Here is a 238,132-nt window from a genome sequence, read left to right on the forward strand (position 1 = left end):
TTACTGTAATCCAAAAGTCAGTTTCTACACACAAAAATTTGTATGAAACTTTTTAGAAGTATAGAGGAACTGTTATGAAAGCAATTATAAGATTGTTCTAGTATTTTCCGAGGTATTATATGCATTAAGTTGCTGTGTTGTAAACATTGATAGTAATTAATGTGATTTGAGGTTGCTGTTTTGCGTAATTGATCAGAATTCTTAATTGGAGTATTGTTTGATTAGAGATCTGTGATTTAGTTCACCGTAGCACAATGGCTAGCACGACGCTAATACAACTTGGGGAGTCGGAGTTCTGTTGTGGCATCTGTAAGGAGTCTCCCTGTGACAGTGTGGGTTTACTCCTACAGTCCAAAAGATGTGTTGGTTAATTGGTTATTGTAAATTGTCCTGTAATTAGGCGAAGGTTAAATACATAGGTGGGTTGCTGGACGATGCGGTTAGTTGGGCCAGAAGATCCAGTTTCATGCTGCATTGCTAAATAAAATAATCTCTGTGCACGTTTACCATGTTGGCTCTTCCTTTCTAAGCTGATTTCTTCTGCTATGTCAATCTTGCTTGAGTGACTATTAACTTGTCAACATATTGGTCAACTCTGGAACGCTTTAGTTTCCCTAAGCATTTTCAGGTTCCTTGGCATTTCAACATCATTTCGGTTACTTCCATCAATTTGGCAGGAAACGTCTGTGTTCAGGGAGTACAGGTTTCTGGAGTACTGCGAATGGGATTTGGTCTTCTACCTTTGTTAGCCTAAATCCTCTTGTCTCCATTTCAGATGTAAAATAACCTTTTTGGAGACAAAGAATTTCCTGCAGTTTTCTTTCCTAATCTGTCCAACTCCACCCCAGCTTCCTTTGTGATAGTCCTGTTAGGATCATGTGGAAGCACATCTGAAGGTGACATGGTTTTCAATATTTCCTCCATAGGTTTCGGTTTGATTGCTTTGAAACTAGTAAACGATTCTTTAGTCATTCCTTATCCGTTGTACCCAGTAATTATGGCGATAGGTTTGATACACGCTCCCAGATACATTTCTAGATCCTCTAGTACAGGGGTTCCCAACGTTTTTTATGCCACGGACCCCTACATTAACTGAGGTGTCCATGAACCCCAGGCTGGGAATCCCTGCTCTAGTAGGACATAGGGCTGATAGGACTTTGCTTATCTGGTGATTTGATATAATGGTTGTATATGTACATCTGGCGCTTGATCATGGGGATCTGATTTTCCCTATGTTAACTGAAGTCCTCTACAGGACAACTCACCTTAATTCTACCTAATCTGAAGTTTCACGTCCATGCCAGTGTCAGAGAATCTGTGGTAATGTTCGAGAGACTGGGTCATCTTTCTTGAGAATCTTGGACACAATCATCTTAATTCTATCACTCTCTGTTATAATTGTATTTGTATAAAAGTCTTCAATGAAGTTAAGCCTCTGATATCTGACTCCTGTAGTGAATAGCTTATGACCACCTGAATTTAATGCTTTGGTCAAATGCAGAAAGACCATTGCTTGCTTCATGAACTCAGTGTTTGGCCCTCTTCATGATTTTATTGTACCCCATTGTGGCTGCAATGAAGCCTTTCTGTTTGGTGGGGGGGGGGGGCAGAGTGGAGATTGAGGTTTATGATTTTTACCTGCCCCCTCTGCTATGGAATCAATAAAACAGATATAATGGGATTTGGGGGGGTGGGGGAACAATGAGAGTTACTGTACATTTTTTTTCAATATCCTTCAAAGATTCCTTTCCCTGACTCCACAGTTGGGATATTCACTCGGGTGAATTACAGGATGAAGTGTCTCAGTAACAGAGCCTTATCCTTGCAAGGCAACAGCTTCAAGTCATTGGCGTTTGTATCATCTCGCTCTGTACCAAAGTTCAAAGTTAATGTTTTATCAAAGTATGTTTATGTCACCATATATAACCCTGTGATTCATTTTCTTGTGGGCATTCACAATAATTACTAAGAAACACAATAGAATCAATGAAAAGTCACACAAAGATGGTTGGACAACTAATGTGCAACAGACAACAAACTGTATAAATATGTAAATAAGCTATAAATATCCAGAACATGAGTTGTAGAGTCCTTGATAGGTTGTGGAATCAGTTCATTGTTGGGGTAAGTGAGCTTATCCTCTCTGGTTCAAGAGCCATTTATCAAAGTTTCAAGTAAATTTATTATCAAAGTACATATATGTCACCATATACAACCCTGAGATACATTTTTTTGTGAGCATACCATTTACCTCTTTCAAATGTTTGGGAAGTTGTTCATCCTCGAGTTTTTGTTAGTTGTGGTCTGTTCCATGTGGCCTTTATATCATGCCATTCTGCTTGCTTTACTACTGGTTTTGCTCGACTCTTTTGGTATTCATCCCTTGGATAAAAGACACTCGGTCATATCTGATGCCCTCATTGTTTAACATGCGTTACAGAATTGTTTTGTATGTGGCTTCTTTTGGGTGTTATATTTTCCTTCATGTACCCTCCCTTTCAGTGATCCTTGATTTGCTAACATCTTCATCCATCACTTTTCGTGTGATGCTCTTGAGCAAACTACTCTGAAATCCAGATCATTGGTTGCACAGAAGAGTTTTTTTGCTTGCTTCAGATTGTTCTTGATATTCCTGTGCTGGCGACTTCCTTGTGTCAAGAATGTTATTTGTGATCTGGGTTGAATTGATGGTTCCTTGGAGGCTTGTTATCATCACTCTATTGTATGCTGAGGAGATGACAGTTTAGAAGTTAAATAATTACTTTTTAGCCTGTTTACAGCTTCATTCATGAACTGTGAATATTCAGTGTTATAATGATGTCATAGACCTACCATTTTTCGATTTTTTTTTAAAAAGCAGTGGTGTATACTAATAACAACTATATTACTTAACCTTAAGTGATCAATTATCTCATGTATCATTTAAGTTTCATCAGAGAGCTTAAAATTTTTGGTTATGTTGATTCTCTTAAATTAAGATTTGAATTAAGCTACTTTTACATCCCTGATTGACATCAAGGACTCAGAATCAAAAATCGTATAAGCTGTTCTAGTATTTTTACTTGTAACCATCTTGTAGGAGGTTATTGTGATTTGTATATATGTTCAGGATGTGAAATAGTTAGGGAATTATCTCTTAACTCTGCCTGATATTGAACTCTTTGTGTTTGAGTATGTTGTTTCTCTGAAAATGCACTAACAAGAGTGTAAAGATTGAATGGCAGTAGCTTAAATGTACTGTTTCTCCATAATTATTTGAAAGTGGCGATATTGTAGTACTGAACACGAACTGCAATGAATAATGAAACTTGTGTTTGTTTTCTTGTCGGGAATATAATTGAAAAGACATCACAAGTTGAAGACTAGCACTAAAATGCTTTAACAGAAAAGATACTTTAAGTAACTTACAATAAAAAGCACAATTCTGACTACATTCTAAATGTGTACATAATTTTAATTACAGGGAAAATCGAGATTAGTGTGTGATAAGAAAGCTTGCCCTGTTTGGTTAACACGATCACTGGCTGTAATCTAGGAACAGCAAAATGGAAATTATGCCCCAGTGGTGTACATTTTCTAAAATGTTTCATTCATGCTATGTCACAAATTCCTGATCTGTCAGCTAAAGTGGATGTTATCTATTACAAATATAAACAAGAGCCTTTCATTTGCTGGTGATTGCCTTTTACAAATAAGATCATTACACATGCTAGTCACAATTGGTAGCATTGATGATGGAAAAATTGCCACCATTCTTATAAAACAGAAAGACACTGCTAGAATCCAGGGCATGTGGTGAAATATCAAATTCTATCAGATCTGTCCCATTTCTTCAGATGCAATCAATGAGCTACACCTTTTTTTAAAAGCTTTACAGTAACTCTAAAAATAATTGCAAAGTAGGTTCCCTTTTTTTCAACAAGGTTTAATAGTGTTTAAGTCACAATTATTGCAGTGCAAATACCCTGACCCTGAAATTATTTTACAAAAGTTGTTATTCCCTGCATTATACATTTTTAACAATATAGATTATTTGGTTCTGTAATAAAATGGTTCAAATTCCCTCTTGATTCCATGGAAATATCCCATGCTTATCTTTGATTAATTATAAATCTGTGGTTATTACTTTCTGGTTTATTCTCTTTAAGAGTTCTCAGCCTGCCCGGTATCACTGATCCTGAATACTACAGGTTCCTTGTTTTAGAACAACAGACTAAAAGTCACTTTGGAGTTGGGGAAATCATCACCAGAGGCTTGGGGAAGTCTCCACAGGTTATTTTCTTCGAAGACAGATACTGTCCATCCCTAAGCATCACAAAATCCAGGCTCTTGTATAACCACAGATGATCACCAGTTTGTGTTTATGAATTTTTCACTCATATGTATACAAATAAAATCCAGTTTACAAGAAACTTTGGAGTTTTTATTTGTTCAGATTTGTAACTATAAATGCACATGTTCAGAAAAGACTTCAATTTGTCTATTGATAATCCAAATCACTATGGGACAATCAGATCTGAGTTTCTCATGTTACAAGGAACACACAAAACAGAAGTTGCATTCCCAAAGTAAGGAGAGTTTAAATTAACTTTCTTAGTGAAAGTTTATCATTTATGGCCTTACCTGCAATGTTTCACATACAATCTTCAGTTCATGTTAAATGCAGTCATATTAAGCTGTTAAAGTCTAATCATAGCCATTTGTTTAAATAATCTAATGGAAGTGCTGGATTACCATATCAAAAGTCCAAAGTAAGTTGTGTGTCACCATACACAACTGTGAGATCATATGAAATGATTTCTGCTGTGGACCTGTTGTGCCAGAACACAAATTGAAGTGGATCTAAGTCAGTCCCAAGGCTGGAGTTGATAAGTTTCATCACCAACATCTCAAAGCATTTCATCACAGTGGATGTGAGTGCTACTGGCCAATAATCATTGAGCCAGATTACAACATTCTTCGACCACAAGACATAGAAACAGAATTAGGCCATTTGGCCCATCAGGTCTGCTATGCATTCCAACATGGTTGATGCATTCTCTCTCTCAACCCCATTCTCCTTGGGCACTGGTATAATCGAAACCTGTTTGAATTGATATTCAGACTGTTTCATTCCTAAACCAATTTCATTGTTAATAACATTTTCAAAATATATGTTTGGAATTATTATAAAGTTTATTGATGAAAACTTCCATCACTTTGTCTCCCCTGTTCCAGTAATTTATTTGTTACCTGATCTGATGTAAGCACCAGCAGTCCAGACTGCAGAATAATGAGTGTTCGCAGACTTTAAAACTTAGAAGTCAACACAGCTAAGGATCAAAGTCTGAAAGTTCAAAATAAATGTATTTTCAAAGTACATATATGTCACTATACTACTCTGAGATTTTCTTACAGGTATTCATAGTAAATAGAATGAAACACAATAGAATCAATTAAAACTATACATGACAGAGGACAAACAGCCAATGTACAAAAGGAAAGAAATAAAATAATAAAGAAATATTGAGAACATGAGTTGTAGAGTCCTTGAAAGTGACTCCATAGGTTGTAGAATCAATTCAGTGTTGGGGAGCTGCCACTAAGAGTTAACATTGTTTCTTATTACTATTTCCATGGCTCTGAGAAAAATCTGAAAGTATTGAGCATTTTGGTTACAAGAAAAGAGGGAATGACAAGTAAAATGAGTCACAGCAGAAAACCTGTATCTGGCATTTTATGACTAGAACATGTGAAATTAATGAAATCTATTTTTTATTGATGTATCATGAGCAAAACTCTTACATGAGACATAGAAGAAGAAAAAGCTTTAGACATCAAGGTGCTGGGATTTGCATCATTATTCTTCACTGTAATCTTATTCCTGGTAAATTATGTATTTTCATTATCCAATTACTAATAAATGCAGTGTTTGATCCTTGGAGTATTGTGTTGTATGCAATTTGGTATAAACAATTCAATAGAAAGCAATAATTCTGCAAAATTTGCAAATATTTAGATATCTTAAAATGACATTGGAATAGAGGGAAACACGAGGAAATCTGCAAATGCTGGAAATTCAAGCAACACACATACACAGAAAATGCTGGTGAATGCAGCAGGCCAGACAGCACCTATAGGAAGAGGTACGGTCGACGTTTCGGGCCAAAACGTCGACTGTTCCTCTTCCTATAGGTGCTGCCTGGCCTGCTGCGTTCACCAGCATATTCTGTGTGTGTTGCTGGAATAGAGGGAAATTTGTACATCTTTCTGCACAATATTGTGTTGTTTGACAGTAAACCACAAATAATTTTGTGGCTCCCTGTGACCTGGTGACATCAGGACAAGAGTGAATGACAAAATAGTGGACAAATTGACATCCTTTCAATTCAGAATGAGGAAATTAATCCGGTCTCCAAAGCACTGGGGTATCCTTAGTGTTTCCAAACAAAGAAAGTTGCAGGATTGGTTATATGTCATATTCAGCGATGTGCTTGTCATCTTCCCACCCGTGCAGGGATACATGGGAAAATTGCTTTGGGGAAGCCAGCTTCCTAAAAGGTGAGCATTCACTTAAAAGAACTTTGTAAAAGAACTAGTGAAGTGGGTTAACACGTATAAAATGCTGGAGGAGCTCAGCAGGCCAGGCAACATCTATGGAAATGAATTAACAGTTTTCATTTCAGTCTGAGGCCTTCATCAGTTAAGTGAGTACAAAGGTAAGAGTCATGCACATTTTTGAAAGGAGTTTTGAACAATCTATCTTGTGTACTGTATTCCATCATGTATTTCCCCCTCTTTAAGAAATTAGAGACAGAGCAAGGCTATTGAATCCATTGAGCTTATGCCAGCTTTCAATTCACTTCGCCCACATAAAGCATCTGGCCTGGCTTGTATCCTTATATCCTGCGCAGATTAGCTGCCCGGGTATTTGCAGATATTTTTAACTTTTCCCGACATCCAGCTGACATGATTTAAGAAGACTGCGATCATCCTGTTACCCAAGTTAATGTGCCTTAATAGCTACCAGCCAGTGGCTCTAACTTCCACCATCTTGAAGTGTTTTGACAGGCTGCTCATGGCATGCATTAACTCCAGGCTCCCTGACAGCCTTAACCCACTGCGTTTTGCCTACTTCTGAAGCAAGTCTACAGTTCAAGTTCAAGTTTATTGTCATTCAACCGTACACGTGTATACCACCAAATAAGACAATGTTCCTCTGGACCAAGCTACAGAATACAGTACATACAGTAGTGCTAGAAAGTTTGTGAACTCTATAGAATTTTATCTATTTCTGCATAAATATGACCTAAATATGATCAGATCTTCACGTAGGTCCCAAAACTGGATAAAGAGAACCCAATTAAATAACACAAAAAAACATTTTAGAGTCCTTGAAAGTGAATCCATAGGTTGTGGAATCAGCACAGTGTTGGAGTGTGTGATCTCCTTTGGTTCAAAAGCCTGATGGTTGTGGGGTAATAACTGTTCCTGAACCTTGTGATGTGAGTCTTGAGGCTCTGCTACCTAACTGATGGCAGCAGGGAGAAGCGAGCATGTCCTGGATGGTGGTGGGCCTTGATGATGAATACTGCTTTCCTGCAACAGCGCTCGGAGAGTGGCCTCCTCTGAGGTTCCAAAAATAAATTTCTGATTTATTAGCCGTTTCCTTAAAGCTGTGCCACGACTAAACAGCCAAGTTCTTCCCTTCTGTGTAATGGGCTTGCCACCTATTTTACAAGTGGCACAAGTATCCTCCATGTTTGGTTATTTTATTTAGAGATACTGCATGGAACAGGCCTATCGGACCCAATAAGCCAGCGCAGCCCAATCACACCCATGTGACCAATTAACCTACTAACCCGTACATTTTTGGAATGTGAGCAGAAACTGCAGCGCCCAGAGAAAACCTGTACAGTCATCTGGAAAACGTATAAACTCCTTACCGACAGTGGTAGAATTAAACCCGGGTCACTTGCTCTGTAATAATGTTACACCAACCACTATGCTACCGTGTTGCCACAGAATGGCTACCCAATAAAAGTTGGAACTAGTCTGTTAGCAGATCTTTGTTTCCAAATGGCCTTTCATAGAATTTCAAAGGCCCTTTAACCCCAGCCTTTGTCCTCACAGAAACATGGAAATTAGGAGAAGAATGAGAAAGGTTCTAGTACTTCAGGATGAGGAAGGATCTAGGAGAAGGATATTTGGTCCTTTGAGATTTCTGATGATTCAGTACAATATGGCTAATCCTCCATCTCAACATTCCTCCTACTCCCTCTACCTTCTTGCTCTGACTCCTCATTTATTTTGCTCCAGTCCTGATGAAGGGTCTCAGCCCAAAACATTGACTACTCTTTTCCATAGATGCTGCCTGGCCTGCTGAGTTTCTCCAGCATTTGGTGTGTGTTGCTAGGATTTCCAGCATCTGCAGATTTTCTCGTTTCCCTTGATGCCTTTTGTGTCTAGAAATCTGTCCACCTCCTTGTTAAATATATTCAGTGAATTAGCTTCCAACACTATTAATAGTCCTAAAGAAGAGTCTCAGCCTGAATGGTTGATTCTTTATTCACTTCTATGGATGCTACCTGACCTGCTGAGTTCCTCCAGTATTTTGTGTGTGTTGCTTTGGACTTCCAGTAGCTGCAGACTCTTTTGTGTTTGTCATTAATAGATAGAAACGAAGCTAAGTTGCCAGGTTTCCCAGGGTAGGGAAGTCTAAAACTACATTTAAGGTGAGAGGGAGAAAAAACTTAAGAGACCTCAGGGGCAGAGGGGAGATAAACTGCCGGAGGAAGCTGTAGATGAGAACTTTTGGACAGGTACGTAGATAGAAAACTTTACATGGATAAAGCATTTCACAGGTGTGCTACACATAAAGTGAACAAATTTCTCCTCACCTCACTTCCTACCCTATATCCTGAGAGAGGCTCCTTGTTCAATACTGCACCTTTTCCCAACTAAAGGAAAAATTATGCATCTAGTTTGGTCTAGCACGATCAGATTTTTGGTGTTTTTTAATGTGTACTTTCTCCACTCATTATTTTTAATTCCAGGGAATATGAATCTAGCCAACCTAATCTCTCCTTCCACAATACACTTACCAACACAAGAAGCAGTCCAGTGCACCTTCGTCGCATATCTCTGTATGTTTCATTTGCTAAGGAGACCAAAACAGCCCACAGGAGTCTGAGTAAGGTCACACCTGGACCTTGCATAATTGTAGTAGGACATTTTTGCACTAATTGCCTTGTCACGATCTCCCTTACCTGTGACATTTACCAGGAGCATTGTATACGAAGGGTGTGAAGCCTTGCTGGGGATCCCTACCACCCATCCCATAATCTTTTTGACCCACTACCATCAGAAAGGAGGTACAGGAGCATTAGGACCAAGACTGCCAGACTGGGTAACAGCTTCTTCCCTCAGACTGTGAGACTAATTAATGCCTTGCCAACAGCAAGGTCTTTTCACTAGGATAGCGAGCCTTTTGCTGTTTACAAACTGCATGCACACAACATGCAGTTTGAATTATATTTTATTCACTTATTTGTGGTAATATTTTGTTTTACGTGCTGTGTGTGATATATGTTTTGTGGACGCACTGTGGTCCAGAAGAACGTTGTTTCATTTGGTTATACCATTTTTATGGACAGTCAGATGATAATAAACTTGAATTTGAATGAAGGCCAACACACTATTTGTCTTCTTTATTACTTGTTGCACTCATTTGCATGTTTGCTTTCAGTGGCTGATCTACTAGGACACTGGAGTCCCTTTGTACATGAACATTTCCCAGTCTGCCTCTATTTAAATAATACAGTGTCTTTCTGTTTTCCTACCAAACTGCATCTGACATATATTTATCTAATAACTCAATTTGTCCAAATCACCTTGCATCCCGAAAAACTCATTTCCACCCAGCTCTGTGTCATTTGCAAATTTAGAAAATAATACCCGAAGAACATAGAATGTTACATCACAGCACAGTACAGTTCCTTCAACCCACAGTGTTATGCCAACCTTTTAACCTACTATAAGATCAATCTAACCCTTCCTTCCTACATTGCCCTCCACTTTTCTATTATCCATGTGCCTATATTAGAATTTCTTAAATGCCCCTAATATATCTACCTCTACCACCACCCCTAGCAGGGTGTTCCATGCACTCACCACCTTCTGTTTAAAGAAAAATTACCTGTGACATCCCCTTTCCTCCAATCAACCTAAAATTATGCCCCCTAGTGTTAGCCATTTCCACCCTGGGAAAAAGTCTCTGGCTGTCCACTTGATCTATGCCTCTTGTCTTGTACACTTCTATCAAGTTACCTCGCATTCTCCTTCACTCCAAAGAGGAAAAGGGCCTTATCTAAATTGTTCCTGCAACCAAATCCTTTTAATATACAGTATTCACAAACAAGAGAAAATCTGCAGATGCTGGAAAACAAAGTAATACACACAAAATGCTGGAGGAACTCAGCAGGCCAGGGAACATCTATGGAAAACGGTGAACAGTTGACATTTCTGGCCAAGACCCTTCATATTGATTGTCTTTTGTCAATCTATGTAGATTGTTATCTCCAATCTCCTGTTTGATGTTGATCCCTGCATTATTACAAATCTTGGATCCTTGAGTCCACCTCACACAGTTCCATCCTCCTGCAGGTGACCACAATTCTAATGTAGTTATTCTAAGGGGCTTATCTGTCTTCTGGAGCAAAATCTCTCGGTAACCTTTCCTTTCATCAGATGATCTTGTAACATTTACGGATCAGACTCCATCTCCTCAGTTCACTCAATGTCAGCAAGACCAAGGAACTGATTGTAGACTTCAGGAGAGGGAAACCAGAGGTCCAGTGAGGATCAGAGGTGGAGAGGGTCAGCAACTTTAAATTCCTAAGCATTACTATCTTAGAGGACCTGTCCTGGACCCATCACATAACCGTAACTGCAAAGAAAGCACGACAATGTCACTACGTCCATAGGAGTCTGTGGAGATTCAGCATGACATCAAAAACATTGACAAACTTCTATAGATGTGTCGTGGAGAGGGTATTGATTGGCCGCATCACGGCCTGGTTTGGGAACACCAATGTCTTTGAATGGAAGATCTCACAAAAGGTAGTGGATTCAGCCCAGCACATCACGGATAAAGCCCGCCCAACCATACAGCACATTTACATGAAACACTGTCGTAGGAAAGCAGCATCCATTATCAAGATCCACACCACTCAGGCAATGCTGCCATCAAGTAGAAGGTACAGGTGCCTCAGAGCTCACGCCACCAGTATCAAGAACAGTTACTACTCCTCAATAATCAGGCTCTTGAACGAAAGAGGATAACTACACTCATCTATTGAGATGACAACCAATGATCTCACTTTAAGGACTCTCTATCTTGTTATTTCATATTCTTGTTATTTATTGCTATTTATTTATCTTTGCATTTCCACAGTTTGTTGCCTTCTGTGCTCTGGTTGATCTTTCATTGATCCTGTTATAGTTATTATTTTATAGTTTTGCTGAGAATGGCACAGGAAATGAATCTCAGGGTTGTATGTAGTGACTCTGATAATAAAGTTTACTTTGAACTTTGAACACCAAACTTCCTCAGACCACAGACTTTACCATAATTGTTGTTGCTTTGGACACAAAATCCACAAATTGCAACAGTTCCACATCTTGAGTGTTAATCAAACTACTAATTTCAGTTTACAAAAGGAAGCTTGGTTGTAAATTTTAGTAATTTCATGTTAACTTAAAACTTAACCCATAATCACTACCAAGTAGTTCATGTCTTATCTGTACATATGAAACATTACCTGCCCCATTCTGTTATAAAGTAATTGATCAAAATGCCAATGTGGAACACCTTTTATTAGTCACCATGATCGCTACCTCACCAGCCTCTACTCGCAAACAATTTAGGCATTTTAAACCTAACTTTTTAAATTAGCAGAATTAGAATCAGATTCAGGTTTAGTGTCACTGACATTTATTTATTTATTTATCAGGATACAGTGTGGAATAGGCCCTTCAATCCTGTGATTTAATCCTAGCCTAACCACAGGCCAATTTACAATGACCAATAGCCTACCAAAAGATACATCTTTGGATGGAGGAAACCAGAGCACCCAGAGGAAACCCACACCATCACAGAAAGAAAGTACAAACTCTTTACAGGCAGCAGTGGGAATTGAACCTAGGTCACCTGTACTGTAAAACATGTGCTAACCACTACACCACCGTGCTGCCCGTTGTCATGAAATGTGTTGTTTTGTGGTAGCAGTGGAGTACAATACATAAAAATTACTATAAATTACAATAAGAAATAAACAGTATACAGGTATACAGTATTCAAAAGTTTAAATCCTTTCCATAGGTTTCAGTGAGATCCCCCCACCATTCTTCTGAATTCCAATGAGTAAAGGCCCAGAGCCATCAAATAAAATCCATCACAAGCCCCTGTCCCTATTATATTCATAAGTAATGTTTATTGTTTTATCAGTTATACACATTTCCAGTTCCATCCGAGGGCAGTTGTTAAACAACAGAAGGATACAGCAGGTGAAGAAGGCAGTTCACCTTCCCAGGAGCAATCAGGGATGTGTGCCTCCTGACTTTTAGACCATAAGAACATGAGGAAGAACTTCTTCACTCAGAGGGTGGTGGGTGCGTGCAGCGTACTGCCAACGGAAGTTAGTCCTGACGAAGGGTCTCGGCCCAAAACTGTACCCCTTCCTGGAGATGCTGCCTGGCCTCCTGTGTTCACCAGCAACTTTTATGTGTGTCACTTGAAATTCTAGCATCTGCAGACTTCCTCGTGTTTGCCAGCGGAAGTGGTGGGTTCGGATTTGATTTCAACATTTAAGAGAAATTTGGTGGGGGGGGGAATATGAAGGGCTATGGTCTGGGTGCAGGTTGGTAGGACTAGACAGATTAATAGTTTGGCACAGACTAGATGGGCTGAAGGGCCTGTTTCTGTGCAGTAGAGTTCTATGAATCTAAGACCATAAAACATGGGAGTGGAATTAGAACATTTGGCCCACCGATTCTGTTCCTCCATTCCAATATGGCTGATTTATCATCCCTCTCAATCCCATTCTCTTGCCTTCTGCCTGTAACTTGTCAACCTCCACTTTAAAAATACCCAATGACTTGGCCTCCATAGCCGTCTGTGGCAATGAATTCCACAGATTCTCCACCCTCTGGCTAAAGAACTTTCTCCTCATCGCTGTTCTGAAGGGACCGACAGAACTGAAAAATAAACTCGCGGTCTTCTTCTCCATATATTAGATTTATTTCCAAAACTTTCTTTATGTGTTAGATTAGTGAACCGCGTCAAACGTTTGTTGCTATTAATTTTGCATAGTAGGAATATCATCTCAGGGACGTCAAACCTAGTTGATCTAAAGCAATCCGATCACAATAAAAGGGTCTATTCGAGTTTGTCCACCCCTTCTCCAGAATTGACTCAACCAACCTATTCAATAATTCTGTCCACGTAACTTTAGCGATGCTAGTTCCAGCAGACAGTCCGATTTATCTTCAAGTAAGCAGAATTTAACAATGTTTCCCAACCTTGAGACGGGAGTTAATGGCACAACTTGATATGTGATGTCTTGCTTAGATAAATTTAAAGAGAGAAGTCTGCTTTAAATGACCGATTAGTACTTATTTTAGCGAAGCGAAGGAAAGATTCAGATCGGTGCAAAAAACATTTGAGTGTTCTTTCTGCGACATAGTCGCGACAGCAGAATAGTGTTTGCTTACCCGCAGACGTTACTCATTAGGGAGCCTGACAGAAGCTGAGATGAGGCTTGTCACCTTGGTGCTGCTTGCCGCCTGTTTTCCTCAAGTAACTTTATTTAAAGGTAAGGCGAACTTCCCCTTTAATATTTTACCTTCATGGAGGATGCGCGATTTGAACGTTTTCTCAATCAATGTGGTTCATATCTGAAATCTGGCATTGCGTCAAAAATAAACCATAGTTGAGTGTAATGGGGACTGGATACTGGGAAGGCGGAAACTTGAAAGGTAACTAATTGCAAGAAAGTTTTGTGTCTGAGATGCAGGCTATAAAAATCATTTAAAGATCATTGTTAAACCAATAAATATATCCATGCAAATGGAACAAAGTGTCACGAAGTGTCATTAAGATTCCAAACAGCAGCATTGGATTCGCGCCACAGACCCACTCTCACTGCTCCAGGTTCAGGAACAGTTATTACCCCTCGGCCAACAGGCTCTTGCACCAAAGGGGCTTAACTTGACTCACCCCATCACTGAACTGTTTCCACAACCTATGGGCTCACTTCCAAAGGCTCTTCATCTCATATTCTCGATATTTATTGCTTATTTTTTTCTTTGGTATTTGCGCAGTTTGCTTGCTTTTGCACATTAGGTGCGGTCTTTCATTGTGGTTCTTGGATTTACTGTGTATGCCTGCAAGAAAACGAATCTCGGGGTTGTATATGGTGACATATATGCACTTTCATAATAAATTTACCTTGAAGTTTTGAACTGATATTTCGTGCATCTTCTTTTTGTTTCCCAAACTAAATCGCGCTTTTGCCTGTTGAATTTCGTCAGCCACGCTCTTTCTGTCATTCATTAGCGACCGAAATTCTGCTATTAACTTCCCCACAGTTTACTAAGTTTTGTTTCATTTTCGTACTTTGAAAGTATAATCTCAGTACAATAAACCAAGTCAAAGTAGGCGTGGTCCAAGTACTAAAATTTTGTTCATTTCTCTCCAATAAAGTTAACTGTTTTCTGCATTCTGAAACAGTTTTCACTTCGACGTTCTTCAGCCCGAGATTCGTGGATCTGTGGAATTTGTTGCCACAGGCGGCTGTGGAGGCCATGTCATTGGGTATATTTAAGGCAGAGGTTGATAGATTCTTGATAAGTCAGGGCATGAAGATATGCGAGGAGAAGACAGCAGATTGGGGCTGAGAGGGAAATGGATTCGCCATAGCAGAGCAGACTCGTTGGGCCAAATGGCCTAATTCTGCTGATATATTTTATGGTCTTATGTCTTATGGCTCCCACTGTAATCCTACGGTATTCAACTTGATAAAATCTGCATTATGTGATGCTTAATCAAATGTTAATTACAAACCAAAAATCATAAAACTGCAATTAGTGGAGAATGAATTTTTTTAAAAACACAAAATCTTGTAAACATTCAGCCGATAAGGAAGTATTCGTGAAAAGTTTATAGCACACAGAATATAACATGGGAAAATGAGGTCATCCACTGAAATAGAAATAAGTTTTTAGATGGTGGGAGCTTGAAAGGCTGTTGGTTCTGTATTTAAAGGAACGTTGTTGTGAACTAACCTACAAACTGGTAGGTCATTGGAATGTGGAAAGTCACTGGAGCACCCAGAGGAATTTCACATGTTCACAGGGAGGACATACAAACTCCTTCCAGACAGCACCAGAATTAAACTGATTGCCACGCCTCAGCAATAACTCTTACACTCAGAACTACTCAGCAGGGCTGGGTAAGGTCACTCAGTGCTGAATGTTCAAGACAGAAATGATAGATTTTAAAAATTGTTATAATTCATTCTTTCTCTCACTCTCCTTTTTCTCCTCTGTCCCTCTGAATATACCCCTTGCCCATCCTCTTCGTTTCCCCCCCCCTTGTCTTTCTTCCCGGACCTCCTGTCCCACGATCCTCTCGTATCCCTTTTGCCTATCACCTGTCCAGCTCTTGGCTCCATCCCTCCCCCTCCTGTCTTCTCCTATCATTTTGGATCTCCCCCTCCCCCTCCAACTTTCAAATCCCTTACTCACTCTTCCTTCAGTTAGTCCTGACGAAGTGTCTCGGCCTGAAACGTCGACTGTACCTCTTCCTAGAGATGCCGCCTGGCCTGCTGCGTTCACCAGCAACTTTGATGTGTGTTGCTTGAATTTCCAGCATCTGCAGAATTCCTGTTGTTTATAATTAAGATGCCTTCCCTGTCATTTCTGGGGATGTCAACTAGGCAGGGCAGCTTGAAGAAATCTCAGAACAACTACCACCAGTTTATCACCTGTGGACCAGAGGAGCCCACACACTTGATCTCTGTTGTACCACCATCAAGAACACTTACCGTGCCATCCCAACGCCCACACTTTGGAAAGTCCGATCACCTGGTTGTACTTCTACTCTCAGTGCATAGGCAGAGATTAAAGACAGCATCAGCAGTGGTGAGGTCCAAGAAGATACTGTCAAGGGAGGCAGAAGAACACTTACAGGTCTGCTTCGAGTTGGTGGACGAGACAATATTCAGAGATTTATCTTTGAGTCTGAAAGAATATCTCACCGTTGTCACTGACTTCATCAAGACCTGTGTGGGACTTCAAGAACATACTCAACATTCCCAAAACAAAAACCATGGATGAGCCAGGAGTTTTGTTGTTTGCTGAGGGCTGGGTCTGTGGCATTCAAGACTGGTGATCCAGATCTATGCAAGAAGCACAGGTATAACCTATTTCGAGAGCGAAAAACAATTCTGATTGAAGTTAGAGATGGAATCAGATGGACATCAGCTCTGGCAGGGTTTGCAAGGCAAAACGTAGCATCATGAGGGGCTGTGATGGGCTTAACGACTTTTATGTATGCTTTGAAAAGGAGAATAACACTACAGGTGTGAATCCCTGCAGCATCTGTGACCTCTGTCTCAGAGGCTGACATCGGAACATCCTTCAAGATGTCAGGCCCTGATAGGGTAGCTGGTAGGGCATTGAAAACCTGTGCCAGCCAATTGACGGGAGTGTTCAAGGACATCTTCAATCTCCCACGGCTACAGTCAAAGGTTCCCACCAGCTTCAAAGGAAGAGCAGGGGGAGTTGCCTCAATGACTATTGCCCAGTTGCACTCACATCCACTGTGTTTTGAGATGTTGGTCACGCCCAGAATCAACTCCTGCCAAAGCAAGAAGCTGGACCAACTGCAATTTGCCTAGAGCCCCAATAGGTCTATAGCAGTCAATACCACTAGCTCTCCACTTGGCCTTGGATCACCGAGACAGCAGCATTCCCTAAGTCAGGATGCTATTTATTGATTGCAGCTCAGCGTTCAACACAATTATATCCTCAGTTCTAATCAGCAAGTTCCAAAACCTAGGCCTCTATATCTTCCTCTGCAACTGGATACTCAACTTCCTCATTGGGCGCCCACAGTCAGTGCCGATCCGACATCTCTTCCTCACTGGCACACCTCAAGGATGTGTGCTTAACCCACTGCTCAACTCTCTCTACAGCCATGACTGTGTGGCTAGGCCCAGTTCAAACGCCATCTATAACTTTGCTGATGACACAACTTATTGTTGACAGAATTTCAGATGGTGACGAGGTGATGTCACAGCAACAACCAATGTCCGTAAAGTCAAGGGATTGGTTATGGACTTCTGGAAGGTGAAGTTGAGGGGACATACACCAGTCCCATCAAGAGATCAGAAATGGAGAGGATGAGCAGTTTCAAGCTCCTGGGTGTCAACATCTCTGAAGATCGAGCCTGGGCCCAACATTGATGCAATCACAAAGAAGGCACAACAGCAGCTTTATTTCATTGGAAGTTTGGGGAGATTTGGAATGTCATCAGAGACTTGCAAATTTCTGCAGATGTACTGTGGAGAGCATTCTAGCTCGTTGCCTCACCATGGTATGGAGGGGCCACTGCGCAGGATTGGAAAAAGCTGCAGAAATTTGTAAACTCAGCCAACTCCATCATGGCACCAGCCTCCTCAGCACTGAGGACACCTTCAAAAGGCGATGCCTCCAAACGGTGGCATCTGTCATTAAGGACTCCCATCACCCAGGACATGCTTCTTCTAGTTGCTACCATTAAGGAGGAGGGATGGAGTATGAAGACACACCACCAAGGTTTCAGGAGCAGCTTCTTCCCCCTGCCATCAGAGTTCTGAATGGACAATGAACCCATGTACACTATCTCTCTATTGTTATTCTTTCTTTGCTCTCTTTTGGAACTACATATTTAATTTATTTATATATCTTATATATATATTTCTTATTGTAATTTATAGATTTTTATTATTATATATTGCACTGTGCTACTGCTGCAAAAGAACAAATTTCACGATATACAGAACTATGCAAGAGTTAAGAGTTAAAAGTACACGTGGACTAAGATGTTAACTGTCCTGTGCTATCACCAGTGGGATCATCAATTGATCTGCCACCTGTCTTCAGGAGTTTCGGCCCGCTTATGATCAAGACTCCCTCGAGGTGGTGGGCCAGCAGTGCTAAAGCACCACCTCCCACTGGTGAGCTTAAAAACTTGGCTTCTGCCTCTATCAGAGTTGTTGGTCACTTCCATCCAACAGATAGTCTGCTCTTCAGGTGTCTATGCAACTATTGAAGGGTTTGCAAGATATGTATACACTGTCTGACTATCTGCCCCTCTGGACATACTTGGTCCACACCCATGCTGATCCTTCCTCTGCTGCCTCAGCTACAGCCCTGCTGGTTGACTTGATCTCTCTTCGAGTGAAGCCAAGGTCACGCAGCCACTTCTGGAAAGTGAACGCAATAAACCCACGGCAGCCTACTTCGAATGGATAGCATGAGACCTTCCACCCTCTGTCTCTGCACTCTGATCTTAATTCTGCATACTTGGTTAACTTGGGCTCATGGGCTTCATCAATGTTGTCTTCCCAGGGGACTGTGAGTTCACCAATAACCACTTCTTTGCTGGTGTCAGACCATACGATTATATCTGGACGCAATGTGGTGAAAGCTATTTGCTCCGGGAAACTGCCTTTCCTGTCCAGGTTGGCCTTGACACACCAATCATTGGCTGAAGAAAGTATGCTTGGTCGTGAGCCTGTGCTGTACACTCTTGACTTGGAGCCTTCTTTCACAAATGATATGCGATGTTCTGTGCAGCATGGGGCATGAGATAAGTTGTGCTGCAGTACTCTCTGCTCAACCACTTCTGTCACAACTTTGAGAACGTTGTTATGTCTCCAAGTGTACATGCCGCTGGAAAGATTGACTCTGCATGCACTCAAAATATGTTGAAGTGTTCTCTTCTCACCACAAGCAGCACACCTGTCTGTCTTATCTTCATACCAGGTGCTGAGGTTGGCAGGTGTTAGGAGCAGATCATACGCTGCTCTGCATAGAAAAGAAATGCGGAGCAGTTCCATCTGCCACAGAACATTCCAGGATAGATGTCGTTGTTCAACACTTTCCCACCAGGTCCAAGCCCCTTGTTTGGCCAGGCCAGCTGTTTTAGCTAACCTCTTCTCCTTTTCCACCTCTCGTACTTATTGTGTTACAAGCTCATGGTGCTCCTTACCTGTAGAAGATGACCACCACTTATGGGTTGTCCATCCAAGTCCCTGGCAGCCTAGATGGATAGCCCCAACCGTCTCCTTGTTTTTCAATCTACACTCTGCCTCATCAACTGCTACATGGGCTGACCACTTCCTGCCTGATCTCATATCCGGCTGGGTGTTCTTGATGACAGGGTCTTTTGAGTCTCGAAGCATCAAGAATGATCTTACCTTGGCAACCTTGACCTCTTCAATAAGGGATTGCACTGGGATGGTAAGCTTTGTCTGGCTACTGTGGATTGCAGCATTGGTGAGGCTGCTCGGTACTCCAAACCACTTCTTCACATACTTGTTGATCTTCCGTTCCATTGCCTCAACATGCGACATTGCCACTTCATAGACAGTTAGTGGCCACATTATCTGTGGCATCAGTCCGCACTGCAAGCACCACAACTTCAACTTGCCAGGCAAGCCACACTTGTCAACAGACATCAGACCTCTGCTGATCTGTTCTCCTGTCTCCTGAACCCTCTTGGTGTCTCTCAGCTCCTCTGTGTACCATCGCCCGAGGCTCTTAACTGGTTGGGCCTGAATGGATGGAATCTCCTCTCCACAAAGGATGAAATGAAAGTCAACCAGCTTTCCTCTCCTAAGAACAAGGCTCCTTGACTTCTTGGTCTTGAACTTCATTCTTCCTCAATCCATTAGCTCCTTGAGTCTAGATAGTACATCTTCCACTGCCTCCGTGCTGGGACCCAAAAAGATGAGATCATCCATGAACGCTCATATTGGCAGTAACTCCCCTCCACCATCAAGTGCGACACCTGGTCCCACTGATTCTGTAGCCCTCACAATGACCTCCATGGCTAACACAAAAAGGATGGGTGAAATTTCACATCCCATTGGGATTCCAACATCCAAGCTCTGCCACCTAGTTGTAAACTGCTGAGTGGAAAACCTCATCCAGAAATCGTTGTAGTACTGCATAACGAAGTTCCTCACCTCACCTTAGCAGGAATCTATAGGAATTCCATCGCAAACTCAACCAGGACATGGGGAACAGAACCATATGCATTTGCCAGATCAAGCCAAACTACAGCCAGATTTCTTCTCAACCTTTTTGACTCCTGGATGGTATGCCATATCATACTAGAATGTTCAAGACATCCTGGGAAGCCTGGTATTCCTGCCTTCTGCACAGATGTATTTACTAATCCATTCTCTACCACAAATGAAGATATTCTTTCTGCCAAAATGCCAAACATAATCTTCCCCTCTACGTTCAGGAGTGAAATTGGTCGGAACTGATTCAATGTAGAAGAATTCTCTTCCTTCGGGATGTATACTCCTTCAGCCTCACTCCATGACAAAGGAACAACACCTTGTCTCCACCCCACCTTTAACAGTCTCCACAAGTATTTCCTCAGCTCTCCACCCTTCTTAAACACCTTATACGGCACTCCATTAGGTCCTGGCACTGAGCCTGACCTTGCCTTTCTGATGAACCGTTCGACTTCTGCCAGTTTGGGTTCTGACAGATCGAACTTCACTCCTGGCTTGGTAGGCTTCACAAGCCCTGAAATGTCAAGCAAAGGAGCCTCCCGCTGTTCGTTAGAGTAAGTGCTTGCCAGGTGATCCTCAAGTTCTTGTTGAGAGATGTTAAGCTGCCGGCTCTTACTTTGTTCAAACAGTTTCTTTGTGAACTTGTGAGGGTTCTCAAAGAACGACTTTCTTGCCTTCTCTCTCTTATTTCTCTTTTTACGTTGTGACTCTGCACGACGGAGTGATGCTAACTTTATTCGAAAATGCTCTCGGAGATCAGCAAGCCTTGGCTTGTCACCCTCACTTGCTACCTTCCACCTCTGTCTCAACGATCTAAGCTCTCTCCTCAACCTACTGATCTCCTTCTGGCGCCTGCTTGGTTGCTGTGTAGGCTTTGCTTTCTTCAACTCAACCAAACCAAATCTGTACTTTCTAACATCGTAAATCATATCATCCATCACTTCCAACTTTCTCTTTGATGTTCCCCTGAGAGTGTTCTCCAACATCATACTGATATCCTCATCAAATACACGCCAAGCCTTCTCATCTGCCATTGCTGACCACTTGACCTTCCTCTTCTTCTCTACCTCCTCACCATCGCCATCATGCGAAGGATCTACCTGGGTACTGTGGTCTGAAACCTGACCTGGGTTATCTCTCGTCTGACCTGGATGACTCTCTCCAGAGCGAATCGCTGTGGCTTGTGAATCAGTGGTTGAAAAGACCATATCATCTGTGCTTGGTGAAGTAATCTCATCTTCATCCACTGGCATGGAATAGCACCTCAGCTTTGCTTGGTGGATTCGTACACCTTTAATGCTGGAAAACACTCTCCCACACCAACACACCGGACACTCAGAGCCTCTTATCCTAGCTCTTGGTCGTAGTCGTTCCCTGTAATTAACTGTATCCGTCCATCATTCTCTCTCCCTCTTGGAGGCACATATAAAACATTCTGTAAAGCAAAGATGTTTTCAAAAATAATGAAATGAAATGTTTTTAAATATCAAAAAAATACAATAAAGAGCAGTAAACAGTAAAAAACAAAATCAAATCAATATTTGGTGTGACCATCCTTTGCCTTTAAAACTGCATCAGTTCTCTTAGGTACACTGTCGTGCAGTTTTATAAGAAAATTGGCTGTTAGGTTGTTCCAAGCCTCTTGGAGAACTTGCCACAGTTCTTCTGCAGACTTTGGCTGTCTTGCTTGCTTCTGTCCTTCCAGGTAATCACAGAAGCCTCAATGATGTTGAGATCATGTCTCTGTAGAGGCCATCCGATCTGAAACCATAAAAAATCTAGGGTGCCCAAGACTTTTGCACAGTATTGTATGTCAGTGATAGTAAACCTGACTGATTCTGATAGGGAGTTAGTATAATAAAGTGGTATTGAGGTTCAAGATCAGTGGTGACTTTGTGGAATAGCAGAGAAAGTATGCGTACTGGATAAACTCCTGTTTTTTTCCTTATATTTTTACGTTCGTGTCCCACACTCTACCTCTTTGTTATCTCCTTTGACTCTATCTGGCAAGTGCCCATTAGTTTGATGGCCTTCCCTCTGCAGGAAATGTACAGTATGGTGATGGCTGACTATGAGGTGGAGATGAGAATCCTATCTTCCTTGCTGCTGTCTGAAAATCTTGGTAGTGCTGGCAACCTGCCTTTATGAGCAGAGTGCAAGGGTCGCCACATCACGGAAAGCAGCCTCCCCTCCATGAACTCTGTCTACATTTATCACTGCCTCAGTAATGCAGCCAGCAGAATCAAAGACCCTAACCCAGACACTCTCTTCTCCTCTCTTCTGTTGGGCAAAATAAAAACAAAAGCCTAAAAGCATATACCACAAGACTCAAGGGCAGCTTCTACCCCAATTATAAGACTATAAAAATTTCCCTAGTAGGATAAATTGGACTCTTGACCTCAGTCTGTCTCGTTGTGATCTTTCACCTTATTGTTTGCCCGCACTACACCTTCTCTGTAGCGTTTACACTTTATTCTGCATTGTTGCCATTTTATCTTGTTCTACCTCAATACAATGTGCAATAACTTCATCCGTATGAAAGATTCTCGTTGTAGTTCAGTACATTTGAAAATAATAAGCCTATGCTAATTCCAATTATTTGTCCTCCAAAAGATAGAACAAATGAGGTGAAAAGATGTGGAGTGGTAAGCCAAATGTGAGCTATTAAAATCAAAATGATACCTTGTTCATATGTTTTTACTGTATAAATATATATAATTATAAATTCAGTCAAATAGACATGGTTATTTAATAATGACAGAAGAAAGCTTTACAAAAATAATCTGTAAATTTGCTATGATTATAACATACAAAATTTGAAGAAGCCATATTTGGTTTGTCATGCTTTTCGAAATGGAGGTACATTGTTGTATCACCAAAAGGGAATTAATAATTAAGTATGAACACAGATGTATATGCAACACACACAAAACGCTGGAGGAACTCAGCTATGGAAATGAATAAACATTTGACTTCTCGGGCCAAGACCCTTTGTCATGACTGAAAAGAAAGGAGGAAGATGCCAGAATAAAAAGGTGGGGTGAGGGGAGGGAGGTTAGCTGAAGGAGATAGATTAAGCCAGATGTAAATTGTTATCATTCAAGCTGCAAATTGCACAAAAACACTTCAAGTAAGGAACAAATGGAAAATTAACAATATTTAATGACTTGTCCAAGTTGCACCAATATATTTGTATGTGGATCATGCCACAATAATATCTTATGCCTTTTTATATTCTTTTTCTTAGAGATTCCAGGCTTCAACATCAAGAATGTCCGTCTGGGCAAATGTATCCAGGCAAACAGTGAGAACAGTCGAGTTGCTCTCACTGAGTGTGATCAAGATTCCACACAGCAGCTCTGGAGATGGGATTCCCAGCTAAACTACATTGTCAGCATTAAAACCAACCAATGCCTGACAGTTCCTAAACCTACTGAATTTGGAGCTGTGAAACTGGAGCCCTGTGGTGATCAACAAACTCAGACATGGAAGTGCAGCAAACGTGGCCATTTAACTCTGGAGGGCTACAGCTTACATCTTAATATAAAGCACAAGACAAACAAGGTGCACGTTTCCCATGAGAAAGGCAAATTAAACAAGTGGCATACATTGAAAGATGAAATCATTTGTACAGAGACCAATCAAGTTTTGCAGCATGAAGGTACACCAAATATTCTTGTCTTACAATCAATTATAGTGACAGGTATGGAGGAGCGTTGACAAGATAGAGGGGCTTGATCATAAGAGGATTACAGAAAACCATATCTCATCCATCCTCCTGTAGATCTCTGCCATGTGTTCAAATTCAAGTTCAGATTTTTATCAAACTATGAGATCTCACAGCGTTCAAATTAAAAATTAGAAAATTTTTAAATTTAAAAAAAAATCTTTATTTCTTATTTCTTTCTTAAAATCTTGATTTCTTTAAAAATGTTATAATTTCTTATTTTGCTACATTTTGGAAATATTTTAACGGGATTAAAATATGATTTAAGTTAGTGGATAAGAAAGCTACTGGTAATTTTTGTATATTCCTGGTATAGGATTTACAAATGTAGATGAGTTTCTGAAATTTGTCTTAGTATAGATTATTTATTCCAGGTAAATAAAATTGCCTGGCATTACGGAAAATTTACAATGCATAAAGCCATTCGGCCCATTGTATTCCTGCCAGTCAAATAAAAGTTTCCCACTTCCTAGTCTCATTTTTAGCCATAATTTATTTTAATATTAATTCCCAATAAAATTGAGGGGAGGAGAAGGAACATAAATATATCACAAACTTTCTACAGTATTCAGATTGTATGTTTAATATCAATACAGGGTATGTGGCTTCCAGATGGTCTCATTTGGGCTTGTACCACAACCCATCTGGCAAGTCTATTTCTTGGATATTCCCTACACCGGGATTTTATGCTCTCCAGGCACTTAGTGGGATCTGGTGCTGTGTTAGAGACGTGCTATTCCAACTCTGGTTTGGGGGTATGGAAATGAGTTATCAGCTGTATTATAGCTGCAATGATTTAATCCGTTCGAACAGTATTGCAAGCAAAGTTTTTCAGTGTATCTCAGTATAATAATATGCCAACACTAATTCCAGTTATTTGTCTCACAAAAGATAGAACAAATGAAGTGAAAGGTTGAGGAGTGGTAAGCCGAATGTGAGCTATTAAAATCAAAATGATACCTTGTGTATTATACATCTGTTTTCATATATGCACATACTCATAGAGTCGTAGGGTCATGGCCTTGCATTAGGACTCAGAGGGCAGACAGAAGATAGCTAGCATAAAGAGGTGAGAAGGAAGGGTGGGGCAGGTGCTGGTTGGTGTTAGCTGAAACCTGGTCAAACGAGATAGGAGTTCACAGATGGAAGCTGGTGGGTGATATGTGAAAACAGATAAAGTAAACAATGTACAGATGGAGACAGAGTTTGCAGGTTGATAACTGGAACCGGATAAGGAAGAAGAATGGACAGATGGAAGAAGATGAAAGAGAGGATAGGAAGAGTAGACCAGGGAGAAGAAACCTAGATGGATAGGTATGTGAGTGACAGGAAGGTGGAAATGAGGAAAAGTGAACAAAAGGAGAGAGAGCCTAAGTGGACTATGAGGAGAGGGAAAGCAACATGAGAGTGTGGGCGATGTGAAAGTTCAGTTAATTTGTAAATAATTTCTGGAAGGCACTTGGAGTTGAACTGAACATGGGTTTGGGAAGAAAAGGTAATTGTGCTCTTTAGAAATAAAAGTAGACGGGGGAGATAACAGTCAGAAGGGTTCTCAATGATCAAAAGTTTAAAAATTCAAAGTTCAAGGTAAATATATTATCAAAGTACTTATGTATGTCACCATACAGAAACACTGAGATTCATTTCCTTACAGGAATACTCATAAATCCAATAACCATAATAGATTCAATGAAAGACCACACCATCAGGGTGGACAACCAGTGTGCAAACTGTGCAAATGCAAAATAAAGCAAAAAAGAATAAATAAATAGATAGATAGATAAATGAATGAACACATAAGTAAATAAGCAAGCAAAAAATATGGAGAACACGAGATGAGGAGTCCTTGAAAGCGAGTCCAGAATTTGTGGGGACAGTTCAGTGATGGGGCAAGTGAAGTTATCTCTTTTGGTTCAAGAGCCTGATGGTTGAGGGGTAGTAACTGTTCCTGAACCTGGTGGTGTGAGTCCTGAGGCAGCAGTGAGAAGAGAGTACGACCTGGGTGATGGGGGTCCCTGATGTCGAATACTGCTTCCTCTAGGTGCTCCGGTTTCCACTCAGGATCCAAAGACGGAGTGGTTAGCAGGAAAATTGGTGGTTGTAAATTGTCCTATGCACGACATCCTGGTACGAGAGGGAAAGCAACCAGAAGTCGTGATACATGTTGGGACCAACGACTTAGGCAGGAAGAGGGATGAGGTCCTGAAGTGTGAGTTTCGGGAACTAGGCAGAAGGCTGAAGAACAGGACCTCAAAGGTGACGTTCTCAGGATTGCTGCCAGTGCTACGTGACAGTGATGGTAAGAATTGGAGGAGATGGCAGTTGAATGCGTGGCTGAGGAGTTGGTGCAGGGAGCAGGGTTTTAGATTTTTAGATCATTGGGATCTCTTCTGGGGAAGGTGGGACCTGTACAGATTGGATGGGTTGCACCTGAACTCGAGGGGGGACAATATCCTTGCAGGTAGGTTTGCTAGCGTGGTTCGGGAGGGTTTAAACTAATTTGCGAGGGGGATGGGACCCAGAGCGATAGAACAGTGAAAGAAGTGCATGGAGTAAAGCCAGATCTAACATACAGAGAGGCTTTGAGGAAAGAGAAGCAGAATAAACGATGTAAAGACAGTAAGATAGAAGAGCTGAAATGTGTGTACCTCAATGCAAGAAGCATCAGGAACAAAGGTGATGAACTGAGAGCTTGGATACATACATGGAATTATGATGTAGTAGCCATTACAGAGACTTGGCTGACACCAGGGCAGGAATGGATTCTCAATATTCCTGGATTTCAGTGCTTTAAAAGGGATAGAGAGGGCAGAAAAAGGGGAGGAGGGGTGGCATTACTGGTCAGGGATACTATTACAGCTATAGAAAGGATGGGTAATGTAGCAGAATCCTCTTTTGAGTCAATATGGGTGAAAGTCAGGAACAGGAAGGGAGCAGTTACTCTACTGGGGGTATTCTATAGGCCCCCTGGTAGCAGCAGAGATACAGAGGAGCAGATTGGGAGGCAGATTTTGGAAAGGTGCAAAAATAACAGGGTTGTTATCATGGGTGTCTTTAACTTCCCTAATATTGATTGGCACCTGATTAGTTCCAAGGGTTTAGATGGGGCAGAGTTTGTTAAGTGTGTCCAGGACGGATTCCTGTCACAGGCAGACCAGGGGGAATGCCATACTAGATCTAGTACTAGGTAATGAACCAGGTCAGGTCACAGATCTCTCAGTGGGTGAGCATCTGGGGGACAGTGACCACCGCTCCCTGGCCTTTAGCATCATCATGGAAAAGGATAGAATCAGAGAGGACAGGAACATTTTTAATTGGGAAAAGGCAAATTATGAGGCTATAAAGCTAGAACTTGCGGGTGTGAATTGGGATGATGTCTTTGCAGGGAAATGTACTATGGACATGTGGTTGATGTTTAGAGATCTCTTGCGGGATGTAAGGGGTAAATTTGTCCCGGTGAGGAAAATAAAGAATGGTAGGGTGAAGTAACCATGGGTGACAAGTGAGGTGGAAAATCTAGTCAGGTGGAAGAAGGCAGCATACATGAGGTTTAGGAAGCAAGGATCAGATGGGTCTATTGAAGAATATAAGGAAGCAAGAAAGGAGCTTAAGAAGGGGCTGAGGAGAGCAAGAAGGGGGCATGAGAAGGCCTTGGCGAGTAGGGTAAAAGAAAACCCCAAGGCATTCTTCAATTATGTGAAGAAAAAAAGGATGACAGGAGTGAAGGTAGGACCGATTAGAGATAAAGGTGGGAAGATGTGCCTGGAGGCTGTGGAAGTGAGCGAGGTCCTCAATGAATACTTCTCTCATTGGTGAATACCGAAGAGAGAACTTCATGATGGTGAGGACAATATGACTGAGGTTGATGTTTTGGAGCATGTTGATATTAAGGGAGAGCAGGTGTTGGAGTTGTGAAAATACATTAAGACAGATAAGTCCCCGGGACCTGACAGAATATTCCCCGGGCTGCTCCACGAGGCAAGAGAAGAGATTGCTGAGCCTCTGGCTAGGATCTTTATGTCCTCGTTGTCCACGGGAATGGTACCAGAGGATTGGAGGGAGGCGAATGTTGTCCCCTTGTTCAAAAAAGGTAGTAGGGATAGTCTGGGTAATTATAGACCAGTGAGCCTTACGTCTGTGGTGGGAAAGCTGTTGGAAAAGATTCTTAGAGATAGGATCTATAGACATTTAGAGAATCATGGTCTGATCAGGGACAGTCAGCATGGCTTTGTGAAGGGCAGATCATGTCTAACAAGCCTGATAGAGTTCTTTGAGGAGGTGAGCAGGCATATAGATGAGGGTAGTGCAGTGGATGTGATCTATATGGATTTTAGTAAGGCACTTGACAAGGATCCACACGGTAGGCTTATTCAGAAAGTTAGAAGGCATGGGATCCAGGGAAGTTTGGCCAGGTGTATTCAGAATTGGCTTGCCTGCAGAAGGAAGAGGGTGGTGGTGGAGGGAGTACATTCAGATTGGAGGATTGTGACTAGTGGTGTCCCACAAGGATCTGTTCTGGGACCTCTACTTTTCATGATTTTTATTAACGACCTGGATGTAGGGGTAGAAGGGTGGGTTGGCAAGTTTGCAGACAACACAAAGGTTGGTGGTGTTGTAGATAGTGTAGATGATTGTCAAAGATTGCAGAGAGACATCGATAGGATGCAGAAGTGGGCTGAGAAGTGGCAGATGGAGTTCAATCTGGAGAAGTGTGAGGTGGTACGCTTTGGAAGGACAAACTCCAAGGCAGAGTACAAAGTAAATGGCAGGATACTTGGTAGTGTGGAGGAGCAGAGGGATCTAGGGGTACATGTCCACAGATCCCTGAAAGTTGCATCACAGGTGGATAGGGTAGTTAAGAAAGCTTATGGGGTGTTAGCTTTCATAAGTCGAGGGATAGAGTTTAAGAGTCGCGATGTAATGATGCAGCTCTATAAAACTCTGGTTAGGCCACACTTGGAGTACTGTGTCCAGTTCTGGTCACCTCACTATAGGAAGGATGTGGAAGTATTGGAAAGGGTACAGAGGAGATTTACCAGGATGCTGCCTGGTTTAGAATGTACGCATTATGATCAGAGATTAAGGGAGCTAGGGCTTTACTCTTTGGAGGGAAGGAGGATGAGAGGAGACATGATAGAGGTGTACAAGATAATAAGAGGAATAAATAGAGTGGATAGCCAGTGCCTCTTCCCCAGGGCACCATTGCTCAATACAAGAGGGCATGGCTTTAAGGTAAGGGGTGGGAAGTTCAAGGGGGATATTAGAGGAAGGTTTTTTACTCAGAGAGTGGTTGGTGCGTGGAATGCACTGCCTGAGTCAGTGGTGGTGGCAGATACACTAGTGAAGTGTAAGAGACTACTAGACAGGTATATGGAGGAATTTAAGGTGGGGGCTTATATGGGAGGCAGGGTTTGAGGGTCAGCACAACATTGTGGGCCGATAGGCCTGTACTGTGCTGTACTATTCTATGTTCTATGTTCTATTAGGCTGGTGTTAAATGGGTGGGTTGCTGGGCGGTGTGGCTCAGTATCTCTAAATAAATGTATATAAAGATAATGACTAACAAGTCCGAAGATGCAGAGACAGGAGGAGAACAACTAAAGGAAGCTCTATGATGGCTTTTTTTCTCCTGTACTCTTCCTTATCATTGGTCACACTCTGCTTATTACCAACAAAGTTCTCTTTAATTCTGCGATAGTTGACCAGTGATATTCAAATGACTAGCATTTTTATATTGTTCTCTCCCTCCCTTGAAGTCCTAAGGTATTTATCAGAAGGGCAAAAGTATCAAGATGTTGGAAATTCGAAATAAAAAAAATGTTCAAAGTGCACAGGAAGTCAAACAATGTTCAGTGTAAAAAAATGATCAGAGTACATACATGTCACCACATACAACCCTGAGATTCTTTTTCTGCTGGCATACTAGCAAATCTATAGAACAGTAACTGTAAACAGTAAACAAACTACCAAATGTAGATATAAAGAAATAGTAATAAATAACGAGCATGAAATAACATAGAAACATAGAAAACCTACAGCACAATACAGGCCCTTCAGCCCACAATGCTGTGCTGAAGAAATTGCCTAGGGTTACCCATAGCCCTCTATTTTTCAAAGCTCCATGTACCTATCCAGGAGTCTCTTAAAAGACCATATTGTATCCGCCTCCACCACAGTTGCCAGCAGCCCATTCCACTCACTCACCACTCACTATGTAAAAAAATTTACCCCTGACATCCCCTCTGTACCCACTTCCAAGCACCTTAAAACTGTTCCCTCTCATGTTAGCCATTTCAGCCCTAGGAAAAAGCCTCTGACTATCCCCATGATCAATGCCTCTCATCATCTTATCAGGTCACCTCTCATCCTCTGTCACTCCAAGGAGAAAAGGCCGAGTTCACTCAACCTGTTTTCATAAGGCATGCTCCCCAATCCAGGCAACATCCTAGTAGATCCACTCTGCACCCTTTCTATAGTTTCCACATCCTTCCCGTAGTGAGGTGACTAAAACTGAGCACAGTACTCCAAGTGGGGTCTGACCAGGATCCTATACAACTGTACTGTAACATTACCTCTCGACTCTTGAACTGAATCCCACAGTTGATGAAGGTCAATGCATCATATGCCTTCTTAACCACATAGTCAACCTGTACAGCAGCTTTGAGTGTCCTATGGATCCCTCTGATCCTCCACATTGCCAAGGGTCTTACCATTAATACTATATTCTGCCATCATATTTGACCGACCAAAATGAACCACCTCACACTTATCTGGGTTGAACTCCATCTGCCACATCTCAGCCCAGTTTTGCATCCTATCAATGTCCCGCTGTAACCTCTGACAGTCCTCCACACTATCCACAACACCTCCAACCTTTGTGTCATCAGCAAATTTACTAACCCATCCCTCCACTTCTTCATCCAGGTCATTTATAAAAATCACAAAGGGTAGGGGTCCTAGAACAGATCCCCGAGGCACACCAGTAAGTGGTGGCTGTGGTTAAAAATTGGGTCTTTTGGTTGTTCATTTTCTCCTTTTGCAACTTCAGTTTGTTCTCTGCAGCATAGTGCAGGTCACTCTCATGTAGCACAGCTCCCACTTGAACAGATTTCCACCATTGAGTGCAATGTCTTCCCAGATTTTAGATGTAATGTTTAACTAATAATACTGTTTCAAGGACAGTGACATCCAGGATATGCGTAAGTAAGGTAATATTTAGCTTTCATGATATTTTATGTAGATTGAATATAATTGCAATTTCAATATAATTTACAGTAATTCTAACTGTAGTTTTCACTAATTATGGTTTGTTATATTCTTTTGCCAATAACATTGTGAGATAAACAATTCAAGAAGTGAGAAGATTCTGTAATTTAGAGTCAATGAATCCATTATCAAGTTGGGTGCAGAAAGAGAGACAAAAGGCTAAAATCTTTAAATTTTACACTTTCAAATTTTCAATAACTAATAACTGGAGGAATGAAATTCCACTATTGTTGATTTTCAGTACCTTGGAGTTTAATCAGGAGGGAATAACATTTATCGCATTGAGCTGGGTAACACTTGACTTTCTAACTACATTCATACACAGTTGGCACCTCTTGGTTTTAATCTGTACATCCCTGAAGGAGAAAGTAATCTAGTCTGTAGCTACGTCACAAATACTGCGACATTGTGCCCTTCAGTGGCTTCCAATTCTCAAGTGCCTGGCAGGATGATGTTTTGGCACTGGGGTGCTCTTACGCAGAGCGTTTCTGTTTTAACTGTACATCTACTCTCCTGAAGTTGCTGGATCATTTCTGCATAGATTGCAATGAACATTATTAGTCTTAGCATCAGAATCCAAATCAGGTTTATTCTCACGTGAGGGCAAAATTGGATTGTTGATTCCAAGAGAAGTAGATGATTTTCATGTTATTGTTGATGTGTATTATATTTTCTAGTTCTGTAAATTGGAGAGAAAATTCAAAAACCTGAGGCACAAAATGACTTGGGAGTCCTTATACAGGATTCCCTCAAGGTTAATTTGCAGGTTGAGTCTGTGGTGAGGAAGGCAAATGCAATGTTAGTGTTCATTTCAAGAGGACTAGAAGATAAAAGCAAGGATGTGTGTTGAGGCTTTATTAAGCACTGGTGAGGCCTCACTTGGAGTATTGTGAGCAGTTTTGGGATCTTTATCTTTGAAAAGATGTGCTAACAATGGAGAGGGTTCAAAGGAGATTCACAAAAATGATTCTGGGATCGAAAGGCTTGTCATATGAAGAGCATTTGATGGGGCTGGGCCTCTACTTACTGGAATTCAGAAGAATGATGGGTGACCTCATTGAAGCTTATTGAATGTTGAAAAGCCTCAATAGAGTGGATGTGGAGAGGATGTTTCTTATGGTAGGAGAGTAAGACCAGAGGAGACAGCCTCAGAATAGAGGGGTGCCCTTTTAGAATGGAGATGAGGAGGAATTTCTTCAGCCAGAGAATGGTGAATCTTTGGAATTCGTTGCCACAGGCGGCTGTGGAGGCCAAGTCTTTAGGTATATTTAAGTCAGAGGGAGAAGGCAGGAACCAGGTTGAGAAGAAAAATGGATCAGCCATGATGAAATGGCAGAGCAGACTTGATGGGCCAAATGGCCTAACTCTGCTCCTGTGTTTTATGGTTTTATGCTCTTATGCTAAATTGAGATTTCTTCATGGTCTCAGCTTATTATTTCTATAGCCAACCTCATTAAGATGAATAAGAAACACTCTGTAGGTGTTTCTCATTTGACCCTATTAAAGCCACTACTGCTTTATTAGACCCACTCGCTTTGTTCTACTTGTTGCTATGGAGAAAGCACATTCTTATGAAACATTTCTCAGATGTCCTCCCTCTGGTGAATAATGGCAATGTTCTATTTAACACTACGTTGGTTTTCAAATGAAAGAATTTGTATCTCATTCTGAATAACTTCCCTTTTAAAATCTTTGCAAACAGTGAACTACAATGAAATTTTTGACATTATAGCCAATAAGAAATCTCTGTGAAAATTATTGAGGTTTCATGCTTTATTTGTAGTGTGAGATGCATAACTGTTTAAGATACGACTTGGAGTTAAATGTAACTTGCTAGTTCATTAAATTGTGGAGTGGTGTAGCGCAGAAACAGGGTCTTTTTGCCCACTGAATCCATGCCAACTAACAAACACTACCTACACTAATTCAATATTAATCCCAATTTCCTTGCATCCTATCAAGCCTCCTCTGTTTCTAACATTCACCTAAACATTAGGGCCAATTTACAGAAGAAATTAATTTTCCAATTGCATGTTCAAAGTTCAAAGTAAAATTTATTATCAGAGTACATACATGTCGCTACATACAGCCCTGAGATTCATTTTCCCCAGGCTTACTTAGCAAATCTATAGAACAGTAACTGTAAACTGCAAACAAACTGCAAATGCAGATATAAATAAATAGCAATAAATAACAAGCATGAAATAGTAATATAACAGAGTCCCTAAATGAGTGTAGCTATCCCCTTTTGTTCCGCGGCCTGATGATTGAGGGGTAGTAACTGTTCTTGAACCTGGTGGTGAGAGTCCTGAGGCTCTTGTACCTTCTACCTGATGACAGCAGTGAGAAAAGAGCATGGCCTGAGGGGTGAGGATCTCAGATGATGGATGCTGCTTTTCTATAGCAACATTTCATGTAGATGTGCTCAAAGGTTGGGAGAGTTTTACCCATGATGTACTGGGCTGAATCCATTACCTTTTGTAGGATTTTCCACTCAAAGGCATTGGTGTTGCCATACCAGGCCGTACTACAGCCAGTCAGCACACTTTCCAACACACATCTATAGATGTTTGCCAAGGTTTTCGATGATATGCCAAACCTCCGCGAACACCTGAGGAAGTAGAGGCGCTGTTGTGCTTTCTTCACAATTACATTTACATGATGGGTCCAGGACAGGTCCTCTGAGATAGTGACACCCAGGAATTTAAAGTTACTGACCCTCTCCACCTCTGATCCTCTGATGATTACTGGCTCATGGACATCTGGTTTCCTGCTCCTGAAGTCTACAGTCATTTCCTTGGTCTTACTGACATTGAGTGAGAGGTTGTTGTTATTATACCACTCAGCCAAATTTTCCTGTATGTTGATTCATCACCATCTTTGATACAGCCCACAATAGTGGTGTCATCAGCGCACTTGTATACGGTGTTGGATCTGTACAGTCAGAGGTGTAAAGCAAGTAAAGCAGGGGGCTAAGTACACATTCCTGAGGTGCTCCTGTGCTGATGGAGATTGTGGAGGAGATTTTTTGCCAAGCTGAACCTGACTGGTGTTTGCAAGTGAGGAGATCCAGGATCCAATTGCACAAGGGGTTATTGAAGCCCAGGTCTTCTAGTTTACTGATTAGTTTTGAGGGGATGATGGTGTTAAATGCTGAGCTGTAAATCGATAAAGAACATCCTGATGTATGCATCCTTGCTGTCCAAATCTTCCAGGGTTGTGTGAACAGCCAACTAGATAACATCTGCTGTAGACCTGTTGCTTCAGTAGGCAAATTGGAGTGGATCCAAGTTGCCACTCAGACAGGAGCTGATGTGTTTCAACACCAGCCTCTCAAAACACTTCATCACTGTGGATGTAAGTGCCACTGGGTGATACTCATTTAGACAGGTTACAGTCCTCTTCTTGGGCATCAGTATGACTGAAGCCTGCTTGAAGCAGGGTTGGTAGAACACACTGCCAGAGCGAGAGGTTGAAGATGCCCATGAGTACGCCAGCCAGTTGTTCAGCACAAGTCTAAAGTACTGGGACAGGTAATCCATCTGGGCTGCATACTTTCCTTGGGTTCACTCTCATGAAGCAGCCTACACGTCATCTTAAGCTACTTAGACCAAAGGATCATTGGGAGACATGGGGGTGCATGATGGTCCTCCCTGTTCTGGTGGTCAAAGTGAGCACAGAAGGCGTTGTGCTCATCTGGAAATGAAGTTTTGCTGTCCCCTTTGTCGCAAGATTTAACTTTGTAGGAGTTTATGACATTCAACCCCTCCCACAGCTGTCGAGCATCCCTTGTTGATTCAATTCTAGTCTGGAACCTCCACTTCACCTGAGAGATAGCTTTCCGGAGATCATACCTGCACCTCTTGTAACATTCTTGATCTCTAGACTTGAATGCCTCTGATCTGGCCCTCAGCAGGTTCCGGATTTCATTGCTCATCCAGGGTTTCTGATTTGGGAAAACCCTGAACGATTTTGTGGAGGAACGTACATCCACAGCTGTTTTAATAAAGTCTGTAATGACCCTGGTGTAGTCATTCAGATCCTCAGATGTGTTCTTGAACATGGCCCAGTCCACTGACTCAAGGCAATCCTGTAACCGTTACTCAGCCTCGCGCGACCACCTCTAGGTTGTCTTGTTCTCTGGAGCCTTGCGCTTTCAGCTCTGTCTGTATTCAGGTAGTAGGAATACAGCCAAATGGGCTCAAAGGAACGATAGGCACTCCTTATCGTAGTTTAGCCGTGGTCTAGTGCATTGAAGCCTCTGGTGCAACAGGCTATGTGCTGGTGACAATTGGGCAGAGTTACCTTCAAACAGGCCTTTTCTGGAATGTGGGAGGAATTCAAAGCACCTGAGGAAACAGATGTAATCAGAATCAGGTTTATTAGCATTGAGATACGTCATGAAATTTGTTGCTTTGGGGCTCTGGTACAGTGCAATACATAGGAATAAAACAAAATTACTGTACATTATAATGAGAAATAAATACAAAAAATGAATCTTCTTCTTTATGTGCCTTGTGCGTTACACACTTGGGCGATCATGGCTCATGGCTCTCCACATCGAACGATCCCTTGCAGCGTCAATGATATCTCGCGCACCTAGATCTGTTAGTTCTTTCACAGTGTCTGTATATTTTCTTCTTTACCTTCCTCTTCCGCGTTTCCCGGACATACGGCCTTGTAATGTAAGGCATTCTATTTCTCCCTTTCTGATGACATGGCTCAGGAATTTAAGTTTCCTCTCATTTAATGATGAATAAATGAATAAGTAGCTCAAACAGAGAGGAAAATAGTGAGACAGTGTTTACGGGTTCCTGGACTGTTCAGAAATCTGATCATGAACATGAAGAAGCTATTCTTAAAATATTGAGTGTATGCCTTCTGACTCCTGTACCTCCTCCCTGATAGTAATAGTAAGAAGAGGGCAGTCGCAGATGGTGAGGGATCGCCTTTTGAAGATGCCCTCGATGGTGGAGAGGGTGGTGCCCATGATGGAGCTGGCTCTTACCAACCAACCTCTGCAACTTTGACCCATCCTTTGCATTGGCGCCTCCATTCCTGATGGTGATGCAACCAGTCAGAATGTTCTGCACAGTACATCTGTAGAAATCTGCCATAGTCTTTGGTGACATACTAAATCTCCTCAACTCCTACTAGCTTGCCTTCTTCATAGTTGTATCAATGGCTGCATGGCTGCATCATCATTTGGTATGGGGGGAGGAAGGGTTGGCTTACTGCACAGGATTGAAGTAAGCTGCAGAGAATTGCAAACTTAGTCAGTTCCATCATGGGCATTAGACTCCATAGGATCCAAGACATCTTTGTGGAGCGGCGCCCCAAAAAGGCAGTATCCATCAATAAGGACCTCCAGCATCCTGTACATGCTCTCTTCTGATTGTTACCATCAGGTAGGAGGTACAGAAGCATGAAAGTACACACTCAATGATTCAGGAACAGCTTCTTCCCCTCTGCCATCCAATTGTTGAATGGACATTGAACCCAATGTACCTCACTACTTTGTTAATTTCTTTTTTTGCACTACTTACTTAATTTAACTATTTAATATATATACTGTAATTCACATTTTTCTGGTATTATGTATTACATTGTACTGCTACAGCAAAGACAACTCTCATGACATGCTATTGATGTTAAATTTAAGATTTAAAATTAATCTTTCCTTAAAATCAAAGTTTCTTTTCAAATTGTATTCCTGGGATAGTTCCACAAAGATTAAAGACTCACAGGAATTTTTTGTTTTCAGATTAGCAATGCAAAATTCATCCCAGGTCAAGAACAAAAATGATCTGGAATTACAGAAAATGATTAAAAGATATATCCATTACTGAATGGACAATGAGCCCATGAACACTTCCTCACTATTTTTGGGCTCTCTTTTTCCACTACTTACTTACTTTATTTATATATATTTCTTATTGTAATTTATAGTTTTATTATTATTATGTATTGCTGCCTCTAAACAACAAATTTCACAACATATGCCAGTGATATTAAACCTTATTCCTACTATATGCTGAAATTGTTTCTGTATTAGATTATGAGGACACTCAGTCCTCATTTATTGTCATTTAGAAATGCATGTATTAAAAAATGATACAATGTTCCTCCAGAACGATATCACAAGAAACACAGGACAAACCAAGACTAAAACTGACAAAACCACATAATTATAACATATAGTTACAACAGTGCAACAGTAATTTGATAAAGAGCAGACCATGGGCACGGTTAAAAAAAGTCTCAAAGTCCCAATAGCCTTATCATCTCACGCAGGCGGCAGAAGGGAGAAGCTCTCTCTGCCATGAACCTCCAAGCGCTGCAAACTTGTCGATGCAGCACCATTGGAAGCACCTGACCGCAGCGGACTCTGAGTCGGTCCGAAAACTTCAAGCTTCTGACCAGCCCCTCTGACACAGCCTCTCTGAGCACCATCCTCTGCCGAGCGCTTCGACCCCTCCCCTCCAAAGCCGAGGACTCGGGGCCTTCCCCTCCGGAGTTTCTGGACCACACAGTAGCAACAGCAGCGAAGCAAGCATTTCAGAAGTTTCACCAGATGTTCCTCTGTGCTCTCACGTCCATCTCCATCAAATCAGGATTGTGCATGGCACACTACTTGACAAATAACAGTAACAGACATCACTACCAGAGTGGCCGCTGCGAGCTGCGTCACGCTGCCATCTTCTCCTCCCTCCACATCAGGACACCTTTCAAGGGTATTTAAAATCATGTAAATTTATTCATAAAAATGTAAGCAAAAATATAGAAAAAATCTTCACTTTCATAGTGGTGTTTAGTCTATACATTCTTCGTGTTATTGCGTCTCTACACTTGCAGTGTGAGCATGCTGTGTATCAGAGTATTGTTGCAACCCATGTAGTTCCCTTTTGGTGATACAAAACTTCGTAGGCTTCACAAAAAGCTTCATAGGTGATACAAAACTTCAACCTACATTGACTTGGTTTCTTGGCGTTTTGTGACAGAAGGACTTTCAACTGCAATCCCTGACCACAAAACCGTGGAGCTGGATGCACCAAGCTTCAATGCATCTCTAGCACGTCCTCCTGCTGACTGCAACATGCCAGTCTGCAGCATTTCCTGACTGATACCTCTTTGCATAGTGTTGGATTAGGGACTAATTTACTATTTAATTGTTACTTACCTTGTAGTTTAACTTACTTTATGCTTGCGTAAATGATTGTATAATCACCTGTTTGTCTATAAGATTTCAGTAGCCTGCGGTACAGTTGGTTCTGTGTAAAATCACAGTCAGGTTTAATATCTCTGGTATATGTCAAGAAATTGTGGTTTTGCAGCATTAGTACATTGCAATACATAATAATAAAGAATGATAAATTACCACAAGCTATACATATACTTCAGGCGTTGAGTTACAGGGAAAGATTGAACAGGTTAGGACTTTATTCCCTGGGGCGTAGAAGAATGAGGGGAGATTTGATAGAGGTTTACAAAATTATGAGGGATATAGACCGAGTAAATGTGAACAGGCTCTTTCCACTTAGATTAGGAGAGGTAAATACAAGAGGACATGGCTTTAGGGTGAAAGGGGAAAGGTTTAGGGGGAACTTCTTCACTCAGAGAGTGGTGGGAGTGTGGAACGAGCTGCCATCTGACGTGGTAAATGCGGGATCACGCTTAAGTTTTAAGAATAAACTGGATAGGTACATGGATGGGAGAGGTCTGGAGGGTTATGGACTGAATGCAGGTCAATGGGACTAGCGGAATAATGTTTCAGCACAGACTAGAAGGGCCGAATGGCCTGTTTTCTGAGCTGTAGTGTTCTATGGCTCTATGGTTCTAAATATAAATAAATTAAATAAGTAGTGAGAAAGAGTGGAAAAAGGTGAGGTAGAGTGCATATCCACTCAGAAATCTGATGGCAGAGGGGGAGGATGCTGTCCTTAAAATGTAAATCGAGGGACCGCTCTCGCAAGCACCTCCGCACCTTCCACCACAAGCGGGACTTCCCCTTGGCCAAACATATTACTGTAATTCCAAATCCCGTTCCTGTTCTGATGTGTCGTTGCACGGTCTCCTCTTCTGCCAAGATAAGGCCACCCTCAGGGTAGAGGACCAAGACCTTATATTCTGTCTGGGTACCCTCCAACCTGACAGCATGAATATCGATTTCTCCTTCTAGTAAACAAACTTGCCCCCTTCCTCTATTCCCCACCCTGACCTTTTACTTCTCTAACCTGCCAATGACTTCCTCCTAGATCTCCTCTTCATTCGCTTTCTCCTATGATCCACTCTCTTCTCCTATCACAATCTTTATTCTCCAGCCCTTGACCTTTCCCACCCTCCTGGCTTTACCTATCACCTTCCAGCTAGCCTCTTTCCCCTCCTCCCATCTTTTTCTTCTGACATCTTCCCCCTTCCGTCTCGGTCCCAAACAAGGTTCTCGGCCCGAAACATCGACTGTCTATTCATTTCCATAGATGCTGCCTGACCTGCTGAGTTCCTCCAGCATTTTGTATGTGTCACTCTGCATTTTCAGCATCTATAGACTTTCTCATATTCCTAAAATGTTGAGTGTGTGCCTTCAGGCTTCTAACCTCTTCCTTGATGGTAGCAATGAGAAGAGGGCATGCCTCGGGTGACAGGGCAGGTGCCCTTAATGACGGATACTGCCTTTTTAAGGTATCGCCTTTCAAAAGTTTCCTCGATGCTGAGGAAGCTCTTTTCTACGATGGAGCTGGTTGAGTTTGTAACTTGCTGCCGCTTTTACCGATCCTGTGTGTTTGACATCTGAAACTCACAAATAAATTAGCTTTTTGTGACTTTGAGATGCCATGGCAGCATTAGTCAAGACTGCCCTTTTTCACAGAGCTGACTTTTTCATCGGAGACTGTCCTTTTTCTTCAGAGAAGACTCCATTACCTAACTACCTTCAGCTAATTTGCAGTGTCAAGGGAGGACACAACGTCTGTGGTCCTTTGTTACTTGCCTTGTTTCTCTTTATTTCCTTCTTACTTGCTGACAAGCTGACTCCGTCTGACCTGTACTATGATGAATATCTAATACACCCATAAGATTTATGCCTGATTCTTGACTTCCAAAGAAAACTTTCTAGACAATATCATCTCCAGATCCAACAAAATGATCCAGCATTTTAATGTTTACCTGCACAGTGCTTTTTCTGTAGTGTTTATACTTTATTCTGCATTGTTACTGTTCTACCTCAATGCACTGTGAATGAATTGATCTGTATGAACAGTACGCCAGACAAACTTTTCACTCTATCCTGGTACACGTGACAATGATAAACCAATACCAATGGCGGTTCGGCTACCTAAAGTGTATCTTTCACGGAGCTGGTGATCTGCCTGTAGGACTTGATGTTGGTCTCAACCTATGGGAACCCACGCAAAATGCTGGGGAAATTCAGCAAGTCAGGCAGCATCTATGGTGAGTAATAAACTCGACATTTCTGGGCTGAGACCCTTCATCAGGCCTGGAAAAGAAGGGGGAAGAAGGCAGAATAAGAAGGTGGGGGTGGTCGAAGGAGTACAAGCTGCAGATGATAGGTGGGGGGAGAAAGTAAAAGTAAGATGGCAGTGCACTCTGACGAAGAAGCCTCTCGAGGGGCAACCAAAAGGCGATATTATCTTTTGTAAATGTATTTTTTATGATCACAAGTCCCTGCTGGACTTTAAGAACATAAAGTACTCAGGTCTACCCCATCAGCAAGTTGCTCGTTGGTGGAGAAACGGAAGGGGCTGGACTTGGTGTGGCTGTACTGCTGCCTGCTTCAAAGAGGCATCAGAGGAGTCAGTGCACAAAGGCTGGGTGCCGCCTGACAGAGAGAGATAGTCTTAGTTGCTTCTCTTGTGAGAATGTCTGTAGGACATTGATAACGTGGAATGCTGCAAGTGCGATTAGTGTACAGTGGGGGTGCTGCAGGACTTCAGTCATAGCAAGGAGGCATTGTGGCGCAGCGACCAGGCGCGAGTCAGTGCTGTCCTCTAGTGTTAGCTTGGCGGAAGACAAGCTGTATTGTGTTCGACTGTGACTGCTGCAACATTCATAGGCTCAGGGACTTGGACTGTGTGACTGTACTTTACTGATATTTTATATGTGCTTGCTACCTTATATGTGCAGTATTTGCTTTGTGCTGAGTATATGAATGTTAGTACTGTGTTTTGCAGCTTGGCCACAGAATAATGCTGTTTCATCTGGCTGTATCCATGGGTATTCATGTATGGCTGTATGATAATTAAACGAACTTGAACTAGGAAGGTGGGTGGGTGTGGAAGAATGAAGTACAAAGCTGTGATGGGATAGGTGGAAGAGGTAAAGGGCTGGAGAAGAAGGAGGATAGGAGAGGACAGTGGACGAAGGGAGAAAGGGAAGGGAGTGGAGCACTAGAGGGAGATGCTGGAAGTTGAAAAGAGAAGAGGTCAGAGGTGAACCAGGATGGGGAATGGAAAAAGAAAGAAGGAAGGAGAGGGAGGGTAGAAATTACCAGGTGAGAAAAATCTATGTTCATACTGTCAGGTTGTAGGCTAAACAGACGGAACATGTAGTGTTGCTCCTCTAACTTGAGTGTGGCCTCACTGTGGCAGTAGAGGAGACCATGGACCAACATATCTTAACCTTATATATTTATGACTTGATCTTTAATTTCTGCCCCTAAATCCCCTGACGTTAATCAATCCACTTTATATTTGTTGTTGCTTTTTATGTACACGAAATGTAACCTTTTCAAGGATAGTGACATCAGTTTTTGACTGAGAATCGCCTCTGGTCACACTAGTGCACTTAGGGTTCAAATGCTTTAAAACTAATTGTGTGACTTTTCTACCTAAAGTGAGTTACATTTGGCTAAAGTTTTAGATTAGATTTAAATTAGCTTTATTTATCACATGTACATTGAAACATACAGTGAAATGCATTGTTCGCGTCAACAACCAACACAGTCCAAGGATGTGCTGAGGGCAGCCCACAAGTATCTCCATGCTTCTGGCACCAACATAGCAAGCCCAGAACTTAGTCATCTTAACCCATGTGTATTTGGACTGTGGGAGAAAAGCGGAGCACCCAGAGGAATCTTACGCAGTCATGGGGAGAACGTACAAACTCCTCACAGACAGTGATAAGAATTGAACATCAGTTACTAGCTCTGCAATCTTTACATCTGAATGTGGGGGACCATGGTATTTCCATGAGCATGATTGTTCTAGGCAAATTTTTCTACAGAAGTGGTTTTCCATTGCCTTCTTCTGGACAGTGTCTTTACAAGGCAGGCGACCCCCGCCATAATCGACACTCGTCACTCTGCCTGGCGTCAGTGGTCACATAACCAGGACTTGTGATATGCACCAGCTGCTCATACGACCATCCACCACCTGCTCCCATGGCTTCACTTGACCCTGATCAGTGTGACACCTCACCCAAGGGTGACTTGCAGGTGAGTGGAGGGAAGGAGTGCCTTACACCTCCTTTGTTAGAGACGTATCTCCACCTTGTCACCCATAAGTTTATACTAGCCCATTTTATATTTTTAGAAAACACTGAACTGGCACTGCACAGCAGACAAGGGTCAGTGATATAAGATTTTAATTTATTTATTTATTGAGATACAGCGCAGAATACGCCCTTCCAGCCCTCTGAGTTGTACCGCCCAGCAACCCCCGATTTAACCCTAGCCTAATCATGGGACAATTTACAGTGACCTATTAACCTACAAACCGGTAGTTTTTGGACTGTGGGAGGAAACTGGAGTGCCCAGAGGAAACCCATGTGGTCACGGGGAGAAGGTACAAACTCCTAACAAACAGCGGCGGGAATTGAACCTGGGTCACTGGTACTGTAAAGCGTTGCGCTAACCACTATGCTGTCATTCTTGCATGCACCTCTTGAAAGCACTTAGGCCTGGAAAATTCAATTGATATCATTGGACACATGAGACATGAGGTATTTCTTTATTTACTTATGGAATGTGGATGTCAGTGACAAGGCCAGAATTTATGTCTATCCCTAATTGTCAATGGTGGAGAGTTGCTGGCTTAATTAATTACAGTCCTTTCTACTGAAGGCACTACTACAGTCTGTTGGGTAGGGAGTTCCAGGATTTATTTCCAATGATAGTGTAATGGAGGATTAACAGTATATTTCCATCATGATGATGTAGGGACAGCTCTACCAGAAACAGGGATGGTCTCATTAATAGATTTACAGCAGCATAACAAGCCATGATCGATACTCCATTTCAATCTTCATCTTCCCTCGGTGAAGTCCACGCTGCATGTGCTGAATGAGCTAAGTTCAGAATCAGAATCAGAAACAGGTTTAATATCACATGTCATGAATTATGTTGTTTTGTGGCAGCAGTACAGTGCAATACATAATAAAACTGCGAATTACAGTAAGAAATATAAACTGTGGTTAATTGGGACACATCTGGACCAGTACAAATATGATTATGAGAACACACAGTCCCCTTTTATTGTCATTTAGTAATGCATGCATTAAGAAATGATAAAAATGTTTTTCCAGAATGATATCATGAAAACACATGACAAACCGACTTAACAACGAACAAAAACCACATAGTTATAACATATAGTTACAACAGTGCAAAGCAATACCATGATTTGATAAGAGCAGACCATGGCATAGTAAAAGTCTCAGAGTCTCGAAAGTCCCATCATCTCACACAGATGGTAAATCCCCAGCGCCGCCAACTTGCCGATGCAGCATCCTGGAAGCATCCAACCACAGTCCGACTCCGAGTCCGTCTGAAAAACTCTGGCCTCCAACCACCTATTTGACACCGAGCACCGAGCACCATCTCTGCCGAGCGTTTCGATCCCGGCCCTGGCAACAGGCGATATGCAAAGCCAAGGATTTGGGGCCTTCGTCTCCAGAGATTCTCAATCATACAGTAGCAGCGGCAGTGAAGCGGGCATTTCAGAAGTTACTCCAGATGTTCCTGTGTGCTTTCACGGCTGTCCCCATCAAATCCGGATTGATGCACGGCCCCCCTAGTTATACATACTATATTCATTCGGAACGGCCACGCGCGCTGCGTCGCGCAACCATCTTCTCCTCCCTCCTTTGGGGCCAATTAAACGACTGCCGCAATTAGCTGAAGTTTTATGGAAATCGTTTAAAAGGTATAAAAAAGTCAAACTACCATTGAGTCAAAATTTATGTATTTAAATGAAATACAGAACAAATTAGAACACTACCAATACAACTACAGTACTATAAAACTGTGTATTAGTTCCTAATAGTATTGTTGGAGAAATTAATCCAGGGTACATTGCCATGTTCTTTTTTTTTTTAATTTTATTTTTATTTGGATAAGGAATTCACAATTATCATGTACTTTTTTCACACATATAACCTTTTCCATTTTTTTATATGTATAAAACTACAATTATTTATACATTCTTAAGTACACATTGAGATGATATAAAAGGAAAATAAACATTTAAATAGATAATTATGTACTGTGGTAAATCTAACCTATTAGGCTAAGTAATGAAATTAGTTGTTAAGAAAAATGGTAATAATAGTTTCGATACAACCCTTCTGGACCATTTCCACTGGTCCAAAATGTTGCATACAAGCCTATATACCAACCATTGTAGGTGTTTATATCCCAATTTGTTCGTGCACCATGTTCTTTTGATTGAACAAAATCAGGGCAGACACCTAGTGCAGGTAATGGACTGCCTCCGTGCAATGCTTTTGATGATTTCAACCTCCAAATCTTCATTTTCATTGTAACATTCAAGATGGTTGTTGATACAGGAAGGAAGGAGGTACAGAAACATAAAGGCACACACCCAGCAATTCAGGAACAACTTCCTCTCCTTTGCCATCTGATTTCTAAATGGACATTGAACCCATGAACCCTACCTCACTTTTTTGCATTATTTCTGTTTTTGTACTACTATTTTTAATTCAACTATTTGATATACATACAGTATATTTACAGTCCTTACTGTAATTCTCTTTTTTCCTATATTTATCCTGTATTGTACTGTTGCTGCTAAGTAAACAAATTTCACATCATTTTCCTGTGATATTAAACCTAATTCTGATTCTGATTCTTCAAATTCTTCATAGTTTCTAACTTGTTGAAGTAGTGAAATTGTTTCATTTTCACTCTCAGCGGTTTCAGGCATCTCCAAGCCTGAATGCTTGAAACTCTAGTGAGCAAAACAGTTCGGAATTGTCTCACTGCTTATCTTTCACCATCAGTGACAAAAATCACAGCTTTTTGAATACAAATACATGCAAATGATGCTATTTAAAAACTGTTTGCTCTCAGCATGGTGTTGTGTCTAATGGCCACATAAAGTGCACGCATATGATGCTAATTAGAAATTGTTCAGCAACAGCCTCCTGTCCCAATTAAGCAGCATAGTGTTCCAAATAAACGAATGGAATCCGAGCTATTTTCTCGATTTTTAAAAATATGTTCTTTAAAAGTTGTCCCAAATAAGCGGCTGTCCCGATTAACCAATGGCCCAATTAACTGGAATCCACGGTACACAATGGATTCTGTACACGGTGAATTCTGATTAATTGTGATACACCTGGACCAGTACACTTTGGCCCCAGTGAGCCAATGTTTCATGGAAATAGTTGAAAAGGTATAAAAATAGACAAACTACGATTTAACTGAGTAACAAATTTTATATTTAAATGAAATACAAAACAAATTGGAAGACTACCAATACTACTACACTGTTATAAAACTGTGTATTAGTTCCTAATACTTATCAATGGTGAATTCCTCCAGAGTACTCTGCTGTGCTTTTTCAATTGACCGTAAATGAACAAAATCAGGGCAGACACCTAGCGTAGATAATGGACCTCCTTCATTGCCTTCATGCATAAAGTAGTGTCAAAAATTATTGCTTCTTAATTTGGCATCTGCCAGTCCAAATGAATGACATAACACAAGCACATGCAACTGTTTGGTCTCAGCATGGTGTGGTGCCTAACAGCCACACAAGTGTATGCGACTGATGCTAGATGTTTCTGTTCTTTAAGAGTTGTCCCAAATAAGCAGTTGCCCCAATTAAATGATGGCCCAATTAGTGCAAAAAGAGAGGGGACAAAAATAATGAGGCTGTGTACATGGGTTGACTGCTCCAATCTGTGGCCATTAGACGCTTTGTGAGTATTAAAGATAAAGCTTTTGAACTATTTTGCCTGGAAGGACTGTGAATGTTTGCTCTACCCACTCGCATTATTGTACCCTTTGGCCAATTGTTGTACTTTCCCTTCAATGTGTCAGCCTGCTGGGATTCAGGGAAGAAACATTGGATTTCATTCCCGAAGATCATAAAAAAACCGCAGGTGCTGGAAATCTGGAAAAAAAAAACCAGATGCTGGGAAAATTCAGCGGGTCAGGCAGCGTCGGACAAAAGAGAAGCAATCAACAACTTGGGTCTGCAATGCTTTGTGAGAACAGTTTCTACAGTTTTTCTAGCATTTTCTGTTTTCATCTTGGAATTCAGTTCCTCCACCAGTGCTAATGCCTGCTCGTTTCAATCAATGGTTTTAAAACGCAGGTCTCCATGCTCACCCTGCTGTTTGCAGGAACATTGAGTCAAACATTCATTGGCCCTGGAACATTAACAAAACCAATCACAGGCAGATTTTGGTCTGCCCAAAATCTGTTGGGCTCCAGTACTACAAGATGTCCACAACTAAATGTTGCAGGCTGCTACATTTCATAGGGCAGAATTATGTTCTACAGGACACAGTGAATTTCAGTATGACAAACACATGGCTTGTTGGGGACAAGGCATCCCTTTAGAACAGAGATGAGGAGGAGTTTCTTAAGTCAGAGGGTGGCGAATCTGTGGAATTCGTTGCCACATACAAGTGTGGAGTCCATGTCATTGGGCATATTTAAAGCAGAGGTTGATAGTTTTTTAATTAGAGTGTTAAAGATTATGGAGGGAAGCCAGAAGAGCAGAGTTGAGGGGCATAATAAATCAGCCATGATGGAATGGCAGAGCAAACTCAATAGGCCAAATGGCATAATTCTTCTCCTCCTTTTTGTGGTGTAATCTAGAACGTTCTGTCACTGCAATCAGAGGGAACATGGGTAAAAATCTTTGGACTGAATTGCTCATGGAACACAAGTGGAAAATAAATTGCTGTTAATCTGATAGAAATGTAAGCACTGGATTAATATACCTTGTGATGTGAATGAAGTGATGTGATATGGATGGTTATACGGTATGTTTCAGATTTAATGAATGAAGTTTGGGGAAAAGTCTGTCAACTGCTTACCATTTCATTAGAATGAGGACCCAATTACTCAGTCTGTTTTACTTGCAGTGGTGTCTGCAATCCACCAGCACCATGAATGCAAATTAAAAATCTCTTTCTATAGCGCTAATGAGAAAAGTTAAAGATGATCTTAAAGCATTGGGCTGGGTCCCACTAGCAGTTCTGAACAGAACCAGCAGCATGTGCTGTATATGTTTAAACAGCTATATTTCCAGAGAGTACCACTGTATGTACTAGAACTTAAGAAATAGAGGCAGGAATAGGCCATCTGGCCCGTTGAACCTGTTCCACCATTCAATAAGGTCATGGTTGCTAAAATTCGTTATGTGTGCTTTCCTGGTTCAGCTCAGAGTCACATATGTATTTGCAAACAAAGGACACAAAACACATGTTCAAGGCCACATGAGAACACCTTATTAGAATTAGTTCAAATGCAATACAGAAAGAAAGCAAATGCTTACAGGAGTAGCAGTACAAAAATCCAAATAATACTTATCATCTCCAAATGAGCTGATCTGCGGAACGTCGGCAGACTTTCACACAGCCTCCCCCAACACCCCTCCCCATACTCCTACTTGTTCAACATATTGCTCCTTTTTTCAGCTGTAGCTTAGCTAAAGAGACCCCCCCCCCTCCGCACCAAGAAGGTGCCCCTTTCATACCCTTCAAAAACCCTTACCCTGGTACTTCTCCATGCTTTTGGCACCATGACCTTGCCTTCCCATGAAAAAAACATGTTTTTCACTATTTTCCACTGTTATGGCTATAGACATGTACTCCAGCCATAACTTTCTTAAATCATTGCTGTGGACTTGTTTTCTGGTACTTTCCAAAACAACCCCTCCCAAGCTAACAGTACTTTGTCTTAGTGTCTTCAATTTTCTTTTAGTCTATACCAAGGAGGAATCACATTTAACCTCTTCCTTACTGTTGCTCTGACTGTAGTTTCAGCTCCTTTTCCCCAAAATCCTTAATTTCCCTGCTTGGGAATAATGAAGGAATTTTTTAACCTTTTGTGATCAATGTAAATATGCCCCTGGTGTGAGCGCAGTCAGTGAAATTGGACAGGAAGGATCACATTACAGTAACATAACCAGCCTGATTGTCCATAAGTAACCTTACTCTCCGGCTAACATTGGTCCCTGTAGGAGCCGTGTATCTATTTCCTGTCTGTATTGTATTTTGTGTTGCGTGTTTATTGTGGGTTGTGATAATTTGTCACGTGGAGTGGGATATAGTAGAAGCAAATGAGTATAGTTACATATTCACGCTTTGTCCTAGTTAGTTAGTTTAGTTTAGATGAGTTGGGGGATGATTTTTTTTTTGTTGACTGCTAATTCAAACTCTAATTTAGATTTATTTCACTATATCGCTCATTTAGTTTTGTTAGTGTTTTATCGCTAAGATCCTTTGTCTTTGCATAAAAAAGGATCGAACGTACTTTTTCAACTTGGAACTCATTATCTGGCAGTGTGTCATACAATGTCAACTCCCGTACTCAGTACCTATGCCACCCATGAAATCCAACTCCTAAGGGAGTGGTTTTGGTTTGTTTTCAAGTAACCACTACAGTTCCTGTGATTCAAACAAGCAGGTCTTTATGTCAGGCAGCAAAGATCAAACCTTCTGTCTTTCCTCAGTCTAATTGGAATCTGGTGTTTACTATATTTTCAGATAATCATGTTCAAGTTTCGGAAGCCCAGACAGAAAAAGTTGAAAAATCAACGAACATCCCAACAACTAATTATACCTCAGAATCCTTCAACGCGATGTTTGAGAACTTCACGTACTCTAACGAAAATGATAAAACAGTGACATTTAGTTACACTAATGGTAAGACACATTGTTTTGCTTTAAAAAAAAGTGCTTTCAGGAAATGTCTTACTAGTTGTGAAAATCTGTGACCTAAATGGAGTAATTCTATGTTTGTTGTCTATGAGAGCAGAGGTTGACCAATGGACGTTGCATCCCAGCTGTAAAGCACAAGCCAGGGCTGTACAATGTGGAGAACAAGCAGTTGTCCGTGCAGCAGGCTCTCCCTTTCCACACAGCTGATGAATCCAAAGGAATGGCAGAGACTGATACGGTTTGGTACCAGCTGCATCGCAGGGGTTGCCAGTCAACGCCGAGCTCAGTGTAGGACTGCCATAGGGACTCCGGCTTAGGAACTTTCCTCAGGGTTAACTCCCAAAGCCTTCCCCATGAGTGGGTATAGTGGAGGTTTGGTATCAGAGTTCTCCTTCTCCAAGATGAGATGCCAGCCGTGGCTGACAAACCCGATCTGTCCAAAGCAACTGGTCTTAAGACACCAGTAACTCGCCTTTGCCCCTTCTCCTGTCAGTAGAAATGGTTCGGCCTGGTGTAGTAGCTAAGCCACACATGAAGTCCAACTCTTAAGAGAGCAGAAGGTTTGCTTAACTATTAGCTGTGACCTGAGTGCACACAGAAAACAAATTTCACTCATGACTATTATTTGGGTTGAACTATCTTTTTACCTCAAATGCATGAGGTAAATATGATTGGGCTTGAAAATGATAATTTCCTCACTCCATATCTTTTTAGTGTTGGGTCATCTGTACCTGGTGCACAAACTAGGTTAGTGATGAACATGTCACCAAGCAAGGCCTCTGGGCTTGAGTGAGAAAGTCTGGAAACTGGATTTTTGCCTGTCAGACTGACCATGATTAAAATTTGTCAGGACGATCCACTTGTAGGCGTGGAGACTGACGACCGCCGCCAGCATGTTCAGATCCATTTTTCCTGCCCATCATTTATCAAGTGCTCTGAGTCCATAGCAGTAGCATGTCCAGGCCTATTTCAATGATGAGGTAACTACCACTCACTTGAAGATAGATGTCAGCAGCACAGGTTACCACTGTCTGTTCCACTCTACCTTTTATGGGAAGCCATGGGAGTGCATTTATAACTTTTGGAAAAATTCTGTCCCTATAATTGTAGGAACAGGATTTATTTCAATACTTCTAGTGTTATTAATGCCTCATATCAGAAGCCTAACATCCAATGTTTTTTTGTTTCCTGGAAATTTTTTAAAAATCTACAGGTGATCAAAATCTGAAAATATTGAAAATAGCCAGCAGGTTGGGAAGCATCTATGGAAGAGAGACAGAGTTAATGTTTCAGATAAAACACCCTTCATCAGAACTAGACGAATGAGTTAGTTCAAGTTATGGAGGGGTGGGTGGGTGGGATATAAGTAGGACTAAGAGAATTTCTACTCCCATCCTTTCCAGTTCCAGTGAAGGAACTCAGCTCAAAATGTCGACTGTTTAGTTTCCTCCACAGATGCTGCCTGACTTGCTGAGTTCCTCCAGCATTTTGTGTGCATTGTTCTGGATTTCCAGCATCTACAGAATCTCTTGTGTTTAGGATGAACAGAATAGCTGTGATAGGTTGAGAAATGTAGTGGAGATAAATTATGACCAATTGAGGGAGTTAAAGAGCAATATGATAAACAAAAGAGTGTGAAATTTGGGTGTGTCAGTCATGTCCTTGATCTGTCTCTGATATTGTCACGATTTGCCTCTCACCATATGCTTGACTGTCTTTCCGAGCATGATAAAGGATCGATCATTAATCTTTAAATTAGCAAGTTAATATTACATTTTATTTTTGCTTATCATGTTATTTTAATTTTAAATAATATGCAGGACAAATAAGGAGAGGAGCAGGCTAATTAGCATGTTCCACAACAACATGGCCAATTATAACCTCAATTGCATTGCTACTTTATATGTAGCAATTCTTCATCCCCCACGCTTATCAAGAATTCTTCTTTATCTGCCTTATTTATACTTAAGGACCCTGCTTGATAGAGATTGTCTCATTCTACACGTGTTACTTTCTATAGATGACATAAGTGTTGTTAACCTAATATAACTCTGTCCTTTAAGGAGCTACTTGGAAAATTGTCATGGTGGTCCTGGGTGGGATAACATTGGTTCTCGGAATAATTGTGCTGATTCTCAATATCATTCATGACAAGTAAGTACGAAAATATTGATGTTATCAATGAGTATTCACTGCATTGTGCAAACAGTTGATTTAAATTCACAATAAATCAGATGTATCACGAGTGTGACAACCTGAACCTCTGAAAGAGAGTTGGTTGTAGTGTCTCTCCAACTGCTTTTGTTTCATGAACAACATGAACTCCAAGTTTTGAGATAGTCTCCCTAAATAGTTCCTTCTCAAAACAATTATGTTGTTTGCACAGCTTTAAAAAATACACTTTAAAATAATTACATCATGCATTTCTGGGCAGAAATGGTCAAAAGTGATCAGACACTTAATTGTAGATTAAAGACTTAATCAGTAAAGGAACCTTTCTCAGATTATGAAATTATGGAACAGTTTGCACTAACGTCCAAAGAGCTAGATCACAGAGGAGCAAGAGTTTGCTACCGAAGTTCCACATGTCCAGTTGGTAGAAACCAACCATTAATTGATAATTGGTTTATTATTGCCGCATTTACTGAGATACGGTGAAAAGTTTTAGTGTGCCATCCACACTGGTTATACCATACAGATGTACGTTGGTACAAAAAAACCTGCACAGGTAGACAAAATAGTCCATGACAGGGTAGATTGAGTCTGTGCTGGTTTGGTGGCTGGCCCCTCCCATTAGTACTGCCCTCCAGTGTTTGCTCAGTGTAGTACAAGCCGGATTGCCTTTGTTTGCGGCTACACTAACGCGTGATGAGAAATTGCTGCGCACTTGTTCTTGCAGAAATGTGGCTCCAGGACAACATCCCATGCACCATCAGTCTACTGGCCATGATACTTGGGACCTGGGCTCTATCTTTGTTTTGTGTCTGTACGTTATACTGCTATTGTAATTATATGTGCCTTTCTGGTGGCAGGTTGGAGATGCGTCTCTACCAAAGGATATGTGAGGTGCTCCTTCCTACCGCTAGCCTGCAGGACACCTTTGGGTAAGGTGTAGCACCTGATCAGGGTCACATTAAGCCATGGGTGAAGGTGATAGATGGTCGTATGAGCAGCTGGTGCATATCACAAGTCCTGATTATGCAACCACTGACGCCAGGCAGACAATTGCTGAAGAGTATTGATAGTGACAGGGGTCACCCATCTTGTAAAGACACTGCCCAGAAGAAGGCAATGGCAAATCACTTCTCTAGAAAAACTGCCAAGAACAATCATGGTCATTAGACCATGATCACCTCCGTCATATGACACGGCACATGATGAGGATGATGATATGTGTCTTGTGTTGCACGTGACTGTTAGTACTGTGCTTTGCACCTTGACCCTGATGGAATGCTCTTTCATTTGGCTATATTCATGTATATGAATAAATGAAAATTGAACTTGAGGGATCAAAAGTTCAACATGAACGTATTAGAAGTCTGTTCAAGAATCTTGTAATTGCTGTCCTTGAACTTTGTGGTATGTGTTCTTAACCTTTGTATCTTCCATCCAATGGGAGATGGAGAAAACTAAGGTGCCAATGGTCCTTGATTATGTCGGTTGCTTTCCCAAGGCAGCGGGAAGTGTAGACTGAGCCAATGGAAGGGATGGACTGAGTTATGCTCAGAATTCTTGGAGCAGTTGGCATATGAAGTTGTGATATGTCTGGATAGAATGCTTTCTTTGATGCATCTGTAACAATTGGGGAGAGTCATCTGGGACGTGCTGAATTTCCTTTGTCTTCTGAGGAAGTAAAGGTTTTTATGTGCTGTCTTGGCCAGCACAACTACATGGCTGGACCAGGACAAATTGTTGGGGACACTTACACCAAGAACTTGAAGCTCTCAACCATCTCCATCTTAGCACTCTCAATATTGGCAGGGTGTGTACTCTGCCATGCTTCAGGAGGTCATTGACCGGCTCTTTTGTTCTTACAACATTGAGGGAGATGTTGTTGTCTTGACACTTTGCCACTAAGCTCTTTATCTCTTTCATAAGTCCGACTACAATGATTGTCATCTGCAAACTTGGAAATAGTGTCAGAGCAGAATCTGGCCACACAGTCATGAGTCATAAATAGAAAATTCTCTCTGTACATCTGAAATAGAGAGAAAAGTAGCCTTTGGTGGGCAAGGTTGAAAAGTTAGCATTTATATTTTCAAATCTTCTATATTTCTGAGGTATAATCTGGTAGCAAGATTCTGTCCTTCTGTGCTGAACCTCAGAAAATTAATTATTTTATTTACACAGAAGGTTAAGGATGTATTAATTTTATTTATTAGGAAATTATCATGAGAGTAAAAGGGTGGAAGATAGAAAAGTTCAAAGTAAAATTTATTATCGAAGTACATACATGTCACCTCATACAACCCCGAGATTCTTTCTTCTGCAAGAATACTTAGCGAATCTATAGAACAGTAACTGCAAAAAAGATCAATGGACAACAAACTGCAAATGCAGATATAAGTAAATAGTAATAAATAATGAGCATGAAATAAAAAGATAAAAAGTCCTTAAATGAGTGTAGTTGTCCCCTTTTGTTCAACAGCCTGATGGTTGACGGGTAGTAATTGTTCTTGAACCTGGTGGAGCGAGTCCTGAGGCTCTTGTGCCTTCTACCTGATGACAGCAGCGAGAAAAGAGCATGGCCTGGGTGGTGAGGATCTTTGATGATGGATGCTGCTTTTCTATGGCAACATTTCATGTAGGTGTTCTCAATGATTAGGAGGGTTTTACCCGTGACGTACTGGGCTGAATCCACTACCTTTTGCGGGATTTTCCACTCAAAGGCATTGGTGTTCCCATACCAGGCCGTGGTACAGCCAGTCAGCACACGTTCTACCACACATCTACAGACGTTTGCCAAGGTTTTCGATGATATACCAAACCTCCGCGAACACCTGAGGAAGTAGAGGCACTGTTGTGCTTTCTTCACAATTTTATTTACATGATGGGTCCAGGACAGGTCCTCTGAGATAGTGACACCCAGGAATTTAAAGTTACTGACCCTCTCCACCTCTGATCCTCTGATGATTACTGGCTCATGGACATCTGGTTTCCTGCTCCTGAAGTCTACAATCATTTCCTTGGTCTTACTGACATTGAGTGAGAGGTTGTTGTTATTATACCACTCAGCTAATTTCCCTCCTGTATGCTGATTCATTACCCCTTTTGATACAGCCCACAATAGTGGTGTCATCAGCAAACTTGAATATGGTATTGGAGCTGTACAGTCATAGGTGTAAAGCAAGTAAACATCCCTGAGGTGCTCCTGTGCTGATGGACATCGTGGAGGAGATGTTTTTGCCAATCTGAACCTGACTGGGGTTTGCAAATGAGAAAATCCCAGATCCAATTGCCCAAGGGGATATTGAAGCCAGGTCTTGGAGTTTACTGACTAGTTTTGAGTTGATGATGGTATTATATGCTGAGCTGTAACTCGATAAAGAGCATCCTGATGTATGCATCTTTGCTGTCCGAATCTTCCAGGGTTGTGTGAAGAGCCAGCTGGATAGCATCTGCTCTAGACCTGTTGCTTCAGTAGGCAGATTGGAGCGGATCCAAGTTGCCACTCAGACAGGAGCTGATGTGTTTCAACACCAGCCTCTCAAAGCACTTCACTGTGGATGTAATGCCACCAGGTGATACTCATTTGGACAGGTTATTACGCTATTCTTGGGCTCCAGTTTGATTGAAGCCTGCTTTAAGCAGGTGGGTAACACACGCTGCCAGAGCGAGAGATTGACGATATCCATGAATATACCAGCCAGTTGGTCAGCATCGGTATTCAGTCCTCTGCTAAGTGCCCTGACTGGACTGGATGCTCTCCTTGGATTCACTCTCTTCAAGGCAGCCTGTACATCTCCTTCAGATACCAAGACCAAAGGATCATTGGATAGAAAGCAAATATGAGAAAATAGGATGCCAGGCAGGGTAGTGGAATGTTCCTCTTGTGGGATGTTTGACGGCGGGGAAATCTCCAGTGTCCCTGATGACTACACCTGCAAGAAGTGCATCCAGCCGCAGCTTCTAACAAAATGCGTTAAGGAGTGGAGGTGGAACTGGATGAACTACGGATCATTCGGGAGTCTGAGTGTGTGATAGATAGGATATATAGAAAGGTAGTAACACCCAAAGTGTACGGGAAGCTGGGTGACAGTCAGGAAGGGGAAGGCACTATGGGTAGTGTCCTAACAAGATGGAGTATGTTGCCATGAGAAAATAAGATTCTCCCGGTAGAAGAACCAGTGTTGTCCCTCAGAAGACTTCACTGAAAACTAATCTGGCACTTTATTGCTATCTCCTGGCTTTGCTGTGTGCATATTGATTTGAGCATTTCTTACAGCATTGATTACTTTTCAAAAGAAATTCAGTAGCAGGGAAGTATTTCCTTTTTTTAATGTTCTGACAGTACTTTAAAATAAGAGGAATTGCTTAATAATAATTATTAAGGCCAGTGAAATTATCTGAGACATTTTCGATTCAGTTGCAGGGCATAAACCTCCTAATTGACAGTATGGGGGCCTGAACAGATTAGATTTGGCAGTTATTTCCCATGGTAGGGGTTTCTAGGACAAGAGGGCACGATTTCAGGATTGAAGGACGTCCTTTTAGAACTGAGAAGCGGAGAAATTACTTTACTCAGAGAATAGTAAATCTGTGGAATTTGTGGCCACGAGCGACTGTGGAGGCCAAGTCATTGGGTGTATTTAAGGCAGAGATAGATAGGTTCTTGATTAGCCAGGGTATCAAAGGGTATGGGGTGAAAGCAGGGGAGTGAGAATGTCTGGAAGAATTGGATCAGCCCCTGATTGAATGGTGGAGCACACTCAATGGGCCGAATGGCCTACTTCTGCTCCTATATCTTTTGGTCTTATGGTCTAATCTTCTGACTGCACTCTAAGCTTTACCCTCCTAAAGATTGCAGTGCAATACCTTTCAACTGTACAAAGCACTTGAACTTCTGAGCATTTTTTGCATGCATACGAAAACATCATGTAAATTTATGATTTTTGGTCCAAGTGTGGAACTTTCCAACGGGGGTGGCAGACTATACACCCTATAATAGACAATAGACAATAGACAATAGGTGCAGGAGTAGACCATTCTGCCCTTCGAGCCAGCACCGCCATTCACTGTGATCATGGCTGATCATCCACAATCAGTACCCCGTTCCTGCCTTATCTCCATATCCCTTGACTTCGCTATCTTTAAGAGTTCTATCTAACTCTTTCTTGAAAGAATCCAGAGAATTGGCCTCCACTGCCTTCTGAGGCAGAGCATTCCACAGATCCACAACCCTCAGTGTGAAAAAGTTTTTCCTCAACTCCGTTCTAAATGGTCTACCCCTTATTCTTAAACTGTGGCCTCTGGTTCTGGACTCCCCCAACATCAGGAACGTGTTTCCTGCCTCTAGCATGTCCAATCCCTTAATAATCTTATATGTTTCGATCAGATCCCCTCTCATCCTTCTAAATTCCAGTATATATAAGCCCAGACAATAATCTAATACTTTGATTCATATCCTAATTCCCAATAATCAGCACTAGGAATGTGGATTTATAAAGCCTACTGTCCTCCAACACTAAGGATTGCACAGAAGTCCTAACTTAAAAGTTTTCCTTCGTAATGGCACACAGAGTACATTTTGGCTTTTGATACATTTTGGACAAAGAAACAAATTATTTCTATTCCAATCACTCCGAACAAGGATTGAAAATCTGCCATGGGTAGAGAATAAAATTCAGTTCTCTGCAAACAAAATAGATGAAGGGGGCAAAGAAATGGCTCATTCAGCAGACTGCCAAGCTGTGTGGGGAGGTCATGTGACCCTGGCAGCATTTCACATGTCACATTGTTTACTCAATATATTTTGTCCTTGCCTGTTTTCTAACTGAACAAAAATAAGTTCTCACCTCTTGTGAAAGTAAAAGACACAGTCAAAGATCAGTTACTTCCCGTAGTTATTGAGAAAACTGTCATTATTATTTAAATGAGAAATTAATGAATGGAATTTAAAGCTGTCTCCATTTATTCCTCTATTACTAGAAAGACATTTCTTATTAATGTTAACGGCTTTCTGAGAGGCGGGACTGCACAGGCGTGTGACGTCGGGCAGTGCAGCGCGGCAGATTTAAAAGGGCAGACATCCTGCTTCGGGTTTGATTCGAAGAAGGAGTCTGAGAGTCTAAGTGGGAGTGCCAAGAAAGAGATTTTTGAAATTTTCGTTATTTTTTTTCTCCAACGGCTTTCTGAGAGGCGGGACTGCGCAGGCGTGTGACGTTGGGCAGTGCAGCGCGGCAGATTTAAAAGGAACAAAGCCTCATAGAGCGGGCAGCGTAGTTTGCGGGCTGCGGAGTGAGCCGGGAGCAGAATGAAGACTTAAGGGCTTCGGCTCACCGGGCTTAGGCGGAAGCGGGCGAGGCGAGGAAGGTTTGACATTCATTTTCTGTTGCTATTTGAGGAGAGGGGCATTATGACTGTGAGGGCAGTTTGCTGTTCTCGGTGTCGGATGTGGGAGGCCCTGGAGTCTCCAAGCCTCCCGGACGTCTACATCTGCGCCAAGTGCATCGAGATGCAGCTCCTAAGGGACCACGTTACGGAACTGGAGCTGCAGCTCGATGACCTTCGTCTGGTCAGGGAGAGCGAGGAGGTGATAGAGAGGAGTGGAAGGCAGGTGGTCACGCCGGGGCCACGGGAGGCAGACAAGTGGGTCACGGTTAGGAGGGGGAAGGGGAAAAGTCAGGTGATGGGGAGTACCCCGGTGGCTGTGCCCCTTAACAACAGGTACTCCTGTTTGAGTACTGTTGGGGGGGACAGCTTACCCGGGGGAAGCGACAGTGGCCGTGCCTCCGGCACAGAGTCTGGCCCTGTAGCTCAGAAGGGTAGGGCAAGGAAGAGGAGGGCAGTTGTGATAGGGGACTCGATAGTAAGGGGGTCAGATAGGCGATTCTGTGGACGCAGTCCAGAGACCCGGATGGTAGTTTGCCTCCCTGGTGCCAGGGTCCGGGATATTTCTGATCGTGTCCAAGATATCCTGAAGTGGGAGGGTGAGGAGCCAGAGGTCGTGGTACATATAGGTACCAATGACATAGGTAGGAAAAGGGATGAGGTCCTGAAAGGAGAATATAGGGAGCTAGGAAGGGAGTTGAGAAAAAGGACTGCAAAGGTAGTAATCTCGGGATTACTGCCTGTGCCACGCGACAGTGAGAGTAGGAATGCGATGAGGTGGAGGATAAATGCGTGGCTGAGGGATTGGAGCAGGGGGCAGGGATTCAAGTTTTTGGATCATTGGGACCTCTTTTGGCGCAGGCGTGACCTGTACAAAAAGGATGGGTTACACTTGAATCCTAGGGGGACCAATATCCTGGCAGGGAGATTAGCGGGGGCTACTGAGGTGACTTTAAACTAGAATGGTTGGGGGGTGGGAATCAAATTAAAGAGGCTAGGCGTGAGGAGGTTAGTTCACAACAGAGGGATGGGAACCAGTGCAGAGAGACAGAGGGGTGTAAAGTGAGCGTAGAAGCAAAAAGTACAAAGGGGAAAAGTAAAAGTGGCAGGCCGACAAATCCAGGGCAAGCATTAAAATGGGCCACTTTTCAACATAATTGTACAAGGGCTAAGAGAGTTGTAAAAGAGCGCCTGAAGGCTTTATGTGTCAATGCAAGGAGCATTCGTAATAAGGTGGATGAATTGAAAGTGCAGATTGTTATTAATGATTATGATATAGTTGGGATCACAGAGACATGGCTCCAGGGTGACCAGGGATGGGAGCTCAACGTTCAGGGATATTCAATATTCAGGAGGGATAGACATGAAGGAAGGGGAGGTGGGGTGGCGTTGCTGGTTAAAAAAGAGATTAACGCAATAGAAAGGAAGGACATAAGCCGGGAAGATGTGGAATCGATATGGGTAGAGCTGCGTAACACTAAGGGGCAGAAGACGCTGGTGGGAGTTGTGTACAGGCCACCTAACAGTAGTAGTGAGGTCGGAGATGGTATTAAACAGGAAATTAGAAATGTGTGCAATAAAGGAACAGCAGTTATAATGGGTGACTTCAATCTACATGTAGACTGGGTGAACCAAATTGGTAAAGGTGCTGAGGAAGAGGATTTCTTGGAATGTATGCGGGATGGTTTTTTGAACCAACATGTCGAGGAACCAACTAGAGAGCAGGCTATTCTGGACTGGGTTTTGAGCAATGAGGAAGGGTTAATTAGCGATCTTGTCGTGAGAGGCCCCTTGGGTAAGAGTGACCATAATATGGTGGAATTCTTCATTAACATGGAGAGTGACATAGTTAATTCAGAAACAAAGGTTCTGAACTTAAAGAGGGGTAACTTTGAAGGTATGAGACGTGAAATAGCTAAGATAGACTGGCAAATGACACTTAAAGGATTGACGGTGGATATGCAATGGCAAGCATTTAAAGGTTGCATGGATGAACTACAACAATTGTTCATCCCAGTTTGGCAAAAGAATAAATCAAGGAAGGTAGTGCACCCGTGGCTGACAAGAGAAATTAGGGATAGTATCAATACCAAAGAAGTAGCATACAAATTTGCCAGAGAAAGTGGCTCACCTGAGGACTGGGAGAAATTCAGAGTTCAGCAGAGGAGGACAAAAGGCTTAATTAGGAAGGGGAAAAAAGATTTTGAGAGAAAACTGGCAGAGAACATAAAAACGGACTGTAAAAGCTTTTATAGATATGTAAAAAGGAAAAGACTGGTAAAGACAAATGTAGGTCCCCTGCAGACAGAAACAGGTGAATTGATTATGGGGAGCAAGGACATGGCAGACCAATTGAATAATTACTTTGGTTCTGTCTTCACTAAGGAGGACATAAATAATCTTCCAGAAATAGTAAGGGACAGAGGGTCCAGTGAGATGGAGGAACTGAGTGAAATACATGTTAGTAGGGAAGTGGTGTTAGGTAAATTGAAGGGATTGAAGGCAGATAAATCCCCAGGGCCAGATGGTCTGCATCCTAGAGTGCTTAAGGAAGTAGCCCAAGAAATAGTGGATGCATTAGTGATAATTTTTCAAAATTCGTTAGATTCTGGACTAGTTCCTGAGGATTGGAGGGTGGCTAATGTAACCCCACTTTTTAAAAAAGGAGGGAGAGAGAAACTGGGGAATTATAGGCCAGTTAGCCTAACGTCGGTGGTGGGGAAACTGCTGGAGTCAGTTATCAAGGATGTGATAACAGCACATTTGGAAAGCGGTGAAATGATCGGACAAAGTCAGCATGGATTTGTGAAAGGAAAATCATGTCTGACGAATCTCATAGAATTTTTTGAGGATGTAACTAGTAGAGTGGATAGGGGAGAACCAGTGGATGTGGTATATTTGGATTTTCAAAAGGCTTTTGACAAGGTCCCACACGGGAGATTAGTGTGCAAACTTAAAGCACACAGTATTGGGGGTAAGGTATTGGTGTGGGTGGAGAATTGGTTAGCAGACAGGAAGCAAAGAGTGGGAATAAACGGGACCTTTTCAGAATGGCAGGCGGTGACTAGTGGGGTACCGCAAGGCTCAGTGCTGGGACCCCAGTTGTTTACAATATATATTAATGACTTGGATGAGGGAATTAAATGCAGCATCTCCAAGTTTGCGGATGACACGAAGCTGGGTGGCAGTGTTAGCAGTGAGGAGGATGCTAAGAGGATGCAGGGTGACTTGGATAGGTTGGGTGAGTGGGCAAACTCATGGCAGATGCAATTTAATGTGGATAAATGTGAAGTTATCCACTTTGGTGGCAAAAATAGGAAAACAGATTATTATCTGAATGGTGGCCGATTAGGAAAAGGGGAGGTGCAACGAGACCTGGGTGTCATTATACACCATTCATTGAAAGTGGGCATGCAGGTACAGCAGGCGGTGAAAAAGGCGAACGGTATGCTGGCATTTATAGCGAGAGGATTCGAGTACAGGAGCAGGGAGGTACTACTGCAGTTGTACAAGGCCTTGGTGAGACCACACCTGGAGTATTGTGTGCAGTTTTGGTCCCCTAATCTGAGGAAAGACATCTTTGCCATAGAGGGAGTACAAAGAAGGTTCACCAGATTGATTCCTGGGATGGCAGGTCTTTCATATGAAGAAAGACTGGATGAACTGGGCTTGTACTCATTGGAATTTAGAAGATTGAGGGGGGATCTGATTGAAACGTATAAGATCCTAAAGGGATTGGACAGGCTAGATGCGGGAAGATTGTTCCCGATGTTGGGGAGGTCCAGAACGAGGGGTCACAGTTTGAGGATAGAGGGGAAGCCTTTTAGGACCGAGATTAGGAAAAACTTCTTCACACAGAGAGTGGCGAATCTGTGGAATTCTCTGCCACAGCAAACTGTTGAGGCCAGTTCATTGGCTATATTTAAGAGGGAGTTAGATATGGTCCTTGTGGCTACAGGGGTCAGGGGGTATGAAGGGAAGGCTGGGTTCTGAGTTGGATGATCAGCCATGATCATAATAAATGGCGGTGCAGGCTCGAAGGGCCGAATGGCCTACTCCTGCACCTATTTTCTATGTTTCTATGTTTCTATGTTAACATATAACATCTGATTATTAATGAAGTGAAGTTACTATATACTTTTGGTGAATAGAATTATATTCTATTTACTTTTTAACTTTTTGTTTCTTTAGTAAAGATCACTATACTTAAGTGGATGTGATCAGTATTGAGCAGAACAAATCAGAAGATTTTGGGTTAAATTCTAATGCTGGCTCTATGATGAAAATTTGCTGGAACAGCATTTAAGTAACTGCAGAATGTCGTCTGACCCCCATGTCAGTTGCACACTGAACATGAACGAGGAAGTTGGTGCCTGAAGACACAAACTCAATGTTTCAGGAACCTCTTCTTCCCCTCCGCCATCAGAATTATGAATGGACACTGAACCCATGAACACTACCTCGCAATTTTGTTTTGCTTTCTTTTTGCACTGCTTGTTTAATATATATACAGTATTGTACAATAGTTTCAGGCACATATATAGAGCCACAGAAAAATACAGGACAGAAACAGGCCATTCAGCCAATCTAGGCCATGCTGAAACCATTTAAACCGCCTACTCCCATCAACCTGCACCAGGACCAGAGCCCTCCATACCCCTACCATCCATGTACCTATCTAAGCTTTGCTTAAATGTTGAAATCAAGCTCGCATGCACCACTTGTGCTCGCAGCTCGTTCCTCACTCTCACCACTCTCTGACTGAAGAGGTTTCCCCTCATGTTCCCCTTAAACTATTCACCTTTCATCCTTAACTCATGACCTCTGATTGTAGTCCCACCCAACCTCAGTGGAAAAAACCTGCTTGCATTTACCCTAGCTATACCCTTCATAATTTTGTACGCTGCTATCAAATCTCCTCTCAATCTTTTACGTTCTAAGGAATAAAGTCCTAACCTATTCAATCTTTCCTTATACCTCAGGTCCTCCAGTCCCAGCAACATCCTTGTAAATTTTCTCTGTACCCTTTCAACCTTATTTACTCCTTTCCAGTAGGTGGATGCCCAAAACTGCCTGCAAAACTCCAAATTAGCCCTCACCAACATCTTGTGCAACTTCAACATAACATCCCAACTCCTGAGCTCAGTACATTGATTTATGAAGCCTAATGTGCAAAAGCGTTCTTTATGACCCTACCGACCTGTGATGTCACTTCCAGAGAATTATGAACCTGTATTCCCAGATCCCTTTGTTCTACCACACTCCTCAGTGCCCTGGCACTCACAGTGTAAGACCAACCCTGGCTGGTCCTTCCAAAGTGCCACATCTTGCACTTGTCTGCCATTTTTCAGCTGGTCCAGATCCCGCTGCAAGCCATGATAGCCTTTCTCACTGTCCACTACACTCACAATCTTAGTGTCATCCACAAATTTGCTGATCCAGTTAACCACATTATTATCCAGATTGTTGATATAGATGACAAACAACAATAGACCCAGCACCGATCCCTGTGGCACACCACTAGTCACAGGCCTCCAGTCAGAGGTGCAAACCTCTACTACCACTCCCTGGCTTCTCCCACAAAGCCAATGTCTAATCCAATTCATTACCTCAACTTGAATGGCAAGTGACTGAAACTTCTTGACCAACTTCCCATTCAGGACCTTGTCATATCTAGCTAGGGTAGCTAAGACTTTTGCACAGTGCTGTATTTGTCAACATGGAGCAGAGAGTGCACTTGTAAATCTGATGGGAGCAAATGACGTTAGGAATCACAAGGACGGAGAACAGTGGGAGGGGTGTGGGACGGGTGGCCGAGAAGCAGTGCTGGGGCGGGGGGTGGTGTGGGTGCAGACACACCCAGCCTTGAGACACCAGGCAAGATCGTTTGATTCCAAACAATTGGTTTATTGATCATTACAGAATGTCTCCCTGGTGCTTCCTGTTCCCTTCCCTCTCCCTTCCCCTTTTCCGAACCATGACTCCCCCTTCCCACTCTCAGTCCACAATAGAGACCCATATCAGAATCAGGATTATCATCACTCACGTATGTCATCGATCTTTTTTTTGGCAGCAGTGCAGTGCAGTGCATGGAATTACTACAATATTGTGCAAAAATCTTAGCTATTTTTGCACAGCCCTGTTCTTATTGTAATTTATGGTTTTAAAAAATTATGTATTGCTCTCTACCACTGCCGCAGAACAACAACTTTCATGACATGCCAGTGATATTAAACTTGATTTCAATGCTGAAGCCACCATAATTCCCCAACGATTAGCATTCATAACCAAACATGTTTTGCCCTTTCAATCCTGGCATGTGTTATTGGCCTTGGATAGTTCAGTTTGAACTCAATGTACCTTTCCAAAATGACTCTCTAACCCTGGGGAAAAAACTGTGGCCATCTACCTTATGCATACCTCTCAGGATTTTATAAACTTCGTGAGGTCACCCTCAAAGCAGAAATCCAGCATGGCCAGTCTCTTCCTAAACCCAGGCAGCATCCTCGTAAATCTCTTCTACCTCCTCTCCAACTTGGTGATGTCTTTCTTACAAATACAGCATTTTCTGGATAGGGACTAAGAAGGAGGATACCAAAGCTTGGAAGTTAAGATTCTGAGGAAGCTGGCATATAATTGAATCTCCTTTAATTTGAAAACCTGGGATGATCAAACTCGAATATTCATAAAGTTAATCGGATTTGAGTTTGAAGATAGAGAGAACTCCTTCCTCTGACTGTGAAATCAATAGAGCTAGGCCACACAAGAGGGAAATCAGGAAGTATACTTTCATACCAGTAGGAGTAAAGTTCTGGAACTCTCCCTCCAAAGAAGAGGGATGCCCGAACAACTTTCTAAACTGGAATCAAAAGAATATTGTTGGATAATGGTATTTAAAGGTAAGTAACGGAGTTGACATATAGATCAACTGAATTGCAGAGCAGATGTGAGCAACAATTCTTGTTCCTTTGGCACCACCTACAGAAGAATACGGTGCTTTCCTTCCAGGTTTCATTTTTAATGAAGGAAACCCCCAAAAACAATAACATTTATTTGCAGGTTAATAGCTTGCACCACTGTCACCAGCCTATCCGCCATCAAGGTCATACGTATATACAAAAATGTGCTGGGAAAGGGCCAGCAACATCATGAAGGATCCCATCCGCCTGCTCATGGACTGTTTGTCTCACTCCCATCAGGGAGGAGGCTAAGTAGCGTTCACAGCAGGACCACCAGACTCAAAAACAGTTACTTTCTCTGAGCATTAAGGCTGATCAACACCTCCACCCACTAAGCCACCCCTCCACACCCCCAACCACCGCTACTCCATCATTTCCTGTCAGAGTCACCTTATGTGCAGACACTCTGGTGCCTAATGTCACTTTATGGCGTACAAATCGTCTATGTATATGAGCTATCTTATGTATTTCTATTTAGTGTGTATTTTAACCTTATTGTGTTCTTTGTGCTGCATCAGGTCTGGATTAACAATTACTTTGTTTTCCTTTACACTGCTGTACTGGAAATGACATTAAACAACCTTAAACTTACTTTAAAACTTATTGTATGATTTGATAATTTAAATATTAAGATGGTAACCTATTTTTAATTTCATAATTTCGATCAGGTTCATTGGAGATTTTAAGACCTGTGGTCGAACCTAACTCTTAATTACACAATCTGTGTATTTAATTAATATTTTAAACACATATTTCTTCTTTGAACAGTAAAACGTTAAAGGCTCAAATCGTTGCTGACCCAGATGAGAAAACGTCGTTGACAGCAGGACACAAATTCCAACATGGTGCTTCTCGTTCCCCATCTTTAAGACACGGAGAAATACTGATTGAATGGAAAGATGGCAAGATAACATCCCTTTTTGATGACAAATGAGATCATTGTTAGCTTAATTAGAATTAGGGAGAGTTGTTGTATACATTTGGATGAAATTGTCAACCATTGGTGGATTAATGCCTTAAACTACAGAATCCATACTGTGTGAAAATGTATCCTGCCCATATTGTCTGATTGACATTGAAGAATGAGTCTACTATTTCACTTCTATAGTGGGGGATAGGTTGTGGGAAAAAAATTGAAATGGGTTATTTAAGTTTACGCGACTATTGAGAATGATTTTTAACTCTTTAAAAATAATCCTTACCGTATCACATAGGACATAAGGTACATTGCAGCAGAATTAGGCCATTTGGCCCATGGAGTCTGCTTCTATGTAGAAGGAATAGAGCAGAAAGTGTGAGTCATTTTGACTGTGCCATTACTACTACTGTGCCCAGCCTAAAGTGTGGGAGAACTGTTAACTCCCATATTAGTGAAACTATCAATGGTAAATGGCAAATTAAAAATATGCAAAGTCCAACAAAACCTCACAGACTGAGTACCTGAGACGAAAAGATTCGTTTGATGGAGTAATTTGAGCGTTAACAGTTGTTCCATTTGTTTCAATTTTAAGGAGATTATGCTTATCCGTAGTTCCTACGACTGATTAATTTTTAGCAATCCATCAGTTGAGATTTTGTTTCATTATAATGCCTCCCTTAATCTGCTAGTACTTATTGCCAAGGTTCACATGTGAACAGGGAGCATCTGAGCCAGGAACCAAAAGGAGCAATCCACCAGTGGTCTTGGAACTACAGAAAGTAGTCAATGTCTCTCAGTGGCTGGGGTAGGAACGGAGGAGTTAACAAATATAGAGAAGCACAGGTTTTAAGTAACATTCTGTGAATCAATGATTTTTCAAAATCATTTTTTTGAAAAAAAATTGAAAATCGTTGATCCAGGCTGAGAATAAAGACATTTTATTATCAATACCTATTCTCATGTTGGTCCATGGCCTCCTCTCATGCCACAATGAGGCCACCCTCAGAGTGGAGGAGCAACACCTTGTATTCCATCTGGGTAACCTCCAACCTGATGGCATAAATATTGATGTCTCCTTCCTGTAAGAAAAATGTTCCCTCCACTTCCCCACTTCTGTTCCCAAATCTGACCCCTTACCTCTTCTCACCCGCTATCACCTCCCCCTGGGTCCCCTCCTCCTTCCCTTTCTCCTATGGTCCACTCTCCTCTCCTATCAGATTCCTTCCTCTCCAGCCCTTTTATTTTCCTACCCACCTGGCCACACCTATCACCTTTTAGCTGTCCTCCTTCCCCTCCTCCCACCTTTTTATTCTGGTGTTTTCCCCTTTCCTTTACAGTCCTGATGGAGGGTCTCGGCCCAAAACATCAACTGCTTTTTCATTTCCATAGATGCAGCCTGACTTGCTGTGTTCCTCCAGCATTTTGTGTGTGTTGTTGATGATAATCATACTGCTGGTTCTTGACGATTAAGGCCAGAAGTAACTGGAGACAATCACAGCATAACCAACCAGGTTTGTAGGTCCTGACCCCGGACTGTTTCCAATAGACCTTCCTGATTTAAATCCAAGATTAATTAGCTTACATTATTGCCTTTGGCATCATGTGCTTCCAGGTGTCAGAAACTTGTGCAAGAACATTGGTTCTTGTTTTATTCTGGAATTTTTATTTGTAGTTAGAATAACCTCAGCACTAATCATAGTTCTGCAGAAAATTCTGCTGTAACTTTTTTTAATATCAATGCTTGGTTTTAGCTTTCCTTATGACATGGACAGCGCATTATTCCACGTTAAATTATATCTGTCAGATGCAAACTTGTCATCTTTCTTTCTCATTGAGGGTACTAATAGGACATGAATCTGTTTTCAAAGTTCAAAGTAAAATTTATTATCAGAGTACTGTACATACACGTCACCCACATACAATCCTGAGGTTCTTTTTTCTGCAGGCACACTGAGCAAACCTATAGAATAGTAACTGTAAACAGGATCAATGAACAACAAACTGTGCAAGTGCAGATATAAGTAAGTAGCAATAAATAATAAGTATGAAATAACCAGATAAAGAGTCCTTAAAGCCTGACCATCGGTTGTGGGAACACCAGAAATAGAATGAGTGTAGTTATCCCTTTTTGTTCAAGAGCCTGATGGTTGAGGGGTGGTAATTGTTCCTGAGCCTGGTGGTGTAAGTCCTGAGGCTCCTGTACTTCCTAACTGATGACAGCAGCAGGAAAAGAGCATGGCCTGGGTGATGATGGATGCTGCTTTTATACAGCAACGTTTCATGTAGATGTGCTCAATGGTTTGGAGGGCTTTTGATTGCTGAATTGTGAATAGTACCCACACGATCCTTTTTGCATTAATAATCGTTGTCTGATACTGAGAGCAGAAAGTATCGTACCCTCTCTCACAGGACTGTATCTTATTGAAGAATCAATTACATGACAAGTTACATGTATGGCACGGCCACACTCAGGTTGGAGCAGCAACACCTCATACTCCATCTGGGTAGCCTTCAACTTGATGGCAATAGCATCGATTTTACTGACATCCAACAACTTCCCCTCCCACCACCACCATCTTTTTCCATTTCCCACTGTGGTTGCCCTCTTGCCCCATCTTTTCTCCTCATCTGCCCATCGCCTCCCACTGGTTCCCCCCCCCCCCCACCAACCCTTTTCTTTTCTTCCATGGCCCACTGTCCTATTAGGTTCTTTCTCCTTCAGCCCTTTTCCTCTTCCACCAATCACCTTCCAGCTTCTTACTTCATTCCCCCTCCCCCACCCAGCTACCTTCTCCCTCACCTGGTATCGCCTATAATCCACCAGCTTGTACCCCTTCCTCTCCTTCCACCTTCTTATTCTGGCTTCTGTTCCCCTCCTTTCCAGTCCTGATGAAGGGTCTTGGCTCAAAACGTCATCTGTGTACTCCCCTCCAGAAATACCCTCTGAGCTCCCCCAGCACTTTGTGTGTGTTGCTCAAGATTTCCAGCATCTGCAAAACCTCTGGTGTTTAATCTTTAACACTGGTATGAAAGAAAGAGAATTACAGTTCTGCTCTGTGTTCAGTTATTTTTCTCCAACAAGAGTCACATGGTAACCTCCAGGGATGGGATGCACCTACAGTTTTGGACTATACGGAACCGGACCCCCTGGGAGCACCTCACAGCCACTGCACAGAACACAGCTGAACCAAGAATTCCTCCAGCACATGGCTCTATAACACAGGTTGAGTTTATGTAAGAAACTAGAAAAAGTTTCACATATTCAATATGAAAGAAAAAGACAATTGAAATGCTTATCTAATAAAAAAAATACTTAGAAATAAAAAAATGTTATCTTCTAAATAAGGAGAAGAGCTGTGTTGCTGGATTCTGATATACTTTGGGTGACTTGTACAAATGTGTTATAAGAAATGCTGCAAACCAATAAACCTGAATTAGAAAATAACAATCTTTTGAACATATAACTGAGGTGAAAAACTAAACATGTTTTACACTTTTATAAGATATGTCCAGATTTCTGAATATGTCATTAATTCTGAAAACAATAGTTCCTGTAAGAACTGGCAATAAAAATTATAGTTTATAGAATGTAGTAATTTGTCTTTATGTACCTTACAACACAATTTCTGGAACAATAATATTTATTTATTTAGAGATACAGGGCAGAACAGGCTCTTCAGGCCCAATGAGCCACACTGCCCAGCAACCCACCTATTTAACACTAGCCTAATCACGGGACAATTTACAGTGACCAATTAACCTGCCAACCGGTACATCTTTGGACCGTGGGAGGAAACCTGAGCACCCTGAGGAAACACACTCAAAGGACGTCCAAACTTCTTACAGATGGTATTGAAATTGAACTCGGAACTCTGATACCCTAAGCTGGAATTAGTGTCGTGCTAGCCACTAGTTAAAGTGGTGCCCCTTAAAGGCTCTCAAGATATAATCAGAATCAGGATCAGGTTTAATATCACTGGCATAAGTCATGAAACTTGTTAATTTTGCAGCAGCAGTACAATGAAGTACATGATAAATATAGAAAAAACTGAATTACATAAGAATATGTATGTATTGTGACGAAAGAGGGTTACAAAAGTACACATAGACTAGGATGTTAACTGTCCTGTGCTAGCACCAGTGGGATCAACAGTTGATCTGCCACCTGTCTTCAGGAGAGAGAGATAAGTAAGACAATGGAGCAGCATTTGGAAATGTTAATGAAGAGACGAGAGAGTTTAACGGAAGGAGACACCGGTCTGAGTATTGTCAAGACCGGCTCCTTTTGAACCCTGAACTGTTTGAAATGTGATGGACAGGCGATACCCCAGCAGGGGGATAAAAAGGGACAGGTTCGCTAGGGCAACAGACACCACACACGACACCACGAGGTAACGAGACCCTGGAAGCGGTGCGCCCCCACAAGTCGGTGGGAGTTTTGGAGGTCTGGTCGCGGGTCCGGCCATAGATGCACAGGGTGGAAAGATATGGTCGGCGGGAACCTGGTGTGTGTCCGCCCTTGCCTGGGTGCCGGGTTCACCGCTGAAGAACGAACGTGTCTGGAACAGAGGGGTCACAGTCGGTGACCTCAGAAGACATTACAAAGGGCTTGCCCGAAAGCTAACTGCAAGGAATATCGAAGGGCTGTTTGGAATCCGATTTGCATATTCATTCATTCTCTCGCACTCTCCAACGGCACGACGGCGATTACTGCAAACTGAACTAAACTGAACTCTGTCACTTGTGATTGATCATCTTACCCCTAGACTGCGATAGAGCTTGATTGACCCTATTATCCTAGTTCTGTGTACATGTGTGTTTATTCAGTGCTAACCTGTTGCATTTATATCCTTACGTTTAGAGTACTGTGTTTCTTATTTCTTTAATAAAACTTTCTTAGTTCCAGTAATCCAGACTCCAACTGAGCGTTCCATTTCTGCTGGTTTGGCAACCCAGTTACGGGGTACGTAACAGTATATTAAAATAAGTAGAGCAATAACAGAAATAAATTTTAAAAAGTAGTGAGGTAGTGTTCATGTCCATTTAGGAATCGGATGGCAGAGGGCAAGAAGCTGTTCCTGAATTGCTGAGTATATGCCTTCAGGCTTCTGTACCTCCTACCTAACAGTAACAATGAGAAGAGGGCACTGCAGTCCTTAATGATGGATGCTGCCTTCAAGAGACACCGCTCCTTGGAGATGGCTTGGATGCTACGCAAGATGGAGCTGACTAATTTCACAACTTTCTGCAACTTACTTTGATCCTGTGCAGTAGCCACCCCCCCCCCCCATACCAGACAGTGATGCAGCCAGTCAGATTGTCGTTCATACTTTATACTTTATTGTGTCAGACAATTGATACTAGAACATACAATCATCATAGCGATATTCGATTCTGTGCTTCCTGCTCCCTGGTACATCTATAGAGGTTTTTGAGTGTTTTAAGTGACAAACCTAAATATGAAAGTTAAGAGGGCTTTGCCAGTCGGTGCTTGAACAGCCCAGCCAATTTATATAGTAAGTGAACATTTCTTTAAGATGGAATTGATGCTCTGATGAATGCACTAAGTGACACAAAGCTGACAGCAAAACTCAACAACAAGGGAAAATCTCCAGACCTGTACAGTGGAAGTACTAAGTGTGTGAAATGAGCAGAGGGACATCCTTACAGATGGATCTAGTTTTGTAAAAAAAAAAGTAACAGAAAATGAGATCCATGATTCTTGATCTCCGGAAAAGGATATTATTGATGTTTTCATTATTCACCACCTTTTTAGTGCTCAGCCAGCTGGACTGCTAGCTTCAATCATCTGGTAGGACAAACTCCATGGCATAACAATTTGGTTTTAGATCGTTTGCTTTTACCCAATGGCTTTGTATGTTTTCCAGCGAAGATTCTTCCTCTCCCAAGGATGATGTCTTTAGAACTTACGTTGCTGTTTCTGTAGCTCTGGGTTTTTATGGGATGGAGTTGCAAGCTGAATGCCCATCCCTTCTCCTTTTGCAGCTGTCTGTGGCAGAGCTACACGGTACATCGCAAACATTATTTTAAATTTAAAATGACACAGTTGGTACATAAGTTACACACCAAAATAAGATTAATGGCAGTGTAAGTTGAGGGAGAGGAAAAGAAAATAGTCTAAGGCGGTATGCAATTGGTCTGTGGGGTATTTGACAGAAAGGGGTTTTAGGTTGTCAGGCTGCAGACCATTAGTGGCCAACACAGCAGAGAGGAGAAGAAGACTGCAAATATAAACTCATTCAAAGGCTGAAGTTAAGTGGAAAGGAATCAGAATCCAGTTTAATATCACTAGCATATATTGTGAAATTTGATAACTTTGCAGCAGTAGTACAACGCAATAAATGATAATAGGGAAAAAAAACCACTGCAGAAATATAAAAGTAGTGAGGTAGTGTTTATGGGTTCAATGTCCATTCAGAAAGCGGATGGCAGAGGGGAAGAAGCTGTTCCTGAAACATTGAGTGTGTGGCTTTAGGCTCCTGAACCTCCTTCATGATTGTAGCAATGAGAAGAGGGCATGACCTGGGTGATGGGGGTCCTTAATGATGGATGCCACCTTTTTGAGGCGTCGCTACTTGAAGATATCCTGGGCACTGCGGAGGCTAGTGCCCATGATGGAGCTGACTAGTTTTACAACTCTCTGCAGCTTACATAATGAAAACAGGAAAGCAAATTAATTAGCTAGGACTGGGATAAGTTCGTACACAAGTTATGAAAGTTGAAGTTCGTACATAAGTTACAGAAATTGGAATTCTGTGGGATTCACATGGATCTGTAAAGGGAGGCACAATGGCACAGCTGGTAGACATGTTGTTTCACAGCTCAGCAACCCCGGTTCACTCCTCAGTTTGCACATTCTCCCTGTCACCACGTGGGTGTTCCCTGGGTGAACCAGTTTCCCTCACGTCCCAAAGGGGTGCAGGTTTTCAATTATTTGGCCATTGTAAATTTCCCTTAGTATGCTAGTGGAGGGGAAAGTCTGGGAGGAGTTGACTGGAACTTGGGGAGAATTGTGACTCAGAAAATTAGTTGGGGCAATGAGGTTGCTATGTGAGCCAGCATAGGTTTGGTGGGTCAAAATGGCCTCCTTCCACATCGTAAAGAAATACAAAATGGTGTATGTTACCAGACCTCCAGACACATCAGTGCGGCAAGATGTACTGAGAAATCTATCTGCAAAGAGACCTTCTGAAGTCCGGGATGTGGGATGAAGGTAGGCGCACTGTTTAAATAGGCAGCAACACACACAAAATGCTGGAGGAACTCAATAGGTCAGGCAGTATCTATGGAGGGGATTAAACAGTTGATGATTAGGGCCGAGACTCTTCATCACATGGCATGGGGGCACTCTCGAATGCAGCAGCCACTCTGGGTCCAATCAAAGGTGTATTTGTTTGTCTTGTAAGTCTTTTTTACAATCACAAGTCACTGCTGCACACTAAGAGCATCAAATACTGCAGGAATATCCCATCAGCGAGTTGCTTGACGAAGAAGCTGGACTTATTATGTATCCTTGCTGTGTTGTCGCCTGAATTTGACGTGCACCTTTGGACAATGGGCAGTGTGAGTGATTGCTTTGGTCGCCTTTATTGTGATCCCAAGACCCTGTTGGACATCGGTAACGTAGAATACAGCAAATCTGTATTCTAGTTTCATTTACACATTCATTGGTGAAACTGACAGCGGGGAGCTGTGTTGCCTCGGTCGTGGCGAGGTTTAGGCCGAGGCTGCGGGGTCGCCTTTTGCAGGTGAGCAAGAAAGGAGATGCCAGCGTGGCGTGGGAGTGCCCTTGCAGGGCACAACTGGAATCCATACTTGTGTAGTGGTCTAGCCGTTCTCATCAGTGCTGGCCTCTTGTGTTTGCTTGTTGCTGCCCTCTGCTGTTCACTTGGTACAAAAACAAGCTAGAGTGGGACAACTTCCCATCATGTCTACAGTCATGTCACTCAGGGACTTGGGTTATAATATTTTTTCTTTGTAACTGTACATTTTTCTAAAACCGTAACCATACATGCTATGTGCAGTGTGCTGTGTGCTATTTGTAATCTGCCTTGCACCTTGGCCCTGGAAGAACACAGTTTTGTTTGGCTATATTCATGTATGGTTGAATGAAAATTAAATTTGAACAAGACTGGAGAGGAAGGGGGCAGAAGCCAGAATTAGATGGTGGGGGCATGGGAAGGAGTATAAATCAGCAGGTGATAGACGAGACCAGGTAAGGAGGAAGGTGGGTTGCTGAGGGAGAGGGGAATGGGCTTCTGCCCCAAATTCCTTCAGAATTTGTGTTTGTTGCTCAAGTTTTCCAGCCTCTACAGAACGTCTTGTGTTTAAATAGGTAAGTTGCTTTGTCCAGTGGATGTCAGGAAAAATTTATGTAACTTGCTCACAGGCCATTTATACTGGACCAGAAGCAATCCAGAAGTGGGCATAAGAAAATGCATAAGAAAAACCCTTACTGAAAGATGATTTTCAGCATTATTGTAAAAGTAGTTTGGTAAGTGTGACTAAGCATCCACAACAGCAGAGAAGTAACACGGAGACTTGGAGGGTACGGCCGTCCATCCACTTGGATTGGATTCAATGACAAATGAGAGAAAATCTGCAGATGCTGGAAATCCAAGCAACACACACAATATGCTGGAGGAACTCAGCAGGCCAGACAGCATCCATGGAAAATGTACAGTCGATATCTTGGCCCGAAATATCAACTGTTTTTTTTTCCATAGATGCTTCCCGGTCTGCTGAGTTTCTCTAGTATTTTGTGTGTGTTGCTCAGATTGGATTGTTCCCTAGCCTAATACAGAAAGGAAAGTAAATATTCTTTATTACTGGTGAATAGTCTCAACAGAAGTATCAAAGCTTTTCTGTGTAAATTGGTCGCCACTTCATGGATAGCTGATTAGGATATTCCTCTAGGGGTGAGTAAATTGCTTGGGTGGTGTGCTCCAAAGGGAAGAATATCTGCACTTAAACTTCAAAGAGCTGAATTAATGATGTGCTAAATGGGATGAGGTACTTAACATGTGGGCACGTGGCCAAGTGGTTAAGGCATTGGACTAGCTACCTGAAGGTTGTGAGTTCGAGCCCCAGCCGAGGGAACGTGTTGTGTCCTTGAGCAAGGCACTTAATCACACATTGCTCTGCGACCACACTTGTGCCAAGCTGTATGGGTCCTAATGCCCTTCCCCTGGACAACATTGGTGTCGTGGAGAGAGGAGACGCAGCATGGGCAACTGCTGGTCTTCCATACAACCTTGCCCAGGCCTGCGCCCCGGAGAGTGAAGACTTTCCAGGTGCAGATCCATGGTCTCGCAAGACTAACGGATGCCTTAAACTTAACTCATTATCAAAGACGAGTCTTATGATATTTCATAAGTATCATGATGAGCATTTAAATTGCCAAGGCACAGAAAACTACAGACCAAGCGGTGGTAAATGGGAATCAGTGCTGAGGAAGGCAAATGCAATGTTAGTGTTCATTTCGAGAGGACTAGAATATAAAAGCAAGGATGTAATGTTAAGGCTCTATAAGGCATGGGTGAGGCCTCATTTGGATCATTGCTTTGGGCCCCTTATCTAAGAAAGGATGTGCTTACATTGGAGAGAGTTTAAAGGAAGTTCGCGAAAATGATTCCAGAATTGAAAGGCTTATTATATGAGGATGTTTGATGGCTCTGGGCTTGCACTCACTGGAATTCAGAAGAATGGGGAGGGGGTCTCGTTGAAACGTATTGACCATTGAATGTCCTCAATAAACTGCATGTGGTGAGGATGTTTCCTATAGCGGGGGAGTCTAAGACCAGAGGACACAGGCTCAAAATAGAGGAGTGTCCTTTTAGAATGGAGATAAGGAGGAATTTCTTTTGCCAGCGAGTGGTGAATCTATGGAATACATTGCTATAGGCAGCAGTAGAGGCCAAGTCATTGGGTATATTTAAGGCCGAGATTGAGAGATTCTTGATTCGTCAGGGCATGAAGGAATACGGGGAGAAGGCAGGAGATTGGGGCTGAGGGGGAAAATGGATCAGGCATGATGAAATGTTGGAGCAGATTCGATGGGCCAAATGGCCTAATTCTGCTCCTATATCTTATAGTCTTATGGAGTAGCATAGATATCTACTTGATAGTCAGCATGATGCTAAGGGTATGTTTCAGTGCTCTAAAACTGTATGAATTTTCCATGATGATATATAGCAGATAGCCAAAATTCTAATCAGACATATAATAATCAAATAATTTTAACTAGGTAAAGCTTTATACAAATCTATTTACTTACTTATTTCAAGGTGTGCCACTCAATAACCCACCTATTTAACTCTAGCCTAATCACAGGACAATTCACAATGATCAATTAACTTACTAATTGGTACGTCTTTGGACCATGCTAGGAAACCAATGTGCCCAGATGAAATTCATGCAGTCATGAGGACAATGTACAAACTCCTTACAAATGGTGCCGAATTGAACTCCAAATTTTGATGGCCAAGCTGAAATAATGTTTCGCTAACTGCTACACTACTGTGGAACCACTCTCCCCCACTCCCACCCCGCCCCTCCAAGCTGGTTAGTCAATTAGTTGAGACCTAAGGTAGGCCTAATTAGGTAGACCTGGGGAGAGCTAAGGTACCGGCGACCCCTGTTTCCATCCAGGGGGTCAGTGTGGACATGGTGGAGGATTACAAATACCTGGGGATACGAATTGACAATAAACTGGACTGGTCAAAGAACACTGAGGCTGTCTACAAGAAGGGTCAGAGCCGTCTCTATTTCCTGAGGAGACTGAGGTCATTTAACATCTGCCGGACGATGCTGAGGATGTTCTACGAGTCTGTGGTGGCCAGTGCTATCATGTTTGCTGTTGTGTGCTGGGGCAGCAGGCTGAGGGTGGCAGACACCAACAGAATCAACAAACTCATTCATAAGGCCAGTGATGTTGTGGGGATGGAACTGGACTCTCTGACGGTGGTGTCTGAAAAGAGGATGCGGTCCGAGTTACATGCCACCTTGGACAATGTCTCCCATCCACTACATAATGTATTGGGTGGGCACAGGAGTACATTCAGCCAGAGACTCATTCCACCGAGATGCAACACAGAGCGTCATAGGAGGTCATTCCTGCCTGTGGCCATCAAACTTTACAACTCCTCCCTTGGAGGGTCAGACACCCTGAGCCAATAGGCTGGTCCTGGACTTATTTCCTGGCATAATTTACATATTACTATTTAACTATTTATGGTTTTATTACTATTTAATTATTTATGGTGCAACTGTAACGAAAACCAATTTCCCCCGGGATCGATAAAGTATGACTATGAGAAGCAAAAAGGACACAATCGTGGGTACAGCAAGCAAATCCTGAATCTTTGTGGAACACTAGAAAGGGAATGCATATTGGGCTATTCGCAGCTTGTGAAATGAGTGGTCGTCTAATATTTACTTTCCTTGTATTTCCTTTATGGTCATTTCAGTGACCCTATTCCATGTGCCTTTCAAAAAGCTGCCCCCAGTTCATTCTGGATGATTATGAGACTAGGCATTTCAGTACAATGCATAATTGCCTGTAAGTTCTAAGAGAATGAAAGATAGTCATCTAATAAAACTACCAGTCAATCAATATATGGTTCATTCAAATTATGAGTAATCACACAAGTTATGAGTTCATTAAGTGATAAGTGGTAGATGTGTTTAGATACTTGAATACTATATTAAGGGAGACTAGAACGCAGCCATATGAGGCAAAATAGAATTGTGTGAGAGAGAGTGAGAGTGAGAGTATGTATCTTTGTCAATGGAACAGGGTGGAGAAAACCTGTAGCATATTGCCACTCTATTAACTGACTGAAATCATGCACCAACTCATGGGGTTAATACAGGAGTAGAAGAAAAAACTGAAATCATTCTGGCAATGATGCATCATTATTCTAATGGAAATAGCACCTCATTAGTCTGTTCTACCAAAAGGCATTACTCCAAATCCTCTTTTCTATCTAGAGATAATAAAGATACACCATCAGCATCATTAATCTGTTCATAGCCTGTTTGTCCCACTCCCAAGAGGGAGGAGGCTACATAGCATCCATGCCAGGACCACCAGACTAACTAGTTACTGTCCCCAAGTAGCAAGGCTGATCAACACCTCCACTCACCAACTCACTCCACCATCACTACTTTATCATTTCCTGTCAGTCACCTGATGTACAGACACTCCTGTGCCTAGCATCACTTTACAGACATACAATCAATCTATATATATATATACACACACAAGCTATCTTATGTATACTGTATATCTTTATTGTGTTTTTTTATTATAGTGCTTTATTTTGTGCTGCATTGGATCCAGAATAACAATTATTTCATTCTCACTTACACTTGTGTGCTGGAAATGACATTAAACATTCTTGAAGCTGAATTAAGCAGAGCAGTACATAATGAGTAAATGGGATCACACAGGTAACTCCAGATTTCATCATATGCCTATGATTATGCATATCATCTATATTCCTCCACACCCTGCACAGTCATGTGCCTATCTAAGAGCTTTATTAATGTATCTATTATATCAGCCTCCAGCATCACCCTGGCAGCAGATTCCAGGCTCCTACCACTTCTTGTGTAAATATATATTTTTGACAAATAACCAATAAAGCTAATCTCATTCTTCTAATTTCTTTAGCTCACGAGATTGTGGCGGTTTATATAAACCTACCTCACGATCAATGTATCCCGTCCCTCCTATACAGCTCACAACCCTCCATTTTGTTTTTAAATCCATGTGCCTCTCAGATGTCCTCAATGCATCAGCCTACACACTACCCCTGGCAGTGTGTTCCAGGCACCCACCACACTCCATGTAAAAAATCTACCTCTGATATCTCCCCTAAACTTTACTCCAGTCACCATAAGGGAGGTGCTTTTCAACTTATAATGCTTTACTACACTTCCATCTTGTCTGTCACGTAACATTAGGTCCATGGTTGTAGTGGCAAAACTAATCCAAAATTAAAACAATTGCCGCTAGCTTGCGACTGCCATAGCATTGTTATATTTGCATGAAACACCCTCAGCTCTAATGAAATGATTGTTCCAAGGAGTTGAATTCCTTATTTCGATCCTTTATTAGCAATTAGCAAACATACAATCTTGAAGCGATATTAAGTGTTATCTCAGCAACATTAAGTGGTCAGCAAAGGTATGACCTCTGACAGCCCCAGACTACAAACTGCCACAAAATAAGCAAGAATACGGAACTTATTCCTTTTGCTTTTAGCACACCCCGACTAATGTGACTAGTTACTGCAATAAACGTGTAACACAGAATACAAAGCAAATAGAGAACAGATACATGGCACCTACAATGACAATGGGCAGATTTCATGACCTTTTTTAAATCGTATAGAGCATAATGAAGCTTCAATCATGTCCTCTAAGAAACTGGAAGGTATATCTCACTAACTACAGGGCACTCCTTGAGTTACCAACTATGTAGAGATGTCCTCATCTCCTCCAGGGTTTGTCTGTTTCACTCTTTTGTATGATTTCACAGGACTGGTGGATGCAGATTTGATTTCTACATTTAGAGAAATTTAGATAGATTCACGGGCGAGAGGGATATGGAGGGCAATGGTCTGTTGCAGGTTGATGGACTAGACAGGTTGGGACTACGACTGGGACGTCACAGTAGTGTAGTGGTTAGTGCGCTCAGGGTGTCAAGAATTCAGAGTTCAATTCTGGTGCCATCTGTAAGGTGTTCATACATCCTCCCTGTGAACGTGAGGGTTTCCTCCCACATGCCAGTTAGTAGGTTAATTGGTCATTGTAAATTGTCCTGTGATTATGCTCGGGTTAAATAGGTGGGTTGCTGGGCCAGAAGGGTCTGTTCCACGTGGTATCTCCAAATAAGTAAATGAATAAACAAATAAATAAAACAACAGTTCACCACAGACTGCATGGGATGAAGGACCTGTTTAGGTGCTGTAGTGTTCTATGATTCAATCCCATATTTGGCATAACTTCTGTGGACAGCATTTAAAAATTTGCACTTCTCACAGTTTGGGATCTATCTCGTCAGATTCCTGCATTAATATTTTGTTCGTGCAAACTCCTTCTTCACCCAATCACCAGCAAGTTCCTTGTTGACAGCACTGGACAACAAAGGTATTCTTCCTGATTACTTATGTGTGTACCTTCTGAATTTTCGGCTGCTGATCTTGAAAATCACCATGGAATTTCCCTATCATGCACCATTTTTTGAAATCACCTATATTTGTTGTTCTAATTCATAATTTAAGTTAAAACAACATGCCAAGATTAAGGAAGACATTTTTGTTGGTCCACAAATCAAACAGGTCATCAATGACAGGCAATTTGTAGAACTCCTAGTGGGACCAGGGAAAAATCGCATGGAAAGGTGTTGCTGAAAATTTTCTTGGCAACTGCAGAGCACCAAACTCCGTGCAGCTAGTTGACAAGATGCTCCAACCATACAAAACCATGAACTATAACTTGTCATTAAAGATTCATTTTTGCATTCCCATTTAGACTTCTTCCCTGCAATTCTTGGCGCTGTCAGTGACGAGCATGGTGAAAGGTTTCACCAGGACTTTGCGGTCATGGAGAAATGGTATCGGGCAACTGGAATCCACCAATGCTGGCTGATTATTGTTGGACACACAAGTGAGAAGCCTCAAACACTGAGCACAAATGAAAATCATCAACAAAACACTTTAGCTTAGTTGAATTATTGCAAAGCACTACACTGTTAAGCAATTAAAAGTATTATGTTCAATAAAAGTTAATTTCTTGTTTCTCCAAATTCCTACGTGATACACATAGCCTGAAATTATAGCAACACACACAAAGTACTGGAGGAACTCAGCAGGCCAGGCAGCATCTATGGAAAAGTTGGCGTTTCAGGCCGAGACGCTTTATCAGGGGTCCCGATGAAGGGTCTCAGTCCAAAATGTCGACCGTACTCTTTTCCATAGATGCTGCCTGGCCTGCTGAGTTCCTCCAGCATTTGGTGTGTGTTGCTTGGACTTCCAACACTTGCAGATTTTCTCGTGTTTGTGAGTCTGAAATTATATTTCTGATTCAGCTTTACGCAGTCTATTATAAATAAAAAATTTAAAAAATCTGAGGAAGCAACAGTTTTGAAAAAACTTCTTGTCCAGTGTAGTTAGAAATAAGTCACATTGAAAAAACGTGAAAATTTAGCAAGGTTGGTTCATGTTGCCATCTTAGTTGTATGCCAATATCTGAACAATGAATTTAACAATGTCGTGAAGGTTTAGAGATACCTGTGATCTATGTTCCCTCTAATTTTTAGTAGTCAGTGTGCGCAAAAGTCTTATGTTGAGCAATTTTTTTCCTGCGACAGAAGTATGTGCGCACTGAATGCACACATGGCACAGTTTATGTAGGTTTACAAAATATTTGACATAAAACTGCACAGAATAACAAAATAACATACATATTTAACTAAATAAATACTAAATGTATATACTAAATATATACATATTTAGCTAAAAGATTATCAATAAGTATAATTATTAATTACTACATTATTTTAGGTAACTAAACTTTTGTGCGCACATTAATTTCCTTTGTGCGCTGGTTGAAAAACGCGTGTGCACGTGCACGCGCACAGCTTAGAGGGAACATAGCCTGTGATACTGTATTGGTGCTTTGAGGTTTCAAGAACAAATTAGAAAGAAATGCAAGCAAACAAGCAATAACATAACTCAAGCCCATTTATTTAGGTTTAATGGTCTCCGTACAGATGAACTGGTGAGCTTCTCTCAGAGCTTCCTGCATTTCCTGATACTTAGCAAGCTTACAAGCCTCATCTACATTTAACCAGCGGAATGCCTGGTGTTCATCCGAAAGTTTTATTTCCACATTACTGTCCTTTAGTTCTGCCAACCAATAGATAACAGTTTTAGGTACGTTCTTCACATTGTATTTCAATTCTTTTTTGTACCCTTCCAGCACAGTGAAATCTTTGCTCTTTAGTCCTGCTTCTTCTTCAGTTTCACGAAGTGCCGTTTGAAAGTCATCTTCACCCCGATCGACATGCCCTAAGTAAGATAAAGGTATATTAGTTTCAAGATTGTTTAATGACATTTCCAGTAGATAAGTGTAACTGAGAATTGTTACTCCGAATGTGATGCAGCACAAAAAAAACCCTCACAAAAGACAGAGAACAGAAGAACAATAAAAGGTACAATAAATATAAATATATTATTTATTCATTGTGAGCCATGTCATATGATGTGGACAATCAGGTTCTTTCCGTGACTTTGGCAAGTTTTTCTACAGAAGTGATTTGCCATTGCCTTCTTCTGGGCAGTGTTTTACAAGATGGGTGACCCCAGCCATTATCAATACTCTTCAGAGATTGCCCGCCTGGTGTCAGTGGTCGCATAACCAGGGCTTGTGATCTGCACCAGCTGCTCATCCGACCATCTACCACCCGCTCCCACGGCTTCATGTGACCCTGATCGGGGGGTGGGGGGGGCGGAGGAGGGGCTAAGCAGGTGCTGCACCATGTGCAGGGGCGACCTACAAGCTAGCAGAGGGAAGGAGCACCTTACACCTCCTTTGGTAGAGACGTAGCTCCACCTCGCCACCCAGATAAATACACAAGATAGCTTATATACACAGATTGACTGTATGTGCACAAAGTGACACTAGACTGTACATATGGTGACTGACAGGAAATAAATTAGTGGTGGAGTTAGTGGGTGGAGGTGTTGATCAGCCTTACTGCTTGGGGAAAGTGCTTTTGAGATCTTTTCTTCACTGCTCACTAAATTGTTATTCAAAACATCTTTATTTTAAATTCAAAGAGATAATTCTCAAAATTCTCAGGAGGTCAAGTAGCATCAATGGCAAGAGAATTAAAGTTAGTGTTATAGGCTGATAAAGTTAATTCTGGTACAAGCTGATTATTTGACATTGTTAAGTCCTGAGGTTTATACTGTAGCCAGGTTACTCAAGTTCAGTATCAAATTTAATGTAATAATGCTTTCCTATCAGCTCAAGACTTATTTACAATAACATAAGGTTGCTTGAATAACCAAGAATGAAAGAACATCAATGTGAGTGAACAGAGGAGTGAGCACTAATTTTCTTGTCCATCATTTACAGCTGTGAATTTCTCTTTCTAGTGATGAAAACAATAGCTGAGATTTTTCATGAGCTGCAAACAAAAAGTGACGTCGCACTTATAGTACAGTGCAAAACACAAAATTATTACAGAACTGTGTAAAATCTTAGCCACCCTAGATTAGGGTGATTAAGACTTTTACACAGTACTATAGTAATTCTGTGTTTTGGATTGTACTGCCTGCCGCAAGAAAAACCCCAAATTTGATGACATATGTGAGTGACGATAAACCTGATTCTGATATGGGTCTCTATGGTGGACTGACAGTGGGAAAGGGGCTGGGAGAGGGGAAGCATGGCTGGGAAAAGGGGAAGGAAGAGGGGAGAGAGTGGGAAGCACCAGAGAGACAATCTGTAATGACCAATAACCAATTGTTTAGAATCAAATGACCTTGCCTGGTGCCTCACGGTTGGGTGTATCTGCACCCGCGACTTCCCCTGCTCCTGGCGCTCATTCTGTGCCACCTGTCCCATACCCCTCCTGCAGTGCTCCATCCTCACCATTCCCTATGTTTGCTCCCGCCTGATTTACAAACTTGCTCTCCATTCCACACTGATAATACAGTACTATGCAAAAGTCTCAGGCACCCTAGTTATATATGTGCCTAAGGCTTTTACACAGTACTGTACCTACTCTCAGATTTCAATCATCTATTCTGTTTGAGTTTGGTGCCATTTACTGTGTATTATGGGTGTCCATGGACCAGAACAGTGAGGCTCTTCAATTAATAACAAAAACATAAAAGTGTTTGATGGCTCTGGGCCTGAACTTGTACGAGTTTAGAAGAGTGAGAGGGGTTCTCATTAAAACAGATCAAATATTGAAATGCCCAGATAGAGTGGATGTGGAGAGGATGCGTCCCATGGAGTGGGAGTCTAGGACCAGAGGGAACAACCCCAGAATTAAAGGAAGTCTCTTCAGAACAAGGAACGAGGAGGAATTTCTTTAGCCAGAGGGTGGCAAATCTGTGGAATTCATTGCCATAGATAGCTGTGGAGGCCAAGTCATTGGGTATATTTACAGCAAAGATTGATAGGTTCTTGATTAGTTAGGGCGTCAAAGGTTACAGGCAGAAGGCAGGAGAATGGGGTTGGGTTGAGAGCGATAGTAGCAGAGCAGACTCGACGTGCTGAATGGCCCGATTCTGCTCTTATCTCTGATGGTGTAAGAAACAGGAGCAGAAGGCCATCTGGTCCATTGATTCTGCTTCACCAGATAATGGCCGATTTGCCCATGGACTCAGATCCACCCACCTCCCTTTTACTCATAACCCTTCATTTCCTTGCTGTGCAAAATTTTATCCAACAGTGGCTTAAATATACTTAATGAAGTATCATCAATTATTTCCTGAGGAAGAGAATTCCCACATTCAGTACTCTCTGGGGAAAGTAGTTTCTCCTCACTTCCATTGTAAATCTATTCCCCTGTATCTTGAGGCTATGTTCCCTCGTTTATTTATTTAGAGATACCGTGTGGAACAGGCCCTACTGGCCCAACAAGCCACACTGCCTGGCAACCCACCTATTTAACACCAGCCTAGTCACTGGACAATTTACAGTGACCAATTAATCTACTATCCAGTATGTCTTTGGACTGTGGGAGGAAACCAGAGCACCCGGAGGAAACGCATGCTTTCATGGGAAGAATGTCTAAACTGGGATGGCACGGGGAATGAACTCTGACGCTGGAAGGCCCCCAGCTGTAACCACCACACTGTCGAGGCACCCTTATTCTAGTCTCACCGGGAGAAACAACTTTCCTACTTCTGCTTGCCTTTCAAAATGCTATGCGTTTCCATAAGACTCCCTCTCATTCTTCTGAGAACAAATAAAGTCCCAGACAACTCAGTCTCTCATAGGTTAACCCTTTTTTCTCCACAATCAACCTGGTGACCCTCTTCTGCTCTACCTCCAAAAGCCATTAATAAATGGATAATTTTCAGATTGACAAGATGTAAATGGTGAGGTGTCATAAGGACTTATGCTGGGACTTCAACAATGTACAAACCATGTTAATGATAGATAAAAGGACTGATTGTGTTGTGCTCTTTTTGATGACAGTATGAAGATTGGTGGGAAAGCAAGTTGTGAGGAAGACAGGAAGCAAGTGAAAATTTGGTAGATGGAGTACAGTGTGGAGAAACGTGAACTTATCAACTTCCGTAGAAAGAACAGAAAAAAAAATAAAGACCCAGATGAAGGGTCTTGGCCCAAAACATCAACTATATATACATTTCCCTAGACACTGCCTGACCTGCTGAGTTCCTCCAGCATTCTGTGTGTGCTACTCCTGTATTTATTTATTGTTATTTAGTGATACAGCGCAGACTAAGCTCGATTTAACTCCAACCTAATCACGGGTCACCTAACGCATGATTAAGTTAGGGTTGGATTAGGGTTGTCGGGGGTAGTTACACAACTGCAGCAACTCTCAACAACCCCGGTTTAACCCACCCTAATTTGTGGGATAATTTACAATGACCAATTATTCTACTCGGCACATCTTTGGACTATGGTAGGAAACTGGAGCACCCGGGGGAAACACAGACGTTCCACGAGGAGGACCTACAGAGACTCCTTACAAAAGGCGCTAGAATTGAACTCTGAACTCCGACGCCCCAAGCTGTAATAACATTGCACTAACTACTACACTACTTCAGTGATTAACTGGAATGCTGCAATACATGGATTCTGAATGTCCCCATGCCCAAAACACAGGTTAGCAGGCAAGTACAGCAAATAATTAGGTAGATAAATGTCCTTTATCACAAAGGTGGATGAGTATAAAGGCTAGGGAAGTCTTGACACAACTGTATTGGGGTTTGGTGGTATCATGCGTCCACTCCAGGCTCCCATAACATCACTGGAAGGAGTTCAGTGAACAGGAATACTGTTGCTCATCAGTGTCATTGTCTGGAATTTATCATTGTTACAATAAATAAAATACAAAGACCATTTCTGAGATATGTGCAAGGCCAATTTAACACCAAAATCAAGTTTATGTCCGTGGAACTCTCTGCACCTTAACAGATTATACTGTTGAACCTTAATCAGTGAAATGATGAGCACATCACCTATTTACAAATTATTCTACTGGTACAACCGTTTGAGTCGGTGGTGAGGAAGGTAAATGCCATGTTAGCATTCATATCAAGAGGTCTAGAATACAAGAGCAAAGATGTGATGCTGAGGCTTTATAAGGCACTGGTGAGGCCTCACCTTGAGTATTGTGAACAGTTTTTGGCCCCTCATCTTAGAAAAAATATGATGACATTGGAGAGGGACCAGAGGAGGTTCACAAGGATGATTCAATGAAAGGGATGTTTGATGGCTCTGGGTCTGTACTCACTGGAATTCAGAAGGATCGGGGGGGGGGGTTCTAATTGAAACCTTTTGAATGTTGAAAGGCCTAGACAGAGTAGATGTGGAAAGGATGTTTCCCATGGTGGGAGAGCCTAGAACGAGAGGGCACAGCCTCAGGATTGAGGGGCTCCCTTTCAAAACAGAGATGTGGTGAAATTTCTTTAGCCAAAGGGTGGTGAATTTGTGGAATTTGTTGCCACATGCAGCTGTGGAAGCCAGGCTGTTAGGTGTATTTAAGGCAGAGATTGATAGGTTCTTGATTGGACATGGTATCAAAGGTTATGGGGAGAAGGCTGGGAACTGGGGTTGAGGAGGAGATTAAGAAAAAGGATCAGCCATATTTGAATGGCGGAGCAGACGCGATGGGCCAGATGGCCTAATTCTGCTCCTGTGTCTTATGGTTTATGAAACTGTTGAGTCCTGTTGAATGACATATTTTATGAACAGTGTTTAAAGTCACATTTGTTGTTTAAACTCTATGGCCTTAATAAGCAAATTCTACAACTGAGGGTTAAATACTCTTAAAATGATAAGACCTTTACAATAATAATTACATTTTCTTTAACCATAGTATTTTAATTTCTGTGATTCCCATTTCATTCTGTACTTTGTAATAATTTATTAAAAACTAAAAGGTTTTGATTCTGGATTAACAAAGAGATAGACTTTAAACCAGGAATCAAATTCATGGTCTACCAAGCAGTAGTGGACCAAGCAACCACTTACGTACATGTTAGACTCAAGGATAATCTACCGTAGGCTTCTCAAATCACTGGATGATTAACGTGAAGATGATCTCTGAAAATCTCTCCAAATCAGCAGAACAGGCAAAACTAATGTTATTATCTGAGGCCACCATAGAGGGTCTGACCACTCAACCAGCTCCTCTGGACTGGTCACAACATTTTGCCACACGCCAAATTCTATATATGAGCATTCTACTCATAGCAAAAAAGAAGTTTAAAGAATATTCAGATCTGTTTCAATAAAACCTAATAGATTCATATCCATTCTCACTAGCTTCTTCAAATCCTCAGACTGTAGCCACTCAAAATGGGGAAGAAGACAGAGAATCTTAGATTTCCACAACAGGAAAAAAAACAGTGGTCATGGACAAAGCAACATTTGAACACAGCAACCATTGGAGGTGTAATACATGTACTAGCCTTTCCACCTCCCCGCCTCACCACCATCCAGGGAACTAAACAGCCCTTCCAAGTGAGGAGATTCACCTGCACTAGCATTCATTGCTCACAATGTGGCCTCCGTGCGTTGAGACCAAATATAAATTGGAAGAACAAGCTAGCAACATCTGATATTCTGCTTGAGTGGCTACCAACCCAATGGTATGCACACCAAATTTTCCAGTTTCAGGTCACACACATCCCCTGAATTATTCTCCCTCACACGGTCGCCTACCACCTTGGTTTCTTCGTCGTTTGTTCACTTTATCATTGCTACCTCTCCCCACTCCAGTTCGACCTGTTCATCATCTTCCGCCAACCCCTCATCTGGTCCTACCCCTCCGTGGTACTCCAGTCTCTCCTCTCACTCTGATACACGGTCACGACCCGAATCAGTCCCTTTGGCCCCCCTAAATAATGCTTAACCAGCCAAAGGTCTGGCAGCGTTCAGATTCTTGTTCCAGATTCCAACACATTGTGTTTAAGGAGGAACCCAGCCCCACCTTTAGGAGGAGTCCAGTGATGCTGCCCGTAAGAAGTCTGCAAAAGTAGGAACTCGATCACCCTGGGGTTGGAAGCTTTTCCCACGCTCAATCTCCTGAAAACGATCAATCCGCAAGCCCGGAGAGTCATTTCTAATGGCAGATCCGAAACAAACAGGAAGCATTGCATGATTGGCAGTCACGTCGACCAATGAACGCCAAGTCAGGGCACGGTTTGGAAGGGGCGGAGATGATTGGCGAACACGCCCAAAATGCTGGAGGAACTCACCGGGTCAGGTATCTGCCAGCGTTTTATGGCCTCTGGCATTTTGTGTGTATTACTCTGGATTTCCTGCATCTGCAGAACATCTTCTGCTGAGGATTGGTGTAGGTTCGCGTCTCAAACAACTAACGTGTAAAGTTAACAGGGGTTTTGACTATGATGTGTCCAGCTTACTGTTATTTCTTGTGCTTCATTTGATCAGGTTTCCCAAACGTTTTCAGCCTTTCTGAAACAAAGCCTGCGAAGTTAGGAATATTCTGATCAGTCGGCGCCTCTGACTCTTCCGATTGGTCGAGATCGGAAGTGCGCCGATCCCTCCACACTGATTGGTCAGAGTGAGGGTTCGGGGCCCACCTTTCCCGCTACCTGATTGGTGAGTGGTGGCGCGGGCCGGTAGCGCGGGTTTTTGGTGCGTGGCTTTGAAACGGCCTTCGGCGTTGCCATGGGTTTCGGCGGCGCGGTGACTGACTGCAGGACAGTACCGGGAGAGGGCCGCAAGGCCGGTGTGTTGGTGCTCAGCGCAGCATCGTCGTATGTTTTATTTCATGTCTACGGTATTTTGTAAAACTACTGGCCGAACTGAATGGTAGGGAGAATGTTAGAAATATTAGCGTTATGTTTTAATCCTGATTGTTTATATCGCAAAATACTCATTAAGGCGAACACATTTGTTCCAGAATTTCAAATTAAAATGTGCATTGGGTAAAGTTGATGTTGAATCTTCTTTCATGATTGTTTTTTAAAAGTTAAAATGTAAATTGAAAAACGAATCTAAAAATCATCTACAGATGCAGGAGCAGAGTTAAGTGCTTTTGGTTATAAATTACTGAAGAGTGCAGCTGGGAAATAAAGAAGGATGATAGCATAAAATAAAAGATTAAATTACCGTATAATAGAGTAGAACATTCAGATCGGATAACGGTAATTGTAAATACTGTACGTTTTCGGGAATGTTGCTTTATTGGAGTTTGTTATAACAAATATTGGAAATAAAAATGGTAAAATTATAGGGCTGTAATGACTTGACGTATTCAAAGATGAACAATATAAAAGTGCCTTTAAAGAAGGAGGATTTTGCATTGTACGATGTTTTGGGTTTAACTCAAGTTTAAATGAGGTAAACAGATAATGCAAGGATAGGAAACAGTATTACAAACAGTATTTTTTGAATACGAGACATAAAAAATTGAAATAATGAAACAGTCAAAGTTAAAACTAAAACAGTCGAGGACTAGCTTATATGGGAATCTTGGTTGGTATGGACTAGTTGGGTGGGCTGAAGGACTGTTGACCTTTGTTCTTTCTCTCAGTTATGAGTGACAAAATTTGCATGACTTTGGTAAAGAACTCAGTTAATTAGACATATTGGATTAGAAAGTTCAATATTGCCAAGCCTTTTATTGGAATGTTCAAATCACTGAAAGAAAGACTATTATATCCTTAACACTGATTGCTGATGAGGACTCTAAAGGACAACAATTAGATTTAATTTTGTCTTCTGGATATTCTGATTGCTATGCCAAGTGATTGATCTAACAATTTTTTATTTTTCTAGTGGTCATATAAATTTGCTAGGATGTCTTCGTGTCTCTACGATTGTCTGTGTGAAGCAAGACTGGAGCAGTATTACACACATTTTACTGCAATGGGTTTTTTGAAGTCTCAGGAGCTGGTTAAACTGACCATAAATGATTATTCTTCGCTGGGGATTCGCAATATGCATGATCAAAAGCGTTTGTTCCAGCTTATACAAATCATTAAAGCTGTAGAGGAAGAGGAGCGTGATCATATTGCAAATATGGAACATACTCAAGCAAACTCAGATAACTTAAATGTGGAGAAAGTTAAGCCTGGTCCACGACGACATTTGGACTTTGATTCCTTGTCGAGTGTCAATGGTGTCCCAATCTCCAGTGGTTATCCAAAGTTATCCTCCTGTGTAAATCAGCAAATAGATACACCTTCTGGGTTGTTGAAATCTCTTTCACCAATTGACCAATTATCTACCAGATTTTGTCTCAAGGATACACAGTCACTTCCTGGGAGAGAAACTGGACATCCAACAATACTTTTGCCAAACCACACAGGGGATTGTAGCACTGATGAGATACAAAGCACACGAATGATTTTACACGTTTCTGGATATAATTATGGACTGCCACATGCTGCCATAAGGTATTTTAATTAGTATTTGAACTTTAGATTATGTACTTGTTATTTTAGATTTTTAAGAACTACAAAATAATTTTATAGTGAAATCAAAATACAGACAAATATGTAATAGTGTGGAAAATTATGTCATAAAATATAATGAATCAACATACTAAACATTTTTCATTGAATCTAACTGACAGGTGTCTGCAGACTGTTGGTATTCTGTGAAGTAAGTTAGAAAATAGGTTGAGCTCAAGTTCTGAATGCATAGTCCTCGATGTGTATTTTGAGTAGGATGAAGAGTTTATTTTAAATTATTTTGTTAAATCTTCTGAATTTACTTCAACATTATCATTGTTGTTTTCAACTGGAGTGGCAAACAAGCAGGTTTATGGTGTGGGGGAAGAAGGAAATCTGTTTTTGTAAGCCTATTACTATCAGAGATTTGGCTCGTGGTTCTTGAGGTTTAAAGTAATTTTTATTATCAAAGTACATACCTGTCACCAAATATTGCCCTGAGATTCATTTTCCTGCGGGCATTATCAGCAAATTTATGGTATAGCTATAGGTTCAGTGAAAGATCAACCAGAAGACAACTGTGCAAATGCAAATATAAATAAATTGCAATGAATAATGAAAACATGAAGTAACAAGAACATGAGACAACAAGATAAAAAGTCCTTAAAGTGAGATCATTGGTTGTGGGAATATCGCAATGGATAGGCAAGTGAGTGTAGTTATCCCTTTTTGTTCAAGAGCGTGATGGTTGTGAAGTAGTAACGGTTCTTGACCTGGTGGTGTGAGTCCTGAGGGTGTTGTACCTTCTTCCTGATGGCAGCAGCGAGAAAAGAGCATGGCTTGGGTGGTGAGGATCCGTGACGATGGATGCTGCTTTTCTACAACAGTGCTTCATTCGATGTGCTCAATGGTTGGGAGTGCTTTAAGCTGTGATGTTCTGGACCAAATCCACTATTTTTTTTTTGTAGGACTTTCCATTCGAGGGCATTGGTGTTTCCATACCAGGTTCTGATGCAGCCAGTCATACACTCTCCACTACACATCTATAGAAGTTTGTCAAAGTTTTAGATGTCATGTCAGATCTCCACAGACTCCTAAGGAAGTCTTAAATTTGTGGCCTTCTGGAGCATACTGGTTTTTGGCGTTCAATGTAGTAATACAATTCTCTTGAAAGTGTGATGCCACGGTTCAAAAATGATGTTAGGGCACGTTGCTGGTTGGAGTGTATTTTCTATTAAGTTTTTGATATTGTGTGTGGAGGTGAGGCAAAGCAGCACAGCTGAATAGATCACTTATCCTGTGCCATTTGGGAGGTTATGGACACTTCCAGTGACCTCGACAACTATATGTGCAGTTAATGTCTCCAGCTGGATGTCGGGGTTTGGTGCATGAGTAGCTCTAGCATATCTGTGAGCCTGAGAACCTCGTGGATAGCTCATTTAAGGAGGAAGTCACATTGCAGCTCAAGAGTGTGTAGACAAGAATCAACTCTGTTGATTTTGTTCAGTAAGCAGATTAATTCCCCTTTTTTTTTAATGTACTATTGAGAGTGAAGGCCAGAGCTGTGAATGTGGCACTGAGTGAGTTGGCTGCTTAGGACGAGAAGAACAATGAGAGTGCATTAGTTTTAAGGGATTCAGTAGTTGGGAGATGGGCATTACTGCGACTGCGATGTGACTCAGACAGATAGTGACAAATCATAGATGTGACATTGCCACTCCTGTGTCAGGAGCAAGGATGACTGAATGAGCTGAGGAGTCTACCAAAGAACTAGAAGCTGTGGTCTGTTTTTTAAAAAATATTTATTCAAAGGGTGTGACTTCACAGGCTAAGTGTGTATTTAATTACCTGTCTCTGGGTACTCTTGAAGGTGGTGGTGAGTTGCCTTTTTGAACCACTGCAGTCCTTTGGTATACTCATAATGCTGTTAAGGAGGGAGTAACAGTAGCCCAGTAACAGTGAAGGAGCGGCCATATACAGTGAATTCCGCATAATTGAGCCAATGGCCAATCATGGCAGCTGCTTATTTGGGACAACTCTTAAGGAGCAAAAACTAATCGAGAAAATAGCTGGGATTTCCTTCTTTTATTTGGGACACTATGCCACTTAATTGGGACAGGAGACTGTTGCTGAACAGTCAGTTATGTGCACTTATGTGGCTTAGAGACTACACTGTGCTGAAAGTGAACAGTTTTTGAATAGTGTCAGTTGCATGTGCTTTGTGTAATGTTATTCATTTGGACTGGCAGACACCGAATTAAAAAGCAGTGAATGCTACTTCATGCAGGAAGGCAATGAAGGCAGTCCATTATCTGCACCAGGCTACTGCACTGATTTTGTTCATTTATAGTCAATCAAAAGAACGTGGCAGCATACACTGGATGAACTCATCTGTCGTAACTATTAGGAACTAATACACATTTTTATGGTACTTTAGCAGTAAAAACGTGATCTAATTTATTCTTTGTCCTTTTTTTTAATACATTTTTAACTATTTCCTTGACACTTCATCTAATTGGGGCAGCTACTTAATTGGGCCAAATGGTACTGGTCCCGATGTGACCCAGTTAATGAGAATCCATTGTATTTCCATGTCAGGATGTTGTGGGGCTGGGAGAGCAACTTCCAGGTGATGGTGTTTCCATGCTTTTTCAGCCCTTCTTGTTCCAGTTGGTGGAAGTGTTGGGTTTGGATGTTGATGCCAAAGGAGTCTTGGTGATGGTACAAGCTGCTGCAACTGTGCGTCGTGGAGTGAATGAATGGCTGCGATGTCCATCAAGTAGGCTGCTATGCCCTGTATAGCGTCTAGCTTCTTGACTGTTGTTGAAGCTGCTCTCATCCAGGCATGTTGGTACAAATGACATGGATGGAAGGAGGGATGAAGTTTTGTAAACAGGTTTTTGCAGGGGAGAAAGATTAACTCAAAGACAGTAATTCTGACTGGAGATGACTGTAATCCAAGTGCTACATGCTCTCAAGTGCAGAAGAAGCACATAAGTAAATTAATGCATCAAATGACATACATCAAAGTTGCTGGTGAACGCAGCAGGCCAGGCAGCATCTATAGGAAGAGGTGCAGTCGACGTTTCAGGCCGAGACCCTTCGTCAGGACTAACTGAAGGAAGAGTGAGTAAGGGATTTGAAAGCTGGAGGGGGAGGGGGAGATGCAAAATGATAGGAGAAGACAGGAGGGGGAGGGATAGAGCCGAGAGCTGGACAGGTGATAGGCAAAAGGAGATACGAAAGGATCATGGGACAGGAGGTCCGGGAAGAAAGACAAGGGGGGGGGTGACCCAGAGGATGGGCAAGAGGCATATTCAGAGGGACAGAGGGAGAAAAAGGAGAGTGAGAGAAAGAATGTGTGCATAAAAATGAGTAACAGATGGGGTACGAGGGGGAGGTGGGGCCTTAGCGGAAGTTAGAGAAGTCGATGTTCATGCCATCAGGTTGGAGGCTACCCAGACGGAATATAAGGTGTTGTTCCTCCAACCTGAGTGTGGCTTCATCTTTACAGTAGAGGAGGCCGTGGATAGACATGTCAGAATGGGAATGGGATGTGGAATTAAAATGTGTGGCCACTGGGAGATCCTGCTTTCTCTGGCGGACAGAGCATAGATGTTCAGCAAAGCGGTCTCCCAGTCTGCGTCGGGTCTCACCAATATATAAGGTGCTGGAAAGGGGCTAGCAACATCATGAAGGATCCTACCCGCCTGCTCATGGACTGTTTGTCCCATCACGGAGGAGGCGACATAGGATCAACTCCAAGACCATCAGTTACTTTCCCCTAACAGTAAGGCTGATTAAAACCTTCTCCCACTAACCCACCCCTCCACATCCCCATCCACCACTACTTTAACATTTTCTGTCAGTCACCTTATGTACAGACACTCCTGTGTCTAACGTCACTTTATGCTTAAACAATTAATCTACGTATATAGTATTTTTTCATTATTGTGTTTTTTTTGTGCTACATCAGATCTGGATTAACAATTATTTTGTTCTCCTTTACACTGGAAATTACATGAAACAATTTTGAATCTTGAATTAGTTGTGATGAAGGACACAGTGCAAAAGTAGAATTTAGAGATGCATATACCCAGTGATTGGCTGGGTGGTGGTGTAGTGCATTCAGCACTGGACTTCAAGGCGAGCGGTTCCAGGTTTGAATCTGGCCAGGTCCTTGCACGCTTTCCATCCATGCTGGGTTGAGTGTCCAGCTAGCAACTTAGCCTTGTTAAAAAAACAGACAAACACTAAAGAAAAGGCAACGTTGCCGCCTGATGTGCCACGAGGTGCAGAGAGGGAAAAAATGCCCAGTAATATGATATTATGAACTATCATAGACTTTAATCTACATGTAGATTGGGCAAGTCAATTAATACTAACAATGTAGAGGATGAGTTTCTGGAATGCATATGAAATCAGCCTTTCGACTGTAGACACAAAATACTCCAGATATGGGGAGCTGGCTCAACAAGCAATCTATTGTAGAAACGTGGCAGGTTGAGCAGAGTGTTTTGGGGGAGGCGGAGGAAATGTTCACATTTTGGGATGAAGCCTTCCATCTAGATTGAGAGCGAAGAAGGGAGATGTCCAGTATAAAGCGTTGGGTGTGATGTGACAGGAACCTGAGGTGGACTGAGGAGGGATGAAAGATGGTGGCCAGATTCTGCCAGGGAGGGAGATTGGAGTTGGGAGACAATAACATGTCAAAGTCAAGTATTGTCAAAGTCAAGTATTATCAAAGTACGTTTATGTTACCATACTACCTTGATATTCATTTCCTTGCAGGAATTCACAGAAAAATAAGGAAATACTATAGAATTTATGAAAAACTGTGCATAAATCAAGATTGACAAATAAATGTGCAAAAGATTGTGCAGATAAATATTGAGAACACAAGTTGTAGAGTCCTTGAAAGTGAGTCTGTAGGGCGTGTAATCAGTTCAGAGTTGTAGTGAGTGAAGTTATCCACAATGGTTCAGGAGGCTGATGGTTGTAGTGTAATAACTGTCCTGAACCTGGTGGGGTTAAAGACATGGCTTATGTCTTTTAACTTCCCCGAAGGAAAAAATGGCTAAAGTCACTTACACTTTCATACAAGAATGTTTATTAGTTGCATCAAAAATTTGTGAAAATAGTGAAAAAATGCCGATATTTACAAAAAGATTTCTACAAGAAATCACAATAATAGCTCCGTGCTTATTGTCCAGTGTAAATCCTTGCAGCCCGGATCTCGCTCCCATACTGAGGGGTGATGAGCGCCTTTTGTAGGCACTAGGACATACCATCTGTTATTCCCGACAAAGTTAATGTAAAATCACACGTGAATATGGTGGAATACCTGGTTTCCCTTGGGAGGAGTTTTCAGCACATGGGAAAGATGGGTCACTCTTCTCCAGGTTCTCCTTGTGCTTCAGTGCTTACTTCTGAGGCATCCACCTGCTGGTGTGGGACCAAATGCTCCTACACCTCCTGCCTGATGTAGATAATAAATGGAAACAGGCAAATGCAGGGAATGAATAAGAAGCAGATGAATTGAAGTGTGAGAAGGAAGATGAAGGTTGGAGACAGTTGCTATAGGGTGATAAACTTTCTCTTTTATGTTTTACTTTGATCTCTCGGTTTAACTATCAAAGTATTCTATCTTTTGTTTTCCACTTGTGGGGTTACAGGTAAGCTGAAATCTGAAATCATGAATTTCTTGTTTATTATTTCACCTGCTTTCAGCTCATTTGGGGGTGAGATCACCTTTTAATCTGTAGAAATTAGTTTGTCTCCATTTGAGTATTTTAATTAAAAGTGAGAACTCTGCTTACTCATGCAGCACAGCAAGCAGGAAATCCTTTGGGATCCAGATGCACTCTCGAGCCTGAGTAGGGCAGAATTTCCATTCTCCCATTGTGGTTACTGATGTCAGACCAAATAGTGCATGTTTCACATTGGGGACTTTTTTAAGCAGACATCACCTTGTTCAATATGAACTGCTTTCATTGACTGATAAACCACTCTGATGTCCAAAGCTATAAAATTCTTTGTGCCGAAAAAGTGACAAGTGCTTATTGGAATATTGTTTTAATTTGTTCTTGAAATGTGAGTGCAATTACTCTCTGTTCTTTCTTGCCTGGGAGTGCTGGTAGTGTATAGCCCATAATTTTTAAGGTAATTTGGAAATCCGGGAAAGAAAAGAAAATATTGGAAGTGCTCTGGAGGTAAACTTGTATCTATGGGGAAAAGAACCCAGAGTAACTTTCATATCAAAAACTTCTCATCAATCTTTCTGAAGACAACTGAGTTCATCAAATTGAAGCATTTGGTCTATTTTTCTCTCTCAATTAACACCATCTAATTAGCTGAGTTTTCTATTTCAGAACAACAGGTTGCCTTTTGACTTGTTTTTTAATATTGATAATAAAGTACAGGTACAGTCACTGTTGTCATGGATTTTAGAACATAGAATAGTACAGCACAGTACAGGCCCTTCGGCCCACAATGTTGTGCCGACCCTCAAACCCTGCCTCCCATATAAGCCCCCACCTTAGATTCCTCCATATACCTGTCTAGTAGTCTCTTAAACTTCACTAGTGTATCTGCCTCCACCACTGACTCAGGCAGTGCATTCCATGCACCAACCACTCTCTGAGTAAAAAACCTTCCTCTAATATCCCCCTTGAACTTCCTACCCCTTACCTTAAAGCCATGTCCTCTTGTATTGAGCAGTGGTGCCCTGGGGAAGAGGCGCGGGCTATCCACTCTATCTATTCCTCTTATTATCTTGTACACCTCTATCATGTCTCCTCTCATCCTCCTTCTCTCCAAAGAGTAAAGCCCTAGCTCCCTTAATCTCTAATCATATTGCATACTTTCTAAACCAGGCAGCATCCTGGTAAATCTCCTCTGTACCCTTTCCAATGCTTCCACATCCTTCCTATAGTGAGGTGACCAGAACTGGACACAATACTCCAAATCTGTGCTTTCTATTAACATTGTTATTTTTTTCATATTCTTAATCCTAGGAATACCAACCATGTGAAAGAACAGACTTGGACTGAGCTGGAAAAAATCCACGTGTGTGTAAGAAAGCGACCTCTTAGAGTACGAGAAATACGACGTGGTGAAATTGATATTGCAAAAGTTGAAGGAGAAAAATCTATTCTTGTTTGTGAAAAAAAGGAAGCAGTTGATTTGACACATTATCTCCAACAAGTAATTTCATTTTTATTTCTGTTCATCTTTTTTCAACTATAAATGTGGATTACTACATGTGTAGTAAATCCGTACAAAAGACTCGAGTAACTCAGCAGGTCAGGCAGCACTTAGAGAGAGGAATAAGCAGTTGATGTTTTGGGTCGAGACCCTTCATCAGGGTGGTTTCATCCCTCTTCTTTTCCAGTCCTGATGAAGGATCTTGGCCTGAAACATTGACTGTTTATTTATTTCCATAGGTGCTACCTGAACTGCTGAGTTCCTCCAGAATTTTGTATGTGTTTCTCTGGATTTTCAGCTGAGTTTATAGTAAACTCCTTTTGTCTGTTAAGTTGAAGCGTTATTAATTCCAGTTAGTTAAAAACAAATGTTGAATGGCATTATTATGGATAACGCAGTTTAGAATTAAGTAAATAATAGGGTTGGATGATAAGGCAATGCTTTTCTGTTGATATTACTATTGGTAACACATCTATGCTTTCATTTAGTCAAATATTTATATATGTACTGTACATTTCTCACTTGTCTCTATTAAATATATCTTTGACCATGGCAACCTTTTTCAAAGGGAGTTTTCTCCCTAAGGTCTCCATTGAAAACGGTGCTGATGTCACTTTGATGTTTTGTTTTCCTTCTTGTCCTTACATGGTTACCACTGTTCAAGGAAAAATAGTTTTGTTATGGGACAGCTTTTGGTTATATTTCATATTGCACAGACTAATGGTTCTGTCAAAATAAAACTTATTAAATACTATCATTGCCATGATCATAATGTTAATTTTTCAAGCAATCATTATAAATTGGCTACTACATAGATGACTCAGTGGCATGCTAAACAAATATTACTGTATTGGATAAATTGGTGCAGAGATAACCTGTGTGGCATGAAGAAGCAAGGAGAAGTAGGAGCAATAATCGACACAAAGGAAACCATGTGTGATGTGAATTACTGAAGATGTGGTGAAAACTAGTGATAAACTCGAAATTCTGTAGATGCTAGAAAGCAAGAGCAACGCACACAAAATGCTAGAGTAAGTCAGCAGGTCAGGCAGCATCTATGGAAATAAATGAGCATTTGACATTTGGGCTGAGATCCTTCATCTTCAAAGTTTGGGGACCTGTAGTCCTGATGAAGGGTCTTGGCCTGAAATGTTCACAGTTTATTCATTTCCATTGATGCTGCCTGACTTGCTGAGTTCCTCCAGCAATTTGTGAAAACTGCTGTTTGTGTTTTTCAGTTTGTGAGAAATTATGTGCTTGGTGTGAAGTGAGGAATGTCTTTGAAATGGAAAGGAAATTACCTATAGTAAGTGTTTTTGTTTGAAGGCTAAAGAAGTTCCAAGCGATATAGAGGACTGAAGACACTGTTGTAAAGTACTCTTGAGAAAATCATAGAAAAAATTTTACTCAACCATGCAGTTCTTGTGAACATCTTTGATGAAGCGTCTCAGCCCAAAATGTCAACTCTTTATTCCCCTCTGTAGGTGCTACCTGACTTGCTGAATTCCTCCGGCATTTTGTTTTGTGTTGCTCTGGATATGAACATCTAAACACTTCCTAATTCAAACTGGAATTGTTAGTGGTTCAGATCTGCTTTGTTCTGGACTTGAGGATGTCATCACTATTTTTTCTTGAGAGAAATGGTTGCATCTTGTGCTTATTTCCTCCATTAGGACTTTCAGAGAGGCTTCAAATGAATCGGCAGTCTTGCCAAAATTCAGTGCATGTGATGGTGACGCAGAATGGGGCATTTTGTTGCCAGCTGCCAAAGGAACAATAAAATATTCCCATTCCTACTTTTTTAAAGCTGAACTTTGCAGTCACAATGTCTGCAGTAACAATAAATGTTTCAAGTCATGTAAATGCATTAGCGATCTTAAGAATAGTAGCCAAACCTGGCAGAACAGGCCACCCAGAAGGCAAGTTCACCACTTGGAAATGTCAGGAAGGCCTTCCATTGTGCCAGAAAATGTGGATGCTAGGGAGGACTTCATGTAAGACTGAAGTGTTGAAGTTTGACACCATCACTCATTCCTCCTTCTATGCACTCATTAGAAAACAATATTAGTGTCCTTAGAGCAGAACTGTTGTATCAGAGACACGAGAGGCTGCTGTGTACTTTGTTTCATGGAGACATGCTGCTGTTTGGACACAGGATTCCAGCCCAAGGGTTTCACCATCCACTGCCCAGATTGGATACTAGCATTGGGTACTGCAGTGTTTGCTTCTTAATGAACTTGTTAGGTTGGCAATGTAACACATCCGCTCCAATTTGCCTACCATCACATCAACAGCAGATGCCATTTCATTGGCTCTTTACTCAACCTTGCAACATCTGTACAGTGAATATACATACATCAGGATGCTCTTCATTGTCTATAGCTTACCATTTAATACTGTCATCCCCTCAAAAATAATCAATTAGCTCCAAGACCGAGGCCTAGATACCTCCTTTTGCAACTAGATCCTAGACTTCCTTACCTGCAGACCCCAGTCAGTTCAGATTGGCAACAAAATCTCCTCCACAATCTCCATCAGCACAAGTGCACCACAAGGCTGTGCGCTTAGCCACCGCTCTACTTACTCTGTACATATGACTGTGAGGCTAAGTACAGCTCCAATGCCATACTTAGGTTTACTGATAACACCACTATTATTGGCCGAATCAAAGGTGGTGACAAATCAGCTTTTAGGACGGAGCTTGGAAATCTGCCTGATTGGTGCCATAACAACAACCTCCTATTCAATGTCAGCAAGACCAAGGAGCTGATTATTGACTACAGGAGGAGGAAACTGGAGGTCTGTGAGCCAGTACTCATCAGGGATCAGAGGTGGAGAGGGTCAGCAACTTTAAATTCCTTGGCGTTATCTTTTCAGAGGATCCGTCCTGAGTCCAGTACATGAGTGCCATTACAAAGAAAACACAGCAGTGCCTCTACTTTCTTAAAAGTTTGCGAAGATTCAGCATGTCATCGAAAACTTGATATGGAAAAGCCTACAAAAAATAATGGATAAAACCCAGTCCATCATGGGTAAAGCCCTCCCCTCTGTTGAGTACATCTACATGAACCACTGTTGCAGGAAAGCAGCATCAGTCTTCAACAATCCCCACCAACGAGACCATGCTTTCTTCTCATTGCTGCCGCCAGGAAGAATGTATAGGAGTCTCAGGACCCATACCATCAGGTTCTGGAGCAATTATTACCTCTCAACCATCAGGCTATTGAACTAGAGAGGATAACTTCACTTATCTCAACACTGAACTGTTCCCACAACATACGGACTCATTTTAAAAGATTCTTCATCTCGTGTTCTTGATATTTATTTATTTGTTTGTTTTGTTTCTTTATATTTGTTGTGAATGTCTGCAAGAAAATGTATCTCAGGGTTGTATGTGGTGACATATATGTACTTTGATAATAAATTTACTTTGAGCTTTGAATTTTGACATGGTGCCTAGACATAGTGTCTCAATCCTGCTTCCCATCCTGGAACATCTGGCTGTCAAGTGTTATCTGCACTATTTACTGAGGGATTTCTCCCACCCTAGGCTGACATCGGGCTAAAGTTGGAGGGATTGAGCACCATAATTAACAGGAATGAAATGGCATATCCCAGTGCCACCTTCATCACAGGGTCTTCAACCAGGCTAGCTTGAAGCCTTGTCAAACTACTACCTCGTTCCAGAGGACCCAACACACTTGACCACTATTACACCACCAAGTGTGCCCACTGGGCCCTCCTGAGCCCACACCGGGAAACCTGACCATTTGGCTGAACTTCTACTTCCTGTATCAGGCAGAGACTGTACCAGTCACCATTGGAGAGGACAACAAAGGTATGGTTGAGGGCTGTGTTCTCAGTGTCCTTCTATACTCGTTCTTTACCTACAACTATGTGACTAAGCATAGTTCTGGTATCATCCCTAAATTTGTTGGTGACACCACAGTTGATGCCAGAGTCACAGTTGGTGACAAGGAGGCCTCCCAGAGTAAGATATATACAGTGGTGCTAGAAAGTTTGTGAACCCTGTAGAATTTTCTCTATTTCTGCATAAATATGATCTAAAATGTGATCAGATCTTCAAGTAAATCCTAAAACTAGATAAAGAGAACCCAATTAAATAAATAACACAAAAAACATTATATGTTCATTTATTTGTTGATAGATGTCTTGATTTTGCTTCTCTGAAGGCTAGGAAATGTAGCACTTATTGTTTCATACAAAGGTTCTTCCTCCCTGTCTTGAAGTCTTCTTTCTTCACTTTCCTTATCATCTGTTCAATCATGTTGAATCCAATGATGGGATGAAACAGAGTCAGGGATGAGCCTGCCTTTCAGAACTGGAACCAGTACGATCAATACTTTTGCACCAGGTGAAGATAGCTTGAAAGTGATCTCAACCCATTCTGTATATGGCATGCTGTAATGCCTCAGCCATATTGCCTCCAAAACATCCCTCAGTTTAACTCCAGGTAAGTGCCTCGTTTTCCACTGCTCATCCATGATGCAAACCTGTGAACCTGTGTGCCATATCCATTTGCTTCGATATCCCTATAAGTGGCATTCCACAAGACACTGTCTGTCCACTAGTGAAGTTACAGACGAGCATTGATTGACTTGACACTGCGCAACTAAAACACTGGTGGATGACTGTCTTATTCCTTGTGCTTTACATCCTGCTAAGCAGTGATTGCTGCTACCACAGTTGTAACAGTGGGTGCAAAGGTCCTCACACCCTGACTGCTGATAGTGGAAACACTTTCTAGTTCATGGTAAACAAAGCCACTGAGGCAGGCCAGCTTGCAGACATATTGGGAGTGGATACTGTTGTACAACTGCATTCTGCTGTGATAAATATGAGTAATTCTGTGGAGCTACTTGACATGGCTGCAGAACTTCAGACGGCAATGCATATGATACCATTACGTACTGCTGAAATGGGGGAGAATTTTGTTGTGCGACTGGGTATGATTGAGGCAGAGCTGGTTCAATTAACTGGTTTTGCTTTTTCCACTGCTGTTTTTGTTCAAAGCTTGGCCCTCTCTGGACTCCAGACCTGACAATGTCTTGTCCCATGGACTGCTCAGACTTCTTTGTACCCTACTCTGGCAGTCATTGGTAACTCTGTGCTAGGTCCTGCGGCTGAGGAGGATTTGCTCTTGCCTCCTATTTTTTATTTGAAACTGAGAAACATTGTTGATGCACAGGTATGGGCTGTTGAAGTTGTTCTTTGACCTGTGCAACGTCTTCACTAAGTGTTTTCAACTGTGACATTAGATCTATATGAATCCTTTCCATCCGATACTTGTACCTGACAGGATGTTCCTCTAACTGTGCAAAGTTAGTAGTGGCAGTGCGTACTGACCCAGCTGGCTTCTGTTTATTATTTTTCTCTACTTCATTTGCCCTTGCAATGTTTAGCATCTCTAATAGTACCTCATCTGAGGTTTTGGGATCTAAAAGGTATGGCTGAAGGTTCTTTTGAATACAGTCACTTTGTAAACTGGTGAGTACAGGATGTAAAAACATACTCTACACTAAGACTGGATCATATTTCAGACCAGCAGATAATACGTTATGCTTCAGATCAAGAACATGTATTAAGAAACTTTGTGGCGACACAAAAAGGCCAATACCTCTTCAAGAAGGCAAATCACTCTCATTCTTAAAAGCAATGAGGAATGGACAGTAAATGTTAGCCATGCCAGCAATATTCAGATCCTTGAAAAGTGAGTAAGCATAAAAGGAAAGTTTGCTTTTGCTCAATTTGTCCTAGGGCTTTATTCTGATAACATTGATGAGTGGGCTAATTCTGCACAAAATTGCAGCGATAGAACCCATCAGATTTAAAGCACAGGATTGGCCCATTCTAGCTTTCCATGGGGTGATGAAGAACACTTTGTCCTTGCTAAAAAAATCAATTCCATAGAATACTTGGTAATTCACATTGATGTAAGGGATAATGTTTATTTAATTCATAAGGACTTTGAACTGAATAAGGGCTATTCCTAAATCTATTTTCTTTGTCTTATTTTAATGTTAATCTGATCTCATTATCAGATACCTGCAGCAGTATTAATTCCTTATAGTTACCATTCTGAATTTGAAATCCTCGAGAACCATTCATTCATCATTCTTAATTTTTATTTTTAAAAATTTATTTTCTGCATGTTTTGCAGCATGTTTTTTATTTTGATGAAGTATTTGAGGAGACTTGTACCAATCATGATGTCTACTTGAAGACTGCTTATCCACTCATCCAGCATATTTTCAATGGGTATGTTACATTCATTTCATCACTATTGTCATATGAAATCTATGATGGCATTTATTCGTAGTAGGTCAAACATTCTGCTATTTCATACTGATGTTTAATGATTCAAATTAGCTTCAGAGAATGTATACAGTATAGGACATGAAATCCTTACTCTGCTGATGTATTAGGCCAGATATTTTCTTTCTGCGTCTAAATAATTCAGTTAAGATTATTATACTAATATAAAGTTATAAGTACTTTTTTATTTAGCTTGAGATTATGAATGTATTTTTATTGAAATTTTGTATTTAAGGCATATATTGTTGTATTTCAGTCAATCCGTTTGTTAAATCACGTGTTCCGTTTTTAGGACAGGAAGCAGAGGGAAGATGGTTCATGTTGTATGTGATGGGGAACATCAGGAAAAATAGAATGACAGTGTTTGGATAAGGGTTGTGGGTCTGAGGGTTTCAAACTGTGGGAGACTTGTGCAGGTAGAGAAGAACACAGAGACTAATAGATCTAGGTGTCTGGGGAAATAAGGTACCAGGTATTAGAATTGTAGAAAATAGTTGGGATACGTGGATTATACTATAGTGCTGAAAATTTTATGCAGATTGCTGAAATGAGGTACTACTGGCAGGGCTGTCGAAACACTTGAATGGATAAATCAAAATTAATGAACATCGAGCACCAGGATTGTAGTTCAAGGGAGCAGTGGTAAGTGTATTGTAGTAAATGTGCAACTTACAGTTTAAAGAACAGTACGAGTCTGTTGATTGTAGCAGAGTTGAGGAGACAATGGCAGTGGATAGAAGAATTGAGAATGGGAAGATGGAGCAGTGCAGAATGGAAATGGTGAGAGATTAAGAGGTAACATTGCAGAGAATACAGTATTTGCATGGAAAAAAAGTCTTTTCTCTCTAAGCTGGGGAGAAACCAACAAATGGCAAAGGGAACTCTGGTTCTTGCTTGTGATATGGGAATAAACATGATAATAACAGTAATAACTTATTTGTAGAGCACTTTTTTAAATGCTTTACAATGGGATAAAAGTGCAAACATGAAAATAAAAGACTAAAAATGTTATTTAAAACAAGGTTAAATAGAGTTTGAACCAGTGTTTAGAAGTGTCAATTGAGTCTGCATCCCTGTATAATTTTAGGTATTGAATTCCACAGTTTAGGAGCACAGTTCGAAAAAGCTGACCTGTCAATTATCTTGAGGGGGTTTGTTAAATTTAAGAGACCGGCGGAAGAAGCCCTGAGAGCTCGAGCAGGATTATAAAATGAAAGCAATTCTGTGATGTACTATGGTCCCAGACCACTGAGAACTTTAAAAACAAGCAAGAACATTTTAAAGTCAATCTAAAGGATACAGAAAGCCAATGTGGAGTAGCTAGGACAGGACAGATGAGCTCACTCATCTTGTCTTGTTCCTTATCTTGTGGTAATGGACTGAATTGCCTCAATTGTTAAGCAACTAGCATCCGCAAAACTTTGGGCATGAGGTAATGAGGAGTTGGCCTTTGTCTGCTCTGTTTTCTCATGGTGCACCCAAATACCATGATTACCATCGAATCCCTTCTTGACTAGTAACCGAAGGATCTGAGAGGCAACGAACAAGAGAAAGAAAACAAGAGTAACGCGTGAAATTCTTCATTTTCCTTTGAATGCGATTAGTTTATATGTAAGAGAGTTATTAACCTCAATATTCCTGATATTGTGACTACTGTTTGGAAGCTTTGAGCTTAGAAAAAAAGGAGGCGATTTTATGAAATGCAAGATCCTGTGGGAATGTTACAGAGTAGAATGTGAGATGTTTCTCCTTGTGGGAGTATACAAAACTTGGAATGGGCAGGATGGTGATGGTTTAATTTCAGAATAATAAGTTGTCCACTTAAGAAATAGCTCTTGAGGTTTGTGAATATTTGGAATTCTTTACCGGAGAGAGCCCTCGAAATGTAATCCTAGAGTGCTTTCAAGATCAAAGTATTTTCTCAATACAGCGGCTGAGAATCATGGGAAACAAGCAGGAATATGGGTATTGAGTGAAAGATGGGAATATTTGTGACTTTTTTGAATGGAAGAGGAACCTCAAATAGCCTTGTAGCTATTCTTATTCCTATTTCTTGTGTTGTTGTGACTCTCTGCAAGAGAAACAATATCTTGACATCTAACCTGATTCCCTTATTCTTACCAACACCATTGGTGACCTTGAGAGTCAGTATTGGTACCACTGTAGATTTTGACATACTGTAGATCACAGAGCAGTTATAGAATGGAAGGAAGCCATATCATCAAAGAATAGATAGACACTTTGTTGAACAACAGTCTGGTGCTGAGCTTTAGCTAACAGCTGAACAGATAGAACTTAAAGCAATAATTTGATATGATACTCAAACCCAGTGTGAAATAATAGTTAAATCTGTCTTTAAAAGTAAATTTTTCAAAATTGTTGATTACTTCCCCCAGAGGAAAGATTTTCCTGAAATTGCTGCAGCCACAGAAATCCTAGTTACTGAAATTCTATTTTGAGAGAGAAATTTATTATTGTACCAAGTGAGAATACCAGTTTTTGGTTCCACTCATCAGTGCAAGTCGCAGTTCAATTCCTCTGTAAATTTATTATCTTCAATAGAAGCACAAAAGAACATCAACATCTTTAAGACTGAGTTGGCTCTGAGTGATATTGACACAAGTAAGTTGGGTGTTCATATGGGGAGAGTGTATGGTCCCTACTGGGGATAAAGGAGAAATAAACTATTTGTGTGAATGAATATAAATTTATATATTTTTTTCTCTTCTCTATTTATGTTAATTTTAACCCCTTAGTGGAAAGGCAACTTGTTTTGCATATGGGCAGACCGGAGCTGGAAAAACTCATACAATGATTGGAACTTATCGAAATCCAGGGTTGTATGCACTTGCTGCTGAGGACATCTTCATACATCTTCAGACATCAGAACCATGCAGAGCACTTTTCATCTGGATAAGCTTCTATGAGATATATTGTGGCCAACTTTATGATCTGCTTAATGGTCGAAAAAGGTAAAGTTGCAAAAATGCAAAGCTAGGTTTCGAAGACAGTGCAAATATTTGCAATCTGCAATATTTATTGAAGATACAATAGTGAAAACAATAGCCATTTTAGAAAAAGATATTTGCTGTTTTCAATATTTCTGATTCAATCTAATGCAAAATTGTATTTTTATGGATTTTTCAATAAAATTGAATTCTTTTAACTAATATTTTTCCAACAGACTTCCAGAGAAGCTCATAATCATTAGAGATTATTGTGCTACTTTTGAGATAGATACCTTCAAAAATGTACTAAATTCCCATTTGAAGGCAATAATTGATTCTGCATTTACTGCACTTCTAGCCAATGCATTCCAGGTCATCATCACCTGCTACCTAACATTTTCCTTGTTGTGAAACATAGGAACATAGAAAATAGGTACAGGAGTAGGCCTTTCAGCCCTTCGAGCCTGCACCACCATTCATTATAATCTTGGCTGATCATCCAACTCAGAACCCTATACCTGCCTTCTCTCCATACCTTCTGATCCCTTTAGCCACAAGGGCCTTATCTAACTCCCTCTTTTTTTTTAATTTTATTTTTATTTGGATAAGGAGTTCACACTTACCATGTACTTTTTTCACACACATAACCTTTTCCATTTTTTTATATGTATAAAACTACAATTATTTATACATTCTTAAGTACACATTGAGATGATATAAAAGCAAAATAAACATTTAAATAGATAATTATGTACTGTGGTAAATCTAACCTATTAGGCTAAGTAATGAAATTAGTTGTTAAGAAAAATGGTAATAATAGTTTCCATACAACCCTTCTGGACCATTTCCACTGGTCCAAAATGTTGCATACAAGCCTATATACCAACCATTGTAGGTGTTTATATCCCAATTTGTTCGTGCTTGTTCCTGCCCGCAGACATAATTATCTAATCCCTATGTACTTATTTACTTAATGTTTTCATTTTTTTTTTATCCCTTTCCCAAATCTTTCCCTTTACTTGTGTTAATTCTCTATTTTCCAAAAAAAAACACAACAAACATTTAGACTAGGGGTGCTTACGTTAGCAATATTACTGTGTTGATGAGAAGAGCAATATAAATCATTAGGAGAGTCATCTAAAGTCTGCTCGCATTGGGGTTATATATTCAATCCATTTATTCCAGATTTGATAAAATGTTTCTTTTTGAGTTCTCAGGGAGTAGGTCAACTTTTCCATTTTAAATATTTCCAAGATAATTTCGTACCAATCTTCTAATGTAGGTGGTATTGGATTTAGCCATTTTCTAGTGATTGATTTCTTACTTGCCGCTAAGAGGGCCTGCAGCAACTTTATATCTTCCTTCTGTTCAAGGAACAATACATGCCCCAAATAGAGCGTCTCAAAGTTCAGAGGTATCTGGGACCTAAGTACCTTAACTAATGTTCTATGAATACCTTCCAAAATAGACTTAATTTAGGGCAATCCCAGAAAATATGAAAATGATTTGCCTCCTTAGAGCCGCACCTTCTCCAACACATCACATTTGTATCTTTATATTTTTCCTGATATGGGGTCTTGAAGTATCTCATAATGTTTTTCCAACAATGTTCTCTCCAAGTCAAAGAATTAGTTGAGGACCATTGAAAGCTGCAGATTTTCCCCCAAGCCTCCTCTGAAAGTACCAACCCCGCTTCGTTCTCCCACTTCTCTTTAATATACAGTGTATTTACATTTTTAGCATGGGAGAGTGCATTATATAGGCGAGAAACTGATTTACTAGGTATTGAACTGCAAGCCGAATTCAGAATCTTGAAAAATTCTAATTCTACTGTTGATAGGTCTGTATATCTACAACTCTGGTTAACATGGTTTCGTATTTGAAGGTACCTAAAAAAGTCATTATGTTCTAGGCCATGTTTGTCCTGCAGGATTTGAAAACTTTGTAATACTCTTTTATCTATAAATGAGAGGTAGGTTGTAAGACCTTTCTTTATCCATAGCTCAAATCTTTTATCTCCTCTGTTGGGAAGGAATTCGGTATCATATGCACACCATCTAAAGAGTTTTAGCATGTTATTAATTCCGCATGAATTAACCACCTTCTGCCATACTTTTAATGTAAGATTTATCCAAGCATTATTAAATTTTTCCAACTGGGCCATCAATCCTTTGTCAGCTATTGAGGCCTGAAGAGGAAAACTGTCAACTAATCCAAATTCTATTTCCTTCCATCTAGCCTTATATTCCCTATTACACCAATATAACAGAGGGGTTATCTGTGAGGCATAAAAATAATTTCTCAGGCAAGGAAGAACCATACCTCCTCTTTCCTTCCCTAACTGTAAGGTGTTATATCGAATTCTAGGTTTCCTTCCTTGCCAAATGAAGCGGGAAATCCATTTGTCCCATTCCCTGAATTGATTATCATCCACCTCCACTGGTAGAGTACGGAAAAGATATAATAACCGAGGAAGAATATTCATTTTTATAGTATTTATCCTTGAATTTAAACTTAAAAAGGGGATAAGATTCCATCTATGCATATCTGCTTTTATCTCTGAGATTAATGGCCCATAATTTACCTGTGACAGTGTTGAAAGATCCTTCGGCAGGGTTATTCCTAAATATTTTAATGATTTAGCTTCCCACTTAAGATCGTATGTATCCTGCAATTTTTTGGATGGTGTATAATTTAGGGACATAACCTGCGTTTTCTTTACATTTATTTTATAACCTGATATTTTCCCAAAGTCATCCAACAGTGTAAACAATCCTATAAATGATTTTTCTGGTTCACTCAGATAGACCAAAACATCATCTGCAAATAACGCCACTTTCTGTTCAATCCCTGCCACCTTGATACCTTTTACGATTTCGCTCTGTCTTATTAGTTGGGCAAGTGGTTCAATATATAGCGCAAAAAGGAGAGGAGAAATTGGGCATCCCTGTCTAGTGCCTCTCTCTAAAATGAAGGAGTCAGAGAGGTCCCCATTTATCTTAATTCGGGCTGTTGGGCTGTCATACAGAGTCTGAATTACTTTAATAAACCTTTCTTGAAAGCCGAATCTTCCTAACACTCTGTATAGGAATGCCCAACTAACCGAATCAAAAGCTTTCTCAGCGTCCAATCCTACTACCATTGTCTCTGTCTCGTTCTTATTAACCTGTTCTAATATGTGCAGAGTTCTCCTTATGTTGTCCTGTGTTTGTCTTTGTTGAATAAATCCAGTCTGGTCTAAATGGATTAGGCCAGGTAAAAGCTTTTCCAATCTGCGCGCTAATATAGATGTAAATAGTTTGTAATCTAAATTAAGAACACTAATTGGCCGATAATTGCCACATTCTAGTTTATCTTTACCCTCTATAGGAATAACTGAAATAATCGCTTCTCTCCAGGAAGGTGGAGTTTCTCCTCTCTGCAAGATCCAATTAAAGGTGTTAAGTAGTAATGGGGCTAACTGTGTCTTCAGGGACTTGTACCACTCTGAGGTAAACCCATCAGAACCCGGGGACTTTCCAGCCTTTAACCTAGAGATGGCCACGTTCAGTTCTTTGACAGTTACTGGTTCTAATAAACTTTCATTTTGTAAATCTGTAAGTTTAGGTAAATCTAAAAAATTCAATACACTGTCTATATAGGGCTCATTGGGGGCCCGGGGTTGGGAGTACAGCTCTCGATAATACGTTTCAAAACTCTCTTGAATTTTCCCTATTGTACTCTCCACAAGCTTTATCTTTGGATTCTTTATTTTATGAATTGTATTGTCTGCTTGTTGTTTTCGTAATTTATATGCTAATAATCTAGCTGATTTACCTCCTACTTCATAATTCTTTTGTCTCAGGTAAAGAAAATTTCTTTGAGTTTCCAACGTATAAATATCATCAATTTCACTTTGCAATTTCCTAATTTCCTGTTTTCGATTTGAATTACTTTTCTTGCTATCTCCAACTTGAAGTTGTTTTAATTTTCCTTGAAGCTCTGCTAATTTTTGTGCATTGATTTTTTTCATGTGAGTAGTAATGGAAATAATTTTCCCTCTCAGTACAGCTTTCAATGTATCCCATAAAATCACTGGTGATGTTTCTCCCGTGTCATTAAGGTCTAGATATTCTTTGATTTCTCCCCTTAATCTCTCCATTACTTTTGGGTTATTAAGTATATGTGAGTTTAGCCTCCATAGTGTTTTCCTCATTTTCCTTTCCAGGATTAGAGACATAGAGACTGGGCTATGATCCGACAGATCAATTGTTGCAATATTACAGTTTTTTATCCTGAGTCTATCTGTATTAAAGATAAAGAAATAGTCTATCCTTGAATAGGCTGAATGAGGGAAAGAGTAATATGTATAATCTTTACTAGTAGGGTGTAATTCCCTCCAGACATCTATAATTCCCAACTCCTCCATCAATGAATTCACTTTCCGAGTCAGAGGTTTATTCTGAGTAACTATTCTTGAAGAATCTAATATAGGATTTAATCTAATATTAAAATCCCCTCCACAAATTACTACCCCTCGAGAACTGACCATTAGGTCAAAAATGTGTCTATAAAATGACCATTCACTACCTGGAGGAGCATAAACATTCAGCAATGTTATTTCTGTACCTTCTATTCTTCCTGTGATTTTTACAAACCATCCTTCTTTGTCTCTAGTCTCTGAAATATGTTCATAATTAAGAGTACTTGATATTAAAGTAGCTACCCCTCTTTTGTGACTCAATTTATATGATGAATAAAATACATGCTTAAAGCCCATTCTTTTTAATTTTCCATGTTCAGATTGGCTCATATGTGTTTCCTGGAGGAAAGCTATTTGTGCCCTCTCTTTTTTCAATTTAGACATGATCTTATTTCTTTTAATTGGATTCAAAACCCCATTAACATTATAGGAAATTATTTTTACCAATTCAGTTTGCATTTTTCTCTAGTAGAAAAAAAGCACTCTCCTTTTCTAACCAAACAGTAAGCAATCCCTTCTCAACAGTAAACCAAGACATATAACCACACCCTAGACATTTCTGAACGTATAACATTTGAAAATTTTCCCCGACTTCCCACAGTGAGGCCTGAGCACCGACCCGCCTCAGTTCAGAGGGATATCCTCTATCTTCACCCTGTGTTAGAGGGCCCTCAGCAGTTTGAATAATCATAGAGAATTTTCTCCTATTTATGTCTCGACCATATTACTATCATTCAAGTTATTCCACCTAGATTATTTTCAGTTACCAGTTTTCATTTTACTTTTAAGTCCAATTTACTCTTTTCAGTCATTTCTCTTAATTAATCTGTATTCTCTGTACATTCGCGTCTGAATATTTGCAGCTTTTCCTTGTAGTTTGACACTCTGTTTCGAGTGGAGCGTCCTCGCCCCACTAACTGCCACGACTTCTGCCGAATCCTCTCCAGTAGCGACTCCGGTTGGGTGATAACTTTAATAGGTAGTCCCCGGTCCGCCAGGTCCGACGTTGCCTCCTCCACCGTAGCGTAAGTTTTTGTCCCTTCGTCGTAAAAGACTCTCAGCCGAGCTGGATACAGGGTCTGGAATCTGATGTTGTTTTCCTTCAGGACTCTCCATGTTTCCGTATATTCCTTCCGTCTGGCAAGAATCCCCAGTGCGTAGTCGTGGTCTAAATTGATTTTGCAGTTGTTCCACATGAAACCTTTCTTTTGCCATGCTCTTTTAAGCACCTCTTCCTTCGTTCTGTAACTGAGAAATCTGATCAGAATCGATCTGGGCTGGGCGCCTGCCGGAGGCTGTGGTGCCAACGCGCGGTGAGCCCTTTCTATCTGTAGGTCTTTTGCGGCCGGCATATCAAGGTTCTCTCTAAGCAGCTTCTCCACGAAGGGAATCATCAATCCGGGTTTACCTTCGGTTCCTTCGGAAACTCCGTAGATCCTCACATTTTCCCTTCTTGAGCGGCCTTCTTGATCTATTAGTTTCCACTGGAGTTGGTCTTGTAGCTTCAGCATTTCTGCTATCACTTCCTTGGCATTTTGTAGCTTCTCTTCAATTCCAACAATCCTCGCTTCGGCTTCATCTATCCACGAGTTAGTTTTTACTATTTCTCCTTTAATATCTTCCAGCTGTTTGCTGTTATCTTGTCGGAACTCGCGAATCTCTCCGAGAATCAAAGACAGAGTCACCGATTCCCCCTCATTATCTCCGTCCTGGCTTGCCGTGGGAGAGCTAGGCCCTTCGCCTTGCTGCATCTCTTTATGTTTATCAGCCTTCGAAGCGGACTTTTTATTCTTGTTCTTAGACATCATCCTTGCCCCTTTTATTAATATAGTTATGCAATATTAAGTATTTGTCTAAATTCGATTTTGGGGCAGTTTACCTTCTTTTTTGTTGAGAGACCTTTTCCTTACGCCGCCATTCCCTTGATGACCCAGAAGTCCCCCCCTAACTCCCTCTTAAATATAGCCAATGAACTGGCCTCAACTGTTTCCTATGGCAGAGAATTCCACAGATTCACCACTCTCTGTGTGAAGAAGTTTTTCCTCATCTCGGTCTTAAAAGGCTTCCCCTTTATTCTCAAACTGTGACCCCTCGTTCTGGACTTCCCCAACATCGGGAACAATCTTCCTGCATCTAGCCTGTCCAATCCCTTTAGAATTTTATACGTTTCAATCAGATCCCCCCTCAATCTTCTAAATTCCAGAGAGTATAAGCCTAGTCAATCCAGTCTTTCATCATATGAAAGTCCTGCCATCCCAGGAATCAATCTGGTGAACCTTCTTTGTACCCCCTCTATGGCAAAAATGTCTGAAAGCCAAGAACAAAGTAATGGACGTGTCATATATTGACCTTCAGAAGTTCTTTTGATAAGGTGACACAAAGCTAAGGTGGACAAGGTAGATTTGTTTGAAAAATGGGTACAAAACTGACAACAGAAGGTTTCAGTAAAGAGACACTTTTGAGGCTGACAAGAGAACTAGTGCCCTTCAGGATCTGTATATCAGTGTTATTTATTGCACATGATACTTAACTTGAATCTGTACCTCTTCTGGTGATTCTTTTTGAGTCTTCAGTGTTCGAATAGTTCTCAATTACCAGTCTTGCCCTTGGGTCTTCTAATCCGAGCATTACACTCATTTTCATTGCCTTCAGCTCCCGTTTTGCTTTAAGTGTGTTAAAGCAAACAGTTCAATGCAATACATAATATAGGTAAAAATAATAAATGAAATAAAAATTATAATAAATAAGTAAATCAATTACAGTATACATATATTGAATAGCATGTGAAGACAGACTCCAACGGATTGAGCCGACGAGACCAATGAAAGGTCCAACGGTCAAGAAGGCGGTCTCTGCAAGCGTCATGGTACGTGTAGAGCAGGACAAGACACAGAAGACGTCCTGGTCATCCACTGCGCCTAGTCTCATCTCCAGCCATCTCGACTCTGTCTTGCCACTGGATCCAGATGGGAATTGGGAAGAGAGAGTGAGGCTGACGCCGCGCAATTATCCCTCACTTAAATCCAAACCACGCGCTAGTCTTGACACCATCATAATGGTGTTGGGCTCCTCATCAACGTCGACGATGGACGAACACGCAGATGTAACAAAAAGTGCAAAAAACAGAAATACTCATTTTTTTTAAAATGTGAGGTAGTGTCTATGGGTTTCAATGTGAATTTAGGATTCGGGTGGCAGAAGGGATGAAGCTGTTCCTGAATCGCTAAGTGTGATCCTTTAGGCTTCTGTACCTCCTACCTGATGGTAACAGTGAGAAAAGGGCATGCCCTGGGTGCTGGAGTTCCTTAATAATGGATGCTGCCTTACTGAGACACTGTCCCCGAAGATGTCCTGGGTACTTTGTAGGCTAGTACCCAAGATGGAGCTAACTAGATTTACAATCCTCTGCAGCTTCTTTTGGTCCTGTGCCAGAGCCACCCCCCACCAGACAGTGATGCAGCCTGTCAGAATGCTCTCCACAGTAGATCTATAGAAGTTTTTGAATGTATTTGTTGACATGCCAAATCTCTTCAAACTCCTAATGAAGTATAGCCACTGTCTTGCCTTCTTTATAACTACATCGATATTTTGGGACCAAGTTAGATCCTCAGAGATCTCGATACCCAGTAACTTGAAACTGCTCATTCTCTCCACTTCTGATCCCTCTATGAGGATTGGTATGTGTTCCTTCGTCTTACCCTTCCTGAAGTCCACAATCAGCTCTTTTGTCTTACTGACATTGAGTGTCAGGTTGTTGCTGCATGCACCATTCCACTACTTGGCATATCTCACTCCTGTACACCCTCTTGTCACCACCTGAGATCCTACCAACAATGGTTGTATTGTCAACAAATTTATAGATGGTATTTGAGCTATGCCTAGCCACACAGTCATGTGTATATAGAGAATAGAGCAGTGGGCTAAGCACACACCACGAAGGTGCACCAGTGTTGATCGTCAGTGAGGAGGATATGTATTCATGCCCTTTTGTATTTTTACTTCTAGGCTGTTTGCCAGAGAAGATGGCAACCACGTAGTTCAAATTGTGGGGCTACGTGAAATTTGTGTTGGAGGAGTTAAATCTTTATTAGAGGTAAGTTTAAAATCAATAAGGTATTAAGCATATTTAATTTAACTGTACTTTATTAGGAAATTTCTTTTACGAATTTGCAAACGGTGGTTTGGCACCATCTTTACAATGTTTTACTCCTGTTTCCCAAGCTTTATTTAATATCATGTGCTACACAAGTGGAAAGTTAACAAATCTATATTCCAAAGATAAAGCTTTTAATTTTATGTAGCACCTTTCACAATTTTGAAGGACTTTGAATCTAACAAATTACCTTTGAAGTGTAGTCACTGTTGTGATATAGAAAAGTAAGCCAGTAGTGCTATTGGAAATCTAGAACAGATTTGCCATTGCAAAACTAGTTAACCAGAAGGTACTATGAATTATCAACAACAGCTGAAGTGTACACTCACAGTTTAACCCCATGGCTTAGCATATCCCTCCCCATACCATGACAGACCATGCCCTCTTCTGGCTACTACCAGGATGTAGAGAAGCCTTAGATACCACATCACCAGCTTCGGGAATAGTTATTACCCTATGTAACACGCTGTAAGGTTGCACTGCTAATGTAGTGGTTTTCTTGTAATGTTCACTGCTGAAGTAACGGTTTCTCTGTAGCAGCAACGTTTGGGTTATGGCTGGAGATAACAGGACTATGGATGCATGTTAGCCAATCAGGACTTTGTTGCCCTGTCTTGTGAACCTGGAAGCAGCTGATGTTGCGGGCTTTTGCCAGACGGAGAGAGAGAGATGAAGAGAGAAGATGCGAATGAAGAGATTTGGTAGACCGCCGGATGGGGTGGACTCAGAGCGAGGGTCTGAAGGGCAGCGATGATCAGAGGAGGTCGATGGGGACCGATTGGCCTATGTGTGAGCTCCAACTTTGTGCACAGACTGTTTACTAAGATTTGGGCCCTTTTTAAAAAAAATATATATCGTTTCTCTACTAACCATATAGTCAAAGTAAGAGTTATCAAGCTTAATCGTTAAATTGCATATTGTGTACTGTTTGTTATTTTGGGGTACTGATTTGTAACAGGGGACACATCGCACAGCATCCACCCAAACGAGGTTTCTTAAGTTTGGCCGGCAGGGGGTCACACCCCCTCTATTAAGCCGCTGGGCGAAGTGAGTGTTACAATTGTGGGGGCTACGTTAAGGATTGATTCCGTTGGATGCTATGTGATTACCCTGAGCAATGAACCAGTGGGACAGATATTTGTACTCCGGATGAATTGTTAATTCCACTGTTAAGTATTGTTAAAGTTGCGATTGTGAGCAGAGGTTTGATAAAATGGTGGGCGCGGCTCTCGTTTTAATGCAGACCAGTGCTGAGGTAGCTGGGGGTGGAGATTTCAAAGACAGGGTTCTATCATTTCTGAGGAGTGAAGGGGAAAGAGTGGTCATATTTGGAATGTCTAATTAGTTCACGTCCCTCGATGAAGAGTGAGAATTCTGAGGTAGTATCCGCCCTTACTTCTCTGGCGAATAAATGGAAAAATTAGAGTCAAAGTCCCAGCTATGACAGGCTCCGCCTTTTCTCTGGAATAACGCCCACTCCTGAAGGGGAGGAGGAATATGAGACCTGGGCGGAGTGGACCTGTCAGTTGTTAGATGAGTGGCAGTGCTCGGATGATGAAAAGCGACAGAGGTTGGCTGAAAGTTTGAATGGGTGAGCCGCTGACGTTGTCAGAACTGTCAGGTAATTGACCAAATATAAAGAGCCCTTATAAAACTGAGCATTGAGCACAAAAGGGAAAACACTCCAGTGGCTGGATTAGCACTTAATGATCTCACTGTCCTTTCCACTATCTGCAATATATATATCAGGAGAATACTGTGCACTTGCTTGGATGAGTGCAACTCAAACATCTGTGGAAAAAAACTTGACACCCTTCAGACTGAGCAATATACTAACTATACTACCTCCAATTTTGTTATGCCTGCAAACTTTATAATGATGCTTCTGATATTGTCATGTCTAATAAAATGTGTTCAAGTACAGATCCCTGGACACAGGCTTACAATATACAAAAAAATAGTTTTCCATCACTGTCTGCCTCCTGGTACCAAGCCAATTTTGGATCCAATTAATCAACTTGTCCTGGATTTCATGAGTCTAATATCTAGACCTATCTCCCTTGTCAAAGACTGTGTCTTGAATATATTCACAAAGTGAGCCTCCATATTCCCACTGGGAAGAGAATTCTGAAGGTTCGCTGCCCTTTGGATGAAGAAATTTCTTGTTATCCCTGTACTGAATGGCGACTGACTGGTGGCATCACAGCCTGGTATGGAAACACCAATGCCATTGAATGGAAACATTTCCAAAAAGTCGTGAATGGAGCCCAGTCCATTATGGGTAATGCCCTCCCCTCTATTGAACACGTCAACAAGGAGTGCTGTCACAAGAAAGTAGCGTCCATCATTAAGGATCCCCACCATGCTCTCTTCTCATTGCTTCTATCAGGACGGAGGTACAGGAGCCTCACAACCCACACCACCAGGTTCAGAAACAGTTATTATCCCTTAACCATCAAGTCTTGAACCAGACGGGATAACTTCACTCACTCCAACACTGAACTGTTCCTTCAGCTTGTGGACTCACTTTCAAGGACTCACCTTGTGTTCTTGATATTTATTTATTAATATATTTTTTCCCTTCTTGTATTTGTACAGTTTGTTGTCTTTTTGCATATTGGTTGTTTCGTCTGTCTTGTATGTGCATTTTCATTGATTCAATTGTGTTTCTTCATATTTACTGTGGATGGTCACAAGAAAATGAATCTCAGAGTAGTATGTGGTGATATATATGTACTTTTACTTTTAACTTTGAATGTTGACCCCTCTTGATTCTGTACCTCTTTGTTCAAGTTACCCCTGTCAAATGAAACAACATCTTGGCATATACCCTCTTAAACCTCAAGAATATTGTACATTTCAGTGAAATTTCCTGTCATTTTCTATATCTTTGTTTTTATATTCTCAGGGAGAATATAGCTCCAGAAGAGCATTTATCTAACAAACCTGCCATCCCAGATATGAATTTCAAAGTTCAAAATAAATACAGGCCCTTCGACCATGATGTTGTGCAACCTTTTCTAAGATCAATCTAACCCCTCCCTCCCAAATAACACTCTGTTTTTGTATCATCTATGTGCCTATATAAGAGTCTGTTAAATGTCCCTAATGTGCCTGCTATTACCATCACCCCTGGCAGTGTGTTCCATGCACCCACCACATTTTGTTTAAAAAGAAAACCGTACTTATGACATCACCCCATACTTTCTTCCTTAAAATTATGCCTCTTCTAAGCCTCTTATCTTGTACATTTCTATCAAGTCACCTCTCATACTCCTACACATTTAAGAGAAAAGCCATAGTTCTCTCAGCCTATTCTCATAAGATATGCTCTCTAATCCAGGCAGCATCCTGATACATCTCCTCTGCACCCTCTCTAAAGCTGAGGTGATCAGAACTGAACACAATATTCCAAATGTCATTTAACCAGGGTTTTATAGAGCTGCAACATTACCTACCTGCTCTTGAATTTAATCCCCCAACTAATGAAGGTCAAGCCAACACACTATACACCTTCCTAACAATCCCATCAATTTGAGTGGCAACTTTCAGGAATCTACAGATGTCCCCAAAATTGCTCTGTTCCTCCAGTCTACTAAGTATCTTGCCTTTAACCCTGTTTTCTGCTATCAAATTCAACCTTACAAAGTGAATCACTTCACAATTTTCCAGGTTGAACTATATTGTCCTACTGTTAAGTTAATTTGACTTTACCTACAATAGATATTGCAATCACTCTTTGTCCTTTAAGAAGGACACAAAATATTTGGTTAATTTCTCTGCATTTTTGATACATTCTAAGATTTTTCCCATTTCAGTCTAGGGACCCATACTAACTTTTTGTTTGTACATAGTTATAGAAATTCTTAGTGTTTGTTTTTTTATGTTACTTGCTAACCTACTTTTATATTGGTTGATTGCTGAGTCTGAAGGCTGTGTGACCTCGGTTGGTGCACCGACCAGGCATTTGTGCCACATGTCGCCTGTTGCAGCCACCCGAGAAAGGAGAAACCAGAGGTGGTGTGGGAGAGAACAGAGGCGTGCAGGAGTCCGTGCTGGGTTGTGGGCTGACCTCTCTCATTGGTGTTGCTGCAGTGTTTGCTCAATAAAAGACGAGATGAATTGTGTTTGTTTGCAGCTGCACTAGCGAATGATGAGGGATTGCTGCATACTTGTCCTTGCAGAAACATAGCTTGAAAATAACATCCCATGCCAATCTTCAGACCATCTCACTAGAAACCTGGGGCTAATATTATTATTTTTATTATGTATTTTCTGTGACTGTATGTGCAATCTTAACTACAGGTATATGTGCTATTTGTTGTGTGCTATGAGTGACTGTATATACTGTGTTTTGGCACTTTGGCCCTGGAGGAATGCTGTTTCGTTTAGCTGTTACATGTGTATGGTTGAATGACAATTGAACTTGAACTTGTAGTCTACTTTCCCTTTTTAAAGCCTCATCTTCCTTTGCGGAATTCAGATTTTTTTTCTCAATCTTGATCCATGATTCCTAATCATATTTTATATATTTATAAACTAGTGTTAATATAGTGGTTAGCAGAACAATTTACAGTATCAGCTACCCAGATTCAATACCTGCCACTATCTGTAAGGAGTTTGTATATTCTCCCTGTGACTGTGTGGTTTCCTCTGGGTGCATCAATTTCCTCCTGCAGTCCAAAGGCGCGCCGGTCGGTAGTTTAGTTGGTCATTGCAAGCTGTCTCGAAGGGCCGGAAGGCCCTGTTCTGTTCTGTATCTCAATAAATAAATAAATGAAGTAAATAAATTTAGTTAAAATAGCTTTTGATTTGTAAGACTATTAAACTGTTTGGCCAAGGCCAATGCTAAATATTTACCCTAATATATTAACCAAAAGATAGTATTTATATATTCCTGCAAATTTTTGGCCTGAGTATTAACAGAAAGTAAGTTTCTTGATGACTTCAGCCTTTTTGATTTCCTTTTCAGGTGATTTCTTGGGGCAGTAAAGCAAGGAGTACAGGTGCCTCAGGGATAAATACAGATTCCTCACGTTCACATGCTGTTATTCAAATCCAGCTTAAGGATCCAGCTGAAACAGTTGTTGGAAGGTAAAGTAGTTCTTAGTACATTCATAATAATTTTTAAAAAGTGTAAGTTATAAACTATAATAAGCACATTGGTTTTGTATTTAATTCTAGTAAACAAATAATTTGTTGCTTTTAATAATGATTTTGCTGTAAGGATCAGGTAAGGCCCTCTGCTGGGCAGGGTCAACCAGAGATGTTGCGTCCTAGCTGTCATACAGTAGCCAGTACATAAGCCAGGATGGTACAACATGGAGAGCAGGCAGTTGCCTATGTAGGAGACTCCGTCTCTCCCTCCATGCAGCTGATGAATCCAAAGGCACAGACTGATACAGTTTGGCACCAGCGGCTTCGCAGGAGTTGGCAGTCAGCATTGAACTTGACATTGGACTGCCTTAGAGATTTCAGCTCCGGATTGTTCCTCATGGTTCACTCCTGAAACCTTCCCCATGAGTGGATATAGCCACAAGGCAGTGAAGGTTTGCCATCCAAGTTTAAGTTCAAGTTTATTTTATTGCCATTCAATTGTACACATGTATGCTGCCAGACGAAACAATGTTCCTCTGGACCAAGTTACACAACAAAGTACATATAACTCACACATGTAACACATAAAATAATATTACCACAAATAAATTGGCAAATAGTAAGGTGCATATATGATACAAGTTTAAAAAGTGAATAGGTTATCGCTACTGGCACTTTATACAATGAGACTGGGTAGTGGCAGGGAGTTCAGAAGACGTCGCCGGAGGCAAGAAGCTGTTTACCGTCCTAAAAATTCTTGTCCTAATTCCACAGTACCTCCTGCTTGATGGTGCAGGGTCAAAGAGATTGTTGGATGGACGGGAGCGGTCACTAACAATACTATGGGCCCTGCGAATGCGGCAGTCCTGATAAATACCTCTAATGGGTGGAAGAGAGACCCCGGTGATCCTCTCAGTAGTCCTCACAATCCTTTGTAGGAACTTGTGCTGAGCTGCCGTCCAATTCTTGTACCAGACAGTAATGCAGCTGGTCAGGACATTCTTCATGGTGCTCCTGTAAAAATTGGTTAAAATTTGGGGAGTGGGGGTGGCGCATGGGGAGCCTCATTTTCCCCAATCTCCTCAGGAAGTGGAGACGCTGCTGTGCTTTCTTGACCAAAGAAGTGATGAGGAACCAGGTGAGATCATCTGTTATGTGCACTCCTAGAGACATGGAGCTCCTAACTCTCTCCACGGAGGAGCCATGTATGTGTAGTGAGGAGTGGTCAGCCTGTACCTTCCTAAAGTCCACAATCATCTCTTTGGTCTTGTCCACGTTGATGTTCGAGGTATTGTGGTTGCACCATTCTACCAGCCACTCTATTTCCTCTCTATGCCATTTCATCATCACTGTTGTGTCAGTGAACTTGATGATTCAGTTTGAACTAGATCTGTCCTGTGTCAGCAGCATTGGGCTGAGCACGCAACTCTGGGGTGTGCCAGTGCTCAGAGTGATGGAGCTGGAGATGTTTCTGCCAACACGGAATTACTGTGGCCTTTCTGTGAAGAAGTCCAGGATCCTTTTACAGGAAGATGTGATGTGACCTAACAAGGACAGTATATCCACTCGCTTCTGAGAGATGAATGTATTAAATGCTAAGCTGAAGTAAAAAAAAAAGCATCCTGGCATATAAGGCATGATTTTCCAGGTGGGACAGGACAGAGTGGAGGGCAGAGGCTGTGGCATCATCAGTGGACTGATTTGAGTGATAAATAAATTGGAAAGGGTCGAATGCAGCAAGAAGATGAGATTTAATGCAATCCATAACCAGTCACTCAAAGCACTTCATTATTGTAGAGGTCATTGCCACTGGATGGTAGTCATGTGAATGCTATTAGAATAACGAGAGGACTCTATTGTGAACTGAGTAAATGTGTTTGAGTTGGAAATTAGCGATAGTATAAAGCAAAGATTTGCTATTGGTACAATAAGGTACACCCTATCCTCATTATATAAATCTTCAGACAATGTGGATTCACTGTTATGCGAGGAACCTATTTCTACCAACGTCTCGTTATGTGTGTCCAAAACTCACAGTTACGCGAGGAGCACTGCTTTCCCGCCTATACAAGTCACGTGCGCACACCTCACGGTCTCACTGTTGGGACGAGAAGCACCACTTTCCTGCCAATACAAGTCAGGTGTGTGCGCCTCACAATCTCTCTCCCGCCACTCTCACATTGGTTTTGGCAAGGTGTGGATGCGCCTTCTTAAGCTTCTGTTGGTTTTACCTGCAGTGCAGTGATTTTGGGCTTGAAATATTTAATTGTGCCTCCTAAGCGTCCAATGTCATGTCCTGGACCGTCAGCCGAGCAGCAAAGAACCACTTTAACACTTGAAAGAAAGTTGGAAATTATAAACAGTGCGGTATCAGCTGAAGGTAACACAGCTCTGGGACACTACTGCCGGCAACAGAATCTTGCCTTTAAAGTTCTTTTGTTGCTTGACAATGCGCCAGCCCATCCTAAACATTTGGACAGTATTCATCCTAACATGACAGTGCGTTTCCTGCCGCTTAACACAACATCGCTGATTCAACCACTCGACCAAGGTGTAATCCACATTCAAAGGTGTATGTATTTTTTTTAACTGCGAACTATCTCTCAGATGCTGCAAGCAACAGAAGATTTTGAAAATCCCGGGAGTTTACCAACGGTGAGGGAATGGTGGAAGTCGGAACACTTGGCACAGATGGCGATGGACATGGACCCACGTTTAGAACGGAGTCAGCACTTCAGTCGTTCCCTGCCGTCAACCCTTCTCCCCTACAAGCAAATTTGAAACAAAATGCTGCCAAACAAACAACCCTCACCGCTTTATTCAAATCGGTAACACCTTCTGCTGCCGGCAGTTCTAAGAGTTCTGTGAGTCTTCCTTCACCCCTTGCTGTGCTTGATATGATCCTGACGACCACAACCATCCACCTTATCTGTGTAAAGCTGCCCAACACCACAACAACCACTCATCTCCTGGAGCGAACACACCTGCCACTGTTGGTGAGTACCGTACACCCTCAGATGTTAACTTTCTATGATTTATTACATTGAATATTACCTTAAGTTGATGAAATATAATACAAATGTTGTCTTGTAGTACTGCTTTTGTGTCGTATTGGTATGAAAATGTGAATAAATTACAGGTAAAACATATTTAGGAAGCCCTCTGGAATGCATCCCTATTTTCTCCATTTAAATAATTATTCATATTATGCGTCAACTTTGAGGAACGTATCCCCTGCATATAACGAGGATAGGGTGTAGTTTGTTTGGTCCTGTACCCAGAAAAATAGACTTCAAATCACATAGTTGTACAATCAAATTCCACAAATCTGCAATTTATGATTTGGAAACATTTATTTTAAAGAAACATGAAAATTTGCAACTCACTTGTTTTAAAACCTGTCCTTGGGGTAAATGGACTCTGGGCACCATATTTTCATTCATTTATACGTGCACACAAATGCTTATTTCTGATAGAGAGCCAGGAATTGCAATCCTGGAAATTGGACCAAAACAAAACCCAAAATGCTGGAGGAACTCAGCAGGTCAGGCAGTATCTATAGAGGGAAATGGACAGTTGTTATTTTGAGTCAATGGGATTGGGGGTGGGGGGAGCAAGAAATTAGGAGAAGAGAAATGTGGCTGCCCATACCTCAAGAACAAACTTGAAAGGTTCTCAGGAAAGTTTAATCTTTTTAAATCAGAAATCAAAGTCAGGTTTACAAATATTACTCCAGTGTCTGATGATGATAATTCTCTATCTAGAATTTCCTTCATTGATCTTGCTGGTAGCGAGCGGGCCGCTGATGCCAGAGATTCCGACAAGCATGCTAAATTAGAAGGAGCAGAAATAAATCAGAGTCTTTTGGCTGTAAGTTTTTTTAATAGATGGTCTTATATAGTGAATACAAAAATAAGTTTTGTTTCTAAGTTTATGATGTATATTTGGGCAGGAGAAGCATATCTGAAGATTCAACATAGAAACATAGAAAATAGGTGCAGGAGTAGGCCATTTGGCCCTTCGAGCCTGCACCGCCATTTATTATGATCATGGCTGATCATCCAACTCAGAACCCCGCCCCAGCCTTCCCTCCATACCCCCTGACCCCTGTAGCCACAAGGGCCATATCTAACTCCCTCTTAAACATAGCCAATGAACTGGCCTCAACAGTTTGCTGTGGCAGAGAATTCCACAGATTCACCACTCCCTGTGTGAAGAAGTTTTTCCTAATCTCGGTCCTAAAAGGCTTCCCCTCTATCCTCAAACTGTGACCCCTCGTTCTGGACTTCCCCAACATTATGGAATAGTGGAATGATACTCCCAGAAAGGAACCCAAAGTATGACAACTGGCTTTCTGCCTGAAAGTCTCTGGGAACCTTGTTGGTTTTAGCTGCTGGCTCATTTCAAACACAAGAAAATCTGCAGATGTTGGAAATTTAAAACAACAGCACACAAAGTGTTAAGAACTCAGCAGGCCAGGCAACATCTATGGAAAAGAGTTAACAGTCAATGTTTCAGGCTTCGACTGTTTACTCTTTTCCATATTGGCTTATTTGCTCTTCAGCCAATATCTTAATTTGGGTCAGCCAAAATTGCAAAGCCTCAATGCTGTCCACCTGCACCAAGATAATTTGGGTTTGGAAAGAAATTGGGGCCATGTTATGAATTAGAAACTGAGTGTTAACAAAGTAAATGAACTGGACAGCAGAGTTTATTTATGGGTCTTGGAAAATTAATAAAAATTTATTAATAAATATGTTTTGATTCTTTGAATTTAAAGTGATCAAAGATCAGCATTCAGTGATATTGTGATGGAAATGGTGATTTATTTTTCCCCTCCCCTCCTGCCATAACCATATGTAGAGTAATAGCCAGTATTAAGACAGATAATTTGGAAATCTTTAGAATCATGTTAGCTATTTATAACTAGAATTTATAGTGAAGAATTAAGTTGGCACTATTAATCTGTGTGAAGAAGTAGATTCTATGTTGTAACAACCATGATTATTCAGATTTCAAATGGATACTTGATATTCTGTAATAAAGTTGCTCTTTGTGGTAGCATTGTGGTTCATACAATTGCTTTTTAAAGAAAAAATATTTATTTATTTAATTTATAGCAGGTTGTCCAGGAATCCATATATTTAACCCCTGTCCAATCAAAGGATAATTTACAATGACTAATTAACCTATTAATCGGTATATATTTGGAATATGGGAGGAAAGCAGAGCACCTGGCAGAAACCCATGCGTTCACAGGGAGAATGTGCACACTCCTTACCAACAGTGCCAGAAATGTACTCTGAACTCCGATGCCCCGAGCTGTAATAGTGTTGCAGAAAGCACTACGCTGCCATGGCGCCCTTACACTACCAATGATCTCCTGATCAGGATTCATTTCTGTCGCCGTCTGCAAGGAGTTTGTATGTTCTCTCCATGACGTGTGCGTTTTCTCTGGTTACTCCAGTTTCCTCCCACATTCCAAAGACTTGTGGTCAAGGTTAGTAAAATATGAGATTACTAGGTTGCTGCCAAAAGAGTGGCAACACTTGCAGACTGCCCCCAGCAGAATCCTTGCTGATTTGATTTGATGCAAACAACTCATTTTATGTATGCTTTGATGTGCCCATGATGAATAAAGCTAATATCAATTCCTTTCCATTTTAGCTTAAAGAATGTATTCGTGCTTTGGACCAGGAACATGCTCATACACCCTTCAGACAAAGCAGGCTTACGCTGGTAACTTCTTATTTTCTTATAAGATTTTATACTGTTTTTCTTTGTAAAACTTAGCCTTGCACACAGTGATTTCTTTCTAAGAGGCGTAACTTGTACTAGACCAGCCTTGTTTTCAGAAACCTTTACAATGTGTTCATGTGAAGTACTTGCAGATAGGGACAGCAATCCACAATATTATTAATTTGAAAACTTAATGTGTAAAAATAAAACATCAGAGAACCAGTTTGAATTGCTAAGTTCTGTTGTAGGAAGGGAAAAACAGATCTAGAGGTAACACAGGGGTGGCAGCACAGTCGTGTAGTGGTTAGCACAGCACTTTACAGAATAGGCAGACGGGTTCAATTCCCCACGTTGCCTGTAAGGAGTTTGTGTGTTCTCTCATGACCACATGGATTTCCTCCCACAGCCCAAAGAGGTTGGGAGGTTAATTGGTCATTGTCAATCGTCCTGTGATTAAGCTAGTATTAAATCAGGGGATTGCTGGGTGGTGCAGCTCATAGGACCAAAAGGGCCTATTTCGTATCTAAATAAATAAACAAACAAACCTTGCCTGATTATGACCTTATTGCATCAAACTTCAATACGACCCTAAAGTGTGCCTTTTTAATCTATAAGTGATTTACCTGATGAAATTGTACTGCAAAACAATACAGAACTTCAAATATATCTCGATATAACAATGCATACAAACCTTTGAACGTGTAGAAAAATCCCATTTAATTTGGGTACAGCATAGTCCACACTGAGTTAGTTTATTTTGAAGTTATCCATGCTCCAAGAAGTCAATTTAAGACAAGGAAAATTTTCTATTTACATGTATTCCATCTTTTGACAGTTTCATCAAGAACATTTACACTATTCCTATTCTAACCACAATCCCATCATTTCCACTTACTTCACAAACAAGAGAAAATCTGCAGATGCTGGAAATCCAAGCAACACACACAAAATGCTGGAGGAACTCAGCAGACCGGTCAGCATATGTGGAAAAGAGTGCAATCAATGTTTCGGGCTGCCGCTGTTCTGAAGGGTCTTAACCTGAAACATCAACTATACTCTTTTTCATTTCCTCTTACTTGCTGTCTCTCCACCAGAATATAACTCACACTAGAGGCCCATGAGTAGGCCATACAGTGGTTTATGAACCTGGTCGCTTGCACATTATACAGTTGCTGGAGGAAACCAAGACAACCAGAAGAAACCCAAGTGATCTCAGTGCAAACTCCACACAGCACCAGAGGTCAAGATTGAAGCTGGGTCGCTGGAGCTGTAAGGCAGTAGCCTTGCCAGCTGCAGCAGTGTCACCAAGATTTCACTTCCAATGTAAATACTTATTGGTATTTTTAACTGGCATGAAAAGTGTGCTTATTTATAGAATAAGTAGGATCTCACCCACCTGCAAAACTGCATGAACAGAGTGAAGTGGAAAATGAACTCATCCTGTTTATTAAAGAACTGGAGGAATACATTTAGCCTGAGATTTACCAATATCAGCATACAATTTCTTTCTGTCCAGCCAAGTGATAAAATGAAAGGAATTAATTTAGTTCCTCTTGCAATAAACAGACAATTTTAAGAAATGTGACAAGCAGTCTTACTGTCCCGAGATTTAAAAAAAGCAAAGATGGTGTGCAGTCAGGCTGTCAAGAAGGGCAGGCAGATGATAGGACAAAATTGCAGCCAGCAGGGTGAGTATCAGTGCATTAAGGATGCAGAATCAAAAAGGGTAGCAAATAGGTGGGAGGAGAAGATGGCGGCACGACGCAGCTCGCAGCGGCAATTTGTCAAGTAGGGTGCCGTGCATAATCCTGATTTGATGGAGACAGACATGAGAGCACGGAGGAACTTCTGAAATGCCTGCTTCGCTGCGGCTGCTACTGTGTGGTCCAGAATCTCCAGAGGGGAAGGCCCCGAGTCCTCGGCTTTGCTTGTTGCTCGGCGGCCGGGGAGAGGTTGAAGCGCTCGGCAGAGGATGGTGCTTGGAGAGGCTGTGTCGGAGGGGCTGGTCAGAGGCTCGAAGTTTTCGGACAGACTCAGAGTCCACTGCGGTCGGGTGCTTCCAATGGTGCTGCATCGGCAAGTTTGCGGCGCTTGGAGGTTCATGGCAGAGAGAGTTTCTCCCTTCTGCCGCCTGCGTGAGATGATGAGGTTATTGAGACTTTGAGACTTTTTTTTTACTGTGCCCATGGTCTGCTCTTTATCAAATTATGGTATTGCTTTGCACTGTTGTAACTATATGTTATAATTATGTGGTTTTGTCAGTTTTAGCCTTGGCTTGTCCTGTGTTTTTCTTGTGATATCATTCTGGAGGAACATTGTATCATTTTTTAATGCATGCATTTCTAAATGACAATAAATGAGGACTCATAATCAAAAAAAAATGTACTTAAACTGTTATATCTCAATGCATGGAGTAAAAGAAATAAGGTGGATGATCTTGTTGCACTATTACAGATTGTCAGGTATAATGTTGTGGTGGCCATCTCTGAATCATGGCTGAAGGATGGTTATAGTTGGGAGCTGAATGTCCAAGGTATGTGTACATTGTATCGGAGGGATAGGAAGGTAGGCATAGGGGGTGGTGAGGCTCTGCTGGTGGAAAAAAAAGGCATCAAATCAGCAGAAAGATGTAACATAGGATCAGAAGATGTTGAATCCTTGTGGGTTGAGTTAAGACACTGCAAGGGTAAAAGGATCCTGATGGCAGTTATATATACAAGCCTTCCAACAAAAGCTGGGATGTGGATCACAGATTACAACGGGAAATAAAAGAGACATGTTAAAAGGGCAATGTTATGATAGTCATGGGAGATTTCAACATTCAGGCAGATTGGGAAAATCAGGTCGGTGATGGATCTTGAGTGCATTTGTTGAAGGCCTAAGAGCTTGCTTTTTAGAGAAGTTTGTTGTTGAGCCTACTAGGGGTTCAGCTATAATGGATTGGGTGTTATGTAATGAACCGGAGGCAATTAGGGAGCTTAAGGTAAAATAACCCTTAGGAGGCAGTGATCACAATATGATTGAGTTCAACTTGAAATTTGATAGGGAGAAAGTAAAGTCTGATGTAGCAGTATTTCAGTGGAGTAAAGGAAACTACAGTGGCCAAAGTAAATTGGAAAGAGATGCTGACTGGGATGATAGCAGAGCAGCAATGGTGTGAATTTCTGGGAAAAATGAGGAAGGTGAAAGATCGATGTATTCCAAAAATGTAGAAATACTCAAATGGCAAAATAGTTCAATCATTGCTGGTAAGAGAAGTCAAAGCGAATGTAAAAGCAAAAATTAGCTGGAAGATAGAGGATTGGGAAGGTTTTAAAAACCTAAAGAGAGCAACTAAAAGAATTATTAGAACATATGAAATATTAAAGCAAACTACCAAACAATATCAAAGTGGATAGTAAAAGCATTTTCAAGTGTGTTAACAATAAAAGAGAGATAAAAGTGGACTGTAACCTTTGTTGTCGTGTCCAGTCAAAGACCTCATCTAAGAAAAGATGTGCTGGCATTGGAGAGGGTTCAGAGGAGGTTCACAAGGATGATTTCTGGTTTGAAAAGGTTATCATACTAGGAACGTCTGATGGCTCTGGGTCTGTATTTGCTGGAATTTAGAAGAATGAGGGGGATCTCATTGAAACCCTGTGAATGTTGAAAGGCCGAGACAGAGTAGATGTGAAGATGATGTTTCCCATGGTGGGGGAGTCTAGGACAAGAGGACACAGCCTCAGGATAAAGGGCCATCCGTTTAAAACAGAGATGCAGAGAAACTACTTTAGCCAGAGGGTGGTAAATTTGTGGAATTTATTACCACAGGCAGCTGTGGAGGCAAGGTCGTTGGGTGTATTTAAGGCAGAGATTGATAGGTTCTTGATTGGACATGGCAAAAGGTTACGGGGAGAAGGCCGGGGAGTGGGACTGAGGAGGGGAAAAAATGATCAGCCATGATTGAATGGCAGAGCAGACTTGATGGCCCAGATGGGCTAATTCTGCTCCTATGTCTTATGGTCTTATAATGTATTTGTGGGAAATACGGTTGCCTAGAAAGTCAAAAGTACAATACCACTTGTTTAAGTGTCTTGCATTGAATGTTATTTCTTCTCCTTTGGAGTGAAATGTGGTAACAACCATGTTGTTTGCTGTTGGCATTTGACCCATTTGGTCTTTGTCAATGTTTACATTCAAAATATCTCTTCCTGTGCATCCTTCAATTTCAGCATAATTTCCTACAACATTTCTCTTTCATATCTAGTTTTCCATTGAGCGTGTTTCTATTATTTTACTCAATTGTGGTTTGTGGTACCAGGTTCCACATGGTGTCAACAGATTGGGTAAAGATATTTCTCCTGAATTCTTCAATACATTTGTTTGTATCTATGTTGTATTTAATAATGAATAAAAGTATAAATTTCTTGTTCATTCAATTGTGAATAAAACAACAAGGATCACTTTTTCATTATATGTATTGTAATTTGGTATTTGAATTATTATTAAAATTGTAATATGCTTCATACAAAAAAGTATTTAATCTCTTCTAGTATTTTAGGTCCCTTTACTTCATTTACTGCTTTTTGTCTGAATGTTGTAATGTTAGCTTTGCTAGGCTTTCCCACTTGTAATGGCAACAAAGCATATAAATATCTTGCCTTTTGTTGGATATAAAGAAATGCTGGTTTGTTACCATAATAGTGAGAAATAGAGATTGTATTATGAATTCCAGGGAATATATCAACCAAGCACATCTGTTTGAAAAATCTGTTCTCAAAATGTCAACATTGGATGAGGCAGTGTTTTGCAAGAGATGCAGGCATGATCTCTGGAAAGCCATCTCTTGGGCGGTTGAGATTCCGGATTAGACTGGAATCAACGAGGGATGCTCGACAGCTGTGGCAGGGTTTGAATCCAGCGACATAGGGGACAGCAGAGTTTCACTTCCAGATGAGCTCAATGCCTTCTATGCTCGTTTTAATCACCAGAACAGGGAGGAACCATCAAGCAGCCTCATGTTTCCCGATAATCCTTTGGTCTTAGTATCTGAAGATGGTGTGAGGGCTACCATCTTGTGAGAGTGAAGACTGACACAAAGTAGTCATTCAGAACCTTGGCTATTTCCTCAATACCCAATATTAATTCCCCCTTCTGGTCCTCTGTTTACTTTAGAAACCATTTTCCGCTTTTTATTATTATAAAAACTTGTTATCTGAGAGTGAATCTAAGGAAAGCATCTGGTCTGGACAGAATACCTGGCTGAGTAGTGAAGACCTGTACCGACCAACTGGCTGGTGTATTCACGGATATCTTCAGCCGCTCGCTCTACCGTGACCCCAAAAGAGCGTGGCAACCTATCTACATGACTATCACCCAGTGGCACTTACATCCACAGTGGTTAAGTGTTTTGAGAGACTGGTGTTGAAGCACATCAGTTCCTGTCTGAATGGTGACTTGGATCTGCTCCAATTTGCCTATTGAAGCAACAGGTCTACAGCAGATGCTACCTTGTTGGCTCTTCACACAACCCTGGAACATCTGGACAGCAAAGATGTATATATCAGGATGCTTTTTATGGATTACAGCTCGGCATTTAACCCATCATATAAATATTATTGTGAAGAAAGCATGACTGCGCCTCTATTTCCTCAGGAGTCTGCGGAGGTTTGGCATGTCATCAACAACTTTGGCAAACTTACATAGATGTCTGGTGGAACATGCGCTGACTGGCTCCATTATGGCCTAGTACAGGAACACTAAGGCCTTTGAGCAGAAAATCCTACGAAGGGTGGTGGATTCGCCCCATTACATCGTGGGTAAAACCCTCCAAACCATTCAGCACATCTACATGAAATGTTCCTGTAGAAAAGCAGCATCCATCATCAAAGATCCTCACCATTCAGGCCATGCTGTTTTCTTGCTACTGCCATCAGGTAAAAGGTACAAGTGCCTCAGGACTCACACCAGCAGGTTCAAGAACAGTCACTACCCCTCAACCGTCAGGTTCTGGAACAAAAGGGAATAGCTGCACTCATTTAAGGACTCTGTTATATTGTTATTTCACTTGCTTGTTATATAATCCTGCTTATTTATATCTGCATTTGCACAGTTCATTTTCAGTTTACAGTTCCTGATGTTTACCGTTTACAATCACTGGTCTATAGATTGTGCTAAGTATGTCCGGAGAAAAAGAATCTCAGGGTTGTATGTGGTGACATGTATGTACTTCGATAATAAATTTTACTTTGAATTTTGATCTTTGAACTTTAATCTAAAAATTTTAGACTATAATTTATGTTTTCCTTGTTTATTAGTAAACAAGAATGAAAAATAGTAATCTTAATCACATTTTAATCTAAAAATCCTTTTGAACTTAAAATAAAATGCAAATCAATTGAATTATTTGGGACTACAAAATACACTTTCCTTGTTCATTTTCTAATAGTAAGTACAAAAGTTTTATTCTTCTTGTGCTTGTGGCTTTTTTGCATTTTGTATGTAAAATTTATGTATGTTTTTTTTTGAGGTATTGAAAGACTCTTTTATTGGGAATTCTAAGACTTGTATGATTGCTAATATTTCACCTAGCCACACGGCCACAGACCACACACTGAACACCTTGCGCTATGCAGACCGGTGAGCAACAATTTCTTTTTTTTACTGTAATTGTTATATTAAATGATGGGCAATTTAAACCACAGGATCTCAGGAATTGTAGCCATGTATAACAACAAAGATGTTTTAAAGATGATTGTTGAGGATAGGGCAGTGGATGTTGTACAAAAGGACTTGGTGATGTCTGCTCGTATGTGAGAAAACATTAAAAATGGGTTGCCAAGATCAGAAAACAACTCAACCCAACAATCAACCACACAAGCTACACGTTTTCTGAGTTAGTTTCAATTTGATACGATCCTAGGAGGAGGGAGGAGAAGATGGCGGACCGACGCAGCGCGCACGACCATTCTGAATGATATCATATGTGTTAACTAGGATGCCGTGCACAATCCTGATTTGATGGAGACAGCCTTGAGAAGCATGGAGGAATAGCTGGAGAAACTTCTGAAATGCCCTCTTCGCTGCCGCTGCTACTGTGCGATCAAGAATCTCCGGAGGGGAAGGCCCCGAATCCTTGGCTTTGCCTATCGCCTGTTGCTGGGGCCGGGGTCGAAGCGCTCAGCAGATATGGTGCTCGGTGCTCGGTGTCAGAGGGCTGGTCGGAGGCACGGAGTTTTCGGATGGACTCGGAGTCGGACTGTGGTCGGATGCTTCCAGGATGCTGCATCGGCAAATTTGCGGCGCTGGAGGTTCACCGTCTGCATGAGATGACGGGACTTTCTAGAGACTTTGAGACTTTTACTGTGCCATGGTCTGTTCTTATCAATTTACAGTATTGCTTTGCACTGTTGTAACTATATGTTATAATTATGTGGTTTTTGTCAGTTTTTCAGTCGGTTTGTCATGTGTTTCTGTGATATCGTTCTGGAGAAACATTGTATCATTTCTTAATGCATGCATTACTAAATGACAATAAAAGAGGACTGTGTGTCCTAATAATCTAATCCTTCATGGTCACCCAGAAGATTAAGGAGCACAGAATCCATACTTGGACCTCCAAGAGGACCACAACTTTGTCGTAGGGCTTGGAGGCTTGCGTGCCTCAATGAACCAGAGAACAATGTTGATTGGAGTCAGGGCCTTGTGCTTTGGCTCTTGGTTGGCTCACCATTGCCAGGTCAGAGGGAAGAGTGGTCCATGGTCTTCCAGATTCGGTGATTCAGCTCAGTGCTAACCCTGACTGTTACGGAAACAGCAATGAAGAATCCTTCTATATCTATGTGTGACGGTATTCCTGAGTCTTCACTCAGGACTTGCATGACTGACAATAGTGAAAAAGGAGAGGAAGCTACTGGCATGATGAAGGAAGCCCTAAACACCACCAAGACCATTACCAAAATTGACTTTTGGAATGTACACACTGTACCATAATGAGGACCCTGAACTACACCTGGGGCACAATAGAGAAGTTGGCCAAGGACAGACTGAGATAGAGAACCTTCATTGCTGCCAGCGAGTATTGGGTGCATTTCTGGTGGGCACATTACAGGAAGGATGTGGTAGCAACAGAGAGAGTGCAAAAGAGATTTGCCAGTGCCAGGATACTGCCTGGAATAGAGAGCTATAGTTGTAAGGAGAGACTGGGTTTATTCTTACTGGAACAAAGGAAACTGAGGGGTCACCAGTAAAGATTTACAAAATTATCACAGGTCTTTCTCCCAGGGCAGGGGAACCTAGAGTTAGAGGGCACAGTTTATTTGCGAAAAGGAAAAATTTAAGGAAGATCTCTGGGGTATGTTCTTGACACTGAGGGCAGTGGATATTTGGAAAGAGCACCAGAGGAGGTAGTGAGGGTAGATACTTTACAATACATTAGGACAAGTTGTTGGCATCCATCTGTCTCGAAGGACAATTGGTGGTGATGATGATCATCACAAGCCTGGGTGGAAGGTATGGAGATCCTGAGATGCCCAGTCATCAAGAACCCTCTCTCGGCCTCACCGGGGTAGTCCAAAGGAAAGCTTATGAAGCAATGCATTTGGCACCAGCTTGGCTGCAGGAGCTGCCGGAAGGATGTTCAAAGACGTCCAGCCGCCTTAGGGGCGGCTCCACTTCAGATTTGCCGTCTGTGTTTACTCCCATAGCCACAAGGCCATGGGGCTATTTACCCATAGCTGGGAATCTGGTTCACAAACATCTGGGTATGTCCTGCGTGCTACTTGTGCAGGGGCCAGATCTCCTCCCCATCCTCTGTAGTTCAGCCTGTTCAGTCTCTGTGTGTCGCCGGCAAGGAGGCAGTACATGAGGCTTGCTATTGGAGAGGCTATGTATTGTCAGGGAGAGACTTATACATTCAGCTCTCCTTTTCACAAGACTGCTAGCCAGCAGTGGAAGCTGAAGGTGAGAGCAATAACTGCTCCCACTACACTGCCATGCTAGATGCAGCACAACAACCATCTTGACACATTAGGACGGGTACTTGAACAGGAAAGGAGTAGAATGATGTGAGCAAAATGTGGGCAATTGGGATGAGTGTAGATGGGTATCACAGTCAGCATGGATGAAATGGTCCTTTAGGGGCCTGTTTCTGCACTTTGCGTCCATGAAAAAGATGTTACTTTTTCTTCACCTGGGGATTCAACCAGAATTTACTTCATATTAGAAGTAACCATCTTGGAATAGTTAGTGAAATAGTTTAATATTGTGATTGGATAGTTATAAAATCTTTTTTAAAAATTATGTATGAGTTTTCAATTTAATTTGGAGAGCTGAATGATTAAATACATTACAGACCTTAATGAGCAATGCTGAAAGAAATTAAGTTTTGGAATTTCAAGAACGAAAGAGATGTCCAGGATACTGAGAATAAACCTCTTGCGTTTGTTTTTCAAATGGTGTCATATCTGTTCAGAATCATGTTTATTATCACTGATGTATGTCATTCATTTTGTTGTTTTGTGGCAACAGTACTGTGCAAGATAAAAATTACCATAAGTTACAAAAATTAGTAAGTAGTTCAAAAGATGAATAATGAGGTAATGTTGTTGGAGTGTTTAGAAATCTGATGATGGAGGGGAAGAAGCTGTTCTTGAATGTGTTATGATTACAAAAAATATCTGATAAGGCCCTGGTTTAATGTCTCATTTCTTCCTGTGAAATAAAAGTAAACATTAATCCTAACTTCAGGGAAAATCTTTTTGTTGCCATACTTAGCTATGATTTAGAGATCCCATGTAAATCTTTACTCAAGTCTTTGCCATGAGTACTTTCCTGTCAGTGAAATCAGAACACACCACAATAACAGTTTTGACCAAAGCCAATAAAACCACATTCTTTGTGGTACTTCACCTTATGGTTCTTGAACTTATTTTCTTGCATCTAGGACAATAATTCAGTTACATTAACTGGTAGCTCCCAGTGTTTGAGTCAGTTAATTTGGATTAAGTAGAACACTGCAATTTTCTTGAGGCAGTAGAGTGGTAAGCAAAAAGTATTTAGTGATATTTCTCATCTTTATTCAGTGACTTGTTGATAATCAGATTTTTACTGAGCTACAGTAGATTGGGATGCAATTGTAACAGTGCAGCATTCCTTCAGTACTCAACTAAAGAGGCCTAGATTTTCTTTTTGCTCAAGCCTCTGAGATAGATCATGATCTACTGCTTTTTGTCTTGATTGTGACAGTCCTACCAGTTGATCCATGCTGACAGCTGACTGAATCAATCAATCTCAGGTTAGAAGGTGCAAATCGATCAGTTCAAAAAGGAAAGAAAGCATACTAGTTTAAAAAAAACAATAAATTTTTGTTACTTGCAATTCACCTCCAAGAAACAGTAAGACAACTGCATTTCTGCTATAGAGAATTGATGCAGAAGAGCTAAGTTACTATTCTACAATTTACACACTATCAAGACTTTTAAATTTACTCAACCAACACACATCAAAGTCGCTGGTGAACGCAGCAGGCCAGGCAGCATCTATTGGAAGAGGTATAGTCGACGTTTCGGGCCGAGACCCTTCGTCAGGACTATCTGAAAGAAGAGCTAGTAAGAGATTTGAAAGTGGGAGGGGGAGGGGGAGATCCAAAATGATAGGAGAAGACAGGATGGAGCCAAGAGCTGGACAGGTGATTGGCAAAGGGGATATGAGAGGATCATGGGAGAGGAGGTCCGGGGAGAAAGACAAGGGGGGGGAGCCCAGAGGATGGGCAAGGGGTATAGTCAGAGGGACAGAGGGAGAAAAAGGAGAGTGAGAGAAAGAATGTGTGTATATAAATAAATAAATAACGGATGGGGTACGAGGGGGAGGTGGGGCATTAGCGGAAGTTAGAGAAGTCAATGTTCATGCCATCAGGTTGGAGGCTACCCAGACGGAATATAAGGTGTTGTTCCTCCAACCTGAGTGTGGCTTCATCTTTACAGTAGAGGAGGCCGTGGATAGACATGTCAGAATGGGAATGGGATGTGGAATTAAAATGTGTGGGCACTGGGAGATCCTGCTTTCTCTGGTGGACAGAGCATAGGTGTTCAGCAAAGCAGTCTCCCAGTCTGCGTGGGGTCTCGCCAATATATAGAAGGCCACAAACTGTTGTTTATTCATCATTGCCGGCTTAAAGTTATGGTATCTGTCCGAAAGCACCATAGCAGGCACTGTCTATTCAAGTACAGCCCTGGACCTTTTTCATGTAACTGAATAGGGCACAGCAATAAATGATGCCTTTGCCAATGATTCCCCATGTCCATTAATAAATAAAATAGGTTTATTCTATGTCTTTAGAATTAATTTTAGTACAGTACAGCACAGGAACAGGCCCTTCGGCCCCCGTTGTGCTGAACCAGTTAAATAAGTGATCAAATGGCCATCTAATCTAATCTGGTTTGCCAACACAAGGCCCATATCCTTCCATTTTTCTCACATTTATGTGCCTAGCTAAGCGAAAAATGTTATTCATGTTGGCAGCTTTAAAATACAGTAGCGTAGTGGTTAGCACAACACTATAGTACCTGCAATTGGGTTAAATTCCCTGTAAGGAGTTTGTATATTCTCTGTGTGACCGCGTGGTGTTTGTTTCCTCCAGGTGCTCCGGTTTCCTCCCACAGTCCCTAGATGTATCAGTTAATGGTTAATTGGTCATTGTAAATTGTCCTGTGATTAGGCTAGGGTTAATTTGCGGGATGCCAGGCAGTGCAGCCTGAAGGGCTGGAAGGTCCTATTCAGTGTGGTAACCCAATAAGTAAATGAATAAATAGATAAATGGATTGAATCACATCATTTAAAAAATTAGAATGATTTCTTTTCAGCAAATCTGTTATTTATCCTCAGGGTAAAAGAAATAAAGAGAGGCTCCAAAACATCCAGCGTAAACCTTTCAAGATGTCAAGGAGGTAGAAGCCCATCTCCAAAACAAACCAAAGCATATGGGGACAAATCCGTACCAAAGGAAGTAAAGCCAAGAATAGAACAATCCCAATATTCAGATAAAAATGCAACCCAGCCTAAATTCTCACCAGTAGTGTTGCGTCCACATAATGGTCTTCCCTGTTCCACACCAAGAATGTCGAATAAAAATGTCTTTTCTCCAACTACCTCAAAATTTGTGTGGCAAAATCATTCTACTCCTCTTAAAGGGGTGTTTAAGAAAAATTGCTCAGATGCCAGCAAGAACACGACAGATGAAAGGCTAACTGGGAAGGGCATTATTACAAAAGAGGCATTTCTGAATAAATCTAGAACACCCAGAAGAATGCATCGTGGACAAATAAATAAAAATGTGAAGGTTCAAGCAGTTCATCCCATTCAAAAAGAAGTAATTCCAAGAGATGGATTTCACTTTACTAGACAGATAAAAAATTACTCTCCCAATAAAGAAAATAGTAATAAAAATTTTGAAAGTGAATATCAAAAGAGTCCCAAGTCACCAGAGAATGAACTTTTTCTCCAAAAGGAAAGGGAAAAGCACTTGCGTCTTTATCACCAGCAGCTTCAACAACTTCAGCAGCCACCATTATTGCAGAAGAAGCTAACTTATCAACCTTTGAAGGAGCTTCTCAGGCAATTTTATCAACATAAGATTGAAATGAGCGATGAAAGAAATGATCACACTTCCTCACTGGAACCTGCAGTCCAAAAGTCAGATGTTCAGACCGAATACAGTTATCGCTGTGATCCATGTTCTGTCTGCCAAAGCATGGATGACACACAGAATCAAACCTGTAATCACAATTCCCTGTATGAAATAGAAAGAGCGAATGGAGGAAACAATGTGCAAGTTTTTCACTGTTTTCAAGATCAAAGCTGTAACCCAAGGATAGATGGCAGTTTCTGTAGCTCACTGTGGAGTACAGAAGAATGTGCAAGTCACTGTTCTTCAGGAGATCATGGCACAGAAATGTTGTGCTCTCAGAATAATAGTGATCATGCTCAAATGAAGCCAAGGTACTTATCATTTGATTCAAAAAACAGTTTGCAGAATTATTCAGCTGATTGTCAAGATAACTGTGCTATTTCAAAGATCTCACAAATGGACAATAGTTTCCCTATTGCTACAGATTTGAAAAGTGTGAAAATTGGAAGCAACATTTTGTTTAAATCTAACAGTAATATGGATCTCCATTTGAATTCTGTAACAGAAGTAGCAAAAGATGAGCAGGTATGTAAAATCTCCAGTAATATGTTTCGATCCACTAACTGTATTTCTGAAGATTTGATGAATGTTTCTGATGCTCGTCTTTCCATGGAGAGGCCACTATCTCAAAATACACTTCTTACTGACCAAAGAATGACAATCTCATGTAACCAGTACTTTGCTGAAATGGAGGATTTCCCAACTGATTCTGATAAAATTCAGAAATTTTCATCTGATGATCTTTTTGTCAGTACAAAAAGTGCTAGTCACGATCAGTGCCTTATTTTGAATGATGGAACTGAAAAGCAAACAGTTGCAAAAGATGAAAATGACCACTGTTCAAATATTAACCGTGTAGAGCCTACTTATAAAGATGTCAACATTTTAACTACCGATTTGCCAACTAAAGATTGTACAGGTTTTCTGAATCCACCAAAGCATGGTCTGAAGCAGGACGAACCACTGAGTGGAAGTCTACCCTCTAAAGCCATCAGCCAGACAAGTGAATGTCATAATTACAAACAAGAAATTAAACGTTTGAAAAGTGAACCTTATGATTCAGGTACTGAAGAAACTGTAATTAATTCTTCAATTTTACACTTGCATAATGGTGTAATGTCCATTATTGAAGCTGAGGCTTCAGATACTGGAAACCAGAGCTCTACAGATATGCTTCTTAATCAAGTGAGTAGGCAGAAAGGCATTTCTAATTGTGGAATCGCTTCTAGCAAAATAACAGAACCAATTAACATCTCCGAAATTAGAGAATCACAAGAAAAAACAGAGGTTTTGGTGGCTAGAAGCTGTACTGAAGGGATGCTTGATAACTGCCGTAATGAAGATGGGTTTCAGCCTTGTTGCAAGTCCATTGATAAGGACTTAATTAAAGAAAAGTTACTGCACAATATATTAAACCATCTTTATGAAGAAGACAATTCAATTCCCATTGAAGTGTTTGTCAACCACAGTGAAAACAATAACAAAGCATGTGGACTTGTGACAGATGGTAACCAATCTAAGCATTTAATTGCCCAGCACCTAGAGACAATGAAAAAATCAAAGTAAGTATGAAAACAGCAAACTTAAAGAATTTCCTCATGTTAAAAATTGGACAATACTGTAATAATCTTTAATCACATCAATACTTAATTGAAATAATTCTCTGGCTGCTCATTAAATCCAGAATACGGTATTTTTTTCTGTTTGAGACAAAAATAGGTAGAATTTAATACCGCAAAATATTTTATTTAGAAGTACTTAAATATGCAAAGTTTTATCTCACGTTCTCAGAACATTCCTCTTGACGACTTTTGATATTTGGTTTGAAAGTTAAGGTGTCACTTCTGTAGGGGTGGAGGAAGAGAGGCACAGAAGTATAGTAATAAACTATCAGCGTGAAATGTCTTTACTGTGTTAGAGTCATACAGCTTGAAAATAGGGCCTTAGGCAGATGGGACGAGCTTAGCATGGACAAGTTGGGCCAGAGTTTGTCCTATAGCCCTCTAAACCTCTCCTACTTAGCTAGATTGTTTTTAAATGTACCACTAATTCTGGCCGCTCATTCCAAATATGCACCCCCCTTTGTGTGAAAAAGCTGCCCCTGATGTTTTCTGTTTTTGAATCTTTTGTCTCTGATCTTTGTCCCCATGTTTTTAGCACACCCTCCATATGTGAAAAAGACATATTTCACCCTACCTAAGTCCCTCATGATCTTGTATACCTCTATCAGCTCATGTTTCAATCTCCTGCATTCCAGGGACTAAAGTCCTAAGCTTCACAACTTCTCCTTTGGACTCCAGCTCCCATCCCCAGGTAATGTCATGGTGAATCTTCTTGGCACTCTTTTTCTAATAACATATTTCCTATAACATGGTAACCAAAACTGTACACAAAACTCCAAATGTGGCCTCACCAACATCTTGTACAACTGAAACATAACTTCTTATTTCCTTCACTCAGTGCCCTGACTGATGAAGGCCAGCATGCTAAATGCCTTCTTCACCACTTTATCTATCTTTGATGCTGCTTTTAGTGAACTATACACTTGCACGCCTAGATCCCTCTATTCCATAACATTCTTCAGTGTCCCACCATTCACTACTTGTTTGATCTCTCAAAATACAATACCTTGCATTTATCTGGACTTTTCCCCCCTAACTTCTGTCTTAATCTCCACAAGATTTTGCCTAATGGCTCCAAAATTTGCTCAACCCCTGTTCAGGACCTTAACCAGTGAACCAGTTGTATTCTTATCCAATTTTAAGAGTAATTAATTTCTGAGCACTGGACTCAAAGTGAATGCTGATATTCATATTGTTATTTATGCTATTAAATAGTATAAATTATTTATAATAGTATGTTATAAATAGATACTATCTGTATTCGATAGTATTTAATCAATAAATACTATTGATTTAATTTACTATTAATAGTAATGATTTACTACTCATCTATATTAATTTTAGTTATTTCATTTCCTTCTCTCATGTAACTGACACTTTATTGTGCACTCTGTTATTGTTTTATCTTGTACAACCTCAATGCACTGTTGCAATAAATTGATCTGCGTGAACAGTATGCAAGACAAGGTATTTTTTACGTATCTCAGTATATTTAACAGTAATACAGCAATTTAAAATCCTTATACTAACCTAATGTGAAATGTTTTCATCATTTTTTATCTTTCTTTATCCTCTCTGACTGTGACTCCATTTGGAGGTGGACTTACACTTGTATAGTCTGTTCTTCACCATCCTGTCTATTTGTGTGGCCATTTTCAGCAAACTGTGTACTTGTACTCCCAGGTCACTAAGCATGTCTCACTGTTTTTCCAGAGTCTCAGTCTCCCTCACCAAGCCTGTGTCCCTCTGTTTTGTTGGAGATTTCACCAATCCTGTGTCTCCACTCTCTCAAACTCCTGCTTGTTCTTTCTCCTGGGGCATTGGAGCTGGGGAGGGGGTGGGGGATCCTGCACAGGCCAGAATTGCTGTTCCTTACCATGGTCAAGAATCCTTTCCTTGGAATGGTTCTGCTATTCATACAACTGCTTGGCAGGGTTTCTTAACTGTGTTTGGAAACTTGTGTGTTGCTGACAAGGACAGCATTTCTTTTCTTGTGCTCATTTCTGATTGTCCTTGAACGTAGTGGTGAGCTGCTGCCTTGAACCATACTGTTTGTGCTGTTGGAATTCCATGCTTCAGACCCAGCAATGAAGGTGGTGATGCAGTTCCACATTAGAGTGGTGTATGACTCAGAGGAGAAATTACTGTTAGTGATGTTGCCATAGAACAGTAGGGCATAATACAGACCCTTTGGCCCATGACATCGTTCCAACCTTTTACCCTACTCCAAAATCAATCTAACCCTTTCCTCCCACATATCCATCCATTTTTCTTTCATCCATGTGCCTATCAAAGCATCTCTTTGTCCTTCTGGTAGAAGTTATGGGATTGAGGTGTGTTTTCAATTAGCTTGGGTGAGTAACTACTGTGCATTTTGTAGATACTCCACACATATCCTCCACTGGGAGCAAATGGTGGAGGACATGAATACTTAGTGTGGAGGATGGGTCCCAGTCTAGCAAGCTGCTTTGTTCTGGATGGTTTGAAGCTTCTTGAAAGATATTGGCACTGCTCTCACCCAAGCAAATTCTTGGCTTGTCCGTTAGAGATTGAGGAAAGGCAATGGAGTGTCAGGTGTTGAATTAGACACAAGCATCATAGACAAAATGCTGGAGGACTGATGAAAGGTCTCGGCTCAAAACATTGACTGCCCATTTCCCTCCATAGATGTTGTATGGATTGCTGAGTTCCTCCAGCATTTTGTGTGTGTTGCTTTGGATTTCCAGCATCAGCAAAATCTCTTGTGTGGGTGAGTGACCGCAGGATCCCAAGATCCTGAGTTGTGTCCACATTATTTTTATAGCTGTTGGAGCTGAGTGCCTGATCATTGGTGACCTCAGGTTGGTGGAGTTGGGGGAGACGCTCAGCCACAAGACCATAAGATGTAGGAGCTGAAGTATGCCATTCGGCCCATCCATTCTGCTCCACCATTCAATCATGGGCTGATCCAATTCTTCAAGTCATCCCCACTCCCCTGCTTTCACCCCATACTCTTTGATGTCCTGGCTGATTAAGAACCTATCTATCTCTGCCTTAAATACACCCAATGATTTGTTCTTCACAGCCATTCGTGGCAACAAATTCCACAGATTTATCACCCTCTGGCTGAAGTAATTTCTCCACATCTCAGTTCTAAACCTCTTGTCCTAGAATCCCCTGCCATGGGAAATAACTTTGCCATATCTAATCTGTTCAAGCCTTTTAACCTTCAGAATGTTTCTATGAAATCCCCCCTCATTCTCCTGAACTCCAGGGAATACAGCCCAATAGCTGCTAGATGTTCTTCATACGGTAATCATTTTATTCCTGGAATCATTCTCGTGAATCTTCTCTGAACCCTCTGCAATGTCAGTATATCCTTTCTAAAACAAGGAGCCCAAAGCTGCACACAGTACTCCAAATGTGGTCTCACGAGTGCCTTATAGAGCCTCAACATCACATCCCTGCTCTTATATTCTATACTCCAGAAATGAATGCCAACGTTGCATTTGCCTTCTTCACAACTGATTCAACCTGGAGGTTAACCATTAGGGTATCTTGCACAAGGACTCCCAAGTCCCTTTGCATCTCTGCATTTTGAATTCTCTCCCCATCTAAATTATAGTCTGCCCGTTTATTTCTTCCACCAAAGTTCATGACCAGACACTTTCCAACATTGTATTTCACTTGCCACTTCTTTGCCCATTCCCCTAAACTATCTAAGGCTTTCTGTTTCCTCAACACTACTCGCTCCTCCACCTATCTTTGTATCATCGGCAAATTTAGCCACAAATCCATTAATACCATAGTCCAAATCATTGACACACATCATAAAAAGCAGTGGTCCCAACACGGATCCCTGTGGAACTCTACTGGTAACTGGCAGCCAGCCAGAATAGGATCCCTTTATTCCCACTCTCTGTTTTCTGCTGACCAGCCAATGCTCCACCTACGCTAGTAACTTCTGTGTAATTCCATGGGCTAAGCAACCTCATGTGCAGCACCTTGTCAAAGGCCTTTTGAAAATCCAAGTACACCACATCTACTGTATCTCCTTTGTTTATACTGCCACTAATGTCAGGCTAACAGGTCTATAGTTTCCATTCTGCTGCCTCCCACCCTTCTTAAATAGTGGAGTAACGTTTGCAATTTTCCCATCATCCAGCACAATGCCAGAATCTTTGGATTCTTGAAAGATCTTCGTTAATGACTCTGCAATCTCTCCAGCTCCAGGAGATTTATTCACCCTCAGACCATTAAGCATCCTGAACACCTTCTCAGTCGTAATTTTCACTGCAGAAACTTCACTTCCCTGACACTGTTGGATGTCCGGTATACTACAGACATCTTCCACTCTGAAGTTTGATGTAAAATACGCATTCAGTTCCTCTGCCATCTCTGCATCTCTCATTAGAATATCTCCAGCGTCATTTTGTTATGGTCCTATGTCTACCCCCGGCTCTCTTTTACCCTTTATGTACTTAAAACCGTGGTAATTACACTGAATCCCTTTGGCTGGTTTTATCCCTCTTGTTGTTGATGGTCAGAGGCTGCCACTTCTGTGATACAAATGTTACTTGCCATTTAGCAGTCTATTTGTTAATGTTGTCTAGATCTTGTTGCATGCAAGTGTGGATTGGGACAGGCTGTTTTCTGGCAAAGGTGCACTTCGAAAGTGGGAGGCTTTTAGAAATGAAATTTTGAGATTACAAAGCTTGTATGTGCCTGCCAGAATAAAAGATCAGGACAACAAGTGTTGGGAATCTTGGTTTTCAAGAGATATTAAGGACCTGGTTAAGAGAAAAAAGGAAGTGCATAGCAGGTATAGGCAAGTAGAAACAAATGAGGTACTTAGGGAGTATAAGAAATGCAAGAGAACACTTAAGAAATAAGGAAGGCTAAATGAAGACATGATGTTGCTCCAGCAGACAATGTGAAGGAGGATCCTAAGGGATTTTACAGATATTTTGAAAATAAAAGCATTGCAAGGGATAAACTTCGACTTCTGGAATACCAGAATGGTAATCTATGTGTGGAGCCAAAATGGACAGAGGAGATCTTAAATAAATTAATCTGTGTGTCCATCTCCTGGGTAAATAGAGTTTATAGAAGTGAGATAGAACAATATCGACTGTTCATTGACCCTGCACAGATTACAGAGTAGGAGGTGTGTGCTCCCCTGAGGCAAATCAGGGTGGATAACCCCCAGGGTCTGGACCCTACGGGAAGCAAGTGCAGAAATTGCTGGGGCCCTAGCAGAGATATTTAAAACATCCTTGGGTACCAGAGGAGTGGAGGATAGCCAATGTTGTTCCGCCCTTTAAAAAAGGCTTTAAACATAAACCAGAAATTATTGGTCGGTGAGCCTGACATCAGTTGTGGGAAAGTTATTGTAAGGTATTCTGAGGGACCGGATATATAAGTATTTAGTTAGTCATGGACTGATTAAGTATAATCCACATGGCTTTGTACCTGGTCAATCATGTCGACCCCGTCTTATAGAATTTTTTGAGGAAGTTACAAGCAAGGTGGATGAAGGCAAAGCAGTGGATGTTGTCTACGTAAACTTTAGTAAGGCATTTGGCAAGGGTCCTCGTGGAAGGCTGGTCAAGAAGGTTCAGTCGCTCAGCATTCAGGATGAAGTGGTAAATGGATTAGACACTGGCATTGTGGCAGAAGCCAGAGCATGGTAGTAGAGAGTTGCTTCTTTGACTGGAGGCCTGTGACTAGTGGTGTGCCACAGGGATCGGTGCTGGGTCCTTTGTTTGTCATCTATATCAATGATCTGAATGATAATGTGCTTAACTGTATCAGTAAATCTGCAGATGACACCAAGATTGTGGGTGTAGTGGACAGTGAGGAAGACTATCGTGGCTTGCAGAGGGATCTGAATCAGCTGGGAAAATAGGCTGAAAAATGGCAGAAAGAATTTAATGCAGCTAAGTGCAATGTGTTGCACTTTGGTAGGACCAACCAAGGTAGGTCTACACAGAGAACAGTAGGGCACTGAGGAGTGTGATGGAACAAAGGGATCTTGGAATACATGTCCATAATTCATTGGAAGTGGTGTCACAGGTAGACAGGGCTGTAAAGAAAGCTTTTGGCACTTTGGCCTTCATTAATCAAAGTATTGAGTACAGGAGATGGGATGTTATGTTGAAATTGTATAAGACCTTGGTGAGGCCTAACTTGGAGTATTGTGTGCAGCTTTCATCACTTACCTAGAGGAATGATGTAAACAAGGTCGACAGAGAAAATTTAAAAGGGTGTTGTTGGGATTAGAGGACCTGAGTTATAAGGAAAGACTGAGTAGTTTAGGACTATATTCTTTAAAATGTAGAAGATTCAGAGGAGATTTGATAGCGGTATACAAAATTACAAAGGACTATAGATAGGGTGAATGCAAGCAGCTTATATCCACTGAGGTTGGTGGTACAGCAACTAGTGGTCATGGCTTAAGGGTGAATGGTGAGAAGTTTAAGGGGAACATGAGAGGAAACTTCTTCACTCAGAGTGTCATGAGCGCATGGGATGAGCTGCCAGCATGTGGTGCATGTGAGCTCGATTTCAATGTTTAAGAGAAGTTTGGGTTGGTACATGGATGGTAGGGGTATGAAGAGTTATGGACCCGGTGCAGATTGACTGGGGTCAGCAGTTTAAATGGTTCTGCATGCACTAGGCCAATGGGCCTGTTCTGTGCTGTACTGTTCTGTGACTCTCTATTGTATTTGTTTATTTTTCCTGTAAATGGTTGCATGAAAATGAATTGGAAGGAAGTATATAGTGAAGTCAGAAGTTTACAGTCACCTTAGCCAAATACATTTAAACTCAGTTTTTCACAATTCCTGACATTTAATCCTAGAAAACATTCCCTGTCTTAGGTCAGTTAGGATCACTACTTTATTTTAAGAATGTGAAATGCCAGAATAATAGTAGAGAGAATTATTTATTTCAGCTTTTATTTCTTTCATGGCTTTCCCAGTGGGTCAGAAGTTTACACACACTTTATTAGTATTTGGTAGCGTTGCCTTTAAATTGTTTAACTTGGGCCAAACATTTTGAATAGCCTTCCACAAGCTTCTCACAGTAAGTTGCTGGAATTTTGTTCCATTCCTCCAGACAGAACTGGTGTAACTGAGTCAGGTTTGTAGGCCTCCTTGCTCGCACCTGGTTTTTCAGTTCTGTCCACAAATTTTCTATCGGATTGAGGTCAGGACTTTGTGATGGCCACTCCAATACCTTGACTTTGTTGTCCTTAAGCAATTTTGCCACAACTTTGGAGGTATGCTTGGGGTCATTGTCCATTTGGAAGACCCATTTGCGACGGAGCTTTAACTTCCTGGCTGATGTCTTCAGATGTTGCTTCAATATATCCATATAATTTTCCTTCCTCATGATGCCATTTATTTTGTGAAGTGCACCAATCCCTCCTGCAGCAAAGCACCCCTGCAACACGATGCTGCCACCCCCATGCTTCACGGTTGGGATGGTGTTCTTCGGCTTGCAAGCCTCGCCCTTTTTCCTCCAAATATAACGATAGTCATTATGGCAAACAGTTCAATCTTTGTTTCATCGGACCAGAGGACATTTCTCCAAAAAGTGAGATCTTTGTCTGCAAACTGTAGTCTTGTTTTTTATGGTGGTTTTGGAGCAGTGGCTTCTTCCTTGCTGAGTAGCCTTTCAGGTTATGTCGATATAGGGCTTGTATTACTGTGGATGTAGATACTTGTCTACCTGTTTCCTCCAGTGTCTTCACAAGGTCCTTTGCTGTTGTTCTGGGATTGATTTGCACTTTTCATGCCAAAGTACGTTCATCTCTAGGAGACAGATTGCGTCTCCTTCCTGAGCAGTATGAAGGCTGCGTGATCCCATGGTGTTTATACTTGTGTACTATTGTTTGTACAGATGAACATGGTACCTTCAGACATTTGGAAATTGCTCCCAAGGATGAACCAGACTTGACATCATTTTCTGACCTCAATCCGAAAGAAAATTTGTGGGCAGAACTGAAAAAGCGTATGTGAGCAAGGAGGCCTACAAACCTGACTCAGTTACACCAGTTCTATCTGGAGGAATGGAACAAAATTCCAGCAATTTACTGTGAGAAGCTTGTGGAAGGCTACCCAAAACATTTGACCCAAGTTAAACAAATTAAAGGCAACGCTACCAAATACTAACAAAGTGTATATAAACTTCTGACCCACTGGGAAGGTGATGAAAGAAATAAAAGCTGAAATAAATCATTCTCTCTCCTGACATCTCACATTCTTAAAATAAAGTAGTGATCCTAACTGACCTAAGACAGGGAATGTTTTCTAGGATTAAATGTCAAGAATTGTGAAAAACTGAGTTTAAATATATTTGGCTAAAGTATATTTAAACTTCCAACTTCAACTGTACATACTTTGATAATAAATTCAATTTGAGCTTTTGAATGAGTAATGAAAAGGGCCATGAATTGAGGCCATGGATGGACTGGCAAGAGCTTCTTGAGAGCAAAGCATTCTCAGAGCAATGAGAGACTTTCTGTGAGAACTTCATGTTAAACAGTCCATTAAAGACTGGCGGATGAGAGCCCTCCCCCAGCCCAATGACCAGGTAAAGATATGAAAAAGACGGCAAGTAAAATCCAAAAGTCTGAAGGTACTTTATTGATATATAATGAGCAAGAATATGCAGTAAAAGAGATAATTATATAGGCTTTTTGAGTGCAAAAAGATCACCTGTGCATGGTTGTGGAGTATTTAGATAATATTCTTATTGAATATTTTGTAATGGACTTCACAGGAGGACAATTCTGATTTGTAAAGTTATGGCATGGGAGGAGGTTACCAAGTGGACAGAAGAGAGGAGCTTTGATGTAGTCTGCATGGATATTAATAAGTCCTTTGGCAAGGTCCCACTTAGAAGGTTGGTCAAAAATAAAAGCCCGTGGGATATTAGAACATAGGACGTAGAACAGTACAGCACAGGAACAGGCTCTTCAGCCCTCAATGTTGTGCCGAACCAATTAAATGAGTAATCAAATGGTTAACTAAATTACTCTGTTCTGCCTACGCAATGTTTGTATCCTTCGATTGTACTCACGCTGCAGGCAGTACACTCTGTGTATAACAAAAAGCCTGGCCCTCACATCTCTTTGAAATGATCCCCTCTCTCCTTAAATATATGCCCCCTGGTATCAAATATTTTAACCCTTGGAAAAAGATATTGTCTGTCTATTCTATGTATGCCTCTCATAATCTTAGCAGATTTTCCCTTCAGCCATTCCAGAGGAAACATAGAAACATAGAAAATAGGTGCAGGAGTAGGCCATTCGGCCCTTCGAGCCTGCATCGCCATTTATTATGATCGTGGCTGATCATCCAACTCAGAACCCCGCCCCAGCCTTCCCTCCATACCCCCTGATCCCTGTAGCCACAAGGGCCATATCTAACTCCCTCTTAAATATAGCCAATGAACTGGCCTCAACTGTTTCCTGTGGCAGAGAATTCCACAGATTCACCACTCTCTGTGTGAAGAAGTTTTTCCTAATCTCGGTCCTAAAAGGCTTCCCCTTTATCCTCAAACTGTGGCCCCTTGTTCTGGACTTCCCCAACATCGGGAACAATCTTCCTGCATCTAGCCTGTCATCCCTTTAGGATTTTATACGTTTCAGTCAGATCCCCCCTCAATCTTCTAAATTCCAACGAGTACAAGCCCAGTTCATCCAGTCTTTCTTCATATGAAAGTCCTGCCATCCCAGGAATCAATCTGGTGAACCTTCTTTGTACTCCCTCTATGGCAAGGATGTCTTTCCTCAGATTAGGGGACCAAAACTGCACACAATACTCCAGGTGTGCTCTCACCAAGGCCTTGTACAACTGCAGTAGTACCTCCCTGCTCCTGTACTCGAATCCTCTCACTATAAATGCCAGCATACCATTCGCCTTTTTCACCGCCTGCTGTACCTGCATGCCCACTTTCAATGACTGGTGTATAATGACACCCAGGTCTCGTTGCACCTCCCCTTTTCCTAATCGGCCACCATTCAGATAATAACCTGTTTTCCTATTTTTGCCACCAAAGTGGATAACTTCACATTTATCCACATTAAATTGCATCTGCCATGAATTTGCCCACTCACCCAACCTATCCAAGTCACTCTGCATCCTCTCAGCATCCTCCTCACAGCTAACACTGCCACCCAGCTTCGTGTCATCCGCAAACTTGGAGATGCTGCATTTAATTCCCTCATCCAAGTCATTAATATATATTGTAAACAACTGGGGTCCCAGCACTGAGCCTTGCGGTACCCCACTAGTCACCGCCTGCCATTCTGAAAAGGTCCCGTTTATTCCCACTCTTTGCTTCCTGTCTGCTAACCAATTCTCCATCCACATCAATACCTTACCCCCAATACCGTGTGCCTTAAGTTTGCACACTAATCTCCTGTGTGGGACCTTGTCAAAAGCCTTTTGAAAATCCAAATATACCACATCCACTGGTTCTCCCCTATCCACTCTACTAGTTACATCCTCAAAAAATTCTATGAGATTCGTAAGACATGATTTTCCTTTCACAAATCCATGCTGACTTTGTCCGATCATTTCACCGCTTTCCAAATGTGCTGTTATCACATCTTTGATAACTGACTCCAGCAGTTTCCCCACCACCGACGTTAGGCTAACCGGTCTATAATTCCCCGGTTTCTCTCTCCCTCCTTTTTTAAAAAGTGGGGTTACATTAGCCACCCTCCAATCCTTAGGAACTAGTCCAGAATCTAACGAGTTTTGAAAAATTATCACTAATGCATCCACTATTTCTTGGGCTACTTCCTTAAGCACTCTAGGATGCAGACCATCTGGCCCTGGGGATTTACCTGCCTTCAATCCCTTCAATTTACCTAACACCACTTCCCTACTAACATGTATTTCGCTCAGTTCCTCCATCTCACTGGACCCTCTGTCCCCTACTATTTTTGGAAGATTATTTATGTCCTCCTTACTGAAGACAGAACCAAAGTAATTATTCAATTGGTCTGCCATGTCCTTGCTCCCCATAATCAATTCACCTGTTTCTGTCTGTAGGGGACCTACATTTGTCTTTACCAGTCTTTTCCTTTTTACATATCTATAAAAGCTTTTACAGTCAGTTTTTATGTTCCCTGCCAGTTTTCTCTCATAATCTTTTTTCCCCTTCCTAATTAAGCCCTTTGTCCTCCTCTGCTAACCTCTGAATTTCTCCCAGTTCTCAGGTGAGCCACTTTCTCTGGATAATTTGTATGCTTCTTCTTTGGAATTGACACTATCTCTAATTTCTCTTGTCAGCCACGGGTGCACTACCTTCCTTGATTTATTCTTTTGCCAAACAATTGTTGTAGTTCATCCATGCAACCTTTAAATGCTTGCCATTGCATATCCACCGTCAATCCTTTAAGTGTCATTTGCCAGTCTATCTTAGCTAATTCACGTTTCATACCTTCAAAGTTACCCCTCTTTAAGTTCAGAACCTTTGTTTCTGAATTAACTATGTCACTCTCCATCTTAATGAAGAATTCCACCATATTATGGTCACTCTTACCCAAGGGGCCTCTCACGACAAGATTGCTAATTAACCCTTCCTCATTGCTCAAAACCCAGTCCAGAATAGCCTGCTTTCTAGTTGGTTCCTCGACATGTTGGTTCAAAAAACTATCCCGCATACATTCCAAGAAATCCTCTTTCTCAGCACCTTTACCAATTTGGTTCACCCAATCTACATGTAGATTGAAGTCACCCATTATAACTGCTGTTCCTTTATTGCACACATTTTTAATTTCCTGTTTAATACCATCTCTGACCTCACTACTAGGTGGCCTGTACACAACTCCCACCAGCGTCTTCTGCCCCTTAGTGTTACGCAGCTCTACCCATATCGATTCCACATCTTCCCGGCTTATGTCCTTCCTTTCTATTGCGTTAATCTCTTCTTTAACCAGCAACGCCACCCCACCTCCCCTTCCTTCATGTCTATCCCTCCTGAATATTGAATATCCCTGAACGTTGAGCTCCCATCCTTGGTCACCCTGGAGCCATGTCTCTGTGATCCCAACTATATCATAATCATTAATAACAATCTGCACTTTCAATTCATCCACCTTATTACGAATGCTCCTTGCATTGACACACAAAGCCTTCAGGCGCTCTTTTACAACTCTCTTAGCCCTTATACAATTATGTTGAAAAGTGGCCCTTTTTAATGCTTGCCCTAGATTTGTCGGCCTGCCACTTTCACTTTTCCCCTTAGTACTTTTTGCTTCTACCCTCACTTTACACCCCTCTGTCTCTCTGCACTGGTTCCCACCCCCCTGTTGTGAACTAACCTCCTCACGCCTAGCCTCTTTAGTTTGATTCCCACCCCTCAAACAACCCAAGTTTGTCCAACCTCTCATGATAGCACATGCTCTCTAACTCAGACAACATTGTGGTAAACCTCTTCTACACCCTCTCTAAAGCCTTGATTTCCTTCCTGTAATGAGGCGATCAGAACTGTATGTAATACTCCAGATGCAGCCTAACTGGAGTTTTATAAAACTGCAACACAGGCTCATAACTTTGAACTCAGTGCTTTGACTAATAAAGGCAAGCATACTCTATGCCTTTTTAACCGCCCGATCAACCTGTGTAGCCACTTTCAGGGAGGTGTGAACTTGGACCCCAAGATCCCTCTGCTCATCAACACTGTTAAGGATCTCGCCCTTAACAGTATACTGTCTCTTTACATTTGACCTACCAAGGTGCAACACTTCACACTTGGCTGGATTAAATTCTATCTGCTATTTCTCCACCTAAACCATGTGGTAAATTGGATCAGCAAGTTTGCTAATGATACAAAGATTGGAGGTGTAGTAGACAGCGAGGAAGGTTTTCAGAGCCTGCAGAGGGACTTGGACCAGCTGGAAAAATGGGCTGAAAAATGGCAGATGGAGTTTAATACAGACAAGTGTGAGGTATTGCACGTTGGAAGGACAAACCAAGGTAGAACATACAGGGTTAATGGTATGGCACTGAGGAACACAGTGGAACAGAGGGATCTGGGAATACAGATACAAAATTCCCTAAAAGTGGCACCACAGGTAGATAGGGTCGTAAAGAGAGCTTTTGGTACATTGGCCTTTATTAATCAAAGTATTGAGTATAAGAGCTGGAATGTTATGATGAGGTTGTATAAGGCATTGGTGAGGCCAAATCTGGAGTATTTTGTTCAGTTTTGGTCACCAAATTACAGGAAGGATATAAATAAGGTTAAAAGGGTACAGAGAAGGTTTACAAGGTTGTTGCTGGGACTTGAGAAACTCAGTTACAGAGAAAGGTTGAATAGGTTAGGACTTTATTCCCTGGAGCATAGAAGAATGAGGGGAGATTTGATAGACGTATATAAAATTATGATGGGTATAGTTAGAGTGAATGCAAGCAGGCTTTTTCCATTGAGGCAAGGGGAGAAAAAAACCAGAGGACATGGGTTAAGGGTGAGGGGGGAAAAGTTTAAAGGGAACATTAGTGGGGGCTTCTTCACACAGAGAGTGGTGGGAGTATGGAATGAGCTGCCAGACGAGGTGGTAAATGCGGGTTCTTTTTTAACGTTTAAGAATAAATTGGACAGATACATGGATGGGAGGTGTATGGAGGGATATGGTCCGTGTGCAGGTCAGTAGGACTAGGCAGAAAATGGTTCGGCACAGCCAAGAAGGGCCAAAAGGCCTGTTTCTGTGCTGTAGTTTCTATGGTTTCTATCTGAAACTGACCTATATCCCATTGTATTCTGTGCCAGTCTTCTAAGCTATCCACACCACCAATCTTCATATCACCTGCAAACTTTCTAACCTACCAAACTACGTTTATTTTCACCCAGGTCCCAGAACAGGTTCCCGTGGAATACCACTAATCACAGACCTCCAGCTAGGATTCGTCCCATTGACCACCACCCTCTGTCTCCTATGGGCAAATCTGTTTTGAATCCAAAAGGCCAATTTGCCATGGATCCCATGCATCTTAATCTGGATGAGCTTTCCATAAGGGACCTTGTCAAACTCCTTACTAAAATCCACGTAAACACCATCCACAGAGCTACTTTCATCAATCACCATCAGCACCGTGTCAAAAATTTCCTTCAAGTTCTGTCAAGTAACTTCCCTATTGCTGATGTGAGACTCGCTGCTCTATATTTTTCAGGGTTATCCCTGGTTCCCTTCTTGGATATTGGAAGAACATTAGCTAGTCACCAGTCCTCTGGAACCTCACCTGTGCTTTGAAAGGACATGAAGATATTTGTTAGGGCCTTAGCAATCGCTTCACTTGCCTCTCACAATAACCTGGATTATATTCCATCAGGCTCTGGGGACTTATCCATCTTAATGCTCCTTAAGAGGCCCAGCGCTCTTTATCATGAGCAGAGGAGGCTGAAAGAAGCTTATCAGGGTCAAGGTGGTATAAAGAGCAAGAGCCTATTTCTCTCAATGGGTTGTTCAAACACCAGGAGATATAGATTTAAATTGGCAGAAGGTTGTTGGGGAGATGGAAAAACCTGCTGATGTGGGAATCTGCAACAGTCTGCCTAAAAATCTTACTTTAGAGCTGGCCAGTTCCCACACAACCTAGAAAAGATTATCTAAAATTGGATTCATAGAGTTTGGAAGAGTGTACCAAACAGATTTAGAGGATGAGATCCAATTTCTCAAATTTACACAGAGGTTTGTAGTAAATTACAAACCATTTTGTTCTTTGCACTGCAGGAAACTTGTTGTCCAATCGCACTGTAAACAGCTAGAAGAAACGTTAGCTCTTTTTGAAAAAGAAGAATATCTGCTCAACAAACTAACGATATTGGTAAGAATTTTCTTAATCAAAAACTAGAAGTTGTTTTGGGTTTTTTTTGCACAAATATATTCTTTAATACAAATACCATTCATTTGCACAAGGATTACATTCCAGTAAAAGTTTGGGATGAGTGAAAAAGCTTTTCCTTTATTTTCAGTGCAGAAACAGGGGCTCTGGAATTTTGATTGCAAGAATCTGACATAAAATATAATTTGGTAAACAATAAAATTTCAAAATGAAATGATAAATTATGGGCACCACGTTAGTGTAGCAGTTAGTGCAATGCTATTACAGCTCGTGGGTGTTCTGGAGTTCAGAGTTCGTTTCCAGCATCGTCTGAAAGGAGTTTATACGTTCTCCCCATGACTGTGTGAGATTCCTGCTGGTATTGTGGTTTCTTCCCACAGTGCAAAGAGATACTGTTAGTAACTCAATTGGTTTTTATGTATTGTCTTGTGATTAGGCTAGGACTAAATACAGTGGTGTTAGAAAGTTTGTGAACCCTGTAGAATTTTCTCTACTTCTCCATAAATATGACCTAAGATGTGATTAGATCTTTACAGAAGTCCTAAATTTAAATAAAGAGAACCCAATTAAATAAACAACACAAAAACATTATAATTGTTCATTTATTTATTGAGAAAAATGATCCAATATTAGATTATGAGAACACTCAGTCCTCTTTTATTGTCATTTAGAAATGCATACATGCATTAAGAAATGGTACAATGTTTCTCCGGAGTGATATCACAGAAAACAGGACAGACCAAAGACTAACACTGACAGAACCATATAATTATAACATATAGTTACAGCAGTGCAAAACAATACCATAATTTGATGAAGAACAAACCATGGGCACAGTAAAAAAGAAGTCTCAAAGTCCCGAGTCGATCGACTCCCGAGTCCCCGATAGCAGGCGGCAAAAGGGACAAACTCCCTGCCATAAACCTCCAGGCACCGTCAACTTGCTGATACCTTGGAAGCACCCAACCACAGCCGACAGGGAGTCCACCCGTCCGAAAACTCCGAACTTCTGACCAGCCTCTCTGATACAGCCTCCCGAGCGCCTTCAACTTCTTCCCGGCCGTTGAAGCACGCAAAACCGAGGATTTTGAGGCCTTCAGCTCCGGAGATTCCAGTTATCACACAGTAGCAGCGGCAACGAAGCGGGCATTTCAGAAATTTTCCAGATGTTCCTCCGTGCTCTCACGTCTGTCTCCATCAAATCCGAATTGTGCACTGTCCCCTACTTGACAGATAGCAGATATCATCACTGACGTGACCGTGCGCGCTGCTGTCGTGCCGCCATCTTCTCCCCCCTCCCGGGAGGTTACATATATTTATTAGAAAAAGTACGTGAACCTTTGCTTTCAGTAACTTGTAAATCCATAACCTCAGCAAAACATTTCCAGTAACTGTTGATCAGTCCTGCTTGGAAGAATTTTAGACCATTCTTCCTTACAAAATTGCTTCAAATCCAAGATGTTGATGGGCTTCCTTGCATGAACTGCTTGCTTCAGGTCCTTCCGCAACATTTCTGTTGGATAAAGGTCAGGACTTTGACTCAGCCATTCCAAAACACAAAATTTTCTTCTTTTTAAACCATTCCGTTGTTGATTTACTCTTGTCTTCAGATTGTTGTCTTGTTGCATTATACAACTTCTATTGAGCTTCAGGTGATGGACTGCTACGTTGACATTCTCCTGTAAAATGTCTTGATACAATTTGAATTCATTGTTCCCTCAATGATAGCAAGCTGTCCAAGCCCTGAGGCAACATTGCAGCCCAGACCATGATGCTCCTTCCACCAATCTTCACAGTTGGGATGAGGTTTTGGTGTTGGTGTGCAGTGCCCTTTTTCCTCCAAACATAGCAATGTGCATTTCTGCCAGAAAGTTCAACTTTTGTCTCATCTGTACACAGACCATTGTCTCAGAAGCATTGTGGAATGTCCAGGTAGTCTTTTGCAAATTTGACACACGCAGCATTTTTTTTTTGTTTGTTGAGAACAGTGGTTTCCTCCATTGTGTCCTTTCATGAACATCATTCTTGTTCAGTGCTCTTGATGTGATCTTTGCAGAATACCCACTTGTAGGGAGAGTAACGAGTTTCCTCCATTTCTAGACAATTTCTCTTACTGTGGACTGATGAACACTCAGATCTTTAGAAATGCTGTTATAGCCTTTTCCAACTTCATGCATCTCTACAATTCTTCTAAGGTCCTCTGAAAGTTGTTTTGATCAAGACATGCTGCACATAAACAGACCTTTTGAGAAGAGCAGGCTCTGTCAGTAACCTGACTTTGTGTGTCTTTATAGGGCAGGACACCTCTACAATCCACACCTCCAATCTCATCTCATTGATTGGAACACCTGACTCCAAATAGCTTTGGAGAAGGCAGTACCCCAGAGAGTCACATCCTTTTCCCAACAAATACATGTGTAACGCACTGTACAGTTTCACTGCTGATGCAATGACCTGCCTGTAATGTTTCACTGCTAAGGTAATGGTTTCTTTGTAGCTGCAATGTTTGGGTTATGACTAGAGATAACGGGGGCTTTGGAATGTATGCTAGCCAATGAGAGGCATTGTTCTGTCTTATGGGTGTGGGAGCAGGGATTTTGTGGTCTTTTGTCAGCAAGAGATGAAGACAGAAGACGCGAATGGAAAGAGTTGGTAGGCCACCGGACGGAGTGGTCTCAAAGCGAGGGTCCGACGGTCAGTTACGCTTGGAGGAAGTTGATGGGGGACGAATGGACGATTCTGTGAGCTCCAATGTGCACTTTAGTCTGTTTCATTAAAATGGGCCTTTTTTCTTCTTATTTTCTTTACTAACCCTGTATTCGGAGCAAGAAGGCTGCAAGTGAACGGCTGATTTTCGGAGCCAAGGCAGTTTTTACCACTCAGGGTAAAAGAAAGGCAAGACTGCGCAGGCGCATGACATCAGCCAGTAGAGCGCGAAAGGTTTAAAAAGAAGACTGCCATATCCAGCAGGCAGCGTTCGGAGTGGGCAGCGGAGTGAGAGGCAGCAGAGTATTAGGGTTTTGGCTCAACGAGCTTTGGCAGTAACGGGACGAGGCGAGGTAGGTTTACTGGTGTTATTTGCGGAAAGGAGGAAGTATTTGTGTGAGGCCAGTTTTCTGTGCTTGGTGTCAGATGTGGGAGGCCCTGGAGTCTCCCAGCCTCCCGGACAGCCATATCTGCACCAGGTGTGTCGAGCTGCCACTCCTAAGGGACCGAGTTAGGGAACTGAAGATGCAGCTCAAGGACCTTCGCCTGGTCAGGGAGAGCGAGGAGGTGATAGTAAGGAGTTATAGGCAGGTGGTCACACCGGGGACACAGGAGACAGACAAGTGGGTCACAGTCAGGAAGGGGAAGGGGAAGAGTCAGGTTCGAGAGAGTAACCCTGTGGCTGTACCCCTTGACAATAAGTACTCCTGTTTGAGTACTGTTGGGGGGGGTGGGGACAGCCTACCTGGGGGAAGCAACAGTGGCCGAGCCTCTGGCACAGAGTCTGGCCCTGTGGCTCAGAAGGGTAGGGAAAGAAAGAGGAAGGCAGTAGTGATAGGGGACTCTATAGTTAGAGGGTCAGACAGGCGATTCTGTGGACACAGGAAAGAAACTCGGATGGTAATTTGCCTCCCAGGTGACATGTTCCGGGATGTTTCAGATTGTGTCCAAGATATCCTGCAGTGGGAGGGGGAACAGCCAGAGGTCGTGGTACATATTGGTAACAATGACATAGGTGGGAAAAGGGAAGAGGTCCTGAAAAAAGAGTACAGGAGTTGGGAAGGAAGTTGAGAAGCAGGACCGCAAAGGTAGTAATCTTGGGATTACTGCCTGTGCCACGCGACAGTGAGTATAGGAATAGAATGTGGTGGAGGATAAATGCGTGGCTGAGGGATTGGAGCATAGATAGATAAATATACTTTATTAATCCAGAGGGAAATTTGGTTTTGTTACAGCCGCACCAACCAAGAATAGAGTGTAAATATAGCAATACAAAAAACCCCAACACTCAAACAACAAAATGCAAAACTATGCCAGATGGAAAATAAGTCCAGGACCAGTCTATTGGCTCAGGGTGTCTGACCCTCCACGAGAGGAGCTGCACGTTCGATAGCCACAGGCAGGAACGACCTCCCGTGCCACCAAGTGTTGTATCACGGTGGAATGTGGTCGAAGTCCAACAGTAAAAAGTTCAATATCCAGTCTGCAAACACGTTCCTCGATCGTAATATACCCCGGATTGCACCATCCGTTGTTAGCCAGAACAGTAAGCACCCCACTCCTTCACGCCGCTTACCACTCTCCGTGCACTTCCGGTCAGGCGGAGTGGTATTACCCACCGAACTCCTCTTCTCCAAAAGTCTCTGTTGTCTCGACTCAGTCCTCTTTCCTTGGCTTTGTGATTTCCCCCTCCGTGTGCTTTCCTCCGGATTAGGGGGCAGGGTTTCAGATTTCTGGATCATTGGGACATCTTTTGGGGCAGGTGTGACCTTTACAAAAAGTATGGGTCACACTTGAATCCCAGGACGACCAATATCCTGGCGGGGAGGTTTGCTAAGGCTACTGGGGAGTATTTAATCTAGAATTGTTGAGGGGGTGGGAACCGAACTGAAGAGACTGGGGAAGAGAAGGTTGGCTCACAAATAGAGAAAGCTTGTAGACAGTGCGAGAGGGAGAATAGGCAGGTGATAGAAAAGGGACGTGCTCAGACCGAAGATTTGAGATGCGACTATTTTAACGCAAGGAGTGTTTTGTACAAAGCGGATGAGCTTAGAGCATGGATCAGTACTTGGAGATATGATGTGGTGGCCATTACAGAGACTCAGATGGCTCCGGGACGGGGATGGTTACTTCAAGTTCCGGGTTTCAGATGTTTCAAAAAGGACAGGGAGGGAGGCAAAAGAGGTGGGGGCGTGGCACTGTTGATCAGAGATAGTGTCACGGCTGCAGAAAAGGTGGACGCCATGGAGGGATTGTCTACGGAGTCTCTGTGGATGGAAGTTAGGAACAGGAAGGGATCAATAACTTGGTGTTTTTTATAGGCCGCCCAATAGTAACAGGGATATCGAGGAGCAAATAGGGAAACAGATCCTGGAAATGTGTAATAATAACAGAGTTGTCATGATGGGAGATTTTAATTTCCCAAATGTCGATTGGCATCTCCCTAGAACAAGGGGTTTAGATGGGGTGGAACTTGTTAGGTGTGTTCAGGAAGGTTTCTTGACATAATATGTGGAAAAGTCTACAAAAGGAGAGGCTGTACTTGACTTGGTATTGGGAAATGAACCTGGTCAGTTGTCAGATCTCTCAGTGGGAGAGCATTTTGGAGATAGTGATCATAATTCTATCTCCTTTACAATAGCATTGGAGAGAGATAGGAACAGACAAGTTAGAAAAGCGTTTAATTGGAGTAAGGGGAATTATGAGGCTATCAGGCAGGAAATTGGAAGCTTAAGTTGAAAACAGATGTTCTCAGGGAAAAGTACGGAAGAAATGTGGCAAATGTTCAGGGGATATTTGTGTGGAGGTATGTTCCAATGAGACAGGGAAGTTATGGTAGGGTACAGGAACCGTGGTGTACAAAGGCTGTAATAAATCTAGTCAAGAAGAAAAGAAAAGCTTACAAAAGGTTCAGAGAGCTCGGTAATGTTAGAGATCTAGAAGATTATAAGGCTAATGGGAAGGAGTTTAAGAATGAAATTAGGAGAGCCAGAAGGGGCCATGAGAAGGCCTTGGTGGGCAGGATGAAGGAAACCCCCAAGGCATTCTACAAGTATGTGAAGAGCAAGAGGATAAGATGTGAAAGAATAGGACCAATCAAGTGTGACAGTGAGAAAGTGTGTATGGAACCGGAGGAAATAGTGGAGGTACTTAATGAATACTTTACTTCAGTATTCACTATGGAAAAGGATCTTGGTGATTGTAGTGATGACTTGCAGCAGACTGAAAAGCTTGAGCATGTAGATATTAAGAAAGAGGATGTGCTGGAGCTTTTGGAAAGTATCAAGTTGCCGGGACCAGATGAGTTGTACTGTGGGAGGCAAGGAAGGAGATTGCTGAGCCTCTGCCAATGATCTTTGCATTATCAATGGGGGCGGGAGAGGTTCCGGAGGATTGGAGGGTTGGGATGTTGTTCCTTTATTCATGAAAGGGAGTAGAGATAGCCCAGGAAATTATAGACCAGTGAGTCTTACCTCCGTGGTTGGTAAGTTGGTGGAGAAGATCCTGAGAGGCAGGATTTATGAACATTTGGAGAGGCATTAACATGATTAGGAATAGTCAAGCATGGCTTTGTCAAGGGCAGGTTGTGCCTTACAAGCCTGATTGAATTTTTTGAGGATGTGACTAAACACATTGATGAAGGAAGAGCAGTAAATGTAGTGTATATGGATTTCAGCAAGGCATTTGATAAGGTACCCTATGCAAGGCTTATTGAGAAAGTAAGGAGGCATGGGATCCAAGGGGACATTGCTTTGTGGATCCAGAACTGGCTTGCTCACAGAAGGCAAAGAGTGGTTGTAGACTGGTCATATTCTGCATAGAGGTCAGTCACCAGTGGAGTGCCTCAGGGATCTGTTCTGGGACCCTTACTCTTCGTGATTTTTATAAATGACCTGGATGAGGAAGAGGAGGGATAGGTTAGTAAGTTTGAAGATGACACAAAGGTTGGAGGTGTTGTGGATAGTGTGGAGGGCTGTCAGAGGTTGCAGTGGGACATTGATATGCAAAACTGGGCTGAGAAGTGGCAGATGGAGTTCAACCCAGATAAGTGTGAAGTGGTTCATTTTGGTTGGTCAAATATGATGGCAGAATATAGTATTAATGGTAAGACTCTTTTCAGTGTGGAGGATCTGAGGGATCTCGGGGTCCAAGTCCATAGGACACTCAAAACAGCTGCGCTGGTTGACTGTGTGGTTAAGAAGGCATATGGTGTATTGGCCTTCATCAATCGTGGAATTGAATTTTGGTGCCGAGAGGTAATGTTGCAGCTATATAGGAGCCTGGTCAGAACCCACTTGGAGTACTGTGCTCAGTTCTGGTCTCCTCACTACAGGAAGGATGTAGAAGCCATAGAAAAGGTGCAGAGGAGATTTACAAGGATGTTGCCTGGATTGGGGAGCATGCCTTATGAGAATAGGTTGAGTGAACTCGGCCTTTTCTCCTTGGAGCGATGGAGGATGAGAGGTGACCTGATAGAGGTGTATAAGATGATGAGAGTGGAATGGGCTGCCGGCAACGGTGGTGGAGGCAGATACGATAGGGTCTTTTAAGAGACTTTTGGATAGGTACATGGAGCTTAGAAAAATAGAGGGCTATAGGTAAGCCTAGTAGTTTCTAAGGTAGGGACATGTTCGGCACAATTTTGTGGTCCGAAGGGCCTGTATTGTGCTGTAGGTTTTCTATGTTTCTATAGTCAGATTAAGATTTATAAACTTCAATCGTTTAATTGCATATGGTTTACTGTCTGATATTTTGCGGTTTGGATTTGTAATTGGGCAACACATCATGCGGCATCCACACTAACAATATTTCTCAGTTTGGCTGGGCCGGAGGCTATCTTACCCTAGACAAATGTATGCTGGCTGAACCTCAGGGTTACACATGTAATAGTGGATAATTTTTCTCAATAAATAAATGAACAGGTTTATTTAATTGAGTATCTTTATCTAGTTTTAGGACTTGCGTGAAGATCTGATTGCATTTTAGGTCATATTTATGTCGAGATAGAGAAAATTCTACAGGGTTCACAAACTTCCTAGCACCACTAAAACAGGGTAGGTTGAACTTGGGAATTATGGAATTCATGCTGTCAAAGCCAAAGGGGGAGGCACATGAGCAACATACATTGTCACTTTGGAGGTTGGTCAACGTGAAGAGAGTGGATTACTCCGATTGGAGGAGGGTGGAGTTTGGAAAATTCAGTTATAAATCTCCTTTATTGACACTAACTTTGAAAAGACCTATTCTTCACTTAATTTAAGAATTAAGCTTGGATTGTGACTTATAGTCAAACATCTGGAATGGAAAGAAAACCTCTTCGAACTTCTGGACCAGATTTGTTCCCTTCTAAACCTCATGATTCTGTTTCCGGTTCTTCTCTGAAATAGATCACAAAAGGTGGTCTCTGTTATCCTGGCTGTTACCCAGCCAGTGTCTGGGAGCAGTGAGACACGGTCAGATTTATGCACATCATCACATATCCATGTCTTTCATTTGATCAGTCACTGGTAGGATGATGTGCACTTGGCGGACTGTAATTATTGTGCACAGATAGTCACTGTTGTTCTATCATCTTGTTAACAGTCCTAAGTTCGCTTACCTCTAAATTAGGGGTTCCCAACCTGGGGTGTATGGACCCCTTGCTTAATGGTATTGGTCCATGGCATATAAAGAGGTTGGGAACCCCTGCTCTAAATGCTTTCAGCACATTTGCACTTTTAGTTTAAACAAACAATTCTTTTGAGGGTCCTTATTTCAGCAGATGTAAATAAATATAGAAGTTTAAAATTAATTTGCATTATTCTTCTCATTGTAAATTGCCATTGCGTGGGTGAATGGTGGAATCTGGAGCCTCATCGTGGCAGTGGAGGAAAGAGGCCATGGATCACATGTCAGAATGGGATGTTACAAAGATTATCTTTATTTGTCACATGTGTAGTATATCGAAACATACAGTGGAATATGTCTTTTGCATCAATCTGCAGATATGCTGGGGGCAGCCAGCAAGTGTCACCATGCTTCTGGTGCCAGCTTGGCATACCTGCAACTTACTAACCCTAACTATAACCGATGTCTTTAGAATGTGGGAGAAAACTGGAGCACCTGGAAGAAACACACACTGCAATGAGGAAACCGTACAAAGTCCTTCCAGGCAGCAGTAGGATTGAACCCAGATTGCTAGCACCTTAAACTGTTTCACTAATCACTATGCCATCGATGGCAGATTGGGGAGAATAAAATGGGATTAGTGTGGCTTTCGTGTAAATGGGTGCTTGGTAGTGTAAACCTCAGTAGGCTGAACAGCCTATTTCCGTGGGGTGTAACTCTGAATCAATTTGCAATACAACACATGGCAGATTAAATCATAGACAATAGCCTTAATTTCTTATGTTGGAGAAGTTACAGAAAATCAATAATGAGTGGATGAATAGATTCCTTATAGTTCCATGAAAAACATTGTTAATGTTGGGTGGATTAGCTGTTTTTATATGGATATTTAAGGGATGTTTATAGATAATTGATTAACACTGCACTGATATATACTAGATGTATGAATACTGCTAATAATTGTTTTCAATGTGATTAAAATTGCCTGAACAAAGAATTCTTTTACTTGGCAGGACTTCAGTGATTATGTAACACAACTAGAAGAGATCCTGATGCTAAAAGCTAAAAGCATCCAGCATCTGCAAGGCGAGATCCATAAGTATCATAATCCTCCCAGGACAAAGCAATAATTTAATGATCCTGAATCTTAGCTTTAGTGTAAATTGTAGTGGTAAAGCAAGAGACTATCCGTGCATATATCTGACCTTTCTATAAGTTTCGGAGCAATTATTATTTAAATACAAGATACAAAAATAAATCTTTATATTTCTTAATTCTGAAATCTAATTTTGAACTTTCTGTGTGGGTACAGTCCAATATAATTTGAAGATTACAGTTTCCCCTCTCAACTCTGTTCATGGTTGCTTCTGTCTGGATCCTATGCAAGTGTTCATTATTTATGTGTTCACCAGGTAATGATTACAGAGGAAAAATACATGCTACACATCAGGGTCATAATGCTTAACAGGCTTGACTCGTATGTTCAACCATTATTGTACAGTCATAAACTGGTGAATTACGCGCAAAAGAGGGAGCTGTTCTGCCATTGAGATAGAGGATGAAAACTCAGAAAGGGTGTACCATGTCAGAAATTCACACAATCAGACCAAACAGTCTCAACGCCAATTCAGGTTGGATACAGAAAAGATAAGTCCTTAAAAAGGGGTTGATTCCAGTGTTAAGAGTATTAGGTAAATGAGTTATAGATTGCACATTTGGAAAGAAAACAAAATATTAAGATTATATTATAGTGGTAGATTAATTAACAATATGCAACATTAAATATGCATTTTTAAATAAACTGAGAATAAGACTTAGATTTGGAATTAATTTCTTGAAATTTTGCTTCAGTAAAAACATGAAAAAAAACCCAGATGAAGTGGTGAAACCAAACACTGGGAACAGTAAATAATGGAATTGTTGAGTGGTGAAATAGTCTTGCTCATCATTACCTATCTGAAGAAAACTGGAATTGAGTCAGTAGTTGATCTTTGATTTAGGTGGGTTAACATGCACTCCATACCACTTAGTGAGGACATTGCATTGATTGATTGGGAGGTGCACAACTTCGTAATTCAGTCAAAGATCCTTCCTCTCACTTGTAGTGTGTACTCCTGCAGACACACTACAATATAAGGCAAATTAATATTTTCTCCTACAATTAGAAATGTTTTAATAAGTCGTAAATATCGTAATATTGTTAAGTTAAATAAATGTCTTTTTTTTGTCAATCAGTCATTAGCTAGACCGTGCAGTGACAAGTTTAAATGTATCAGTATAATGGACTGTATGCAGGCACACTCCATTTTAAGGAGATGTAAGCTTGCATTTATTTTGCAGTGATTGAGGATTACTGAACATTAGAAAGTGATTCTACTAATTTTAGAAACATGGCACCCGAGCAATAAATATCACTTCTTCACCAAAGTCCTCATTGACCTTTGTCTGGGAAAAAAGAATGTCAAATTGTGTTTCTTGACTATTCACTGAATAATCCAAACTAATCAAAGGCATTATTTCACTTTTCAACTTCCCTTGTTTTCACTTTATTATATATGTTAATATACTGTTGAAACAATGCTAATATTGCAATCCTTGAATGTCAGAGCAAAATTAAAGCTTTGTGTCTATCTCTGTGGCAAAACACACTAATACAGACAATTGTTTTAAAAGAACTTTGACATAAATTACCGCAATCTGATATTCCTTATTAGAGTTCCATCAGGGAAATGCAAAATTTCCAACACCTGCACTTAGAAATTACCCCCCCCCCACCCGATAAGCAAGAATCATTAGCAGGTAATAACTGATTAAACCAAGTCTTGCTATTTCAAAAATGCAATATTTCATTAAATTATATATGGGCACACATGACAAGCAGTGAAAGAAAAACCATTTACTGTATTGAACCTATGCACTTCCTTTGAATTTTGTTCACCTCCATTTGTGTAATTTCCTTGTATTTGCAGTTTATTTTGCAGTTTGAAGTTTGTAATGGATATTTTAATGAAAATGTTGATTAATTAATTGTATTTTAAATAAACTGAAAAGTGAACATTTTTGCAAGTTTGCCTTCTTAAAATTGACTGCAGATTAGTAATTACAATTCAGTGTCACTTCCAAAACTTAAAAATATCATGTTTAGCATTTCAAAATGTGTTGAGTACTAAGTAATTTAAAGGCATTCTAACTATAGAGCATTAATAAATGTATCTATGCAGAAGCAGAACTTACTATATCACTGATCAAAGTTGCTGGTGAACGCAGCAGGCCAAGCAGCATCTATAGGAAGAGGTGCAGTTGACGTTTCAGGCCGAAACCCTTCGTCAGGACTAACTGAAGGAAGAGTGAGTAAGGGATTTAGTCCTGACGAAGGGTCTCGGCCTGAAACGTCGACTGCAGTCCTGACGAAGGGTCTCGGCCTGAAACGTCGACTGCACCTCTTCCTATAGATGCTGCTTGGCCTGCTGCGTTCACCAGCAACTTTGATGTATGTTGCTTGAATTTCCAGCATCTGCAGATTTCCTGTTGTTTACTATATCACTGCTATGCTTTGTGTAACAAAGAACCTCATGGTCAATAAAATTCTTATATTTACACCAATTTCAAAAATATTTTTAGTTTGTTTAAACTCCATCAGAAACATTATGACAAACAATAATCCTTTGACTTTCAATTCAAAATGACAGGCAACTGGACTGGAACTGGGGTTCTTCCTGATGATATCTATTTTGGAAATCACAACTAATGATAAACTTAATTTTATTGTATTTCTGTTCAAATTTGCTTCTTTCATTTAAAGTACACTGGTTGCATTTGAATAAATGCTAAATCACAATTGTAATTGAACATTTACCAATAGAGTTACTGAATGTTGTAAAGTTTGATGGACCAAGAAACAACATTTAGTAGTTTAATATAAAATAATTAGGAGTATCAGTAAATAGGTATAGATGTAACTAGAAAGTTGGATCATCTAAATGACCAAATGATGGTTAGAGTCATAGAAAAATACAAGAAAGTGTCACGGACCCTGTGACGGGGATAAAGAACCAGCAGAGATGGAAAACACTTTGGAGTCTCGTATTGCTATAAACTAATAATATTTATTAGTAACTACGCAATGCAGTAATATCAATGTAAATATATCACACAGGTTAGCAATGATTATATATAAAAGTAAGTGTGGAATATATATGTATGAAAACCAAACTTCTTTAAGTCTAGGGGTAAAAAGGTACAGTCTTATGATGTTGAGTAAAGTTCAGTTGAGTTCGTGGTATTTAGTTGAGTAGTGATGGAGAGAGAGAGAAAGTGAGTTGAGTCTTCAGGTGAGCTGATGCTGTCGATTTTCTCGTCGTCCTCCGAAATCCTTTACGAGTCACCGACTGTGACTTTAACCAGGGGGACCGGTTTTCCTGTGGTGGAGCTATCACCCCAGCAAGGGTGGACACATAGACAACTCCCCACCAGTCAACCCCTTCTTCACCGCTGGATTAGCAATTTGGATCGATCCTCCAAAACCCACTTTCTCTGTGGGCACAACAATGCTCATTCAGTGTCCAGATCATGTGTCTGAGGACTGTATCAGCTGACCTCCCATTTATCTCACCAGGCTGAGCATCACCTGTCATTCAAAGAGTCCCTCCTTCCTTTGTCTGTAAAGGAATGTGAGCAGGCAACAAGTCCTTGGAAGTAACATCAATAATGTCCTGTTGGTCACCATAGCAACCTTCGAGCTGCTCAGTTTTTATCTCCAAAGTAAAATTCCAAAGTTAACTCCCGTGTCAGTCCAACCGTCAATCTTGGTCTCTCTCTCTCCTTTCCAAACAAACCATCAATGATAAATGTCTCTCTCTGTCTCTCTTCAAACAGTTAATAGGGGCACTCCTGGATCCCCTCACAAAAGAAACAGACCCTTTGGTCCATCTAGTGCATGCATAACAATTTAAATAGCCTACTGCCATCGACTTGCACTGGGACCATAGCCCTCCATACCCCTACCATCCATGCACCTATCCAAACTTCTCTTAAACATTGAAATCGAGCTCACATGCACTACTTATGCTAGCAGCTCGTTCCACACTCTCACCACCCTTTGAGTGATGAAGTTTCCCCTTATGTTACCCTTAAACTTTTCACCTTTCACCCTTAGCCCATGTCTCATTATAGTCCCACCTAACCTCACTGGAAAAATGTCTTCTTGCATTTATCCTATGTATCTCCCTCTTAATGTTGTATACCTCTATCAAATCTCCTTTCAATATCGTACGTTCCAAGTATAAAGTCCTAACGTGTTTAATGGTTCCTTATAACTCAGGTCCTCCAGACCCAGTAACATTCTTATAAATTTTCCCTGTACTCTTTCAACCTTATTTACATCTTTCCTGTAGGTAGGTGATTAAAACTGCATGCAGTACTCCAAATTAGGCCTCATCAATGTCTTATACAATTTCAACATAACATCCCTTTTCCTGTTCTCAATACTTTGATTTTGTACACCAATGTGTCAAAAGCTTTCTTTACAACCCTCTGTGTTAATGTGGATAAGTTTGGAATGATACACTCAAATTTCAAGTTCAGGTTTAATTGTCATTCAACCATATACATATATACTGTAAAGCTCAAAGAAACAGGGTTCCTTCATGAGGTGGGGTGGGGTGGGAGTGGTGACCTAAGGTTCAAAACACAGTATGTACGGTCACATGCAGCACACAGGATATAGTGGTCGATGATATTTCCAGTGCGGCCACTTTATTTTGAAATGAAGTGTTTACTTTAGCACAATTAAGAAAAATAATTTAAAATATTAAGGTTAAAGAATAAGGCAGATGATTTTTGTGATGTGATGCATTTTGGAAAGTCAATCTACTGCAGGACGTGCTATGAATGGTAGGGCACTGGGGAGGATAAGGTAGTACAAGTTCATAGTTTGTTGAAGGTGGCACTACAGGTAGGCAGGATGGTGAAAAGAGCATTTAGCACACAAGGTTGCATAGAGTCATAAAGTACAGCACAGAAACAGGCTTTTTGGCCTATCCAGTCCATGCTAAAACCATTTAAACTGCCTCACCAACTACCTGCACCAGGACTGTAGTCCTCTATTTGCCCTACTATCTATATATCTATCAAAACTTCTCTTAAACGTTGAAATTCAGTTTGTGTGCACCACTTGCAGGTCAGTCCACACTCTAATGACCCTCTGAGTGAAGAAGTGTCCCCTCAGGTTCCCCTTAAACTTCTCACCTTTCACCCTAAACCCATGACTTCTGGTTGCACTCCCGCCGAACCTCAGTGGAAAAAGCCTATTTGCATTTACACGATCTATACTCCTTAGAATTTTGTATACCTCCAGCAAATCTCCTTTCAGTCTTCTATGTTCTAAAAAATACATTCCTAACCTTTCCTTATAACTCACATCTTCCAGACCCGGCAACATTCTTGTAAATTTTCTCTGTGCTCTATCAAACTTGTTTACATCTTTCCTCTAGGTAGGTGACCAAAATTGCGCACAGTACTCCAACTTGCCCATTTTTCCAGCTGATCCAGATCCCTCTGCAAGCTGTGATAGCGTTCCTCACTGTCAACTACACACCATTCTTGGTGTCATCTGCAAATCTGCTGATCCAGTTAACCACATTATCATCCAGATCATTGATAATAGATGACAAAGAACCCAGCACTGATCCCTGTAGCACCCCACTAGTCACAGGCCTCCAGTGAGAAGGGCATCTCTTTACTACTACTCTCTGGCTTCTCCAACAAAGCCATGTCTAATCCAATTTACTACCTCATCCGGAGTGCTGAGCGACTGAACCTTCTTGACCAGCCTCCCATGTGGGACCTTGTCAAATGCCTTACTAAAGTCCACATAGACAACATCCACTGCCTTGCTTTCATCCACTTTCCCGGTAACTTCCTGAAACAACACTATAAGATGTTACTCATGACCTAAGGATGTTTTAAGTATACTTCAAATCTACTCCTCAGCCTGTTTTCTTCAGTCCTGCCGAAGGGTTTCAGCCTGACTGTACTTTTTTCCATAGGTGCTGCCTGGCCTGCTGAGTTCCTCCAGCATCTCATGTGTGTGCTTCTTGGATTTCCAGCATCTGCAGATTTTCTCTTGATTGTGTTTTGAATTTCTGCACTTACGTCCTGTAGAATCCGAGGGAAAACCTTGTCAGGCCCAGGGGATTTATCCACCCTGATTTGCCTCAGGGTAGCAAACATCTCTGTAATCTGTACAGGGTCCATGAAGTTGATTCCACTTTGCCTCACTTTGTTAGACTCTGTATCCATCTCCCAAGTAAATACAGATGCCAAGAATTCATTTATGACCTCACCCATCTGTTTCGGCTCCACATATGGATTACCATCCTGGTGTTCCAGAGGACCAGGTTTATTCTGTGCAATCCTTTTGCTCTTAACATATCTGTAGAATCCCTTTGGATTTTCCTTCACCTTGTCTGCTAGAGCAATTTTTTGCCTTCTTTTCTTAAGCCTTACTGATTTTTTTCTTAAAGTGTTATCTTATACTCCATAAGCACCTCAATTGTTCCTACTTACCTATACCTACTATGTACCTCCTTTTTTTTTCTTAACAAGGGCATCAGTATCTCTTGAAAACTAAGGTTCCCTTCACTTGATATCTATACATTTTTTCTGACAGGCACATACAAAGTTTCTACTCTCAAAATTTTGTTTCTGAAGGTCTCCACTTTCCAAGTACACCTTTACCAGAAAATAGCCTTTCCCAATCCACACTTGCCAGGTCATTTCCGATACCATTAAAATTGGCCTTTCTCCAATTTAGAATTTCAACCCATGGACCAGACCTATCTTCTTGCATATTTACTTTGAAACCAATGGCATTGTAGTCACTGTTTGCAAAGTTTTCCCCTACACAAACTTCTGTCACCTGCCCTGTCTCATTCTATAATAGCAGATCTGGTATCACAAGCTCTCTCATTGGGACTTCTATGTACTTTTCTTTTTACATCTTTTTATTGAATTAGTACACAAAAGGTAAACCATATAGGCACTAATACACTGTTGCAATATAACTTTACAAGAGATATTAATACACAAAAAAATTAGTACAAACAGTGCAGTTTAGATATAAAATAACAAGGTAATATAATAGTATACTAATTTTCATACATATCAATAAGGAAAGGGAAAAAACCCAAAAAAAACCCCAAAAAAACCCACCATGCAACTAATCTAAAAAGCAAAGCAAAGCAATGGGCTAACTAGGAATCAAGTAGAGTTAAACAACTTAAAACAATCACGTCCTCAAACCCGACCTCCATTAAAAACAGTTAAAAAGCAAGAAGGGAATGTAGATATGGACCGAGAGAGAAAAAAAATTACATTAAATGAAAATGTTGAATAAAAGATCTCCAGGTCTGTTCAAATTTAGCTGAAGAATCATAAAGATTACTTCTAATTTTCTCCAAATTTAAACATAGTATCGTCTGGGAAAACCAAAAGAATGTAGTTGGAACATTAGTCTCCTTCCAATGTTGTAAAATACATCTTTTTGCCATTAAAGTAAGAAATGCAATCATTCTACGGGCTGAAGGAGAAAGGTTACTGGAAATTTTAGGTAATCCAAAGATAGCAGTAATAGGATGGGGAGAGATATCTATATTCAATACCTTTGAAATAATATTAAAAATGTCTCTCCAAAAAGTTTCCAGAGTAGGACAGGACCAAAACATATGAGTTAAGGAAGCTATCTCCCCATGATATCTGTCACAAAGAGGATTAATATGAGAATAAAAACGAGTTAATTTATCTTTAGACATATGTGCTCTATGGACAACCTTAAACTGAATTAGGGAGTGTTTAGAACAGATAGAGGAAGTATTGACTAGTTGTAAAATATACGCCCAGTCATCCGCCAAAATAATAAAGCCCAATTCCTTTTCCCAATCTGACCTAATCTTATCGAATGGAGCTTTCCTAAGTTTCATAATAGTATTATAAATAATAGCCGTTACACCTTTCTGACATGGATTAAGGTTAATAGTATCTAAAATATATGTAGGAGGTAGCGTCGGAAAGGAAGAGAGTACAGTACTTAGGAAATTTCTAACTTGGAGATATCTAAAAAAATGTATTCTTGGTAAGTTATATTTGTTAGATAATTGTTCAAAAGACATAAGGGAACCATCTAAAAATAAATCCAAAAACCGTGAAATACCATTGGTCTTCCAAATTTGAAAAGCACGGTCCGTGGAAGAGGGGGAAAGAATATGTTGCCTAAAATAGGAATCGCAAGCCCAAATTGATTAAGATCGAAAAATTTTCGGAATTGAAACCAAATACGTAAGGTATATTTAACTATCGGGTTGCAAACCTGTTTGTGGCATTTCAAATCAAAAGGAAGAGAAGAACCTAAAATGGAGCCAAGTGCATAACCTTGAGCAGATTGTAATTCCAATACTACCCATTTAGGAATGGATAGTGTATCTTGATCAAGTAACCAAAATTTCATGTGACGAATATTAATTGCCCAGTAATAGAATCTAAAGTTAGGTAATGCCAAACCTCCATCTCTCTTAGCTTTCTGTAGATGTATTTTACCCAGTCTCGGGTTTTTATTTTGCCAAATAAATGAAGAAATTTTAGAGTCAACTTTGTCAAAAAAGTATTTGGGAACAAAAATCGGTAGTGCCTGAAATACATAGAAAAATGTTGGTAGAATAAACATCTTAACCACATTAATACGACCAATCAAAGTTAAATATAATGGAGACCATTTAAATGAAACTTGAGTAATGTGATCGATTAAGGGAGGAAATTAGTCTTAAATAAATCTTTATGTTTACAAATAATTTTAATCCCAAAATATGAAAAATGATTATTAATCAATTTAAACAGAAGGTTCTGATACAAGGGAAGTTGCTTATTAATCGGAAAAAGTTCACTCTTACTGAGATTTAACTTGCAACCGGAAAAAAGACTAAATTGTGCTAATAAATCTAAAGCAGCAGGGATGGATTTTTGAAGATTAGAAATATATAAAAGTAAGTCATCAGCATAGAGTGATACTTTATGGGACTTTAAGCCCCGAGTTATCCCAATAATATTTGGAGATTCTCGAATGACAATTGCAAGAGGTTCTAATGCAATATCACATAATAAGGGACTAAGAGGACAACCTTGTCTGGTGCCTCGCAAAAGGTGAGCTTAAAGAGTTAGTACGAACTGAGGCCATAGGAGAGTGATATAACAATTTGATCCAGGATATAAATTTCAGGCTGAAATTAAACATTTCAAGCACCTTAAATAAGTAAGGCCATTCAACTCTGTCAAAGGCTTTTTCAGCATCTAAGGAAATGACGCACTCAGGATCATTTTGTGAGGGAGTATAAACAATGTTTAACAGTGTGCGAATGTTATAAAAAGAGTAATGGCCTTTAATAAAACCCGTTTGGTCTTCCAAAATAATATAAGGAAGTGCTTTTCCTAATCTGTTTGCTAATAATTTAGAAAAAATTTTAGAGTCAACATTTAATAAGGATATTGGTCTGTAAGATGCACATTGAGCAGGATCTTTATCCTTCTTTAATATTAAAGAAATCGACGCTCTATAGAAGGATTCGGGAAGTTTACCAAGTTTTAATGAGGCCTCCAGAATCCTAAATAACCAAGGAATTAATGAGGATGCAAAAAATTTATAAAATTCCGCGGTAAACCCATCAGGGCCAGGAGCTTTCCCTGGACTCATAGAGAAAATAACATTCTTAATGTCATCAGTGGTAAAGGAAGTGTCTAGCATAGAGATATATCCTGTGAAATCTTAGGAAAAGCTAGGTTATCTAAAAAGTCATACATATATTTAGAGTCTCGTGGAGACTCTGATTGATATAAGGAGGAATAAAAATCAAAAAAGGATTGATTAATCTCAGCTTGATCAAATATGTCAATCTTTTTGATTATAAATCTGATTAATTTGAAATTTAGTATAATTAGTCTTCAACTGATTAGCCAACAGTTTACCAACTTTGTCACTATGTACATAAAATTCGCTTCTTGTTTTCATTAATTGATTTGCAATTGAGGACAAAGTAATAAACTATGTTCCATTTGAAGTTCAGTTCTTTGTTTATACAACTTCTCAGAGGGAGCTGTAGCGTATGTCTCATCAATTTCCTTAATCTTGTCCACAATAACCAGCTCCTCCTGCTTCAGCTTCTTCCTCAAAGCAGCAGAGTATGAGATGATCTGACCACGAATATAAGCTTTAAAAGTATCCCAAAGGATGTTCATAGAAATATCTTCTGTATAGTTGATTGTAAAAAAGAGATCAATCTGTTCATTCATAAAGTTAACAAAATCCGAGTCCTGAAGCAACAGCGAATTAAAACACCATTGTCTATTATTTTGTGTATTGGCCTGACTTTTATTAGAAAGCTTAAGTGGAGCATGATCCGAAATGGTTATAGAGTCATAATCACATTTAACCACTGAAGAAATAAAATGAGAGTCAATAAAAAAATAATCAATTCTTGAATAGAAACGGTGAACATGTGAAAAAAAAAGAAAAATCGTTTTCCTGAGGATGCAAAAAACGCCAAATGTCCGTCGACCCAGAATCTGAAAGGAATGAGTTAATCAAGGTTGCAGATTTATTGGGTAAGGTCAGTAAAGGAGCCGAACGGTCCAAAGCTGGGGATAAACAAGTATTAAGATCCCCGCCCCAGATTAGTGAAAACTCATTCAAATTCGGGAACAGATTAAATAATGATTTATAACATTCCAGACAGTCCATGTTAGGAACATAGATGTAAACCAAAACTACCTTCTTATTAAAAAGTAGACCACTAACCAATAGAAACCTACCATTCGGATCAGAAATAATATCGTGTTGTACAAAAGTGATTGAGGGATGTATAAAAATAGAAACTCCTTGAATCTTAGCGTTAGAATTCGAATGGAAGTGTTGAGCCTTCCAAAATTTAAAAAAACGTAGTCTGTCCCCCCTCTGCACATGGGTCTCTTGTAAGAATAAGACATGTGCTTTAAGTCTCCTGAATACTTTAAAAACTTCTTTCCTTTTAATAGGATGGTTAAGACCGTTAGTATTCCAAGAGACAAAATTAATAGTAGACTCCATAAACCCTAAAGTCAACCCGCAAAAAAAAGGATTGACAATTAGGTTCGACCCACGAACCTGGAAAGGGAACAGAACAAACAAGAGATAACGGGAAGGAGAACACGACCAATACTTCGGTAATGTAAGTAGCCCAAGAAGAAAAAAACTAAAAAGTGAAGCCCCTCCCACCACCCCCCGTGACCCCAAAGCTAAATCTAAAATAGACCAGCCAGAAAGAAGCGAGCACTAGAACTACCCCCATGACTTCCGATAGACGCTCACCCATGACCTCTAGTTGCAGTCTCACCTAACCTCAGTGGAAAAAGCCTGCTTGCATTTACCCTATCTATGCCACTCAAAATTTTGTATACCTCTATCAAATCTCTCCTCAATCTTCCATGTTCTAGGGAATAAAGTTCAAACTTATTCAATCTTTCCTTACAACTCAGGTCTTCCTGTTCTAGCAACATCCTTGTAAATTTTCCTGAACTCTTTCAATCTTGTTTACATCTTTTCTTTAGGTAGGTGACTAAAACTGCACACAATACTCCAAATCAGGCCTCACCAATGTCTTATACAACTTCAACATACCATCCCAACTCCTGTACTCAATACTTTGATCTATCAAGGCAAATGACCCAAAAGCTTTCTGTTCAACCCTATTTACCTGTGATGCCACTTTCAATGAATTATGGGCCTGTATTCCCAGCTCCCTTTGTTCTACCACAGAACACCGATCCCTACAGCACACCACTAGTAACACTACCGCTCTCTGGCTTCTCCCACAAAGCTAATGTCTAATCCAATTTACTGCCTCACCTTGAATGCCAAGTGACTAAACATTCTTGACCAACATCCCATGCGGGACCTTGTCAAATGCCTTGCTGAAGTCCATGTAGACAATATTAACTGCCTTACCTTCATCAACTTTCCTGCTAACATCCTGAAAAAAAATTCTACAAGATTGGTTAGACATGACCAAGTTATGCTGATCATCTCTAATCAGTCCACGTCTATCCAAATACTCATATACCCAATGACCTTAGAGTACCTTCCAATAATTTTCCCACTACTGATGTCAGGTTCACTGGTCTATTCCTGGTTTATTCTTAGAGCCTTTCTTAAACAACAGAAGAACATTAGCTATCTTCCAGTCTTCTGGGACCTCACCCGTTGCTTAGGATGATTTCAATATCTCTGTAGGGTCCCTGTAATTTCTGAACTTGTCTCCCACAGGGTCCAAGGGAACACTTTGTTAGGCCCTGGGAATTTGTCCATCCTGATTTGCCTCAGGACAGCAAAGCGTATGGTTAGCACAACACTTTACAGTTCCAGCGACCCAGGTTCAATTCCCGCAGCTGCCCATAAGGAGTTTGCACGTTCTCCCTGTGGCTGCCTAGGTTTTCTCTGGATGCCCCAGTTTCCTCCCACAGTCCAAAGACGTACCTGTTGGTAGGTTAATTGGTCATTGTAAATTGTCCTTTGATTAGGCTGGGGTTAGATCGATGGTTAATGGGCAGTGTGGCTTGAAGGGCCTATTGCATGTTGTATGTCAATAAATAAAAATCGATAGGGTCCACGACCTTGCTGCTGTTTTGCCTCACTTCTATGGACCTGTGTCCAGCTCCCAAGTAAATACAAATGTAAATAGTCCATTTAAGATATCTCCCTCATCTCTTTTGGCATAGACAGCCACTCTGATCTTCCAGAGGACCAATTTGGTCCTTTGAAATCAATTTGCTCTTAACAAATCTGTAGATATGTTAATTGGCCCATATCCAACCAGACAACACTGGCAAAATTTGCAGACCAGATCACAGGACCATAAGACATACGTAGGAGGAGTTAGAGAGTGGAAGTGGAGGGTTGTGACTCAGTGTGCTGCGTCCTTTGTTTGTCATCCATATTTACAACTTGGATGAGAATGTGGTTGGAATGGCTTGTAAGACTGTGGAAGACACCACAGTTGGTGGTGTGGTGGACAGTGAGAACAGGATCTAGATCCGCTGGAAAAGTGGGCAAAGGATTGGCAAATGGACTTTGACTTGGACAGGTACAAAGTGACACATTTTGGGAAGCTGAACTAAGGCACAATGTACAGAGAATGATAGGGAAAGGATATAAAAAGAAAGAGTTCCTTGAAAAATGATGATACAGTTAGGCAAGGTGGTGGAAGAGGAACGTGGCATGCTTGCCTTCAGCAGATAGGGCATAGAGTAGAAGTATAAGGACATCATAGCTCTACAAGACATTGGCAAGGCCACACCCGGATTATTTTGTGCAGTCCTGGGCCATATTGTTGTGATTAAACTGGAGGGTACAGGAAAGATTCACAACTTTAAGATGAGAGGGAAAGATTTAAAGGAAGCTGAAGGGCAAATTTTTGCAGAGAGTGGTGGAGGCAGGTACAATTACAAAGTTTATTTTTCTTTAATTTAGAGATACTGCGCAAAAAAGGCCCTTCCATACATTTGAAGTGTGCTGCCCCAACAACCTGCAATTCAACCATAGCCTAATCACAGACAATTTACAATGACCAAAAAACCTAGGAACCGGTACAACTTTGGATGGTGGGAGGAAACCGGAACACCTGTAGAAAACCCACACATTCCACAGGGAGGACGGACGGACAGACTCCATATAGACGACACTGGAATTGAATTCTGAACTCCAACACCCGAGCTGTAATAGCATTGCACTGACCGCTACGCTACCACAGTGAAGTTTAAAGAGCATTTAGACCAGTACACAGAATAGGAAAGTGCTAAATGTAGGAAATAAGACTAATTAAAACAAGGGTTCCCAACCTTTTACATGCCAAGGACCAATATTTAAGCAAGGGGTCCATGGAGCCCAGATTGGGAACCCTTGAACTAAAACCTTGCTCAGTATGAACTACACACATAAAATGCTGGAGGAACTCAGACAGCATCTATTGAGGGAAATGAACAGTTAATGTTTTGGACTGAGACTGGTGTGAACTAATTGGGCTGAATTTCCTGACTTCATACCGTATGGCTCCAAGACTATGAACGTGGTAAGTGCAGGAATTGACAATATAACCTCTCAAGCCTGTTCCAACATTCATTCAGGTTGTGACTTTTGTAAACTTGGACCTATGATACATAACCCTCAACTCCCCTGTAGATCACCAATCTGTCCATTTCAACCTTGAATATATTCAATGATTCAGCTTCTGTGACTCTCAGAGATAGAGAATTCCAAAGATTTGCTATTCTTTGAGAAGACATTCTCCTCACCCTAAATTGATAAGGCCTTATATGAAACCACACCTCCTTTGTCTCTCCTAGCCCGAGTCCTACATTGTCTCACGAGTCTCTCTGCAGTCTTTTTCCATCTATAATACAGTATTACCAAAGTAAGAGAGTGCGAGGGAAAATATGAAACTCCTTGCCAAATGTTTCCCCACATTTTTCCCCCCAGAAGCAGCAAATGTATTGGGTGGGTAAGAATATATTGTTTTATTTCAACCAAAGTTAGAAAAAGAACAGAATTGAAAATACAATCAAAACTGTACTAACAACCAAAACACGAGGAAATTTGCAGGTGCTGGAAATTCAAGCAACACACATAAAATCTGCTGGTAAACGCAGCAGGCCAGGCAGCATCCTCTTCTTTCAGTTAGTCCTGACAAAGGGTCTCAGCCCAAAACGTCGACTGTACCTCTCCCTATAGATGCTGCCTGGCCTGCTGCGCTTACCAGCATTTTTTATGTGTCTTGCTAACAACCAAAAATCCTGATGATAGCCGTAGAGAGAGTTTTACTGTCAACTTTGACTTATTTGGAAAACATTGAAAAGATATTCATAATGTGAATTTCACAAACTTTCCAGTTGAGTGATATTGGTAGAGTTAAATTCATTTGTTCTTGCAGAATGTCAACAAAATCTATTCTATCAGTAAGTTTAAGCAGTGGAGAGTGAGGTATGAAGCTAGAATCTTTGATTGATACCCTCCACTGGTGACAGTATACTACATACACTCAGGGGCCTCTTTATTAGGTTTAGGAGTTGGATCCAGTGAGGTCTTCTACTGCTGTAGCCCATCCACTTCAAGGATTGATGTGTTGTGCATTCAGAGATACTTTTCTGCACACCACTGTTGTAATGTGTGGTTATTTGAGTTACTGTTATCTTCCTGTTAGCTTGAACCAGTCTGGCCATTCTCCTCTGCCCGCTCTCATTAACAAGGTGTGTTTGCCCACAGAACTGCCGCTCAATTGATATTTTTTTACGCACCATTCTCTGTAAACTCTAAGAGACTGTGGTGCATGAAAATCCCAGGAGGTCAGCAGTTTTTGAGATGCTCAAACCACTCTGTCTGGCATCAGCAATCATTCCACAGTCAAAGTCACATTCTTCCGCATTCTGATGTTTGGTCTGAACAGCAACTGAACCTCTTGACCATCTCTGTATGCCTTTATGCACTGGGTTGCTGCTACATGATTAGCTGATTAGATATTTGCATTAATGAGCAGATGTAAAGGCATACCTGATAAAGCGGCCACTGAGTATGTATATATAGGCACATGAGAATATTTTACCCACTAAATAATGAAGCAGGTTTTCCTAAAGCATTCATTAATCCAATTAAAAAGTTATCTTGAAATTAGATTTCCACTAATGGATTGAAACATCCAATTTACCACAAACTGATTTGTGACGTTTGATACTTTGAATTAGCTTCAAAGAGAGAAAAATGAACTTTATTGATGTTGGTCTATCCACAATTTGATTCCAAAAGACATGTTTCATGTGCATAAAATTCCAGTTTACTAATAATTCATACTTGTTTGCTGACAGTATATCAAACTTTTCTCAGATGAACGATAGCGAGTTATGGTTCATGTAGCAAATAATTTAGGCAAGGTGCAAGACAACTGAACTAAGAAAAGGTGGGGTTTGAAGAGTTCTTTACACTCAGAGGAAATGGAAGGAGAGGAGCTTTAGGTTTTTCCATAGATGGATCAATGCTACGAGGATAACCCATCAAAAGAGGAACTCCACAGCCACAAAGCAGCTCAGTCAAAAACTTTAATTCCCTAATACCAAAATAACTTTCAAAATGATATTATTTTTTAAAAATTAGTAGCTTAAGACACCATTAAATGCAGCATCCATAAGTGTTTAAGGTGAGTGGTAGAGTTCAGAAATATACTGAAAATGTAGTCAAGACAAAAAACTTCAAAATACTGGAGTCTATGCACATGTGCTTGAAGAGCAATAAGCTACAGGTTCTGGAGCTGGTACATGAAGATTGGATTAGTCATGGCAATTCTTAATTTTTCCTCATTGATGCCAATGGCTTCAGAAGACATGGTGCTACTAATTGAAACAGAAAATGATGGAAATACTTCCCAAGGGTCTCAGTGTCAAATCTGGTTTGCTATACCTGTGAAACATCTTATAAAACTTTACTATGTGCAAGGTGCCATGTAAACACATTACTGTTACTAGAAGAGAAACCCGGAGTGGTGAATGGAATAAGCTATCGACTAAAGACGAGGCTTTGTGTGCATTTGAGTTAGCAAAGGCCAACAAGGCCTGGGTTATGTGTCAATAAAATCTAATGCAGGGCATTATGGAGAAACAACAGCCTTTTGGATAAGCCAAGGTTTGATTCAGAAGGTATCTGGAAACAGAAACCATTCAAAAAGTTATGAACTGAGCAGATCCAATTATAAAAATGATTGTCCTTTGAAAGTTATTTCTAAAGTACACACTTGCATCTTCTGCAGATGCAAAAGCATCCAACCTACCTACATTAACATTCTAACTCAATTAATGTGAATTCTTACCAAGAATAATTGTTAAAAGAGCACAAGTAAATTTGAGAATCCAAACACATAAAAAATGCAGACCAGACTGAGAAAATTCCAAAAATGTAGAATTGATGTTCATTATAGTAATTTGCAAACACCATGAGACATATTCGATTGGATTGATAAACTATGTAAAACTTGTTTGTTATAAACACTTAACATCTGCAGGCAGCTCGGGGGGGGGCGGGGGGGGAGAGTGAGTGGGTTATGCACAGTGTTGAGGGGATGACCTGGCAACCACCTGGGCCAAAAAAAAAACTGCAGCAGAAATCTAATATTTCCAGAAGACTGCAATTTAACTAATTTCACCAGGAACAGAAAAATACTCCACCAATCTATGAGAAAAAATTCTTTCCTAGAGTTCAGTTTGAAATTTGATCAAAACCTAATTTGTTATATTAAATTGTTCAATCATTGAAAGTTAGAATAATCAGAGTTAAAACTTTAATCAAAGAAGTGAAACACATTTTTGAAGTTTTATTAGTACCTGTTTCTGCAGAATCAAACTTTTTAGCATTTAAGATTCAGAAATGCTTCCGATGTTTGAAGTTGTTGTGAAATGTAAAATACAGAACAATGTGATTTCTGTTCTTATATGAAAAGAAAATTAATTTGTTGCTGTTAATAATGAAGATTAATAGTAAAGGAAACACTCCAGAACTACAGCGGTGAGGAAGACATAACGTAACATTTGACAACAGTGAGAATGAAACAAGTGCAGCGGCAACAAGACAATTTAAAGAAAGTGCTTAAAGTAGATGTAAAATTTACCTCACGCTGCAATTCTTTTAAGAGTCTAGGAATAGATTTCCTATAAGGGAATCTATGTGAATTTGACCCACACAGGGATGGAGCGCAAATCACTGCTGGGTTTGCTCATTTTCTTCTTGTTTGTTTGTTAAGAATGAGAGTTTTGCTCTCTCTGCCCATTCATTTAGTAACGCAACACCCAGCCAGTGACAGATGACAGACTAGTCCCAATCTATTAATTCCTATTGCACTATAGGGTATGTAATCATAAACAACTTTAAAATAGCCTACAGTCCAGTAAATGTATCCTTTCACAAAGGACAAAAAAAGCAGCTTTAACCTTAGAAAATTATTATCCAGCTTTTCCACATACCAAACTAAACTCCACTGCGAGAATGGCAATGCACAATTTGTAGTATTGTTGTTGGAAGGGGAATTTGGATGGGGTGGAGAACTCAGAAAAACTTAACATTGAATATATTGATCTCTTATGTTTGGAAAGACGAGTGAAAAATACTTCAGCCGTACTATTTCAGGTTCCTTGATCCAGGGAAGCTGTAAAAACATTAAGAGTTAAGACACAGACATCTTGTACTTGTGTCTTCTTCAGCTTAGACTTCCTTATAAAGCAGAGTTTGTTTCCTAATGCCTGCCCATCCCTTCCAATCCCATTCCAAATAAAAATAAAGAAATACACAGCCGTGTGTATAAAACAGAACTGGAAAATGAATCGTATGTGGGATGAACTTCTTTCCCCTCTACAGCCTCAATCAAGCTGAGATGGAAGAGATGCTTTCAGCTGGCTCCTGCACGGGTCATTAAGTCTTCCAGAGCTTTCTCCTGGTTGTTTTTGTGAACAACGAGGACTTCTTTAATAACGCCTTGCTCAAAGCCCATTTCTCTGAACTTAGTCATGAGGTGAAGAAATTCCAGGGTCTGAAAAAGATGCAAGGCAAGTGAAAGGTGATAGAACAGGTTTCACACTAGACAATTAATAGTAATCAAGTATCTCTACTGCACATCTATAGAATACACAAGAATTAAGTGAGAATATTCAGGAATTAAGTTACCTGAGAAACCAAAAAAAAAACCCTCTTTGTACCTCCAGAACTTCTTCAAATTGCCTGTCGTTAATAACCTGCTTGATTTGTGCACCAACAAAAATGCCTTCCTTACTCTTGGCATCAGTTATTCTGACTTGAATTGCTAAGGCTCTTCAGTGATGCAGCCAGTCAATATACTCTTCACTACACATCTATAGAAGCTTGTCAAAGTTTTAGATTTCATACTGAATCTTTGCAAACTCCGAAGGAAGTACAAGTGCTGTTGTGCTTTCTTCATAATCGTACCTCCATGCTGGGTCCAGGACAGATCCTCCTAAATAATAACACCAAGGAATTTTAAGTTGCTGACCCTGTCTACCTCTGATCCCCTGATGAGGACAGAGTCATGGACCTCTTTTTCCTTCCCTTATAAGTCGATAATCAGCTCCTTGGTCTTGCTGACATTGTGAGAGGTTGTTGTTATGCACCACGCAGCCAGATTTTATCAGTGACTCACAAGAGATCCAATCCTTGCCCTTGCTCACTAACATCAGACAATTGTGTATATTTTTCCTATTCTTGGAAATTCCTCAAGTGTTCCCATAGTCTGCCACAGCAAACTGTTGAGGCCAGTTCATTAGCTATGTTTAAAAGGAAGTTAGATATGGCCCTTGTGGCTACAGGGGTCAGGGGGTATGGAGGGAAGGCTGGGTTCTGAGTTGGATGATCAGCCATGATCATAATAAATGGCGGTGCAGGCTCGAAGGGCCGAATGGCCTACTCCTGCACCTATTTTCTATGTTTCTATAGTAACCTCCAATATCAAAAGCTTCCTTGAAGTCGATCTTTTGGATTAGTTTTGGTTACTTATCCAAGGCACAACACGTGTCCAACTACTTTAAAGCATCATACGAATTCAAGTAGTGGCAAGTACTGATGTTGACTGCAACATTATTGCTACGACACCACTCAACTAGCTGATATATCTCACTCCTGTATGCCCTCTATGCCATGAATTAACTAAATTTAACAAATTCAGTTTTACAGCATATGGCATGGGACCCTTGCCTCTAACTTATAACAAATTTAAGTTTCTTATTAGATATGAAAATAAATACAATAAGCAATTAAGGAAAAGCTCAACTGACCTTTGGCTCTGAACACTGATTGATTTCTAGGCTTTCCTCTACTAGTGTTGGTTCAAAGCCTTGCTCACAGAGTCGTCCATGAATAAACAAGTAATCAAGGACCTGGAAAGGTGAAAATAAATTTTAGAGGAACACCAACCAAAATTATTTTCTTTCAAGAATTGTTCCATAATCACAGAAATGTTTTGTAAGCACAAATTTCACATTAAAATCAATTGAAGGAATTTTACTGACTCTTACTAATATCTTAAATTTCTTTTTCAAACTTCAGTGACTGTCACATCCTCTAAAAGTGACAGAATTTTTAAGAAGAGGCAAAAACTCAAAGCTGAACTTCTTTTCAACAGAGTTTTGAAATGTTTCAGAGCAAGGGCAACAAATATATAAATCATGTTAAATGATTTAGATGACACAATTAAACAAAGATTTTCTAGAAATTGACATGAAATTTAAGATGTCTAATTAGGATTTCCTGACATATTTATTTCAATGTAATATCAGCTTAGTGAAACTTTGTTCCACATTGAGTTGGTAATTTTCCTGTCAGAACGAAAGGCAAGGCTAACAGACTTAGGGGAACCTTGGTTTTTGGGATATATTGAGACTCTGGTTAAAAAGGAGGTACAAGCAGAAAGGAACAAATTAAGTACTTGAGGAGTATAAAAATGCAAGAGAACACTTAATAGAGAAAGCAGGAAGGCTAAAAGAAGGCATGAGGGTCATCTCGCAGACTACGTGAAGGAGAATCCTAAGGGCTTCTAGAGATATATTAAAAGCAAAAGGATAGCAAGAGACAAAATTAATCCTCTTGAAGATCAGCATGGTCATCTATTCATGAAGTTGAAAGAGATGGGAAAGACCATAAATTGATCTTTTTGCATCTTTATTTACTTGGGAGACAGACACAGAGTCTATAGAAGTGAGCTAAAACAGCATTGAGGTCATGACTGTATAAAGAGGAGGCGATGCTTGCAGTCTTGAAGCAAATTAAGGTGCATAAATCTGCAGGCCCTAGGAAGATGTTCCCCTGACCTTGCAGGAGGCACGTACAGAAATTGCAGAAGTCCTAGCAGAGCTACTTAAAACATCCTTAGCTATGGGTGAGGTGCCAGAGGATGGAAGATTGCTAATGTTAATCTGTTGTTTAAGAAAGTCTCCAACAATAAGCTGAGAAATTATAGGCCAAAGAGCCTAATGTCAGTAGTGGGCAAGTTACAGCTACTTATTTGGGACAACTCTTAAAGAACAAAAGCTAATCAAGAAAATAGCCAGGATTCACTTTGTTTATTTGGGACACTAAGTCACTTAATTGAGACAGGAGACTGTTGCCAAACAGTTTCTAACTAGTGCCAGTTGTATAAATTTGTGCAGCTGTTACAGCAAACAGCTTTAAAATAGTGTTAGTCATGTGTGTTTGTGTTCAAAAAGCAGTGATTTTTGTCACTGATGGATGGCAAGAAATAAGCAGCAGGACGATTCAGAACTGTTTTGCAACACTGAGGTTTCAAGCATTCAGGCTTCGAAATGCCAGAAACGGATAGGAGTAAAAATGAAACAATTTTACTTCTTCAGCAAGTTAGGAATTTCAAAAACCTTGAAGATATAGACAATCATCTTGAACGTTGCAATGAAAATGAAAATTGGGAAGATGCATCTGCAGAAGGCATTGTATGAAGGCAGTCCATTATCTGCACTAGGTGTCTGTGCCGATTTTGTTCATTTACAGTCATTCAAAAGAACACAGCGGCATACACTGGATGAATTCCTCTGTCGATAAGTTGTTAGGAATTAAAACACAGTTTTATAGTACAGGTGTCCCCCGCTTTTCGAACGTTTGCTTTACGAAACCTCACTGTTACGAAAGACCTATATTAGTACCCTGATTTCGCTTTCAGAAGGTGTTTTCACTGTTACGAAAAAAAAATCAGCGCGCGATAAAAGGCAGCGCGCGCCCCGAGCAGCTGCTCTCCCCCGGATTCGGAACGGCACTGCTTTAGCATGAGCCTGTGAGCAGCCGTTTGCAAGATGAGTTCTAAAGTATCCGAAAAGCCTGAAGGAGCTCGTCAGGGCGTTACACAGCGTAAAAATAGACATAATTAAGCATTTTGATCATGGTGAACAAAGTAAGGACAAAGTGAGTTTGGCTTGTGGAAGCTGACGAACATGATGTTGAAGAGGTTCTGGCATCCCATGACCAAGAACTGACAGATGAAGAGCTGATGCAATTGGAAGAAAAAAGGATAACAATCGAAACCGAATGAATAATGATAAAGTACGACTTTAATTTTGGAAGGGTACGTCGGTTTAGGAGATACTTGCAGGATGGTTTGAGTCCTTACAAAGAACTGTGTGATAGAAAAACGCGCGAGGCTCAGCAGTCAAGCAAGTCTTCCACATCAGCCACAGCAGACGACGAACCACGACCTTCGACATCGAGGTGGGCAGAGGTAGAAGATGAGCTGCCTGCCCTAATAGAAACAGATGACACCCCAGTGTCCCACCACCCCAACCCCCACGCCATAGACAGATACCGATTTGCAGAGAATGCAACTGTAGCCGGGAGGCACACAGCACATCTTTAAGAAAAAAGCCGAAATAAACATGCTAATTAATTAGGTGCCGCCGACACATAATTGTTGGCCCAGATCAGAGGCGATGCAATCGGCAGTCGGCACTGATCTGGGCCGACAATTACGTGTCGGGCAGCACCTAATTAATTAGCTTGTTTATTTCGGTTTTTTTTCTTAAAGATGTGCTGTGAGCCTCCTGGCTACCGCTGCATTCCTGCGTGCTTCGCGGCAATGTATCGGTCGGTGGCCCGGAGGGTGGGGGCCACTGCACCACCCCAACCTGCGATGACTCAGTCTAACACACCATCATCCGTGTGCTCAGCAAGCTGTCTTCCCGATTCCCGTAAGTGATACTACACTGTACATACATTATTTCTACTTTATATTGGCCGTGTATTTTTACGTGTTATTTGGTATGATTTGGCAGCTTCATAGTTTAAAGGTTACTGGAGAGAGTGTTTTTGCCAACAGCACTTGCGTGAGATTTTCGCTACGGAGAACAGTTCAGTAATGATTGTTTTGAATGATTAAGGTTTGCACCATTAGGGATAAACAGAGAGTAAGAGGTGGAGAGTTTCTTAAATGCATCTATTTTAATGCTAGGAGCATTGTAAGAAAGGTACATGAGCTTAGAGCATGGATTGTTACCTGGAAATATGATGTTGCAGCTATTAGTGAAACACGGTTGCAGGAGGGGTGTGATTGGCAACTAAATATTCCTGGATTTCATTGCTTCAGGTGTGATAGAATTGGAGGGGCAAGAGGGGGAGGTGTTGCATTGCTTGTCAGAGAAAATATAACAGCGGTGCTTTGGCAGGATAGATTAGAGGATTCGTCTAGGGAGGCTATTTGGGTGGAATTGAGGAATGGGAAAGGTTTAGTAACGCTTATAGAGGTGTATTATAGATCACCTAATGGGGAGCGAGAATTGGAGGAGCAAATTTGTAAGGAGATAGCAGGTATTTGTAGTAAGCACAAGGTTGTGATTGTGGGAGATTTTAATTTTCCACACATAGACTGGGGGGAAGCCCATTCTGTAAAAGGGCTGGATGGTTTGGAGTTTGTAAAATGTGTGCAAGATAGTTTTTTGCAGCAATACATAGGGGTACCAACTACAGAAGGGGCAGTGTTGGATCTCCTGTTAGGGAATGAGATAGGGCAGGTGACGGAGGTATGTGTTGGGGAGCACTTTGGGTCCAGTGATCACAATTCCATTAGTTTCAATATAATTATGGAGAAGGATAGGACTGGACCCAGGGTTGAGATTTTTGATTGGAGAAAGGCTAACTTTGAGGAGATGTGAAAGGATTTAGAAGGAGTGGATTGGGACAATTTGTTTTCTGGGAAGGATGTAATAGAGAAATGGAGGTCATTTAAAGGTGAAATTTTGAGGGTACAGGATCTTTATGATCCTGTTAGGTTGAAAGGAAAGGTTAAAAGTTTGAGAAAGCCATGGCTTTCAAGGGATATTGGAAACTTGGTTCGGAAAAAGAGAGGGATCTACAATAAATATAGGCAGCTTGGAGTAAATGAGGTGCTCGAGGAATATAAAGAATGTAAAAAGAATCTTAAGAAAGAAATTAGAAAAGCTAAAAGAAGATATGAGGCTGCTTTGGCAGCAAGTAAGGAGAAAATACATCCAAAGGGTTTTTACAGTTATATTAATAGCAAAAGGATAGTGAGGGATAAAATTGGTTCCTTAGAGAATCAGAGCGGACAGCTATGTGCAGAGCCAAAAGTGATGGGGGAGATTTTGAACAATTTCTTTTCTTCAGTATTCACTAAGGAGAAGGATGTTGAATTGTGTAAGGTAAGGGAAACAAGAAGGGTAGTTATGGAAAGTATGATGATTAAAGAAGAGGAAATACTGGTGCTTTTAAGGAATATAAAAGTGGATAAGTCTCGGGGTCCTGACAGGATATTCCCTAGGACCTTGAGGGAAGTTAGTGTGGAAATAGCAGGGGCCCTGACAGAAATATTTCATATGTCATTAGAAAGGGGGATGGTGCCGGAGGATTGGCGTATTGCTCATGTTGTTCCATTGTTTAAAAAGGGTTCTAAGAATAAACTTAGCAATTATTGACCTGTGAGTTTGACGTCAGTGGTGGGTAAACTGATGGAAAGTATTCTTAGAGATGGTATATATAATTACCTGGATAGACAGGGTCTGATTAGGAACAGTCAACATGGATTTGTGCGTGGAAGGTCATGTTTGACAAATCTTATTGAATTTTTTGAAGAGGTTACTAGGAAAATTGATGAGGGTAAAGCGGTGGATGTAGTCTATACGGACTTCAGTAAGGTCTTCGACAAGGTTCCACACGGAAGGTTAGTTAGGAACGTTCAATTGTTAGTTACTAATATTGAAGTAGTAAAATGGATTCAGTAGTGGCTGGACAGGAGACGCCAGAGAGTAGTGGTGGCTAACTTGTCAGATTGGAGGCCAGTGTCCAGTGGTGTGCCTCAGGGATCTGTACTGGGTCCAATGTTGTTTGTTATATATATTAATGATCTGGATGATGGGGTGGTAAATTGGATTAGTAAGTATGCAGATGATACTAAGATAGGTGGCGCCGTGGATAATAAAGTAGGTTTTCAAAGCTTGCAGAGAGATTTAGGCCAGTTAGAAGAGTGGGCTAAAAGATGGCAGATGGAGTTTAATGCTGATAAATGTGAGGTGCTACATTTTGGTAGGACTAATCAAAATAGGACATACATGGTAAACGGTAGGGCATTGAAGAATGCAGTAGAACAGAGGGATCTAGTAATAATGGTGCATAGTTCCCTGAAGGTGGAATCTCATGTGGATTGGGTGGTGAAGAAAGCTTTTGGTATGCTGGCCTTTATAAATCAGAGCATTGAGTATAGGAGTTGGGATGTAGTGTTGAAATTGTACAAGGCATCGTTAAGGCCAAATTTGGAGTATTGTGTACAGTTCTGGTCACTGAATTATAGGAAAGATGTCAACAAATGCAGAGAGTACAGAGGAGATTTACTAGAATGTTGCCTGGGTTTCATCTCCTAAGTTACAGAGAAAAGTTGAACAAGTTGGGTCTTTATTCTTTGGAGCGTAGAAGGTTGAGGGGGGACTTGATAGTGGTATTTAAAATTATGAGGGGGATAGATAGAGTTGACGTGGATAGGCTTTTTCCATTGAGAGTAGGGAAGATTCAAACAACAGGACGTGAGTTGAGAGTTAAAGGGCAAAAGTTTAGGGGTAACATGAGAGGGAACTTCTTTATTCAGAGAGTGGTAGCTGTGTGGAATGAGCTTCTAGCAGAAGTGGTTGAGGCAGGTTCGATGTTGTCATTTAAAGTTAAATTTGATAGCCATATGGACAGGAAAGGAATGGAGGGTTATGGGCTGAGTGCAGGTCGGTGGGACCAGGTGAGAGTAAGAGTTCGGCACAGACTAGACGGGCCGAGATGGCCTGTTTCCATGCTGTAATTGTTATATGGTTAATAAGCAATAAATATTGAGAACATGAAATGAAGAGTCCTTGAAGGTGAATCCATAGGTTGTGGGGACATTTCAGTAATGGGAAAATGAAGTTATTATCCCTTTTGCTTCAAGAGCCTGATGGTTGAGGGGGTTTATAACTGTTCCTGAACCTGCTTAATAAGGTACGAACATTTATTAATGAGTGCAGTGCAGCTGATATGGAATTTGACAAGGTCCCACCTAAGAAACATATCCAAAAAGGTCAGAGCCTTGAGATCTAAGGCAAGTTAGCAAATTGGATTCCAAATTCGCTCCGTAATATGAAGCAGAGCGTATCAGTGACAAAAAAACTGTAGATGTTGGGATCTAGAGCAAGAAACTAACTGCTGGAGTAACACGGTGGGTCAAGTAGCAGCAATGTAAGTGCAGATGGAGGGTGGGGAAAGGAATTGTCAACATTCTGGCACCAAGAGCAAAGGCAGATGGAATTCAATCCTGATATGTAGAGCGTGATACACTTTGGAATAACTAATAAGGGCAGGGCATACATAATGGATGATAAGGTGCTAAGGAGTTGAGCTTAGTGCAATGTCCAAGGATTGGGGTGTTGCTTTTTGGAAAGTCATACGCAAGGACACATATAAGGTAGCATGATCCTTAGGAGCACTGATATACAGGATGATCTTGGGTACTTTCCTGAAAGTGATAACAAAATCAGATAGTGTGATAAAGAAGGCACAGAGCTTTCTTGCCTTTATCAGTCAAGGCACTGAGTATAACAGTGAGGAAGTTATGTTACATTTGTGTAAACTTTAGGTAGGTCACAGATGAGTACTATGCAGTTCTGGTTGCTGCACTATGAAAAAGACATGGAGGCTTTGAAAAGGGTGCAGAAGAGGTTCACTGGGATATGGCCTGATTTAGAAAGCATCATCCATAAGGAGAGGCTGGACAATCTTCAATTGTTTTCTCTGGAGTGTCAGAGGCTAAGGAGTGACTGGACAGCAGTATATAAAGTTATGAGGGGCATAGAAAGGATAGGTTGTCAGTCCATTTTCCAGTCTAATTAGTGGGCGAAGTCTAAATGAGATGTGCAAAGCAAGTCTTCTTTTTACACAGGGAGTGGTGGATGCCTGGAATGTGCTGTGGGGCAGGGTCGGTGGAAGTAGATATGATATTGTTGTATAGGTTTTAGTATGGTCTGTCATGGGAGGCTTATCCAGGAGATTAAGATGCATGAGACTCAGTGTATTGGCTGTTTGGATTTGGAAATGGTTTGCCCATAGAAGAAAGAAGTTAGTGGTCGAAGGGACTAATTATAGCAGGAGGTCTGTGATTACTGGTGTACTGGGACCTCTATTGTTTGTGATATATAAATGACCTCGCATTAGGGTGGTGCGCAAGTGGAACAGGTCAAAAGCTTTAAGTTCCTCGGGGTCAATATCACAAATGACCTGACTTGGTCCAACCAAGCAGAGTCCACTGCCAAGAGGGCCCACCAGCGCCTTTACTTCCTGAGAAAGCTAAGGAAATTTGGCCTGTCCCCTAAAACCCTCTCTAATTTTTATAGATGCACCGTAGAAAGCATTCTTCTACGGTGCATCACAACCTGGTATAGAAGAAGCTGCAGAAAATCGTGAACACGGTGCAGTACATCACACAAACCAATCTTCCGTCCTTGGACTCACTTTACACCGCACGCTGTCGGAGCAGTGCGGCCAGGATAATCAAGGACACGACCCACCCAGCCAACACACTTTTCATCCTTCTTCCCACTGGCAGAAGGCTCAGGAGCTTGAAGACTCGTACGGCCAGATTTGGGAACAGCTTCTTTCCAACTGTGATAAGGATCCTGACCCGGATCTGGGCCGTACCCTCCAAATATCCGGACCTGCCTCTCGGTTTTTTTGCACAACCTTACTTTCCATTTTTCTATTTTCTATTTATGATTTATAATTCAAATTTTTAAATTTACTAATTTTTACTATTTTTAATATTTAATATTTGTAATCCAGGGAGCGGGAAGCGCAGAATCAAATATCGCTGTGATGATTGTACGTTCTAGTACCAATTGTTTGGCGACAATAAAGTATAAAGTAGTAGCTGGATGAAAATGCAGATGGGTGAGTTTGTAAATTTACCAAGACTGGTGCTGCTGTAGATAGCGTCGAAGACTAACAAAGAATACAGTGGGATACAGATCAGCTGCAGATATGGGTGGAGGAACGGCAAAGTGGAGTTGAACCTGGTCAAATGTGAGGTGTTGTACCTTGATAGGTCAAATGTAAAGAGACAGTACACTGTGAAGGGCAGGACTCTAACAGATGATGAGCAGAGGGATCTTGGGGTCCAAGGTCATAGCTCCCTGAAAGTGGTTACACAGGTTGATAGGGTGGTTAGGAAGGTATGTAGCATGCTGCCCTATTATAGAAGGATGTTGAGGCTTTGGAGAGGGTGCAGAAGAGGTTTACCAGGATGCTGCCTGGATTAGAAGTGCTACAAGAGGATGGACAAATTTGGGTTGTTTTTGCTGGAGTGGCGGACACTGAGGGGAGATCTGATTGAGTTTTAAAGATTATGAGAAGCATGCATAGAATAGACAGACAGTATCTTTTTCCCAGGGCTGAAATATCTAAAACCAGAAAACATGCATTTAAGGTGAGAGAGGTTACGCTGAAAGGAGATGTGAGGGACAAGCTGTTTTTTTAATTACCACAAAGAGTGGTGGGTGCCTGGAGTGGTGGCAGAAGCAGGTACATTTAGGGCTTTTAAGAGAAGTTTAAAATGTAAGGGAAACGGAAGGATATGGACATTTTGTAGGCAGAAGGGATTTGCCTACTTGGCCATTTGATTACTTATTTAATTGGTTCAGCACAACATTGTGGTCCAAAGGGTCTGTTCTTATATTCTATGTGTAGACAGGATTAGTCTATTTTGGCAAAGGTCCTGTGGAATGATGTACCTGTTCCTTTGCTATACTACTACTTTATGTAAATATTTTGACGGATTCTGGAAAGTACAGACCAGAGCCCAAGTGCTGTGAATGTGATTAGTTTGGATTGATACACTGGTTTGCCTGGGTATAGTTGGTCTAAAGGCCTGTTTTCTGCACTGCACGACTGCCAGTTCTGGTAAAGTCAAAATGCTTTTGGCTCTTCAATATTTAAGTAATTATCAGACTTAATTTGGAATTACTGCCAATTCTGTCTCTCCCTAAAGAGAATAATCTAAATAAGGAAAAATACACACTAATTGTGAGGATCATCTGCTGAATGGATAATCTCTTCCACCCATCCAAGATATTTATGAGAAGCACTACATAATGCAGGACCCTTAGCATTGTCAATGGGCCCTCCCATCCGTCCAGCAATCTCTTTGTACTCCTACCATCAGGTAGGAGGTACTGTAGCATTAAGACAAGAACTATTTTGATGGAAAACAGCTTCTTTCCCAAGACTGTAAGACTACTGAACTCCCTGGCACCACCCAGATCCCTTCACCCCTTCACACATGAAGTATCAGTAGTGTGTACTGTTTATTTTTTGACTTATTTTGTAAAGGTCTTAGGCACATAAGACTTTCGTAAAAGTCTTAGCAGGGGTGCCTAAGACTTTTGTACAGAACTGTAATAATCTTATGTATTGCACTGTACTGCTGCTTCGAAAAAAAAAACACACACAACAAATTCCACGACATATGAGAGTGATGAAAAAACCCTACTCTGTCAAGTAGGGGACCGTGCACAATCCTGATTTGATGGAGACAGATGTCAGAGCACAGCGTAACACCTGGAAAACTTCTGAAATGGCTGCTTTGCTACCGCTGCTACTGTGTGGTAACCGGAATCTCTGGAGCTGAAGGCCCCGAAATCCTCGGCTTTGCTTGTTTCAGCGGCCGGGGAGAGGTCGAAGGCACCTGGCAGAGGATGGCGCTCGGGAGGCTGTATCAGAGAGGCTGCTCAGAAGCTGGGAGTTTTCGGACAGATGGTCTCAGGGTCGGCTGTGGTCAGCTGCTTCCAAGGTATCGGCAAGTTGACGGTGCCTGGAGGTTTATGGCAAGGAGTTTCTCCCTTTTGCTGCCTGCTATCAGGGACTCGGGAGTCGATCAACTCGGGACTTTGAGACTTTTTTTTTTACTGTGCCTATGGTCTGTTCTTTATCAAATTATGGTATTGCTTTGCACTGCTGTAACTATATGTTATAATTATGTGGTTCTGTCAGTGTTAGTCTTTGGTCTGTCCTGTTTTCTGTGATATCACTCCGGAGAAACATTGTACCATTTCTTAATGCATGTATGCATTTCTAAATGACAATAAAAGAGGACTGAGTGTTCTCATAATCTAAATCCTGATTCTGATATGGGTTTCTATTGTGGACTGAGAGTGGGAAGGGGGCAGGGAGAGGGAAATCATAGTTGGAAAAGAGGAAATGAGAGGGGAGGGAGCGGGAAACATCAGAGAGATATTCTGTAATGATCAACAAACCAATTGACCTTGTTTGGTGTCTCATGGCTGGACTTGAGATCTAAGACTTTTGCACAGTACTGCATGTAAATGGTTGAATGACAATAAAGTTGTACTAGACCTCGAACATGAAGGAGGAACTCTGCAAGTCAGGCAACATCTATGGAGGGAAATAAACTGTTCATAATTTGGACCGAGACCCTTCATCAGCATTGATAAATAATCTAAATAAGGTGCTGTGTAAGAGTGGGTTACAGGCTGTTTCAGCTGAACCTCACATATAGATAGGGAATAAAACAAAATACTACTATAGGTGCTGGAAATAGTCAAAGGACAAGGAGTATTTCAAAGACAGAAACATTGTTGATATTTCAAGCAAATGATCTTCTTCAGAACATTGGAACAATTCTATTTTATCACAAGTGATGTGTTACAGGACAAACACAGGCTAACTTACCTGACCATTTTTATCAATTTCATGTGGTAAAAAGGAATTCTTCAGAAATAAGCTTGTGATCAGTTTTAACTAATTGAGCAATAATATAATAAAATGCTCAAGATATTTGAATAAATTTCTTATGGAAATTCAAATTATGAATACACCTGCACCTCACACAACAGGTCCATTAGAAGTATCAATGGAATAGTGATCATAAGCCAAATATTTTCTTCATTACAGAGTTAGTTTACAATTCTTTTAATGCAAGTTACAACAGAATTTTAAAGACCCAGCACTACTCTTAATCTGTTCATCCATGAAAACCCACTTGAATCTTTGCAGAAAGATATATCAAATAGATACCTACAGCAGATATTCTATCCACCTACTTCAAAACACATATAACAGACTATTGAACTATGTCAATTTCCTTTAAAAATTGGAAACTTCCATCCCCATCAACAAAGAGAACCTAAATGAAGAGAATCACTTTCACCCTTATGAGCTGATTTATTTGAAACTCTAAACAAGTCTGACGTAAATTAATTCAACAAATTGATCCAGCTATTATTTGAAAAGAGTACAGAGATAAAACTTGTCCTGCATTGAACCTTGAAAAAAGATGCATGTCCTTACCTGTTCTAGGTTTTCTCCTTTTTTCTGCATGGCTTTTATTACATTCTCGCAGGAGTATCCCATGCTAACTATAGTTTCTGCACACTGCCTCTCACTTGGAGTTAATGTTTGAAATGGATCAACACACTCCAGTCTCTTTGAGGCATCTCCAACATTTGTGGTGAACAATTCTGCAGTGGGATGGTCTTGAGAACTAACCTATTCAGAAGACAATAAAGAGATAACCAAAATACAGTTTGATATAGCTGAATTACAAAATATTTGGATACGTTTCTAAAGACCTCTCCAAAATTGAAATTTAAGCAAAAATATTTATAGGGAGAGCAAAATAAAGCACTTTGCTTGATACAATCTGAAGAGAAATTATTTACCTAATTAAATTCAAACCTATAAACCTAATAAAACTTTTCAGTCCTGAAGAAGGGTTTCGGCCTAAAACATTGACTGTTTGGCCATTCCATAGATGCTGCCTGACCTGCTGAGTTTCTCCAGCATTTTGTGTAAGTTGCTTTGGATTTCCAGCATCTGCAGAATTTCTTGTGTTTACAACCTAATTCGATATTTGTTTTGTTCAAAGGAGACATGGAATTAAGTTACTTAAATACTAAGCCTTCCTGCAGCCTAAAAAGAACAGACCAAATAAGCTTATTGTATATTCTTTTTTACCATTATAAATGAAATTGTCAGCTTGCTTTTCAAATTATCAGCAATTTTATACCATAGGCAAACTCAGGGTACCCAAACTAATTTAATACAGGATCATCACAGTCTTCCCTTCTGTCAAATTCAAGACTCTCCAAGGTTAGTGTAAAACAGAGTTAAATTTTATAAAGAATATAAGAACCAGAAGCAAGCATGCCTTTTGGGCTCTTGAGGCTGCACCACCATTCAGTAAGTTCATGGTTGATCTTTTATCTAAGCATTCTTTTTTGCATGAACTTCATACCCCTTGACATCTAATAATTCTTCCTCAATATCTGTTGTTCTCTTGAAGAGATTTCCAAGGATTCACCACCCTTTTGTTAAAGAATTTTTTTCCCAATTTCTCAATTGGCCGAACCTTTACTTTGACAGCTGAGTACGAAAACATTAACTTCACATCCACTGTGTCAAATCTCTGCTCAGCATATCAATGAGACCGCCCTCTCATTTTTCCAAAGTTAAGAATATAGGTGTTATGTCTTTACTGATATGGTTTGTTATTTTGTTTCTAATTACTAGATCTCACTGCTTACTTGTAAGTTCATAGCTGTTGTTGACTATTTATTATTGACTGTTAAGAAATTAACCTTCATCGCCAGGCCACTTTTATATCCTTTATATATTTAGTCACTATTAGTTCGAAGCACTTTGTTGGGAGTCAAAGGAATTTTAATCAATATCTGAATCTATCTTTCATAAGAACACAGAGAAGTACTGCCTTTTTACTCAGATCCTTGCGTACTATAATGTACCGGTGAATAATAAAACTGCCTTCAAACTACAACTACACAGGGCTGCAATCTACCCATCTGCCTAGCTTAATAAAATGGGACAACTCTTGAGCAAGGGCAGAATAATAGGTCCATTTAATTGCCTCCATTCCAGACATCAACCCAGTGAATCTCTGCTGCACTCCCTCCCATTATATTCCAACTTGCCTATCCACTTAGCCTGTCCATCCCTCAAGCTAGCAGACCAACTCAGCTTTAAAGGTATAGAATCAGATATTAAGCACAAGTACCAATCTAGTGAAACTACAACACATAGCTACATGCATGCTCAACAATACAAGCAGCAAACTATAAAGAGCTAAGCAACCTATAACCTATTGGATGATATCAACAGTCTGCCCTGCAGCAGAATTCCAAGTGGACAATTAAGATGGCTAGGTGAACTCTTGTGTATATTCATTCTTAATATTTGCAGAGACTAGCATGCAATGGGGAAAATACATCAGCCATTGGTGCCAAGTAGATGAGACATACTGGCTTCCAGTGAGTCCCAACATTATGAAAATACTTTTGAAGACATGCTTATAAGATTTGTTTGCTGTTCCAGTCTCGCTCCTGAACAAACTGCTGACACAATGGATCTCATTCAGCATTGATCATTTTGTGCAATGCAAGCAAAGCTCAACCTGCTGACAAGTGATCCATGATTGAGCACAGCAATGGTTTATGTGTTGAAAATACCAATGCCAATTCTTCATTTTGATGAAGCACACGTTACTATGATACTAGAGTTTGGAACTTTGGCCATTGCAACTGTTCACTGTGTCACATCATTAATACAAAATGGATGAATTCTGCATTCATTCAATATGACCAGCCTTGTGTAGCTGTGCAGAAATGGGCATCACTTTAACTTGTGCAATGCTACAAAAATCTAGAAGGGCAGTATTTGCTTGAAGTGCAATTTTTAAAGTTAGCACAGGAAGGCTCTACGACAGATAGTCAGAACTTCCCGATGCATCACTGGCACCAGACTACCCACCAAAGACAGAGAAGTGCCAGAAAAGGTCCAGTAACATCAGGAAGGATCCCACCCACCTTGCTCATGGACTGTTTGTCCCACTCCCATCATGGAGGCGGCTTAGGAGCATCCACACCAGGAGCACCAAACTCAAAAACAGCTCCTTTCCCCAAGCACAAAGGCTGATCACCACCTCCACCTACTAACCCACCCCTCTACACTCCCTCCCCAACCACTACTTTATCATTTCCCATCAGAGGCACCTTGTATACAGTGCCTAGAGCCACTTTATGGACAATCTACGTACTAAGCTATATTTTTTTTATATTTGTAACATTTTTATCTTATTGTGCTTTTTGTGCTGATTATACTTGTGTGCCCAAGAACACATGTCCCACCACACCAGTGACTACAGACCAGTGGCACTGACCGCACAAGTTATGAAATCATTAGAAAGACTGGTCCTGACACACCTCCGGACTATTGTAGATCCATCACTGGACCCTCTGCAGTTTGCTTACCAACCACATATTGGAGTTGAGGATGCCATTATCTTCCTGCTTCAACGGGCTTGCACCCATCTGGATGAGCCAGGCTTTTAATACCATGTGACCTGCTTTACTAGGGAGTAAGCTCACAGAGATGCAGGTGGATGCGACACTATTAGAGAGTACTTGTCCAGACGGCCACAGTATGTGAGATTGTAGAGCTGTGTATGAGATACTGTGGTTAACAACACTTGGGCACCTCAAGGGACTGTCCTGTCCCTCTTCCTGTTCACCGTCTACACCTCTGACTTCAAAGTCCTGCCACCTGCAGACATTTCTGGACAATTTGGCAGCTGTGGGCTGGGTCAACAGGCTGAGTACAGAAGAATCGTGGACAACTTTGTTGAGTGGTGTGAGCTGCATCACCTGCAGCTCATCGTCACTAAGACAGAGGAGTTGCTGGTGGACTTCAGGAAGGTGAAAACACCCTGCATTCCTATCTCCATCAAGGAAACGGATGCAGAAGTCGTCCGGGGCTACAAATACCTGGGAACTCACCTGGACAATAAACTAGACTGGATTAAAAATACAGGGGCTCCGTACAAGAAGGCACAGAGCTGACTGTACTTCCGCAGGTGGCTTCAGTCATTCAGTGTCTGCCATACTATGCTGCAGATGTTCTACAACTCAGTGGTGGCCAGCATTCTATTCTACGTTGTAGTCTGCAGGGACAGCAGGGTGAGAGCGGCTGATGCCATGAAGATCAATAAGTTGGTCAGGAAGGCTGGTTCTGTTCTGGGGGGTGGAACTGGATTCCCTGGTGGTTGTGTCTGAGAGGAGGATGCTGCAGAAGCTTTGGAGTAATATGGACAATCTCTCTCACCCCCTCCATGACATACTGGACAAACAGAGGAGCACATTTAGTAACAGACTGATTCCACCGAAGTGCACCACTGAACACCACAGGAGATCCTTTTTCCCTATGGCTATAAGACACTACAACTCCTCCTACTCAAGTATATAAGTAGATGGTTTCATTGCACATCTGTATTTTGCACCATTACTGTTTAATGCACATTTTGTATTCTTTTTTATACCTCAGTGCTTACATTTTGTATTTTAAAGTATCAATTTCTGACTGAGCAATCTTGCAACAATAATCTCCTTCAGGATAAATAAAGTTTTATCTTATCTTATCATGACATTAAACAATATTGACTCTTGAAAATAGTCAAGTAACCATTTCAAAAAAAACCCTGCATAAGATCTATCTTGGTGTTTAAAGAGTATGCCATGATCAATCTACAGAGATTTGAGTAAAAGCTTAAAAAGAAATTGCCTTTGATATTAATGCTCATGCTTGATTTTTCAATGATGAAATAGGATTTTTCTAAAAAATAGTAATACATTCCCAAACCAAAAGCCGTGGATGAACCAGGAGGTATGTTGTTAACTGAGGGCTAGATCTGTGGCATTCAAGTCTGGCGACCCAGGCCTGTACCAGAAAACCAGGTATGATTTGCGGGAGTCTATTTCAAGGGCTAAGAGACAATATTGAATGAGGTTGGAGGCGACATCGGAAGTACGACAACTCTGGCAGGGTTGCAAAGCATTACTTCCAACAAAGTGAAACCCAATAGCATGAATGGCAGCGATGCTTCACTACCAGATGAACTCCACGCCTTCTATGCCCACTTTGAAAGGGAGAATATAACTACAGCTGTGAAGATCCCTGCTGCACCTGATGACCCTGTGATCTCTGTCTCAGAGGGTGATGTTAGGTTGTCTTTAAAGAGAGTGAATCCTCACAAGGCAGAAGGTCCCAATGGAGTACCTGGTAAGGTTCTGAAAACCTGTGCCAACCAACTGGCGGGAGTATTCAAGGACATTTTCAACCTCTCACTGCTACGGGTGGAAGTTCCCACTTGCTTCAAAAAGGCAACAATTATACCAGTGGCTAAGAAGAATAATGTGGGCTGCCTTAATGACTATCACCCGGTAGCACTCACATCGACAGTGATGAAAAGCTTTGAGAGGTTGGTCATGACTAGACTGAACTCCTGCCTCATCAAGGACCTTGATCCATTGCAATTTGCCTATCACCACAATAGGCCAATGGCAGACGCAATCTCAATGGCTCTTCACACGGCTTTAGAGCACCTGGACAAGACAAACACCTATGTCAGGATGCTGTTCATTGACTATAGCACAGCATTTAATCCCACAATCCTGATTGAGAAGTTGCAGAACCTGGGCCTCTGTACCTCCCTCTGCAATTGGATCCACGACTTCCTAACCGGAAGACCACAATCTGTGTGGATTGGTGGTAACATTTCCTCCTCGCTGACGATCAGCACTGGTGCACCTCAGGGGTGTGTGCTTAGCCCACTGCTCCAGTCTCTATATACCCATGACTGTGTAGCTAGGCATACAGATTTGGTATGTCAACAAATACACTCAGAAACTTCTATAGATGTACTGTGGAGAGCATTCTGACAGGCTGCATCTCTGTCTGGTATGGGGGGTGGAGGGTCTACTGCACAGGACCGAAAGAAGCTGCAGAGGGTTGTAAATTTAGTCGGCTCCATCTTGGGTACTAGCCAGGACATCTTCAAGGAGCAGTGTCTCAGAAAGGCAGCGTCCATAATTAAGGACCTCCAGTACCCAAGGAATGCCCTTTCCTCACTGTTACCATCAGGTAGGAGGTACAGAAGCCTGAAGGCACACACTCAGCAATTCAGGAACAGCTTCTTCCCCTCTGCCATCTGATGCCTAAATGGACATTGAACCCTTGGACACTACCTCACTTTTTTAAAAAATATTTTTTTTTGTACGATTTTTAATCTATTCAATATGCATATACTGCAATTTATTTATTTATTATTATTTTATTTTGTTTTTTTTCTATATTATGTATTGCATTGAACTGCTGCTGCTAAGTTAACAAATTTCACGTCACATGCCAATGATAATAAACCTGATTCTGATTCTCTAGTAAATCTAGCTTATTTTAGCACAACATATTGAAACTTTGTCAACTACTAACAGCAAATGATCGTCAATCCTGAAGGTAGGTTGAACTGCAGTGTTGATCCAGAGCTTTGCATTAATTCTCCATCCAACTCTGGTATATTGATCTGTGGCCTGCTGAGAACACTTACAACGAGGGTCAACACAAACTTGAAGAAAAGCACCTCAACTTTATTTTGGGCAAGGTGCAGCCTTCTACACTCACACTAGATTCCACAACTTCAGGTAGCTCAGTTCCGCTGTCTGCATCATCTGACATCAGCCTGTTTGTGTCTTTCTCTTTTTGTTTCCTTTTGTGCGTGGAGGACATGTCTGATGAGCTTCTTCTCAATTCTGACATGCAGCCTGAATTGTTAGTCCCGTTTCTCTTCCCACAGATGAAGACTGAGCTGTTGAGTACTAATAGCATTGACTGAATTCATTTCCATTTGAAGTACTATTTTGTCTTTTTTAATCCCCTGAAATGACAGTCAATTGAAACTTAGTGTGGCTCCAGTATAAAGGCCTTGTAGGTTTTTTATTCCCATGACTGTACCTGAATACAGTCATCAGAAAATCGGAGTTGGTGTTGCAACACCAACTCCGATGGATAGGCCATGCCATTCGGATGCCTAACTCACGAATCCCCAAGCAGATCCTTTACTCTCAGTTGAAGGTCATAGAGACCCTTGGTGGGCGAAGGAATTAATTCAAGGATTACATCAAAAATCAGCCTGAAGAAAGTCAACATTTTGTCTAAAAGCTGGGAAGACATTGCACTCAATAGATGCACCTGGAGCAAATCTGTTCGAGAGGGACAAGCGACAGCTGCAAAAGGAGAGAATGAACAACCAAAAAACCCAACCACTAACCACATCCACCACTTACTTATGTCCACACTGTACCTATGCGGATCCCAGAGTGGCCTCTACAGCCACCAATACACAACCCCTTCGGAGAACACAACTTGAGTGATCACACTACTTTTGTGAATAAATAGCAAGTCTCAGATTTCTGCAATCAGTATTTTTGGACACCAACAGGCCAAACAAATGACCATTTATGGAGAACTCAACTGCAGTCAACAGATTTCAATTTTGGAAAGGAATTAGCAACATTAAAAAATACTGAGCAGTAAATTTGCCAATATACATTGTGGTTTGGTTTCATCCACCCCCCATTCGAGCCACGTTTTACCAGGGTACCATCGAGAGTGTCCTGCCCAGCTGAATCACCTCTAGAATAGGAATTGCAAGGCAGTTGATGCCAAAACCTCCTTGCAATAGATTGTGAGGACTGCTGAGTGAATTATTGGGGTCACCCCCCACCACCCCAGCTAGGTCAGAAACCAGAAGCGCTGCGTTTGCAGCACCCCTAGCATTATCCAGGACTTCTCTCATCCGTTTCACAATTTCTTTGACGTCCTACTGTTGGGTAGAAGGTACCACAGTACAAGAACAAGGCTAACAGCTCCTTTCCCCCAAGCTGTGAGACTGATGAACACCCTGCTACCACCCTGTACACACTATATATGACGGTGCCAGTAATAATACTGTTGCATGTTGTATGTGCACTCTGTCAACTTGTACATTTATTGAATACTTTTATTATCTATTAATATTATGTTATTATTTTGTGTCGTATGTGATACATGTACTGTAATTTGCAACTTGGTCCCAAACCACGTCCACAATCTGTGATTTGTGACTGGGGTTAGTGGAGGGCAATTAATCCTAAATTCAGGAAATCTCAGCTGCAGGAATTGCATAGGGCAGTGTGCTTGACACTCTTTCTCATGACTACCATCGGGCAGGAAGTACAAAAGCCTTAGGATCCAACCTTCAGGTTCAGGAACAGTTATTACCCTACGACAAACAGGCTCCTAAGCCAATGTGGATAGCTTCACATACCATTACTCTGAACTGATTCTACAAACTGCAGACTCACTTTCAAGAACTGTTTGCAACTCATGTTCTAAACATTCTTTTGCACATTGGTCGTTTGAGAGTCTTTGCTTGTTAATGTATAGTTGTACATAAATTCTATTGTATTTATTTTATCCCATAATGTCTGCAAGAAAATGAATCTCAAAGTGGGCTATAGTAACATACACACATTTAGAAAATAAAACTACTTTATTCAAGGAAAAGTACCATACAGCTCAGTAATTGATCCATTGCCTTTTTAAAGTTCAAAGAAAATTTATTATTTACTTTGTAAATTTATTCACCTTAAAATTATGACCTCTCATATTAGCCATTTTCATCCTGGGAAAATGGCACTGGCTGTATATTCTATCAATCTTTAACATCTTACACACCTCGATCACTTTTTACTTATTACTGTGAGGCTAAATACAACTCTAATATCATATTTAAATTTGCTAATGGCACCATTGTTGCTTGCTGAATCAAAAGGGGCGACGAATTAGCAGATGGAAGGAGATTGAAAATCTGGCTGAATGGTGGCACAACCTCTCACTCAAATGTCAGAAAAACCAAAGAGCTTATTGTTGACTACAGGAGGAGGAAACTGAAGTCTATGAGCTAGTCCTCATCAGGGGATATGAGGTGGAAAGGCTCAGAAACATTAAATTCATCAGCTTTATCATTTCAAAGCATCTGTCCTTCTGCTACTACCCTTCCCGTAATACCATGCGTTCTTATCTTGTTAAGCAGCTTCATGGGCAGCATCTTTTCAAATTACTTCTGCAAATCCAAATAAACAACATCTATTGACTCTTCTTTGTCTAACTTACCTGTTATTTCCTCAAAGTATTCAAAAAGATTTGTCAGGCAAGATTTGCCCTTGAAACCATGCTGACATTTGCCTATTTTGTCATGTGTCTCCAAGTATCCCGAAAGCCATCCTTAGTAATAGACTCCAACACCTTCCCAACCACTTAAGTCATGCTAATTGCCTATAATTTCCTTTCTTCTGTCTATCTTCTTAAAGAGTAGAGTGACATATGTAATTTTCCAGTCCTCAGGAACCATTCCAAAATCTAGAGATTCTTGTAAGCGCATAACTAATGCCTCCACAATCTCTTCAACTACCTCGTTCAGAACCCTGGGATATCGTCCATCTAGTCCAGGTGATTGATCTAACTTCAGACTTTTCAACTTTCCAAGCACCTTTTTCCTTAGTAAAAGCAATCCTGCCCCAACAATCTCACATTTCTTGCATTCTGCTAGTGACTTCTAACGCGAAGACTACTGCAAAATACTTGTTCAATTTGTCCACCATTTTTTGTCCCCTATTAATATTGCTCTAGCATCATTTTTCAGCAGTCCAATATACATTCTCACATCTCTTTTACTCTTTGTATACAAGGTATCTGAAAAAAACTTTTTGTATCTTACTTTACATTATTGACTAACATTTCATCTTCTCTGTTTATGGCTTTTTTAGTTGCCGTCTTTTTTTAAATATAAAGCTTTCCAATCCTCTACCTTCTCACTAATTCTTACAATATATGCCCTCTTGCTTTTATGCTATTTTTGACTTCCCTTGTCAGCCACGGTTGCCTCATGCTCCTTTTAGAATACATCTTCATCTTTGGGATGTATAATTTCTGCACCTTCCGAATTTCCCCCAGAAACTCCTGCCATTGCTGTTCTGCCGTCATCCTTGGCAGTATCTGCTTCCAATCAACTTTGGCCAGCTCCTCTCTCATGCTTCTGTAATTCCCTTTACTCCAATGCAATACCGATACATTTGATTTTAGCTTCTCCTTCTCAAACTACAAGGTGAATTCTATCATATTATGATCACTGCCTCTGGTACAAGACCATCTACCTTATTCCGTATACTGCATGCATTCAAATATAATACCTTCAGTACTGTATTCATCATACTTTTTGATATTGGCCCCCGTTACACTTTAACTCATCCCACTAACTGCTATTTTGCCATATCATCTGCCTGTCCTTCCTCACTGAATCTAGTTGTATACCAACTGCCCAATCCTTAGCCCTATCACTCTGGTTCTTAGCCCCCAGCCAAATTAGTTTGAGCCCTTCCCAACAGCTCTAGAAAACCTGCCCACAAGTGTACTGGTCCCCCTCGGGTTCAGGTGTAACCTACCCTTTTTGTACAGGTCATAACTTCCCCAGAATAGATCCCAGTGATCCAGAAATCTGAAACCCTGCCCCCCACACCAATTAATCTACCAAATCATCCTAGTCTTATCCCCACTGACATGTGGCACAGTCAGCAATCCAGAGATTACTACCCTGGATTTCATGCTTTTCAGCTTTCTATCTATATTCTTTCTTCAGGACCTCCTCCTTTTTTTTTAATCTATGTCGTTGGTACCTTGACTTATGGTTGTTCACCTCCCCCCACCCATTTAGAATGCTGTGGACCTGATCCGAGATGTCCCTGACCCTGGCACCTTGGAGGCAACATACCACCCAGGTGTCTCGTTCACATGTACAAAACTTGCTTTTTGCTCTTCTAAATATGGAATCCCCTATCACTACTGCACTACTCTTCCCCCTCTGCCCTTCTAAGCCACAGAGCCACACTCAGTGCCAAAGACCCAGTCGCTGTGGCTTCCACCCGGTAGTTGTCACCAAACATTATCCAAAGCAGTATACTTATTACTGGGGGGAATGGCCACAGGGGTGCTCTGCACTGGCTGCCTATTCCCTTTCCCTCTCCTGACAGTCATGCAGGTACATGCCTCCTGCAACCTAGGGGTGACTACCTCCCTGTAGCACCCATCTAGCACCTTCTCAGTTTTCCATATCAGCCAAAGGTCAGCGAGCTGCAGCTCCATTTCCTTAACATGGTCTCTGAGGAGCTGCAGCTCAATGCACTTCATGCAGATGTACAAATGTTTGTAGTTATCAGAGAGACTGAAGGTCTCCCAAAGTTCCCACATCTCACAGAAAGAAAATACCACTACTTCCAGACCTATTCTCAGTGCAGTAGCTAGGAAATAACATTAAGAAAAAACTTTCTAAAAACTTACTTAGAACCTCTGCCTGTGCCTATTCTCACCTAAGCCTCTTGAGCCAAAACCAGACCACTCTAATACTGCCCCACTCATACAATGGTTGCTCTGCTAACACCTCCTTTCTTTTTATTGGCCCCCTGCTAACCAAGAAGGACAATGACTATGGTATTTTTCATTTTGTTATATAGGTGATGCTGGTGCTGAATGTCAAAAACAAGTGTTCAGATAATCATTTGGGTTATTGTAGATAATAATTAGGGCTTTTCACTTGTTGGAGCAAATGTTTCTTATTACTCATCAGCCATGCCCCAATGTTATCTATGTCTTTTCCACCCCAACAGCTCCTGAGAAGAGGTAGTGAGCAAACTTTTTGAACTGTTGCAGTCCTTATTGTGAAAAATTCTCAAAAAGACTGTTGAGTATGGAGTTCCAAGATGAAGGAACAGTGTTGTAATTTCAAGTCAAAATGCTGCACCGCCTGAAAGGGAACATACAAATGGTTGTGTTTTCATTCCTTTCTTCTTTTTGAACATTGATGTTAGGATTAGAATTAGTATGTACTCTAGTAATACATTTTATCTTGACTTTGACTTGTTACTGAGCGATGACTGAGATGAGACTGTTTGTGGCAGTTAATTGTCCCATTGGATGTATTTCTGGCAATCTTCCACAATGTCAGGCAAATGCCAGTCTTTTAAATGAACTGGAACAGTTTGTGGACCGGTACAGTCAATTCTGGAGTAAAAGACTTCAATGCTACAGCTAGGATAATAACTGCTTCCATAAATTTTCCTGCATCAAATGCCATCAGCCTTTTTTTTTCCCCACCCCTCATATTGCATGGTATGAATCTAATTGGCTTCTACGATGGTTAGGTTTCAGGAGGAAAGCAAAATGGCTTCTCACACCTCTGGTTAATCATTGTTGTGAAAATTTTAGCCCTCTTTAGCATTCACATGGATCCTGACTTCATTAAGAATGGGTATACTCCTGGTGCTCACTCCTCCCATAAGTGTCTATGATCATTCACAACTAGATGTGGGAGAAACTATTGAGCTTTGATCTGAAACCTTAGTTTTTAAAAAATTTAGTTCATTTAGAGATATAGCACAGTGACCAGCCCTTCCAGCCCAATGAGCCCACGCTGCTGAATTGCACCCACGTGACCAATTAACCTACTAACCCGCACGTCTTTGGACTGCGGGACGAAACTGGAGAACATGCAAACTCCCTGCAGAGCAACAGAAATGAACCTGGGTTGCTGGTTCTGTAATAGCACCAGCCGCAGCTTCATCGGGTTGACATCAGACTTGCAGCAGGTCTGTCAAGGACTGCTCTTAGCATTCCCTTCTGTTCGCTTCATTGAACCAGTGTTGAGTGTATCAGTAGAATGAATGATATGCTACATGGTTGCCAATGTTGGCCACGTTCATTTCTTCTCCTGCCACAGTGCCTCCTGAGAGCACGGTTTTCAGCTGATGGTTCTATTTTACTCATCTAAGCATGGTAATCGAGCCACACAACACGATGGAGAGTGTTTTCAGTATGAAGAGGGGATTCTGTCACCTGACGAACTGTGTGATGTGTTATTTCTACTAATGTAATCATGGGCATATGAATTATTATACATTTATCTGATGTGCTCACTGCCTGCTGTGACATTCAGCCGACTCAGTCTCCAGTGGTACTAGCAAGCCCTCTTGTCAGAAGACGGCTGCAGCTTATTTGTAGGTATGCCGGTGCTGCTCCTAGCATGCCCCTCTGCATTCTTCATTTCACTAGTGTTCACTGCAATGAGAGAGCGAAGGTTATGCCTGTCCACGTTGGTGCCAATAGTAGCAGTGTTCATTTCTTTCACTGCCACAGTACCTCATGTGTGCCCAGCTTTTAGCTGACAGTTCTGCAATATTACTTTAATCAAGATTGTATGGCCATACAACACGATGGAGGGTGACACATTGTGGCTTGGTGAAAACTTTGGAACTCCTTACCCAAAAGGAACTGCGGGAGGGCCCTCACCACAAGATCTGATTTACTGCTGTTCAAGGTGGTAGGCTGCATCCATGTTCTTAGGGGCAATTGGGAATGGTCAATAAAAGTTTTGCTGTGATGCTACTCCTCAGGAATGAATAGGCCCTACAGTACTGTAGTGATTAAACATAGAAACATAGAACATAGAAAATAGGTGCAGTTGTAGGCCATTCGGCCCTTCGAGCCTGCACCGCCATTTATTATGATCATGGCTGATCATCCAACTCAGAACCCTGTACCCGCCTTCCCTCCATACCCCCGATCCCCATAGCCACAAGGGCCATATCTAACTCCCTCTTAAATATAGCCAATGAACTGGCCTCAACTGTTTCCTGTGGCAGAGAATTCCACAGATTCACCACTCTCTGTGTGAAGAAGTTTTTCCTAATCTCGGTCCTAAAAGGCTTCCCCTCTATCCTCAAACTGTGACCCCTCATTCTGGACTTCCCCAACATCGGGAACAATCTCCCTGCATCTAGCCTGTCCAATCCCTTTAGGATTTTATACGTTTCAATCAGATCCCCCCATAATCTTCTAAATTCCAACGAGTACAAGCCCAGTTCATCCAGTCTTTCTTCATATGAAAGTCCTGCCATCCCAGGAATCAATCTGGTGAACCTTCTTTGTACTCCCTCTATGGCAAGGATGTCTTTCCTCAGATTAGGGGACCAAAACTGCACACAATACTCCAGGTGTGCTCTCACCAAGGCCTTGTACAACTGCAGTAGTACCTCCCTGCTCCTGTACTCGAATCCTCTCGCTATAAATGCCAGCATACCATTTGCCTTTTTCACCGCCTGCTGTACCTGCATGCCCACTTTCAATGACTGGTGTATAATGACACCCAGGTCTCGTTGCACCTCCCCTTTTCCTAATCGGCCACCATTCAGATAATAATTTGTTTTCCTATTTTTGCCACCAAAGTGGATAACTTCACATTTATCCACATTAAATTGCATCTGCCATGAATTTGCCCACTCACCCAACCTATCCAAGTCACCCTGCATCCTCTTAGCATCCTCCTCACAGCTAACACTGCCGCCCAGCTTCGTGTCATCCGCAAACTTGGAGATGCTGCATTTAATTCCTTCATCCAAGTCATTAATATATATTGTAAACAACTGGGGTCCCAGCACTGAGCCTTGCGGTACCCCACTAGTCACTGCCTGCCATTCTGAAAAGGTCCCGTTTATTCCCACTCTTTGCTTCCTGTCTGCTAACTAATTCTCTATCCACATCAATACCTTACCCCCAATACCGTGTGCTTTAAGTTTGCACACTCATCTCCTGTGTGGGACCTTGTCAAAAGCCTTTTGAACATCCAAATATACCACATCCACTGGTTCTCCCCTATCCACTCTACTAGTTACATCCTCAAAAAATTCTATGAGATTCGTCAGACATGATTTTCCTTTCACAAATCCATGTTGACTTTGTCCGATGATTTCACCGCTTTCCAAATGTGCTGTTATCACATCTTTGATAACTGACTCCAGCAGTTTCCCCACCACCGATGTTAGGCTAAACGGTCTATAATTCCCCGGTTTCTCTCTCCCTCCTTTTTTAAAAAGTGGGGTTACATTAGCCACCCTCCAATCCTTAGGAACCAGTCCAGAATCTAACGAGTTTTGAAAGCAACGCTATTATAGTTTAGGGCATCAGAGTTCGGAATTCAACTTGAATGCTGCCTGTAATGAGTTTGGAGGTCCTCCCCGTGAGCTTGTAAGTTTCTTCAGATGTCCTAGTTTTCTCCTACATTCAAAAGACATACCTGCTGTTGGGTTAATTTGGTCATTGTAAATTGTCCTGTGATTAGGTTAGGGTTAAATAGGGGTTGCTGGGCGGTGTGGCTTGTTGGGCCAGAAGGGCCTGTTCCACACTGTATCCCTAAATAAAATGAAACACATCCATAACATTAACACAAATCAACTGGGTGGAAAATACAACTTACTCACTGATGTGATTCAATGTAAATATATACATGCAACACTGAAACAAACAGCGGTTTGTTTCATGTACACTACCAAATTAAAATAAACCTGTGGAGGGTCATGCGTGGAGAAAAGTGTAGTACGAAATAACCATTTTCTAGTGCAATGCTGAATGTATAAATAGCATCTTCTTCAGGCAGGCAAAAGCCAAGAACAGTAATTGGACTATAGGATACTAATGTTCTGAAAGAACTACGTTAGATTCAAAAATTAACTTATTCAATCAACTTCATTGCAATGAACTGTACAACAGGAAACAAAATATTTTTGTCACTATTCTTAAAGATTTGAACAACTGGGGTGCAGATGGTAGCCGGAGCGCACCCAATACATCTTTTAAGAAAAAAGCTGAAATAAACAAGCTAATTAATTAGGTGCCGCCCAGAAGCCAGTCTTCATTAGAGGAACTGTGGTGGAGAGGGTCAATAATTTTAAATTCTTCGGCATTAAGGATCGACGTTTCTCTCTCTGAAAAGTGTCAGAGGATCTGTCCTGGGACCAGCACGTAATTGTCATTACAAAGAAAGCACGGCAGCGCCTACACTTTATTAGAAGTTTGTGTAGATTCAACATGTCACTTCGATCCTGACAGCCCTGACTTTTCAGCCTGTCTGTGCTGGCGATTAAATTGACCAAACAATGGAACAGCTAAAGGCTCCAGCGCCCTGGAAAGAGGAGTGAACATCGTGTAGTGCAAGCGAAATCGGCAATCGCCTCTGATCTGGGTTGACATTTACGTGCCGGGCAGCACCTAATTAATTAGTTTGTTTACTTCGGCTTTTTTCTTAAAGGTGTGCTGGGTGCGCTCCGGCTACCCCTGCACCCCTGTGAACAACTGAGAATTTGTTTGAGGAACCAACAATCAGAGTTAAAAGCTAACTTGAAAACAGTTTCTTACCACTTTTGCTACATGTTGAGAGGACTGCTCTGTTCCAGTTGTTGAAATAACTGGCGGAACCTCACACTTGGAAGACGACGCTGCTATGTTATCAATCCCGAGGTCAAAACTTGACGAGGAACGCGTGGATACAACAGGGAGGTCATGTCCATTCAAACCACCACCTTTGTACTGTTCACAGTTCTTTACTGAACTAAACAAAGTGCCATTGGGTAGGCTTGTGCTGTGGAAAGTGCCAGCAAGCTTAGCAGTCTTCCGCTCACTTTCATCAGAATCCAATTTAGGAAAGGACAAAGATTTGATATTGCTGACAGATGAAGCATGTGGGAGAGATACTTTGGCAGTAAAGGGCACTTTTTCACAGCTCTCCAACTGTGGCAAATTGATGAGGCCATTTGGCTTATGAAGAGATTTGAAATCTGAGACAACCTCCTCAGACGAGGCCTGAACTTCTGGGCTCGGTAGTGCATCTGTGTGTCCCACAATCTGCACGTCCAGGCCATTATTCAATTGTGGAATGATCATTGGCCGTGAACTTGCTTGAACAGCGAGAATATTTTTGAGTTCTTCTTTATCATTGAGTGTTTTCAATTCCAGTTTATCAAAAGGATCCTCTTCACTTTCAAAGTCTGCAATATTGAATTTACTTGTGTAGGGGGGACTTGGATCTTTTTGCTTCACCATATTGCTGTTAGCTGGCAATGGAGTTAAAATTTTGCTGTGCCTTAAGCCGGCAAATAACGGATTAAAAGGCAGTGAAACTGTTGAAGAGTGTGATCCATCAGTGGATTGGATTTCACTTTTTCTCCCCGTGAACACCTCACTTTCAGGTGTCATGGAAGGAGCTTCCCTGTTTAAACTTGCTGCCTTTTGTGCAGCTTTAATCCGTTTTGTCTCTTCAGCCCATTTTATTGTTCGCTTCTCCAAAGAGAAATCGTACTACAAAAATAAGAGAGAAAACAGCACGATTAAAAACAGTAAATAACTTTAAAACATAGCTAACAATCCCTTTGCTAAGCCAGCCAAGAAAATTACCCAGGTAAAATAAAATAATTATACAGGAAATGTGAATCAACCACTGTGAATTTTAGAAAAGTTTTTTTTCCCCCAAGACATGGAATTCCCCTTATGATAGCCTCATTGACTGGTACTCTGTTTATGGTTTAATTGCATTCAATTTCCAGCTTTAAACTCACTGTAAAGCAGTCTAACTGAGCTGGCCTATACACCCAACATGGACAAATATGACAGAAATACTCAGCAGGTCAAGCCGCAACAGGGGCGGGGGGGGTGTGTTGGAGGTGATTATTTTTAGTAAAGACCCTCCATTAGAACTGGAACTAGACAAAGTAAGGTCAGAATAAAGCTGACACAGAACAGAGGAGAGATGAATAGGACAAAAGAAAGTGGAAATAGGGTAGAGAATTAAAGGGAGAGGCAACTGAAAACACCACATCTTCCTGGCAGGCCAAACTGAGGGAACCAGACTTGCAATTTTTTTGACCTACAATTTATAGTCAAATCAGATTATTAACCAGGATAAATGTATAAGCTTTACAAAGTAGACGTTGTGAATATGTTGGAGAGTTAGTGGTGTAAATGTTTTTTTAAAATTATAACAAAAATTGTTAGTTTCATGCTTTATTCTTTATTGTTCAGACACTGTACGGGATTGCAAGAGGCTGCAAAGGGTTGTAGTTCCATCACAGACACAACCCTCCCTGTTACTGCAGACATCTTCAACAGGCAATGCCTCAAGAAGAGGGCATCCACCTCCTGGAACCCTCAACACCCAGGATATGCCTTCTTCTCATTATCACCATCAGGGAGGTGGTACAGGAAGCTGAAGACCCACACTCATCGATTCAGAAATAGCTTCTTCCTATCTGCCATCAGGTTTCTGAATAGCTCATGAACACTACTTCATTATTTTTTGCACCATTTATTTTGTAATATATAGTATAATTTGCACCGTACCACTGCTGCAAAACAACAAATTCATGACATAAACAAGAAATTCTGCAGGTGCTGGAAATCCAGAGCAACACACATAAAATACTGGAGGAACTCAGAATTTTCCAGTGGTCCAATATTCTGGTATTCTCTGATATTTTTGGCTAGCTTACCTTAATATTTCATCTTTTCTCTCCTGATGGGTTTTTTAAGTTGCATCTATTGCTTTAAAAAGCTTCCCAATCCTCTAACTTCCCACTAATTTTTACTATACTATAAGACCTCTCTTTTGCTTTTATGCTGTCTTATCACCCACGATGGACTCACCCTGCCTTTAGTGTACTTCTTCAGCTTTGGGATGCATCTGTCTCGTGCCTTCTGAAGTTTTCCCAGAAGCTCCACCCATTGCTGTCCGCCATCACGCCTGCTAATATTCCCTTCCAATCAACTTTGACTTGCTCCTCTCTCATGCCTGTTATTCCCTTTACTCCAATGTAATACTGACACATCTGACTTTATCTTCTCCCTCTCAAAGTGCAGGGTGAATTCTATCATATTATGATCACCACCTCCCAAGGGTTCCTTTACCTTAAAGCTCCTTAATCAAATTCAGTTCATAACACAACACCAAGTCCAGAATTGCCTCTCCCTGAGTGGGCTCAACCACAAGCTGCTCTAAAAAAGGCTGATTTTCCCAATCCACATGCATATTTAAATCCCCCATGACTATTGCTCTCATTACATGCCTTTTCTATTTCCTGTTGAAATTTATATCTCACATCCTGGCTATTGTTTGGGTCTCATGCATAACTCCCCTCAATATCTTTTTACTCCAGCAGTTTCTTAATTCTACCCACAAGGATTCTATATCTTACAGTCCTAAGCCACCTCTTTCAAAGGGTATGATTTAATTTTACCAAAAGAACCACCTCAACCCTCTGCCTACCTTCCTGTCCTTTCAATACAAGCTCCCAACTATGATCCTCTTTCTGTCACTTCTCAGTGATGTCCATAATGTCATACCTGCCAATCTCTAACTACAATACAAGATTATCTACTGCATTCCGTATACTGTGAGCATTCAAAAATAACACATTCAGACCTGTATTCGTTATGTCAGAAAATAAATACTTCTGGGGATTTCTGTCATGAAACATTTTCAACTTTCAGGATGAATTTATCTAAAATCACTTCCTCAATACATATAGGTTCAAAACTAGCTTCCAAACCTCCAGTTCTGGTAACAAATTTGCCCATACTTAGCAGCATGCAAACAGAAATGAAGTTAAATAGTATCTTCTTTGATAAGAATCTCAACAATTTTATCTTTCCGGTATACCAGATTCAGATTTATTTATCACACGTACATTGAAACAATCAGTGAAATGCGCCATTTGTATTAACAATCAACACACTCAAGGACATGCTGGGAGCAGCCTGCAAGTGTTGCTACATATTCTGGCACCAACAGAGCATGCCCAGAATGTTCAATGGTAACATACAAGCTGCAGCAACAACAACAACAGAACAAAACAAGACAACAGAGGCAAAAGAAGCTTCTTTCCCACCCTTCCACACAAACAGGCCACCTCTGGATCTCCAGTCCTTGGTACCAGACTCTCAAATGTTAGGCTGCCAACTGCCAGTCCATGGACCAGACTGATAGACTTGACAGTCAGGCTCCTTCCTCTGGACTCACCACGTTCTGGACTTCAACCTTCAGCTTTACCCTCTCGACTTCACTGATCTCTGGGTATCGACTCGCTAATCACAGGTTTGACCTTTGGTCTTTGACCTCAGGAGTTGCTGATCATGGGTTTGACTTTCGGGCCTTGACTTCTGGACTTGCACAGAGCTCTAGGAGGTCCCAATCCTCATGCCTACCACCCATACAGACCTCTGAATCAGGGCTCACTGATCTCCTCTATGCCAGTGAGCCAACCTCTGGGATCGGAAGACCCTTGTTCAGGATTGGAAAGGAAGTGCGAAGACACCAAAATAAAATGGTTGGGGGGGGAGAGAAGTGAGATAGCTAGGTGATAGGTGAAGCCAGGTGGATAGGAAAGGTAAAAGGGCTGGAGAGGACCATAGGGGAAAGGGAAGGAGAAGGGAAGCTAGGGGGAGGTGATAGGCTGGTGAGAAGAGGTAAAGGGCCAGAATAGGAAATAGAAGAAGAGGGGAGGAGGAGGGAATTTATTTAAACCAGAAGGAGAAATCGACATTCATGCCAGGAGATTGGAATGCAAGTTGCAGCCCCTCCACTCTGAGAGTTTCCTCATCTTGGCACAAGAGGCTGCCATGGACTGACATGTCAGAATGGGAATAGGAATCAAGAATTAAAAGGTTTGGCTTGACCTCTGCTCCATCCACCAAACATCAACTCAGGTTTTCCTTCTGCAGATGCTGTCTGATCTTTAGATTTTTCCTCACTGCTTTTGAAAATGCACATTCATGACAGATTTCTTGCATTTCTTTTGATATTTGGTATTACTTTGTTATTCCATTTGGACAATAGACTTCATCACCTTACTCTGGTGTAGCAAAGCTTCATAGGACAAAAAAAAAACACCTCTATTGGATCATTTTGTTTCGAGTGTCTTTAAAACAAAACAAAAATCAGAACAATTTTCTTCAGACAAACAAAGTTTACATTACAAACTGGAATTAAAATTACAGGAAGCACAGTAAGTAAAATATTGACCATTAGAGCCGTGACTGGTTAATCCTGTCACTTTGCTGCTTGCCAAGTGCCCTGCAAATTAAAAATTTTCAAATAGATATCTAGCTCCCACATGCAAATTATTATCTAATCTGTCAAAAACATTGAAGAATTGTACTTCTTGTACTTAATCTCACTTTACATGGGAGGCATTCAAGGCCACGTGAATGGATCAGAAAATGATCACTGAATAAACATCACAACAAATAAGAAATTATGCTGAGATAACTGTTTAGTAAGTTGTCCCAGATACCCTAAGTTTTCTGATTTAAATAGTTTCGTTTGATGCAAATTATCAAATATAGAGTCAAATAGGGAAGGATTAAATCTGCAGTAGTAGCTGTGAACAGTAGAAATATTAAACAGATTGTGTAAAAAGACAGACTTCATAGATTAATTTTTAAAATACTAAATACTACATATACTGAAATAGCTAATGATGAGGAATAATAGATTTTAAGGGTAAACTGTGACAACAGGAACAAATAAAGTGCTGAACAGTGCAGTTAGAATCAGAATCAAGTTTAATATCATTGGCACAGGTTGAGAAATTTGATGTTTTGTGGTGGCAGTACAGTGCAATACATTAAAATACTATAAATTACAATAAAATACATATTAAATTAGATAAGTAGTGCAGAAAGGGGAGAAAAAGTAGTGAGTAGTGTACATGGGTGCATTGTCCATTCAGAAATCTGATCCAGTTAAGACAGAGCCTTACACATGCAAGTTTTATGCTACTCTGCTAAACTATGCTGCAAGTCTTGTTTAGCTACAGTGAAACCCCCAAGATTAATAAAGTATGACTATGACTATACCAAAGACATTACAGCTTGAGAACAGGAGAAAGTTGACATTTAGTCAACTGTACAAAAATAGACAATGAAAGAAATCTATTATTTCCACACTTAATAAGCAATATTAGTGCTGGATCTTTTAAAATAGAAAGCTGCACAAAACAATGAAATCAATACTAGTCTGAAAAAGAATGCCTTCTTTACAATATAAATATTGGTATTGTATTCACGTCAGAAAATCAGATATATAAAACAATTTAAGATTTGTTATACTTACATGGAACTCTCCAAGTCGTGTAGAGTAGTCTGGTATACAAAGTCCAATAGGAAATCCCACTTTGGTTGGAATCTTGAATTTATCACCAATCTTAAATGTGACATCATCCAAATAACTAACACCTGCACCTGTTTAAAAAAAATCATATGCTAATAAAGCATTCAAACTGATATTTATTATTTCTAAAAATTGACCAGAGTATTTGTACTTGTATTTGTTTCTCTTATCATTGACGTGAGTTCATAAATTTAAGTTTCTGAAATGGAAGAACATCTTTAAATTCACCTTAATTCCATAAACACTTTGTTACACATCTCTAATTTAATTGTATTCCATTCCCACCAGCATATACATTGGTATTAATCTATCCAAATGCCTAAGAATTCAATTAGTTTCCTTTTTATCCTTTTAACCTTGTACATTGGGTTGTGGGTAGTAGTTAAAATGACAGTTTCAATTCACAACATAGTACAGCAGACTCCCACAATATGGAGGAGGCTTTCTTAGAGAACAGACTATGTCATGATTTTCTGTAATATAAAGCCACAGCTTCTGTAATGCATCAAGAGGGAGAGCTGAAAAACAATATTGGTGTTCATCTATTTACTTCCCCTCTCCCCTCCACACTAAATCCACAAGAGTGAATTTCACTCTGCACGTCAAACTTTTAGGTAGTGATTCTCAAGAGCAAACTTTCATAACACTTAATTGTAAAGTGGGGTCGTCTGTATCGCCATTTGTTTCTGTAATCTGGGATAGCACTTAGGAGAAGTTGTCTCAGGTTCTTTCATATTCAACAGGAACACAGATTGCACTGTACCTAGCATGCACCTCGCAATTACTGTCTGTTCTAGCCCCGCAGCTGAAAGAAGCTTCAGGGGGTGAGCAAGTCTCAAAGTCCTCAAGGCCTCAGTGCTGCACTCAGTCCATGAGGCAGAGTGGGCCATAAGCAATACTGGTGTTGGTCTGTAAAAACATATCACCCCCATGGTAAATTAAGAGTTTCTGCAAATGCTGGAAATCCAGGGCAACACACATAAAATGCTGGAGAAACTCAGGTCAGGCAGCATTTACGTTAAGGAATAAACAGGCTATGTTTCGGGCCGGGACCCTTCATCGGTCCTGATCCAGATGCTGCCTGACCGGCCGAGTTTCTCAATCATTTTGTGCGTACAGCTCTGATGGTGTTTTGACAAGGTTCATTTACTGTTTCCAAGTCACTTCATTGAGATTCTCTGAACCAATCATCAGTTTCACCCTCACCAACCCCTCCCAAGTGGTGGTTATACATTTTTGTACTCTTAGTTTTAAGTTATACTGTACATGTTACTGTAGTATTTCAGACATCCCACCCTCCAAAAACTCATTTCAGGGAGGTAGCACCATCAATTTGTGGGAGACTCCTGGAACTTCCGGGAGAAGTGAGATGTCTGCAATAAGAGTAGCTCCTTAGCAGCTAGACAGCTAGTTTAAATAATGTTAGCTATGCTAATGAACAAATGACACCTGTTAACCTCACTTCAACATGTCTTTTACAGTCTTAACCCACCATGGGCAATAGAAAAGTCACTGTTGCAAACAGTGCAGCGAGCAACACTGTCATTATTTTTGACCCCTATTAGGCAGGGGTACACTTTAGCGTAGTCTGGGGTGACGTACGTTTTATATTGTCTTTTTTTTGGAACACTCTGCCATGGTGTGCGTGCACTCTCTATCTCGCGCTCGCTCTCTCGCTCAAATAAAAAAAAATCAATTTCTGGGATAGTGTATATAATTTGCGGGCATCAGGAAGCCGCTATCAATATGCGGGAGACTCCCAGAACTTCCGGGAGAGGTGGGCTATCTGGTATTTTTTTGTTGCACCACTTTTGATTGAACTGCAATCTTTCCATCATTCTGCCATTTTTCTATTTGTCACATAGTGTTTCTGAGCTTCACAGGAATGCAGAATTTCACTGCACCCTGGTGTATATGACAATAAACTAATCTAAACATTTATGAAAATCAGAGGCATTCAGAAACAGTTGAAAAATAATTAAAAATATAATTTATTATTTTTCCTTGCTGCACCTTGAGGTGTATCAGGTGGCGACCTTCCCGTTTCTTTAGCATTTTGTCTGTTTTGTTTTGAGGCACAGTTTTTAGCTCGATGTTTAATCCAGTACGGATGGAAAGTATGCAAGGAGCTGGCTGGACTTGAACCCAGGATCACTTGCCTCGAAGTCTGGTGCTGATGTCACTTCACCACTGGCCGACTAATTAACTGAGGTAAATTATTCAAGTAGAACGTCAAACTACTTGCTTTTTAAATGAACGGCAGTGAATGGAGGAATGCTACATGCACCAGATATGAAATGACCTGAAGCAGTACTCCTGTTTTTCTCTCTCCAACAAAGTTGTTTCCTGTTTATATCTCATCTGCAGTTTTTTTTAAAATTTGCTTTCAGGTTTGGAGTGTATGTGATCTTTCAGCTCAGACCATTACAGTGCTCCTTGGTTCAGAGGGAGAAACTGGATCTGCTGACCTCCAGCATACTTCATAGTTCCACACAGCACAGTGCAGGAGCAGAAATCTACCCAAGTAGTTAGCCATCAGTTTTCTATTTACTTGCTAGCTAGTTATTACACAATCTGGGCCTTTGCTCTAATTTGCTGAATTGCCTTAAGGAATTTAATTTTATTTATAAATAAACATGTCCCATGTCACCATGCTGCTATCAGAAGCTATTTTATTTCATAATACAAGTATAATGAAGACACAGATAGTTCTATTCATTTAGCAGGATATAGGAGGAGTCTGGAGTTTTGACAGAAGGACATCTGCAACCATTGAAAATGCTAAATTTAGACTGCCATTGTAAAACTGCACTTCAGGAACAAAGCTAACTTTAACCAGTAGAGTTACTTAAGAAAATATTTTGTTTGTTTTAAAAAGATGATTACAAAAATGGCCATGATCTTTACTCTCCTTCACTCTGATGGATTAAAACCAGCAACTGTTGAGAGATCAAGGAACCAAAGGTTATCATAGTATATTTAATGAAGTAACTTTGAAACATACAGTACTGTGCAAAAGTCTTAGGTATATATAGTTTGTAAATCTGACGAGAGAAAAAGGATGCTGGGAATGGTGAGGATGGAGTGCCACAAAAGATACAGAGAAGGAGTGCCAAGAGCAGAGGCTGGCGAGGGTTCAAACCCACTCAGCTCTGAGACACCAGGCAAGGTCATTTGATTCCAAACAATTGGTTTATTGATCATTACAGAATCTCTCTGGTGCTTCCTGCTCCCTTCCTTCTCCCTTCCCCTTTACCCAACCATGATTCCTCTCTGTCTGCCCCCTTCCAACTTTCAGTCCACCATACAGACCGATATCAGAAACAGATTTATCACTCACCTATGTGATGAAATTTCTATTTTTCTGCAGCAGCACAGTGAAATACATAACATTACCACAGTATTTGTAAAAGTCTTAGGCTCTCTACCTATATACTGTATATGTGCCAAAGACTGCTGTACAGTAATGTACCGCTCATGTAATGTAAGCAAAATAATTTTCACCAGCACATTAAAAACAATTCGTAAGTAAAAGCAGCAAAGTGTATGCATCAGTAGTTTGTACATCTTGGCTCTCAAAGCTAAATCTGATCACAGGGATGTACATTAAAAACACATTTGATAATAAATGTACTTTTAGTCTTTAAATTCAACTAAAACGCTTGAAGAAATAAAGCTAATATCAGCTAGTCAAAAAACTTTCTGCTTTGTATTCTGCATTTCTGTGGGGGTTCTTCAAGACGATTGATTGAGAATGTTTTGGGTGCTGCGGATCACTTTCAAGGGTTCCTTAATTCAAATAGAAACTCTCCAATTGAAGTATTTCCCTAAGCCGGTCATCAAAATTGATAGACAGCAGAACATCAGGTAAAGAGCAAAGATTAGGCAACAATTAGGGAGAAAATTTGTAGCCATTTGCTCAAGCTTCGACTAATTCAGAAGAGCCAGCATATATTGTTAAGGAGTAAGTGTTTTTAAATGAGGTAACAGGTACACAAAATGTAGAGTTGAATTTTCACAAGGCATTTTGCGAAGTACCACATGTCAGGAAAATTAAAGCCTTTGGGGCAAAAGTTACCACAGCAAAACTTTTTTCAATAAAACTTGCCCAGTTTCAAAAGTAAGTGCGGAGATGTGGGTTGGTTGTGCACAAATCTTCAAAGTCTCAGGCCATGTTAACAAAAGCAGTTAGAAATGAACATGTAATCATTGGCTCAAGGGCCCATAACCAAAGGCTGGAGCTTTAGGATGAGATTCACAAAAGAACCAGAGAAAACACAAAGATAAAAAAAACCTTCAAACAATATGTGGTTATGGTTTAGAGTGCTCAGCAAAATAAGATGGTAGATGCTAATTGAAATGTAGCCTCTTAAAGAGAGCTGAATCAATATTTAAAAGAGGAAATATTTCAGGGATAAGAAGAGTAGATTTCTCTTCTACTACAAAGTGGTTGATATGTGACTACATACATTTGCTTATCCTTTTCAAATTTGATTATTCCAATGCCGTAAATGACATAGAATCACATTATTTCCCTACAGGAAAGGTGGAAACAAGGTTGAAAAGAGTACAGAGGAAATGTACAAGGTTGTTACTGGGACTTGAGGACCAGAGTTATATGCAAAGATTGAAAAGGTTAGGACTTTATTCCTTGGAATGTGGAAGATTGAGGGGAGATTTGATAGAAACATACAAAGTTTTGAGGAATATTAATAAGGTAAATGAAGCAGACTTTTTTCACTCAGGTTGGATGGAACTACCACGAGAGATCATGGGTTAAGGGTGAAAGGTGAAAAATTTAAGGGGAACATGAGGGGAAACTTCCTCACTCAGCGGGTCAGGAGAGTGTGGAACGAGCTGCCAGCACACGTGGTGCATGTGAGCTCAACTTCAACATTTAAGAGAAATTTGGGTAGGGGCTATGGTCCAGGTCAAAGGGACTAGGCAGTTTAAATGGTTCAGCAAGGCCTAGATGGGCCAAAGGGCCTGTTTCTGTGCTGTACTTTTCTATGACCCTATGACTAAATGGAAACAAAATTTGCACTGAAAAAAAGAGGAACTCAAGAAAAAAATTTAAAAATAGAGAGAGGAATCATTAAATTGTGGAACTATTTATCAAAGTATATTGCTGAAGAAATTATTAACATTTATTCAGTTAGCAATAGTTTACTTAAATGCTGGGGGGGTGGGGGGGGAAGAGAAAAAACTAAGCTCTGTTAAAGGCAATGCAATTAACAACTTACCAGAGTTCTGAAAATCTGATCCTGATTTCCTAGAGGCCATTTAGAATCTGGAAAAAAAGGTAATGCTCATTAGAAACGATAGTGTGGCAAAGCAAACACACTATGCTATATACTGTGTCAAATGCAAGATTTAATGCTTATGTTTGTACTATAATGGGATTGTTATGATAAAGTTAAAAATTTATTGCCAATAACACGTAATTGTGCGATTTTGCTCGGGTCAGACTGGCTCTGCGGTCTGCAGATAATGAACAACACAGTGTTAGGTTGAACTGAACTGAATACACTGGGCTCTTTCGGTGACTTTGTGGTTCAGTGTTTTATATTCTGTACTTTTTGCTTGTTTTTTTTGCTGTTTGCCAATTTTTTTCTTTTTTTGAGTGTTAGGGGGTTTGATGTTTTTCTTTGATCGGGTTCCATGGTTTTCGTGGTTGTGTGAAGACAGTCAAAGCATATTTTTTAAAAAAATATTAACTTACAGGATGTGAGCATCACCAACTAAGCCAGCATTTATTGCCCATCCCTAGTTGCCCTTGAGAAGGTGGTGATGAGCTGCCTCCTTGAACCGCTGAGTCCCTGAGGTGTAGGTCCACCCACAGTGCTGTTAGGGAGGGAATTCCATGATTTTGATCCAGTGACAATGAAGGAACGATGATCAAAGAAACCCAATCAAAGAAGGTCAGAATGGTGAGTGACTTGGAGGGGGATTTCAAGGTGGTGGTGTTCCCAGGTATCTGCTATTCTTGTCCAAGATGGTAGTGGTTGTGGGTCAGTAAGGTGCTGCCTTAGGAACTTTGTGTTGCTGCAGTGCATCTTGTAGATAGTACACACTGCTGCAACTGCTCGTCGATGGTGGAGGGACTGGATGCTTGCGGAAGGGGTATCAATCAAGTGGACTGCCTTGTACTGGATGGCGTCAAGCTTCTTGAGTGTTGATGGAGCTGAACTCATCCAGGCGAGTGGCAAGTATTCCATTACACTCCTGACTTGAGCTTTGTATGGTGGACAGGCTTTGGGGAGTCAGGAGGTGAGTTACACACCACAGGATTCCTAGTCTTTGACCTGCTCTGGTCACCACGGTGTTTATATGGCTGGACCAGTTCAGTTTCCCGTCAATGGTAACCCTCAGGATGTTAACGGTAGGGGGATTTAGTGATGAGATGCCACTGAATGTAAAGGGACGATGGTTAGAGGTTCTCTTGTTGGAGAGGGTCATTGTCTGGCACTTGTGTGGCTGAAATGTTACTTGCCGCTTGTCAGCCCAAGCCCAATTGCTGTCCAGGTCCTGCTGCATTTGGGTATGTCCTGCTTCACTATCTGAGGATGGTGCAGAACATAGTCAGTCATCTGTGAATATCCCCGCTTCTGACCGTATGATGGAAGGAAGGTCACTGAGGAAGCAGCCGAACATGGTTGGGCCTGAGACACTTCCTTGAGGAACTCCTGAGGATGAGATGATTGGCCTCCAACCATCTTCCTTTGTGTCAGGTACGATTCCAACCTGAATTGTACTGGATTTGTCATGACTTTTCATCCTCGACAGATCCAAGTAGCCAGTTTGATACCGAAATATATTATGCCTGTTCTAAAGCCGCAATCCAGCCATCTTGCCAAAAAGATACCATGAACACACACTATCCTTCCTATAGTCACAGCTGCCATGTTGCCCACATTGCTGATTGATTCAGGCAATTAGCATAGAGCCAAACACTGAGCACCCTCTGCCTCTCCTCCACAGCATCCCCACACTGCAAAATGCAGATGACTCTTGTTTGCACATGCTAGGAGGTGAACTCCAGGCCATCACTGATGCTTTTACTGAAGCATATATACGGGAGGCTGAGACTTACAATCAACGTCTGCAAGACTAAAATGTTCTGCTAATCTGCACTGCTACACCACAACGTCTTCCAAAAATTAAGGCTCAGGCAACACCTTGGAAAACATAGACCATTTTTCACAGCTCAGGAAATATCTCTTGATAAAGGTGGGCATCAGTGTTGTCCACCAACTTCAGCATGCCAGTCTTTGATTGAGAATGATAAGGGAATTTGAAAATGAATTCAGAGCTGGCACAAAACTCATAGTTTAACAGGCATTGTTGGTGTTCTCCAATATATTTCTAAGACCTGGACCATCCGAGGCACTGAAAGATATCACTACTGCTGTCTCCACAAAATCTTACAAATTTCACTCAATTAACTAGTATACCAACACCATCGGTAAGGCGCTTGTACGTTCTCCCTGTGACCGTGCGTTTGCTCTGGATGCTCCAGTTTCCTCGCCCAATCCAAAGAGGTACCAGCTTGTAGATTAATTGGTCTTTGTAAATTGTCTTGTGATCAGGCTAGTGGAAATAGGTGGTTGCTGAGTGGTGCAGCTTGCCAAGCTGGAAACACTTGTTCCACATTGTACCCAAGTAAAAAATATGTTTACAAATTCAGCGTGTAAAAGAGGAAAAATACACTGTCTACTTGCACATTTCTACCAGAGATCAACATTCAAGGTAATTGCATATTGAAAGTATTTTAAACCAATTATCCTTAATATGATGCATATTTTTTTTAAAAAAAGAAATCAGTGATGCAGTTTATTTTTGCTGCAGGCCATGTTTTGAAATGAAGCTGAAATGGCAGGATTAAAACTTCTCCTGAACTTTCGTTATCACACAAAATGGTTCTGCAAAGTTTACGAGTTAAGTAAATATTGATGTTCTTTCTAGTAGTATACCCAACATATGAAAACTTAATCTTAATAATGCACGAACACAAAGTGAAACAAAAAGTGAAACAGAAAGTGAAACATTTCATTCATACTCCCCTTAAAATTTTAGATAGAAATTGCAGGTAAACAAATTAACAGAAACAAACTTTTTAGTCTAGATATTGTACAAGAGTTTCTAGATTTGTTAAAGGAAGTGAAATAAAAGTCAAATTACAGTTTAAATTCAAAACAAAAAGCTGGAAACAGACAGCAAGCAAGAGGGTATCCATGTTTTGTATATTATAGCAGCAATATGCAGCGGAATAGCAAACTGAACTGACAACTTTCTATAGATGCACAGTGGAAAGTATCCTGACTGCTTGTATCACAGTCTGGTGTGGCAACACCAATGCCCGAGATGGAAAAACCTACAAAAAGTAGTGAATACAGCCCCGTCCATCACAGGTAAAGCTCTCTTCTGCCTACTGAGCACATCTACAAGGAGTGCTTCCACAAGAAAACAGCACAAGGACCCCCATCTCCCTGATCATGCTTTCTTCTCGCTACTGCCATCGGGAAGGAGGTACAACAGCCTTATGTCCCACACCACCAAGTTTATGAACAGTTATTATATTTAATCCATCCGGCTCCTGAACCAGAGCAGATAACCACACTCACCTCAAATTTGAACTGATTCCACAACCTACAGACACACTTTCAAGGACTCTACAAGTCCTGTCCTCATTATTATTTATTTAATTTGCTCATTGGCTGTTTGTCAGTCTTTGTGTAGTACAAGACCAAGGAATTGATTGTGTACTTCAGGAAGGGTAAGTCTAGGGAACACACACAAGTCCTCATCAAGTGATCAAAAATGGAAAGGGCAAGCAGTTTCAAGCTCCTGGGTGTTAACATCTCTGAAGATCATCCTGGGCCCAACATATTGATGCAATTATAAGGAAGGCATGACATAGAAACATAGAAAATAGGTGCAGTTGTAGGCCATTCGGCCCTTCGAGCCTGCACCGCCATTTATTATGATCATGGCTGATCATCCAACTCAGAACTCTGCACCAGCCTTCCCTCCATACCCCCTGATTCCCATAGCCACAAGGGCCATATCTAACTCCCTCTTAAATATAGCCAATGAACTGGCCTCAACTGTTTCCTGTGGCAGAGAATTCCACAGATTCACCACTCTCTGTGTGAAGAAGTTTTTCCTAATCTCAGTCCTAAAAGGCTTCCCCTTTATCCTCAAACTGTGACCCCTCGTTCTGGACTTCCCCAACATCGGGAACAATCTTCCTGCATCTAGCCTGTCCAATCCCTTTAGGATTTTATACGTTTCAATCAGATCCCCCCCTCAATCTTCTAAATTCCAACGAGTACAAGCCTAGTTCATCCAGTCTTTCTTCATATGAAAGTCCTGCCATCCCAGGAATCAATCTGGTGAACCTTCTTTGTACTCCCTCTATGGCAAGGATGTCTTTCCTCAGATTAGGGGACCAAAACTGCACACAATACTCCAGGTGTGGTCTCACCAAGGCCTTGTACAACTGCAGTAGTACCTCCCTGCTCCTGTACTCGAATCTATCCTGTACAGCAGCTATATTTCATTAGAAGGTTGAGGAGAATTGGTATGTCACCAAAGACACTCGCAAATTTCTACAGGTACCATGGTGAGCATTCTAACTGGTTGCATCATTGTCTAGTATGGAATGGCTACTGCACAGGATTGGAAAAAGCTGTAGAAAGTTGTCAACTCAGTCAGCCTGATCATAGGCACTAGTGTCCCCAGCATCCGGGACACCTTCAAAAGGCGATGTCTCAAAAAGACAGCATCCATCATTAAGGACTCCATCACCCAGGACATGCTCATTTCTCATTGCTACCATCAGGGAGGAAATTACAACTGCATAAAGATACAATCAACGTTTTATGACAGCCTCTTCCCCTTCACGATCAGATTTCTGAATGGACAATGAACCTCCGTACGCCACCACACTATGTTTTTTTAAAATCTATTTCACGACATATGACTCTCATATTAAACTAATTGAGTTTTTCATTGATTATAATGTATTTCTTTGTTCGGTAGTGTATGGTGACATATTGTACAAACTTAGTTATTTTTTTTAAAAATTGAGCCACACTGCCCAGCAATCCCCCAGTTTGATCATAGTCTAATCATGGGACAATTTACAATGACCAATTACCCTACTGTGAGAGGAAATGCATGTGGCCACAGGAAGAACAGACAGACAGCAGCAGGAATTGAACACAGATTGCTGGTACTGTAAAAGGTTGTGCTAACCACTACACTACCGTTCAAGTTCACTTTGAACTTTGAATAGCTTTATGAAACTGCAATTTCTCTTTCTCTGAAAAAAAAGAGAAAATTTCAGGCATATTGCTTCACTTTCAGGAATGGTCACTTCAAAAGGAGGAAAATCAAAGGACCAGGCAAACATGACATCTGAGAGATGACTGAGAACAAAACAAAATAATTGAGAAGCAAAAATTGGATAGATAAGTAATCTTTTTTCCTAGAATGGCATGAGTGAAAATATCAAATACTAGAGGGCACAGCATTAAAGCTGGAGAGAGGGGCTGGGGCAAGATTAAAGCAGATTTAAGACAAGTTTCTTTTACACAAAGACTGTATCTGGAATATGCTACAAGGGGAAGTACTACAAGGAGTATAATAGCAAACAAGTGGAAATTAGACAGTCACATAAACAGGCAGGTGGGGTTAATTTAACTTGGCATCCTAGTCATCACACACATCATTGGCTGAAAGGAATGTTCCTGTACCAATTACTTTTTTTTAAGAAGAGGCTTCAAAGTGTCAAAAAATTTGAAGAGAAGAATACCTTCAACATTTTTTAATATTACTTCAAAAATACATTTTTCAAAAGAATTTTAGTAGCAATAAAAAGTAATGAAACATTAAACCTTTGTTGACAGGCTTTCTTTAAAACCACAGGAGTAAGGCAACTGTAGCCAAGTTTATATATTTGAAATTATTTTTCATTTTCCATACAATAGCCCTATTTTGTTATGCTTAGTAGAATAAGAGTGATCACACAAAGCCCATCACATTTTTCAGAACTATCTAGAATGCAATCCTATAACTAAAATTATCCATACCTGTCGACAATATAACTGTACTGTATTCAGATTCTAATAAGCTGACCAAAACTTTACATAGTACTTCAGGTGAGGCTGCATTCTGTAAATTTGAAATAATACACCTCCATTTGGATTTTCAGCATCTTCAGACCTTCTCGTGTTTGCACCTGCATAGTCAGTTTCCTCAAGAATACATAGATTCCTCTGCGCCCAATCATTTGCAGCATCTATTTAGGTAACGGTCTACCTCTTGAATTCTACTGGTGCACGACCTCATACTTTGCTACATGAAACTCCATTTGCCTTTTGCCCCTTCACTCATCTTACCTATATACCCTGAAGTAGAGTACAAATATTATCATTGTCTTGCCACACATTTGCAAGTCATTAGATTGTTTTTGTTAAATACAAAACACTTAAATGAGATTCGATCAGTAGTTTCCCTCAGGTGAAAACTATTCATCTTAAATTTGAGTTATTTGGTGCCTTTAGCATAGCAGTTAGTGCGGCGCTCTTACAGTTTGGGGCATTCTGGAGTTCAGAGTTCAATTCCAGAAAGCAGTCTCTGTATGTCCTCTGCATGGAATGTGTGGGCTTTCCCCACGTGCTCCAGTTTCCTCCTGCAGTCCAAAGACGTACCGTACAGGTTAACTGATCATAGGAAATTGTCCCATGATTAGGTTAGGGTTAATCGGAGTTGTCGGGGGATGCTGGGTGGCATGGCTCAGAGGGTTAGAAGGGCCTACTCCATGCTACATCACTAAATGAATAAATTATTTTAAACTCTGCTTACATGAAAACAATGACTTAAAATACTGAAAGGTCCAACATATGTTGCCTATACAAGGCTCCAACAGCCAAAGGGTGAAACGCAAGTCATCAACTCAGCTGGCAACTTTTCAAGATGGACATATTTTGGACCTTTTCGATTCTCAACTAAAGCAATTAGCATTTTTATCCCCCCCAGGAACTATTCTGAAGCTGCCAAACTAAGTTTAGTGCATTCCGAGAAAACCAGACTAGGTTCTCTCAACCCTTTCAAAACAAAATACGATGCCAAGAAAAGTTCTGATCATGGTAGTGTGGCAGTTAGCACGATGACATTACAGCTTTGGGCATCGGAGTTTGGAGTTCAATTCCGACATCATCTGTAAGGAGTCTATATGTCCTTCCTCTGGAAGGAATGGGTTTTGTCTGGGACCTCTAATTTCCTCCCACAGTCCAAAGTCATACCAGTTAGTAGGTTAGTTGGTTATTTTAAACTGTTCCACGATTAGGCTAGGGTTAAATTGGGGGTTGCTGGGCAGTGCAGCTGGAATGGCCTATTCAGAAACAGATCACAAACAAGAGAAAACCTGCAAATGCTGGAGATCCAAGCAACACACATAAAATGCTGGAGGAATTCAGCAGGTCAGGCTGCATTTATGGAAAAAAAGCACATAGATGCTGCCTGGCCTGCTGAGTTCATCCAGCATTTTATGCGTATTATTCAGAATTAGAATCAGGTTTAGTATCACTGGCATGTGTCGCAAAATATGTTAACTTTGTGACAACAGTATAATGCAATACATGATAAATATAGAAAAAAACGGAGTTACATTAAGTATATACATATCTATTAAATAGTTAAGTTAAATAAGTAGTGCGAAAATAACAGAAATAATAAGAGTGAGGTAGTGTTCATGGGTTCAATGTCCATTTAGAAACAGGATGGCAGAGGGGAAGAAGCTGTTACTGAATCTCTAAATCTCAGTGCTGTATCGCTAAATAAAATAAAAAAATAAAAACTATTCAAACACAGTTTAGCCTCTTCTTCATAGCTTGCATTTCTTTCTACATTTTTCACTGCCTTGGTAAAGTAGCCAACATAATCAAAGACCCCACCTACCCTAGACATTATCTCTTCACACTCTCCCGGGGTAGATGATACAAAAGCCTGAAGGCACTTTCCACCAGGCTCAAGGACAGCTTCTATCCCTCTGTTATAAGATGATCGAATGGTCTCCTTGTACAGCAAGGTGGATTCTTGACCTCATAGTCGATCTTGTCATGACCTTGCTCGTTATTGTCTGCCTGCACTGCACTTCTCTTGTAACTATTACATGCTGTTACTGCTTTTCTCTTGCACTACCTCAATATATTGACATAATGAAATCAACTGTATGGATGGCACGCAAAACAACGTTTTTCATTGTACAATAGTACATGTGGCAATAATAAACCCATTTCCATCCTCAAATGCTTTACAGCTAATGCTTTTGATGTGTGCCCTTTGCTCTGGCAAGCACTGTTAAAGATTGATACAGCTGTCGGAGGCCTCTGTACTCGAGTGATCACTCTCTCCATGGTGAGTCTCAAGTCAAGGGAACCTGAATAAAGATTGTAGCATCGAAACAGAGAGCTGTTTCCCTCCCCTCTTGCTGTGGCTGGAGTGATCTCGCTCTCTCTCCCCCCATTTGAGAGAGAGAGAGCCTGTTAAGAAGTCGAAATGTTGGGATGGTCCGTAGTTTTTGATGGACTCTAGATCATGGTGTCTGGGGGTGTGCTATTGCTTGCATGGTTGGTTGGGGCGGGCTGATGCTTTTTGTTGGAGCAAGTGGTCGGGGGAGGGTTGATGCCTTGCTGCATCTAATGCATAGGAGAGCACAGGGGGACTTCGGGGTTCTAACATCTTCTGTCATTTATTCTTTGTTTATTTTCTGTTTCATGAATGACTGTGAACAGTGAGGATTTCAGATTGTATATTATACATTCCCAGGAATTAAATTGAGCCATTGAATTACTGAGAATCTGGATTAATGCAATTTTCTTATTTGAGAAACTGCACATATATAAAAATGCAAATATCCACAATTAGTAGAGGTGAATTATCTTACATTTTTGATTATTCAGTGTGAATTGTGTACCCGCTCTGTCTTCAATCAATTGGACTAAAATGCTCCATTAACTCACAAACTATACAATTTGCATTTTACATCAGCATTTGCTCCATTTGTGGTATGGTGCTGGACAAACAAGTGATGAGTTATCTGGAGGAAAAAGATTTTCATTAATAAGATGCATCTGACTTCTTAATGGAAATATTAGCTTGTATATTCTGTGGCACTTTACCCTTTTCACTTCAATCATTGCTTTACTGTAAATCACAGATATTCAATGCATACATTATTTTTTTTTTTGCAGAGTTCCTAGACACAATACACTATCATAATTTCATTTCTTTACTTCACACTCTTGAACTCCAAGAGGACTACAACTTTGCCGTAGGGTTTGGAGGCTTGCGTGCTTCAATGACCCAGACAGCTATGGTGGTTGGAGTCAGGGCGTTATGCTTTGGTTCTTGGTAGGATCACCCATGTCAAACAGGTGAAAGGGTAGAGGCCAGGCGAAGAGTGGTCCACCAAGTTTGTGGAGTTCAGCTCACAGTTTACAACCCTGACTGGTGAAGAAACCTGTTATGGAAACAGCAATGAAGAATCCTCTACATCTGCGTGTGACAGTACTCCTAGGCCTCCATGCAGGCCCTGCATGACTGACAGCAGTAAAAACCGAGCTACTGACATGATGAAGGAAGCCCCGAACACCACTGGAGAGGAGGACCTAAATGCCAGCAGCGTAAGTAGGCAGTCGGTAGGTCGCACTCTTGACAGTGGAATTAATATTAATAACACTGTGAATTGCCTCAACTCTTAAATTTCCTACTGGGGTGATAACTTCAATAATGGGCAATGTCAACCCAGCTGTAAGCTCAGTCTAGTCTATGCTTACAACTGTTTCATTGACGATGTTACACCACAATTACTTTTCCCATTACAGTATACAGATCACAATAGACTACCAGCATGAGTACAGTGTGTTGAAAATATCAAAGCTCATCCAATTCCCAAAACCGATGATTTCATCATCTGTTGTGTGCCTTTCCAATAAATCATGTAATGGTTTTTCTATATATAAATTCCTTATAATGGATTGCCAAAATTTTGAAAATAAGAAACAAAGCAATACAGAAATCAAGTATAAACCTATTATTCTTAATCTATCACTATGGGAACTGAACCATGAAAATGCAAACAAAAATGCATTATGCTAGTATCAGATAACCAAGGAAAAACAGAAAGATAAAGAATAAATAAAATCCCAGGTAAAATAAATAATCACAAGGAGACAAAGATAAAATGTGGTTAAAATAAGTAAAAAGCAAAAAAAAAGAAAGAAAAAAATCAAATGCAGATAGAAAGGAAAAAAGAATGTAATTATCCCTCTTCTGAAGATACTAACTAATGGCGAAATCCCACTGCAAAGGATCCTGTGGCTCCTAACACCCTAACCAAATGTGAGATTTAAATCCAGGGAATAAGAGAAATCAAGCTATTAGAAATCCAATATTGTATTTCCTGGCAGCGACCTAATAAAGGTTTATGAACTTGTGAGAAAGCAATTTAAATCCCTCTCAAAGAACATTTACAAAGAAACTGCGAGACTTGTTAAAGGAAAATTCAAAATTCTGTCACCTATATAGGGAGATACCGGGGATATAAAGAAGGAACATCAACGTAAAAAACTTTTCGCACTGCAGCAATCTACAAAATGAAACTTTGAAAAGATCATCAGCAAAACATAATCGAGATAACTTTTCTAGCAATTAAAAATGTTATTTTGTTGGAAACGTTCCTTCAATTATGATTTATCACTTGCTTCACTTCCATAATATATTTAAGAACCAGACGAAAGGAGAAAAATAGAAAACTTACGTATTTCAGGCAATCCAGACAGAGTGTTAAATAAAAACGTAATATTTAGGACATAATTATAGATTACCCAAAGTGATCGGTTGTTAATCTCTTTTCTAATGTTGGCTGATGAAATGATCTGCGAAGCGTCAACGGGGCGTTTCGAAGGGCCTCGTATCCCAATCAATAACAGAAGCTCCAGTGTTGGGACACTACCGTGCTAAGAGAGGTGTTTGACGCTGAAGAAATGAACTGCAGGGCGGTTTCAGGACTAGATCGCAGTATTTACGGTCTGCGGGTTTAAGTTTACTTCTACCCGTTGACTAGTGACTCTGTACCTTTAACCGACAGGGTAAAGGCTGCACTTCCTCACAACCAAACAATCAACGCCTACTGCCAGCGGACCCAACACTCACCCAGGAGTTTTCTATCTTCTGGAACGTTTGATTCGATATTCCGAAAAAAAATAACTTTTTGGTATTGAAACTAGACAAATTTGACATTATTTCCTGCTTCATTGCAGGACGCCATTTTACCTGCTGGCGAGTGACGTCATCGCGCAAATCACGTGTATTCCGCCCGAATCCGTCCACCGACCCCTCCCCCCGTTAGGTCATGCCGCGCTGATCGAGGCATGCGCACTGTTGAGACATGCAGACGTGAACTCGTCAACCTTTAATATACGAAGAACTAGTAATTAAATATTAATTCCAAGTAGTGCAAAGAATCAACTTTGAGGACATTTAGATTCATAAGATAAACCTCCATTCATAAACAGAATAAGTGGAAATTGTGTTTCATTATGACAGTGTCATTCTTCAGAACATTTAACTGGTAAATGCTTCCAAAAGATATTACCGGAAGGATAGGATTGGATTATTTGGTCCTTTCAGTTTATTCTTCATGAATTTTTAATTCATGCAAATTTATTGCAGTCAGTGGTAGAGCTGGTTTTCAGTGAGAATCTCCTACATGACAAATGATTTTTTTTAAATCCAAGTGCATAACATCAATTACTTCTTAAAGCCACTTACCAAATTTATTCATTTGGCATTAATACTTAAACTATTTTTTGAGTAAGTGATTTTGAGGGAAACTTGTAATGAGCATTTGTGGTTTCAACAAGTTTGCATGAAATTAGAATGCAATACTGAGATAATTAAACTAAATAGGAGGAGGCATATGCATCTCTTTACTTCACCCCTCCCACTCAACTACTACCTTGTACTTCTTCCTCTCCTTCCCTCACCTTCTTACACTGAGCTCTTCCTTTTCAATCTTGATGAAGGGTCTCGGCCCAAAACGTCGACTGTCCACTCTTTTCCACAGATGCTGCCTGGCCTGCTGAGTCCTCCGGCATTTCATGTGTGTTGCTTTGGATTTCCGGCATCCACAGATTTTCTCTTGCTGGTTGAGAACTGTTGGGCTGAATGCCTGGCTCTGTATTGCAGCATTTAACCTAATGTAAATAGTCTATCCTGTACAGTAAAATTATAATTATGATACCCATTTCTTCCATTAAGAAGGGCACTATTCTTCATCAAGTCCTCATCTTTCATGAACTGTTGGTATGATGATAAGTTGAATAAATTATCTGAACAGTCAGGCTGACCAGTCATTTAGCTTGTCAGTATCCTTATTTTAATAAGTATACCAGTAATACAAAATATAACAATATACTAAATATAACAATGCTACAAAAATAACAGTATCTATCTACAATCTAAAGTAAACATTCAACCCAACCTATTTACATCTAACAGCATTTACCAACATGCACAAAATATATGAAGAAGTCAGCAAGTCAGGCAGTATCTATGGAAAAGAATAATCAGTTGACATTGTGGGCCAAGACCATTTATCAAGACTTATTAGTGTGTCCTGATGAGGGGTCTCGGCCCAGAACATTGACCATTTATTCCCTCCATAGATGCTGCCTGAATTGCTGTTTCCTCCAGCGTATCTATGTGTGTTGCTCAAGATTTCCAAAATCTTTAGAATTGATTGCGTTTAGCATTCTTAGGAGGCCATTTCCAATTAGTCTTAAAATGTTGAGCTTAGATTTGAATGCAGTACTTCAAATGTGATCAGAAAGAGAAGGAGGAAAGGAGGGAAGAATAAGTTTACCAGCAGCTCCCTTATTGGTTTGAATGTCCACTAGTTAAATAGGAAGCAACACACACACAATGCTGGAAGAACTCAGCAGGCCAGGCACCATCTATGGAAAAAGAGTAAACAGCCGATGTTTTGGGCCGAGAGCTTTCATCAGGGTTGGGAAAAATAGATAAGAAGTTAGACCAAAAAGGTGGGGGGCAGGAGAGGAAGAAGTACAAGGTAATTGGTGAAACCAGGAGAGGGAGAGGGGTGAAGAGCTGGGAAGCTGATAGGTGAAAGAGATAAAGGGCTGGAGAAGGGGGAATCTGATAGGAGAGGGTAGAAGACCATGGAAGAAAGGAAAAGGGGAGAAGCACCAGAGGGAGTTGACATGCAGGTAAAGAGATGAGGTGAGAGAGGGAAACAGGAATGGAATGGTAAGGGGTGGGGGCAATTCACAGAAATTTGATAAATTGGTGTTCATGCAATCAGGATGGAGGCTACCCAGATGGAATATAGGGTTTTGCTTCTCCAACCTGAGTGTGGTCTCGTTGCAGCAGTATAGGAGGCCATGGAATGACATGTCGGAATGGGAAGTAAAATTGAAGTGGCTGGCCACTTCACTGACACTGGTGTTGCTTGGATTTCCAGCATCTCGGAATCAGAATCAGGTTTATTATCACCGGCATGTGACGTGAAATTTGTTTGCAGGTTTTTTTTTGTCTTTAGTTAAATAGGAAATTGGCTGCTCTGCACAGTATTAGAATGAGATGCTCATTTTCCAAAATAATTTTCACAATATGGGCATCTAACCTACAATAATTGAGTCCCAAGTCAGTCTAGAGCTGAAAAATTCCATGACCCCAACTGTTAAATGCAAGGTCCAGGACACTGTAGTATTTGTGCACCTTGTTGGTTTTCCACTGACCTCTAATTAACTGAAACCTACCTTGGTGTAATTCTCCCAGTGGGAAATTATGAGAATAGTCTAGAATCCTTCCTTCCAGGTATGGCAGAACAAATCTACAATGTTCTTAGCCAACAACTTATGTTTAGTTAAGTGCTGGATCAATTATATTCTTTTGATTCACCATTTGACCTCAAACTCACAGGTTTTCTGCTTGTCTTTGCTCTTCAGATGTCTGTAGATCTGTTTCCTTTCCACAGGACAAAATAATCCTTTCAGTTCAAAGTTGACTTGAGTAACCTGATCAATTAGTATCTCTTGATTAATCTCATTAATCCAGTCCCCACATTTGCTGGTGGAGAAGCCAGATGTGAATTATAATGAATAGGTAAAATTTCAACAGATGGTGGGAAACTACTACAAATTAATACACCAGTACCTCATTTAGGAAGAGGGGATCTTGGAGATACTTAACTTCTGCACAGTACTACCCAATTAAATTCCATATCACAGTGCTGCAAAGCAAGATCTGCAAGGACAGGTTTCATTGGCAAAATTAGCCTTTGCATCCAGATTGTTCAAAAATCGTGGCCTTTTATAATATTCCTTGAGCTCTCAAGTCTCTTAAATTTAAACAATCTCTATCAAGAGAGAATTGGCTAGTCAGCTTTTTTAGATTACCTAAAACTAAAAGGGATGGAGATTCAGTTGACAATTTTAAATGCCAATTTGAAACCCATTGATTTAACCTTGCTTTTAACTAACACTTTTTTATCTTTTATTTGCATGTTTGCATATTTATCCCATTCTAACGGACTTTGAACTACATCGTCTGTATGAAAAATGCTCCACAAATAAGTTATTATTAAATCAAATTCAAAAGAGCAGAAGTGATATCCACCGCCCCCCCCCCCCGACTCATGGACAAGCTTGAGTAGATACCTGAAAAAATATTAACAAAGTAACATCTGCAAAATCTTTCATATGCATTTCCAGTACAGTATACATATGTCCACTCTCTGGCCAACCTCCCCAGGTCTGGTGGTCATGCTGGATCAGTTCCTGAGGGCACTTGTCTACATATCTGATGACAAATTCCTGAAACAGCCACTCTATCCCACAGAGGGTAGAGGTTTCCAAGAAAACAGAGAAAAGCTTCAAAGATCTTCTCAATATAGCATAGCACCATCAATGGAAAATACATGGCCCTTGATAAAAATGGAGAGAGAACACGCAGGAAAGCTGTGAACGCGTTACCACTACAATGAGAGCACAGAAAGAC

At 41.0% G+C, this 238,132-nt stretch overlaps 5 protein-coding genes across 9 annotated transcripts in view; 3 read left to right on the forward strand and 2 right to left on the reverse strand.

Moving 5' to 3' along the window:
* The window catches only part of myorg (myogenesis regulating glycosidase (putative)), a 19,032-nt gene extending 17,415 nt beyond the window's left edge, over positions 1-1,617 (forward strand). The window contains exon 2 of the mRNA XM_063042739.1: positions 1-1,617. This exon is cut by the window's left edge and continues 4,373 nt beyond it. The gene's annotated coding sequence lies outside the window, so the exon portion shown is untranslated.
* An 11,884-nt stretch (positions 1,618-13,501) lies between these two features.
* On the forward strand, positions 13,502-69,528 carry LOC134343357 (uncharacterized). Its single transcript, XM_063042057.1, has 5 exons — positions 13,502-13,853; positions 23,584-23,997; positions 49,309-49,467; positions 51,546-51,636; positions 65,760-69,528. The coding sequence occupies exons 1-5, from the start codon at positions 13,793-13,795 to the stop codon at positions 65,923-65,925; spliced, it is 891 nt and encodes a 296-aa protein (XP_062898127.1). The 5' UTR covers positions 13,502-13,792; the 3' UTR covers positions 65,926-69,528.
* Positions 69,529-81,649: 12,121 nt separating this feature from the next.
* On the reverse strand, positions 81,650-88,323 carry nudt2 (nudix (nucleoside diphosphate linked moiety X)-type motif 2). The gene is made up of 2 exons (XM_063042745.1): positions 88,151-88,323; positions 81,650-82,010 (listed from the first exon to the last, which is right to left on the reverse strand). The coding sequence occupies exons 1-2, from the start codon at positions 88,317-88,319 to the stop codon at positions 81,685-81,687; spliced, it is 495 nt and encodes a 164-aa protein (XP_062898815.1). The 5' UTR covers positions 88,320-88,323; the 3' UTR covers positions 81,650-81,684.
* Positions 88,324-88,342: 19 nt separating this feature from the next.
* LOC134343878 (kinesin-like protein KIF24) lies at positions 88,343-167,234 on the forward strand. Of its 4 annotated transcripts, none has more exons than XM_063042744.1 (14): positions 88,343-88,426; positions 88,615-88,785; positions 89,968-90,587; positions 97,601-97,790; positions 103,972-104,069; positions 106,883-107,098; positions 115,542-115,629; positions 120,662-120,783; positions 124,551-124,656; positions 126,454-126,525; positions 133,034-133,143; positions 138,388-140,751; positions 155,543-155,636; positions 164,981-167,234. In XM_063042744.1, the coding sequence occupies exons 3-14, from the start codon at positions 89,989-89,991 to the stop codon at positions 165,095-165,097; spliced, it is 4,176 nt and encodes a 1,391-aa protein (XP_062898814.1). In that variant the 5' UTR covers positions 88,343-88,426; positions 88,615-88,785; positions 89,968-89,988; the 3' UTR covers positions 165,098-167,234. The 4 variants fall into 4 exon arrangements, with proteins under 4 accessions (XP_062898814.1, XP_062898813.1, XP_062898812.1 ...); XM_063042743.1 differs by having other exon boundaries at positions 88,410-88,516; XM_063042742.1 differs by lacking the exon at positions 88,343-88,426 and having other exon boundaries at positions 88,453-88,785.
* Positions 167,235-177,915: 10,681 nt separating this feature from the next.
* On the reverse strand, positions 177,916-234,405 carry ubap1 (ubiquitin associated protein 1). 2 transcript variants are annotated; one of them, XM_063042746.1, is made up of 7 exons: positions 234,266-234,405; positions 223,285-223,331; positions 217,985-218,112; positions 212,239-213,177; positions 196,405-196,602; positions 184,857-184,958; positions 177,916-183,601 (listed from the first exon to the last, which is right to left on the reverse strand). In XM_063042746.1, the coding sequence occupies exons 2-7, from the start codon at positions 223,322-223,324 to the stop codon at positions 183,461-183,463; spliced, it is 1,548 nt and encodes a 515-aa protein (XP_062898816.1). In that variant the 5' UTR covers positions 223,325-223,331; positions 234,266-234,405; the 3' UTR covers positions 177,916-183,460. The 2 variants fall into 2 exon arrangements, with proteins under 2 accessions (XP_062898816.1, XP_062898817.1); XM_063042747.1 differs by lacking the exon at positions 234,266-234,405 and adding an exon at positions 233,938-234,236.
* Between the last annotated feature and the right edge of the window lie 3,727 nt (positions 234,406-238,132).

Source organism: Mobula hypostoma, chromosome 3 (genome assembly GCF_963921235.1).
Source record: "Mobula hypostoma chromosome 3, sMobHyp1.1, whole genome shotgun sequence".
In the NCBI taxonomy this organism is placed as follows: Eukaryota; Metazoa; Chordata; class Chondrichthyes; order Myliobatiformes; family Myliobatidae; genus Mobula; species Mobula hypostoma.

Bases quoted from the DNA above. Each gene is read 5' to 3' on its own strand.
- LOC134343357 (XM_063042057.1), top strand. From the start codon at position 13,793: ATGAGGCTTGTCACCTTGGTGCTGCTTGCCGCCTGTTTTCCTCAAGTA. The intron at 13,854-23,583 runs GTAAGGCGAACT...TCTTTTTCTTAG, and splicing joins TCAAGTAACTTTATTTAAAG to AGATTCCAGGCTTCAACATC. The intron at 23,998-49,308 runs GTACACCAAATA...CTATATTTTCAG, and splicing joins TCAAGTTTTGCAGCATGAAG to ATAATCATGTTCAAGTTTCG.
- LOC134343878 (XM_063042741.1), top strand. The intron at 97,791-103,971 runs GTAATTTCATTT...CATGTTTTGCAG, and splicing joins TGACACATTATCTCCAACAA to CATGTTTTTTATTTTGATGA. The intron at 155,637-164,980 runs GTAAGAATTTTC...TTTACTTGGCAG, and splicing joins TCAACAAACTAACGATATTG to GACTTCAGTGATTATGTAAC.
- ubap1 (XM_063042746.1), bottom strand. From the start codon at position 223,324: ATGGCCTCTAGGAAATCAGGATCAGATTTTCAGAACTCTG. The intron at 218,113-223,284 runs GTAAGTTGTTAA...TTTTTTAAACAG, and splicing joins ATCAGATTTTCAGAACTCTG to GTGCAGGTGTTAGTTATTTG. The intron at 183,602-184,856 runs GTCAGTTGAGCT...CATCTTTTTCAG, and splicing joins ATCAGTGTTCAGAGCCAAAG to ACCCTGGAATTTCTTCACCT.
- nudt2 (XM_063042745.1), bottom strand. From the start codon at position 88,319: ATGCAATGCTTCCTGTTTGTTTCGGATCTGCCATTAGAAATGACTCTC. The intron at 82,011-88,150 runs GTGGGGCTGGGT...TATCTTACTTAG, and splicing joins TCACTGGACTCCTCCTAAAG to GGCATGTCGATCGGGGTGAA.